Raw genomic sequence first — 288,358 nt, forward strand, 5'->3', positions numbered from 1 at the left:
TCTCCCCTCTTGTTAGAAGTATCTTAACTACCCTCTTAAAGGACAGGTAATGTGAAGGTGCTAACTTGCCCCAAACTATGTAAAAAGATTTGGAGTTTTATAACCTCACTGTAAGTTGATGTGTCCAAGTGGGTTATTGGAAAGAGCTGCATTTAAAATTGGCAATCAGCATTTTATACCCTTGGTTTCAGTAACTTTTGTTTGGAAATGTATGATCTGACATCTGCTGTTTTATTTAGGATTGAAAAGTTTGCCTTTTTTATCTTGTTTCTTCTGCTTGGCCCTGAGGATGCCATCCTGACCCCATTGCAGCCAACAGTAAAGCCCTTATTTGACATTAGGAGGAGCAGGATTGGACTCCCAGTGTTCTGCATCTTGCTTGCAGTGCAATGTCAGCTTCTCAGCTTGTCAAAAGGCTGGTCTAAGAAGAGTAAATCTGAAAAGTCAACAAATTTGGGGACCTCTTGCCTCAGCCAGGTACATGGAGTTCCAGAGCCATGATTTAGTCAGCAGCTTAACCCCAGAGCTGCAGTCCAGGGCAATGGCCACAAGACTGCATTCCTCTCTGGGGCAGCAGCACTTCCAGATCATTTCCTTGTTGCATGGAGCTGGGGTTGCATGGAGCCTGGGGCTCTCCAGGGCCTAGAGGAAGGTGAAGGTGGCCACCATCCAGGCTGCTGCACTGCCGGAGCTGATGACACCATGGGCAGTAGTGTCCTATTGTATGAGCACTTTTGCCAGCTAACAGTGCCATTTTGCCCCATCTTGTGTATTCCTTGCTCCTCTGGGGTCATGGAGAAAGAATGGCTTTGTTTAGGCTGTCTTAAACATTGCAAGATCTCATCCCTTTTATTTGGCCCAGGTGCTTCTTTTACACTAGTCTTGCAATTTTTTTGTCCAGCTCTGTACCTCTGGCTTCCTTCTTAATTCTGCCTTTGCTTTTGGACTGACTTGAAATCCAAGGCCATCCCATACTGCTGTTGTTATTTAGAGATGCAACTCCCCATGCCCTTAAAATTCTTTTAATTCTTTTGTTTTGCACTAAAAGCAATGCTAACTTAGAAAGAAAAACAAAAAGAGAGCACTTCATGTAATCCAAACTTCAGCTCCCCTGATCATTGGCTCCACTTTCACAGCTTGTGATGTCAACACAAATCTTGAAGATTAAGAACTCATATCAAGTTTCACTGACTGGCTTAAAGTTACCCTGCTGGGAAAGGTTGCAGACCCTTTTTCTCTCTGCCAAGTAAAATCTTAGGAAGCTTAAAAAAAAAATAAGTAAGGCCTGAAGAAAGTCAAGGCTTCTACTGAAATGAAATGGATGTGGGCCTCCAGAGCAGGCTGTACAGTCTTCTGTCCAGGATTTGTCAAGATACTACCTGCCCATCATCAGGAGTTCTGCTGCATCCCACAGCTGTCACTCCCTGCTGCCTAATCTGGACTTGGACTTCAGCTGCTCTGGGTTCTTGCCTGGCTGCTCTAGGTTTGCACTTTCTCCAAAGCTGGGAAGGCCTTCGGAGTTTCTCTTTTCTGTCTTCTCCTCACACCATCAAATAAGAACATCCAAGCTGCTGCAATGTGTCTCCTTGAGTATTCCAGGTCTTTAATGTTTTGAAATAATTGGGACAGGGTGGAGAATTTGATTTCTCTGATTTCTCTAATGAAATATGCCTAAATTTTTGAAGATCTACAAATGAGATTGTGATTAATGCAGAATGGAAGCAGTGATGTGTTTTTTCTTATAATGTGTTTGCATACACCCAACACAAGACCTTAGTTTTTTTTTTTTCAAGGGAATTGCATTTTCAAAAGACAAACTTTTCCTGAAAGTTTGCCCCTCTAATGTGGTGAAAAATAGACCCAACCCTTTCTCTCATCTGCACTCAGCCACACTGTGGTAAGCGAGCAAGGAAGCTCAGTATGGCTGTGTTTTGACGGTGGCACCAAATCTTACACCTTTGCTATGCCCTCACTATTAATCCCACATATTGCTTGTTGCATGCTTGCTCCCATACTTTAGGACAAAAATTGTGCCTTTTGGGGATTAAAACACATGAGAGGAAGGACTAATTTAAAAAAAGATTGGGTGTAAAGGGTCCAGCTTCTGGGACAGGATTCCTGCTTTCGTTCTCTGATCAGGCACTGGCTGACACGCATGGAGGGGGCAGAGCCTCCATTCCCTGTTGTATTTGCATCAGATAAGGCAATAATTTCTGACTTAACTTTTCCATGGGAGTAAACTTTCACTTCATTAACACTGGCGTCATTAGTGGGATGGGGTAATTCACCGTGTGATCCAGACCCGGCTGTGACCTGCATGGAGCCATCCAGTGGCAGTGTTAATTAGTGCCTTAGTGCCACGTGAACACTTCTCTGCAGTCCCTTTGGCTGAGGTCATGACTAATTTCGCATGAATCACTAAGCAGCCATTGCCTGGTAACTAACTTTGACCTCTAACTGCTTCGGCAAGACCTCCAACCCTGATGCTGAGGATAAATGACATCCTGTTGTTATCTGTCCTCTAGGCAGCTGCTAAATTCCCACAGCAGCTTTGGTTTGCCCTCCCTGTGGAAGGATAGCGCTCCAGGCATTGCAGTATGAAATGCTGAAATGAAAATGAATAACGACTATGATTAGGGCTGACTGGGCAGAGACCCATCAGGCCATGGTGGTAGAAGCTGAAGTTGGATCCTGGAAATATTTCTTCCTTTTTGGACTAGTTTTTGGATGAAGTGGGAAAGGAGCTAGGAGCAGAAGTGCTGAGGCAGGGCTAACAGCTTTCTCCTGTTCCCAGGATACACAGCCAACACTTTCATGCATTCAATTCTGCCTCCAATCATTTGGTGTGGCTTTGCAATTTACAGCTATGTGCACAGCACTGTGAGGAGCTCCAGGGGAAATACCTATGATGAGGGATTGTTTGGAAATGCAGGGGAGGAGGGTAGTGTGTTTTGGCAGGGTTGCAGACAGGGTTTACCTAGGAGATGTAAGAAAGCTAATTTAAACTCTGATTAGCTGCATTTTGTAGCTGAGCGAGGTCTTGGAGTTAGTGGTGTTAAGTGATCTGGTATCTACAATGTGAAAGTATCTTCTTGCCAGGAGTCCAGAATGTTCTCTGGTCTTGTTAAATTACAGTTTGGTGTCTATCCTCAAGGGTCTTCTAGCTGTTTTCCTAGTGTTTAGTGCATTACACACTTGAGGCAGCCCCTGTTGCCTCAAGAACAGGCCATGTGTGACCAGAGTGAGCTTTAGTGTGTGCAAGCATGTCCTGAGAGCACGTTCTGACTGCTGGGGTTTCACTGAAACCTGTCACCATCTTTGTCTGACCTGTTGGCAATGGATAAGCTAAACACTGTCTTCATTAAACTTCTGGGGAATACACCAAGAAGAATAATGAGAAACGTTTTATTGGAAAAAAATCAAACAAACAAAATTCTCAAACCACCCAAACTTCAAAACCTGCCCCCCCCCGCCCAGTCCAGTGTTAGTACAGACATAAGAATTTCTCCTCTGGCACTGGTTCGTAAAAGTACTTGCTGTTACAAGTGGTTTGAAGAAGCCAATATTCAGAATGCCTACTTCTGATTTTTTTCCTGAGGATATAGTCTCTATCCTGGTGGAATTTTGGTGTGTTTTTTTTTTTAAATTCTTTCTCAGGTGTTTAGCTTGTGTTTCCCCATGAGAAATCAACCCTTTTCCACAGAAAGCATCAGAATTGCAGCAGGCAATTCAGTAGTAAGTCAAGGGAAGAAAATTAGGCAACTGGAAATTCATAGTATCTTTTACAGACAGATTATCATGTAAAGCTATCCACACAGTTCCGTAAGTCTGGATATCTAGCATTCAGGCTGTCAGGTTTCAGCTATGGGAGGGGGCTTTACCCTGAGGTAGATGTTTATCTACTGATAAAATGAGATGTGTGGGTTTGAACCTTTGCAATGAAGCAGAAAATCAAAGCCCTTGACCATATGCAGTCAGTAAAACTTACATGTCCCTGTTTATAAGGGACCTATTCCCTGATTCAGGATATATTTCAGTTTGTGTTGATGCTTGACCTGCTTAAAATATTTTTCCCCCTGGTTTTTGTATTTCACTGAAGCTGTGCTCTGTCCTTTGCTTTACAAACCATCACCGTATAACATTTAACAATTCCAAATTGATTAAGTCTACTGAAGGATGAAGTGATCCCTATTTGTGTGTGTTTTTCTGAAGCACCGCTGACAAAAGCTATGTAAATGTAACACGTGACTGCTGTTTATGGTAGATTAAGCTTGTTCAGCTTTTGTCAGTAATGTACCCAGTTTGCAAGTAAAATAAAAGGATTTTGTGATGGGGTTGTTTTTGTGATTTGAGTTAATAATTAACCTAATCTGACAAAAACTGTCGGGCAAAAATAGCTGGACTGGACAGATATGTGGCGGAAGGCTCCACAGTGAGAAGGTGACCTTTGGAAGTGAACAGCAAAGCCAATATGTTAACTAGCAAGCAGTCTATCTAGATTTTTTTTTCAAAAGTGAAATATAGTTTAAACTGTCTTTTTTTCTGTTGTCCCTGTCAGCAGCAAGCCCCCATTTGCTGACCCCTCCAAGAACATGCCTCTGTATGATTGCACTATGTTATAGTTTGTGTGTTATCAAATAAGCAACTATTATTATAATACTACTATTATTTATTATTAGAGAATTTGTGGACCCTGGGGAAAAAGCTCCATAATGGCTTTGACACATGGAACCACATTAAAATTTCTGTGTTTCTGGGCTAATTTCACTTTTGTTTTACCTATGTAGTTCACTTTTAAGAGAGGTAATCTTCATATGAGAAAGGAAAGCTACAGTGGTCAGTGTCTAGCAAGATTGTGAGAGTGATCTAAGTGGGAAACCACTTTGAATCTCAAAGCTACAATGTGAGTAGAAAAGAAAAGAAGATGCTGTGACTGATGGCACACAAACTGAGAGGAAAGACAACATGTGTGGCATGATGTCTTGTATTTTTTGGCATTTAACAAATTCTCCTTGACCTGCCCTTGCATTTTGCCCTTTGTATATAAAAATTATTAAAGAAAAGAAAAAGCTTATGTTCTTCATTATCAAGGGCAGTGGAAAATATGAAAAAAATTGGGACTACAAAAACAAGGCAGATGAAGTTAGTGGGTGGTCTGTGTTCACTGCAACATCTTCTCAAGTGTCTGGACATTGAATTTGCTGTAATCACTCTCTCTTTATAAGCATATAACTGGGTGGGAAGGGAGTGGAGGAAAGAGAAAAGCAGCAAATGTTATTTACTGAGACTATATGTTCCTACCAATACTGATTTGAAAAAATAAAGATTTTTTTTCCAGAAAGGAAATATGAATCAGTGTCTTGTTAAGAATCACGGTGTTTATGTTTGTATAGCCCAGTCCAGCCTTTTGTGTCACTGGATTTAATTTCAGTTTTAATCTTGCTTTTGTTTCTTATTTAAATGAAGCTCATGTTAAAAGCTTGTGGTTGCTTTAAAAAATGCTGATCAGTTTTAAGTCCTCAACCCATGAATACTTCATCTCCTTGTTGGCTAGAAGAGGTAGACTTTGCTTGCCTTTGGGTTTTGGGGAAAAGCCTCCATTTGTGGAGGAGTAATGTGCATTTGCTAGTAGGGAAGGAGGCTTTTCAGATGCAGAGTGCCAGACACCAGTGGGCAAAGCTTTTTAAGCTTTTTTTCTCTCTCCCTGTTTAAAGAAGAACAATAAAACTTTTTTGAAAGGAATGGTTGAGAAAGCCATTTTGTATTTAGTGTGTCTGTCCAGGGCTGTCTTCACTTTCCCTGCGTAAGAAATATGGTACTGAGATCACTTTCCTGTACCAGGGGTGGCTGTCCTCCCATGGGGTCACTGAAGAGTTCCCTCCCTACTGCCCATGGGTACCAAGCTTTGTGAAAGATTATCTGAGGAGCCTTTAGCAGACAGGTTTTAATCTGATTCTCAGCCATGAGCCTCGTGCCTGCTCCTGAGCTTGAGTTTGGGTGCATGTGCTGCACACGTCTCCCTGCAGTCATGGGACAAGACCTGGTGAGTATCTCCCTTCTCCGTGGGGAAATTCCCCCATGCTGCAGGCTGGGAGACAGCATGGTATTTTCTGTCATACATTCAGTCTGACTTGACAAGGAGATAAAGTCCCAAACTGCACAGTTTCTACATAACCTGAGCATATTGGGGCAACCTTTGCTGCATGAACTCCTCAGTAAATAGTACTATGCTTGTAGATATAATGCCACGTTTGCAAACACCTGCTGTATGACATCACTCTCTACATTATTGTTATGACTTTTTTGACACTTTCTCAAGGAGTTATTTGTTATTTTTTACTTTTTAATGCAGCAAGCTGAACTGTGAGGGTGAAATTGTATTGGCAGTATTTTTGTTCTGAGGTAATGGGATAGCGCTCTGTATTGCTGATAGCTGAATTGGACTGCCTTGCAAAATCATGCAGTAGGAAGTTCCTCAGACAATATCATTTTGTTTCCTGTTTCTTCCAAAGACAAGAGCCAGAATTGTTTTGTGTCTACATCCTCTGTACTCCTCTTTCCCTTTGCTTACTGGACAAAGCTGAATGCAAGCAGAAAATCTGACTCTGCTACACGGATGGGTGAGGTTTGTAGCAACTCTGACCTAATGCAAAAGCCAATTAGATTATTAAATTGCCTCCCAAGATTGGTTTGTTCCTAACTACTGCTACTGTGTCCCACGTCAGAGCTGATATCATTCAAACCTCAGACATTTTTGCACACTGTCCTGGTTGGGTTGTTTTTGTTTTTAGCAGTAATAAAAGCGCTTTGGTACGCACCATGGTGTAAAGCAACTTGCAGGAATATGCAGTATGCTGTCCCTCTAGGGGGGCAACTCTCCCCATCAGTACCAAGGCCATGTCCCACTTTTGAGACCATTTTCTCTGGAGGGTTGCCAAAGATGCAGAAGCAGCTTCCAATTGCTTTGAATTACTTCGTGTTATGTACAGGGATGTGTCTGCAGCTGTTGTCCTAGCACGTGTGCATTAGTCCTGCTGCTTCCAAGTGAGCTGTTTCGTAAGCACAAGAGAAGACATTTTCTGCCTGGACAGTTTTCCTTTGGAGAAAATGTAATGGGTGAGGGAGGAACAATCCATATTCTGAATGTGGGACAGAGGTTATTACATCTGAATAAAAATAAATTTAATTTTAGAGGAACATTTCATTCTTTGTAAAGGTTAAATGCCTCTCATGTTATTGATATCACACAGGATTTCAAAATTCAAATGCTTTTAAAGTGCTGTGTGAGTGAATTATGTGCTGAGTTTTATGCCATGCATTATATAACAGCTAATTCAAGGTGTCCCACAAGTTCTCAGGACCAAACAAATGGATGTGCGACCTTGTATATAAATCTCCTTTCACAATGTGCAGAGTATTGTAGAGTTGTTTGGGGTTTTTAAGCTTTTTATTCGTTTGCTCTTTGTTTCGTTAGTTTGGTTTTTTTCAAACCAGTAGTGGTCTGCCTTTTTTTTTATTATACAGTTGCATGCAATTTAAGTGTACTTTCTTCAGTTTCATGAAGGTGTTCTTTACTTGCATGATCTTTATCAGTACCCATCCCCCTATATTACCAAAATGGTGCAAAAGGGTCTTTAGACAAATAAAGACCAAAGAAAAACTACTTTTTCTGGACTCTACAGCTTTTCCTTCTTTGCATGTTACTGACTGCAAAAAAAAAAAAAAAAAGCATTTATTTTTTTTTAAAAATAGGTGGATTCAAATTCAAATGAAGTCTAAGTGCCAAAGCTGTGGATTTAATTGTAGGGTATATCCCTACAATTTATAGTAGAAGTTTAGTTAACTGTAGAATTAAATGACTTTGTTTTCCACTGCTGTGGGTCTCTATTGAATTTGGCACAAGTTCAAATGGCCTTGTAGCATCCAGTATTTGCTGGATCATAAAGCAAAGACCCTTCCTAGGAACACAAATGGAAATTCTTTCCACCACTGCAGTGAGATTAATGACAGTTTTAGTAGGGCTTTTTCTCCTCCTTTGTCCTGTAAATCTGAGCCCTCTTCGACTAAACTGCTTTTTAAAGAAAACAAACTAAAACTCAGGCTGCTTAAATTCACCTGAGGCACCATTCAAGGGGTGGTGTTTTGCTCACCCCATAAACCTTTTAAGGCACTGAATTTTGGGCAGGAGGTGTATACAGGATCAGGCATGCTGGCAGAGACTACTGGGGTTTGCAGTTGTACACGAAAGGGGCTGCACATCAGCTGATGCTGCTGATGTGGTGATGGATTAGTGAACAGAGAAAGGTTTGCATTGTGCTAAAAATGGAAGGATTAGTAGCTGCCCTTGTTGAGTCAGGCTGGAGGGAGGAGGATGAGGAGGACAGCAACATATTGTGACACTGGTCTCTACTGAATTGCTATCAGTGGCCTTCTCTACTGCTAATCTCCCTCTCCTTTCTTCAATGAGAAACTTCATATCAGAAAAAGAGAATTTTATTTATTCTTTCCTCTTGCTTATGCTTTTTCTTATTATCCTTCTTATTGCATTTTTAACTTTTCAAATATTTTTAATCCAAAGTGATTTCCAGAGAGAAAAGAGTTAGTGGTACTGTGTTAACTGCAAAGGCAGATCCTAGCCTGAAGTAACAACCAGCGATGGTTGTGCATATGGGTTTATTAAATGTAATAACATGTGGCAAGACAGTATGTTATTGAGATCTGTTCCTTGGGTGTCAGGTTTGAATTTGGATCCACCTTCAAAATTCAAAAACCATGATATTAACTTTTCATCCCCTCAAAAAAAAAAAAAGTAAATTGGTTGCTTCTGTTGATGTTTATCACTTAGCTCCTTGGGAACGCTGCTTTGATGCAGTTCAGCAATTGAGAACCTTATGTTTGGCACAAGACCTGTTTCAGTAATGTCAAATGGACTGATGGACTCTAGTAAGAGAGGTTTACTCAGAAAACTGCTGCCTCTTGCTGGCTGCTCTCCCCTCTGCTGAGGGCTCCCTCCTGCAGAGATTCATCAAGAAGTCACCTGCTGATGACTGTGTTGGAAAAGGCTGGAGTTGAACCTTAAATAATTTCTGAGTAGGGTTCTGAGCTCACTTTCTGGGATGTGAATGGGAGCAGCTGAGTGATTGTAAATCTCACCTGCCTGCTCTGCCATCAGCCTGCAGACTCTGATCAGGTGGTGAGGACTTCCCAAAGGTGGTGCAGACCCTGATCAGGTGGTGGCTTGGACTTCCCAAATCTACTGCAGCTCTTGGGGTTGTGCTTAGATGCTTTACTGAACTAGGCTACTGTTCCTTCCAACATTTTGAATGCTATTTGGTGAAATTAAATTATGTTCCTCAAGAAAACAGCTTTGCATCAAACAGGCACTTTTGGTCTTAGCAGAGAGCTCTGTCTAATTGTTGGAGGTGAGTGAAATTCCCCTTTTCAGTGTTGCATTGCAATCTGTGAAGCTTCTCTTTGGCAGATAAATCTAGAATTAGGGTTCTTCTGTAGAAATGAGGACTAAAACAGGGGGTTTATGTTAGCTGACTCAAATGGTGAGATAATGTAGTGGCCATGTAGCATTCAGAGGACTCACTGTTTCTAACCACTGCAGCTCCCACTAGGTTAGTGGAACACAGAGTGCTCATGGGCACTGCAGCTTTGTTGAAAACCCAGACCTTCTATTGGGGGCAGCAAAATTTGTCTTGCACTAACACAGGATAATGATTAATGGTATTTTAGAAAAGCAAAGAGCTTTGTGGATTAATATTGGTATTTTAGATCTAATTATAGGCAGCTTTCAACAAAGAGAAACCATGAGATTGCTAAAATGTGTTGTATTTTGATACAACAGGACAAATTGATCTGGACAGCTTTACATTAGCCAGTGTGGAACATCTCTTGACACTTCAGATTTCTTTTAATTCAAGGAAAAATATAAGCCTAAACATAAGTGCTCAAATTCTGAAAATGTAGCACTTAAATGAAAAGCTCTAGGTCATGAATTTCTTTTATCCTCTATGGTTTAAGTTTCTGGGAGCTCTTCAGGAAGAAGGGCCATTATCTTTAATGTCTCACTGTGAATTAAATGCTTAATTTGAGTTTATGCAGTTGAAAAACATTGTCTTTACAACACAGCTTGCTCATGTGAAGAACTTTATTGATGGTCAAAGAAAGTAGAACAAGCTTTTTTTGAAAATAGCTTGATTAAAAAAAAAACACTGCAGAGGCGATTTAAAAAATGTAAGTGCTGTTTCAAACAGATGTTTCCCCTTGTTTGAGAGCAGAATATCCTTGCAGCACTTCAGGATACTTGCCTTGAGGGGTCTGCTCAGCCACATCCCTTCTGAGCAAGGACAGAGAAACATTTGAAGATGAGTGCTTCTGGTCACTTGTTAGAATCATGATTTGCTGCCTTAGTTTGTGTCACATAATAATGTAGACTATTTGGGAACTCCAGCTGAAAGGAGAAAGAGGCACTGTTGGTACATGTTTAGAGAAAATGATAAGGACTTGCCAAGAAAGAAAGCATTTCAACATTTTTTCTTCTCAGAAACTTGGGAAGTTAGGACAGAAGGAGGCTAGGAAGAATTTGGCTGTGTCTCACTTCCTGATTTTTCTTCTCCTTTGAGAAAGCAAATCCATTTTAAAAGCAGAAGCTGGAAAGAAGGGAAGAGTTCACTAAGTGTCTTATCTTTCTGTTTTTTAGACTGCAAGAATGAGTTTTTCCCCATATCTAAACATTATTGTTGCATGAGGCTGCCATTGTGATGGACACTGGTCAGAGCTGTAAAGGACATGCCTGAGAGAAAGCTGAAATTAATTCTGCAAAACTACCAAATCTTAGAGTCTGAAAGGATCTCTGATATTCCCTAGTTCAAATTCTCATACAGAGAGTTCATGTCTTTACACCTCAGCCGAGGCTGCTTCTGGACAAGTCCTTGACACCTTCTGTGTGCAGATTGCACAGGTGCTCTGGGTGCTTGTGCCAAGCTTCCAACACCTTCCTTGAGAGGAAAGTAAGGAATTTCTACAACACTTCTTAGAGCAAACATTCACTCTTTGTACAAGTATGTGCCAGTAGTCTTTATCTGCAGAGAGGCAAGGTGATGGGGAAGATGACCTTTTTTTGATTTTAAATCCCTAGAACACAAGAAGGTTTTGTGCCTCAAAAAAGGGTGAAGTTCATTTGGAAAACTTATTAGCCTGTTCTCACTGGAATGTTTATACCACGTACTTGAAAATGTAACTTATTTACATGGTAATATTACTGTGTTAGTTAGATGTGTGAGGGTAAAGAACATGTTGAGAGCGTGAGGTTTTTCACACCCTGCTAAAGAATTACAGTCAATGAATAAAACTCACTCTCATCCACATTAAATAAATATAACACTTAAACCAAAGTCCGTGGAGGTTGTTGAGGTACTTGTGTGGATATGATGTTCGGGCTACAAGACTCTTTGTCCCATGATTCATTTAAATTAATCCACTTAGAAACCAAAAGCAAAATCAGATTTGGTAATTTCCTCAGGGAGAGAGAGAGGACAGTAATTGAGATCACAAAGAGGTATCCAGAGCTCTTATTGCATCCTGGTATATGTAATTTTCAGGAAGATGACTCCAAGCATGAATTTGACAGAAGAAGAAGAACAACAGAAGTCCTCCACCTCTCATGGTCAGTAATCTAGGTTGTTTGGAAGATGGATGTGAGCCAACAGAAGTCTTTCCAGAAATTGCCAATGGGATCTCAAATTCATTCTTTCCTCTGTTACAGCTCAAAGTGTTTTATAAAGTATACTCCCGTTGTTTTTTGGGTTTTTTTTGTTTTGTTTTGTTTTGTTTGGGATTTTTTGCTCATAGCAGGTTAGAGTGTGAGATACTTAGCATCCCTCCTTCTCTTCCCAGATACAATAAATCTCTTTCTCCCTATGATGGCATAGCAAAGGAAAGAAGCTCTTCAGCACACACTCCTGATTCACACAAGCTCCTCGCCATGCTCTGACAGTTCCTCTGCCAGGCTGTGGCAGCAGCTGTTTTCAGCCTCCATGCAGATGGCTGTATCCAGCTGGTGTCTGTGTACGTCAGGAGCTTATGCTCAGATTAATCATTTTCTAACATTAATCACTTTCTACTCCTTTAAAATTCTCTGGTGAGTTGTGCTGAATCCTGCTTCCACAACAACTGATGGGAGCTCTTTAATGCATGGGCCCATTGTGGCCTTCAGTGGGCAGGTGAGAGTGACGTGGTTTCTCTGGGGCAGGAGGAGCCCCCTGAGCACCCGAGTACCTGTGCTACTCTGTGAACTGTGTCTCTTACGCTTGTTTTGGCTACCAGTGCCTTTCAAACAGCTCGACTGCTTGTGCTGTAGTGCTGAAAATGCTCATGACATCTTGCGTTTCTGCTGACTTCAATGCAAAGCTGGCATTTTAAGCAAGTAAAGACTATGTTAACATCTACATTTCATTTCAACTTTATTCCTGTATTATTTCCAGAAGAGTTTGAATTATTTTGACATAGCCTGAGATCAACCTGCTGCAAGAAATGCTGAAGATTCACTGGTGGCATTTTCTAAGTCCTCTCAGTCGTTTGAGAAAATATTCAATATTTCTGTATTCTACAAAGTTTAGATATGATCTTTTTAAAAAAATTTACATATGCACAGCTCAGGCACCAAAACTGCTGGGATTTTATGGCATTTTCCTTCCCTTTCAAAACAATAATTTTGAACAACCTCTTCCAATAGATTGATAGCAACAAACTAAATTTTCAGCAAGGGATCTCAATTCCTTCTTCTGCATACAGGTGCTATCTGTTAGGATTGCTAGGACACTGTGAACACAAAAGGCCAATTTCTTTGTCAGGAAACAACTTTTCCTGAATAATTTATAGCTAAACTCATAACTGAACAAAGTATGAATCCTCCATTTAGTTTCAGTGATATTGAGTCACTTCCCTTCCTTTTGTCGGTCATTCAACGGCAAAAGATAAGAAGATATCTTAAACTCTGTGAAGTTGCCATTTTTTTATTAAATGGACTTGTGTTTGCCAGTGATCTTTCAGCATTAATGCTGGACATGACTTCTGTCTCATGCCACTCTTGAGTTTTTAAATTTGAAGTAAATTATCTCCAATGCATAATAAAAACAGCATTTGAGAATAAATACATTATTTTTTTAAAAAATCCCAACTATTTAAATCTCATGCCATCAAAAAGACTTGCTTTTGCTTTAGCTCCAGGAACTGATAAAGCTACAAAGCAGTGTAGTAAGTTTTCCATATGAGACAGATAAGCATGTCTAGGTCCAGTTTGTTCTCCTGTAGGGTGGATCAGCCCCCTATCTTTCAAAGCCTCACTTTCCTTCTTCAGATAAATGTATTCTGCAGTTACTCATCATCAAGTACTTTATTCCCAGGCAAATGGAATCAGGGGAAAAGAAGTACTAAGAATTTTTGAAAACCCTCACAATCTGTGGGCCCTTGAACAGATTCACAGATGCCATTTAGTCGACTGCCACAGTATAGCACCACAAAGGTGATGAATTTTTGAAGTGAGGTTACAAAATCTTCAGAAGAACACAGAAGGTATTACACCTCTGATGAATACGCCAAATCTTCATTTTGCTGACTTTTGACAACCAGCTCTGGTGGAATCTGAAACTCCCTGTTCTAAACAATGTCCTTTGAAACACAAACAAACAAAAAGTATAGCATTTGCACATCATACTTGGCCTTGTCTTGCATTGTCTTTCACTTATCTTTCAGAAAGATCTGGACAAGATCAGCTCTAAGTTTCCACTTCCAGTCTCCTACATTTGCCACATTCATAAAATCATAGAATGATTACAGTTGGATGAGACCTCTAAAACCATTGAGTCCAGTTATTAGACTAGCACCACCTTGTTCACCATTTCCCCAAGTGTCACATCCACATGCCTCTTGAGCACTTACTTCCCCAGGTAGCCTGTTCCAGTGTCTGATCACACTTTCAGTCAGAATTTTTTCCTAATATCCAATCAAAACCTTCCCTGGCACAAATTGAAGCCATTTCCTCTGGTCTGATCACTTGTGACTTGGGAAAAGTGAACAACTCTCACCTGGCTATAGCTTCCTTTCAGGTAGTTGTAGTGAGTGATGAGGTTTCTCCTGACCCTCCTTTTCTCTAGGCTAAAAAACCCCAGCTCCCTGAGCTGCTCCTCAAAGGACTTGTCCTCCAGACCCTTCATCAACTTCCTTTTTCTTCTCTGGACATGCTCCAGTGTCTCAGCGTCTTTCTTTTGAGCCCAAAACTGAACACAGGCTTTGAGATGAGGCCTCACCAGTGCCAAGTTCAAGGGAATGAAAGACTCTACATGGTTTCCTCATGTTGTGCTCATGCAAAAATGATCACACTGAGCACAGTAGATTCTCTGCTCTGTCAGAAAGTTTTGTCTAGAAAACATGTCCTACTAATGCCTATGGGATAGACACATGTTGGAAACCATTTTTCTAGCTTGGGACCATAGAAGGAGAGCAAACAGATTTCTCCTTGTCTACCTGAGATGTGCAATAAGTGTACTTTAAAGACTTTGAGAAAAAAGGTGAAAGAACAGTGGAGGAATAAAATGCGAAAAACATGGTGGGGACTTGATAGAAGTTATGATCCACTCCAAGTGTAACAAAAGCAGTTTTTGCTTTTATTTCTGTGCATCTGTGATTAGAATTAAAGGAGTCTTTGATACAAATCAGGCTAAACTGAAGCTCGATACACCAGCTACTTCATCAAAAGGCAGCACATTAATGCATTTCATTTATCAAAATATGTACCATTAATACATGAAGTAGACAAATGTTAAACAAAAAATCTGTATTATAAATACAGACAAGGAGTGTGCAGCCTTATATATTACCAAAGACTCAAAGCTGGAGATTGTTCTCTATTTGTGCTAATGACATATCTTAACACTGACATCCTTTCCAGAGAGCTTAGTTCAAATGCTGTTTGGAATCTAGAGATGGTAGCTAGCTCTAGTGAGTAATGCTACTGCAGGAATCTGGCTCTGATTCAGGTATGCAGGAACTTAAGACTGTTTATCCAAAAGCTTGAATCACCCTCACTTGCATCTGAGCAGTCTTGGCTGGCAATCAATCAGGAAAGCAGAATTCTTCATCAGCACAACGCTTGAGGCAGGGATGTATTTTACGGATAGGGAGGATGCAAGATCTCATTGCTGAACTGGGAGGAAAGGAAGCTGTTGCTATGATGAAGGAATAGAAACAATCAAGTGACTTTGTCTTTGAAGATAACAGCATGACTGTGAACCTAGACACGTCTCCAACCTGGGAAATGCTGTAGTTGCCCTTCTGGCAGCTGTATTAGTTTTACTGCTTAGTTGTGTTCCTGGGAGTCTGCTCTCCCTAAGATTGCTTGCAAGTCACCAAACAAAATTGTTGCTAAGAGGATAGAATTTGTGTGAATTCAGATGCCATTCAGAAATGGCAAAAGAAACTAATATCTGACGTCTGCTGGGGTTAAAGTTACTTTGAACTATGGAGACTGCAAAACCATAAAGCACCAAGTTCTGCAAAGCTCCTTAGCAGCCCAAGGACTGGATTTGCCAGGCACAGGGGTCAAAAGGCTTCAGTAACCTTTCTTTCTATATTCTTTATTAAAGGAGGGATTTAAGTAGTGGTCACAGTGTGGAAAGAGAGGTGAAATATAAAAGAGGAGAGATACATTTGGGTTTCAAAACTGGAATTCAAGCATCAGAAGTCTGTTTTGGCTCAGCTATTGACTTGTTGTGTGGCCTTGGACAGCCTGGTTTATAAAGCGGGGAGGGGAAACTGGCACAGGAACATCTGAGGATTAAAAGATGTTTACAGAGTGCTTTGTACTTGCATCATTTTATCCTTTCGAAGTGTTTATTATTTTGGACTAGTCTCTTATGCCCCTGTAAAAGCACTGAACTTCCTTCAACTGGATCTGCTTCTTCACAAAAAACCCTTGCATATACATAAATAAGACATAGCACTTTGTGCAAGTTCTAACCAGTTATAAAAGCTTTAATATCGTCTTGTAGGTATTAGGTGTTGAAAAAGATTGGAATCCCAAGGAGGAGTAAAAGACTTTATGGGATAGCTGTCTCATGAAGGTTTTCTTACAACTGCATTTTTTAACTGCTTAGTTAAGGAAATATTAATTTGACTGAAAAATATATCTCATGTATTTTTTTTAACTATCTGCCATTTTATTTTATATTAATTTAGTGATGTCTTCTGTGGCATGTAGTCCCAAAGCATATAAGAGCAGATGTTTCTGAGCATCCAAGCCTTCCTTTTCTGTATAAGAATGGAACAAAAGCAAGTGCTAGTAGATCATACTGCCTACAGGCATTGCTGTGCTTGTTTTCAGAGACCAGAAGCCATGTATTAATCATCATTTCAATATGAAACTACTAGATTAAGTCAGTTTCAGGATTGCACAGAATTATTCCCCTAAACCCATTTGTCTGCATGGCCTGGCTGTGTTCTCTGGGAGACACTGGCTCTGTGGAGCCACTGAGGTAAGTTAGCCTGGGAAGAGCATATAAAAGGGAGGAGGAAAACAATTCTGAAATAATGATGATTATTAGTATTATAGTGAACAAAATGCTAAATCAAGGGACTGAAAAAATGCCGAGACAGACATTGTCATAAATATATACAAGAAAAATGGGATTCAGTCATAAAGGAAAATACAAAAAACATTAACAGAATGAAGATTGTGAGCAGTTGCACAAACATAATCTATGACAGAAATTATACTGCAGGTATAGGAGATCACATTTGTTGCATGCATACCCTGAAAGTCTGGAGTTCTATTTACGGTAGCTGTAAAGGAAACATTTCTGTGCTTATTTAAATGGCTGATGGAGTTCAAGACCTCAGGAGCTATAAATGTCTGAAAATGGTAGCTAATATCTGACACTGTTAATTACGTTGTGCTACTATTTGCTTTAGCAAAGCAGGTCTGAATATACAAGCAGTCACATGTGATAGACACACAGTGGCAATGTGTTTTGGATTGCTGGAGCTCGTGGTGGGTTTGTGGCACCTTCTTGCATTTCACTAACTGCAGAACTGCAGACACATTTTCAATAAGCTTGGGAAGCAAACTAACAAGGTCAGGGAATGAACAGGTACACCTGGTTCCCACCCTTGGATTTTTCAGGTGTGGAGTCATGAGAAAAACCCTTTCAGATTCAAGTACCTTTGGTCAGAGACACACATTCAATGTCGATGTATACAGTTAAGGAGTCTGATTTCCAGGAATGGCAAGAGGCACAGCAAACTACAGACATTTTTGAATGTGAATCTGAAAACCAGGCCCCTGGTATTAAGTGCTTACCATCAGGCACCTAATCTTGAAAATGTTGGCCAAATGCCACAAAACTGTGCTCTTTTTTGAAAACAGAATCTGGGGATTTTTCTTTTAAACTCTAATCTGTAGTGCTGGATCCTTGTAAACAATCTCAGATATTTCCGCTATAGCATTAATGAGTAAGTCATTTACTAATGGAGAAATAGATTGGCTTAGTTTTTCTCTCATTGACCTTTCTTCTGAGTTCAAGGTGGAAACACTAGAGCTAAAATGATTACTAGAGTAAGAACATTCTCTGCTTATGCCTTTCAGGCTAAAAACTTTGTAAGAGAAAGAATTTCTCACTCTTGGCTCTCATTCCTGGGGGTTAGGCTGTTCTCCCCCCAAACTATTTTTCAATTTGCTTGAATCGTGTCTCTTGTGCAGTTTTATTTAGTGTCTATGTACAATTGGGATGAAATATTCTCGTAGGTAGTTAATGCAGGTTTCAGGGTATGAAATCTTCATGATCTTGGTTTGTTGGTGGTTTTTGGGGGTGGTGTTGGTGTGTGTGGTGTTGTTCTTGTGGTATCTCCAACCTCCCCATAACTTCTAAAGCCTTTTTCCCCACTATCTTCAGGAGTAAAATGAATGAGAGTTGGATGAACCATAACGTTCCCAGTGGATATAGGTGTTGAGTTTCTCAACTGTGCTTTGTCTTTTGATTGCTTCTTCGTGCTCAACAGGCTCTAGTAAAGTTTAAAAATCTGCTTCAAAACTTTCTGCCAGTTCCAGGTGCATTGGCATTTTTCAGTTAGTGCAATCACCTCATTATACATTGAAATGATTACAGAAGGATAATTTTAACAGATTTACCAACTAGAGATTGACAGGAATGACGATGGATCTGTGGGAAAGCTATGGGATTTCATGTGAGAGAATTTAGATGAGGAAATTGAGAATGAACATTTATTCTCTTTCTTGATGCACCTCCTGGAGACTGTCTGAATCTTGATCTTGCCTGCAAAATGCTGAAATGCTCACCTCTTGCTTTCAAGCACTGCTGCAGGCCTAATCAGCACTTACAATGCCACAGAGGAAGAGATCCAGCTGATGTCTTTGCAGGAGAAATATATTCTAGTATACAGAGTTAGATGCTCTAATAACTGGGCTTAATGATCCAATAGGACCTAAAACCTAACAGAGCATGCAATTTTTTGTCTTAGCATGTGGCACTAAACCACTCTGCAAAGCTAATTGCCTCTCTTTCCTTGGAGCTATGAGTGTAGAAGCTCTAGCTTGACAAGAATTTTGAGGTATGCATACATGATGTTTGCCACCAGCTCAGTAATGTCAGCAACTTCTTGGTCTTAGCAAAGCTCTGTGAAGACATTCTAGGCGTGCTGTTGTCAGGGTCCTCAAATTTCATTGCCCACAAATATCCAGCACCTGGCAGGGCAGATCAGTTAGTGAAGAAAAAGGAATGAGGAAAACTGTTCTGGTCAGGAAGGGAAGGAAACCTGCAAATGGAAGTCTCAAGGTCAGCCACCAAAAGGGTAACTTGAGCATTAATTCTTTGGGATCTCCTGTGAAAGCAGGAGGGCTCAAGGAAGGCACTGGCTTATGACTTGAATGGCAGCAGGAGGAAAGTCCCCAGAGCCTTTCCCTTTCTTGTCTTGCATCCATTTTCTGTGGACCACTACTGGGGAAGGTGGATGGGCAAGGATGTTTTAGTCAGAGAGTAAAAGAAATGTAGAAGCAAAACCCTTGCCCAGACGCTGCTCCTTTCAGACTGGCATTGCCCAAAGAAATCTGAGTGTAGCTTCTGACTTGCCAGCATACTAGAAGCTGGTACACACTAGTATACAACCAGGAGCTATTTTCCTCAGCTGTTTTCCTTCCCTGAAGCATCCACCTCAGGGACTCTACTTTGCTTCATCAGGCAGACTTCATGATGAAACCAGTCGCTGTCTCCACATTCCTCTGGCTACCACAAAATGACTTTTTTCTCAGACAGATCCTTCTTTTCTACCCTTTATATCCCATTGGGGTTAACAACTAACATTTAAGTCCCTGCCTGCTATTTATTTATTATTTATTGACAGTCTTACACAGGCAAAGCAAGTTTGGGAATACCAGGTTGTTCTCAGAGAGATGGGAGGTAGAAGGAAACACCAATGGCTAGGGGTAATATAACAGGTTGAAGATGAGCACCTCATCCACATTCTGCAAATGTATAACCTCCAGCTGGGAGCCTTACAACAGAACAGAAGGACCTGGGAACTGAGAGAAATAGGAGCACCCAAAGCTGTGAGGGGAAAAAGGGGTTGTGAATGGGAGGTGCTTTGAGGCAGGACTGAGGACCGCAGGTCAGAGAAAAACCAGAATTGAAGCAGGAGTTGGGGAGCTGAAAAGTGGGAGAGCATTAGGCCAGCAAGGAGAATGAAATAGAATGTATGGGGTGAGTGAGTTTAGGTCTGGGTGGGTTGGAGAAGGAAGTAAAAGAAACAGAGTTTTGGAGACAGTGAGGTTGTATACGGGAGGAACATTGGGAAAAAAAGGAGTACAAGGCTGGATATTCAGCTTGGGAAATAGTGAGAGATTCTGAAGAAAGAGTAATGGCATAATTTGATCTCTTGGGTACTCTGGGGCATGAGAAGCTTGAGGGAGAATCTGTGAGACAGGAGCATTGTGACCAGCCTCTCTAGAATGTGAGGGACTTGTAGTTCAGAGAGGAGCAAGGATACCCCCACCAAATTTCCCTTCAACCTCTGCTGTGATGGGAGGAGGTCATCCACTGAAGTGCTCTTCATGTGTTCTCCCAGTTACAGTATGCCTGACACCATCCCCTGAATGTTTCCTACTTTCATTGTGATGGTCCAATTAACTTTCAATCATGTAACATCCCTATGGCTAGAAGAGTGCTGGCTTTCCTGTAAAGAGTTAGAGATGCATTTTAGCTGCTTATTATTAAATATAATGTAATATAGTAAGTACTATAATCCAAATGTAGTTTAACTTACACCATTTAGCAACTGGAAACAAACAGAGACAGCAAAATATCCCTCATGTAGTGGAACAGAAATCCTTCTCCTTTCTCAGACTGTCTACAAGCAATCTAAGAAAATTATAGAAGTTAATCTCTATTTCACCAGAAATAAAATTGCAGGCAAATGCCCTACATTCAGAGGGATTCCTACAGAACAAACTGAGCCCATGGAAGCAGAAATTCCATTTTATAGGCATATGTAAAGCTGTATTGAGGTGACGTCCTACTCTGTGGAGAGACCACCTATTGTCCAATGATACCACCTGAGGAGATAATGGCAATTAATATGAAACTTGGTCAGTTTTCAGAAAATTTTACCGGTTTTTATGAAGCCAGTATCACTCAGAGAAGAAAGTTTTGTAGCACTATAAATTGTCATGTTTCTGAGAACATTTCCCTTCCCAAAGACCCGGAGCCCATCTCCTTACAGGAGTGGCAATGCTGTCTCTCCGTTCCGAGAGGAATGAAGCTCACCCTGAAGGAGCAGTTTGGAACTCAGCTCCTGAATGCTGCCAGTGCTACTGGAATGCTGCTGAGGCAAATGCTCTGGCAATTGTGTGGGCGAGCACATCATCTTCCTGCTACTGCTTGGCCTGTAACCAGTGTGTGTTCCTCTTTTTTGCCTAATTTGTAGTCTCTTCACCTCAGGTTTGTTTATACTGAGCAAGTGGATTTATTACTTGTTCTTACTTTGCTTACAGTTTGTTTGCATCCAGATTACACTAGGCTCCCTGGCAAATGATACCAAATTTGTGATCTTCATATATTTAACTGATTCGTTAATATGTAATTTGCTATCAGTTTGCAAAACTTGACAGAATAATTGTTTTTATATTTATGTAGGTCCCAATGAGGTGCTTTATGAAGGTTAAAAATGTGCATGAACAGGGCCTTATTTGGCTAAGGTCCTGAATAGACTGTCATGTTCGTGGAATAAAGAAGTGGGCTATATATTTTAAGTGGAGAGAAAAATGAATAATTCAAAAGTAAGGGTCAACTCATCCTGCCAAGAAAAACCAACTGAAAAGGAAGTACACTGAGTTATAGTTATTTGCATTGTAGATAATAATATCAATTATAGTTCCCAGCTGGAATCAAGCCTCCATATTTTGGCTTCTGTACAGCCCCGGAATAACCGTTCCAGTCACAACAAGTTTCAGCTAAATAAAGACAAAGCCCAATTAGCAAAACAACACAAATTTGCAGAAACATAGGCTTGAACAGTAAGAGGCTGATGTTTTGACATAGTTACATATGGCAGTTCAATGACAATTAGCAGCTCTAATCATTTATAGTTGATGTCATTTTGCAAACAGAAAGTTTTAACTCTTCCCAAAAGCTGTAACAAAGAAAACCACTTGTTTGGCTCACCAGAAACCATAGGTTTGAGTCTATGGTTTAAGTGAAATTGCCAGCCCTCTAGCTTTGTTGCAAATGTCATACTATCAGCCTATTGTAAAAGCCCCAGCTTCTGAAACCCAGTTATTATGGGAAAATAACATTTTTCTTAAAAAAAAAAAATTAAAAAAACAGTAGCAAGGAGCACATGCTGGCAGGTGCTGAGGTAAAAGGGGATCAGACTGGTTTGAGGCAAAGGCAAATCAGGCTGCTGTGATGGCAGACTGATGGGGTGCTGTGCCTGGCAGGGAGCCCTGAAAGCCAGACTAGAACTGCTATTGTTCTGGCAAAATACCAGGGGGTCTAGGGTAGCAGTAATCTCAAAAACCACCTCCACGCCTTCTGTGACAACAGGAGCACCAATCTTGGCTTTCTGAGCTTCTACTCTACTTGTCTTTTTCTAATTTCCCTCAGTTTCCCTATGTTTTCTGTGTCTTTCACCATACCTCTCCTCCCTCCAAAGAAATAGGTTTGGTCCCTCGCACTTAGGGTTGCAAAATTTATGTTTGCCTACAGAACTGAAAATCTTCATGTAGTTTTCTGTCCCAGGTGAGGGGGCTAATTTTTCTATGGGATTGAGCAGAGAGGCAGTCACATAATTTAGGATGCAAAGAGCTCACTGAAAAGCAGTGGCCTCCTTTCTGTAAATGAAAACATTGAAATGGGGACATCAGCCTCCTCAGGTGAGATGTCAAGCATTCATTCATGTCACTGATCTCCATGGAGATGGCAAAGGTCTTGGCACTTCTTGTACCACTGCTTGGTAGAAATAATCTACATATACTTTTAGTGGTTCTGATGGTCCAGCCATCCCACACAGAGTCTTCAGGTCCTGGGAAAACCCAAGTATGTGTCACTTTTAGGACTGAGGAATGTACCAAGAAAAGACAAAGACAGAAATAACTTCACTTGTTCCAGTGGAAGTACATAGAGCTGTGGTCAGTTCTCTGTTAGTCTTGACTTCATCTTTGCAAAACTTAAAAAAAAACCCAAAATGTTTTATTTTATATTTTAATTTTAATTTTAATTTTTATTTTTATTTTAATTTTATTATTTTAATTCATTTCAAGGCAAACCCAGCAAATTCTAAAAGATGTCATTAGTGAAGTAGACAGAGGTCTACTGCCTTCTTGAGCCACCTGTCCCTGCCCATTGCGTAGTGTGCTGGTTTGCACCATGCTGATTCTTTTTCACACGCCCTGTGTTGCTGACACCTGCAAACACTTCTTTTCTAGGACAATAGTCCATGATGTAATCAGAATGGACTGTAATTTTAATAACCAATTGACAGATGAATAGAAATACCTCTTCATGCCTTCCTTTTCTAGCTGGTAGAAGAAGACATAGTCTTGTCTTCAACTTCCCATCTTTTAAGAAGAGGAAACATATTTTTCTTCTCCTGCCTAAAGGATACAGTAAAAGGCCCCTTCTCCTTTCCCTGCTGCAGTTGTGGTCATCTGGAAAGGTGACCTATTTTTGTCTCCCATTAAGGCACCCTTTGTGAGACAGATGATCCTGGCTATCTCGTCCCTCTTGGGGGAATCATACACACTCCCAATTTCAGATTACATCTCAAGGCTTCAACTTTCCTGCTTAACAGCAGGGTTAACTCAACAGGCTGAACTGGATTTGGCACATACACACCCTTTATCTCTGTTGTGACAGCAGTTAATTAAAGTGACTCAGAAAACAGCTTCTCCAAAACACAGTCGCATTTATTTGCCAAAGAAGTACCCAAAGAAGTGGCCTAAACAGCAAAAGCCATAGCTTAGCCTGACCTGCTTGTAGGTGTGGCTCTGCCCCAGGCTGGGAGGGAAGCAAGCTACCTGCTATACCACCTGACTGCCCTGAGCTGCTCCCTGGTCACTCTAAGTGGCAGCTCATCCCTCATCCTTGCCTAGCCAGCATCTTTAATGTGGAAAGTCCACTGTGATCTCAGCTCTTGGCCTGAAGAAGCACCAGCACTGCCTTCCTGAGGGAAGCAAGCCTGGAGTAGACCTCTTCAGACACTCACACTGCCCTGGCTTTCTTACTTCCTTTCTATTAACAGTTTAATTGAATCTTTGTTTGGTTAGTTTGTGTCTCAGCAAGACTGACGTTAGTGATGGGCAAAGCCCTAAATCTGGGTAATTGACTCCCACACTTTTGGCCATCATTAGTAAGCATAGGAACTGAAAATGAACATCCCATCTTTGATCAGGAAGATGGAGTGCCATTCCTAATCACTGCACAAATAAAACTAATCATAGCATAAGAAATGCAGTTGCTTAAAGAAAACATATCATTTCCTCCACATGAAGAAATTAGGTCTGGAAACTCATGAAGGTATTGCTGAAATTGCTTTGATGATTGTAACTTCCACACATTGCGAAGCAAGCAGGTCAGAGGCTGTGGCTTAAAATAAACAAGCCTGAGCTGCAAAAAAACAAAACAAAACAAAACCTTCATTAAGTTCCTCTTGCCATGTCTACCTAGTCTTGTAAAGCTTTGGGACAGAAAACTGTAAAACCAATTCTTAGAAACATTTCTGCATTTATAAAGGAAACAGTAAGTTTTGTGTTTTCTGCTCTGTTTATTCAGTATGATAACCAAATATGATGTGTGAAGAAAATAGAAATAGACAACAAATAAAGCAAGATTTCTCAGGTCACTGAGAAAGAAACACTATAGGCCTATAGCAACTTACTGGTGATACCACATTTGAGGTCCCAAGTCAATTTTTATGTTTTACAGATGATGCATGTTTATGAAATAGTAAGTCATTAAGGAACTGTTTTCTTTGTTAAGGAACTGTTCTCTTTGTCCTTCTCTTACATAGTTTCCTTGGATATTTGGCTCATAAATTTGTGGAGGGAATGCTTCACCCATATTAAAAACTTTGCTTCATTTATTAAAAGGAAAAACAGGGTTCATTTTTTTCTTTAACACTTGTTTTTCATTCATTTTATTGTTCTTGGCATATTTTCATTGCTTACACTTGAGGTTTTCAAGTGTTAATGCCAGACTATGAAAGCAAATATTCTTTTTATATTCCAGTAGTTTGTAAAATGCAGCTTATTTATTTCCTTTTCATTACTATTTTTTTCATTATTCCGTTTTGGGCGCTGAGTATATGAAAACCTTTATTTGAGTGTCTCAGGCATTTTAGTGTTCCTGATATAGTTATATATAGACAGTATAATTCTGTATGCCCACTATTTAAAAAAAGGCCAGTATTTGTGACATTCACAGTACAACTTTCCTCAAGCTGTGACACTGGGAGTGCTTGAATCATGGTTTTATTTTTGGTCATACTTTCACCCCTGGTCATTTGAAAGTCTGAAAACCCTTACTTTATTGAGGTATCAGTGGATGCTCAGAATCTCCTAGAGCCACAGGGGCAATTAAAACCTATAGGAGACATGGTAACACTCTAAGAACAGGTAAGTTTAAGAAGAAAAAAACTACTATAGAATAATCATTCCTGGCTGTGAAAGAGATTGCATATTGTGGTAATAGCTGCAAGTTCCCCACACCCCTTTCTTAACGACTGTACTTGTCACCTATTGTCTTGCCTTCCCTACTCCACATAGTCCTAGCCACGCCCCCAGTTTTCCCTATTGGTTCCTGTACCCTAACCCCACGTGGCCCTGGCCACTCCCTCGGGTTTCCCTATCGGTTCCTGTACTCCTAACTCCGCCCCTGTACCTCCCCTGTACCCAGAGGTCACTGGGCCTGTGTGCTGTCCCTGCCCCTCTCTGTTTCCCTATAAAACCCCTTACCCTCCGCCATCTTGCTGTCTATGCTCCACGTGTGTTTATGCTCCACATGTGGCTGTGCATGTGAGGCCTTCGCCCTCGAGGCATCTCTGCCTCGGGGAGGTCGTTGGCCTCTGCTGCACCATGCGAATAAACATCTTCCATGGACACAACGCATAGACCCTCCTCGCCTCCTTTATCACCGCCGGTTGTGGAAGCAGATGAACCAGAGCTAGCCTTATGGCTCCCTGGCCGGTGAGAGCGCAGTGTCCAGCCCTGGGACAGAGGGTTTGGAGCACTGAGGCGCTGAACCGAGCTGGGTAGAGAAGCTCTAGGGTAAAGTCTGCTGTAACATCCTCTAAACCGCAACAATTGCATACATTGACTTGCAGACAGCAATTGCTCTGTACCAAGTTTACTGTGCCTGGTTGGAACCTGAGAGCAGTGTTTGGTCATGGGGTAATGGAGCACATCGCAGGATCGTGGGCTAATTTCAGCTTAAGTTTCTGAAGCAAGGCTTTAATTAATTAGCTTCTTGGAACTGAAGTTTGTGGGTTTTGGAAAGAAATGTTCTAATCTATTTTTTACAGCTTGCTCTCCTACTAAAATGTAACTAAAATTTGTACCCTAAGGGAACACTGTTGAATATTAGCTTCTGATTGCCCTCTAGTTCTAAAGAAATTACCTTCTAGTAATAGTGTTTTTGCTGCTGCTCAGGAGTCTGCTGGCCTTTATGAGGTGATGTAATTTTTCTGAGAAGAAAATAATTCTTACCTGAACAGTGGCATGCAAAGTGCTTGGCTTGGAAAAATATAATTTTTATGTATGGACTTTGTTTTCTCATTGATTTTTAAAAAAAGAAAATAATTACAGAAATAACAAATAAAACCATTATTTATGTTATAAGTTTGTAAGAAATACCTTTTCTAGGAATTAAACACAGAATTGAAAGTTACTCTACGTGGTGATCAATAAAGACTGATTCTTCAAGGGCCCTACCCTCAAAAAAAATACATAGAGTTTTTTTATGCTTTAACTGACATTTTATGTTCAAATTATCAAAATTTAGTTTATCTTTTTGACAGGGAAAGAAGACGCCCTTCCTCAGTATCTTGTGGTGCGCAACATTTCATGTCAGGGCAGCTCCCCTGTGCAGGTCAGCAAACAGCATGAATTATTCTCAGCATGTAGGTCAGACTCAGGTAACTTAATAAAACTTGCTACATTTTAAAAATATCTAGAAGTGAAATAAGGAATATGTTTCTGCATGAGATGTCTTCATATCCATTTTCTTCTTCCCTATTTCTGACCAACTGCAGAATCATGTAGGCTTTCTGATTGCCCAAACATTATCTACAATCCTGTAGCAAAGCTGTTGGGATTTAAGCACTTTGGACATCTATATAGATGTCTAGACTTCTATGCAATTCTGCTCTAACGTGGGGGTCATGGGGCATAAGATGGGAGGCAGTAGTGAATTGAGCTCTTCTCAAATATTCTTCATAGTTTTTAGCGATGAGTGTTACTCAGTTTGTGTCCATGTGAACGTACTTGTGTGTTCATGCATCCATTTATATGTAAACATTAGATATTATTTATGCATTAAATATTTCTCACTTTGCTGTGATGTGCAGTGCCAAATCAGCACAGTACAGAATTTTTCTTTCAGAATTTATTGGTGGTTAAAAACCACTATTGGTAATTGGAGGAAGATGTCCATTCTCCTGATCTTTACAAATGTCCTTTGCAGTCTGCAGTGGATTACATTTGTTATGGTTATGGCTGATAGCTAAATGCCCTACTTAATCATTTAATTTATGTGGCAGACAGTGACAATTTTAAAAAGGTTTCCTTCCCTTCTTGTGTCAGGAAACTTCTCTGTCAATCACTACAAATAACATTTCTGAAATAGAATGTAAGCAAAACAACATGGTTGCAATGGTAGACCTAACAGTTAATCTTAGCAGATATTTTTTATGGAAGTTTTCTGTTTGCCAATTTCAAATTTTCTTTCTATCAGATACTACTGGGACAATATCTCTGTGACATTTCAGTTTTTTGATCTTTTTGTTTGCTTATTTATTTACTTCCTTTCTCTTTACTGAATAAATTACAGCAAAATCTGGTTTGCAGGAATATAATTTAAAGGAAATAATTTATTCCTTATCACTTCAGAGGTAAACCATTTTTAATTTTTCGTTATTATTTTTAAGGTACACTCTAATTAGAAGATCAATTTCTATAAATTAGGTATTTTATGTGAGAAAGTTGCATCAAACTAGTTAGTTTTACTTGTCTTTCAGTAAAGGTGTGTCAGAACTGGCATGTAAGAGCTGCATTGTCTCACAAGGGTCATGAGAAATATTTTTCTAGCAAATTGCATTCACTGGTAGTGTAATGATTATGCCAGCAATAGCTTTCCCTCCTCTGGAAAAGATCCTCCACCATACCAGTACTGTTAGTACTGGAAGCAATAACATAGACCAAGTTCAGATGGGTTGTACTGCTTGACTTAAAATATTGTCAATATGTGTATAAAGGCATCTCACCACTGGGAAACAATTCTTCTTTTATGCCTGTTAAGGAACAGAATTGTGTGATGGAAGTATATCCATATTGTAATGATTTGAGTCTCACTATGCTTCACTATGAATTTTTCAGTGACAAAATTTAGATATTGATCCAACCTGGCCAGGAAACAGTGAGATTTTGCATCTTCACTTAGTGCCTGGCCTGTGCATTTGTTGTGTGGTAAATCTCCAAAGCCACATTTATGTCACTCACTTATGTGGGAAGAATTAACTCACCAGTAAGGGAAGAATTTGGGACTTATCACAAACTTAGCAATACATATATCTTATTGCTGATCCTGTAGTGTTCTTAAATTAAGATTAATGAGATTACAGCATATTAATTGCAGAAACTCTTTACCATAAGATTAGGTAAGTAACAAAAACGTAGGGAAGCATTTGCAGGGCAGGGAGAGTGGCTGGGTTGTCTCAGGGAGGCTCTAATGAAATTACCTTCCTACAGCTCCAGCTCTAAGGCACATGGGTTTCTCCTAGTCTTCAGGCCTCCCTCACAACACAGAGGAAATATTTCCATTTCCAGGGAACTGATATGCCCCATTATTTCTGTTAACAGATGTGATATTTGTGGGATTTAGCCATGTGCTACAGTACTGTTTGTGCTATAAATGTTTAGTTTTTAGGGTTCAACATTAGTGACAAAGCATGTTTATGCTTCGCTGCCTTTATGAGAGCTTGAAAATATATTACAAAAAACATGTCACAACCTTTACAAAATATTTACTTGTATTATTATTATTATTGCACTAGCACTGTGCCTGCCTGTACTTGAACTATGCCAAGTGATGGTGAGAAGAGCCAAAGGCCTGAGAGAACTCAGAGTGCTCTCAGCTGGTGAGTGGCTCCAAGCTATCCCCCAGAAGGAACGAGCCTGGCTTTGTGCTGATGGTAGGACTGTGCTGTAAAGAGAAACTGGTTGCTGAAAGCCTTCTTTAAAACAAAATCTATTGTAATTTGTGCCTCCTTGCTTTACCATGGAGAAAAGTGCCAACAGAGGGATTGGTATGCCAACTGAGGTGTTGGAATGGAACACCAGCCTCACTCCACAATTTGTTCCATACCTTCATTTGCAAAGATGTATTGAGGAGCACATATGGACACCTGCAAATCCTAGAGGGACAATGAAAAAGGCAGTGAGTCAGACTTACTTGTGCTATAGTGAAATGTGGACACTCCAGGCATTGGGTATTGCCAATTTTATGATCCTCACTCCTGTCATCAGTGTGCCAGTGCAGAAAGAGGTGTTTCCCACGGTTGAGTGAAGTACTAAGTTCTTTGAGGAAGAGCAAGACATTGTGGGAAAATATGTGCAATGTCACATACCTAACACTTGGCAAGTCTGAGGTAATAGTTATGCCTAAGATAACAGCAGCTAACACAGTGGAAGTGGGTTGAGCATGCAAAATATTCGCTATGCCCTGAGGTCACTGAACACTCCTGTGATTAGATATGCCCACCCTCAGATCAAGTAAGGATTAGGAGGAGAGGTGTAGCTGGCACATGCATCAAAAAGGATAAAAACCCCAACCAAAACACAAAAAACCCCAGCCCTTAACCTCCTGAGTTCACAATCATAGGGAAATAAAAATATCAAACTGAAACTCTTCCAAAAAGGACAGGTGTGTGAGTAGTTCCTGCTGAAGGGAGGTATAATGTTGTTTACATTGCTGCTCTTAAGCAAGACTTCATTTTGGCACCTCCCAGAGCATAAATATTGAGATTTTTAATAAAGCAGCTGCAGGACATCTAATAATAAGGCCAGTATCTTTAGATCAGAATATATTGACACAGGCTATGTTAACCCTGTTAAGTAAGGAACAATTAATGAAGTTATATTTTTTTCTTTTTGTACACTCAACAGCAGGGTGTAAGGCAGAAATATTTCAGTTTTTTTCCTATATGTAACTCCCTCTACATTCTGATACTTTAAAATATATGCAAATAATTAGTTGCTATTTTGGGACAAAATGCCCAGCTAAATAATTTGGCAAAGCTTGTTTTTAATTAGGTCCCCTATTTCTCCAAAATGAGCAATTTGCAGGAATCTTCAGTAGAGAATTATGGCAACAAACTGGGTGCTGTAAGCTCACTAAGGAGTCCAGTTAATAAAGCATAAAAAACTTCTCAAGGAGAAACCTCTTACGAAAGCATTGGAAAGCTGGAGTTTTATGCAGTGAATGCTACAGGAGATTGCAATTGTGAATGGACAAATACAGTGAACTTGTAAAAGCAGAGAAATTAATTTCTGTGCATATTCATCCACTATTTGCAAGGTGTAATATCCAGAATAATAATGCAGAAAACAGTTCATACATGAAGCCATTCGGGGTAGTTACCAATATTGCAGTTGAATTCTACCAAGATGCTTAGAGAACCTGCTGTCCCAACCAGTCTCAGCCCATCCTCATCCCCAGATAGGCGTCCAGTGCCTGGGGCTGAGGCTGGAGCTGCCCTGGTTCCTGTGGATTCTTGGTCCTGGCTGGGGCAATGGGATGTATCCTGGCTGCTGAGTCCTGCTTGGCTGCCCCATGTGGAGCTGCCATAATCCCAGACACCCTCTCTTGTGAAACCCACTGGCCTCAGACTGGTGCTACGTTCTTTGTGTAGGAAAGGGGCAGACAAAGTAACCCAGCACAAGCTACCAGAGGTGTCCAAGAGAGGTGAATGAAAACCCGGTGCACTCCCTGCCCCATGCAAGCTAGGCAGCCATCTCTGTTATTTGTAGCCTAAAAGCCATTCCTACTCAGAGGCAATAATGATGCTCCCAATTATCCTCTAGTCCTAAGTATGGAAATATTATCACTAGAGTGCTTGAGAAGGTATGAAACTGGAATTTTATTCAGTTATTTTTATCAGTTCTTGAGGTAATGAAATGCTTGTGCTGGCTCTTCTGTATCCCAAATCAGTGTCAGTGATGAACAGGGAATGAGTACTCCCTTGCTTACACACATCACTACACAGCTGGCATTAGTAGGCCTGAAGAGGACTTGACTTCATCTAAAGCAGATCACACAGATCTGACAAGAGACTGGCAGATGCAAATATTAGGCAAGAAGGACCAGTGACTGCACCAACTCCAGCACAGCCCATTTTTTTTTAATCTAATAAGCATACCTACATCATGGAAAAAAATAGACTATATCAGCTAAACTGACACTGAAATCAAACAGTAGTTCTTGTTCGGTTATGTGTCCTGAAGGCATGGCACAGGCACTGTTTTTATGGTGTAGCTGCCTGGGATACCTGATGAGCATGAGCTACATTTCAGTAAAAAAGTGATGTAACTGAATTTTGTTGTTCTTAAAAAATACATGTTAACATAATTTTTAAGCCAGGGGCATGAATCGGGTGAGACAGTTAAACACAAGACTTTCAAATTCAACACAACTATTACTTTTATGTTTTTTTGCTGTATTCCTCAGTGGCCTTCTAAAACTTTCAAACCATTTCACTCACCTTGAAAAAAGGCCTAAAGATCTCAGAGACATGAAACTTCCACACACTTAAGGAAAGCCAGTGTTTGGAGAGTGGAATAAGACTGAGTGGTGTGTTCCTGTTGAGGAAGATGCTGGAACATAAGGGTGCACTGGCTACTGGTGATATGGGTAGCAGCTGGCTGGCCAGCACAGAGACAGCTCAGAGCCAGACATGGTTCATCCTGCCCCTCCACAGTTATTAGTGATGAAGCACAGCGTGCAAGCTGAGGGCTTGTTGAGGTGTGGGGAAGTTAAATGTTAATGGAAAGGATAAGCTGTAAGAAGCTGTCTTGGAAGAATGCAGATTTAAAAGGAAAAAAGGGATTCAGCAGTTTTCACGGAATCATCATTTTTTGGTATTTAAAATTATCTCAGTACAGGAATAATACAAAATTATCTATCTCGTAGCGTAGCACATTATCATGCTAAGTTACTATGATGCCTTAGTGAGGAAAAAAGGTATTTTTTGAATTACTGGGGTTTCAGAGGACCATAATTCACACTGCCTGAAATACAGCTCAATTTCTTTTTGAAAGGAGCCTTTCTCACAAGATTCCTGGCAGTTCTTGGGTACAGCTGGATCAGAAATAAAATACAAATAGCCTCTCTTTGAGTTCAGTGATCCTCCTCTGGCCACAATGTGAATTAGGAAGTCAGCAAGGGTGTGTACGTGTGTGGGTAGATAAATGAATAAGTAAGATTACTTGAGTTATTCCCATAGATTTAACTGCCACCTTTGTGATGATGACTCTAAAAATCTATTTCCAACCTCTCCCACTTTCTTATATAATACTAGATGTGTCATTGGTGTCTTCCTCAATCAAATCTTCTTTATCTTAGTTCTTCCCTGGGCTCCTGCCAGGTCACATAGCTTCATAAAAGTCCTGAATCCATTCCCACAGTCACTGATCTGATTCATCCTGTGACTCGTTTTTATCTCAGCTGTTGCAGGTTCTTTGTTTCTATTTGCAGTCTGTAAAGCCTGCACTTGCACAACTAGTCATGTTGGTTATAGGCACTAGCAACATCACATCCTTTCACTGACAGAGAAGAAAGGAACTGAATGCAGTGAAATTGCCTGTTTATTATTTTTTTCAGCTTTGAAAATCTAGTCAATTTTATTAACTCTGATTTTCTTCATTAATGCAGCCTAGAGGGTCAGAACACTAACAAGCTTATTTAACCTCTTCACATTTTTATAATATCTGGTTGTGGGAAACCCTAATTTACTTCCCATCTGATGGCAGTGCCCCATGGGACTCTAGATGCTGCTTTGAGTGACAGAGGATGGAAGACAGGATTCAGGGGTGCTATGATTGATAGTATATATCTATAAGGAACAAATAGTTTTCATTTATTCCCAAGCCCCATCTATCTAATAATGTTCTTTTTTTTCCCCTTGCTGGATGTCCAGAAAGGGAAAGCAAAAAGCATATTCACTCAGATGATCCAAAGTGATACATCCTCATACCCAACAGAGAGTCTTCTGTCTGTTTCTTTAGGCGGAATTTTGGAATGGCTTTCGAAAGAGTTACTATGCATAAGACAGCATTTCCTGAAGATGCTAATGAAGACCCTGTTGTGCTCGACAGTGTTCATACTTCCAATATCTCCAACAAACTTGCCAAATCAGACAGAAATGCAAGGAGCTCAAGGGCACTGCCAAGTCAAGTATACTCCATGGTTGGCAGTTCTGATGAGGAAAGCCTTGATCATGCAAATCTCAGTCCCTGGCTTTTTCCATGGGCTCAATATCATTGACAGATCATATGGTTTATAAATCTCCTTTAAAAATAGAGAGAGCAGATGAAAATTGCATTTCAAAACAAACCCATAATAGCATTTTCCAGGCTTGTCCTTCTAATTGTCCTGTTACACTTGTAGGGTTAAAAGACAAGGAAAAAAATGACGACAGAAACAGACACATTGGAGTATTTGCATTCAGTGGATGATTACGCGTAGGGCTCAGGAAATAGACCCCAACTGCCATGCTGTGAATGCATCTATTTTTTCCTGCCTGTTTCTTGCAGCAGAACACAGGGAGCAGGATAGCAAACTGCAGAGTGTGCAGACCTTGGACTCAAGCATGGCACTCCCAAGTTAAGCTGCTTGCCTTTTTTTATCTGGAAGTGTCTCATTGCTCTGAAAGGGTTATAGTCCTCTGCAGTCAGTGAACTCAAAGACTTGGCTTGGCTGTAGATCAAGCGCGTGAAGAACGTGTGACCTTCTCAACACAGAAAACCTTTGTCGTGAAATGAACTCAAGTAGCAACACAGAAAAGTTGTACTGGGAATAACTAGCGCCTCTCTGGTTCTTCCATGAAGGGATAAATAGTTCAGCCAGTGTTTCTCACAGGCAATTGTTACTTTTTTAACCCAAATTTTCCTGGGCTCTTCCTGAGTCCTTGGATAAAACAGTTATCACCACATAAAGAGAAGACACTCAGCTGTTCTCACACAGAGAACGGAGGGAGGAATTAACTGCTTCCAAAGGCAGGCTCTCCCCTCAGTGAATGAGACAAGAAACATTGTTACAGCACCGTAATTTGAAAGGGTAAGGGCGTAAACCTTACTATTTGGATCATCCTCTCTTACCCTTCCAACGTGACTGCAAACACCTGTATGCCAATTTTTTCCTTTCTAATGAGACAGGTTCTGTGAAGTAGAAGAGCTATAATAATATTGACCTGGAAAAGGCCTGCCTGAAAAGCTTCTGTATTAAATTTTAAAACCTGCTTACAGACATTAATGAACAGTATTTCACAACTTTCTTGTCAGACAGGTAATTTTTATTATCATCATTTGATGTCGTGCATAAACTGGGACAAAGACCATGTGAGTTGCTCAAAGTGACAGGCTGAGAACAACATCCAGCTCCCAGAGCCACAAGTATATAAGACATGGCAGGTCCCCAGTCCATTTAATTTCATGAACAAAACATATTAATGTAAAATGAGGAGTATAAAAATCAGTTTTAATCTGTGTGGTGACATGGATAAGATTATTTTCTGTAGGAATTGTATGAGAATGCTTCAGAGAAGCCACAGCCGATACAATGGGTGATGTGTTTTGTGCAGTGCCCTTGTGTCTGTGGGGACACTGAGACACTGAGCTTCTATTTCTATGTCCTGTGTTGATCTTCTGGTGAAAGCCAGTGCTTAGCTGTGCAAGGGTACACTGGCCTAGCTATTGCTTGATCCTTACAATTGCTGGAAATATTAAAAACAAATGTGTATCCAGGCTACTGACAAACTTGCTTGGGCTGGTACTTTTCTTTTTCCTGTACACAGAAGAGACAGCGAGACATGGTTTGTCCACACCTGAATTTTCTTGCAGCAGAAGGGAGCAGTGGCTCCATTCCCATGTAACAATCATCACATTTTACTTTGCCTAGAAAGAAATGAGTGAGGTTTCTTCAGATACTAGGCAAGTTACATCATGATGGATTAAAATGACAGCTTGTTCTACAAATCCTTAAGGATTAAGAACATTTATTTCTAAACATTAAATCCCAGCAAAAGGACACAAGGACTTTGTTTTCGGCTTGGAGTAACATCACAGCTGATAGCAGAAACACCAAGTAAAAATATAGTAAACCAGGCTATGAAAATGTATACAAGCAGAATTCAATTTATTTCTTATTTATTTTTACTCTCTTTTGTTCGGCAGGTTATTGCATTGCTATATATTTATAGTAAAGAGTAAAGACTAAGTTATACCTTTATTTTGATTTCAAAAATGCTTTATATTTTGAGTTTATTAAGAAGTATATTATAGGTGGAAATTTCTAAATATTCATCTACCTGATCTGTATTTTGTTGTTATTAAGTATTTGTAGTTCAAGAAAATCTGATATATTAAGAAATTACTCAGCAGACAGTAGAGAAAGCACAATGAAACTTAATTGTGGAAAATTCTGGCTACGCATAGACAGTCAGAGTGCATGTAGCAGAGGTCCTCTTCTATGGCAATACTATATGGCTTAGAGATTGCAACATTCTAGATATGCAACACTTACCCACGGTGTTTCATTTGCCTGCACGCACTCTGAGGTGATAGTGAAAGAATTCCAGTACCTCCAGCTGATGAGCTTTCAAGTATGTTGCTGCATCAGCTTATTCAATTTCTTAAGATTTTAGTGTAATTCTACAGCTTCTGTATGTCCCACCTGGCTGTGATGTGACAGCATCTGTAAATCATGGAAATAGATATTCAGTATTTAATATTTAGCAGCTACTGTAAGAATCACCTGTTGGAAAAGGGAAGACATTACTTTTGCAAAACATATGTAGCCCACAACCTGCCCTGTCACCTTCCTGGGGTTCTCACAGTTGTCCTGCTATGTTTTATTTGGGAAAGATGTGGCAGGAGGTAAATCACTTGGCAATGATGGATTTACCAGAGGGGTTGTTACCGGTGTTGAGGAATTGTCGCTCACACTCTTTGAGTGTCAGCACTGATGTACTTTAACAAGATTCTTGCACTTTGACAATTTGTTTCCGAGGTTCAAAGCTTTTCCAAGTGATCCAGATTATGCTTAGACTGTGAGAGATGCATTCATGGCACCTCAATGTCTTGGGTTTTTTGACTGTCCCAATTGTCTTGCCCCTCATACCATGGTGGTTATTACTACAGACACAGTTCAGTTGTAAGTACTCTGAAATAGGCCATTGCAGGAAATTTTACATTCTCTCTGTACACAGTCAGACATTCCTCTATCAGATGGCTCCAGAGGGACACAGTCCCTCTTCCACTTGTGTTTGTGTCTGTCCTGTGCGGTTGCTGTTGCGCAGCTGTAGCACTCCTACTGTACACAGATCAACTGGTCCTCTTTGCAGAAATAATCCTGCATCATCAAATTATCCTTGCTAAATTATCTATGCTTTTATATTTCTTACGGAGACTAGTGAAAATCCCTAAGACTTATAAAGGCAAAATAGGGTTGCTGTAACCTAGACTAGTTTTGTAATACACAGCAGATATGTGCTCCAAATACATTTGTAACCTCTCTGCTGCACAGAAGTACCTTTCTGGCCTTTAAACACAAAGCAGTTATGGGCTGGATGTTCTCCTCTGTCTTCCTGTGCATCAGCATGTTGACATTTCAATGGTGATATGAATTTTCCGCGTGACTTCTATTTAGTCACTAAAACATGCCTGCATATAACTGTTTCAACGTTATCTGCTCTCAGAATCATTATTATGCTTTAAAATGCTTGCAACTGTAAAAACCCATAGCCAGATGTTTCCTAATGAACAGTCTGTGCCACAGCTAGTTGCATGAGAACAGCAGAAATACAAGCTTTTCAAAACAATACACATTTTGTGGTCGAGTTTCTCCAAACTAGTCAGTGTCCCCACCAAAAGTGGTTTCCTGGCAGAACATAAGGGTACAGCAGCTGTTTGAGAAAAAAACAACCCACCCTGTTGCTGGGGTGGTTTTGTATATCCTCAATAGATTTTTTTTTAACTATCCAAATTCACACTGGGAATTCACAAGAAACATGCAGAAAAGGATCCTACATATGCACTAGGTATGAGGCATCACTGCATTTTTGATGTCATTATTTCTGTATGCCAGACTTCTTTGGGAAGCTGAGTGAAAAGTTACCCATCTGTGAGTCAGCTACATTTATCAGAGGTAAAGATGCTTTTCTGAGTCCATGTTTCCTTAGCAGAGGGAACCTGACTTTGGAGGACTGCATATATTCATGTCCCATTAAATGAACTAGAAATATTAATAACCTCAGCTTACTTTCTCAATAAAATCAAAACAACCAGAAATGGCAAGTTCTGTCAAAGAGGTATATTTTTTAAGCAACAGTTTTTGTTTGGGTGCTTTTAGGAACAGAAATATATTGTTATTTTTTAAAAAAATAATATATTTAAATATATTTTAATAAATAATAAAATTATTATTATTTAAAATTAATTTCACCCATTATTAATTTTGTTCCTTGCCTATGTGTTTATTTCAGTGTCTTTATATATCTCAAAAGATTAACAAGGTCAATGTGCTACATGGGACACTTCATTGACCACCAGTATTTTCCTATTATTAATTAATTTTCTTTTCTTATGGGAAACAGGAGAAGACATACAGCATGTTGGTACTATGATGATTGAAAATGCTGGCTCAAGGCATTCCCTTACATATACCAGAATTTTACATATTTCTTTGGTTCTGCTTAGAATAGTGAGGCTTCAGAATTTATTTTTGTTCATAAGAAGTGAAAGAGATGTATTTGTTTGTCCTCTGTATTCCAGGAGGCGCATAATAAGGAAAACATATTTAAAAAATAATTATTATGCTTCCAAGTATATTTAAAATATATTCACTTGGATGCATATTATTCACTTTTATATTTTATTACTTGCTTTCCAGAACAAAGAAACTAGCAAAAATCCAAGCCAAAGAAATAGTGTGTGAGAAGTGTGTCTGCATACAATAATTTATATACTAAATACATTATGTAGTAACATGAACCATCTAGCAAGCAATGATCCCCTGCTTCATTACACTGCACAGAAAAGCTGAGCTTTATGCTAGAGACCTTGTATTCACTGCCATCTGAATCTTATGCCTCTTTCATTGTTCTGCTCATCTCAATTTAAAACGCTGTTCCGATTTTGATCTCAGAGTACTATAAATCCAAAAGAAGTCTAATAGCTTCAAAGAAGTTTATTTCTGCTTTACATAGTTATAACTAAGATAAAAATCTGACCCGTAGGCACATTCATTTTATAGCAAGTTAAAACACGTGCCCTTACTCTTGGGCAAATCCTCAAGATTAACAGACATACATGTGCTGCTACAATAGGAGTTATGGAGCTGCTTTTCTTTTTTTTTTTTTGCTTCCAGTGCTATTTTTGGTTTCTTCCCCTTTGACACACATCCCTGGTAACAATTAAAAGCAGCTTCTCTTAGTACAAAATTATAGTTGATAGCTGAACACTTTATGTATCAAGTGTGTATCATTAGATGCTGATTGTCACACATGGAATAGAAATGGGAGGTCTGATTGTCCTTTTACTTACAGTGGTGCAAATCAGCACAGCGAAAAAAGGATAGAAAAATTATTCTGGGGATCTACTGATATTTGGTGCTTGGCTGTCAAAAGAAGCAAGTGATGCAGAAATAGGGATTGCTTGTGCCTTTGTGGGCTCTGTATGATCCCTGTCCCTTCCTGTGGAAATCCTTCTTGGAAGGAAAAGCACTGCACAAGGTCATTCACATCTTTCCCCTCTTGAAGGAGCAGGAGTTGGCACTGCAGGTCATTACACTAGTGGGGTTTGCCCTGACTTGCTCTAGAGGTCTGCTCCATTGTCACACTGGAGTTAGAGGTCCTGTCTCCCCTTTGACACAGCTCTTGTCCTTGCAGGTGGAGATGGACTTGGTCTCTGCTCTGTCTGTGGACAGACTCTACACCAGAGGTGAAAGAAGTGGATGACCTTGTCCATCACGAATTCCCATAGCCTTAATTCCCAGATGTTCTTGCTGACATAAACTACTGAATGTCCCTGCACCTAACTGATTTCTTCCAGGAAAGTAGTTCAATACTTTTGGAGTCAATCTTGTGACCTCAGAGTTCTTCTCTTGTTATATGATGTGGGCTGGTCCATAATATTTCCCAGGATGGTTTTAGACTTACTCCCCAGATTTCAATTCCACGTGCTGCAACAGAATATTCTTAGTGGAAAGTCCCTGGGATGCTAACTCATTTCCTCTTTTTTACCATTGGGGTCCAAATTTTCAGTGTGCACAGCCAGGAATATTTATGTAATTTAGCACTCCTTATGACAGCATTCCTGGACAAATGCCAGGAATTTATTATATCAGTGGGTGGGGTGGGCAGATGGTGAGACTTGCACCCAGAGTCACTGGGTTTCCAAGCAGATATTTGGAAACGGACAAAAATATGGGGAAAGGGTCCTGTTTCCAGGGCAGTCAGTCTGTGATGAGCACTGACAGTGTGGTCCCCAAAGGATGAAGAAGATTTGCTGTCATCTCCTGATGTTTTGCCAAACACAAACTTCAGTGTAAGAGCATAGGTACTGTATAGTAAAGAATAAAAGAATAATTAATTAATTTATTTACACGGCTTTTTTTTCGAGTGTTGCAGGAGCTGTGATCCTAATTCCTATAATATTCCAGCTTATACTGACTCTGACATGTAAGCAACACTGTCCAGTGCAGCTGAATCTTGTAATTGCATCATGGTTGTTGACATTTGTTCTGCTTTGAAGCCAAAAGCCTTCTGATTAAGTAATACCTCTCCTTACACCCTCTGTTCGAGTGAATATTATGATGTCCCATATCATACAGTCAGCTGATGGCTGCTTTGCATCACTGGAGATGTTGTAAAACCACAATACCCAATCCGAAGACCTAAGTAAGGTCCTTGGTCTAGGAGCTCATAGGAGGCAACCTGGCATAGGAAAGAAAACTAATTTAACTAAATGACTTAAAATGAAACATCTCAAGTCAACAACTCAAAATGCTATTTTCCCCAGAAAATTACATTTAAATACAATGTTCCTCTGGAAACCAACAGCTTTATGGAAACTGCATTTTCTGTTGAAAAGGTATTAGAGTGAGAGATCCTTGATCAGCTCCAGTAATTTAAGCACTGCAGCTTTATGGGGTATTATTATTGACTCTGGCAAAAAAGAAAGTATGTCCTTTGCTCCCTTTTTTTTTTTTTAAATCCGCAGTGCCCTTTCTCTACTTCCATTGCATTGGCCCCAAACCACTGACTAGACAAACAGATCATCTGACCTCACCCATGTAGTTATTTTTCAGCTAATTACTTTGTGCTCCCAACCCCCAAGCAATTTTCATGTAAACATATTTCAGGAAATATGTTTCATTGTGGGTAATTCCCTTGCCACCCTCAAGTTCAGGCAGGTGTTTTATTTGTTTTTGTACGGGTTCTTATTCTCTATCATTAGTCTTTGCAAGTCATTATTCTTGTTTTAACTGCTTTGATCTATTCACTAACTTCAAACTAGCTTAAGTAAAAGTTGACTCCTGTATGTTTTCACTGATTGATTTTCATATTATAATAATGTTCCTAAACACTCTTTAGCTTCATGCAGCTTTTCATGTGTGTTCAAATAAATGAGAGTTCTGCCACAAATAGGACCTGCAGACCTCTCTTTCCCACAAGAAGAAATGCAGATCATCACATGGCAAGACCTCTGAGGTAAAACCCCAGCCTACATCTCACTGAGGATGCATGAACTGCGTGGTGATCTGCAGGAGAGCTCCTGTGGTTCTGCAGGATGTCCAGCTGCAGGAGGTCATGCTGCAGGGGTCCAGATATTTCAGAAGAGCACCTAAGATGTCCAGAGTGACAGCTCTACTCCAAATGGCAACCTTCAGTTTCCACAAGGGAAGAAATGAGCTCAGGTGAAGCCAATTTTTGTCCTGAAATCTTCTTTCTTACCTTCAACTTCTACCTTTCATCTCTCATCTCCATCTGTGACTAAGCTTGGCTTACCTTTAAAATAGGTGATGTTACTTGATGGTTATACTGATGCATGTAATTATTGCTCAGTATTCCCCAGCAGGTGCAGTAGGTCATGATCCTGTTTTCTTATAAGTTGTTCTAAAAATGACACAATCCTACAGAACAGGCAGGAACTTTTGTAATACATATTTTATGAAGGGGTCTTTTGTAATACATTTTTTATGAAGAAGAGCAGGTAAATATTCTGCCTAATGTGAATTATCTGATATCAAGTCAAATGACAAACTAGACTACAGGGCAGTAGTTTGTTGATGTAGCCAGTGAACATCAAGTCTTCTCTTTCAAGAAGCTGAAAGCTGAGATGTGTCAGAACATCTTCTGAATTAACTGAAATTTTGTGTTTGATTTACCCAAATTCCCTTTAAAAACAGAAATAAAATATTCGTTTCATTAAAACTTCTGAAGGGAGGGTGTCAAGCTAAAATATTTTCAAGTTTTATTGTATTTAGTGAAGAAAATAAAGAAAGGATGCAAAATCAGTGAGGGAAAGAATAGTATCTATCTAAAACCTTTCACATCTGCACCTGGCCTGGTCAGGTATATGTGAACCTCTATCAATGCTATTGTGCTTGTTCTTCCTGGAATGAGCTAGGTGGGGTTTTTCTGTTTATAAAAGAGAAGCACAGGAGAATGCTTAAGATAGGAATTCTCCATCGTAACTGATGGTAACATCTTCATGGACCCCTGGTGGGAAATCCCTTCAATCCTTCGTAGAAATCCTGTTGGCTTCAGCTGGGAGAGCACTAGACACTGAAGGTTTCCAAGACCTGGCTGCCAAATACAGTTAGTAGAAAGCTGTAATTTAGAATTTCCTCTCTAGAGTTTCCTGGTAAAGAATCTAAATACAGAGTGTGGCTTAGGGAACCCACATTCTCCCCTGGGAGATAAAACAAACACACCCAACAGTCAGAAAAATAATCTGTTCACAAAGTATTTCTAGCTTGTTTTCAAACTAGCTGGGATTTCCACGCTGTGAAACTTGGATCCATATGGAAATGATGATATACTACTCTGACCCTAATTTTACTTTCAAACTTTAGAGTTTTGTCCACCTCAGGGAATAGTGCAAAATGGAATCAGGATGGACCTGGAGGAATAAACAAATTTGTGCAACATATTTGCCTTCATGGTTAGGCATTCTTGCTGCTAAACTCAGTCAGCAAGTCATTCATGGTTTTCATGGGAACTTTTGCCTCTCAGTGCAAAGATAAATGAATGCAAATATTTCTTCCTTCCCAGAAACGGAAGTTATGTAGGCATGATTTGACTTGACAGTAGAAACAGGGTTGACCTAGCTGTACCACCAGGATCTAACAGGCTAAAATTTTAATTCACTAAGCCACCATGTCAGCTTGGTTTTCCCTTTCCAGCTGTTGTGAAGCCAGGACTAGTCATCTAATGTCTTATGCCAGCCTAGTCAATGTGCCCTTTGTATGAACATCGCAGACTCCAAGGTAGTTAAGTACATGTTTTGTTATTGCTGCCTTCAGTTTAGTTCAAAAATGGAACTTTGATGTCTTCTGCTCCTTTGTCTTGATTCTATATAGTTAGCTGGGGTAGGTTCTGACTTTCTTTTTATAGGATGCAGGTGGATCTTTTACATTGAACATAATTGTCTTTTCAAAGCATAATAAAGTGTATTGTCAACATTTGTTAGTACAGGAGTAGTAGCAGCTATGACAGCTATATATGAGAGTACTTTCTTGAGTCCTTTGAAAATTTTGAAAGTGCTTTGGGAGTAGGTCTTCTACCTACATCACACAAATTAATATTTTTCTGCGATGCTTATTCCTCTTTGTTAGTAACCTTAGAAAAAATATCTACAGAAATTCATCTCTGTCTAGGATTTTAGTTTACTCCCTTTCCTAGTCTTCTGAAACTAATTAGGACTTAACTAATTATTAAATAAAGGAAGCCTTTACTTTCCCCTCAACTTACAAATCTGGAAACAGAGTGGAAACAGACTTGACTCAGTGTGATCTGTAATATTACTTTCATTATCTCTTTTCCCCCTTGAAATCTCGTTCCCTAGGGCTTGCAAATCTGGACCAAATTATCTGGTGATATTTTTTCCATTATTTGTTGATGGCAATGGGTGCAAAATGATCCATGAGTAAGTTTTAAAATGTCTTCTGTGACATGCAAAGCCCTGCTTTGTCTTCACAAAATTAGCTTGCTCTTATAAACAGGCTGTGCTTAAGAGAACACAAAGATTTTTTTAAAGTGTATTTTATTAGTATTACAGTGTAGTGTTGTAAGGTCATAGCATTAGAGAGTTGCTTCAATTTACTCCACATGTTGCTGGAAAAAAAAACCCAAAAAAACCAACCAAAAAGCCCACTGATTTTTTTGGCAGATGGTTGAAAATAAAATATAGGCTAAGAGAACAAAGTACTTTTGAAAATGTAATGCTGTGTTACAAACTTCTTATCAAGGCGTAAATTTATTTGGTAAATTATAGGAAAATTTGTGCCCCTATTGATGGCAGTTTCTATAAATGAGCTCAACTGTAATACCAGCCACTAGAAAATGCCACATGGGAGACAGATGATAGAAATTCAGAAACATTTTGATCAGACACTGCACTTGGTTACAGAGGAAATAAATCATGTGTCAATAGAGACACATGAGAAACTGATCTTCACAGCTCCCATTACCAACAATTCTCTTTGATTTACATGCACTCTGTTGCATACATCACTGTTGAAATATTATTTTGGTAAAAAAATAACAAAATGGAAAAGTTTACACCGAAGTTTAAAACAAGACAGCTGTTTAGGATACTAGAAATCTAGAACACTAATATTTAGCCTATATTTTATTGATTTTTTGCAACAGTATGAAACCTATAGAACACCTTTTCAGGCACTTCTGGGACTGACACTATGACTAATTTCCAAGTTTCCAATCTTCACTTGAGGCTCTGATCACTGCCTTGCACTGAATGAATGTTTCCCCCTCTGTACCCCCTCCAGCTGTCCACTGCACCTTCCTACTGGAGCTCATCTAATGTGCTGCTGAGTTGCAGTGCTGCCCTAGTGCTTCTGTCCCAGGGTGCTCAGATAAATAAGGCTTCAGCTAGGGCTGAGATGCACTTCAGTGTCCTAATTGAAACCATTTTACCTGTAGTTATCAGCAGATAGTGGCCACTATCATGAAGTAAAGGTGATTTGTCTTGGTCTCTTGCAGTCATGACTGTGTTTGGATGAGGCCAGAGACTGAACCTGTTTTGTTTGCTGACTGAGAAGGTGCAGAAGTCCATTGTGGTGCAAAGTTCACTGAGTTTCCTAGCAAACAAAGTTAGATCATGATTCAGAAATGTGCTTAGTTATTGTCTCTACTTTGAGCACCTGAGTAGTGCTCAGATGCTCAAAATGAACCTTGATGCTCAAGCCAGGCATAATCTCTGTGTGCTCATGAATCAGTAGCATGACTGTTGCTGCAGTCATAAAATGTGAGCTCTGGGCCTTTCTCTGCTATTGATTTTTGAATGATTGTGAATAAATCAGTCAATGTTTATTACTTTCTGTATTCTTGGAGACTCGGTTAGTCATTTGTGAACTTCCTTGAACTCCTCAGATGAAAGTCTAGGCAAGGACAAGCAAATCAAAATACAGTATCATGATGTAATTCAGTGAAAGGAACATATTCCTTCTACCACTTACTTGGTTGTGAACTTCCTTGAACTCCTCAGATGAAATTCTACACAACGACAAATCAAAACATATTATCGTGACGTAATTCAGTGAAAGGAACATATTCCTTCTGCTTATCTTTGCCTCATAATGTCATCATTGTATTTTTCCTTTCCTTTGGAAACCAGACTTTCACTAATGTCAGTGAGACCTCAAAGTGCCTTTTGCAATAATTCTTTTGAAATGTCTTCTAGAACAAAAATAAAGGTGATGCTTGGATAAAAGGATTTGCTGCAGCAGATGATCCTCATGTTTGTAATATGATAAAACAAATGAGATAGAATCCTCTTTTTTCTTTACTAAAATACTTGTGACATTGTGATATATCTTTCTTCTGTGCTAATATACATGTGATACGGATGTCCATCTCAACTTGCCATATAAGAATTTGCCCACTCAGTTTCCACTAGCATAAATTCCTTGTATTTGTTTGGCAGCACAGACTTTGATCTATGTCAACACTGCTGAAACATTTTGAGGAAAAAAAATAGAAAAAAGCCATTATCTTTCTATTTAAACTTGGATCACATTCTGTCTTACATCAGCTGGCAAAGATAATTATATTTCACAGGATTGCTGAGCCCAGGATGAGAAAATGACCTTTGAGAAAAAGTGAATATAGACAAATGGCCAAAGATCATGAAAACCGCTTAATTTCTATAATCTGCTGCCAAAAAGCAACTTCTCCTTTTGATTCTTTTCCTTTCTTTATCTGTAGAATTTTTTTTTTCAAATTTTCAGAATTATGGGATGTAATCCAAATGGCTGTCTTTCTCCCTTCTCATATGCATGACTCAAATACATGAGTGGGGACTAACTCCTTCTGGGGACTAACTACTATATTATCTCTTTCCTTGGGATCTGGATGACAAAGGGAGATACAAAAGTTTAAGTTGCTGGAAAGCAGGCATTGCAGGCTGACTGTCCAGTTCCCCTGTATTATCAAGGTATTGGGTATTAGGTATTATCAGTTTATTAGCAAAATCTGTTTATTTCTGGTTTTGTCTACGTGCTTTGCTGTTTTACTATTTGATATGTTGGGCCTGCCAGCTCTTTTCCCCAGAGTTTCTCCATTCCTCTGTCTTGGTATCCCTGGCAGCCAGAACACCCTCCTGCCATGATCACTGACCCCTTGAGCCTTCATTTCCTTCTCCAAAACACACGAATGATGCAAGGTCAGTGCCAGATCCAGTGTACTGTTAATCTAAACTGAACAATCCTGCCTTCTTCTTTGGACACCTCCACCCTCAGGAAAACCTGGTTTCCCCATTGCAGTGCCAGGCAGGTTCTTGCAGTTTGGTGGTTATCTTGCTCTGGTTAGAAGACGAACTCCTTGAGGCACAGGGGAAACATAGGCTATCATCTGTATCAGCCTGAGTACACTATTGGCACAAATCTCCCTGCAACATACACAAGACCAGCCCACAAAAATCAGGAACTGTTATGGTGTTAAAATCTTTTCAAGTTATGGGTTTCAAAAGTAAAGTCCTTAAGGAATTGTGATTCATATTGAAGGAAGAGGAATAAGTCAAGTTTAATGGATTACTAAAATGTGTGGAGAAAATATTTTTAAAATTAATAAAAATTCATTCAACGTCTCAGAGCTGAGTACAGATTGAATATATATTGCCTGCTCTGATTGATTCATTGAAACATTTTGGCTGCCTCAAGTTCTTTATTTTCCTCCTCAGAAGTGTGCAAATAGACAGATATTTAGACAAATAAAAAGAGATCAATCCTTTACAATCTTTTGGATAAGTTGAACATATCAGGACTGCACAAGAATTGTCTGGATAGAGATGATGTCATTTGTATAAAGTCCTAAAAAAGATCTGCCATGTCACTGCTGAAGCCACCAAGAAGCCTGAAGTAATCATTGCAATCTCCTGTTTTAAGTAAATTCTGTAGCATAGTTAAAATCACAAAAGCAATAAATCACATGCCAAATGAACCCAAAATCTCAACAGATTTGGAAGCTCTTAATATCAGCTATTGGCCAGTCATCAGAAGACTAAGGAGATAAATTGGAAAGATAAGTAGGCGGGAAATCCATAAATATATTTAAACAATAGTAGCTAAACGTTCCCAAAATATTCACAGGCTCCATTTAGTTAAATGTATAAAATGGTTATTTGGCTATAACTACCTCTTGAAGTCCAAAGTGTTGGAACTAATTTTATTTATATTGAAGTCAGTGAGAGATCATTCACTAATTTCTATACAAAACATTCTTTTGTGTCAAGAGGCTACTATGAAATATCCTTACTTCAGCATTTGAAAAACCGATGCACACATTGTCACAAATTGTGACAACAAATGTCACAATCACTACTTAAAACTTCAACTCAGTTTCAGCAGATTTCAGCAAATAACAAGACCAACATGGGATGTCTGAGATTAGCACCAAATGTGGCTTAGTTCATTTAAAAGTATCCAAATAAGACCATCAGTCTTTACAAACAGTGGTTACTGTTTGTACAGGATTTTAACAAGGGTCTGTATACCCCAAAAAGTCTGCACAGAAGCTGCCATAAATCACACCTGTAATATTTCAAATCTGCCTGTGTAAGCACAAGATCATTGGGTGTTTTAATGGACTATGGCAAAATTTAATGTAGTGGCGTATATCCAGGGGAAACTCAGATTCATCTGAGTTTCAGCGGATTTCATCTTATTTCTGTTGGATTGGACAGTTAAAGATGTCACCAAGAAGTCATTCCAAGGTTCCAAATATCTTAAAAGACTTCATACCTTCACGTCTAAGCAAATCTTCCAAAGCACAATTTTAAAAGGTTAAAAAACAAAAAACCCCAAAAAATAAAAAAAACCAAAGAAAAATGGTAGGGAAAAAAAGGGAAGAAAATGCTAGTGTTCTGCTGCCATAAAAAGAAAGGATAAATCAAGCACAAAATCCCACTAGCTCCATGAACATGTTCCTGTACTTTTGGGGTTTTCTAAGAGAGGTTTGTGAAAAATTGCCCCAAACAGCAGTCATTAGAGACTTTTGTTTACTTGGCAGAGAAGCACAGTATTAAACTGGTGGCTCCTCAAACAGGGAGCTTTTTCTTTTGTTTGGTTTGGGGTTTTTGTCTGTTTGGTTGGTTTTTATTGTTACTGTTAATATTGCTAACCTGCACTTTTTTTTGCTGCAGCTACAGTGTTTGGAAGATTTAACTGTTGTAAATGGAACTCATGGAAAAAGCACATGGAATGACAAAGAGCTGAGAATGCCTTACCTGTTTATGTTTCTGAAATATTTTGTATAGAAAAATAAATACAAAGACTAAAATGTCCACTTGAGCCTTATAAACGTTGTAAACATTCTCAAATGCAGTGCTAAGAATTGTTCACGCAAGTTGTGCCAGCTGCTTAGTGGTTAAAGACTTCACCTTCACATTGAAGAAGCAATGAAGACAGCACACAGAGGAGCAATTTACAATTAGGAGCAACACAATAGCTCATCTAAATACTGTCTGGAAAATTTGCCTCCTGATGGAGAGATTACTGATGAAGGTTTCAGGTTGTTTAGCATTTAACACCCAACACTACATTATGCTTACAGAATTCATGGATTTAGGGGTAAATTATCAATCATCAGCACTTTCTGCTTGGCCTTCTTTTCACTCAAAGCTATGAATCTACATTTTCAGAATTGTTTGTTCACTTGAAGTTAGCTGAATTCATTAATCAGCCATTTCTCGCATTAGAGAGACTTTGCCTAAGAAGTTAATGATATCTCCTATTTACATTGGGCATTTTTATTTCTGCTTGTAGGGTTGCACCTCCTCACATCTCATGTTAATGATATTTCCGAGGTTTGAGCTTCTTGACTTACAATGGTAGAGTCAACTAAGAGAAACTCATCGTTGAAATTTTAACAAGAGCAGCTATTTGATGACTTACCAGGAAGTGGCAATATTTTTTCCCATAATATGATATTTTCTCTTAAATGAGTCATCTCAGTTTAACCCACAGAATTAAGGTTTGATTCCACAAAGCACTTAAACACAAGTGCAGCTTTTAACATATGACTAGTGGTACTGTTTCAAAAATAGCTCCATCTGTCTTGCCCCCAAATTTGCAAATGCTGAAAGACCTTGTTGAATCATCAGCTTCAGTAAAATTGGCAGATTTGTGTCTGGATCACACTAAGTTTTCTTGTTTTCTTTGCTTTTTTCTTTTCTTTTTTTTTTTTTTAATAGCATAGGTCTTCAAAACAAGGCAACCAGTGGGAAAAATCCGTGATTTAACTGACAATAAACAGAGGGGATAGTCATTAACAGTCAAATATACAGTACTGTGAAACTCTGTCTATTAGATAATTACACACAGAGGTAGAAAAAGACTCAAATCTCACCAGGCAAGTAGTCCAGTTCTAAACCCATTTTGTTCAAAAACATTCAGCAGCCTTAACTACAGATTGAGATACCAAACATATAATAGTGCAATAAAACCAGAGCAATTGATCACGATAAAGCTGGAATTTTGTCGAAAGGTAATATATTGCTATATAAAAGAATTTTTCAGTACAGCAACATTGAATGAAAAGGGAGTCACGAAGCCTTTGAGATATGTATTTTATCTGTCCATTGAATTTGGCTCCTTTCAGAACATAGACAAAGGATGCACAGTGCTGCCTAGCTCTTCCCTACTTTTTCAGGGAGAAAGGTTTCTGTTGATTGCTTTCATGTGCAGTATACATGTTTGTCTTTTTGTGAAGAGGTTCGTGTTTTGACGCAAACACTGCAGAGGAAATTGCCTGGGATCCAAAGGAGGCAGGCTTCATATAAACGTGCTGTAGGCAGTGAATTAAGAATCTATTCTTGTTAGTGTCAATTAGGCCTTTATAGGGCAAATCCTGACCACAAAAAGGGTCAGTGAGTGGAGAAGCTGCTACTGGCTTTCACAGCTGGAATCTACCCCAGAAAGCCGATGGGAATCGTGCATGGAAATGTGCCCTTTCCATTTCTGGCATTTAAATCTTGCAGCATGTTTGTGGTCATGGTTAAAATTGCATCTGATAGGATCCCATGAGACCTGAAGGTGTTCACCTTTGAGATTTCTGCCCACTTTTTCGGTTTGCAACCATGGAGTGCAAAATAAACAACACAAGAACTTACAGGAACACTGGTTTCTCTTTATTCTTCCACAAGTTTTTATCAAAATCCCTTTAGTCCTCCCTCAAAACCATCAGAAAATGTCCCAAATCAAGTTGTAAATTAAAGGCAAGTATTTCAAGAGCACTGGAAGGTCTTAAGTGAATAAATCTTGCTAATGGTTGACAGGAACTCCTCATATAAACCAATGAAGGAGGAATTCATTCCACTCCCCTCCCAACACATTTGCAATCTGGTGATCTCTCCTCTAGTCTTCAGAAAAGGGGTGAAGCCTTTCTGAAGAAAGGCTGACCATAAGTGAGATGTCTTCCTCTTGGACTACTTTTGAATATTGATGTTCAGATGCTCACATGGGATTTGGTATTCAAACAAGCATCTCTTAGTGGCTGGGCCAATTCTATGCTTTCTTGTAAAGGCACATCATTTTGGGAAAACATAAGCCCTGGTCCTTACAAATAATTGTCTGTACATAGCAGGGCTGCTGTGCTTTGGCCAGGCTGCGTAGTGAAAACAGTTTTTACACAAGCCTGCACCAAAGGTGATGTGCTCAGCACACCACACATTTCTATGCTTTGCTCAGTTAGAGCTTTTGGTCTCTACGTTCTCCCATGACTGTGAAAATAGGTAGTTTCATAAACTAAACGAAAATTACAATTTAAAAAAAGTAGGCCCCAAACAAGTATGTTGCAAACACACCTCTGTCTGTGTGGAAGGTTTGGATAATCAAGAGCCAAATGAGGGTTTTGAACTCCCACCAGATTCTTGTAGTGCTGTTTCTCTTTCAAGGAGCATATGAGAAGTGCCAGCTTTCCAATGAAACACTAAATATTTAAAAACAACCCCACTCATCTGGTGGTTGGGTTTGAAGACCAAACATCAGTCCATTGTCTGGTTTCTGCCGTCATCTTGTACACACACAAAGCCAAAGACTCCAAATAATTTTGTGGCCTCAGGCATCAACAACTAACAATGTATATTTGATGTATTGGCCTAATTTCTGTCTGCTGAATCTGCTGTTTAAAAGCTGTTTACATGACCTTTTGTTTTGTTTTTGTTTTGGGGTTTTTTTTTGGGGTTTTTTTTTGTTGCTGTTGTTGTTTATGTTCAAGCCTTCATATGTCCTGGGATCTTTTTATTTTACCTTTCTCAAATTTTCCTGCTTATTGTTTAGGATGCTGTTACTGAGGAAGAGGTGACCAAAGTGCTTTTTTACTAAAAGTATGATTCTTGCAGAAACTTGATGTTCCAGTCTGGTGAACTTCTTGCCTGTCACTACGCTTTCTAATTAAACTATTGAATTTTGAGGAAAAAGTCCTGAAAGTGGGGGAAAGGAAACATAATTATCCTTGCAGTGGAGACAAAGAATACTTACTGAATGTAGTTTCTAAAGCTTTTTACCAGACTTCTGCTATGAAAATTATTGTCCAGAAGGGAGGCTGTAAACCTGTTTTTGAAGATCAGTATGTTACAAAAAGGACTATTGTACTTCAGATAATTGTTTTAACCTTTCTCATATGATTTATAAGGTCTTCCAACGCTTCTGGTACCAACATTTGTTTGTGACTTTTTTTGCTCTCAGAGCACTCATTGATTCAAAGGACAGACCTACTCTTTGGTCTCTGCAAAGCCATATTTTCAGGAGATTAAATGACCACTTTTTCCTGTCCATTCCTCAGAGCTTCTCTTCCCTGGGGCTTCACTTTGCATCACCGGCTCAACACAACCACTGAGTCAACTCTACAGAAGCAAGAGTAATATACAATCTAAGGAAGCATTATACATAATGCAGTAATTTATTAAAGGAAAAAGCTTGTGATGAATACACAGGAAGTATTTCAATGCTGTGCCTTGATGAAAGAATGACAGGTATACGCTTCTCAGCAATGATGATAAAAAAGCTGTAATTTTCCAAGCAAGTTTGCTGAGTGTGATTTACCATTTCATTTTCAAGCTGTGTTTTATGATAGCGGTACTTTGCCAGTACCAACAGCACTTGCTGTCAGGGCAAGGGGCACAGAGGCGTGTGCTTTCTCCTCAGGTTGCGCAGACAACACGTGAGCAAAGCTGGCCACATAAAGGGTATAAGCCACAAAGTCTAAAAAGCTTTGGAAGAACTAGCTGAGCTAGTCTGTTAAGAAATATTGCTGGGGACGGACTGGGGAGTGAAACCTAGAGCTGTGCTTGGCCCTGGGAAGCAAATTGAAATCCTGTGGGGCAGAGCAGGGAGCTGAACTGAGATGCCCCACAGCCTGGGTGAGGCTGCGGCTCACACAGGTGGTGGATGAAGCCCCAATGTTTTCACCCAACTGGTTTGATCAGACCTGCTCTGAATATGCCTATTATTCCAGGATGCCCATGTGCCACAGGGAAGTGAATAAAGTTAGCACCTGAACCCAGAAGAGCCCTTGGTCAAAAAATAGTCACTTCTCTATAGAGCTCAGCCTGCACCAAGGGCCTGGGCAGATGTGTGACAAGACAGCTGTGGCAGTAGTTCAAAAATCGTGTTTTATGATATTGTTGCCCTCCCTCTTATCCCTGTTTCTTTGAGCAGACCCTCTGACACAGATCCTCCCTCTGCAAGGGAGTATATAGAATTATTTTTGGAAGCTCCTCAGGGGCTCCAATGGACAATTGGGAATGAGGCTATTAGCAACTGCAGGATGGTTGTTTGGAATTTGAACCCAAAGGTATCCTTAAATCCCCTTAATCTGAAAACATTTAGGCACGTTCTTCTCATTGAATTTAACAGAATTACTCTCATGCCTAATCATAAAGCATTCAGGATCAGTCTTAGTCTTGCATGAGCTGGGCTGTGACAGAGCAAGGCTTTGAACCTCTTTCTTTTGAAACTGTGTTGGGCTGTCTTAACCACAAGACCACAGGTATTTTGAGAGACTGTTCATTAATGTTTGCAGCATGTTTGAAGATCTGAAGAGTTAAGAATTCTATAGAAGATACTACAACAGCAGTTGGCTTCCTAGCTTTCTAGAGAAACTGTTGATGTTGAGAAAGTTAATGGGGATTTTCGTTCCTGATTAGGTGGATTTTCTACAATAACCAGTTGTGATACTGCTGCCAATTCTGCTTACAAGCTTTAAATATATGACAGCTAGTGAAAAAAATTTAAAAGTCAAATCTTCTTCTCAGATTTTAGGTATTATTTTTAAAACTAAGAAGATATTCAAGTGAATTGTTTGAATTCCTATCACTCTTTTTGCCTTCCGAAAAAATAACTTCCACTTGCAAGTAAAGCTCTAGCAGGTAGAGGTAATGCACCTTTCTTACATTTCTGAGTGTGCAGATAAATTTAGGCTATTAAGAAAAATGGGTGAATTAAAATACTTGTATATCTAACATCCTTTAAAAAGAAGGAGCAAGAAAACTGCAAAAGTGAGCAAGAAATTTTCTTGTCAAGGCCATAGCTTTTTAAAAGAGGTGTTTCTAGCTCGTGGTTCTACTACTGCATGTGCACATTCAGCCAGCCTGGCTTTAAATCCCTTTGGCAGTTGTTTTCTGATGTCTGAAGACTTAAATAAGAGTGGGAAGAAAGAATTAGTGTGATTTAGGCAGAACATAGGCTTCTTGAATCAGGTTCTTCAAATACAATATACTAAGGACTATCAGCATGCTCCATATAGGAATAACTCTGGTTTTCCTTCTGTAAATTCCAATCCCTTAGACCTTATTTTGAGCAAATGTGGGACAGGCTGTGTGGACAGTGACTCTGATATATGACACAGGGTCTTCTCTGCCTCGACCCACATGTACCCTTTTAGTAGGAGGATGTTTCCATGATCTGTGGGTGGCTTCAGGGGTGGTGAGGACAGCCTGTCTGCTCCAGCACCCCTTTTCCTCCTGCACCACCTGCCTGTTGCAGCCTCATTCCCCACACTTCCTCAGCCCAGAGCAGTGTGGTTCTTGAAGAGAGCTGAATGGTACCTCATCCCCCTCCTCTGGTCCTGAGCCAGGAACTCGGCTGTGCCACATCTGCTTCACCTGCACTGTGCCACATCTCGCTCCTTCCACCCCCCCCAGGCGCCACGCAGGATTGGGCCTGACTCTGCTTCTGTGTGCCTGCAATAAATGACTGCTGGATAAACATCCACAGATGCTAGGGCAGACACTGCTCCTGCTAATTTTGCAAAGTAGTTTCTCTGCTCTAGCAGCATAAACTTCTCCTTGCTAGTGCTAAACTCCCAGAAGTTGTTTGTTTCCCATTTGGGAACATAAATCTTCTGCATCCCATCAAACTGACTGATGAAGTATGTTTAAGACAAATCTTTCCTCTTGTGTGCCTTTTGGGCAGAGAAATGAAGACCAAGTAAAATATTTTCTCTATTTCTCTCTACAAAAATGCTGTCACTTGACTTTAAGTTTAACTTTATATGTTGATATTGGTGAGTCTTGTAATTTTACACAAATTGCTTTTGTGGTTTTTATACCTGAGAGTCAGATAGTTTCATAGCCAGGTAAAGAGACTTGACAGTTTCACACCCAGGTAAAGGGACTGGAGATAGACCAAAATAAATTCATAACCTAATTTCTATTAATTATGAAATACATTTTTAATACATTTATATTTTGCAAAACAGGTTTGTGATCCTCTTCTTTAATATGCTACCTTAGCACAAGGTTCAGTGGAAGAAATTATTTTTATGCAGGGAGTTGAGATCCACTTCATAAAACCACCTAGTGGGTTAAAAATAGCAATATCTGGCACTTTAGGTCCTATATCTGCATTCTTGAAGAAAAAGAAAAAAAGAACTCATTAAAGTTTATAGGATTTTGCTCTGAGGAAAAACTTCAGGAGAAGACATTTCTCCTTATGGCCTACCTCAGTTTCAATGCAAAGTCATCAGTGTACATATATACACACATATATTTATATGCAAACATATTTATACACCTATAACAGCAGGCATTGGCAACTTTCACCCAGCTAGGAACTTTGTGTAAGTTGTTTTAAAGCTGAATGGAAGATAACAAGGACAATACAAATCCAGGATTCAAACTCCTGTCCTCAGGAAATAAGTAGTGCAGGAACCTTATTATGGCAAAAAAAGTAATAAATCTGACAGAGCCATTACAAATATAGCCATACATGTAGGTCTTCCTAAACTAACTTTGGTTACTGATAAACCAACCATAACCTCATATTCAAAATATCACTAGGCTGACCTATTTCTCTCATCAGGCTACACCAAGATCTCCCACACTGTCAAGTAGAGAAGAGATCCATCACTAACAGTACTGGTATCAAAGTGAGAAATAGGATGTTGATTCTTGTGCAACAAGAGTTTCCCACTAGTGTGAATTTTTTTAATTACATGCTTATAGAACCAAACCCAGTTCTGAACTTGACTCACTCTGACTCAGTTAAGTCACCTGTTGCAATTTCCGACAGAACTTTAATACTCGCTGACCTTACTGGGAAGTTCTCAGTTCCAGTTGCGCAGGGTAAAATTTTCTTGCTGTTGTGCAAAAGCTCCTACTGACTTCTGTGGCCTGTGTGTGATTTAGGTAATGCTTGAAAATGTAAATCCTAATTTTTGTTTTTTGTAGTGACAGTAGTTGAGGTGGTCTCTCAAGCATTATGACTAACAAAAGGTCAGAGATGATCATCTAAGGGCTCACCTGTGGATTTCTAGTAGAGGCAAACAATGGATTTTCTACCCATATACTGGCTTTTGTTCTGGATACTTTAAATTTTTCAATTTTCACAGCTTTCACCAATGAATAGTAAATAAATAAATCTTGAGCCTTTCATGAATAATGTAACTAAAATGTAATGTAATGTAAAAACTTTCTTAGACAATGCTTTGCCAAACATAAACACCCCTTCTATTCAAAAATACAAACTTCAGTAGGCTGATGCCCCTAAAAAAATTGATCCAGTAAGAAAATGAACTTTTTGTGGCCCTGAACAAAACCCACACTTTTTGAACCTGGTGTTCAAGGAACTTTGGTGTGCTCTCTCTGTACCAGCAGGTTTTTGTGCTAGATCAGCTACTGTGTCTCACCCTCATGCTAGTAAAAAATTTGAATGACATCCTTGTTGTCCACTTTGGTTACTTTGTCAAGCATGTGACCATCCATATGTGACAAAAAAATCAGGTCCAAGCAGGTGACCTGGTAGCTCACAAGATACAGATTTGGTATTGAAAACTATTGCCTAAGAAGCAGGGTCAACCACACTGTGTTTAGATAAAATGGTAAGTGCACTATTAAGCCAGGGTACAGCCAATACAGCTGATGAAATGACACTTTTTCAATTATTCAAATACACTTTTTTTTTTTTTCTTGAAAGGATAATTTATTCCAACAGACCTTCTGTTATAGAGAATCTTCTGCTCTCCTTTTGCTGATCAGCTGCCAGGACAGAAACCTGAAGGTGACAAATACTGTGTAGCTTCTTCTGCCAGTTTGACAGGGGTGTGGCTGTGGGTTTATGACTCTTTTGTCTTTCCTCTGGGGTGATGGGAGAGTGCATGTTGCTGTGAAACCAAGATCATGTTCCATACTGAGCTCTGTGCTGTCAGGCAAACTAGCCTGAGAGCCCTTTGAAAACCTGGCCTGCAAGGGGGAATAAACAGGAAGAAAACAAGCAAAACAGGGAATCAGCAAACAACTGGTCTGAATCTTCTTCTCAAATCAAATCAAATCAAATCAAATCAAATCAAATCAAATCACTTTTACCACTGGAAAATTGTAATACAAGAAAAAGCATTCATTTCTGGAGAGCTTGTAGCTGGGTCCTTGGCACAACAATGAACTCCACTCAAGGTTGCAAGCAGGGAAAAGGAATGGACATCTTTCCTAATAGTTGATACTGGCTAAAAACTCATAAACTAGCCTACACAGCACCTGAAGACATGCAAAGGATAAGTGTCATTTTTAAATCTGGCATTGCTAGAAATCAGACAGAGTTGGGGTTTTTCTAATCATTATTATTTCTTTTGGTAATGAGTATTTTTTTTTAACAAAAATACCTTATTCTATAAACAGAACTTCAAATTGCATCATGCCAGTTGACTACTAGTTAATCTCATCTCAAATAAAGATCAGATTAAGGTGATGCAATCATGAGAAAGATCAACTCAAAGGCAGCTGCAATCTGGGCTTGAAAAGAGTAGCACAGGTAAGCAATGTGGCTAGAATCCTTTTGAGAAAGAGGGGTCATGCTACCTTCACCTGCCAGCCCCATTTCATTTGTCCAGAGCAGGCTGTAAAGCAGTTGATGTTGGGGGACATCATGTAATAAAAGAACAGAGAGTTGCTGCAATGTTGTCTTGCTTAAAAAAGAAATTAACAGATTTGTCACTTTGAAAATTACAAAAAATGCTAAGTATTATTAACGGATTTGTTGGATTCACAATCTGCTAGCAAGTGGCCATCTCTGTATGCCTTACTCATAAAATATGGTACTCATGTGACCCAAATCAGGCAGAGGGACTGGCCCAAAGATGTGTGACAGAGAAGGATGACAGCAGATGAATGTTCCAAACAGCAACGGCGAGAGACATTTGCTTTGCCGCCTGCAACCTAGGGAAGCATCTGTGTTGTTAAAACAGAAGAGCTGTTACATTAACCCATGTGAAACTGTTAGCAGGGCACATAGCAAGTCCCATCTGTTTACTCAGGCCTCTGCAAGGGGTCAGTGCTGCTGTTCTGCTGGTTTTTAAGCATGAATGGCACATGATTCAATGGGGAATCAGGAAATTTTGGTTGTTGCACCAACATGAAAGCTGTGAGGAACTGCATTTTTCAAATAGGCAGAGAAGTTAACGGATAGCCTTCATATTTCACCAACTAGAAAGCAAATAAATAAATCAGCTAGAATGAGTTGACCTTCTAACAAAGAACTAAAAATATACCTTTAACAGCCATGAAAAAAAAAGAACAAAATTGTTACTTTTTACGTATACATTCAAAACATTCAAAACCCCATTTTTAAAAAACTACTGATTCCCCAAACTACAACTAGAACAAAAACTCTTCCTGACCCCAATAGGGGTCTGCAGCAGTGTGTGCCAGAAGGCAGCTGTTTGTGGGAAAGTAGAAGAGTTCACCACGAGCTTCACCAGACGCTTCCTCAGCGGTGGGAAAGCTGGGCATTGCACAGCTGGGCACAGAACTGACACCCCTGTCCCAGAGAGCTTACATTTCAAGTGCATGACTGGGGATAGCAGATGGGTCGAGATGGGAGACGATGAAAACAGTGGGATATTGGACAGCCTCTAATCCCAGCTGCTTACCCGCTCTCTAATATTGCCAAGTTAAAATTTCACGGTCTTATTGTCACAGCAGTTTACTGCGCTCTTCCACACTGAGGAAGAGGAGCAGTGGGGCCTTCGTGCATGCTACAAAAGGGCTTCAGGCTGGAATTTGCTGCAGAACCAGATAGTATTGTGACAGACACAATAAAAAACTCCTGGTTTTTTCAAGTTTCCTTGCTGCCATGTTAATGCAAAAGTGGTTGCAAGGTTGAGTGACGTGCTCAGTGGTATGGCATGATAGAGGCCGATGTGCTGGGCACACAGCTCTGGGGGTCAGCCCTTTGACCTCTGAGCAGGAATTGACACTCAGTGGGGGCATTCCTGGGCTTCGGGAGGCTGCCAGGACACAAGTGACACATTTCCCTTGAGGAAAGTGAGTCCGAGGCGCAGCCGACAGCTTAATGCAGCTCCTGAGCGAAAGCAGCTAAATAGAAGTAAACTCCTCCGGTGAAACGGGCTCCACACCCAAGGACGCTTTTAATCGAGGGATCCAGAAATTAAAATCCCAAATGCTAATACGAGGACAAGCGTGGTTCAAGGCACTATGAAGCTGCTGCTGAAATTGCCCCAGGGCTGTGACGCACACGGAGCCACCACCGAAGCGGTGCAGCGCCTGGCCGCCGCTCCCGGGGAAGGATGCCGGGCGGCTCCCGAATCGCCGCCCCTCCGGACCAGCCGGAGCGGGAACCGAGGAAGTTTCTCCTCGGCCCCCTCCCAGACACGAGGCCGGCCGGGCCGGGCGGGACACGGCACCTGGGGGCGGAGCGGCGGCGGGGCGGGCCCGGCTGTGGCCGGCGGGAGGAGCCGGGCCGGGGAGGGGGCGGCCCGGAGCGGTGCTGCCGGGATGGGAGCGTGAGCGGGGGCGAATCCGCGGCCGCAGGAGCTGCGGTCTGTCGCGGGGGCTGCTGCCGGCGGGCTCGGACCCGCCATGGAGCCGGTGACCAAGTGGAGCCCGAAGCAAGTGGTGGACTGGACTAAGGGTAAGAGAGAGCCGGCCCTGCCGTCCGGGCGCCGGGGGAACTTTCCGGCGGCGCTGGGGGTTCCCCGCCGCAGCCGCGGCTGCTCTGCCCGGCGGGGCGGCTCTGTGAGCGGCGGGGCAGCGCGGCCTTTGCCGCCGGCCGGCCCCGGGACTGCCCGGCGTGCTGCTCGGGGCTGCCGGCGCTGCCTACCTGCCTGTGCCTGCTGCGCCTTGGCGGGGTTTTCTGGTTTGTTTTGGTTTTTGGTTGTGGTTTGTTTTTTTTTTTTTTTTTTGGACACGGGGAAGGGGAAAGTTTTGCAGCGAGACCGGCTGACTCGAGGTATGTGTGTGTATATATGCAGCGGGCTCTGTACCCCTGGCTCTGTCCCCTTCTCCCTGTGTCCGTGCTGGCCAGCCTGCTTGCATGGAGAGGGGCTTACCGTGCTCCTACAGGCAGCTAGTATCGTGGAATCAGTGAGTCGTTCAGGTCGGAAAAGTCCCATGAAAGTTAACTTTCAGCTTCTCATGCGAAATCCATTCACGGTTCGCAAAAACTTCAGGCTAAGCAAGAAGTTTATAAAGTAGCTCCAGTGAGCAAGAGCTCTTAATCCTGTTGCGCAGTGATGGGACTGGAGCGCTGGGCTTCTGCTCGGAGAGGTGAATAGCGGCCCCTTGTCTGTCCGTCCATCCCTGCCACCCCTCATCTCCCGGCTGTGCCTTGTGTCTGTCCCTTCCCCGCCTACTAAGACATCCTCCTCTGCGCGGAGCTCAGCTCGCAGTGCTGTCCGGCGGTACGCTGTATGCAGGCCGCCTGCCCTGCGCTCAGCCCGGGCTCTCTGGGCTCCTGCCGCAGCATTTGGGCACCGCTGGGTGTTACCGGGGCTTTCTCCGAGGGCAGGTTCACCCTCGTGTTGTGATACCCCGGTTCGACCTTGCGAGTGTTTTCCCAGTGCCGGGCGGGGTGTTGCCGTCGCAGGTCCCGCTCTGCAGGGAATGAATCAAAAGGGAAGTAGGGCTATGAGTGAGGTAAAGGATTTATGACTTCTGAAGTGTATGTCTCTTTTTTTTTTTTTCTTGTAGCGTTACGTTTTAGTGTGATCCTCTTTGGTTACATAAAGTATTTCCCCAGGCTTAGCTGGAGTTTTAAGTTGCTGAGAAGTTAGGAATGTTTCGGGAGGTGAAAGTTTGCCCGGATTAAAGCAGCACTCGCTCCCAGCAGCCATCGCTGCTCAGGATTATGTCTCAGGACCATCATGCCGATTGCTCTGCGTGCCTGCGGTCAGCGCTTGGCACGAGTGCGGCTCAAAACAGGCAAATTTGGAAAGCAGACCCATGTTTGCAGACAGCGGGAGATGGATACTCCCAGCCCTCCTGAGCGTGAGCATGTGCGTGGAGGAGCCGCTGCCAGGGAGGGACTGTCCAAGCAGCCTTTGTGAGCAGAGAATTCCGTACAAACGTGCTGTGAAGTTATGCGTTAACATATCAATAACTTCCAAAGAAGATCTCTCTTTTTTTATGCTTGGTATTGGTTTAAACAGGGTTGCATTGTTCCAATGAAATAAGCCTTTTGCTTTGGCATGTGGAATATTTATATAAAGGTTTTCCCTCATTGTGTTTTCTCTCTTGGGTGCTGAAAGTTTGTTACCTTGCCAGATTAAAGAGTAAACCTGCTAATCATTTTAAAAGCCTTTATTATTCTTAAGCATGCTTGGCTTCCTTTCTTACATAATTTATTTTACTTGTAGGTTCCTTGAACAGGTAACTCGGACCCTCAATTAGTGTTATGCAGAATAATTTGAGGGCTGGCTGTAGTTGGGAGGTGGATCTTCTGACTAATGCAAACACGTGTCCTTTGAAATGTAAAGGAATAAATTAAAGACTGCTGGTGACTTTTGTTTGTGCTGTTGTTTTTCAGTTTCTAGGTAAGCGTTTTACTTCTTTAGTACACAGAGTCATTTTATGTCACTCCCTGCATGACAAGACTGTAGTAAAGAAATGAGATGTGGAAAATTTTTCTTTATGGGTATACTTTCATCTCTCCACATGAAAATAGACACTTTAATTGCTAGTTAACAGCCTTATTACCACAATGTTTCATAGTTTATTTTTAATCTGAAATAGTTATTTACTGTGTAGTTCACAGCCACTGGGTTTCATATTTGACCAAGACCAATTTATTTTACCTTATGAATATCACATTTAATTCTCAAGATTTGTTTCATGAAACAAGGGATTGGAGGGGAGCTTATGCTATTTATTTTCATGCATGTGCCTTCTATGAGAAGTGATACCCTGATCTTTGCTGAACTGGTTGAACTCTGGGAAAAATTATTTGGCTGGTGATATCTGCTGCCAGTAGTTAGTGCTGTGGTGCCATGGAGATGTATTCTTAGAGCTTGACGTAAATAACTGGTGGGAGATGCCAGCTCTCGGTGGGGAGATTGGTTTTGCAGATAATCATTCTTGCTTATCATGCAACGATAAAAAATATCTTGGCAAAGTGTAGAGAATGGTGGAAATAAGTGGTCTGGCTCAGTCCATTTTAATGTTCAATGTGAAACAGAGTATTTGTCCAGGAACATTTTCCCCCTCTCTCTCCTTCTTCCAAATAATTTTACAATCAAACTTTGATAAATTAAATTTTGTTAATAACTTGTCCAAGCCAGAAGGAATCACGGAAACTTCTGCTTTTTCATGAAATAATCCCCTAAAAGCAAAATCCTAAAGTGGGCTGTATGTCCACTGCTGGACAGCTTATTTGCTCTTGGTGAACTTACTTTTTGAGTTGCTTTTAAGTAACTTTTTAAACAAGATAAGTCTTGTTGTGAAGAGTTTTGCTCTATGATTTTGAGTTGTTCAGTCCTTGGTAAAATACTGTAAAAAGCACTAATCTAGAATATAAAACACAACCTATCAAGAAATAGTAAGCTGAACATAAATATTTTTAGATATTTGTAGTCAGGTTTTAAATAAAAAGTGCTCTGTTCATTGTTACCAACAACAGCTGATACAGAACATAGCTGCTTGTCTTCTCTTGCTAATTCAGACTAGAATGCTGCTATTTTTTTGTGAACAAGGGTGTTTTTTCTGGCACAGTGCACTGTACTGTCAATAGCAGGCTATGCAGCTAATAAAAGCTGGTCTAGTTCAACTGAAGCTGCATAGGATTGCTAGCAATTTTCTGTGTATGTGAAGCATTTCTCAAGCTTTGACCAAGGATGTGATAACTTTTTAGCTGCAGCATCAGTGTTTGAAAACAATCTGATTTTTTTTCTTTTTTTCATAAGCACCACCTTGATTTTTGTTTGGAAGAAGTGATGGTGTAGCTTTAGGTTTCTCATACAGCGCAATGAATTCAGAGAGTATTTAGGGGCCATATTCAGCCATGAAAAGGTATGTATTTGCCTAGGATGCTGTGTTGATTTACTTGTGGCTAGGCTGGCATGGAATTTATGCTCTTTGAATGATATTGTCTGCACTGTTTCCTAATTCTGCTGAGAATATGTGTTTGGGTTTTGTTTCTCTGGGTTTTTTTGAGTTGATCCTTGTGGTATAGACTAACATCTGGATAGTGCTGTAGTTGACCTGTGGTCTTGCTTTTGTGCAATGTAAGATGGTTGGGGGCTTAAAGTTCTCAGCTGTATGTCACAGCACTCTCTTGTGTGCTTGAATTTCTCCAGAGTTCCTCAAGAGGCATTCCCAGAGTTATTCGTTGTTGTGGGAGGGGTGAGTGGCCATGGAAGTTGTAGCACATCTGGAGTACACTGTATAAATGACTTCATTTTACTGGCATAACAACAGTTTGAAGGAGACACAGTGACCTGATGGTATGGTGAAACCTTTTCTGGTCTCAGAAGCCCTTGGCTACTGCAGACCCCTCAGCTAAGGTCATTTCTGAAAAGATGTGAGGAAGAGGAAAGCAGCGTTTGGCATGGAGCTCCTGTGTGAGAAATGTCACTGTTGTCTTAGGGAGCATTGCTGTTCCTCCTCTTTGTTAGGCACAGCCTGATCTGTCTCTTCCCCCTTTCCCCAGGCTTCACATACTTGTGTGAGTTGTGTCTTCAAGCCAAATTTTACACCGTAAAGACAGTTTGATGGGCTTGTGGTTAGCAGCCTCTGTTGTTGTGAGGCTCCATTACAGCCTGGCCTTTGTCGCTGGAGCTGTGGACTCAGCTGGCTGGGGATCACGCCTCTGCTTTGGGATCATTATTGCACTCCAGGTTCAGTTATTCCCTTTCTCAGTAGTCCATGGACATTACTTATTCCTGCATCTGTTATGTCATGAAATACTCAGATTTCCATTCCTGGTAAAGCTGTCAGGCAGCTACATTTATAGGTATGTCTGGGAGAAGAGGGAGAAATATGCTAATTTATTAATAGTTAGCAATTAATCGTGAGGGCCTGGTGTTCTTTTTTTAGAGCTATCTTGCTTGCCCAGGGAGATTTCAACAAGGTCAGTCATATTAACAGTGTATGCTGGGAGCTGCAAACCAGAACTGGATTTTAAAAACAATTACAGGTGATGCTTAGCAGGAGTTATTTTTTAGCTTTTCTTTTTAGGTACTCTCAAGTGAATGCTGTTGTGTTCAAATTATTTGGGAAAATTTAACACTAAGAAGCCCATGGTTATTTTGTAAGACAAGAGTGAGGAATAGCAGGGACAGCTGCCCATAACTGGGATACAGAAGAATCTTTCCTAACTTTTACTTGGTTACCTAAAAAATACTTTATACAAGTATTTGTTAAATAGATCAGAAAATGTTATCAAATTACCACTCTTTGCAGATCTGAGCTTGCCCGTAAGGTTTTACTAGCAAAAGGTGGAATATACTAAGTACATGTATTTATATTTATTTGTGGCCTGAAACAAAGTAAAAACTTGCACAACAAGTTTGTACTACTGCAGTCTTAAATTATTCATGCATTGTTGCTAAGATGAGTGAATGCATATGGAAAAGTAAATCCAAGTTGCCCTCTGTGTTCATATGTTTAGTTCACGTTTTCATGGTTTTTGCTGTGTTGCACTTTCTTGAGCTGCTTGTAGGTTGTGATTTTTTTTTTCCCTTGATCTTTCCATATTCACAGTCAGCTCTGTCTATTTGCCATTAAGTTGCTGTTGAAACTACTATAACCAAACATCAGAAAGTCTAAAAGTTGAATGCTGTCAGCATAATGTCTGGAAAGGCAACATTTTAAATGCTAAAATCACAACAGGCATTGGTGGCAAGTTGATTGTAACTTTTTAGAATGCAGTGAAACTGTCTAGTTAAAGGTGAAGAGATTGGCCAGTGTGTAGGCTGCTTTTCTCCTCTCTGTTTAAAACTTTTCCTTGAGGGATAGACGTAATTTTATCTGTTTTTGGAGACTTCTATAGGAAAAGCCTCATTTTTGATGAAATATTGTGTGGGTTCCAGACTTTCATAGCTCTTGTGATGTGTTCTTTCCTTGCACTTTTTGCCCTGTGTTTTCAGCATGCAAATCTTCTTGAATGAGACTCGTGTTGCTCCCTGTTTTTACACTCTTTAGAACACTGCAAGAGCTACAGGAAGACAAACTACAGGGCACTGGATAAACATGTATGATGAAAATTGCCATGATGATTTGTTTTCTTTGGTAAAAGATCCCAACAAAAAGCTGTTGCTCAACATGTGCTACAGGATGAACTGCAGTTATGAGTGATGTGTGCATATAGCCTTTTATCAAGTATCCAAAAGTATGTGGGGGCTTTTTGGGTGGTGTTTGTTTGTTCCTTTTTGTCTATTAAATCAAAATTTCTGAATTGCCTGGTTTAAGTCATGGAGCTCCTTCCATGCATGTCTAACATATGATGACTAGTCACTGTTAGGGAATTGCAGAAGAGGTGGAAAGACTGCTCAGTTTTTTGTTTGCTGCATCATCTTAGGACAAGATTTTCAAGGATACTTTGCACAGAAGGCATATTAATGAATAAGTCTAAAGAGTGCCTCTGTGATTTAAGTGAAAAAAGTTGATTTCCGTGTGTATTTTCCATAGAAGTGACGATATTGGTCTGAATTTGTACCTTGTCTTTTCTTAATGGTATCACACAGTCAGGTCTTGCCTTCCTAAAGGAATGGTGTATCTTCAGTGTTTCTCCTTGCTCTGTCTTCCACACACCCCAAATATGTAAGTCCTGTCAAAAGGAGGAGGTAGTGAGGTACTGACTGGCAAGGTGCATTTGAGGAGAGGAAAAAAACAGTGGACAGGAATTAATTGAACTGGGGTCTCTGTAGCAACCTCTCACACTTTTGTGGTAGTTCTTCAGGCCCCAGTTGCCTGTGGTCATGGGGTAGCTCAAGATTTTAGTGTGTTTGTTTGTAGGGCTGCAGTAAGAGGAGATTCAAACAAAAATGCTGCTTGTCTGTGGGTCTCTGACTGATGTGAGATGTGGTATGCAATCTTTGTGTCATTTGGGCTCTCATTACCAGAGTGAGATAACTCTGGAGACTCAGTCTCTCATTCAGATCCCTGGGCCATGCTTCCTTTGCATGGGGAAATTGCCTGTGGGTTTCTATATGCCTACCTCCATCTTTGTAGAATACAAGCAGTAACATTTCACAGCTTGGAGGATCTGCAGGAGGTACATTGAATCAGCCTGGTCTGTTTCACTGGCTTTAAACATTCATTACCTATTAAAATAGATATTTATGATATTATGAAATATAGCTAATTTTCATCAAACATCACAAATGCTGGACAAAACCAAGCATCTGTGTTTGATTTGGTGAGATCAGATCACTGACCTCTCTTACTCTCATCTACAGTCATGCATTCAGCATCTGGCTGAATTCTGTTATAATACTGTATCAGTGCTGTCTTAAAGTAGTTTCTTATACATACTTCTCTGATTTGTATGAAGAATGTTCTTTGTACTGGAAGGACAAAATTTTTTTGACTGTTTCTTACACTAGTAGTTAGGTGTAGGTAAGCAAAGTGTGTGGTGTGCTGTTGCAATCAAAGCTTTGTGGCATAAATGTGATCTTATCTTGCTCCTTGATCAAAGGGAAGAACTTAATTGGTGCTCATCAAGGTCTAAGGCTTCTGCTAAACAAGTGTTGGTACACGCTTCTGGGCTAATCATCCTGATGTCCCTGTCTTGGGCGTGCAAAGCGAATGTTGCTTAGGTTGCCATCCTTTTATCATTATGTTTCTTTATCTCACAGAGTCTTGTTTTAGCAAAATGAAGGTGGCTGGGTGAATGCTTGATTAAAAGCTCTGCAATAAACCCATTTTGTCATTAAAAAAAATGAGATCTTCTCTGGTGCAGGTGCTTTTCAAGGCAGAGGAGAAGGACTCAGTGTTTTGCAGGAGGCAGAACGCTGTACCTGAGCAGGTATCTTAGCACTGCACTGCTGAGATGTGTGCTTGGCCATGGGGGTGGGGAGGGAGAAGAGAACAAAATGGGATGAAGACTTATTTCCCCTGCCCTGCTCCCCTTAGCAGGACTTGCCCTGAGTAAGGAGGGCTCTAAGAGCAAGTTCAGACATGCCTGAAGAATGTGGCCTGAAAAACATGTGTAGTGGGATGGAGATGTGCCCAGAGAGTTTTGCAGAGAAAAAGTGGAACCTAGTGAAACACAGATACCTACTCTGGCATAAGACTTTCTTTTTTTCTTTTTTTTTTTTTTCCCCCTCCCTTCCAGTCTGGCTCTAGTCAAGATATGTATTCACTGCTTCACTTGTATCCGTTGCAAGGTTCTGGATTCTGTTCATATTCTGTTAATTTCACCAAATAGAATTTTAGAAGTATTGTGGCAGAAGTTACACTTAGTAATTGCTGGCATTCCTAATGGAAGCTGTAATGGAAACTTTGGAAGAAAGAGGAGACAAAAGATAAATATACTGCAAATTCTGTGTGTTTGTATTCTTTTTTTTTTTCAAAATTTGTAGTATTTCTTGTAGTATTTGGACTTTGTATTTACCAGAGGGTGTAATGCTATACCTCTGTGAAATATAATCCCCCTGTCAACATAAGTGTTGTAGTTGTTTCCTTGTATTTCAAAACAGTTCATATTTTCTCTTAACAATACGTACTTCATACTATTTCAGACAATAGCATTGGATAAATAAATCTGTATGTGATTGAAACAAGCACTTGGAAGTCAAACGTGCCAATAACATTTTTATATCTTGCTGGTTTTGATTTTATCTCCTCATAATACATTAGGCATCTCTGCATTAAAAAGAAGACTGGTAAGAACATAAGAACCTATTTTGCCCTCAGTTACGATTATAATTTAAGGATGATCTTGGGGGAACATGTAATGTTGGCATTTGACTGAGAATGAGTTTCATTGCTTATTCGTGGGGGTAAGTGTGGGTTTGCTGCAGCAGTGCCAAGGCTGGAGCATTAAGATGGACTGAGATGGGTGCTGTGCTTACGTAGCAGGTACTCACTGCCTCTGGGCACTCTGGGTAGTGGGGGTATCTGTTTTTATGGTAGCTCTTATGATAGTTTCCTGCTAATTTAATATTTGATTTCTTACTGGTTTATGATGCTGTTTATCAGAGTGATGCTGACTGGTAGGATTGTGGCCAGTTGTACTTTTATTCAGATTTTAAAACATCAAGAGAAGATGACTGAAGCAGAACCTTGAGAAACAAAGCCTCTGGGAGCTGATGAAGTGTTCTTTTGTTGCCTTATGCAATTCTTGTCTTAATTTAAACTTCACACATCATTATCTCAGTGTCCCTGGTGTTATATGGTCTTTATTTTATTCTTTCAGCACCCCTCACAGTAGGAATTTGCTGTTGCTTTAATTTTAAAGGTAGGGAGTTAAGCACACTCCAGATTTCTTAAAATGTTATCTTACATGGTACAGGTCCAATGAACCTGAAGTAGGTTATCTGTGTAGTAGAAACAGTATGAGCGTGATTGTCCTGGCTATTTTCATACTCTGTTGAGTGTGCTGGGACTTGAAGCATGTCAGTCTCCAGCTGAGTCCATCTCATGATGTCTACAGCAGAGGAGGAAAACCTGCAGACCCTGGTTGAGTGTGGTATATACTGGATTCTTCTTTCTCCTGCAGTCACCTGAGAACTGCTGGAGTTCATGAAGTCGTAACAACAAACAAGGGGCATGTTATTAGAAATTACATGTATGCCTGCTGGAGAAGAGGAGCATTGCTGCATTTAAGGCTGTTGGAATACTGTAAGTCAATAGGCATCTGATATACAAGAGTTTTTGAATGTAATCAGTGTGGTCTGTTTGTTGGAGAGCTGTAGTTAATCTTTTGCTGTTCAGCATCTGATGAAAAAAATTTGGTATATTTTAACAAAAGAGTTCTTAAGTTAGTGCAGGAGAATAATGACAGATGCCAGTGTGATAACTGAGGACTTCTGTCCTTTCTATTTTGTATAACTGCAGTGCAGTGTCTTCAGCCAGTGCACCATCTTGTAATGCTACACAGAAAGATGAGCAGCACCACATATTATTGCATGAAAAGGCAGCATTTAACAAGTGTAGTAGAATTGGGGGTAGCTGATACTTTTTAGATCTTTGTGATATGATTAAAAACACTTGGTGCTGTATTCTGAGGCTACTTTGGATTTTTTTTACAGCAGAAACCCTTCAATCTTATAGTGCTAGCCATGGTGGGAAACCAAGTTGAAAATTGTTTTCCATTGGTGTTGCTGGAACCAAAACTCTGTTGAAATAGCTGCTCTTGATTATTTTGGAAAGTTGCTTGAAGTTTGTCTCATTTGCCCACATCATGGTGTCTAGGTTCCCAGTTAGTTAGCATCTTTGTATAAAAGTATCTCCTCAGAAAGACAAATGACAATTGAACAATCCCATTGAATGTGGCCGTGGTACCAGTAGCAACAAGTGCCATCTTTTATTGTAGTAAGATTAGTACTTGTCTTCTCAAGGTGATATATTTGGAGAGGAATTCTAGCTCCCAGTAGAGCTGGTCCTGTGTCAGGCATGTCTGAAGACATTTGTTGAGCTACTCTTCTTGGAAATAATAATTTCCAAGATTTTCAGGTTCCATGCACACTTGCAGGTTTGCTCAAATTAACATGGCTTGGTTGCTGCAGAATAGTGAATGGACTGTGTGGTTTCTAACACATGTATAATTGAGCATAATGCATGTAAATTTTATTGTCCAATATGATCCTCAATTTTCCAAGGGTTAAGAGAGCGTTGAAATGATAGCTGTAAACTTAATTATCTTTTGTGGCTTTACTGAATTACATTTTTCTCTTTAATATTTTTCCTGTCATTGGGTGTTCTCAAAAATGTGTTAGCTTCTGAAAACTAATTTTCAGTTAAGATTTAAACTATTTTCATTCTGCCTGCATCATTCCCTTAGCAGCTTTGTTAGCCATGTATGCCTGGGCCCTCCCCTGAGATGTTCCTGGGACCTAGGAATTATATGCACTGTCTGGAATTAGCACAAAAAAAAATTGTACTCTGTCACAGATCTTTCACAAAAAAAAAAAAAAGGTGCCCAAACCCAATTTAACTGTGAGAGGCAAATAGCCATCTATCGAATTGCCTGACTTCCCTACAAATATCTGATGGTGCATTGCTGTGGCTTAAAAGTATTAGGGAGACTTGTTTGGAGCTCCAGCAGAAGGTCAGAAATATCTTGACATCACCCCTCTAGGAGGGTAGAATATCTGCTCACACTCTTGCCTCTTCATCACCATGCAAAATGAGGATGTCAGATGGAGTGGCTGAGGTACTTGCAGGGCTCTTCCCTGCCCTCTTCTGTTCTACTTTTTGTCTAGGGAGGAGATAGGTTTCCTGGTTAGTTTAATGGTATTTTGGACTTGTGTATGATTCAGACAGAGCCCTCAGCTTTGCCTCTGATGATCTTAAGCTGTTATGGTTGGGGTGTTGAACTTGAACTCTGAGGTCTCTGCTGTTTTAGGAAACAGCATCATAACTAGAGCTGAAAGATGTGAAATAATGAAAATGGATGAGGCAGCTAATTGTTTCAAGAAATTGCTTTAGATGTTTAAAGTGATTATGAAGTTCTGAAGAAGCTGAAAATTTGGTGTTCTACTGCTCAGTTGATAAACTTTGTCTTTTGACCCAGTTATGAGGTGCTTTAAAATGCCTGCTGTATTGGGTGCTTCAAGGCAGTAAGTATGTTCTTGTTTCATGGAAGGCACTCTGAGGTCTATGTAAAAGAATGCAAGCAGGAACTTTTAAGAAGACAGAATTCCTGATGGAAATGTGTGGCTTTTTAACATGAAGTAATGTATGCATCCAAGTAATGACAGCGTCTCATAGGAAAATCCAGTAGGGACTCCTGGGGATCTGTCCATGATGGCAAGAGGTGTGCACCATCAGCATTTTTCTGTTAATGTCGCGTCGTTCAGCTTGTTAATGTCATTCAGCTTGTCATTCATCAGCAGGTGCTGATGGCTAGTGATTCTCATGTGCCTGTATGTATTCCTCCCCGGTGACTGTCAGACTGTAAGGTGCTCGGCATCCGTGTTTCATAAGCGTGTAGGAGGTTGTCATCCAAAAGCTTGGCTATCTGGCAACTGCATCAGCTGTTGCTCTGCAGCAGGCTGCTCCCTGACTTGCTTATGGGTGGAACAGTAATCACAGTGTTTGCAAGGGTGCACGCACAGAGGAGAGGCAGATGTGAGTAATGGACCTTGCTGCAATCAGCCAAAACAGTTCCACATGGTGCCGCGAGAAGGCAGCCAAACCAGATTAAAGGGATCACCCCATTTCTTCTCCAGAGACAGGCAGCTTTGTAATGCTTCTTTTTGTTTCCACTGTGTGGAACGGGCAACAGAGTGTTAATTGCCTGTGTTCAAGAAAAGGAGCTCTTGTGACTAATGAACGGCTCCTTCAGCCGCAAAAACCTTGTAACTTTTAAGAGGCAAGCTCTTAATTGTGTGGTGGCCCTAGGGCGGGAGGGGTTGTTACTTCATATTAAGAACGTAAAGTTGTCAGGCACACAAGGGTTCCTGTGCTAGACACACAAACAAGTAATGCAGAGTGTACTGTTGCTGCTTTTGAAAAATGAAGTAACTTTGTGCTTGACCTGTTGAAGGATGGTATTTATTTTTAGGGCCAGCAAAGACCAATAATGAGTATAAAAATTATTCTTGCTGCAAAGATGTTGACTTATTTTCCTAATGGAAGAGCCATAACCTATTACAGTTGACAAGACATGGGAGCAGACACCTTAGAAGGCCTTCTTTGAAGGGGACAGTGCTTTTGTGTTGCCTGTAGTCACTGTGTAGATACTGTGATTAAAATTAATATTGCATGTGATTGAATTCTATGCTTGTGCATTCATTTTATTCTTTTGGAAGAGTAATTCTCTGTGCTGCTCTGTGAAGAAGTTGTTTGCAGTAGAAAACCAGATGGGCAGAGGATTGGTGATGAGATGTATGTATGGGCTGATGGAAGCCCATCTCTGGATGAAATGGGCTGAAGGTTGATTTTTTGCCTCCAGGTGGGATGGGCTGTTTGTTTTCCAAGTTGAGTTTTGCTTTGCCAGGAAGTTTTGCTGTGCAGTCATCTCTAAAGGCTTCCCTTGCTGGAGGTTTTGGCATGGAAGTGGCTGGGGGTCTGGCCTGTCTGCTCTGCCCATGAGCTTTCCAGGCCTGAGCAGTTTCCCCTCTAGGAATAGAGGGGAAAAGCTCTGGCTTGCAAGTAAATACGTGTTTTTGGTTTCTGTGGCTCTCATTCCAGCATCTTTTCAGCAGAGTTGATGCGTGTGTGTGAGATTGGTAACAGCAGCTGAAGTTTAGTGTCTGCAGACCAAGAGGTTGATGACAGTTTTATATCTCTTTGAATTGAAAACACCAGGGGTAAAATAAATGTCTGTCATATTTCACATGAGCAGGATGGGATGTCTAGAGAGAGTAACTTTGGGATAAGAAGACTTCTCTGTTGCCCTGTTTATTATATGCTTGTAATATTTTCCTGTGGATTGCTTTTGAGATACTGCTACTTCTGTCAGTTTGAAATAAACATTATGAGAGGAAAATAAAGCAAAGAAATTTTTCTGCTTGCTGAAGTTGAAGCAATGTGACTGTTTAAAGGTCAGTTAAATGGTCTCTCTTGGGTGAATGTCTGCAATGAAAACTTTCAATAGTAATTTCTCATCTACTTTCCTCTTGTGGCTGTTCTTTGTATTTTCCTGTTAATGTGTTCTTTCCTAGATGATATTCTGTCACACTGATCTTTCTTGGGTAACTTTTTACTTACTTGACATGATTTACTTGTCTCCTGGCTGTTTTAGAACAGTTTTCAAAGGTATTTGGACTTCTTTTCCCTTCAGTAAAGAAGATGCTTATAGATGTGACAAAAGGCAGCAAGCACTTTTAAAAAAACTGGATTGTATTAGACCTTGTGGGGAAAACCCTCATTCTTATCCAGATAATGGGAAGCAGAAGACAGCAGTGTTTGGTGACTTCCGTGATGATAGTTTCCAAATAAGTTGTCCACAGTTTTCTGCTTATGGATCTCCGTTATGGTGCAGAGGGCACTGCCAGAGTTGGTGGGTGTCCTGGAAGTTTTAGTAGAGAGAACATGGGGAAGGTGTCACTCCCTCAGTAGCTGTCTCACTCTCTTGGGGATGTGAAGCCAAGACTGTGCAAACAGAGACTAATATGTGAGACACTTTCTTTGCTGTTTCAATAACCTCTAAATATCACTCATGCCTTTAATTTAGAAAATGAGCCCTCTTCCTTCTCCCACATCCCCTTCTCTTTCCTTCCCCCACCATTCCCCACCCTCTGTAAGACCTAATGATTAACTCGGGTGTAAATGAGGTCACTACAGTGCCTGTAAGAGAAGAATAAAGCCGAAGAGTGATCAAACAAGCTTCCATAAATCACTATCTTAAAATTCTATCTCCATAAAATTAACAAATAGGGGCACTCTCAGGGGTTAAAGATGATCAACCTCGTTGCAGGTTCTGTCTTCCCTTGCAAAGTACCACACCAAAGTATTACTTGTGAATTTGTGTTTTCAAGTACTTACTTTGGGCAGAGTGAGAAATTTCTTGTGATTTGGAAGTTTGAAAAGTCAGTCACTGGAGATTGCTACACAGTACTGACCACAAGGCAGATTGACTTGCAGAAGTCTGATCTGAGGACTTGAAGTTGTTTGATCTCTTAGGTAGCTTTGAAATAAGACTGTTGTGTGTGAGATACAGTATGCATCCAGGAGAGAGAGAGGCTGTTCAGACAGCTTGAAATTGGTCAAAACAAACAAATAACTGCATTTAAATAAAACTTTTGATATTTCTAGACTTGATGTAATATCTTTTTATTAATGGGCAAACATCTGCCTCTTAAGTTTTTGCACCTTCCAGCTCCAAACAGCACTTATACCCATCAGATGACATTTTTAAAAAGCAAGGTAAATGTTAGTATAAAGTGTCTAGGCTTCTTCCAAATCAGTATTTCAGGAACCAGAAAAGCTCTGAAAATTTTGCAATGCTCCTGAAATATAATGTAATTCTTCTTTTTACCCCAGTCTTCAAGTATAATGTTAATCACGGGGCTATACGAGACCCTCAGTTTCACATGCAACCTTGTGTTTCCTGCTTCTCATTACTTCTTGATATTGATTTGCCAAAAAATCTGAGCACTAAGAGGAGGCTTGAGCTTTTTCTTTCTTTAAATTTAATGCTATTTGAAATATGAGTGGAGCAGTAAGTAGAAGAAAAATAAGAAAAAGTCTAGGTGACCCTAGAAATAGAAGCTGGGGAGGAGAGCATATTGCATTTAAAAACAGGTGTAAAAATTATTGGAACAATTGTCTTTAGGACAGTATGTTTACAGCCCGTTTTTCAAGTGTTTTATGCAGCAGTAGGTTATTTTTGATGTTTAAAGTAATGTCATAGGTTCAGGATCAGAGCCTTATTGTGAGATTGCATTCAATCTTCCACAAGCGTGCACGTACACATGTAGTGTGGTCCCAAAGGACTAAGTTGTGTCAGACATTAAGAATGCAAACCATTTATGGGATTTTCATCCCTTTGTGCATCTGTTTTGCAAATACAAAACTCAAAGCCTTAAGGGGAGATTGTCCACTTCAAAATGTCTTAGAAGAAGGGCTGTTAAGTGGTTATGTACTACTTTCACAAATGTTATGCAATTTATTCAGCCTTATTTAAAATCCAATTTAGAGAATCCTTCCCCTTGGTTACTATGCAGCAGTTGAGTGGCTGATGTGAAATTTGGCATAATTGAAATAGAGAATAGTAATTATTGGGATGTGGAGAAATATGGTGCTTACAAGGTGGATCAGCCACTGGGGTAACACATTTTCTCCATGAATGGCTTGAGGGTTTTAGGAGGTATCTTCCAGGTTGTGCCTCTTGTAAGGGTTTCCTTTATCTATCAGTTCCTGTCCTTTCAGCTATTGAATTTGTGTTAGCTGACACAAGTATGGGAACGATGCACTTGGTGTCTTGAGTGTTTTTATCTCAGGATATGGTGAGAGCAGTGTCGTGCAGGAAGGACTTCATGGTTATGCCAAGAATTGACACTGCTGAGACTTCCCCATCTGTGTTATGTGTTGTCCTCTCCAAATAAATGTTTAGAGGATCAAATAAGATTGTTGAGCTAACCAGTTTGTGTAGGACTGTGTATTAATGGGCAAGCTGTGCAACCCTATGTCCCACACCACTCTGTATTCCTCACTGCCCTCTCTTTTGTGGCATTCACTATCTTTTGTCCAATGTCCTGTCAGTCATTAAAGTGCCTTATATTCCTTAAGTCCATGGTGCCAAATACAGTCCTACAACTGGTTCTCTCCTGTATGGCACCTTTATTTCCCCAGCCTATGTCTAAACCTGTGCCTTGCATGGTGTCATTTGCTGCCAGGTGGTACACTAGTGTGTCAGGGGTGGTGAATGTTTGTCCAGCCTGCAATTTGCAGTGTTTCTCTGGTGTCCTGCCACACCTCCCAGAATATGCTCAGATACAGCCAACAGCACATGATGGGGCCCCCTCATCACTTGTAGTTTTCCTCACTTTTGCTGTGGATCTGGAAGGTTTTCTGACAAGGGGCAGGTAGTATGGTGCAGGTGCAGGGAGGTTGGATCAGAAGACCCCATTGTGGTGCCTTCCAACCTTGCCTGTTCTGTGATTCAGAGATAAGAAAGAAGGGGACCGGGGTGTTGGAGAGAGGAGTGAGATGGACAATTGGAAGAATGAGATTAAAGTGGTGCTCTTCAGCCATATATCATGAGTTACAGACTGAGTCCAAATTCCATAACTTCCACAGCTTCTAGAATTTTTGCCTCTGGAGACTGAAAAAATTTCCTATTCCTGCTATGGATTAAGCTGCAATATGTATTTCACTTGAACAATAAAACAAAATTAAATTGTTTCTGTTAAAAAAAAATCTGGTTCATTTAATCTTGTGAATGACTCCACATCTAGCATTGGAACTATTTTGCGTTCAGTGCTATAATACTTCTGTAAGCAAAATGGTAGTGTTTTAAAGACTTGTTTTGAGTAAAAGTTCTCCTGTAAAATGTGTGTGTTAGAATAGTGGTATGAGAAAGAAACCACACAACAAATTCGGCATGATTGTGTGAGTTGGAAAATTCTGGGAAATGTATTTCCTCTGCGGTTGCATTGATTTAGTGAAAACAGCTGTATCTGTTAGTAGCAGCAATAAGATTTCTTTTGGGCTTCTCTTTGGAGCTGTTAATGGATATGAGGAAATAAAGGTCTCTAAGTGGGATCTGCAGCCAGTCTTATGAGGAATGTGTGGGAGGTCTCAGGATGTATGAATCAAGTCTCAGACAGAAGAGCTGTCCTGGCCATAGCTGTGCCATTTTCTGCTGTTTGTCCCCCACCCCCTGCAGATTTCTGTCCTTGTCTTTTACAGTAATTCCACAGCAGAGATGGCAGATTGGTTTGTGTCCTTCTACATCTTTTCCCAATTTACAGGCTGTTGTAGTGGCTGAAGCTGCTGCTGATGTTGTGCTTCTGAAGTCCTGTTGCAGTAGTTGAGGTGCAGGTATCTGTGTGGCTTGCCTTCTGCTAGCAAGGTGTTGATGTTAAGTGGCTGGGACAAGTCTCTCTGGTGGTGTGTGTGAGCTTCACTTCAGTTTTTGACAAAAGTGAGTTGTCAGTAATCAGCTGTACGTCTTTGTGCCATCTGGGATCCAATGAAGTGAACGTTTTGGGGTCGTATTGTCCTCCTGCACGAGGCCTCCTTACCTGGAGAGTGAGTCAGGGTGCTGGACCAGCCTGAATCTGAAATTGCAATTGTTCTCCCACCCCAGTTCCTGTTGCCACTGGCTGCAGAAGAGACAAATGCTGTGGTACAGGTGCTTTATCCCATGTGCTCTCTACAGGAAGGGACAACATGGTGCAGGGCATCAATTCCCTACAGAGCCTAGCACTGTATGGAGGGAGGGACAAAGCTCTTGTGTGTAGATTCTTCTCAACTGCAGCTTTCAATGGCCAGGTACCACTATGCTTTCATTCTTGCCAAAACCCTTCTGTGCCTAGGCAAATCTGTTATTTACATCAATGAAACAGTTTTTCAGTAAACAGACCTACCGTGACTACAGAAGTTGCAAACTCCTGTTTGAGTACAATTTAAAATGTCTTGGCCAGCATATCTTGAAGTGTACTTAGTGTGAAGAAAAGTCTTAGTGGGCTGAGAAAAATGGATATGGGAATCATCTGGTTTTCTCCACTTTTTGCTTTTGATTTGACCACTTGCTTTTGTTTTCTGCTGGAGAAAGACTTAGTAGTTCTTTGAGCTGTTGGGAAATAACTTGTGGGTATCCAAGAGGAGTGTGGTTTTCAAACCCAGGGTGGAACAGATTGCCCACATTGAAACGTTGGTGCAAGTTTCGTTGTCAGAATATTGACACAGTACCTGAGGATGATGTGTTCTGTCACTAACAGCCTATAGGATATATTAGTATATTCTGATCTATGTGGAACAGTTCTTCACTCAATGCTTGAGTGGAATTAATGAACCTGGTGTAATACAGTAACTAACTTCTGGGGATGCCCTGTTTAAGCAACATCCTTTGATTTGTCACCATACCAGTTGCAAGCCATTAAAGAATTTTTTAGGGTGTAGGAAGAAGCTGGCAGTAGTTTAAGTTCTGTTGTTTCTCTATCAGTACAGCTATTTGGTTGTCTTTCTTGCCTCATGTAATGTATGCAACTTTGAAGTCACACTGAGTGATTATCCTTTCACTGTGCTAAAAGCTCTGTATTTGCTGACACTGTCAGTCATGTCTTCGCTAGCAAAATTATTTTATTGGGTTGTGACAAATACTAGGTTATGTTCACTGGGCATGATGGCTATCAAAGGAGTTTGCATGAATTAGTTCAAGAACAATAGTTTTTATTTAACTCCCCCTTATTTTTTTTATTAAAATATGCATTTTTTCCCCTGCCATTGCAGTAGTCTACTAGAAGATGCTGTGCCAATCTCTGTGGGTTTAAAATTTTTTTTTGGGGGGGGGATAAGTTAATTGCTAGCTATAATGATAAAGAATTAGGGTGAGAAGGAGTAACAAGATGTGGGTCATGCTGGCTGAAGTGCTGCAGTGCCAGCACTTTATTTAACTACCACTATTTTAAATGCAACCAACAGACAAATAGGCACACCTTTGCATGTATTAGTGTATTGGGAAAAACGAGTTTTCTTGTTTCGGTTTGGAGTTTATGGTAGTTCTTAGGTGATATTGGAGCAACAAATATTGACTAAATAGAAGTGCCTTATTACAGCTCCAACATACTGCCATTTTATTTGATTCATATTTCCTTGCTTATGCTGCACCCAGCAGATGAATACAATTTGCACTTTGCCAAAAGTAGGATATTGTTTTTACTGTAAAATGGGGGAGGATGTTGTCAGAAGTGTCCCTGAAGACATCCTGTGGCATTAGCTAGGAAGCTATTGGGGCTTGTCTGCCCAAGGCAGGCGTGTTCTCTATTTTAATCATGTGTTTGCGTGCATTTGCTGAGTGTTGGCTTTTATCACATGTTATGTTGAAACTAAGAGTGCCAGCTCTGTCTGCACAGAACATATGGATATGTTCTGCTTCCATCTCATTCATGTAATGTACCAAACAAAATCTGTTGAAGCATGGAAGGATTGATTTTGCAAAGCATAGCTGGTCAGTTGATTTTTAAAGAGAAAAGTGTTGCTTTGTGTGAAGCTACTGCATCATATGGAACTTAATCCCTGATGCATGCAGAGAACATACTCCAAGGTCAGCAGGAAAAACTAGTGTGCATCACTTCTCTTATTTTTTCATCCTTCAGCTTTCTCTGATCAGCAGTCCTTTTTCTGGGATTATCAAAGAGTTACAGCTGAAATGCTGGTAGCAAGATATCATGCTGCTGGGTGTTTTGAGTATGAGCCCTTGTCTGTGGTTCCTGTTCTTCTTTCTTGGAAACCCATTTTTTTCCCAGGATGAGTATTTGGGGTAGCACCATGGAGTCTGGCTGCCTGGGGCTGAGTGGTATCTCCTGAACAAGGGGGTGTCTCATCTCTTCCTTCTCTCTCCGAGGTGAGTCAAAATTTCACCCCTGGAAGCCAGATGATACTTAATGGCTGAATATTCACTGAGGTGAGTCAGCCTCTTAGGGAAGTGGGTGAAATCAGTGAGTGTGATGGCATCAAAGCCACACAGCATTGTAACCTAAGGCCCCACAGCTTTGCACAGATATCCAGTCCAGTTCTGCTGGTGAAAAACATGATTGTATGTGTGTTCTGACACCTGTCTTCAAAGTGGCGGGAATGTAATAAAACTGGGGTTTTTGGGGGGTTCCTGGTATAGTCTACTTTTCATGTCTAGGGGGAATGCTCTGTCAAATTGGAAAAGCCTTTAACTTATTTCTTTCTGGTGCCAGCACAGTGATCTGTTTTTCAGTGTAGTAAAATGTGTTTGACCTACTGTCTTCATGCTTGTATCTCTTTTATAAAAAGAGTTTTTTTTATTAAACCTGTATATTATGCTGTATTATGCTGTGTTCTGGCTATTTTTTCCCTTTTCCTTTTTTTTTTTTAGATACATGACATGCCATCACAACTCACTTCTCTATGACATTACATTTCAGTTTTAGCTTTAATTTGAAGCCTTAAGGCTGTGTCATAAGAAACCACTCCCCAGTGGAAAAGGATAGAAATAAGTTTCTCTTTCCCCCACCCCAATTTTTTTCATTAATTCTCTGAAAAGGAGCTATTAAAAAGAAAGAAAACTCTACTTTGAGTTTTAGTTGAACTTTCTGAATGAAATACCATTATTTTCTCAATTATTACAGAATTGCCTTTGTCAGTGTTTATTATATGTATACTACCATTTCTCCATGTCAATTCTAATTTTAGAGTCCTGATGCAAGTTCACTCATTGTCAACCAAAGGTACAATTTCTAAATTAATTCACTCTAGCAATTTTCTATTTGATGTTAATATCTCAAGCTGGATTACTAAACCCATGAGAGCAGCTGTGTGATTCATGTGATTCACCATGATCTATTTCCTAGTATTATTAAGGTCTATTTTTTGCTGTATTTTTTTAAATCAGTCTGTAAAAACTTCGCTTCTATCTTTGGCTTAAATTGGTATCACAATTCAATATTAGTGTATAGCTTTTTCTTCTTCCCCCCCCTACCTCCCCAACTCCAATTACTCTATATTGAGTTTTGCCTTTTTAGGAAAATCTTGTGTCACTATTACAGAAAAATACTAAAACCAAGAGTAGCTTTCACTAGTGAAGACAGACAGTTTTCTTGTCTTAGAATAGGACTTCACCCTTACTGTGATAATGGTGAGGCACTGAAACAAGATGCCTGGAGAAGTTGTGGATACCTCATTCCTGGAAGCACTCAGTGCTGGGTTGGATGGCACTTTGGGCAACCTGGTCTAGTGGAAGGTGTCCCTGCCTAAAATGGGGGTGTGGAGGGAGGGATGTGGAAATAGATGATCTTTAAGGTCCCTTCCAACCCAAACCATTTTATGGTTCTAAAAGTAATTAAAAAGGAAGCTCCCATCTACATTTTGGTGCTGTGTTTGGCATAGCTGTGATAGTCCTGTGTTCTGTGCCACCTAGCTAATTGTCCTGTCCTGAATGTTCATCAGAAAGAAGTTAAGCAGTGTAATGGGAAAGATGACACATTGTATTACCTTCTGTAGGCTTCCTCAAGCCTTAGATCGTCTCTGAGTCTGTCAGAGTCAGACATGACTTCTGTTGCCCTTTCTTTCATGAGCCTGTTCACCTTTCCCTGAACCTGTATGGATGTTGAACATTCATTGCATACTGCTGCGTGAAGAATTCCTCCTTTATTGCTTGTTTAGACCTGTTACATGCTTGCTTCATTGTCTCTGTGATCCCTGTGTTGGAAGAGATGAAATGCAATCGGTGTTCTTTCTGCCACTTCTGATTTCATGGGCCTTTATTGTGTCTTTCTCCCCAAAGTATTTTCTTCTGTAAAACTTATTCCATGATGGCTTACTTTTCTGAAAATATTTTGTGAGGAAAATATGGGTAGATTTTTCTGGCTTTTGTAGAGAAACACCTTACCTTAACTTCTGGAGTATTGGAAGGGTTCAGCAAGCTATTTTGACTCTTCCTGAACATACTTCGTGATTGCAAAGTGCTAAAGCTTAGAGTTCTCCTCAGATTTGCTGTCTGGACCAAGGTAATGGGCAGTGGCAGAATGGTTGCAATCAGTGGCTTTGTAGGGAGGACTGATAAAAAGTGTAGCATAACACAAGACCTGTCAGTCTGAGATTGTATCTATACTGAGCAACTAAATGTTAAACACAGTCTCTGTTGCCCTTCTGGTCAGGATAGTTTACAACCCAAATTTACCCACGAGTTCTTTTATTACAAGGCAAAGCTTTCAGTTTTGTGTTCAAAAAAAAGCAAAGGGATTTATGGGTGGATTGGAATGGAATGAATGGATTTATTTTGAGGTAACGTGAATGCATGTGTATGCAGCCTGTTTTTCCAGGCTAAATATATTAGTTGGAAATACTGAAAATAGAAACATGTTGCAAAAGCCTTTCTGGGCAACTGTCAGTCAGAGGGGATTACAGAGGGGACAGTAAAGCACTCATTATTGAGGTTGAAGGCTTCACCATTTCCCTCTGTCCTGCTGTGACCTTAATGAGAGAGCTGCCTTTTGCATCCCGGATGGCAGGCAGAGCCCAGCAGTTTGTCTGGTACCTTCCCTGGGTGATGGAGGAGACAGACAAGAAACTTCTGTACCATTCTGGCTGTTCTCAGCAATGCCTGTCCTCAGCAAAGCTACACCTAATGCCTGGTGAGGCAGCAGGATGTGCCTGCTTCATTAGGATGCAGGGGCTTAGACAAAACCATAGAAGAGTTTCCTACAGTTGACTGCATGAGGAGAGCCTACTTTATCAACAGTCTGATTTAGGAAGGAGACAGTTTTTCATACTGATAATAAGCAGCTCTTGCTCTTCAATCCTGTGGGGGTTTTTTGTTTGTTTTTTAAAGTAATTGATATTTTAGATGGTGACAGTGTTATGACTAGTTGTGAAATTACATGAGAGTAAAAAGTGGAATGAGGAAGTTTTTTCACATTTGTACTAGAAAATAATACAAAGATCTCTTGAAGGCTTTTTCTTGGAAAACTAAGACCATTGAGCTCTTTTTGGCCTCTAAAAGTGGCTCACACCAGTTGATAACTAGATTTTTGTTTTGGTAACTTTTGGGAAGATAAATGTGAAAACAGTGATGATAGCAAGCAATCTGGCATGTGGATCCTAAAAAGTCAGTTCTTACCTGTGCTCAAATTATTAGTGAAATAAGTTTCAACTGACTGCTCTAGATTTAATTTTTTATCCTCCTTTTAAAGAACCTTGAATTCCTTTGTTGAAGTCATCCCTGGTTCTGTTTGTAATACTGCAGGAGGAGAATGGCATCAATGATGTTACTGTGTAAAACCTTCCCACTGTGTTCTATATTAAAGAAAACTGTGTATTTGTTTTCTTCTCCTTGAACTTTTCTTATTTCTTTTCACCCTGTATCTATCCTACGGAGCTGCTTCAGCTTTCAGCTGTCTTGCAGACCCTTTTTCCTTATTTCCTTTTGCGTTTTCAGGTACTGGTTCATCTGCCAATGAAGTGGTTATTTTCTCTTTCTAGTGTTCATTTACTGCCTTGATTCCCTCCTGCTTTTTCCTTTGGTTAACTTCCTCCAGTCCTGGAAATAGAGGAAGTGATGGGAGGAAGTTATCACAGTAACCGTTATAAAATGATATGGAATATGAATGATAGTATAATGACACATTCCGTGGGGTATGCCCAAGATTGTCACAGAACTGATCATCTTTCAAGGCTTGGGAGGGATGAAGTTGATGTGTGCAAGCAATCTTTGGGTACCAAAAGTGGCAGCTATATAGACCCTGAAGAGACCAGCATAAGAGTGATTTTTTTTTTTAGGCGGGAAGGTCAGTTTTAAGGTGATAAGGCAAAGATGACTTTGGCAGTCCTATCCTAACTGGCTATCCAAGGTCCTGGGGAGCCCCTTAATGGGGTGAGGGTTGTAGTTGGACCTTGGTTCTACCCTCAGATGCCAGGTGCTGCCTGCTTGTTAGAGTCGCCCAAAAGAGAGGAGAGTACATGATCATAATAATGCTTTATTTCCTTGAGACAGTGAGCAATGATCCCCAGGGTCATGCTATGTGAAGCAAAAGGTTTTGTGCTTTAGAGTTCTTCCTCTGTTCAAGTGGCTTGTGCTCCTCCCACTTCCTTGTGTCAGCTTCTGGCGTTTTATGAGCTGAGAATCTGCTCAAGTTCTTGAATGTACCAAAAGTAATCCCTGTCACATTCCACTTTCCCCTCCCTGTTCCTTCCTCAGTTCATTGCCCTATCTATCTCCTTTTCCTTGCTCTCTGTGCCCTCTGCCCCTGCTATGTTGGAATGAACAGACACTGGTATCACAAGAGAAGAGAGTGAGGGAGAGCAGGGTGGTGGAAAGAAAGAGGTGATGAGTCAGCTGTGCCTGTAATATATTAGTTAGTTGTTGTTTTATGGTAGGTAAATTGTTTGGTAATGTCCAACACAGTAGCTAAGCAGAAAACGTGAAACTGCTTAACGACTCTGCTCACAAACCACACCTCTCTAGGTCTTGGGGAGTCAGGTATGTGACTGCTAAGTGGCTGACATCTCTCAGCAATAGAGATGTTAATTCTCTCTGAATAGAAAACCGATAGTTATGGCTTGGACTCAAATCTCACCCTTAACTCCCTCAGAGTTGTTTCTTTCTTCCCTTCAATTCTTAAACAAAATAACTTTCTTAATCTTGGAAACAGACTGAGATTGGTATCAGTGCAAAGCTGTAAGTGTGAGCTCTATCCTAATGTTTTTGCATGAATACAAGGTATTGAATGTCTTCTGGGGTGCTTTGCGTAGTGGTTATTCTAGACAGTAAAGTCTAGACAGTTCTTAGGATCTATTGCACATCTCTACACCTGCCAAAATTTGGGAGGGAGTTTTGTTCAAATTACACTGCTCTTCCTCAGAAAGGTTTTCACAATATGCATAACACTAACAGGCCTAGTCTGTCTCTCTCTAACTCTCCTTCCCCCAAAAAGTCTCTGCCACTAGTGCCCTAAAACTTGAATAATGTTCTGCAATTGTTATTTTTATTTCTACCTTTCCTCATTCTCTAACAACTATGTAAATAGGAAGGACATTCTTTTGTGAATGGTTTTGTTGTACGTGCAAGAAATCATGTAAAGATTTCACACATATGATTGAGACAAATGCTTTTTAAACACACTTTGAGGCTAAGATGAATAGATTAGCTTTCACAGAGGCTCTTCAGTGGGTAAAGGAGATAAATATAGATACCTTTTTTCAATGTCAGTCTTACTTGTATTTTTCCAGAAATGCAGAAAACCACTGTCTTGCTTGAACCTGCTGATAGTGCCCTGTTGAAAATGACTTGGTATGTAAGAAAGTGTCTATGTAACGAAGAATACTTCTTACAGTTTTTAGTTCATCTGAGTTCCTCAACAATATCTAGACATTGCTAATGGGCAATACCAAGTCTCCATAAGGCTCTGAAGTTCATGAAGAAAATAGATGGAAAGAACATAAATGTTTGGAAGAAGGAAAGAATGAGCAGTTCATTTAGACCACTAGTGACATTTGAATGCTGATTTTAAAACCTAATTATTATAAAAAGTTATTGAACTGGGTTATGAGTTTTTTTCCCTCCCTTTTTCCTTTCCTTCTTGGAAGTGTGGTTTGCGCATGATGTTTTTGATTTGAAAGTCATGTTTAAACATTTCATTCATATGATGGAAAGTTAAATGATAGGCTATAAAATGTGGTTACAATCTGAATTAAATGCTTAATATTTCCCCCTGTGTTTCTTAGCAAAATAATAACAATGTTCCTAATGTTGTTAAGCTCATCTTAAACTGTCTATGAATACATGAGTTTGTGGGTCTGCCTTCACTTCCTGCTTTGCATAGTTTTGGTCACTTAATCTGAAATACATGTCTAACTGAGCAGCTGTGCCACTGTGTTGGCTGTTTTGAGTCAACATTTGTGCAATTTTGTAATATTTTATTTTATAAATATAGTCCTGTGGTATGATTGTAAAAAATACTGTTTTTAAGGACTCTTAATTTAAAAAACGTTGACAAGGTATCCCTTCAAGTTGTAATAGTCCTTCAAGAATAGGCAAGCATGAACGAAAAAAAGCAAAGGCAAACTTAAAAGCCACAGTTGTATTTCTTGGGGAGGTTATATACAGTTGAGTCAACACACAACCGATAGTAGGCAAAAACCACACTGCATAAAAAAAAACTTGAAAAATAAAACCTTAACTGCATGCTGAATGAAGTGTTTTATTTGAGGTGTTTGTGTAGTTTGTAATGGAAACTATGGGCCTACAAGAGCAAATGATGGGAAACAGTGGTCTGCAAGGCAGCAATAAAAATTGGGAATGCCAAATATGTGCACTGTATGTCAGCCTTGGTTGTGAATTTGTTTGAAAAAATAAATTGTTAAACAATGAAGGCCAGTTTTTTTTATTATTTTTCCTGGGAAAAGAGTTTGTATAGCCTAAGGGGGGAATTTGGTGCCTGTGGGAAAGAGAACAGTGGGCTCAATATTCAAGATTTAGGCAGCTTTGCCAAGACATATGGGAAGAAACAAGAGTGCACCCCAAACAACTGTAGCCCTGGGAGACTCTGCTGGTCTTGCATGTGGGTTTTCCCATTCTTAATTATGCTTAAAAATCAAGCTGTGTGCACTGGTAGCTCTGCACGGGGAGGAGTCGAGCTTGTTCAGCCAGATGCTGATTTACTCTAACAAGTTTGCCCGAGTCATGTAAAGGGTGTCTGTCCTCATTAACTTGAAAAGGCAAGTGGTGTGTGTTCAGCCAGGCTGTGCTTTGGGAGCTCATCCTCTGCACATCTGCTGTGTGCAGCACTGCAAGGGAGCGGCGGCTGCCCTGTGCTGCTGTTTGGGAGCGAATGTGTTTCATGTGACTCCTCAAACCCCCTCGTGATTTGCGTCAAATGTTTTCTCGGTGCTAGCGTGTGCTGGGAGTGCTTGTTTTCCACGAGTGGAACTGAGTGCTGGTCTTTTGGCTCCCTTCTCTTTGTAGTTCAGGATGCTGTTCGTGTTTCTCATCTGCTGCGTTCTGTATCCTGTCCATCTCAATGGTTTCCTTTTGAACTGGCGTAGTGCATAAACATCCTTTATTCAGCTAAAGGTTTTTGAAAAGGAATGGTGAAAACAATGTAGCTGTTGTGGACGATACACAGTAGATGTCAAATGTGAAATCTGAATTTTTGCTCATGTCAACTGTTTTCAGTGAATGTGGTGTATTTCTACCAAACAGACCCAGTTGAGCCTATTCCTTTTGCTCTAGCCAGTGCATTGAGGGGAACAGAGTATCAAGAGACCTGAACATCTTCAAAATAACACATCCATCCAAATTCCACCTCCCCAGACTGTTGCTGCTCACAGGATCTTAAACAACAGAGGAAATGAGGAGAACACATAAGAAAACAGGATTAACATGTGAAGCTTAGTAAAATAAGATGAAAACCAGAAACGCTTTATGTAATCACTCATGAAAATATTCTGTAGAGAACAGGATCATAGAATCACAGTTTTAAAGAGGTCTTGGGGGATATTGCTGGGACAAAATAATCTAAACTATTTTAAAAATACTTCTAGATAAAAAAATGAATTAGATTTCTTACCCATATGTGTTGTTGATCCTTAGCAAGGGGAAAGAATGGCTGCTTCAGGAAGCTGCAGGGTCTTATAAATCAAGGTAATAATGAAACTCTAGCCACACATCATTTTTATTGCTTTGCCTTTGTTTCTTTTTTGTTTTTTTTCATTTTCCTTCTCATCATTTTCTGCTTTGGTTCTTTGTTTGCTTAATTAGGCTTTGGGCAAGATCTTTGTCATGCCTTGCCTTGGACTTTTTTTTTTTTTGACAGTTATTTTTTTTGTTGTTGCTTTGAATGCCCCTCAGGGTTTTGGTTACCCTGATGTGTATGTCCCTTGTCATTTTGCCTGTGCAGACAACAAAGGCACGTTCTTACTGGCTGAGCTTGATCCACAAGGAGCAGGCAGGTTGTACATTGACTTAGGTGTCCAAAGATCCCCATAACTTTTGTGATCTGTTTTTATGCCCCCATGGTACAGCCTCAGTTGCACTGCAAGTTTATTTTCATAATTTTCCATTGTATATTGTATGAACTTGAAATTTCTGCCTTTTGCGAGGTGGTGGGGTTGTTTTTTCTCTTCTTTTTTTTGTGTTTCTGATGTTCTCTTGTCTCTCTTTTGTGTTTTGGTAGGCCTGGATGATTGCCTGCAGCAGTATGTCCATAAATTTGAACGGGAGAAGATAAATGGTGAACAGCTGTTACAGATTTCTCACCAGGATCTTGAAGACTTAGGTATCTCACGGATTGGACACCAGGAACTGGTTCTAGAGGCTGTGGATCTCCTGTGTGCACTGGTTAGTTAAGTGGTGAACAGATATGCAAAGAATTTCTTAAAGTGCTTTTTTTCGGGTGAAAAACCAATGCAAGATTGATAAAAGCAAAATACCTTTGTCTCTTGCTTTCTGTTACACATCATGATAAAAGAAAACAGTAAGAATTTGTTTAATTCTTGCAAGTTTTATATTAACAGCTCTTTAAATTTTTCCTGATAAGAGGCAGCTTTAATTCATTTGGTTGCACTTCCAAAGGAAGAAATTGTCTGAGTTACACTGTAAGATCTTGTGGCTCCTGTTAGTGAACAGTTTATTTTAAAAGACAGAAGACATACTGTTGAAATGGGAGGTGCTAGAAGTTCCTCACATCAGTTGAAGTGGGTTTAGGGTAATTTTGTGGCAAATATAAGAAGTGAAAAGAACTCAATTCTTGAAATGAATGGTGTTTAGCCTCCTCAGTCACAGCCTAGTTGAACTCTCTTTGGATTCAGAACTTAAGCTGTTCCTTTGTGTTAAAGGCAGCTTTAATTCATTTGGTTGCACTTCCAAAGGAAGAAATTGTCTGAGTTACACTGTAAGATCTTGTGGCTCCTGTTAGTGAACAGTTTATTTTAAAAGACAGAAGACATACTGTTGAAATGGGAGGTGCTAGAAGTTCCTCACATCAGTTGAAGTGGGTTTAGGGTAATTTTGTGGCAAATATAAGAAGTGAAAAGAACTCAATTCTTGAAATGAATGGTGTTTAGCCTCCTCAGTCACAGCCTAGTTGAACTCTCTTTGGATTCAGAACTTAAGCTGTTCCTTTGTTTTACTCCAGAAATATAACTGCAGATACTTTGAAAATAAACATACTCTGAAAAGAATAAATATATTTTGGATTGTTTTACTGGTGCAGACTTTATTTAAAAGCCATAGTCTTGAAGGCCTCTTTGATATAATGCAGTGTAATGAGCACCAGGGGTATAAATAATTACATCAGGGAGGAGGGCAGAAAGTCTTGCCTGATGGCTCCTTGGCCAGCACTGGCCTATCTTCCCTACATTAGTCAAGGCTTGCAGCACCAAGCATACTCTTCTCAAAATGGAGAGTCTTTATTGCCTGTCTGATATGTGCTTTATTTACTGCAGAGAGGTGCTACAGGAAGTGTTCCTACTCCACAACCTGGAGCAAATTGTACTTAAAGAAGTGTATTTAATGAAATCTCTTCAAATGATCTAAAAGATTTCTCAAAGAGTTACTCTTTTACTTGAAAAACATTTCATTTACTTTAGGTATTTGATCTATAAAAATTTTTAACATTAATTTGAAAACCTAATAGAAAAATGTAACTAGACTGAAAAGCAGTTCATGGTGTGGGAAGGAACTTGTTAGGCAAGTGCAAGGATCTGGTGAGTTAGTAAATGTAGTGTGGCCTGTATATGGTCCTGACTGAAATAATCTGTGTGGCAGTCCCCAAGGGCACTTTTTTATTCTCTTAAAAATATTAAAATAAAGTGAACAAAGCTGGACAACTGCCACAACCTAAAGCTGTGTTTTATCTCCTACAATTTCCTTCTAATTTCCTTTGTAGACAAAAGTTTTGACCTCAGACCCATTTCTGGAAATCCTTTGTGAGATGCAGCTCAAGTTAATGCATTAGACAGATACTGCATATTACAGCTGAAATATCCTTGTTCCCTTTTTAAGAAGTGAAGGAAGAATTCCTGTGTCTTCGGTATGCCCTTTGCCACCTTCTTGAGGCCTGTTCCCTTGAGTTTTTGGAATTGTGTAGAATCACCATTGATTTTGTTTCCAAGGGGACACTAAATGCTAGTGACAGCCAATTTTTTTTTTTTGCTGTTTCTTCTTTTTGTGCAATAGAGAGATTTCCTGATTCCACCTGCGTTAGTTCTTTGAAAGTGGGAATGTTTATCATTTAGTGGATGTTTTGTGGATGTGGATATTCTGACATTTCCCCAACTTTTGGGAACTTGCAAGCAAAGGACCTATTTTTAAATTTTTTTCCTTTTTTCATATTTTTTCTTTTTTGTTCCCCCCCTTTTTGACCCCAGTGCCACCCCTATTGTGCTGTCATCTCACACTGTGGAAATGTGGCATTGGCTGGGCTAGCCTGATGTCACTCTTTGAAGTTCGTCATTCTTGGTGGAGAAAGGCTGAAAGGGGCTTTCGGTGGTTTCCCAGTCCTGGAGTTCCCTAGAAGAGTTTCTCTTTTTATCTAGTTTTGCCTTGGCAGTTTCCCAGCTGAGTTTCCTTCAGATCAGTGCTTTGGTTCCCCCACACCACAAGAACACATGTGGCTCTGAAGACATTGAGGCAGCTTTGTTTGGAACATCTTTTTCCTCCAATATCTCTTTTCAAGCATTCACCGTACAGACCTTCATTCCAGCCTCAATAGATCAGTCACTGAATAGAGGGTGAACATAGTCCTTTCCTTGAGAAAGGACACCAAATGCACCTGATTTTTAAATTTAGTTTTTATAGGGGTTGAGTACTATAGGGCAGCACCAAGCTAAAAATGTGTCCGGAAGTTTCTGGTGGGAAAGAGAAATTAATGCATCTTTCTCTACTGCTTTGGTGATGAAACAGTTTTCCCTCATGTCCTCATAGCAGTGGCTGCATATGCAACATCGTGAAGAGTCAGCAGGAGAGTGTGGTTTAGGATAGAAAATGAAGGTTTCCTCTGAGCACACGTTTCTATTGCTCTTCACCTGGTTGAATAGAATTTTCTGAACAGGTGTTGAAGACTTATTTGAGGAATTTAGAGGATATGTCAAAGCCTGAATTCCCTGGAAGGGAAAAAAACCTCATGAACTTGAGTGCTTCAACTTTTTGTTGATAGTATATGCTGGGGGGTGGGGAGAGGAGGGATAGAAGAAAGATGACATTGCTTTGTTGATTGAAATGTTTGGGGAAGTGGGGAACAAACATGCATGACTTTGCTTTTCAAACCACAAAAGCAGGGACAGAAAACAAGCTTTTGAGGGCTTAATGAATATAAAACAATGCAAGCAGGAAACGATGCAAATATTTTCACTTTTAATGTGTTCTTTGGATTTGATTTCTGAATCTTTGTGTACACTGTATGAAGGGAGAGTTTGGAAACTAAAAAGCAGTGAATTTTCCTCGAGGTTAGAATGAACAGATACTAGTAATATACAGCCAAGAAAGCCCCAAACCCTGAAAAAACCCATAAAACAAAGAGAACATAGCTGTGTCTTTAATAATTTTACTGGTAATAATGTTCTGCCAGCGTATTTGCAGCATAAAAAAATAAAACATCATAACGTGAAGTAAAACATGCCCGCATGAAGACTTACCCTTTAGGTTCTAATCATTGTCGAAGGATGTCTGTGCACTGCCACATAACATTTCAGTTTTCTAGAGGTCTCAAATTTAGTGTCATTTCTTAGGAAATTTGCTACTCTAAAGGATTCTTTGGAATGCAGTTTTGTTAAAAGGAAAATAAGAATGGGTGACTGTTGACAGTGCATTGTGTTAACTCTAGTGTTTATATAGTCCTACAGTGAGTTGGATCACCTTCTGGGCAAGCATTTGAGTTGGTTTTATTCATTTTTTTTCCCAGAGCAGGTTTTCAGTTCAATCAGCCAGCAGGTCAAACTCACCACATTGCAGCATGTGAACATGGCTGTGAAAGGGAAGGGAATGCTGTCCCTGTGCAGTGGCAGAGCTCTACATCAGCCCAATTTGGCTTTGACACAACTACTGTGCTCTTTTGACTTCAGTTAGCCATGGTTTTGGTTTTTTTTTTTAAACTTTTTAAAATGTTTTTGTTATGTTGGGTGCCTGACCTTGAGCAATTACTTGGTCAGATTATTTTTTCTCATTAAGTGTGATGGAGTTTAGAAGGAGTGACTCTTGTGCACATGTGCTCTCTCCTGCACGTGTGGGTGCTTCGTCTCCTCCAGCCCTGCATGTGGCTCCCCAGGTTAATGAGTAATTACCTGGCAATGTTTGACATCGGGTGCTCTTGACCGCTGGCTTCGGCCTGTGTTTAGATTAAAACAACTTTGATGTTTAAAATCGGGAGCGATAGTAAAATGTAACCTTTTCTTTGGCTCATGAGCAACATCTGAAACCTTTTGGTTGCTTAAATAATAATTTCTTAACTCTTGTAGCCTTAGTCCTGTGGAAATATTTCAAGAAAAGCCTGCTAAGCTTTGCACTTCAACTGTGTGTCACTGTGAAGGCTGTTTGGTGTGCTGCCACAATATCAACATTCCTATCTCTGTCCTGAACTGGGGCTACAGTTCTATGACAAGTTAAATTAATCCAAGTCAGCTGCTGTCTCCACCCCCTCCTGTCCTCTGATTAGTGATCTTTTGTGCTTGCACTCACCTGACCCTGAAGTGAGCTACTTCAGGGAGCTAAACTAAGGGATTAGATTTCTTTGTATTGTTGAGATCCCCAAGCCAGCCCTCCCAGCAGACAGGACATTGTCAGTGAAAGAGCAGGAATAGTTGGTGATGTGAGAGGTAGTCAAGACCATTCCAGCTTGGATAGAAGCATTGCAATATGTGGTCAAGGGGCAAAATGCTTTTTCTGTATTAGAGCAGACAGGTGAGGAGACTAGCTTGCCACTGGAGCAGAGGTGGCTTGGGTTGTGATGATGCCTATTTCTGGGAATGTTCATCCATCAGGGCTGATCCACAGTTGGATAATTTGGTGTCCTAGTACTGAAGAGCTGCATTCCCTGTGTTGTGCTTGGCCAGGACCTTTCCTAGGGCACAAACTGCTGGTTAAGCAGTGGAGGAGCACTCTGTAGATTCTTTGGGGGAGGTTAAAGGAGAGCTTTGAGAGAGACTGTTAGAGCTTGGCTGTGATGTGCTGTTGAGAGTTTGTTGAGGACACCAGTTACCATTATGAGCTGGAGCCTCTGCATCCCCAGAGGCAACACCTGTGTTGCTGAGGTCTCCCTCAAAACGGAGAACTACTTGACAGAATTGTTTAAAAACTATGTGAACTGGAAGAGTTACACCAGACTCACACATGGTATAAATAAGTTTAAAGAGGTGTGATAAGGAGTATGTGAATGTTTTAGGGCCAAGGCCAAAATCTTACCTGGTATATCAACACGTGTCCTCTTAAATGCTGGTGCTGTCACTAATCTTACTCACCGGTGCTTGTCACAGTTTCTGCATCTGAATGACAGAAAGAAGGATCTGGAGATATTTAATTATATGAAAACTCTCAAGTTCTGATCAGAGTGATTAGGTGGTAATACCACTGCACAGAAAAAGTATTTTCTGTTTTCTGTCTCTTTATGAAAGCAGGGTGTCAGCATCCTCTAGTTCCCCTCTTTGAGAGGAGGATTTCTGATGTGTGGCTACTTTCTCGTGGTGACAGGAACTTATCCACATCCAGACCTGTATGTGAAAAAGTATTCCTTCAACAACAGACTAATATACAATCTTCTGAGAGGAGGATAAAACTAACTGCAAGAAATGCATCTAAATAATGCTTTTATGGTGCTGGTATTTTTTGTGTTTCGTTGTTTTTCTTAAAAGGCGATAAGTTCACACATCACAGAGTTACAAGTACTTTAAAGTTGTTTAGTAATCCAGATCTTTCCCTTTCTGTGATCCTGGAAAATTTAAGGATATCCTTTGCTGTTGCAACAGTGGCATTTTTTAAAATTGAACATATCCTTTCAGCCGCTGCTCCTGGCTGCACTTTAAGGGTACTTCCTTGCCAACAGCCCTGAGGTGGAGGAGGGAGGCACTTGTGTAACTTACACCCACTGGGATCTTATCCATAGGAGTTAGCAGTATTTCAAAGGTGCAGTCTCTGTCCTTGGAGGTTTTCAAGACCTGACAAGATAAAATCCTGAATGAGCTGGTCTGAGCTCACAGCTGAGCCTGCTGTGAGCAGGAGGTTTGTCTGAAACCTCTGAAGCTCCCCTTCAGCCTGGGCAGTGCTGTGATCCTGAGTCGGATGTATTAGAAACCCCTGGAAATTGAGAGGAATAAAAATTTGCTTTAGTTGGTTTAATTTTTGAGTGGGAAAGTAGAAAGAGTAGATAGTACATCTGACTAAACTATGGAACCTGGAGGTTGGTTGCAAGAATCTGCTGCAGCAAAAGAATAGGGAAGGGTGGACTCTTGTATTTCTGTGTGTAGCTGTTTTGGATTTTTTTTCTCCAAGAAAAGTAAGAATTTGAATTTATGTAGTTGAAGTTACATTTTCAGATTTTTTTTTTTTAGGTTTTGTAAATTTTTGTAAAGATGCTGTTGATTGAAAAATATGATGTCTAAAAATGGGTTTAATTACTGTGTATAATGGTAATGCTGCCCTTGAACTTGCAAATAATTGCACTGTTGTAGGCAAGGAGCACAGTTACTGAAAACTTGTGATCCAAATATTTACTTAAGCTTTTGATTGCAAAATTACATTTGCTTCCTGTTGATGTTTTCATCTTTTACCAGATTTAACTTATCTTTAGTTGTGAGTGAAATGTTATTTCAGTGTTTATTTACCACAGGATAGAAAACATTTTAAGAAAAAGAAAGAGCTTGCTTTTCTTTAACAAAAAGAAAACACAATCCTATTATCAAGTAAATTATATGTGTTAGGACATTAGGACATCATTCTGATTAGAGAGTGTCCTTAAATCTGAATAATGTCAGAAACTGAGGTGGTTTGGCTCCTACTAAAGTAGTCTTTAATGGCTATTTTGTAGAACAAATATGAGGAGGTATTTATCCAAAAACCATGGGAAAGTTGTGCAAATCCTCAAGACTTTTTGTCCCATATGAGCTTTCAACTTGTGGTATAATAAACGGGAGAACTCAACAAGAATATTTATCAAGCTTAATAATATTCCTTGCAGAACTATGGCCTTGAAACGGACAATATGAAGAACCTGGTTCTCAAGCTGCGAGGGTCATCCAACAATCTGCAAAATTACATCAGCAGCCGCAGGAAAAGTTCTAATTACGATGGAAACACCTCTCGCAAGCCCCCCAATGAATTCCTTACTTCTGTCGTAGAGCTTATTGGTGCTGCTAAAGCCTTGCTTGCATGGTTGGACAGGTAAGAATTAAATGGTTTTATTTAAATTTACTGCTCTAATGAATTGCTTCTTTTTGTAGGGCAATTCCTGGATGCTTGGGTGTAAAGATCTTGATGTCACTAACCTCTTTTTTTGGTGTTGCTAGAAGGCCTCTAGTGGATAATTGTAACCTAGGGTAATCTATTCTTGCACTTCCACACTTGCTAAAACCATTGAAACTGTTAACATTGCACACAGACTGGTATTTATAAAAGTAGGAGTGTTCCCTTTCAGGTCAGTTTCTCATACATGACTTTGCCACCTTCTAAATTATTTGTCATTGGCAGGTCCCTTCCTAAAAGGCTTTTAAATGTTCTGCTGAAATCATGGCCTTTACTATGTGATTTGAAAACTGAGCAGTGGGAGAAATTCTCCTTCTGCTGTTTCATTTTCTCTTTTTTTTTTTTTTCCTGATTTATTTTTTTTCCTGGAAAGAGACAGTTATTTTGTGACAGCTGCAGCAGGTCAAGTGCTGTCAGGAGCGCAGTCTGTGATAACAGATGAACATAAATTCTCAAACCCCGTGCTGGCTTTCCTGAGAGGGAAAGTTAGGAGGAAAACTGCACAGGGACTTGCAGCAAGGAGCACTTTTATCCTTTATCCTGCTCTCAAGCAAGAAGCTGGTCTGTGTCCGGGCAGTGATGTTAACAGTTTGTGCCTCTCACCTGGTCCTCTTCTCTCATTCTGTTGCTGGCAGCTCACCCTAAATTTTTTTCTGTAATTCACCATCAGCAAAATTTCAGTCTTGTCCATTACCAAACCTGCTATGGTTACTTCTCAGCCCCTCTTCTAGATTTTGCAGCTGTCTGGAGGGTCAGAGGTGAGACTCTATAGACCCTAAAGCTGCCCTACCTATAATGATTCTTGTCTAAATCTCACTGCACCTCTGTGTGTAAAAGGTGAAAATCGTCTTTTCTTCTTTTAGAGGATTGTTTTTCCCTTGTCCAGTCTTGTTGGAGGTCTCCTCACTGGTAAACCCAAATGTTTAATTTTGACACCACCGTATGATTTGACTTGAGCTTGCAAGTGAGAGAACTGCGGTTTGACAAACTGATCACTTCTTCTGCTTCTGCTCTCTGAACTTGCTTGTCACAGGGCTAGACAATTCCCAGTTCTGGTGCAAGAGTAGAGCAGGACTATGCAGTCAGGAATACTTACATTGTAAAACTATCCCCACACTTGTATCAATGTCAGTGTTGCAGCACTTACTCCTATATGCTCTGCCTCACTGATGGCAGAAGGCTGGTCCCTCCAATCTAAGGGGAGTTTTCTCTTGTTGTAGGACCCCATTTACGGGTATTGCTGACTTCTCATCAATGAAGAACAGAATCATTCAGCTCTGCTTGGACCTCACTACTACTGTTCAGAAGGTCAGCTGATTTCTTTTCCTCTCTGCTTTCCAAAAAGGAAGGAAAAGGGGTGTTTGGGGAAGTAATGTGCTTGCTGTGTGCTGAGTGCTAATGAAAGGCAGTTCTGGGAATGAGAGCTTACTTTGAATGTCCATGAAAGTCAGTTTCAGTTGTCTGTGTTTCTGAGTTGTGGGGTTTTCTGTTGTTCTTTCTGCGCCTCAATTTAATTACCAATTTTGGTATTGCTGGCTGTATGTCAGCTTAAAATAGCTTAAAGGCTACTCATATTTTCTTGAGCTTTGCTAAAAAGAGGTCTAGTCTTTGAAATAGTTGAGCTGCATTTGAAGATTTTCACATTCCAAACAGTGTGTTGAAAAACAGTTATCAGTGCTAACGCTAAACAAAAATATGGCTCCATAGATTATTATACATATGCTTGCAGACTCCACAGATTTTGTCCCATTCAGAATGTTTTAGCCATCAAATGGGAAATGCTGCATGTAATAGAAGGAACTGCCACCTTTATGATACAAATCCCACTAGCCAGGCTGCTTCTGCCACTACTGCAAGACCATGGTATTTTTCAAAACTTTAGTTTACCAGCTGTACGATGAGTGCTTGTACAGGTAATAGCTAAAAGGACATGTAGCAACTGTGGCAATCTGGGCAATTGACATAATTTTGCTCTCTGAATAATACTGCTTGTCTTTGAGACTGTTCTGAGAGCATGGCACTACTTTGGCTGTGAACCACCATGTGCACTTTTCAGTTACAGCGAGACTTGCTCATAACCATTGTTCCATGGACCCTCTGCTGTTTGAACTCTGAAGGACCATGCCCTGTGCCATGTGTAATTTCCTCCCCATGCTGAAGGGATGATGTCAAAGGACAGAAACATCCTAAGAGTTGTCAAGCTGTGATGGCACCTGATTATGTCAGTTGTGTCATTGTGAAAGGATGGTGTGCAGGTAGTCCAAGGTGCACATGCCTGCTGCTCTGTCCTCTCCTTGTTGGGGTGCTCTGTGTGCAATTGCACAGTCAGTGATTTACAGCTGCAGATGTGCAGATTGTGCACTAGAACAGTGTTTCCAGCAGCAGATGGTGTTCACCCAGAGTGCTACAGGAACTGAGATATGAGATTGCTGAATGTATTAATAAAACTGCTAAAAATGGTGTCTAATCTTTCGGTTAGATCAGCCTTTGATGGCAGGGGAATGGAAGTTGTTAACACAACCCTAGCCTTTTAAAGTGTGTCAGACTGCTTCTCTGCCAGTTTGATATGAGCTATAATAAAGAATGGGTTGGTGCATATGAGAAAAAGCATTAATGGGGGAAGAACCAGCATTATTTTGTCCTGGGACTATGCACATATGTTAGAACAGTCTGAAGGAGTCCGCTGATGTGGAAAAGAGATACAGTTGAAAAATCTGTAGGAGGGTTTTTAGACTTCAAAAGTATTTCTTATTAGGGTATAGACTATAGAAGCAGATGGTCAGTTCTAATAGTGAAGAAGCCAGAGTGGTTGTTGTGGAACCAGTGTTGCTCTGCATAATCATAAATGATGTATAAAAGTGGGTAAGTAATAAAGCAAGGCAGGAGTGCAAGAATGTTCTAGTTAACTTTGATGATAGCTATATTGATTCAAGGACAGGACTTTACTCCACTTAAAGTTCTGTGACAAACTTTAAGGTTGAAAAAATAAACACTGTAAACAGAAATGAGTAGAAGCAGAAGGACTTTGCAATATTGAGCATTTTGGCTGCATGATGATAGGTGGCACTTGCTATTGATTTGTGCAGATATATTTAGCAGAGAAAAGCAGGGGAAAGTTTGCCACAAACTTCTCCAGTATCACTCCTTAATCTTATTAAAATGCTTGGGATTTTTTCCTCATAGATATTGTGAATCTTGTTTTATTATTTACGTGCTGTTTTAACTTTTTAATTTGAGAATGTCATTCTCCACTTCAGCTCTTGTGGAAAACAATGACGACTTCTGTAGTTTGTTACATGAACTTGTTTCAGTTCAAAGACTTTTATACCTGGGCTGTGTAAATAATGCCTTGTGTGCAGTCCTCTATCCTTCAGAAATGTCATTGATAGCATGTTTTTTAAAAAATCACTTTCCTTTCTATTTTTAACGGTATGCTTTAGATCCATTTTGATGCCTGGGACATAGGAGTACCTGAGTCAGGGCTTATCAGTGTCAGGCAAACACATCTGCCTGGCTTTCTGAGAATCTGATTTTGTTTGTGCAGGGTTCTGCTTTTCTGGAAAAGTCAGCTGTTGTAATTGAATCCCACATTCTCTTAGTTTTCAAGGTTTATTATTGCTTTCTACCAGGGCCAGAAAATACTTGCTTAACAGTCCTTTTGACCCCTACTGGGTGAAACTAATCTGACTAATCCCTGCAGCATGAATAACTCTATTTTGTTTGAGGTTAAAATGGAAGTTTTGCAAAGTTTTAAGAGATTGTTTGCATGTTTCTTGGTTAATGTAGGGGTTTTGTTCTTGTTTTATTTTTAGGATTGCACTGTGGCTGACATGGAAGATAAAGTCCAGACTGTGGTAAGTTTATGTTTCTGTTGAAACTCAGCTGTCTGCATTCACAGTTATTTTGGTTGCTTCTATGCTGGCTGTATTGACAACAACTTTTCAGTCCCGAATTTATGAGCATATCATGCAAGTAAACATTACTGTGGGTTTTTTTTTGTGAATATTCTTTACTGTAGAGGAAGTCATTGAAGTTTCAGCAGATGGATGGTGTGTGTAATAGCAGAGAGTCAAGTATTCAATAGCACAGAGTCAAGTATTCTGTAAAGTTTCCATAAAGTTTCATTACACAACTATTTTTCCAAGAGAATTTAGATCTCAAATTTTCAGGAGAGGAGTAGTACTTTAGAATGATCATAGGCTAAATAAACCAGTTATGCCTGTGAAGTGCATGTAGTACCTTAATAAGCAGATGCTCTGCCTTATTATGCTTCTTCATGTAAAAAAACTGCCCTGCCACAGAACTGAAGTTCTGTCTCTGTACTTGAGCTTGAGTTTCCAGGGTTGTTTGAATCAGCCTTGTGACCAAAAGCAGAATGTAATGGAATGCTTTTTATATTTTGTAACAGTTAATCATCGCTTCCTGCTTTTGACATGAACCAGGCTGTGCTCTTTGATAAGGCCTTCCGGTAGCTCATAGATGCTTAGGAATTTAGTAGCACAATAACTAAAAATAATTTTGTTCATAAATAATGACCACGTAAAAGGGAGTTTTCTGCATCTTTCTTTTTCCATTTGTGCACACCCACACTGGAAGTAGGTATTGTTGTTTGGAATTCCCTTGTCTGAGCAGTTCCTCACATTCACACTTAAAACATTGTTTTGATTTATTTTATTGCTGCTCTATAAATCTGACGTAAAACGAAACAGAAAACGTTGGAGCTATTGTTTCCAGGGACCATTGTACTCCAAAGCAATGTCTTCCTATGGCATAGCTCCCCACTGTTCTGTAATTGCATGTGCCACTTTGACTGAAAGATTCAAGCCCCTTGTGAAAGGTGACTTACCTTGCTGGTTGCCAAACTGTTTATACCTAACTACTGTACTGTGTATTAATCCTCTCTCCCCTCTCCTTTAAGCTTTTGTAACCTCCTTTGAGAGTCAGCTGTGCTCCAGTTGATGTCGAGATGGAAAATATAGTGGGACATAATGCAATTTGTGAGTGTAGAGAGGGCACAGATTTTTTGACTTTTTTTTGGTGGATTTTTTGTGGGTTTTTTTTTTTCATGTTTAGTTAGGCATTCTGATAGTTACATGTTCTAGAAGGCAAAGCCATTCTGCCTTCAACTTTACTGTCACACATGCCAAGGTCAGAATTAGCCGTTAGTTATAATGTTGGCTTGGGATCAGTTATGTTTTGGTCAAAAGGAAATATGAACCTTGCCTGTGTAAGCATTCCAGAAGAGGTCAGTTCAGAGGCATAGTAGAGAGAAGTACTGCAGAGGTACTTAAGTGCTGGATGTCCTACCTTGTACTGTAAAGCTTTCTGCAGATATGTCAGTGGCCAGCACATCACGTTTTGTTACACGTGGACAATTAGATTCTCATAGCAGAAATACAGATCAACATGTAGAATTGGCAACTGTTCTCACAAGGAATCATCAAAATGTTTCAGTATTTTAATGGGTTGTATTTTGGTTGAAGCAAACAAACCCCAGATCCAATTTTTTGCTATATTTTGTGTGTTTATTTTTTTAGCTGGAGGATGTGTCAGCATCTGTTAGCAGTGGTAAGATGGCACTGATGGAAACAGGTTGTTTGTGCTGGGTTACACTAAGGATGTAGACATGCTGTAGAATAGATCTGTACAAATGAGTCTTCTGTGGGTTTAGAACTCCTTTTCTTTACATCTTTTGGAAATTGAAAGAAGCCAGGAGAGAGTTTTCCTAACTGTTTTTTGTATGTTCTCAATGCAGGCCAAGACTTTAAATGGCATTTGTGATAAAGCCATCCGATCAACTACAGACCCACTGATGAGCCAGTGTGCGTGTCTGGAGGAGGTCCACTTAACCAATATTAAACCTGGGGAAGGCCTGGTAAGAAGCAATTCTGGAGTGTCCTGATGTTCCCAGTGTTTAATAGATAGCTCTGTGAGTCAATGCAAGTGTGTATTTATAATAAGGTATTTCAAAACCACCATCTGTGGGGAAAAGAAAGAGGCATGGGGAGGAACTCTAAAGATCAATTGTCAGGTGGTGTGCTGGAGTGGCTGCCAGGGACAGACATGCACAATAATAGGTTGGATCCCAAATATAATTTCTGATTCTAAATTGAATTTTTTTGTGTTAACCAGGATATTGGAGAATTTACAAATAACTGTGAAGCCAGTAGTTGGTTTTTTTTTTTTTTCAGGTTACTGTAACCACTTGTTTTTCTAGGGGGTCTGGGAGAGGGAGAATGTAATGAGAAATGATGTTTGTGTTTTGAAAGATGCTTTTTTATGTGTTTATAGCAAGATTGAGATGAATATGAGAATTTTGGTGGTTTGCTTTTAGCAGGAAAATGAGAATTTAAGTGCTTGGTGACCGTGTCACGTTACTGACTTGTTCATTCAGTGGATTCTGCTTAGCTGAGTGCTGGTTATGAGAAACTTAATTTGAAATCTTAGTGGATTTTCTGCCTAGGGAAGAGATGTGTTAGAATGAATTGGAGGGAATTTAAATTTTCACAGGCATTTGTATTCAGCCCTAGCCCTGAAAGCAGGAGAGATGAACATTTTTAGAGAAAGCTGCACAGTCTTATTGTGCTGTATAGTTTTACCTAGACCAGAGGATTTGACTGAATCAGTCACGCATTCTTGGAATTATGGGTACCTCTTTGTTGATGCATAAGGTACAACGAAGCAGTCAGTCTAACTTGGCCTAAGTAAGAAACAAGGAGTTGGGTACACACAATTGGATACTGACAGGAAGACAGGCAGGGAATTGGCTGGAGAGGACAGATGATCAAGAAGATCATCTGTTTTTCCACCTGCTTTTAAAATGAGTGTGGTAACTTCAGGCAGCTAAGGTGCTTTCAGCTCCAGAGTGACATCCAGTTCTGTACTTCTCAGTGTGAGTGTTTCTAACAACAGATATTATTAGAAACCAGTGTGCCTGGTCACCTCTTGTGGGGAAATCTATGTAATTTCTAGTTAATAGCCTGTTTGTGATTTTTAATTTGGTGCTCTTATAGTCAACACCCACTTCATCAATTTTGTCCTTGTATTCACACTCAGCATTAACATATAGAGCCACAAATACTCTGCTGGAGCTTTTAGTGCTTATGTGAGCATTGTGGTTATGAGGCAGTCTGTATATTGACTTACCAAGAGAAGCTGTAAAAGAACATGTCAGCAATGTTTGTAGCCCACCTGTAAGTGTGCTCTGTGTGGAGAGAAATGGTGGCCACCTAATAAAACCTGTAATTCTCTAGTGCAGGCTGGGTAGTAAGGAAATAAAGTTCTGTTCAAGGCCAAAGACTGACAAGGCAGCAAAACCAGCAGTGTTTTGGTATTACCAACCAGACAGTATTTCTAAATTGCATTCCATATACTAGGTTTTTTAAGTCATTATAAATATTATAATGAATTACAGTAAAAGTGATCTGTGAAGAACTTTAGAGTGTTGTAATGTTGGACCACATGCTTTTCTAGGGAGAATATATGAATTGTTAACTGGTTTTAATAGTGTTTTGAGTCTGTTGCCAGCAGTGGTTTAATCAGATAAGCTGTGTGGTTTGTTCTGCCTTTAAACTTGTTTTTCATTTTTTCCTTGTATTTAGGGAATGTACATAAAATCAACTTATGATGGATTGCATGTAATTACTGGAACTACAGAAAATGTAAGTGAAGTAAATGTAGACTAACTCAGTAGCTTTGATTTAGTTTGACTTACTGCTTTTTGTTGTTTTACATATGACTTGCATGGTAGTATCAGCTTTAAATACTGTGTGATGTGTCATTTGCTTATCCACATTTTTAAATATTTTGTGCCTGCATGTTTCACTGTTAGTCCGATTAAACCAGTTTCTGCAAGTACACAAATTAGTTCAAATGCTTGGCATTACAGTAATTGCTTTAATAGGTTACTGTATCTGCTGTTCTGAGCCCTTATGGTATCTTGCTTAACAAAGTCTTGGATGTATTTGCTCTCCACTGGCAAAGGCAATCTCCCCTAACAAGAACTTTATGTGGTAGTGTGCTAAATTCAGTAATGAGTAATGAAATCAATGAGCTGTCCCGTGACAAAATTACCTTGCAGAATAACAAGACTATGAACAAGTAAGACTTTAAGAGGGGTCAGCAGGAAGGGAAGAGTTGGCAAGAGAGGCAGCTAGTTTTTACTGCAGGTGGTTGCTTGTTTTATTTGTACACTATGAGTCCTTTGTAGCTGAGAGTTTATTGAAGGCTTCTGGGCAGCCCTTGAAGGAGTGGACCTCTAGCCAGCAGCTGAGGCTGGCAGGTGATGCTGTGGTGTTTTCAAAACAGACTACTGTACAAGAGCAGTGACTGAAAGAAAAAAGAGCAGAGAAACTTGGCTTTTGCAGCAATGCTTTTTTTTTTTTTTTCTTTTTTTGTACGAATAAGAAAGAACCAGTGGTTCTAGTTGTTTCCCTGCCAGGTCCAGGGATCAGGCAGGAGAGGGTGGAAAAATTTGTGCTTGCAGTTCAGAAAGCTTCTGTAGCTTTTATGCTATTGTCCTGGCATAACTCTGTATAGGATCTGCCACAGATACCAAGTCCACTTTTGCAGTAATTTTAACATCTTATGAGTGCGAAAGAATGTAATGTTGACTGCTGGCAAGTTGCTTCTGCAAGTAGGTCTTATTTTGGGTCTGTGTTCCTTCTGTAGCTTTGAGTGTTGACCTAAGTGTCTGCTTTTTTTTATCAACACTGGTTTTTCCTTTGGGCAAATGCCTTCCTTTGGAGCAGCAAAACTTGACAAGTGGCTGAGAGATCTGTGAACAACTGATGTCTTTATGGTGGTGTGCTATCATTTAGAAGACACAGGCTGGACCTTGGCTCAATTTTCTTGCTAGGTTTAGAATGGTATTTTAGTAGCTGTCCCCAGGAGCTGGTGTATGGGAATGCAATGGAATTGCACCCCTAAACTGACAGTACTGAACAACAGAAGAACTGGGGAAGTCCATTTAGTACAAATCAGCCGAGAAGATTGCTGAGCTGTGCCATCTTACGTGTGACTTCACATGTCATGTTGGCCTAAAGCTAAACTTTGCTCTTTCCTCTGTTCTCACAATGGGATTCCAGTGTCTGTGCTGTGTGACCTGTCATTTGCTGCAGGAGTTCTCTGTGCAAGGGTCCCCCACCCTCCCTCAGGCGAGCTGTTGGTCACCCAAAGGACAGCTTGAAATGAACTTTGTTTTTCACAAACTTGACTCTGGCCCAGCATTTTTTCATGATCTTGGTTGACTCCTCTATATGCAGCTTTCCACAGAGGCATTTCCTCTCAGAGGAAGCAAGAAGACAATGAAGAAATGGGGTTACTCATGATAGCTGGAGCCTCCCACAAATTCCCCCATATTTTCTTCCTTTGTTGCACTGTTTATTCTTACAGTTCTTTCTCATAACAAAATTACTCAAGCTGTAAAGGTGTGATGAGGTGGAGAAGGGAGTCCTTAATCCCAGTGCTTAGTTCTGGAGTCACTGGGAAGAGCTGGCCTGCTGCCTGGAGGTTACTCATGGGGTGGGGGCAATGGGAGGAGATGTTGTCCTGTGACCAGGGTGCAGCATGTACCAAGGTAGTATGTGTGTGTGCTTTGGGTGTTGTCAAGGCTGGTAGGTGCTGGTGTGTTGTAGCGGTGAGAGTGTTTTTAATTAACTGCAGCAAGGGCTGGTGCATTGCACCAGCTGTTGATAAATCTAAATATTGACATATTTATCCATTCCTTGCTAACAGCTCCCCAGAGCTTAGGTTTTGTTCCAAGAAAATTGTATTTTAAAGTCTATTATTATTAGATAGGTATTTGAATAATACCTGTCTATGTACATTTGATGTGTGCAAACATATATTTTTATCTGCTGACCTTGGTGGTTCAGGCAGGCAGTTTCACATTAAAGTCAGAAGCTGTTATTTATATTGCAAGACAAAAAAGGGAAAGTGCAATGGATCTGTCTTGTGGATTGGAGGGCTTCTGGTCCTTTGTTCTGTACCTTCGAAGTCTTAATGTATTTTTTTCAATCAATATACATTTATTTGAAAGCTGTTTGAGATGGTTGTTCTGTTAGGGCAGAAATCTTCAGTCCTCTCCCACTACTGTCTAAAACTATAGTACAAACTGGAGGGAAAAGGAGAGTGGAGACTGTCCCATGGCTTAAGTACAATTTGGCCTGTAAGAGATAGAGGCTGTGCCTTCTCCCTTCCCCTTTAGCTCCCCCAGTATAAAAATAAATAATTAGATTAATGCATTTACATTTCTCAAGTCACCAGTAGATGTGAAAATTATATACATGGAAGAGCACTGCTGATGCAGCCGTTGATTTAGCCTGTTGGGGGTTGTTATAGCAGCACATGACTCTTGTTTTCCTCTTTGTAGTCCCCTGCTGATCGCTCTCAGAAGATTCATGCTGGTGATGAAGTGATCCAGGTTAATCGGCAAACTGTGGTGAGTAACTTGCAGCATTGCAGACCTTCCCTTATGCTTGCTCTGCACCACAGGTGCTGAATGGATAGGGTCAGGAGGCAGTTCTGGTGTTTTCCTGGTGAAATGTCTAAGGCTTTTTAACATTGTGTTTGAAGACGTATTTATTTTTTACAATATTTTGATAAAATAAATACACAATATTTCATGTTTAAATGCTTTATGCATCATATTAAAATAGTTTTTGTTGCATTTAGGACCTGTTTCTAGATGCCTTGTTACAGTCCACTGAAATGCAGATAAAGAGCTTTAAAAAGCCCCCCCCAGTAATTTGCAAATGATTGTCAAACCATTTGAATCTGGGAACTTGGATGTAATGATTACGTTTTTGCTTAGCACAAGTAAACAATGCCTTCCAATGTGAGAAAGAAATGTGATAAAAGTAGTTCACTGTGAATCCCTGTGTCAGTCAATTTGAGCATATCCATGCATCCTTCTAGGACTGGAACTGAGGTATAAAGGACGCTGCCTGATATCTCAGTGTTTAGTTTACAGTTTAAATAGAGAACTTTCTTGGGAAGAAAATGAATGACCTTGCAAAAATGAGCTTTCCAATTATTTTCTTAATTCTTAAAACGGCTGTTTTGGATCTCTTATCTTAGGTTTATGTGAAAACAAGCGGTTTGACTTGGGGGATTTGGGTTTTTCTTGTTTGTTTGCTTTCAGAAAAGAAGTGCTAAATAAAAGATACCTTTATTCTCTTCCAGGTTGGATGGCAACTAAAAAATCTGGTGGCCAAATTGCGAGAGAATCCTGCTGGAGTTAGGCTGCTGCTCAAGAAACGTCCTACAGGCTCTTTTCATTTCACTCCTGCTCCACTGAAGAACCTGCGCTGGAAACCTCCCTTGGGGCAGGTGAGAGCCTGCCAGCTCCACTCTGATCTCAGGATGGGAATGTCTTGGTTGGAACTTAAAAAAGAGAAATCCCGGAAATGCTCCAGAAGTTCCTGTATTTGTGTATAGGTCAAGGCAGGTTAGGTGAAATGGCTGTCTTCTTATGGTCCCTAGATAAAAGGGAAAATGCTCTTCTCTTTTTCCTTTTTCTTTTTTTTCCTTGCAACCAGATAATGCCCTCTTGCTACACAAAGGGACTAGGTGTGCTGAACATTTTAATCAGTTGGTGTGCTACTGGGAGAACTTATCTTAGGCAAAACTGCTGATATGTATGGAATTCATCAGCTTGGAGCAATAAATAATTGCTTTCTCTATTTATCACAGTAATATGTTTTTGCTGAAATAACTTAGATTGTTCTATGTATTTGTCCTCTTTTTAGTCCGGTGAAGGGCTGGAAAGAGTGTTTTTCAAATTATTTAAACTCCTTGTTTAAATAAGATTTGGTTGTTGGGCAATTCACGGGTTGAGTACTGAGGAGACAGAGAAAGCGATGTTAGTTATTCTTAAATAAGCAACCAATGGCTTGTTGTATTAGGAAGCTTGGACCTTAATACTTGCAGGAGGAAACAACCTAATTGAATTTAAACCACTTACCTGAAATTCACAAAAGCAGGGAGAGTTCCCACTCCTACTCCTGTTCTGATACAGGTCACCCTGCAGCTGTGGGGATAATTTCAACCTGTGAAATGCGGATGGCTATCTTGGTGAAGGCAGATTTCTCTCAAACTGGGTAGAACATGTGTACTTGACTACTTGTTCATCCTTCCTTTCACCAATGCCTGTGTTCTGTTTTTGTGGCATCATGCCTGACATGTACTACCAGTGTGAAGAGCTGGGGTTGGCTTACAGGCTATGCCAAAGCAGCGTTTCCTTGGGTGAGGGAATGATGAGAGAAGCCTTTTTACAGTTCTGGGTTTCTGTGTACTGACTGTGAGAAGGCAGTTGCTTGTTCAGGAGTGTCATTAGCTAAGTGGACAGGCCCTTGACAAAAAGAAGAGAGTGCAGTTCTCTTGCCTGAGAAAGGTTAAAGGGTCTTTGAAACATTTTCTCTCCTAGAGGCAGACAAGAGCCTGGAAAGATACTGAGAATATATAGAATGAGCTACAACGATGAGCAATGCTAAATCTATTTTTAATTTACTTCCCTGGCCCTAGTTATATCCATTGATCCAATTTATGGTTTACTTTACCATATTCCTGTCTATGCCCCAGGCATTGGATTGTGTGGAATAAAGGTAGCATATGCTGGCTTCACAAGGCATGCAAATCATATCTCTATTTAACAAATTGCATTCTTTTAAGGCATCTAAAAATAGAAGAGGGGGTTTTGTCTCAGTTGCTTTTTTTTGTCTGTGGAATTTACAGGAAAAATAGAACTGGAAAGAGCAAAATATTCTTCAGCAATGCATTACCCATGATAGGACTTATGTAGGAGGGCCCGTAAAGCTAGCCAAAACTGGGGGTGGAGGAAAATGTAAATTCTAAGAGTTTATAAAGTATTCATACAACACAGAGACAGTAGTTCACTAGGGGATGAAAATGGTACTATTGATAATTAAATTATCTTTTTGTGAACAATAAATGAATGTTCAGATGTTTGATACCTGTCTAACGTTTCAGACCAGTCCTCCACCTGCTCCAACTTCAACTCAGTCACCAGAAAGCACCGTGGATACCTCACTGAAGAAAGAGAAGCCAGCCATTTTGGATCTGTACATACCCCCGCCACCAGCTGTTCCATATTCTCCTCGGTATGCAAACATGCACTACTGAACAAAAAACTGCTTCATTGCACTTGCTTCTGAGCTGCCTTGCTGTTAGAGCTCTGCACAGATTAGCTTGAGGAAACTGCTAATCTCAGACTTTCTTCTAGCTGCCCAAATGAATTGGATTGCTTAGACTTATGCTTAAATGCATATACTGCCAAGATTGTAACAGATTTTATTACTAGAAGATTACTGTGTGTCACTGAGATCAGTTATTCCCAGAACATGAAGCAATTTCATCTCTGGTTTTGTTGAGGAGTTATGTTTCTGACACTGTTCAAATCCAACTACACGCAGCAAGAAATAATTTTTGTCTGTGACTTTTTTGTACTGTTGGATTTTTTTTTTTTTTAGCAAATTAACTGTTGTGGGAGTTAGGATAGAACGTCACATTAAATGATGCCTATCACGTTAAATTTTTAAACTTGTAAGTTGTTTAAAACAAATATGTTCCCACTGAAGGGAAGGGAGAGTCAATACACCAACTTTTTTTTTTATCCCGCGGTGTAAGCTATAAAAATGCAGACCTGTATACACAGTGGGAGGGAGAGTGGTGTGTATGGTAAGGCTGACTGTTGTTTGTTCTCAAGTTCATGTTGACTCATGCCAGAACCCTGCCAGCTGATCTGGGAAGGGGATGGAAAAAAGAGTTTTCAGGCAAGACATGAAAGGCAGGCATGTTTCCTGGCTGTCCCTGACACTTTGGGTTATGCGTAGATAGCCCAGCATGGAAACTCAGACCTTTTGCTGCAGGCCTTGTGGGAGAGCACTTGCCTTCTGTCATGTGAGAGCTGATACAGAGACAGAGGTTGTATTCCTGCAGCCTTTGGGGCAGGGCTGGAAGGGGGGGCTCTCCAAGGTAGGGTGTTTTTGCTGAAGTTAGACCTACCTTGACCACTTCTCTGCCTGGTTTTATGGTTACACATGCTCAGTTCTTATTTAAAAAAACCTAGATCCTCAAATCTTTTGGCATAATAACAAGCATATAGATTTAGCAGATTAATGCCTTAGTCTTTTTTTCAAATCATTAAATTTCAAGCACATTTGTGAATTATGTCCTTGTGCTCAATTTGTTTATCTGTCCTAAAGAGACACAAAATTATATAAAGCTTCAGATGCCTTTAGACCTGAATCCCTGTTGAAAAGGGGGGAAATCACAATATGAGCTGTAAAACTTGTCCTGGATGATGTGTGGAAGGGGGAAGGCATCTTGACTTCGACTATTAAAGAAGTTGTGGCAGGCAGGAAGAGGAGCAAGGGCAATTCTTTTGCCTTCTGTTTGGCCATTTATTTTTCCCTCTGCATGTTTTGCTTTTCTCTTGAAATAGTGGTGCATTTGTGTGTTAGTTGGGTTTTTTTTTCTCTCTTCCCATCCTGGCATGGATCTCCTCTGGTCCTCACTTGCAGGCAGAGAGCAGTGTTTGTTTTCCTTCCCCTCAGCACAGTCTCCACATGGTGGTGGTGTAGGAGAGCTCTGCACATACACGCAGTTGTGGTGTAAGATTTGAGTGCAATTTTTGGTGTCTGCATCTCCATAAATAGCTCCTTCCTGTTCACTGAGCTGTAGTATTCTTGCTGGAGAGCTGGACAAGTGGGCCAGGGACTGCTATGAATACTGGGTATATGTGTGCTTAGACTGTCAGCTGTGTGTTTTAATGCCTGACTTGGCTAATGGTTGCTTCAAGCAATAGGATTGAACATGTACAGAGAAGGGGAAAAAGCCTCCAGGCAAATCTTAATTTGGAGGGTAGCTTCTCTTCCAAAAGTACTTGCAGAATTTAGTTAAAATCATATATGTATGTATATATACACACACACAATGAATCTGTGACTGAAACTCTCAAGGGAGAGAGAAGGTGGTAAGTATTCAGTGACAGTTATTGGACTCCTACAATGATTGAAAAACAGAGTCCCTCAGATGAAGGTGATAGGTGTTACCATTACACAGAGATGGATAAATTTATGTAGCACTCATGAGTCACAGCTATGTACTGAGCAGGCAGTGAAACTGGGGCCTTGGTGCCTTCAGGACAGAAGGGTCTCATTTATCAAAATCTTTTTCAGGAGTGGAGCTTCTAAAGTTCTCTGTGTGTTAAATTACTGGCTTGTTAAGAGGGAATTAGCATGGCGGGGTTGCTTTCTTTTCTCCGTGGTAAATATAATGAAGTCTTCTACCACCTGACTTATTCGGGTGCTTTTTCCAGCTTGTTTGCAGGACAATGGCAGTTGTCACAAGCATGACCGGGTGCTAGAAGTATCTTTCAAACCTACTCATGTCTGTAGCATTAAACTCTTTTAAGCCACTAACTGAAGTGACATGTGCTTTCAGAGATGAAAAGGGGAGTTTTGTGTATGGAGGAGGCAACAAACGCGGTCAGCCACTACCTGGGTCCAAGGGCGCCGAGTCTCCCAATTCTTTTCTGGATCAGGAGAGCAGAAGGCGAAGGTTTACTATTGCTGATTCAGATCAGTTGCCTGGGTATCCCATGGAAGTAAATATCTTACCAGCCAAGATGAGAGAAAAAACGCAGTCCTATGGTGAGTTCATTCCTCTCTCATTATCGCTGTTGCAATAAGGGCTTTGGTCAGTCCGAAATGATTTTTATTAGTAAACTGCTCATCAGACTTGATGGAATTTATGAGCATTCTCTGCAAATTGTGAATGAAATTCTACATCTGAAATAATTTCACTTAAATGTTCTTATTTCTTTAACGGATATCATTCAGCTGGGCTCTGCTGCTACAGAAAGCCATTTCCATGTGTGTTTTGGTTACAAGTTATGTTCACTCCTGCTGTAAATCAACAAGAGGGTGGCTGTTCAAACTCAGCACATTAATTTCTTATATGTCACCAGTGGAAGTATCTTAAAATATTTTTTTTCTTAAAATTTGAACTCTATTGCTTATCTCTTCCTTTAACTAGGACAAGTGAAAATTTAAAAATTGTTTTCCTAAACTTTATGTAATTCTTCATAACCTTCTCTGTTGTCTCTAGGAAAACCTCGTCCTTTGTCAATGCCTGCTGATGGAAGCTGGATAGGAGCTGCAGAACCCTTCTCTAGGCCACGAGGATCAGGGAGAAAAGGCAAGGTTTTAGGTTTTATCCCTCAGTCTAATCTCTTCCTGTCCAAAATTTCCTTGGGGTAAATGGCATGAATGTGTTTAAATTAGGAATGGAGGATTATGGTTTGCATATTGCTGAACTGATCCAAGATGACTACTATTGGGTTTAGCAGGAATGCCAGATGGTAGTTGTGAAAATTGTGATGGGACTCAAACCTGTCTTAGAATTGTAGTGAGTGTTAAAAGTTAGCTAGAATGACTGAGGCAGATATGTACTTGTTACTTCATAGCAGAGGTTTACCATTCTGCTCTTGCACACACTCCTTTCTCTTCTGCGTTTAATATTGGTCATGTAACTACTTTTTTGCTAAGTCTTTGTGTAGCTCACTGTGGAGGCTGTTGTAGAAGAAAGCTTATTCTCAAAATGTAAAACGTAGGGCCTTTTAGGAGCTGCTTTTTACTGCTACTGCTGTTAAAAAGCGGCATGTTCTGCAGGCATCACTGAATGGCAGAGAGACAGAAGCTCATAACATTGGGTGTTAGGTTGGATGGCTTTTTTACTTCCCACACTCTTCTCCCCACCCTCTTTTGCATCTGAAAGACTATTTACATCCTGTTAGAGTGGGAAATAAGGATGACTAGTTTATTCTTGGAATCAGTTATGGAAGCTAATGTCTAATTCTGGGTAAAATCAAAGCTGGATTCTATTACTGTCATGCAAAAACAGAAGCTGATAGCAAGAAGCATCAACCTGAAAGGATATTAGAAGTGAGCTAAGTGACAAGTCTCACAGAGCAATCACCAGGTGGCAGGACTGGTTTTTGTGTGTATGGTGTTTTGTTTGGTTTTGCTTTTGGTTTTGTGTTTCCTTTTTTTAATACTTGAAATGTACCTACGTGCTGCAGGCTTGTGTTTAAGCTGTATTGGATCAGAAACAAAGGCCTGCCTAGTCCAGTAGGATGTCTGTAGTAGCAGCTGCCTTGGTCAGGTGTCTAGGGAAGAGTCAAAATGGAAAAAGCATCATGAATCTGTGGTCAAAACCAGGGAGGGAAGTACTTATATCTTCACCTGTAAAACTGTTTTCTCTTGTCCAGAGTAGTATTTGTAGATTTTAAATTACTCATGAGTTACATTGAGAAATACATAGGTTCAACTCTGGTCTCTTCAGCGTTTTGAATAACACATTAGAAGAAGGTTTGTTACATCTCCCCCATGGTAGTTATTTGCATGAAGGCAGTCTGTGCCAGCATTTTTGGGGTGTATAAATCTGGAATGTAACAGTCAAATGTTATCTTCTGTGTATGGATTTATTTTATTTGTGTCACTTAAAAAACATTAATGATGTAACAAGCCATGAATCTATTGACAGCTGCTTCTGTCCAAGGGTTTTATGAACAAAAACCCAGTTCTAGGTTTGAAGTGTAACCAGAATGCTTTTATAAAACAGAAAATGTTAATGGAGGGTTTTGAAGTCAGCAGTAATTGGTTTTCCTCCTCCTGTTTGTACAGGTGACGATGTCCTCTGCAGGTACTTCAGTAACGAAAGGATACCCCCAATCATTGAAGAAACCCCCACCACACAGCACCCTCTCTCCAGGCCAGTGTCTGACAAGCAGTTAGTGAGGGGAACGGATTACATTCGAGGCAGCAGGTGTTTTATGAATACAGACCTCCACAACAGTGCAACAATTCCTTTTCAAGAGGAAGGTGCTAAAAAATCATCAGTTACATCGTCCACAAAATCCTCCTCGGCAGAGCCCTCGCTGCTGGTCAGTTGGATCACGAGACTGAAATTGTTGACTCATTGACTGTTGTCTCCAGCGCTGTTACCAAGTGCCTTTGCTTGTTGGTCAGGCTTCTCTACTTTGCAGCTTAACTGACACACAGTGACTAATGCAGTATTCTTTTCCTGGAGAATCTTATATTTTTGCCTTTTTGTTTGTCATTTTTGATGGATCAGAGGGTTTCATAATGCAAGGAGGGAAGAAAGATAAAGATCAAGTTCCTCTTCCTAGCCTAAAGCTGAAGGCATTTATTCCCGTGGAAATGAGTAAAATTTCAGTGAGGTAGAGGCCACACATGACCTGGAAAAAGCATAATGACTCAGAGGAAAGCATTGCATTACTGTGAAGTCCTGTGGCACTTTAGTTGTCTGAATGCTCAGAGGCTGGTGTGGCTGGCTGGGTGTTGGAGTATCCAGAGCTCACAGAAGTTGTGTCACTCTCCTGACTGGGAAAATAAGCAGGGAAACAGCAGTTCTGTGCAACCTAGTGATGCTGTTTCAAGTACTTCATGAGTTCAACCTTGTGAGGAAGAAGTAGTAGTGTTACTGTTCTTTCTCTGATATCCAGAGTTCCTATGAAGTCTTAGGAAGAGAGTTCTCCTATTCAGAGATTTTAGGAAGTTGGACTAATTTAATTATAAGTCAATCCAACCTTATATATAATCTATTTTATTGAAATCACAGTACGAATGAGAAGCACTGAACAACTGCAGTGCTCATCTGTAGAGGTATATGGATTGCTACAACATGCCAAGGAAATGCATCTGTAGAGGTGGTAAAAGAATATATATTTTTTCCTTAATTGTTTAAGAATGACTTGCTGTTAACCAAAGTAACCTTTTAAAGACTGTCCTGTTGGATTTACAAGAACTTTTACAGTGGTTCAGTTTTTGAATGATGTGCTGTTTTTATGAAAAATATGTTCTATCATACACTACAATTGTAAGACATCTTGCTATTTTCTATATAGCTCTAATTTTTACCCCTCCAGAATTTTAAAGTAGCATTGGGTGTTTTGGGAGGAAAATAAAACTTGTTTAACAAAAGAGGAGGATATTAAAGAGGTATTGTTTAAGAAGGAATGTACATAAGATTGTTAGAATGCAAACAGTTGTGTTTAAAGTTATTTAAATGTTAAATATAGTTGTATATATTTTTACATTTAAACAGATACAGTTTCTACCTTCCTGTATTTGCAGTATTGGGCACAGCTTAGTCAAATGAAAAGAAAACAAGATTTTGTATTACCTTCTAATTGTAAGACTAACTATTTTTATAGATGATACATTGCCAACAGCCTTTACTCCTTTAGTCTTGCTGAAAAGAAGGATTTATATTTAATAATTGGTGGGGAAAGAGGGAAGTTAAATGCTAGTTTGCACTTTGGACTGGGGCAGGAATCACATGTGATAACAGAAGTGTTAAGAACACACTGTAATTCTGTGAAGATGTGACCATTCAACTGCTTGAGGTTATGAAGCTGTGCTACAGCCCTGCAGGGAGAGACAGGGTGTTTAATTCACTTCTCAATTAATTATGTTTGATTGTGACTCACTGATGACTGGGGGCACTGGTTTGGACCTTTCTGATCAAAGCAAGTTGTAATATGTTTGTTTTGTGCCACTCTCCTCCACTCCCCGAGATGGCAGTCTGTACTAGAGACATGACCAGAACTGCTGCTGTGCAGTTGAACACTCCAACAGTTTGGTCCTGCCACCAAGATAAGGGCTGAAACTGCCATGTTGTAGGCTGTGTGTAGTATAGTCCAGCCTTAAATTGGCTGAACTGTTCTAAGGATGTTGTCTAAACAAGACTTTTAAAATGGAAATTTTGTTCACCTTCAATGTCATGTTTTCTGTACTTTAAAACTGAATGGGGACCATCATGCTTAACTTCTTATTGTGTATAGTGAATGTAGAGGATGCTCTACAGTTTAGGGGTAAAAAAAGTCCCACATATCTAGAAATAAATCATAGCTCATATCTTTCTGGCTTAACCTGAGAAAAATTCTGCTTTTATGTAAAAACTTGGCTCATTTCTTGATGTTGAAGGTACATATATCTGTCCTATCAACAACTATGTCTAGGCTGACTTCCCTAATGAATATAATGTACGTTTCCAGATACCCTGCCATGGTACAGTGCTCTGAATACTCTGTCACAGTGGCAAAACAACACAGTTAATTGGAAAATATCATTAAGCCCACAAAAATGGGAAAGAATATTTAGTACTCATACATATATGTATAGCAAGGAATGTGTACTTTTGAAATATTGAGCAGTCTTCTGTTTTATTCTGTAGAATATGTGAAAGCCAATACCTTTGGTTTCCCTTATATAACCATTACAAGAAAATCCTATTTTGGATGGTAATGTGTGAGAGGAAGTAAGACATAAAAATTACTATTAATGACTTGTAGAGACAGAGTTCAGGGCAATTCTCCAAGCAATGTGTTTCCTGTAGTATTTTGGCCAATTAAATTAATCGGTGTTTGGATTCTGGATGACCAACAGAAGTGGATATAGTACTGAGTTATACTAATTTTGTGCTGATCAATGAGTCCATAATCTTTTCTTCCTCATAAGCAGGGCTTGTTTTAAAACCAGCATGCTCCATACTCTTGGTGCTCACTGAACAGAAAGGGGAGAAATTTAAATTCAAAACTTAACCAAACCAGGAAACAGATATGGTGAAGACTAGTTTTATAGCTGGAGAGGATAAAGAATTTTCTTCTTGCATAAATGTTTCATTAGTCCAAATCTTATGTACTGTTTTATTACATCGCCAGCAGGTAGTCTTCACAAACTGCTCTATATCTGCAATCACATCCTGAATAGACCAAGTTAAACCCCTTATCAGGCTTTAACTTAGACCCTGATGATGAATTCAGCTCAAACCTTTTCTTTGCAGGTTTTACTTCTCTAGGAGCTTTTCTGCATTCATCATTCAGTTTTTGGAATATCTTACACATTATCTGGGCGTCAAGGCTTTTGTGTGCACACATTCGCAGAAATGCCTTTGCCAGCAGGGTTGGTATCTCAGAGGAGTGTGAATTTGTGTTTTCTGCACTAAAATATTCTTCCCCCAATTTCCACTGTACTCTAGTGCACCATCTCAAAGTGTGAGATAGAAATGCTCATGGACAATTGGAAAGAAGTGTTGTGTCCTTTGGAGTATTGTTGAATACTCCAATATTGTTGAAGTGTTGTGTCCTTCGTCCTGCTGTCTTCTGTGGCTGTGGCTTCCTTCCTCTCTGTAGCCTGAGCTTTACTTTGCACATGCTGTGGTTATGGAGCAGGTGCTCTTTGTGGCCATCGTGTAGGAATGCTTTTGTCACCTTACAGGCTGTAAGGCTACTGTTATGGGCAAGAGCTCTTGAGACAGCCACTGACTTAACCCAGCATGTTCTGTGATTCACTTAAAATGTAGAAAGAGCACTCCAAAAAAACTCAGTTTAGAGAATGAAAAAGGAGGGCCAGGCTAAGCTAAATGTATGGGTTTGTGTTGTTTCAAATGCTGCTTCACCTGTGTGGCAGTAAGTCTGCAAAGAAAACACTCCACACAACTGCAGCATGCACGTTTGTTTCTACCGCTACATTTGTATGATGCTAGAATATGAAATGAGGGCAGTCATTCAGTTATACATAGTTCCACACACCACCCTTCAGCTGTAAGACGTATGACAAAAGCAGTCAAGAGCTGCTGTCAATATGTAATTTCACCAAATTCTGCTGCCTGTGCTGCTGCTGCAGCAGTTTAAAATAGTAACCTCTCTGTATCCTATTGCCTGCGCGGTGCAAGCCCAGCTCTCTGTCAAGTCCCTAACTATCAGTTTTGGCTTCTTTTGTGGTAGTTAGCAACTGCTGGTATGATTGTGTCATTCCCACAGGGCTTTGTGCAGTGGTCCAAAAGCATAGTTAGTTTGGGTTATTCTGGACTTAGTCCACAAGTGGAAAGTCAAATTTAAGAACAATATTACTGATCCAATATCACTTAAGAGTTGGGTTTGGGTTTTTTTAAAATACATACTAAATATGAAACAGGCAGGAGTTGTTTGTTGTGGCTACTTTGCCAGTAAGAGGAAAAATGAGGATTACTTGGTGGAGGAAAAATCCCAAGACCTTTGGGTGTCCTCCAGTTCCTGCCAGTGGGAGAAATGTGTTTGTTTTAGCATGACATAGAATAGATGTAAACATTTCTTTTTAAACCTCCCTGTGTGGTCACCACGGTTATTCAGGGTGATGTAAGCCACTGACTTTCTCCCTTAAGTGGTTATGGAGTTAACCCAATACATTTTTTGGGAGAGGGCAAAGGTATCTTTTCTTAGTCAGTTATGTGATTGACTAACAGGGTATGGAGGCAGAGGAATTAAGCATAAAATAAGTGCCAGAGAGCACTGAGTTATAGGGAGGATCAGTTTATGGTTTGTGGTTTCTGTTTGTTCTCTGGGCCCTGGTGAGGATGAACAGCTAGGCAGGAGCCAAGGAATCAGAGGATAACAAGTCCAGTTTACTGTGCCATCTTCAGCAAAGTGTGTTAGTTGCTTGGGCTGTTTTGGGTGGTTGTTACTCCTCAGTAAGTGTAGCCCTCCAGTACAAATGAGCCAGAGTAGGAACTGTTGGAATGTACTTGTGGAGCAAACCTGACAAGATCCTGATGGAGCACTGGGCTGTGCTTGCTCATGGTGCTCAGACTCCATGTGTTTAAATGTGCTCTGGGAGTGCCTTTGCAGGTAAGGAGCCTCAGACCCCTGTGAGTTTGCTTAGAGGCTTTTTTGTTTAGGCAGTATTTATTGAGAGGCATAAAATATGCCACAGTCTAAACTGATATTTAATGTTTTGGCTGTGTATTTAATGTTTTCTTTTTCCCCAAGTAATTGCATGCTTCTCAGTGCTCCTTATTAATGTGTTTTCTTCTTTCATCCCCCATTAGCTGTTTTCAGTACAAAAATGTTTCTGATTAAATCCTCCCATATTTCCAGTGAAAATGTTTGTAATGCCAAGTAGTCACAAATGAGCCATAAAATTTTAATCTGCAAACTGCAAAAGAACCCCAACCAAACAAAACTCCATAACCAAAACACAAGAAAAAACACTTTTTCTACCTTGTGAATAACAACTTCAGGAATGATAATGAGTAATAATGAAACTAAGGATTTTAATCCAGCTAAAAGATCAGCCAGACATTAGTGGCTACATCTTGGGTGGTTTGTTTGATTTTATAACGTGATAGTAAAAGGGGGTCAGGTATTGTAGATTCTTGCAGAGCAGCTGTGGTGTTCTGTGTCTCTACAGAACATGACCAAAGGCTGTCTTAGGTGTAACACAGTTTTAGCTGAGACTCTCTTTCCCAAGCCCACTGAATGTCCCATTGAACACACAGAAGTCTTAAGAACTATGCCAGACAATATTGACCATTTGTTTCTGGTGGAAAGTTGGTATAAGTTCCTATAAGTGAGTAGGATGAGAACAAAATAAATGATGCTCAAAATTAATTATTTCCCTTTTCCTGTGTCCTTCTTCCTCTCTGACCTTCTCCTCCCTACATTAAGGCCAAGGGACTTCCCAACAATTTATTGCACAAAGAAACAGCTATAAAGCCTTTAATATTTATAGCATAATCAGTTTGTTTTGATGTCTAAGATAGTTTTGGCCAGAGCCTTCCAGCAAAAATAGCGCTGCCCACAAGACAGCATTTCCAAGCTCTCGATTCATATAAGAATTCCTCTCTGCTTAGCAAGCTGTTGGCTTAGACTCTGCTTTGAAGCTACTTAGATCACCCCAAGCAGTCCTTGGTCCTTTAGGTCCAAACACATTTGCTTCTTATCACTGGTTAGGAAGGAAGGTCTGTTTGTTTTCTCCTCTTCCAGAGTTTTGTAACGCTGAGTTCACAGATTGCATTGGAGAGATGGGTGTGGACCCCCCCTGCCCTTCCCTGCCTGCCCTCTCCTGCTGTCTGTGCGGTGGCTATGTGGGGTGGAGGGACAAGAAAGCAAGGGGAAACCCAGCAGCTAAAGCAGGAGCCCCTCTCTTCCCTTCCTCCTGCTCAGGAGATGAGTGACAGGCCTCCGAATAAAAGGCCAATAGGGCAAGATACATGATTTGTGAAGTTTGTTTTCCTGTGGAAGTGTGGGACCATTGTGGAGGGATGATGTGTCACACAGTGTTGGTGCAGAGGTAATATGAGGGAGCTATTATTTAAAAACCAGAAAGGTTTGGCAGACTATGAGCTCCTGGTATGGCACAAGCATGTTTCACCTGGTGCTGCACAGAGAGGCCTTTAGTAAAGCACAGTGGATGAGAGCTGGGGCTGTCTGGGAGAGGCAGCAAGGCAGATACCCCTGGGTACTCAGGCATGGGTGAGTCTGGCCATAAGAAATGCATTTGACCTGCTACTGACCATGGGTGGCTGTTGTGCTTGGAATGGATGTAGTCTGTGTGGGAAATAAAGTTTCTAGCAGGATGTGGAAGAGGCTCAGGTTTCGGCATCGTGACTCGTTTTCCCAGTGGTTGACGAAGGGGGGGAGGTGTGATGGGAAGTACTGCTGCTGTCTTCTTGCTATGAAGAAATGTCAGGGAGTGAAAACAAGCATCATCAGAAATTTGAAGGTCAGAAAACCTGGTAAACTGTAAGTTCATAACGGCCCATGGTAACCAAAGCGCATGACCTCTCCCACAGGTCACTCCTGCAAATGTGGATTTTTCATCTTGTTTGCAATGAAGTGTGTGTTTTCAAAATGCAGAAGATTTCAGCTCTCTGTGGTCTCTCACAGTGTTTGCTGCTCATGTAGCTGGCTGTGAAGAGAGACATCTTGGCTGGGGAGGCTGACTCAGGGCAGGAGCTGTAAGGTGAGAATTGCATCACCCTGGCTAGTTTGATACAAGCTCTTTGAGTTGGATGTGTGTATAACATGTCTACGCTTTAAAATGAAGTGAAAGTCAGTTATAAAATCACAAAAACCATACAAAAGCCATTAGTGGGAGAAGAGATGCTGCCAAAACACTGTTCTGTTCCTGGTTGCTTTTCCAGTACTCTTGCCTAGTTTGCATTCCAAGACAAAATTCCAGGTACTGCCCTAGTTGAAAGCGGCACATAGGTGACCCCAAAGGCTCACATCTGTTATTCAAAGCACAGTCCAAGCAACATTTCTGTTGTGTCTCTAGGTCTTGAGTGACTTCCAGTGACAGTCTGTTCAGTCTGTTGCACCTTCTCCCTTGGCTCAAGGTGCCCTTGCTGAGCATCTCAAGCAGGTTTGGTACTGTCACACTTGTATGCCTGCAGAAGGCAGTGTTGTGCTCAACAAGCTTGTGCTGCTTTTGTACTGGAGAATAAATAGGAAGTTCTCCTGCCAGGTGAACAGGTCTTATCTGACGAGGTTCTGTCCAATGCAGCACTAGGTCTGATCATTCCTTCTGCTTTTTGTGACTAATCTGATCGGTTGATGATCCTATTTATTGAAAATAGGATCTCGTTGATTAAGAGGATTCAAATGTTCATTTGAACAAATTAAAAAAGAGCAAGGAAACTAAAGAAGTAAAACCAGGCACTAATTCTTTATCTGGGCAGTGCTAAACAAAGAATACACAAAGTGAACATGTACATGTTTTGCATTGATGTGGGTTTTTTTAATCTCAGTCTACCATCTGGAAACTTTTAATATTACTATTCTCCTACAAGTTCTAGACAATGGTCTGCAGGTAACTGTGGGATACTGATGATCAAGCTCTGCTGCTTATTGTGCTGTTGTATTTTGGGAGATTGCTTGCAACATCTGGCCTTTCTGTTCCTTCCCAGCCCTCCTACTCTAAAACCAATGCATATCATGTAAGGTTGCTTTCAAAATTATGAGCTTATCACTAGATCCTCTTTTCACTGTCTTATTCAGTTCAACTTTTGCGAACAATATGAAATGTGTTTTTAAAGGCTGAAGATGCTGCAATACATAAGCACAGGTAGATGTAATTATTGATAGATTTGGGAACTGGAGCCATTATAAGGTAAGAGATACACTGCTGTATTTAAGAAGAAAAGTTGTTCTTCAAGTAGAAATTGTGTTATGTACTTGGACTATTAAATACACATTTGATTCAGAAATGCACAAAGCACCATTTGTGTGCCACTTAAAGTTCACATGGAAAAGCTGAATCATCCAAGCCATCTGAATGATGCACACTATTTGGTAGTTGTTTTCTTCAGCCGGCAGCTGGTGATCTCTCTTCCTGTATTCAGGGCTTGGGTGGGGGAGGAAAAGGAAGACAGAAAGGAGTCTCCGGGCAGGGGGAAGCTCTATTGCTTCATATGTGCAAATTTTACGGTTTTCCTGAGATCTCTCTAAATTTGTGGTAAGTTAAAACTATATTCAGAAGATTGAAGAGGCAATATATATTGCAACTCGGTTATAAAGTGTTTTTATTTTAAAGTAATAATACTTTATGAACTTTTTAGGCATGATTTGTTTATTATATTTCAAGCAGTTCTTCATGGGGGAAGACACAGGATATGTGCTATAGCTGGGAATCCTTCAGACTTGGTCGCTTCTGTGTCTCCTGCTCCTCTCTTGAAATGAGGAGGTGGACTGTGAGATTTGTTGCCTCAGTCACCAGGCAAAAAATAACTCAATTTCTCTTGTGCTGCCCATGTGGTAAACTTAACACCCAATTTACGTGTTTGCCTACTGAAGCTCCATGGTAGTGAAGAACTGTTTAGAGCTGGAAAAATTCCCAGCTAAGGAGTGGGACAGACATGTGACAGGGCTGGGGGGAGCAGTAGTTTTGCAGACAACCCCACGCATACTCCCTGCAGCTACATCCTTAGTTTTCCACATATAGGATATATCTATTTTTCTGTGGGTTATTTTGTTTATAGTCACATTGGTGAAGAATTTTTCTTTTCTTTTTTCTTTTTTTTTTAACTTTTAATGATCTATCTCTTTATTACAGTCTGTCTTGCCTATTTAGATTGTAAGATTTTTTTTAGCAAGCCATATCTTGTAGTTTTAGCTTCCTGAGTGTGCTGGGTTGGGGATTTAATTGTGCTCTATTGTATTTAATAGTACAGTTCAAAGAAGGGTCTAAAGAGCAGCAGAATGGAAAAAGCAATGCAGAGAGGCTTTGCTCAGGTCTTGTCTGACTTTTCTTTGGGTTTTCTTTTTTTTCCCCCAAAGCTGAAGAGGGACACAACCAGCAGGCATTCAAATGTTCTTTTGAGTCTAAACCAAACTGTGTGACTGTCAGTATGAGTAATGAACTGCCTGGGAATTGATGGCAAATTGTTTGTATTTCTACCCAACACAGAACAGAAAAAGAGGGATGGGGCTCTGATTCTGAGCAGATTCTTCAAGAGAGCCTCTCATTAACTGTGCTAGGGGCACACATCCATCCCTTTTGGTGACTGTCATTTTAGGGCTGTTAGTGTCTGCAACAGCCTGACATACTTACTACAGCAGGTAGTTTCAGTGAGGGCACAACAGCCCCCTTGCTTAGAAAACATTGGCCTTTGAGAAAATAATAAATCAAGCTATGTTACATGGTCTTAAGAAAAGATAACTGCATTGGTGTTGTAAGAACAAACATTAAAGATTTATGTAAGAAATTTATAGGACAAGGGAAGAAGCTTAAATTGCAGCACGGAGCTTGAATTTAGTTGGAAAACTTGATGCCAATGAGAGTTAAGCACTGGTTTAAAATGCTGAAAGGAGCTGTGGAACCTCCAGTATTTGATGTCTTCAAGAACGGGTTAGGCAGCATCTGTCAGAAATAGGCTGAGTATAATTGATCTTGCTGGGAGGGACAGACTTAATGATCTCTTGATGTCTCCACAACCTTATGAATTTGCAGAAATGTGAGCAGGCTGTGTGTAATTGCATCCTGGTAGAGTTCATCAAGCTCTTTCAGGCCCTTCTGGATAAAAGCCACCATACACACTTCACCATAACCCTAGTGAAATTTGGAGGTTTAAAGGAGCCTGAAGCAATCAAATGAAAGCATGAGAGGATTCAGTTCAGGGGCACTACACACAAAAGAAGGACAGGGAACAGTAACATTCACAATCAGTAATTTTGCAGTTCTGTAGCTATCTAGAGTAAAATCATCATCTTCTAAAATTACCATTGTCATTCCTTCAGTTGAGGCACTGGCACAACATTGGAAAAACACTGTTACTTGTTTTGAAGAACTGTGGGGTTTTTCCTGTTAATAGAAGGAAAGTGTTAGGAATGGTGCTACACTTCTGAGTTTTTAAGGGAAAGCATATTGGTAATTCTAAAATACAGTTTGGCCTTTGAAAATCAAGACAATAGACCTGCAAAATCTGCTCTTTTATGCTGCTTCCTGACAGAGTTGAAAGACGTATCCTCACACCCCTGCCATTTCTAATGTAGTTTTTAATTTTTAAAAAGGAAAATAATTTGCAGGCAGGTAGGGTAGCTTTGTGCTTATGGAAGTAGCTTATTTCTGTATATAACTTCCTTGTTAAACAAGCTGTGAAGCAAAAAAGTACCCACCTTCATCTTCTTTCAGCCAGTGGGTGGCCTAGGGATATGAACTTTATGAGGAGACACACAAGTGGCATTATACCAAGAAATTAATTTCTTATGCAGTGCAAATCGTCAGTGGCCAGAGTCTCCAGAAAGCAGCACCAGATGTCCTGAATATTTTGACATTCAAGTCTGTAGAAAGCTCCAAAGAGGAGGAAGTGAAAGAATGGTGGCAAGTCTCTTGCAAGCAATTTTAGGGATGTGGGACTTCATTTGCACATGAGTGTGACAGCTCTCTTCAGCAGAAAGCATGGTGGGAAGTGAGACAGACTCTGTCTTTTTTACCAAAGGACTGAGCCATCTGCTTTTCCATGTCATCAAGGAACAGCGTCTGGTCTGCTGTCTTTATCTCTTCTGTGGGTTATTTACTCTTTCCATAAGTAACACATAGGCTTCTTCAGACCTGTTGGTATTGCCCTCACTACGATTCAGTGTGCACGTAAAGCCAGTAGTTATTTTAGGAAGCAATAGCTGAGTTTGTGCATCAGATTTCAAGATACATTTTTGGGCAAGTTTTCAGATAATCCATTTATATGCAGTTAAAGTGCTTTGAAGATATAAAGTGCCATGTTACTGATAAGTACTGATTAGTCATGCAAATAGATGGAGATATTTTAATTAGGGCAATTTCAACGTGACTTGTGCTGTGGAAAAGAGCTTATGTAAATATACTAAATAGGTAATTTATTAATGGGAATAACCTGTGATTAAGGGTGTTGTGTTCTAATTTTTGGGGAGGAATAATATACTTAGCAAAGTAGCAATGCAAGAGAGTAACAGCCTGATAAGCTAAAAACCAGTAACTAATAATCTCTGTTTTTCAAAGTATTCATAAAATATTAAATGTTACATTTATGTCTCTTCATGTCTGCTTGAGCCACAGTACAACTCCAAGTAAGCTACTCCAATGTACTGCCTGAAATGTGGCAGCCTCGACAGCTGGTCAATCTGAGAATACTTCCATATCCTGTGGTGTTATAGTAGCTTTGTTCTAGGATTTGCCATCACTTTTCTGCCAGGATCCTTTCTTCTTGCAGTGATTCTTTTTTTGTGTGCATGTGGTCTGCCAGCATCCTGACTGGGAGTGACAGCAGGTGACTGGGGTGTTTGCCATGAGGCCTTCTGGTGTTATGTAGGAGGTGTGTGAAGTGTTGCTGGGTCATTCTGTATCTGCTTCAGTCACTTTTGTATGTGTGTGCAATTATGTGTTAGGTGAATGGAAAGGGAGGCCAGGATTGAGGTACTGTTATGCTAAACTTGCTCAGGAAGGCTTCTGAGAGTTAGAGCCAGACCTTTCATGTTCTTGGATATGATTGCACACTACGCCATTGCTTTCCTTGGAATCAGGATTGGGTACCTTTGTGATGAGGAATGGAGCAGAGTATCAGACTATTGTTATTGATATTTATGTGTTTATCACCTTTAACAATATATCTGGGCAATGTAAGTGATGAATATTGGATGGACTATGGGAATACATTCATGAAATTATTCCTTGTCTCTTTGTTTTTAGTGCCAGGACTTGTTTATGGTGGAGTGTGCCAAAGTTAACCTCCAATTAAAAATCAGGAGAGGCAACAGTTTACCCCATGGTAAACACCACGTAGTGGCTTAATTTACTCTCTGTCAGTTAGTCATGACACCCACAGTCTTCTTAATTTATGACTGAAATGCAAAGGTGTAATGTAAGTGGATTTTCCAGTCTGGTTTCCTAGTTTCAGTGGAATTTTCCTGAGCTTTATGTAAGTATAAAAGTATTTACATGTGTGTATGCCTGTGGGTGTATGTATATACCCATGCATTGAATTCTGTTTAAACTACTCAACCATAATATTTATTACAGATGGAATGGCATGACTTGTCAGCTCTGTCTTTCAGATTCACTCTTTTGCCTTTGCTAAAAACCTTCCAAAGGGCTTAGACTTAGAAACTATAGTCAAGGAGCACAAGTTAGCTGTTGCCATATTTCCCTGTCCACACAGCCCCCTTACCTAGAAGGAGAATAAAACCAGGCTCGAGTGAAAGCTTTAGTGAAACACCTTATATGTAACTTCTCACTTTATGCCTTTTTTGCTTTTTTTTCCTTTAAACTGGGAATATGCAACAACAAATTTTCATGATCATTGAGGTGGCAATGCCTACTCAGTAGGTATTTAAAGTACCTGCAAAAGTTCAGTGCAAAACCTATTTCTAATCATTGCTATTGTCCTTCTAGTGTAATGGTTACACTCCAAGTGCAGCTGTGTTTCTCTTTGCTGTTTTAAAAAGAAGTCAAATTTCATTTAGAGTTATGCTTTGAAAAAAACCCAAACAACTGCTGTGACTTCATGACCTTTCTAAAACGTGTTCTCTGCCTTTTAAATAGGGACTTTCACTTGAAGGAATTTACAACAGATTTTCCTCTCAATCCTTCACACTTAGATCTTGGCTTCATTCCAGAGTGTAGAAACTAGATTTGTAATTGCCTTATTTACAAGGTAGGGTTTCCCCTTCTCCTTGTTTGCTTAACTTGGCAGACTGTAGACTATCAGGCGCCACTTAGCCCTTCTTAAAAAAAAATGTTTTATTTCTATTTCTTTTCTGATAAATATCTATTTATTCTCCTGAAAATCCATCATCAGAATGAACAGAAAAAGTGGATTATTCTGAATTTAATTTGTACTACAAGAGACTGGGTTTAACAGAATGGGAGAAACTAGATAAAGTTGTCCTTGATTTGATTAGCAGAGAATTTGACTTAAAATTCTTGTTGTATTCTTTTTTCTCAAAAATTACAGCTCTAGATAAAATTTGGGTAAAACAGTGGTCTGAATTTCCATTCCAGGTTTTAAACAAGACTCAAGCATAGTAAGTGCTTTGGGGAACAAAACCATTACTCCCAATGTCTTAAGACTGTGGGTTAATTATTTATTTTTACCTTTAGCCTCTGCCTCTTGGATACCTTAGTGGCTCTAAAATATATGGAGGCAGCAGAGGGACACTTGTCAGGAAAACTTGTGCTTCCAGGACGTACTCAAGCCTTTTGCTCTCAAATTTGGCATTGTGTGCCCTTCTTCTTCCTCCCTGTCCAAAACAGGTCCCTGTCAGTACTTTACTTCCCAATGATCCTATCACCAGGTCCCAGACACAGCATTCTCTTTAGGAAGAGAAAGTTAATGGGTGAGAGGGAATGTAGTCCACAGTGTGTTTTGGGACCGACAGGCTATAAGAGAGATCCTGAGAGAGCTGCTTATCCTCCTATTGTCTGTCTTCTCCACTGGACTGCTCCCACTGCAGGAAAGGGTGGCAGCAGCCCCGGGTCCTGCTCACAAGAGCGGAAGAGGAGGAGGAGGAATGGTGCCTCCTCCTTGCCAGGGTAAGGATTGTACCATGGCTGGAGGAGCTGGGGTGTCTGATTATCCTTCTGTGCCAGGAGCATTGGTGTTGCTGAAGATCCCTGAGGAGGACTGTAGTTCACAGCAAAGAAAAAGACACCACACACTAGACAAAGTTTGACATCTGCAGAATCCATGCACACAGCACTGTCATGTGAGGTGAAAGCAGGCACAGTGTGCTACTGCCACTGAACCTCAGTGCTCCAAGTGAGATCATTGGTGTCCCGGGGCATTTGTGTCTATGGCACTGGTCAGAAGGTCTGTCTGGGATAGGGATGAAATGCTCTTTGGTGTTTCTCTGCTGGAGCCTCCTCACCATGTCCCCTTCACAGAGCCTATGGGGAGGTGAGAGGTACAGCTGGAGAGGTCTGGTGCTTTACTGCCCACTGCAGCAGCTTCTCTTGGAAACCCTGACAGACCCTACAGCAGTCTCTGCTGGTTTTGACCAAGATGGTTTCATGTGGCTTGGGAACTTCTTTGCAAGCGTGCAGACAGTGACTACTGAAATGTGTATTATTTATTCAGTATATACTCATTCCACATTATCTAGATTTATTTCAAATGGATCCATGCAAAAGGCTAGCCCTCAACTGTTTTGTTGCTGTGTTATTTAACCTTTTTTGAAAATATCATTGTGTGAGCAGCTGGCACTTGCGGTCTGACTGGTGGTGCCGTCAGGCTTTTACCTGTGTGACTCTGCTGTAGGAGGGCAGCACAGTAATTACTCAGCTGGTTGGGCTGCTGAGGGCTTGTCAGTGGTGACTAACCCTGGTTGGATTTTCTAGTCTGCTCAGCCCTCTCTCTCTTCTTATCTCGAATAGGTTGTGAAAATATTCTGAATTGTACAAATTGACTTGTTTGTAACAGTGCAACAAGCTGATTATGGATCCCAGCCTGGTGTACAAATCCTTTGGAAACTGTTTGCTTACATGGTTTCCTACTTGGTGTTTTTTGTGGCATTTGACTGCCTGACTGAGCTGAGTGGGTCTCTGCTCCCTGACAAATGTTTGCAGTGGGAGAAAGATGTTTTATTGTTCTCAGTGGATGAATGCTGGTATTCATGTAAAACACAAACTGGCTAGTCATGCACATAAATAAAAATCCATTCAAGATAATGATGACAAAAAAGTAACATACATAAATCAAATAGACCATATTCTGTAAATTCAGACGACAATGAGGTTTATAGAATCTGCCTAACTTAGGTCTTGGTCCTGCAGGCATTTATCAGCGTGTGAATACATTTATGTAGCACAGTTGACTTTTAGGGCTTCTGGAGTTTATAAGATTAGTCCAAAGGCAATGGAATAGTTATTCCATTCCAAAATGACATTGTCATTTTGTTAAACTCATCTAGTTTAAAGTGTTACCATCTTCAGGCTGTGGTCATATTTTGTATTTCCTCACTGAGGGAAGGCCACGCCAGAGGTGACTATAGCTGTTAACTGGGAACTGGTAAGTTGTGAGTGCAGATCCCAGGGCTGCTGCAGCCCTGCCTTCCTTCTTGTGTCTCAGCCTTAGGAAGAGGAAGGTCAGGGTGGAGAAAGTAATGTTTAACTCTCATAGTGTAAAGTCTTATAAAAGTGAGTGCTTTCAGATGTGTGGGGCAATCAAGAACCATCCAAGGCTCTTTGTGTTTCCTATTTGGGGCCAATAGGGTTACTGGTGTTTTATACTGCATATAGCTTATAGCAAGATTCAAGTGTGAAAATTCTTATAAATGCCTTCAAGTTTGACATCAGGAAAGAAACTTAGAATGGCTTGCTTGGCCTCATCTGCAAGCTAGAACAACTAAAAAAATAAAAAGGACTTTTGAGCTAAATCACTGTTTAAAACCATTGAAAACAAGATTGAATTTATTACATAGATATACTTTTTTTTTTAAAGAAAAGAGATTTAAAGCACATATATGTTAAATATGGTGACAGTGAGCACTGATAGTATTTTGTAACTATACTTTTTGATACCTTGAAGGCTTGTGAGGTGTGGTGTCTCAGCAGACGTTGAGCCGATGCTCATTCCCACACCATCACACTGTTGTTGAATTGACTGAAATGTGAAAGTCCAGATATCTCCTTAGGGGATAGTTTCATGCTTTGTCATGTGCATGTGTATATATTATAAAAATTCAGGTTTGATTGATTTCATGCCACTGAAAAATAATGTATAGCTGAGTGGTAATGGAAACCTGGATACAATGAATAACAAGAACTTGAAGGGAAAGAATGAGAACAGGAAGCCTAATCTTCAGCTTTTCTATATATAGAAGGCACCTCAAGGGTAAGCACATACTGTGTTGTATAAATGCATTTAAAATGTTTTGTAGGCACATATTTTCAATATGTTGTCATGATTGGAAACACATGTAGACTCTGAAAAGTTATGTGAAGCATGCAGATCCCTTGCTCATGCACATAAGTAAAAGCTATGCACAGTGTGTATGTGTATAAATATTTAACTGGAGAAATAGCCACATAAGAACTACTTCAGAATCATCCCCAAGTCAGGAAGCCACAAATTATAGGTCTGAAATGTACCACACTAGCATGTCTACATAAATACAACCAACTGGAAAGATAGGAGAGAGGAAAAACACATTTACAAATAGTATTAGATTAGACAAAAGGAAAAATGCTAAACCCTTTTCTTGGCTCTAATCAGAAGGCAAGAAAATTACTACAGGCAGGAGCTTGCAGACTTTAGCTAAACATCTTCCTGGTGCTGAGTATGTCTTGGTTTTTATTTACGTGTATGCATACAATCAGGGCTTTACACATAATCATTATTTTGATAGAGGCCAAGAGGGGGCATGGTTGGATTTGTTTTTTCCCTTTCCAGGTACTTTGTCATCATCTTACTCCCTCTTTATCTCTGCCAAGTCTTTGGGATGGGATGATGTCATCTTCTTTATCTACATGGTATCTACCATGACGAGCCCTTGATCCTGACCAAGGGTGTTGGCTGTTTCATGAATGTTGGATTGAGAAGCAGCCATAAGAAACCTGAATTTCTATTGCAGACAGCAACACTTCATCTAGAGTAAATACAACTGATACTTGCAAAACCACTGAGACAACTGCCAGTTGTCACAAAGCCTTATATAGGTCTTGTTACGTCAGTCCTCTTCCAGTCCTCCCACCCTGAATCTTTGCCAGAGCAAACTCCCAGAGCTTGTCTCCCTGCTCAGTTGTCACACTTGCAGCTCGGACTGTGCTGTAGCTGGGCTGATGGAGGCTTTGAAAAAGTAGCTGCCCTGAATGATTGGTCGTTTCTCAGCCTCAGATGTGCCTGGAACTCAAGTAAGAACAGCAGGTAAAATACAATTCTTGGAACTGGAGAGTAAGAAAAGGGGGTGTCAGGAGATCTGAAGAAAGAAAGCAAAGTGTTTGTCTGGAGTTGTCTTTCTGTCTCTCTGAAGAGACTGGCTGAGCAGCAGTGTAATTGACTCTGATGTGGAGCATCCCCACATGGCAGAGAAAGTCTGGTGCTCACTTCATCTCTTGCTCAGGTCTCGGAGGTCTGTAGTACAACTGGTGAGAAGGTAGCAAGAATCACTGCTCTTCCTACTGCAGTCTTCTTGGACCTCTGCCCATGTCCTTTGCTTTATCAACTTGGAGGATATAAGGGAAGAAGAAGAGAAGGGAAAGCATTATGTAAGTTGAGGAAACTTCCCTATTATCTAGCAATATCTGAAACTTTTAAATAGAGAGGATCAAAGGAAGAGTTTTCTTGAGATTGAATGTTATGGAACTGGAATTGAACACAGACGTTCAGCTCCATCATCTGCCTTCTCTGCCAAAAAAAAAAAAAGTGGTTACTCTGTAAGTTCCTGGAAGCTGGAGACTTTCAATAGGGGAAGGATGGGTAGGTTTAAAAGTTTAGTTCTTTCCTTGCGCTTGGCTATCCAACATCATAAGCAGCTGTTGCATATAACCCTAAGGAAAAGGACCGTGAAGAATACATCAGCACTAATGCTGTTATGTGAGAACTGGAGCACTGGTAGCACCTGAACCAGAGATGTTTCTGTGGGAGGGGACCTTCTGTTCTTGCTCTGAGAGCTGACTTTTGTGTCGTAGCTATGGCATTGTCATCTGCTTCATTATCTTCAAATCTTGACAGTTTGGGCAGCAATTTTCAGTCTTTGCGTATTTTGTTTCCTGTGGTTGGAAGGCTAATTGCTGCTGTTAATGAGGTAGATAGATCTCAGCTGGCATTTAATAACAAGTACTTGTTTTGGGTGCTAGCTGGGGACTGCAATCCCCACATCTGGGGAGAGATGTTCCCTAGAGTTTTGTGCATTTACATCTGTCCTTCACAACACTTCCATCTGCAGGAGAGAACAGCTGTTGCTTTCTTTGGATGACTTGAGGAACTGAGATGAACCAAGAGGTAAACAGAGTTAGCTCAACATTGCAAAGCAAATGGGGGAATGGAAAGGCCTTGAATTGTAAACCAGTGCTCTTCCCTGCTGTCAATCTCCCAGCTATTCAATTGCTGTGGATAATTCAGTAGTGCATGGCAGTGGTCACTACTAGTTACTCAGTCTTTGAAATGATGTCTGCTTTATGGGGTTTATGTGTCTGCAGAGGATTCAGCTGAGCTGTATTTAGTGAAGATCATTAACAAATTAAGTCTGCAAGTAGCCCTGGGAAAAACAAACTGTTGGATATTTCTCTGCCCAGGATGTGTTTAAATTTTCTTTCAAGTTTTTTAGTCCCCTCTCTGATCTGTTTGGAGTGATTCTGCTTTTCTTTTTGTGCTAACAGAAATGGTCAGTGTCTAAATCTTATTTGTTGAATTCTTGTGGATTAGAACACAGTTTTCCTTACTGGGGAAAAAAGAAGGAAATGGTTTGCTGTGTGGTATGGAAAAGTTATGTAAAGGGAGACTTAGGGTTTGTGCTTTGTGGCATTTCCACTGCCCTCTCCGTTGTGTGCATACAGAGCACAGTGTTTTTGGGGACAAGACGCCTGTACCACTGTCACCTTCTGCAGCAGAAGGTTGAGCAGCTGCAGGAGGGGGAGCCTCTGCTGAGTGTAATCATTGAAACAAAGCTGTTATCTCTTACAAATTTTGGTAGAGTCAGATTTATATGTGTCATCTCTTCTAAAATATCTTCATACCTAGTTCCTAAAAGCTTTTTAAGTGTATGTGATGTTCCCTTTGAGTTCCTCCAAAAGAAGAGAAATATGTGATAAGGCAGGATTGGGAAAGGACACTTAAATATTTAATTTGACTACAATTTGTTGGATTAAAAATTGGTTATAACTTGTGATTCCTTGGATACCTTGTGTATCTGTAATCTCTAACATTTTATGCAAATAAATGCAGTTCCACATAACCACAACTTCTACCATGCTTTGCTTGGATAGAGTTCATGGAGTCATGCATAGAAACTAGATATCTTCTTAGACCCTTCTTATCTCCTCTCAGAGGATAAGAAGTCCCAAGGAGCATCCCACTGAAACCTGAGTCCTTCAGGCAAGCCTAGGTCCTTGCTTGCCTCTGCTGGAGCAGGGCACTCCACCAGCTGTCATGTTCTGCTCTTTAAACCAGTGCTGCATCCAACCTTAATGCAGTGGCTGGACCAGGAAGAGTGCTGCTGATAGAAATCTGCCATGGTCCAACAAGTAGTTAATGGTTAAACACTCCATGGCCTATGGAGGCTGGGTCATCCTGGTTCAGATGTTTTATGTGGGGTTGCTCTGTAGGGAAACCTACAGTTGAGTGTTTCTGGCAGACAGCCTAAGGGGTGGGAAGGAAAGGCTTTTGTAAATTTGCTGCTGTACAAATGTATGCTTAATGTGTGCATGCAACCTAGTATTTATTAAACAAGTAGGTTTTCCTAGCAGGAGAGATGAGCAAATGATCTGCATATGGCCGGGGCACAGTGCTGCTTCCCAGCAGAACCAGATCCCTGTCCTCTCCTGCCAGGTGTCACCAGCCCCAGAGCACTAGGCAGCAGTGTCCTGCTGCCTCTGCAGCCTCCCAGGCCCCTGCCTTGGCTTTGGGGTGAAATTATTACTGTAGCTTTTGTTATTACTGTTAATCTTCCAAGTCAGGATTTCTGAGAAAGCTAGCACCATTACTTAACACATAGGGATTTCCCTTCTGAGGATAGACAAAAACTTTTCAGTTATAAAGATTGTTTAGTAGGAAGTGCTTATTAAAAAACAAAAAAACATCCTGGATAAATTTTTTATTCTGTATGTTAGAGGTTAAGGGAATGCAAAATAAAGCATTATATATATCATCTTTATTAAGTTAAACAAATGAAGGAACCACAGTGTCTTCAAATTCAGCATCAATCTGGTAGTTAAGAAATGAAGTAAAGTAACTTTAAAAAGTGGACCTAAATGATGTGAGCATGTGTGTTGAGAGAAAAATAAGATAAACAGCTAAAAGGATAAGCTGTTTGAAAAGGCATCAAGGCTCTTTAATTGTCTCATTAGTAGAAACTAAGAGTAAATATGTATCTCTGTCAAGGAAGATATAAAAAATATCAATAATGGCATGACAAAAATGGTATGTGTAAACAGCTAATTACAGCAGTCTGCTAGAAATAATAAGTTATTTTATTCAAAAATTGGGAGTCATATCCAACAGAATAAAATGGAAAAGACCATAACTTCTGATAAATATTTAGTCTTTTTGGTTTGATTGTTAAAGTCATAAAAAATGGACTGGGGAGGGAGTCGCAGCAAAATCCTTTCATATCTTTAAAAACAGAAACCAGAGAAATATTTTGATACGGTTTGAGTTGTAAAAGAAGTAGAAAAAGATGACAAGACCATAAGAAACAGTATTATGTGAGCTTGTACTAAATGTGTCTCAGCATAGAGAGGTCTGACAGTTATGACTGGCATAGAGGTGGTTACAAGGTGGCACTGAATACCCATTTTTTCCACAGGAAAACTAGTATGCATCATTTATTAAAACAATACAAACAAGAAGCCAAAATCAATACCTCAAAGAAATTCAACCAAACAAAAAAAGCCAATAAAGCTGGCAGTAAATTTAAACAAAAGAGGAAAAGTACTTTTTCACACACTGCACAATTAAATTGTGGGAATTAGTATGGATTTAATTTTGCTGAATGTATAAATTGATTCAAAAAGCAAAAAGAAAAGTTTATGGAAGGACAAACTGTTGAGAAATACTTCATACAATGAAGCTCCACAAAACCGCCTTCCGGATGTGCCCAGTCTGTGGAATGGCAGAATTCCTCATGGAAACCTCACTTGACCTTGTCTCTGTTCTTGTCTCTCTTCCTGTTCTTTGTTGTTTTTCACTTTACCTTTATTCTAACACATTTTGAGCACTGAATAAAAATGCCAGTTTTATTTCCTCTCAAAATGTGGCATGTAATTAAGTAAACAAGAAAAAATAATAATCTATGAGATCAAATTTCTTCAGCTTGTTATTGAAGACACAGATGCTTCATCCCTGCATCCCTTTGGGGATGACCCCAGATTATCCATACTTTTTTTTATGTGGCAGTCTTGGGTCGAGCTCTCTAGAAAGTGCTGAGGATGAAATTGACACACCTACCTTTTATTTAAAAATGTTGCATTGTCTTGCAGTGCCAAAGGGAGGTTGCTTTAGTTCTGGAGATGCTGCTAGTGCTGTGAAGGCTTGCAAGGGCCTCTCAGCCTTGTGCACCACCTGTAACCTTGCTTCCAGAGTCTTTCTGCAGTTTCCAGCATTGGGAAGTGGCTTGCACACGCTGTTTCCGTGTCAGCCTCAGGAACAACGTTCATGTGGTTATTTGGGGCAAAGCTCAGTGGGAGCACGGAGCTGGCACAGGGCAGGTGGAGGGTGCTTTGCCAAGGACTAAGACAAGCAACAACACCCAAAGGGCACATTGGTAGTTTCTGACTGTGAGAAGCACCAGGGAAGTGACAGATGTGTACTACAGCCTGCTAAAACGTCTGTAGCCACAAGGGAACTTCTTTTGAATGGTGACACTGGAGAAAACATATAGAGCTTCTTAGAGAGCTGAAATTGCAAGGCCAGTGGAGGGGTGTTCTGGTAAGCAGAGACTGCCTTGGAAGCTATGGAGAGCTCCTCAAGAGATATGGTGCTCTACTAAGTTTCAAAGGTCCTTTGAACTTTGCAGCACAGAACTGGTACAGGCTCTTGGAAAAAACAGGTGTAGCAAAGCAAGAATCTGTACCACTGGCTTGTCTAATCACATCTTCTCTCTTGCCTTCTCACTTGTTCTTTTTCACTCTCTGTAATCATTCACCCTTGTTCCCCTCCATCTTTTTTTTGAATGGTCAGGGAATTCCTCTATAATGGGAACTGTTGGAACTCTTAATACCTAAGTGTGAAGAGATTGTTGCAGTGCTGCTAAGCCCAAAGCCTCACATGACAAGTTTTTGGGTTTCAACAGTTGTTTATAGTGGTGGAACAAATGTGTAGGAGTAGCAGTGGGGTTGGGGAACTCTGAGCCCTGCTTGAAATGTCAAAGGTCATGGGTGGTAATGTCACTGGCCACAGGGTGGAGGACAGTGACATGCTGGCCACAGGGGTAGAGGACAGTGGAAGGGCTCTTTATTTGCTTCATTTCCAATGCCTTGAACCTGCGTGCTTTCATGGAATAAAATCATTAAAGTTGGAAAAGACCTCCAAGATTTTTGAATTTAACCTCTGATCAAACACCCCCTTGTCAACTAGACCGCAGCACTAAGTGCCATGTCTAGTCATTTCTTGAATGTCTCTGGGGGTAGTGACTCCACCACCTCCCTGGGAAGCCAATTCCAGTGCTTAACCACCCTTGCAGTGAAGGAATCCTTTCTGATGTCCAACCTGAACATCCTCAGTGCAACCTGAGGCTTTTCCTCTTGTCCTGTTGCTCATTCTCTGGGCAAAGATACCAACCCTCACTTGCCTACAGCTTCCTTTCAGGGAGCTGTAGAGGCCTCCCCTGAGCCTCCCTTTCTCCAGGCTAAGCACTCTGAGCTCTCTCAACGGCTTCTCACAAGATTTGTGCTCCAGACCCTTCACCAGCTCCACTGCCCTTCTCTGGACTCAACTGCAGCACCTCAGTGTCCTTCCTGTAGTGAGGGGCCCAGAACTGAACACAGGACTTGAGGTGTGGTACAGGGGACAATCACTGCCCTGGTCCTGCTGGCCACTCTATTCCTGATCCAGGCCAGGATGCCATTGGCCTTCTTGGCCACCTGGGCATACTCTGGCTTGTGCTCAGCAGTTCTTGACCAGCACACCCAGGTCCTTTTCTGCTGGGCCAATTTCCAGCCACTCTTCCCAGCCTGTAGCACTACCTGGGGTTGTTGTGACCAAAGGACAGGATCTGGCACTTGGCTTTATTGAGTCCCATACCATTGGCCTCAGCCCATTAATCCAGCCTGTCCAGATCCCTCTCCAGAGCCTTCCTACTCTTCAGCAGATCAACACTCCTGCCTGAGTGTCATCTAAAAACTGACTGAGGATGCACTTGAGCCCCCTATTTATCATAAATATCTTAAACAGGACTGGCCCCAGTACTGAGCCCAGAGGAACATCACCCATGCCTGGCCTACAGCTGGATGTAACTCCATTCACCACCACTCTGGGCTCAGCATCCAGCCAGTTTCTAACCCAGCAAAGAGTGCACCTTCCCAGGCCACGGGCTGGCAGTTCCTCCAGGAGAATTCTGTGGGAGACAGTATCAAAGGCTTTACTGAAATCCATCTAGGCTATATCTGGAGCCTTTCCCTCATCCAGTAGTTGAATTTCTTGGTTATAAAAGAATATCAGGTTGGTCAAGCAGGATATGCCTTTCCTAAACCCCTGCAGGCTGGGCTTGATCCCCTGCTTGTCTTGTACTTGCCATGTTTTTTTGCTGAAGTTCATCTGTCCCATGACCTGCCTTGGCACCAAGGTCAGGTTGACAAGCCTGTAGTTCCCTGTATCCTCCTTCAAACACTTCTTGTAGATGAGCATCACATTTGCTGATATCTTGTAATCTGGGACCTCCCTGGTTAACCAGGACTGAGGATAAATGTTGGAGAATGGCTGCGTGAATCTTTCTGCCAGCCAGTACCCTTGGGTGAATCCCCTCCAGCCCTGTAGACTTGTGTCTAAGTGTCTCAACAGGTCATTAACTACTTCCTCCTGGATTGTAGGCTTTTTTTTTCTTCTCCCTGTTTTGATCTACAAGCACAGGGGCCTGGTTGCCCTGAGGATAACAGGCCTTGCTGTTAAAGGCTGAGGCAAAGAAGACTTTAAGTACCTCAGGCTTTTCATTTTCCTTGGTGACAATGTTCCCCGCTGTGTACAATAAAGGATGGATATTTTCCTTGTCCCTCCTTTTATTGTTAATGTTTTTCTTAAACCCCTTTTTATTATTTCTCACAGCAGTGGCCAGATTGAGTTCTAGCTGAGTTTCCTCCTTTCTCTCTACATGACCAAACAACATCCTTGTATTCTTCCTGAGTTGCCTGCCCCTTCTTCCAAAGGTCAATAACTCTCTTTTTTTCCCCTGTGTTCCTTTGAGAGCTCCCTATTTAGCCAGGGCACTTTCAGGAATGCCTAAGACTGGTCAGTTCTGGTTTAAAAGGAAAATAAATTGCTGTTTGTGGTGATGAGCTTGGAAATTAGAGTTGATAATATTATAGATAATATTGTCTTTTTAATCAAGGATTGTTGGGAAGCTTTTCTGAGAGCTGGTTAAGCAATCACTCTTACTACAAAGGAGAACCAGGTGGCATACCCTCAGCTGTGCCTTCATGGGAGCCTTCAGCACCTTTGCACAGAATTGCTGTCATTAGCAATGTAAAAGTGTTGGTAGATGTGTCACAAGTTCTTAGGCTTTTATGGTTTTGTTTAGTCAGGGTCCAATCAAGTCCTAACTTTTTCATGTTCTTCATGTATACCATGGGCTTAGCACTGACCTCTTCTCCTTATGCTGTTTGGAGATTTCCAAGCTTGAGTCTTTACCAAGGTGAAATTCCCTGTTAAGGAACATGTGAATCTTGGGAAAAAAAAAAAATACTTGGTAAAAAAGGAACAGTGGATCCCAAATACATTTCTTGAGGCTTTGTGCTTAGGTGTTGACATAGGAGCCTATTCAAAATAGAGGGAGATTTTAACCACTAGACTGCAGTGACTCAAATATTTACTAAGATATATTGCAAAATGCTTTCATTTCCTTCTCTTCTTATTATGACTGACTGCTGAGGATGAAAAATGCAAATAACCTGGGAGAGTGGAGTAAGGGCAAAAATGATAGCTGGGCAGAAAGAATGACTGGAAAGCAGCCTTCATCCTCCTCACCCGATGAGTTTGTTGCTGGGCCTGGGACAAATGCTGTGGGGGAGGAAGACGAGAAAGAAGAAGCAGCAATTGTGAATGCTTTGCAACCTCAGCAGAAAATACTGATGAGAAATGGCAAACATGCAGCTGAGGTCATTGCTCTTCCTGGAGAATGTGTTGGCGTTGCTGTGTGACCTCCTGTGTCCCTCAGAGGTGTGAGAGCTCAGCAGGCAGCTTCCCTCAGCCCAGAGGGAATGCCTGCAGGGCAAATAAGGGACAGAATTCGTTCTGGCAAATTCAGTTAACCCAAATGAATTTAGATGATGTGCATAAACCTAATGGTAGTATAATTTGAAAAGCCATTATTTGGTAAATAGACATGCAAACAGCAAAAAACCCAAACAACCAAAGCATAGTATGATAGGCTTTTCTTACCAATGTTTAAAAAATTGACCTTTTGCAAGTTGTTGCTTTTTGAAGACTCTGAATTTCGGATGGCTGTATCATGGCAGTATTTGAATTTAAGTGTAACTCATGTGACCCTAAAATACAATTAAATTCAATGCACTCTCAATGACTTATGTATAAAGTAATTAAAGTTTATTGATGAATTGCTGATGAATTTTTGAATTTAATAATGTAAGTCAATGGCTACATTGGCTTTTTATCTATTTATCCTACAACTGGAATGGGACATCCCTCTTTTGGGTTCTTTAAGAGAAAGTAGATGGGCTAGCCTTAGTAACCTGAGAGCACAACCCTAGAATTATTTGAAAAAATAAATTTAAGATATGTGAAAATAATGTGGGGTTTTTTTTTAGAAGACTTTCAAGAACTTTAGGATATTTTCATTTTTAAGAAATATAATTGGTTTTTTCCTTTTTAATTTTTGCTTTTGCTAGATGACCTTGCATTTGGAATAGAAACGTTGAATGAGAATGTGAAAAATATCCATATTATTGGATTATTTTCCCTTTTTAAATTTTTTCTTCTCAAGAAAATGTTACATCCAGCAACTTCTCTCTTTTCCTGAATAATTTAAAAAATACCAAATAGCTGGATAAAGGCCTTATCCCTTTTTTAGTGTGTGAAAAAATATACTTTAATAACTTTGTTTGGATGGCTTGGCAGGACAGCTGAAATATATGAATAAAGGAGAAGGATGCTTTTTATGGTTAGAAAAGATAATTTCTAAAGGAGCATATTTTTTGAAATTGTATAGCCTTAGTTCATTATCATATCCCTAACAGTGATATTTTATGGTTGGATTTTAACATAGTTTTTTTGCACTTGTACAAGTCACAGATTGTCCTAAACTTGTGTATGTGTTCATACATACCCTGGTTTTCAAAAATATATGTGTCTCTCTACATCTGGGGAGACGTTTTAATATTTTTCTCTATAGGTTTTTGGATGATTTGCTGGTCAGCCAAAGGTTTGGAACTAACAAAGAATGACAGGCTCATTGCACCACCCAGGCAGGAGGTCTCAGTCCAACCTCCAGCTCCCAGCAGGCTCAGCTACGAGCTCACACCAACTCACTAAGGGCTTTATTCCATCAGGGCTTGAAAACTTCCAGGGACAGAGCCTGCACAACCTTTCTGGGTGACTGGTTCCACTGTCCTCATGGGGAAGGAGGTTTTCTTTATATTCTGTCTATAGCTCTCCTGTTTCAGCTTCTGCTTGTTGTGTCTCAGCCTTTTGCCATGTGCCACTGGTAAGATCCCATCTCCACAGTGCTCTTGATTGCCTATAGGTGGTGGAGGGCTGTTGTTAGAGGGCCCCTGCAGCTGTCCCTGCTCCAAACTGGAAGAGTCATAGTCCCTTAGCTTCTCACAGAACCAATCATCCAGCTCCAGCCATCCTGATGTCCCCTGCTGAGCTTGCTCCAGTTTGTCACCATCTTTCCACTGTTGGCGTGTGTGCCCCAGACCGGACACAGCATTCAGACATGGTTCAAACCAAACAGAGGGGTATAATCATGTCCCTCAATCCCCTGGCTGTGCTTCCAACTCTATAGCCTGCTGGCCACCTTGCGAGCCCACCACATTCCCAGTGCATCTGGAACACCCAGTTTCTGTCACTGGGTTAGTGATAAAAGTGTCCATGCCAACAATGGGAAGCTGCTGCAGGCTCTCTGGCAGGAATTTTAAACATATACAGCCACAACAGGCAGCACTAGTGCTAATGTGACTAGAACTGCTGAGGGCTTTTTATCAAAGATGAAAGGAAAGCAGTGGCATAAGGTTGTGCAAGAAACGACTCTGAAGCAAAGGGTGGGATTTAGGATTCTGTACAGATGCTAAAGTCCTTGATTAGTATAGTGCCGCAATAAAACCAGTATCTAATGCTTAACTTTGACAACTGTTTTCAAGATGTTTAAGCAATTTTCTGGCCACTTTAAAATTGTTTTTATTTTCTGATAATGCTGTCCTTACAAAGACAGCTCATATGCTTCCTGCCTGTGATACAGTTTATCTGGGGAGCTCCAAACACTTTAGAGGAATTAATTACTAAATTTTCACAAACTTCCTCCATTGTATGTAATTATTTTGTACCTCCTTTAAAAGTGTGGAGGTAAAGCTGTGGAAGAAGTGGGTTCAAAGTCAAGTGGTAAGTCAGTGCCAGAATCAGGCCTGGAGCCTCTGAGTACTCATTCCCTGCTCAAAGGGTTCCAGTTTCACGCTGTCCACCAGCACTTTAGTCTCAAAGTCTCACACTGGGATTTAGCCAAGTGGTAAAAGTAAATATTCAGCTGATTTCCTCCCCTTTGATTTTGCCAATAATGCTCCCACAAGGGTGATTTGATGTGGGGGAGAGAGAAACACAAAACTGAGGTGATGTGTATAAACCCTCACCGTTCTCTCAACACTGGAGTGTTCAAAGACTGGTTAATGCTCTCTATTTCAAATTCACTTCATTAACTGAAACAAGTTAAAATAGAAAAGAAAGCTCACACAGGAAGCTGGAACATCTTAACAGCTTAGAAGGAAAACTTTAGGGTTGAGCTAGTCAGTAGGTTGCAGTCATAAATGTTAAGTGCCAATAACACCTGGTTTGCCTGTAACAGGTGGGTTTGGCAAATATGAATCACATTGGTTGCCAGAGACTCATCTTATCCCACTTGTGGTCTCTGCAGCCTGTGGCAGAAGTCATGCGACCAATAGGTTTGTTGGTAAGTGATCTGTGAGTGATGTTATCTGCTTTCAGTGGCTTTCCCACACCTCTTGGTGCATTCATTGGTTACTTAGATGGCTGAGTAGGCAAAGGAAAGTTCAGATGATACCTTGCTTTCCTGTCTGGTAAGAAACTAACACAGAACATTTTGAATAAAAAAGACAGTGTCTTAATGGGTTTTTATTGCAAATAAACTGCAAACTGGGTGATTTTTTTTTTTTTCTTTTTCTGTGACAACTGCTGCTCAGCTGAAGGAAAAAATACAGATGCTATATCATGAATTTTTAATCAGACACATATGTTTTCTGCTGCAATCCCCACCTCCAATGGATTTGAAATCTGCTGTGGGAGTACTGTGGAAAAGTAGTTTAACCTGCCTGCTTTCACCAAGTGTCACTCATCTCTGTGGGCTGCCCTCATGTTCATATATGCCCTGGTACATATGATTCTGGTTACTCTGCTTCTAAAAGTCTTTTATTTCCTCACAGGAAGCTTGCCAGATAAATGGTACTTGGAAATTCCTAAATATTTTTGGTCCCCCCCCATAAGATTTCTTGTGTCCTTGTAGCCATGTTGGCAGGAAGTCCCTTCAGAAATCTTTTTTTTTGCTCCAGCCTCCCATAACTCTCTGGGTGGAAACGTAGTGATTTCTGCAGCCTATATTTGCACAACTATATAAATATTTTCTTTACTTCTCTGCATCACTTACCCTACTGCAATTTTTATTCCTCTGTTGTGCATCTACCTCAAAAGTTAGTGAAGGTCTCTTACTCTTTGCCACTGCTGTGGCCATAAGAAGCTAGTAAAACTAAAAGAATTATGTTTTTATGCTGTGAAATTTGCCATGAATGTTTCAACCTAATGCTCATTGAAACTACCTAATTTACTGCTCTCTGCACATAGTGAATCACTATTTGTCCTGTTTCACAGAGTAATATTTTCAACTCTGTACCAAAGTTCCAAACACTGTGCTTGAATCCACTTCCTTCTCTTCATTTTATCACCTTTCATTGTTTGTTCCTTCCCTTTTTGTTTTACATTACTGAGAAAGAGATGTGTTTTCCCTATATAAATCATAATCTAAACTATTTATGTTGAGTCTCTTATCAGTCAAACCACGCTACAAAGCATTGTTTGTATTAAAATCCATGTTTGTATTAAAACCCATCTTCCTACAAGAGGTTTTTTCCCTGGCAGTACTTGACCATTCTTTTCTCTCTTTTCTCTTTAGTGTTACTGATTCATTCTATTGTTTGTTGGTGATGGTTATGTTGCATAATATTCCACACAAAACTGCCATTGATCCAAACAAAAGCATTCCTAAATCCATTACATTATTCACCATTCCCTCCTCATTTGTCAGATTATTTTGTCCTGTTTCTGACCACGGTTGAACATTAAGCAGAAACTGCCCTTGAACATGTTGTAGTCCTCCTCTTCTTAAGTTCATTTGCAGCAACAGAACTATTAAGCAAATCAGTTGAGTACTTTCCACTTCAAATGCTATTAATGGAAATTTATCTACAGAGATACATCTACCTATTATTGTCTTACTGTGAGGTCTTGAAATGATACATTGGAGAGAATACTTTGCAAACTTTGCTTTAGCTATGGGTTAGAGAAGTGGAAAATTACTGTCTTGGTAAAGAGGGGAAAAAAAGGGACAGCAACATAAACCAAGTTTATTAGTATATTTTGAAGGATATGTAAGTACTTTTCAATGCTGGTGAAAAGTAGCATATGAATGATATGCAAATACCTGTCAATGAAGTGTGATGCTTTGGGTTATATAGTCCATAGTTAAAAACTAAATTGAAAGCAGAAAAGTTAAAAAGGAAAAAACTTGTGCAGCCACAATGGATTCAGCTCTACAAGGGTCATGTCTGTCTTGTCTGGAAGTGGTTGAGGATGTGGCAGATCTCTCCTGCCTACACTGGCACAAGCTCTGAAGTGGATGGACTATGAATGCATTGTACTGGCACATCCTCCTTCCACAAAAGATTCCTCTTTGAAGCAAAATATCCTCTTCTGGATGTGCTGATGCATGTTGCTCTCTGTGAATAAAGCTTTCAAGTGACTCCCTGTAGACTGATGTGAGTCATCTGGTTTCTTATGTTGCTACACTTCTGCCAAGACTATTCGAAAGCCCTATAATTATAACTGGCATTCGTGGCACCAGCAAGGCCCAAATTAAATTTTTTATGGGTGTCCTACAGGTGGCACTCTAATTTCAGTGTCATGAATAGTAAAGCATTGAGATCTCTGTACGTCTCCTTTACCTGACTATGGATCCTGGAATTTTGCAGTGACAGGGAATAGAGATCTGAGAAAACACAGGTGAATCCCTAGGCAGCAGCATCCCTCCATCCTGCTTTGAGGAAACTGGTCTGTAATATTCCAGTGAGTCAAAAAAAGAAAAAATCATTTCAGACTGTGTGATAGCCTGCCTTGTTTTTAGCAATACCTATCACTGTGAAGAAGGATGAAATTTAACAGAGTGCATGCTCTGTCTTTATAGATTAATGTGATATGTGGAATAAGTAAAGAGCTGTGTAGACAGAGCAATGAAAATTACTTGGATATTTGTGCTAGATGAATATTCATTCTTGAAGTCCACATACCTTTTGCTAAAGCTGTTGAACACATAAGCCAGAAAAGTACCCAAAACTACAAGGTCTTGACTTTTCATTTTCTTTGTTCCCTAACCCTAATGAAAATGTAACTTGCAGAAGCATCTGTCTCATATTTTTAATAGGATCATTAATTTTGGCTTACCCCTGCATCAGATAATCAAAAAGGAAATGTGAAAACTAAAGATGGTTGATTTGAAACTCTCAGATCCATGTGCTTGTCTGCAGATCTTGGTGTCACCCCTGCTTGGATGGGTTTTTCTGGGACACACCTTGCAGATGACCCAGAAAAACCAAACCGACAGCACTGCATGTCCCGTCTTTGCTTTTGTCCCAAGGGCTCCCTGGCCTTGGCGTGGCTGGGTTCAGGCAGCCCTGAGCTCTGCCACACCTTGGGGCTCAGGAGTGAGCTCTGGTTCTTCCAGGAGACTGGGACTGGAGGAGTGCTCTGAGGATTGTGTTAGTAAGAGAGTCTGTGCTGAGGCTTGGAGAGTGCCATTGTCACAGGCTTTAGTGTAGTTCATAGTCTGCTTTCTTCTCCCACAAACCTCTGCTCAGGAATGTGTGAGAGAACGTTTTTCAAACCAATTTCAATTTGGGAAACAAAAAATAATATTAAAAATTAGCTATCTGGGAATGTTTCTAGTATTTTATTCCCATCCCCTACCCCATTTCCACATATCTGGGTTCTAGCATTAACAGTTCTATAAGTTTTTCAGTTTTTCAGAAATTTCAGAATTTTTCAGTTCACTGAAAGCAGGCAAGGCTTTCAGTGCTTGCTTTGATGCCTGACTTGTGGTTTGTGTAGTCATGGCTTGTAAAAGAGACATCAGTTTCCTCTTGGGCAATTTCAGCATTGCAACTGATTTCTGTAAGAGTTTCCTCTCTGCGTTGCAAAGTGTATGGAGCTGACGGGACAAGTGTGGCTATTCGTCAGAATTCCTTGCTGGTAAGATTGTGGCTTATTTCTTTTTGTTTAAGTGTCAAATGTGAGTTGTTTCTGCCTAGTCACATCTATTTTCTTTTTGTTTTTAAAAGACAGTACAGTTTTAGCTGATAAGGAACAATGCTCAGTTGGTACAATAAAGGAAGTTCACATGGGCAATTAGCTGCCTGTTTTATAAGGCCTGTGTAAAAGAGAGGTCTCCCCTCCCCCTCTCTATTTTGGTTAAAAATGCAAATGGATCACTAAAAAATAATGAAATAATTAGAAAAAAATGTTTGTTGAGTGAGGACAAGGGACAACGTGTACATGAATGATTTTCTTCTGGACAAGTTTAATTCAGTTACGTTTTAAGATCCATCAAGGGACACAGTGAAAAATCTATTCAAGCACTGTTTCTTGTAAATCTGATATTTGTGAAGACAAATGTGTAATATGGAAATTGAAGCAATTCCCTTATTGATTTTGGGTTCCTACAGAAACACCTGCAAATGTAGTGTTGTGTAATGAGAACTTAGGGTGCAATATGGGAATGGATTGTATTGTGCTGTGATAACAGCACTGAGCAGAATTTTTTCTGTTTTCAATGTGAAAAGAATTTTAGAGTACATTAATTTTAATATTTCTCTCACACACATTAAATTGAATGAGTAAAGACATGGCTAAAGTACTATGTGAATGGGCTTACCCATACAAAAGGACAGCTGGAATTAAAATCTCCTGTCCTTTGTGCTGAAACAGAAAACCCAAACCCCTGTCTTTATCTCTGGATTCAAGTTTTCCTCAACAAAATGTGCCTCTGGAGAAAGTGAAGATTAGCATCTAGTTTAATTATTCACTTACCTACTTGCTTTCAACAAATTCTCTTTGGGGTCTAGGATAATATCTTTCTTTACTGGGCTCAGTTGTATTAAATGGGTTTCTCGGAAGGTTTATTATCCCCATGCAGGAACTGCAGTTCGGTTTGGCAGGATTTTCCTGTCAGCCAGTTATGCCAGTGTTCAATGGTTTGTGACAATTCAAAAAGGAGAGAGAAACTGTTTTGCAACTTCTTACAGAATGGCCTTTCTGTACCCTCCCCTGTGGTGAAACTCTCTGGATGCAAAACCTCCCTCTGTGGAAAGGAGATTCCCACAGGGCCCCTCTCTCTGCATTGACTCTGGAGGCAGAGCTGCACACAGTTGGACCAGGTGGAAGTCCTGTGGCATGTGGAGGCTGTGTGCCTTGGGTCAGGCATGCTGAAACTGTCTGCTTTCAAATGCTCAAACCTTCACTTTGCCCAGCATGCTTCCTCACTGCTGCCCCTTCTCCACCAAAGGATGATGGAAAGCTCTGTTTCACTTTATAAATGGCAAGAGCTATTAATGCCAGGCTGCTAAGGGTCATGTGAACTTTTGGTTCTAGCTGTTTCCTCCTTGTCCTCATGCATACTGGGAGGCCTGACTTCTTGCAGGGCTTTCCAGTTGCCAGAACACAGCGCTTGCTTCTCACCTCTTTGAGTGTGTTTCCTTGAGTAGGTTCAGCAGCTGCGTGCTGCCTGCTCAGTGTGGCTCTCCACCAGCCCTTTGCAGTCCCTGCAAGGTGATGGGCAAAGGCATCAAGCCAACATGGGCTGAAGGGCTTCCTAATTTTTTAAGATGCTGTATTTTCCCCTTGTTGATTCTAGATGTTTCCCCTTGCCCCACAAATCCATCCCTCACACACTCCCCCATGATCTCTCCAAAGTAACAGTGGCTTGGTTGTGGGTCAGTAGGACGAGGTCTGGTGTGGATGAAGGCACAGCTGTAGGGCACTGTATAGACAACAGTGTTGTGTGTTGTGCACGTGCTTGATTAAATGGCATGGATTTGCAGCCTGCTGCTCACCAGCTTGTCATGGGGATGTCCTAGGAGATTCTCAGCTGCTCTTGGATCCTGAGGTAGGAGCAGTAACCAGGGAAAAGGCTGTTGCTGAATGACATGCTGACGAGTTTAACTATTTTGTGCACAGAACTCTCTTCAAGGAGTTGCTCTGTAAACTCACGAGTGCTGTTTACCGGCCAGTGTAGCTAGTCTTGGTTCGTGTCTGGAGAAGGTGTCCTTCCTGATGTGTCACTTAATGCTGATAAAATCATGCTGAGTGTTACACAATCACTAGACAGGGAGATGGGCACAGAGGTAATGTTGCATGTGAAACTATACCTATTACCCCTTTCTGCATCTCAGTTCCTTCTTGCCCGAAGCAGAGACACATTTTTTTCTTAAGAATTTCTCTGGAAAGCAGTACATGCAGTTAAAGACATAGCTCATCAAAGTGTGTACACTATGTTTATGCCTTAGCAACATGTATTTCTAAAAATATTTCCCTTTTGCAGCATCCTCTACTCTTTAATTGCTCACTTCTCTTTCCTATCATCAAGTTACAGTCTGGCTGTCCTCCAGTGTCTGTTTCTTTTGCTTTTGCTATGGGGCATCTCTGGCATAAATCTTGCGAATAGGCTGTGTCTGTCCTCCTCCAACTCTATCCCTTGCCTCTGGCTTAGCTGAGTCATGTTTTCCCTGTGCTTGTGCTTTCGGTTGTCCCCACGTTCTTGTACCCTTTCTCTCCAAACAGGTTTTGTGTGCTGCTTCTGGGGGAAAAAAAAAAAAATCAATGTAATGACATGGCCTTGCCACCCTACTACTTCTTTAACTCCATGTTCTGCAGATATGGCTTCCTCATCTGGGCAGAGCTCACCTTCCTTTGACTTCTCTACCTTGCTTTTCTCCAGAACCTCCTCTAGTCTTTCTCTCTTTCTCAGCTAGCATGTTCTTATTTCTGCTAATAACTACAATCAATGAACAAAACCCTTTCCACTCTGCCTTCATTTTATCCTGGCATTTACCTTCACTTTTATCTGAAAATCTCTTCTTAAAACCTTCTATCTGTGATTCTATCTGGCAATGGTTCTACACCTGTTTTCTGAAAATACAAGCAAAATGTCTTTCAGAAGGTCCTGATATACCTCAAAATGCTGTTTATGATCTAATAAATGGTACTGTGCTCTGACCCATTCCTCTACACATTTTTGCCCAAGTGATCAAATGTAGAATTTGACCTGTCTCTCTGATATGTCATGGCTCAGCTTTTAGTTGAATCCAGCCAGCACGATCAACTTCTACCTTTCTTAAGTCATACTTGCTCATTACTGACAATGATACCATACTGACAATGATATCATAGCCTAAGCACTTTCTTCAATTTGTTGTACTTGTTTCCAAGTTATTGATTAAATTTCACACAAACTTTCAAATGCCTTCACTCTCCATACATAGAAATATGCTTTTTATCAGTTGTCATTATCTAATATCACTTTTACTGAAGTCTCCTATTATCTGGCTTTGACAAAAGTAATTTCAGCACCTCATGTCAATTCAGAAATTCACTGCAATTATAGTTTTCTTACTCTGGTTCATTGATGAATCTCCCATCTTATTTATTTATACTTCTGAGCAGCATTAAACAAACTGAGCCTTCACTCTCATTTTGAACTCCCTGTCACTCACTGAGATCTCTCTCTTAGTTTTACAAGCATTTGAATATATACTATCTCATTATTTTTCAAAGCCCATGCTCTGGTGCTAACACAGACCTTCGACAATGTCTGTCCTCAGGCATGCTGAGACCCAAAATATGATTCTGGTGGTTGTTGTCTTACTGTTTCTTGGACTCTGTCTGATTCCCGCCTACATCCTCCTGCTGCATCTTGTCTTAAACTGGAGCCTGCCAAGGGCAGTTGTCTTTTCTTCCCTGTTCCTACAGTACACATGGTCCATTGTAATGGAAGTAAGCATACTGCAATCCCTGTTGCTAATACTTCAGAGAAATTTCTTCAAAAAAACTTTGTGTGGTAATGCTGTAAACCACTTTACATATTTCCCTGCTTTGTTACATTGTGTAGCTCTTTCATTACCCTTGTTCCTTCTTGCAAGGTCTCAAGAGAGCTAATGCTCTTATTCTGTGGTGCATCTAAGTCTACCAGGCTCTTCTAGGAGCAGCTTCTGGGTACAAGAACCATCAAAATACCATCCCAGCTGAGTCATATTAATTGTGCTTATTTTCTCTTAATCTAAAGCAAAAACAACAGCTAGGCAATTCAGTTTGCCTTAAAGCTCTTTTATAGTTAATGTGTCTCAGCTAACACACAGTAATTTGCTTATTGTCTGAGCTTTCTGTAGCTCCCTAATACAGTCTTGAAATGATTTATGTGGATCTTACAAAGTGCAAGGAGAAAGGAGATGATGTCAAATAGTCAAATTTTCTCAGAAAGCAACAGTGTGAAGATGTTTGCATTTAGTAAGATGCAGCATTTTCCAAATTGGTTGTTTAGTGTCTCTACAGATAAGAGCAAAACAGGGAATTGGGAGGGAAGGGAAGAGGGCTGAAATGGAGAAAGAGAAATTATCTTAATTAATTAATTAATTAACTAGGAATTTAGTGCACTGGAATGCTTTTTTTCAGTTGTGGCTTTTGTATTATGTCTCTACCTGGGGTCTTGCGGGTTGTGCCCAAGTGTACCAACACACCTAAAACACGGCTGAGATGAAGATTGAATTTGTGTTCTAAACTGCCATGTAGTACACACCATTGCAGGGGTAGGCAAGACCCTCCAGCATCTTTCTGTGCTCTGGATGTGCTGTCTGTGCCTGGCATGCACTTCATTTCCAGCAAAGATGCATTGTGAAGATAAAATCCTAGAAACACGGTGAATCAGAGCAATTTAACTCTGGTCTTGGGTTCCTAAACCCATGGAAAAGACTTGGTCTTGTACTGGTTAATTGATGAGTCCACAGGGCTTTTTGTAGTTCCTCCACTTTGGTGATTTCTGAGGAGATAGAACACAAATATAATATCCCTGCCTGTGGATGTGCAAGGACATTGGGTGTTTAGAGTCCACAGCTTTCCTCTGCTGCTGCTTCCCCTTCTTTCACTTTTAAGGACGTGACAAAGTAGGAACATATTGGTTGCACATGCAACACATTGTGAAATGTGCTGAAAACTTGACTGACACCCAGTTTGAACAGCTGTTCAGCCTTCTGACCTGGCTCTGTGGAATTTTAACCTTGGCTACTTTGAATTCAACATTTCAGCATTCTTTCATCCTATTTTTCTGTTCAGCTCTTCTCCTGTTAAGAACTGGGGCTTTAACTCTGGAGTGGCAAACATTTCAGAAAAAAAAAAACAACAGAAGCATATTTAGAGTGAGTCCTCTGAAGTGATTTGGAATAACTTGCATTTTTTTCATCCTCATTGATCTCAATACATCACAGGTTGATGGTCAAAAGTCTGTCCTCTTTATGAGAAGTGGTTTTCTTGTGCCAACCTTCTTATGAATTTGGATGAATGTATAGTATTGCTTAATTGTATACAAGAAATGACATTGAAATTTAGGGACTGTAATACAATTTGAAAAATAAATATTTTCAGTCAGAATATACTTAACCTTAGAAATTATGTTGTGGTTTAATTCCACTTACTGGTATAAATTACAGCTCTGCTGCAATTGGAAATACCAAGTGTGGGGCTGCTTTTCTCCAAGAATTTACCTCTCATTTATTATTTTTACTACCATGGTAGTTCTGTTGGCAATGAGAGGAAAAACTGAAGTAACAGGTTAAAATAATTTATTTTAAGAGGATCATAGAAATAAGAGTAACTATTGAGGCTGCAATTACTGTATGATATACATTATAGGTGATAATATTAATTTTATAATTTCTTGATTACTATTTTTTGTGACTGAAAAGTCAAGAATTTTTTTTTACTATTTCATTTTCCTCTATAAAGCTTCAAAGATACATGTATAAGAATTATTAAAAAATGGAGGTGCTCTATATTGGAATACACTCTTCCAAGTATAAAAGGACAGAAATAGCTGGGAACTTTTTAGAAGAAAAACAGAGAGAAAGTCTCTCCTTAGAAGAAAAATAAGAGACACAGATTAACTTTGTGTAGACTGTTGTGAGAATCATATTATGGCAGAACACAAGGACAAAATTTTGGTGAAATAGAGCTTATGACATTAAAAAAAACCCACATCTTCTGGAAAAACCTTGAAATTGTTTCTGTGAAAGAACAAGTTCAGTTTTTAGTTCTATGTAAATAGTTTTAACATATTGGGTTATCCTTTAGAAAAAGGCTCACTGCTTTCCTTTCAGATTTTATTACAGTGAATGAAATACTACAGAAAAGGAGTACAGAAAAATGTTCATTTCTGTAAGATTCAAGAAGCAAGTTTCTGATGTAGTCTGATCTGCATTTGCAGGAGTAGCAAATAGTCATCTCTAATGATTTATTTCTTTGTGCAGATGTTCTTGCAAAAGCTATGGTGTTTAAGAAACAAGAATCAGTAAATCCTGAATGCCTAGAGGCACTGAAGGTTGAAGAAAAGTACTGCAGCAATCATTTACATGCAGCCATCATTTGCAACCAGTCACAGCGTTTTTTTAAGTTTTATTGCAGCTCTCAGGGCCAGCCAGATTTTTATGCTACCCACCTTAGAAAAGACCCCCTTTTCACACTGTTGAGATTCTGTCTTCTAGCAGATATTTCTTATTGTGCCTCTTGCTTACTGCAAATGTAAGTCAAAGTAAATATACCTGGTAGCAATTGAAGGTGAGAATTAATCTGTTTAGAAGAAACCCAAATCTACTGCTGAAACAGTCTGAAGCAGCCAAGCCAATTGATAATTAAACTGGATTTCAGGGCAAAATGTTTCTAAGAGTGCCTTCTCATCATACTTTTGAGCTTTCATCCTAGAGGTGATTTTTTGTCTCTCAGCTGTCCATATCTGGTCTAACAGACATACTAAGAACATCACTGGGCTCCCAGTTGCCTGCCCAGCTCACTGGCCTGCCTGTCCTAGACCCTGGAGAAATTCTGTGCTATATGCTAGCACCTGGACCTGGGTGCTGAATTGAGGAATGGGTGCTGGCTAAATTTCTCTGGAGAAGCTGTGATGTCAGCAGTCCAGTTTTCTCCATTCTCTTGTTGCTGGGGAAATGCCTTTCAGCCACGGGAAAAAGGAGGGCACATGCAAATCTGTATGGTTGAGCAGATGACATTGTTGTGCAGAAACAGTTCCATCCTCCTCTGGTGAAACCTGCCAGGGCAGTTTGTCATGGCTATGCCTCTCCCCACTGGGATTGCTTTGCTGCAGAGGTGGTGTTTGAGTGCAGCACATATATTTTCCGTGCTCTGATGTGTGGGAGGAAGATAAACACTTCATTGCTCCTGATCTTTTAATGAAGAACCAAACAGAACTCTCAAGGCTTCAGTTTCTTGTGAACTTTATGAATGTGGAGTGCAATTTTTTGATGAAAGAAGAATCAAGTCCCCCAGAAATTTCTTACTTATTTCATCCTCATAACCATCAACATAATGATTTTGCTTAATTTTTTTAGAGTCTGTTCTCTTGAGATTTCCCTGGAAGTGTGAACACTGGCCTTTTATATAGTGCTGTTGGTAAAATGAACATTGCCTTAGCAGAAGAAAGAAGGCCACACTTAAGCTTCAGAGAGTGCAAACTAACAATTTTTGCTGGCTTCTTGTTCTCAAATGCAGGAATCAAAAGCATGCTCTTGTTATCCTTAGAATTTACATTGCAATTGTGTCTGTGGTAGTGGGACTGAATTTTCTTGTTACATCTCTTGTCAGGGTGGCAGCTCAGGGAATATTGCTCAGGTAACCGGGTTTTTTGGACAGGGGAGAAAACACCATCCACAGTGCCCTGGAGAGCACATGTAAACACAGGAAAAACTGGTTGTCTTCTACTCTAGCCTTGGTTTCACTGCCTTAAACCAGATTGTTGCTGCCCACAAGATGCCTGCAGGAATGTGTGGCTGGGGACAGGTCCCCTCCCGGGGCAGCCCGGCAGTGAGGAGGGCATTTCCTGCCTCCAGGACTTCTGCCTCTTAGGTGGGTTTTCATCCCAATGGCCACTGGATGGAAAAAAAATTCTCCAAAAGGAAAATGTCACTGAGTTGTTCTGGGAAAAGGACCCTGAAGTCAGTTTGTTCCTGAAGTAGCACTAGGCAGAGCTGAAAGTTGGAGTATGCCAGGTGGCCTAACCATGTCAGCTCTGTCTGGCACAAATTTTTGTATTAATCTTATTTCAGAAAATCAGTTTCATTTTGCAATACCTTTTCTTTTTTCTGAATCTTGTCCTCCAAACTCACAATTTTTGTCAATTTTTACTTTGCACTGCATGCACAAACCTGCTGCAATGCCTTGAAACCAAATATTTGTCAGAACTGCCTACCAGTGAGGATGTCTCAGGCTCTTGTCACCGCGATGATTCTCATTTGCAAGTAGAGCAGCAGTACCTTTGTGCTAGGATGAATCATGCCCTTGTCTTCTCTTTACATGCTGGACCTTGCAGCGCTCCCTCAAAACTGTCCTTGCTGAACAACTGATCTGAAAAAATAGAGGAGGGAATGATGGTCCCTCTCTCCTCCTCTGTATCTTTTCACAAGGGACTTGCTTCAAGAGAAACCCCTTAGATGGTTGTCTCAGCACGGTCTATAGGCTTTTTGTTTTGGTTTTTTTTCCTTCCTCCCTTCTGTGTTTCATCTTCTGGAATAGCAAAAACCTGTGCATCTTTGGAAGAAAGCAGAACACCAGAGAAGTGTTTCTTCTTTATCCCTGGAGTGTTTCCTTACCCCTTCAGTGTACTAACTCTTCATCCATTTTTGCAGCAGGCTTAACTTTGCCCACTTTCATTGCCTGCCACAGCAAAAACAACAGCAACAACAACAACAAGAACAACGTCAAAAACCAACCAACCAAACAAACCAACAAAGACTAGCTAGGAGACAGCAGGAATTGCAGCATTGTACTCAATGTTTCTGCAAACTCTTCCTTGGCCTTTAAACACAGCAGCACTAGGAGTCAGTTCAACACTACAAGGAATTTGGGGCAGACACACTTCTTTAAGCATGCAATTTTGTTTTCTCATTTTAGTCTGTGAGGCCATAGAGGCAGCTGTAGCACATCTTCCTTTCTTTCCAGCCCCTCTCCTCCTGAAGGCAGGGAGCTCTGACTCCTGCAACTGCTTGCTCAGAGCTGTCAGCACATATAACCTGCTGCCCTAGGGCTTCCCAGCTGGGCTGACAGGACCTGGCCATGATCCAAGCAGGGCGATGTCTACAGACCCTTTCTGTCTCCAACACAGGAGCAGTGAACTTTGTTCCAGTTTTTCCTGGCCCTCTCCCAAACAGAGTCAGAAGTCATCTTTTTGAATTGCTTTCAGATGAGGGGACTGAGTAGTTCCAAATGCATTTGAAAACAACATTATAACCAATGGTATTATAAAAGATAAAGATATTAGGCATGAAAAATGCATTTTCTTGCTGCTAAACCTGTGAAAAATCCCTTTGGTCTTTTCAAATTGTAACCCTTATACAAAAACTTAAAGTTATCCATTGTGGCCAAAGTTGAAAGCTTACTCTGACAATTATGTCTTATGATTATACTTTCACAGACTTGGGTTTTCTTATGCTAATGGTGAATCTGTAGTTTCATCTGCAATTGGAAACATGAAGTCATGGGGATCAGGGTACGTGGGGCAACATTATTCAGGATGGGGCAGCCCTTGAACTTTTGTGAAAATTACCTTAATAATTTTCTGTTAAAAAAATTATTGTCTTAAAAAAAATAAATGAAAATTACCTGTTTGTCATTGCTCTGAGGCAAAGCACTACCTTAATATCCACCTTCCCTGGTGAGCCTGTATCTGAGAGAAATCTGCAGATCAAGAAACTCCTTGTACAAGTTAGACAGTTTAGATAGCTGATTAACCAGTTAAGTACCTGACTAGAGCTGAGTAATTAGTGGATAATGGTAAGGTTCTGTCAAATTAAATTGATCTAGTAAGCCTAAGGACAATTATGAGCTTGCAATCTCTGTGATCATTTTCCCCCTGCATTGGTGCAAGAGCCCCGGTCAGAGGTAATGTGATAATTTAGGACTATTATGTAAGGCTGTCTCCTTGCCACAGGACAGTGCTTCAAGCGCTGCTGTAAATTGGGGCAATGCTATTCCTAATGTCTGGTGAGATATGTGATTAAGTAATCATTGATTTTTTGGGGGTAAACTTTTGTAGCACTCTCACTGGTTTCATATTGCCTGTCAATTCATTGCCCATTGAAGTGCAGATTTTTGCAGACAGCCAAATGAACAGAAAACAAGCACAGAGGTTAAAGCTGCTGACCAGTGTGAGAAACGTAAACAGAAGTCTCAAAGCTCATTTTCCAGGTTGTCCACAGCCCTGGCTTGGTGCTTGGTGAAAGAGAAATTTTTTTTTCAGTAGTCTGTGTCAACGAATATGAGCTTAGTTATGCACATTTTGGGTGTTTCTGCAACACAAGTAGTCTGAGTCATGTTGAATATGTCAAATATTTTACTCAGAAGCAGGAAGGCATATGTCCACTCTGGATGTCATCTCAGAGATGCCTGGAAGGCATGTCTGGCAGGCTTATAGCATGATCATTGCAGATTGACATACTCACTGTAGCTTGTAATTGGTAAGAGACAGCATAAGGCCTTGTGGATTTTGATTTTCCCAGAAGGAATATTACTAATGAATTCAGATTGATTTTTACAATTAGAGTAATTGGAACCTCAGTGTTTTCTATTTTTTCCCCCTTTTTTCCACCCTTTCAAACTACCTTTGATCTTGACATAGATATTTCTATATATTTCAGAAGAGATGATGAGTCAAATAGACTGCCTCTATCCATGATTGCAAGATATTTCTGAAAAGGCACCTGTCACGTTTCCTCATTTGTTGTATCAGCTATTACTCACATACCTACTTGTTTGTTACTCTTCTTGAAAAAGCAAGAATGAAGTGAGACTAATAAAACCATGCACACCTGTACTTATAGTTCAGTTGTTAAATCAAAATAGAAAAGCCCTCAAGAACTTGATTTAGAAATCTTTTAACTGAAACCACATTTGACATATTGTATTCAATTCAGACTGAAATTAAATCAACTGGTTCAGGTGCCTCAAAGAAAAGCCAAAGAAATATCGATGTGGTTTACAAGCTGATAATGTAAATCCATCCCCTTTGCTTTTATTCGGTACATCCACTGCAGTTTACTTTCCAGAAAATGGGAGATTCAACTAGGTTTTGTCATTTGTGAAGCCATCTGAAGTGGGAGAGGATTTTTTGTGTTTTGTTTTCTCTCTTTGGTTTATTCCACTTTTCAGTTTTAGCAAGTTGACTATCCATTACAGCAGACTGCAATCCTGTTGCATGCCTTCCATGTGGGTACCTTAATCTGTAGGCTGGAGGGTTATCCTCTCCTGTTCCTAGAATTCATCTTGTTGCAGCTGGAGAGTTTTAGGAAGAGAGCTAGAACCCCCCACCCATCTTTGTGGGGTGACCTCCCTCTTCAAATTCAATGTCCATCTAAGCCAGGACAAGGATACACACACATCTCCAGGCTGTGACATAGCACTGCCAGTGCTGTGAAATGGAGCAAGGCTTCTCCTGCTGCAGCTATTCCAGCTAGGAGTCACCCTCCAGATAGCATGAACTGAAGGGTTGGCTATTACTAACATCTCTCTGACTTGTAGAGCTCCTGAGCTCAGGTGTAGTTTTTGTGGGTTGGGAAGGCCTTCTGTTGACTAAGCTGCCAGCCCTTTTGAGCATGTCCCTGGGCTGCCATGGTGCCACCACACAGAGGGAAAGTGAGGGCACTGCCCGTCAGGGGGTGCAGCCTGTGTGTGTGGGTTATCGAGGGCAGGGAGTTAACTATGCTTTCCAGAGACAGCCCCTGCAGAGTCACACTGGATCATCCAGGAAGGTGGAGATTGATGGGTTCTATTTGAGTGGCCCCATTTATCCAGCTCCTTCTCCTAATTCATCTAACTGTTTAGAAAGGATGGTTTTCCTACAGTGCACCTGCACAAAATTGAAAAGAATCACTTATTTCGCTGTAGTGCAGAGATAAAGATTCTGAAATGTTAGTTTTGAAACAGCTGAGTACACTCGAGTGGATATAAAAATCCTAATGCTATTTTACAAAGTAACTAATCTCACTCAGGTTGGGTTTACTTAGGAGAAACAAACTCAGGTTAAGCGTCTAAGAGTTATTTCTGCAGTGAATGTGTGATTTTTTAAAAGTATCTTTCATTACACAGGAAACAACAAATTATACTCTTAACTAGAATGACACAGAAGTCAATGCTGTTTTTGAACACAGGGTGCTGGCTCAAAGACTGCTTACACAGTTTTTGGAAATGAAACAAAAGTTTGAGTTAAAGTCACTGAGAAGGGTTAGCTGAAATCCATTTCAGCTCCTTTGGCACAAAACACACAGGAGGAAATTTTGCCTTGCCAGTTAACTAATGCTTCTCCTCCTGCTCCTGCTCCTCTGTCTGATTCAAAACTATGCAGTTCCTCCCCAAACCCAAGGCACACATGAAATGAAGGAATGACAGGAAAAAGGCCACGTCACAATAATTACTGTGATATGGTCTGTTGTTCCCCTTCTTTCTTGCTCTCTGTTTGAGGCTCAATGTTAATTTGCTTGTATAACTCAAGGTGTTTCCTCTGCTTGTTTGTATTAGCTATGATTTCTAAACATCCTTGAAATTATTGGCCATAACATCTTTCCTCATCATGGTATTACTTCAACTTGAGCCACTTATAGAAAGTACTTCTTTCTACTTTTGAACATTAATGGCTGGGAGCCAGAAAAATATGTATGTGTTTGTCTCTCTATTTTTGGTTTGAAATTGCTGGAAGCCAGTAGGTGGGTTTTTATTTTCTCTTTTAATATTTTGTTTTCAAACTAAGACAAATATTATGTATGAGGAGTGGCACATATCTTAAATAATTGGTTCTAGTAACAGGAAAAGGTTCTTGTTAGAAATTCTTCTGAAGTGTGGCTCTATTTCTGGAAATCCTTTCTTGTTTGCTTCAGCGGAGTCTTGTATCCTCTCCCATTTTCCTCAATGATTCTTTCACATGGAGAGGGGTGAGTTTTATAGGAACTTTGCTGGCACTAAAACACTGGTATGTTTTCATTGGTCTTGTACACTGCACCAATTCATCATCTGCCCATTCTACCAACCAAAGGAAAATCACCCAGGGATTTGACAAACGCTTGTGTTAACCAAAGGAGCTCACCTGATCTGTCACCTAAATTGATATCTGCTAACCTGGTGTGTCTGTGGAAAATAGAATCTAGTGTTTGCTGTTGGACTGCACAGATTTTGGTCTCCAGAAAGGAAAATTTCAATCCATTATAAAATGAATAGTCCAGTATGAGGTCTCATCCCATTCAGGAGAACCAGAAGGTTACCTAATTTTTATTCCCAGAAAATACTAAGAATTACTCAACCAAAGCAGAAATCCTAATCCTATAGATTTTTTTCAGAGTTAAGACCAAAATGAACAAAAATAATCCACTCCCAATTTTATTTATTTATTCTCTCTGCACTTGCTCAAAAAACCTCAAACCCCCTCAATACTACCCAAATCCAGAATCCATCACAACCAAGCAAAGATCAACCCTCTGGCTGCATCCACGAGCTTTATTCTGTTTATTTCATAACAATAAGCTTGGATAGTTTTGAGTTAATATTACTTATTGTTTGTTGATTTCTCAACCAGTAAAATCAGTTCATGTAACATAGGATTGAATTTGGAAAAGTTTGTTTTGTTTTTTTTAGGAGTTGGAATTGGAAGGAGTTGGCAGGTAGACTTAGAATGACAAAATATTTTAAAGCATTTTTTACTCTACTACCAAGATTTATGTTATATGAAAATATAGTACAGAGCTTAAGTACACAAAACTTTCTCTTTTGCAGCTTTTCCACTAAGCTTTGAAACCATTCATGGAAGCTGATGGCAATATTCTCGTAAGTATAACTGAAGATATGTCAGTTATTGATCATCTGAAGAGGTCATACGTTGGGATTTTATCCTTGCTGTCATAGGAGACTGTGAACAGTATAAAAGAATAACACATGTGAACAGCATCAGTATCCAAACAAGATCTTTCTTGTCAGCCAGGCCAAGTGGTGAGGCTGCCCCAGTTCTGCTCTAAGGATAAAATGAAGTCTACTGCATGTGCCCAATGCCAGGGTGCCCTCACTTCCAAGTCACTTTCTCATCCCTCAATGGATGAGAAAATGTTAACCTAAGACACATGAGCTTAGCAAGGGATTTTCTTAGCCACACATCTGTCTAACCCTTAAGAAGCTTAAAGAAAATACAGCTCTGTAAAATATAACTGTTGATCATATCTGCCTTTGGTGCCTTCTCAGACTCATGCATGGCGAGTCGAACGTCATGAGGCACAAAGCCTGTTTTTTAGTATGAGCTCAATGCCCTTGGTTTTCTGAGGAGGCCTTTATTTTTCCTTTCCCCTGAAACAGCCTCATATACCCATTTCACCCCATTTTTTATTCCTACGGAGTTTTCAATCTGCAGACTCCTCAGTCTCTAGGCAGAAGCATCCCCTGGATTGATCCTTGGCTATTCCTGGCAGCTGCCCCTAACCTAGGATGCCTGGAGCCTTTGATGCAGCTCCCTCTGATTAGGAAGGGTCAAGAGGTCTTTAACTGGTGGTTGGGAGGAACTTACACTGAGTGCAGCCAACAGAGCCGTCAGTTTGTGCAGCAGGCTGTGAAGAAGGAGTGAAATAATGGGGCCTTAGTTGAAACTGTGCTGCTGTTAACACTCTTGGACATGGTAGAAACAGGGCAATTTCCCTAGAAGATGTAGAAGCAGCTGTCCCGGCTAGGGCAGACACTTCTCCACAGAGTGTCTGCAGCCCTCCAAGTGCCAGGCTTCAGGGGGTGTCAGGGACCTCTCCCTGGGGCCAAGGGAGATGTCTTCTGGCCTTGAGGGCCACCTTGGAGGAGCTGTGCTGGCAAGTGGAGGAGGTTCAAGAGGAAGCATGCAGACTGTGCAGCATCAGAGAAAGGGAAAGGGAGAGAGATAGTGTCTTCCCTGACACACAACATCTTGGAAACCATGAGTCAAACCTGCAGTGGAGAAGCAGGAAGTGTCTACACCCACTACCAAAGTAAGCAAAAAATCTGGAAAATGGCAAGGAAGAAAGCTGATGTCTTCTTGTATCAAGAGGAAGCTCCTGCCTCACCTAAGAACTTGCAACTGCCTAACAGGCTGATTGCCCTCATAATTGAAGTGGAGCCAGATGTGCCTCCTGGCAAAGGACCTGGTTCACTTGGCAGTAAACCATGCAGCCCTACCAGGAAGAAATGATGAGACACTGCAGTGGGTGACTCCCTGCTGCCAGGGACAGAGGACTCATCTGTAGGACTAACCAGCCATCAAGAGATGTTTGGTGCCTGGGAGGAGCCAGGATCCAGGATGTTGTGGTGAGACTGCCAAAGCCTGTCCAGCCCTCTGACTTCTACCCCCTGTTTTTATTCCATTTGAGAACAAATAATACTGCCAGTGGAAGCCAGTATATGCTGGGGGCTGTAGAGCTGGAAAGTAGCTTTGCCAAGAAGGACCTGGGAACCTTGGTGGACATCATATTGAACATGAGCCAGCAACGTGCCCATGCTGCAAAGAAGGTAAATGGTATCTTTGGCTGCATTAGACAAAATATTGCCAGCAGGCCAAGGAAGGTCATAATTTATTCAGTGCTGCTGAGGCCACCCCTGGAATGCTGTGCAAGTCTTCTCAATATAAGAGACACATGACATACTGAAGAGGTCCAGTCAAGGGCCAGAAAAATAATTGAGGGACAGTAGCATGTAAGATACGAGGAAAGACTGGGTGAACTGGGACTGTTTCACTTGGAGAGAACGCTCAGGGGGCTTTTATCAATGTGAATAAATACCTGAAGGGAGGATGCAAAGAAGAGGACATGATTTAATGGTGAACATGGTGATGGTGCTAAGTTGATGGTTGGACTTGATGAGCTCTTTTCCAACCTTAACAATTCTATAATTCTTTTCAGTGGTGTCCAATGACAGGACTAGAAGGGATGGGCTCAAACTAAAGCACAGGAGGTTCCCTCTGAATATCAGGAAACCTTTTCTACTGTGAGGATGACGGGGCACTGTCACAGGTTGCCCAGAGAGACTGTGGAGTCTCCATACTTGGCAAAATGCAAAAGCTATCTGGAAATGGTCCTGGAAAACCAGTTGCAGGTGGGGAGTGGACTAAGATGACCTCCTGAAATCCCTTCAATCTGAATCATACTGTGATTCTGTGGGAAAAAAAGGACATCTAAACTGACAGAAGTCTCTGCTGAAGTTGTCACTTCTCTCATATGTTTTCGCTCATCACTGGAGTCTGCCTGGCACAGAAGTGGCTGTGAACAATGCACAGTGGAACAGGTTCCTTTGCAACTCACTTGTGTGTTTGCCAAGTGGAGGAGTAATGGATAGCAGGTTTGAAGTCTGTGCTGTTCTGCAGGATCACTATCCCATCCTGTTCAGTCCTTAGTAAACCAAAGCCTACCAAAAAAATTAAAACCTACTCTCTATTGCCAGTCTTGCACAGAAGTGTATGTTTTGCAGTTATCCAAGAGCTTTTTCAGAACTATTGCTCTCAGATTTTCCCTGGTAACAAGAAGAGATAGAAATACATCTGATATTCTTATTTTGTTTTTCAGTTGAACCTGTGATAATTCAATAAATCACTTCCCATCAGGAAATTAAAAATTATAGAAAGATATCCACCATTGTCAGAAGCAAAATCATGACATTTGGTTCAGTATCAGATTGTTGCAGTGGCTGTGTTTGCCAGTTACAGTACATTTACATCTGAAACTGCCGTTATATCCCTGGCTTTATTGGTAACAACTCTGCCTTCCACAGTTTACTCTTTGTTCTGCATTGGTAAGAATCTCTACAAGAGTGAAACTTAAAAGAATCTCTCAATCAGTGTTCATCCAGGTCTGCTGAAATAAAAGATTATTGACTTTCATAAAACAGTTTTCAGCGAATGAAACTTTAAATTACTTCTTGAGAAAAGGTTTGCCACTGGAGACTTGCTAATGTGTTGTATTCTCATGGAAAATTGAATCCAAAGTGTGCTGGTGAGGCTTTTTATGAATTTTGTGGTAGATTCATTTAAATATAGGTTTTCTATTGGTTTGAGATGAAAACAGTTTTACTGAAAACTGTTTGTTTGTTTCATAAAATATCTATCTGACTCCAAACACTGTGCTTGGGAGAAAGAGGTTGTTTTTATTTGTTTATAGATCAACAAAATTTGAAAAGGCAATTTTATGAATCATACCAGATTTTATTGCTGCAGTTGGGGATTAGAGGTTTCTCTTGTGTAGACCAGAACACATATATTTTTATAGGAGGATGCTGGGTTTCTGAACAGCACTAAAACACAACTAAAAGTTGCAGATTTCCAGGCTTAGTACTAATTTGTTAAAAATTTACCTCAGTTTTCAGAAATACTTGGAGAGATAAGGAGAAACGTTTCTTAATTCAAAAAATATCATTCAGCAGTTATTTTTTTTAGAGATTTACCACTAATTTTATCCAGATAAACTAAATACAGTGTTGGCTGGGGAAACTGCTCTTCCTTCCACCATTAATTACCCAATTCCTCCTGCAATATATGAAGAAAAGAGGGTTGGTTCATCACCCCTATCAACTTGCAGCAGGATACCATCACTGCTGCAGAATAATACATGTAAATTTGTGAATTCTTTTTGCTAGCCCAAGCTCTTACTAGGTAATCAGGTTTTGCCTTAGTCTGATAAAAAGTGGGCCCCAAGAGATGAGTTACATAACATGGGTATTAACTCTTTCTTGACAGATGAGCAATAGACCATGTTATTTTGCTTTAGATCATCAACAAGTTTAGTGGAAAGATTGCTTCCTACTCAGCAGTGTGGACAGAGCCACATCCTGTCTCAGTATTGCTCTTCTTTTGTATGACTTTATGTTTGTTAGAGATGAAATTACCGCAATATAGTACCGTGTGATATTGCTTTAATACATAGTTTTTGGGCCAGGAGACCTGATTCATAATTGTTTTTCTTAATATCCTTTTGCATAGCTCCTAAGGAAAATAATTAGTTTGTGAGACCCATTGATTCCCTGAGGCCATATATTATTTCCATGTGTCCTAAATAGGGCAGTACTTTCTTCAGAATGAAGACATGAAGGGTGGCCTAGGTTGGATGGGGAAATAGCAGAGTCTCTAATAGAGCTGATGTGTTTTCTTATTGCTTTCCTTTGTGTGTTGTCATGGAGAATAGTCTGAGACAGAGAGGCAGTGGTAGAATTAAAAAAAAAATTAAGAGAAAAAAGAAAAAAGGCTACTTAGTGATTAAGCAGGAGTCTGGGATTATTCATGCCTGGTAAAGCCTCCCATAAAAGTGTTGCTCAGGTCGTGTCCAACAGGCAGCAGATAAGCACAGGTCTGTGATTCGTAGTTCTGTGCTCTGCCACACATCCTGCATCATTGCTGGAGAAAGTTGTGGCTCTTGTAAATACTGGTGACAGTGGTCTCTTCCATCACTGTTTGCAGATGGTCCAGCTTTGCTCACCTTTAACTTGCCTGTGAGAAGGGCCATCAAATATTTCAAGAATAATGTGAAATGGGGTTTTGTTTTCCTGAGAAGCTGGCTGGTGAGGCAGAGGGGCTACATTAGGGATGTTCCTAGTGTAGCTCTGCAGTGGAATCAGGTAGATACCAGCTTTGCATAGCAACGTTGTGGCCAGCATATTAAATCATACGTCACTTTATCCAGCATTTGTCATCCAGGGGCTTCAAACCCCTCCTAAAAATAGAAAAAGGTGAATGCTTTAGTTCCCACACTAGAGATGAAAAGATTGAGGCAAAGAGAAGTCAATCACACAGCCAACCAACCTGTCTGGGGAGAATTTACTCCAAAGCCATATCTTCCATTTTCAATTACATCTTTTTTTTTTTGTGGGCTTCTCTTTTAGTTTCATTTTCTGTGTGTTTATGCAGGATGAAATATGTAGACTGCCAATGAGTAAATAAATTCAATTGTGTTATTTTTGCAGTGACTAAAATTTCCATATAAGTTGTGAGATTTTTTTTTCTTAAGAAATACTATAAAATTCTTTCATAGGGAAAAATACATGTTCTGTATTAAATAAAAAAAAAGCAAATGTGAAGACCATTATTTTTTTCTTTTTTAGGATTTCTTAGAGTGAGCTAAATGACTATCAGTCGCCTGGCATGTATTTTAATCTCCCCATATTTGTAGATGCCCCTTGTGGAGCGTAATGAAGCATTAAAATGCTGGAGTTTTAACTTCTATTTTTTAACTTCAAAACACAGAATACCATTCAGGCAAACACAGCAAAATAGAAGCTGCCTGTGAATGTGAAACAGGAAGCACTAGTAGATAGACATGTGTAACAGGGTTGTGTTTGCTCTTGCTCAACTAGATATACATCAATTTTAATTAACACGTTTTGTGCTTCAGCTGCTAACGTCCCTTCAGCAGTGAGTGGGTTATGCATTTCCATCCTGCATATACCACCAGCATCACCACCACGTCCTTCTCTAGCTTCCCCCTCCCCTTTCTACACAAATGTTGCAACACAATCTGAAATTTCCTCTTTTCTTTCCTTCCTGCATTTCTTACAGGTTCCTTTGCGTCAGAAGGCAAAAAAGAAAAGTCAAGGTAATGAGAGATTGTTTTTTCTTTTCTCTCCTGGATTCCTCTTTTGTTATTTTCTTAGTATGTCTTATTCTTGGGAGGGTGAGGATTTTGTACTGCTACTCAGCTGGTGAAAATCTGCTTTTTAACTCCACTGATTCTTACACTGATTCTGAGAAAAATGACATCGGGCTGTTCCTTTGGACTAAATCCTTGTGGTATGTTAATTGAATCAAAGCTGGAAATCAGTGAGGTAGAATCAGCTGCCTGCACAGAGATACACAGTAGTGGTTTTCATGTACTTGGCATAATAGTTTTCTCTAGCTGACTTAAATAGAGGTATTCTTTTCAGTGCAGCTGTGTGAAGGAAAATATATGCATGCTTCTCTTAAAAGGATCACAGGCTGTATTTTTAATTTACAGAAACTCGTCTAAGGTTATCTTAGCATTAATTAGTATCTGCTTTATCTATAGCTTACTGTTTTGTTTCTGAACATCAGCATGCTTTTCAAATATGTGTTACTGTCACAACCATTATAAAACTGAATGACTTCTAAGTATATTTTAAGATATGCTTGGATGACTTGCTGAGAATGCTAAGTAAGGATGATATCTTTAATTGGCAGCAACATCTTTCCTTGTGATGCACTTTTTAAGCAAGCACAACACTGTATTTTTAATGGCACAGGGTTCTTTATAATGAGCCGACGGAGGATATCGTGCAAAGAGCTGGGGCAAGCCGATTGCCAAGGATGGCTCTACAAAAAAAAGGAAAAAGGAGCTTTCATTGGCAACAAATGGAAAAAGTTCTGGTGTGTGCTAAAGGAGTCATCGCTGTATTGGTACAGCAGTCAGCTGGTGAGTACAGCGAACATGCAGCTCCAGGTGCCAGACAAACAGCATCTGCTGGGACTGAGAGAAGGGAAGCTGGGGTCACAATTTAGATGTAACGTGGAGGAATACAAATAACTGGGTTTATTTCTCAGCCCTAATATCTCTTGTGATCTGGGAAGTGTCTATATGAATGAGAAATATGCAGAAAATGCTGTGTTTTCTAGTTCAGCGAGTACTTGTGAAGTGTTAACTTGCTGTCTGTTTTGCCCTGTAGAGAGCTGTTCTTTGAAGGCTCTGGTGGCATTTGAATTTGAGAAATATTTTCCTGGGTATAGGCAATTTGCAAACACTTCTTACCAAGACTCAAAACAGGAATGCTTCTTCACTTCTTATTAATATAATTTTCAGAAATGTTTCTCCTGTTTTTCTCTCCATCTCCTTCCACACTGAGATTATTCTGTTTCTTTGTCTGCTTGGTTTCTTTTTCCTTTTTCCATTACAGTAACCCCCATTAAAAATCTTGCTAACTTTTTCAGGGAACAAATAAAATAGTTTAAACTGTTAAAAAATCTTCATACCCTAAACAAAGCTTTAGTCATGTACAGTATTTCACATTCTCCCTTCAGTTGTGGGTATAGTGTTATTGGGCTTTTTGTGGGGTTTTTGTTTGCTTTTGTGAGTGTGAAAGCGAGATTTTTTTTTTGTTTGGATTTTTTTAATCAGAATAAAAACTTTGACTGGTACTGCAAGATGATACTAGCTATTTTCTTTTTGGGGAAAAGTGAAAGCAATTTTGCTGGTCTTGGGCTGTTTTTTATGATGTTTTGGTAGTCTGATATAGATTCCTTTCAAGACTAAGTCAAATGCATGAATAAGAGAAAGAAAAGAAATAGAAAAAATTAGGAAAAAAAAGTTTTAAAAAGATACCTTTTTTCCCTAATGCTTACAATATCTCTGCTTGAAAGACATGGCCTGGTAGATATACTAATCAGCAGCATTAATACCTTGCAAAACCTTGCTAATATTGGCTGTTATAAACCTGTGTTTGCAGCTGTACTTCTGGCCAAGCTGTTTTAAGAGAGGTGAGCTGGCTGTCTGATGCATCTTTTTAGATAAGGAAAGTATCAGAAAGGAATAATCCTGAGGAATAATCAAGATGGGAGGAAATTAAATAGGCAAGAATAGGAAAAAATTGCCTCTGGGAATAGAAGGGTGATGGGGGAGAAGTGCAAAGTCCTGCACTTCCTTCAGTTGTTTTGGCCTGGTTGAATTCCACTCCTGAGATCCAGAGAAACCATGACCATGCTGGCCCCAGTGCTCCTAAACAACACTCATTCTTTTAGCCCATGCCTGCTTTCTGACTGTCACTGACTGCCCCCAAATGACCAAGGCTGAAAAATAAGTGCCAGCCTCATTCCAATTTATTTAATTTCCTCTGAATAGCTCATAAGGCTTCAAAACCTTTATGTTTTGGTCAAAACCAAAACTGTTGTCTTGTGTCAGCCAAATTCTCACCTATCACAGGTGCTCTTTAAGAATGATAACTGGTAGTACCTCTTTGCTTTCAACTTCTGCCAACTCTCACACACTATTTTATGTTTAAAACTCAAGGTTTCTTTGGGCAGCTTGAAGTGCAGCCTCTATGCAACTGTAGATCCAGGCAATGTTTTCAGAATGTCAGTAGCTGTGGGGCTTGAAAAGGAGAGGAGGTGTTCTTGGCTAAACCCTGCTTTCTTAAATTCCTGAGATCACAGGCATGCTCAGAATTGTATGTGAGATAATTAGACCCAGATATTGTCACTTCTAGATTGATGAAGAAGAAATAGCAGTGGCATTTTCACTTGCTTGCTTGACATTTCTTTTAAGTCTCTGGCCTGGCATTACAACTGCCTGCACTTCCACTGTCTTCAGTAAAGTTAATCCTTGGTCCCAAGAGGGTGTACAAGATGACAATGTAAAGTTCTGTTGAAAGAGGAGTCCTGCTTCTCATGTGCCTTCCTGTGAGCAGCCCTTTGACAGAGGCTGATGCCAAAGGTGGTGATGAAAGAGTGGGGCTGGCGTCAGAGGAACCAGGACACACTGGTTGCCTGTAGCTCTGCGTGACCAGTTTTGTTCTTGAGAGAAATGAGCATGGTTTGCTTGTGGCTGTGTGAAAACCAGACAATGGCAACTGTAGCATAGCAACAGGGTGCTGGACCTTTTTTTCTAATGGAGATGGAGCAAATACAGAGTGGGTGGAATTTGTATGGGAATGCAAATTATCCTTGGTTTGGGTAGATAACCTCATCTGAATATCATCTTGGTCAAGTTGGTCTTCAAGTGCCTCTGAAGCTCTGGATGTTTCTGTCACTCTGCTTTAATCTGCCTTTAAGCCACTTTCATTCTGGGTCTCTCACCAGGCAGATTTGGGGCATGACATAGGACACTTGTGACATTTGCAGATGATATTTCCTTCAATTTAACATAAAATGCTATGTGAATGCCACAGCTCAAGAGAGAAAAAATAATAAATGGGTCAGCAATAGCAGTTCAGACACCCCAAGAGTAAAGCTTCTGCTTCACTGAAAGCAAGCTAGAGAGCACAGGCGCATCTGAATAGACTTTCAATGAGCTACCTGAGGTCAGGGCCCAGTGGTCTCAGCAGGCTTGGGTAGGCTGCCCTGGAACCCCTTCCCACACACCTTTTTCTATAAAACAAGAGGCAAGTAGTCTTCTCTTGGCAGCATGGATGCACTCCCAGTCTGGGGAGGGAAAGCTGTTTGGACTAGGATGAAGCACAGAAGGGTTGGTTTTGCAATGAAAACACAGGAAATGTCAGAAAATGGGTCTGAGCAGTCAAACATTCTGGGTGCTTTCAAGAACACCAGACTCCTTGGACAACTGCTCTTCATTAGTGTTTGGTTCCTATTTTCTAGTGCTGCTCTCTGTAGGCAGCTGCCTTGAAGACAAATGTTTAAATAGTAGTTTGTGATCCTGCCTGACCCTTTAACAGTTTCAATTCTCATACTGAAAGTCCAGAGGGAGTTAGTACTCCGCATAGGAAGAGGGGTGGTGGGGGAAGATGGTCACATGTAATCCCAGGCTCCTGGCTGTGTGCTTGTTTCAGCTGTGTTGGGTAGTGTTGGCTGGAGCAGGACAAAGGACTAAATGCCTCTGTCTGGTGATTCTTTAGGGTAGCTTGACTGGTTTTCCAAGTGGAGTTGAAATAAATTTTTGCAGAATGTGTTAACGATGGTTGTCATGGGGATTCAGCTGAAAAGAAATATAAATATAAAATTAAAGACTTGCAGGCTGTGATCTACTGTCACTATTTATCTTTGTTCTTTTTTTCCCCCATTCACTGCATTTAAATTGGTCCTCACTCCAACAGCTTTGCTGGAAGCCTTATAATTACAGTCTTTCTAAAGAAAAATCTTTTACATTTGAGTTATAATAGCTGCTTATGTGGATGAGAAAAAGTCATTGATGTCAGCTGATTGTGCTGAGAGGTTTGAGGACCTCTGACCCAATGTCTTACACAAATTATTCACAGTTCTATAGGATGCCTCTTTGGTGTACTTAGCAGAGAGAAAAGAAGACTGAAAAGTCTGAACTGCTCCTCCAACATCCATAGGGTCTTCTGGGGGCAGTGCTGAAACACTGATGAAGCCATGAAGAGTACCCTGATTTGCAGACTGGAGCTGGTACACAGTAACCAGATATTTCATTTTACAGCACTTAATAAAAAAAAAAATCTTTCTGCAACATTACACTCAGTTTAAATTACTTACTAAATCTCTTAAAGCCACAACATTTTGATAACGTATTGGGGCAAGCTCAAAAGGACATTAGCCTCTTTCACTGGATTCATACATTATGTTCTATAAAGAATTTCTCTTTTTCTGAGTTTAAAGCTTTTTCTGTGAAAAAATGGCCATTTCCTTTTTGCCCCAAGCATTTGCAGAGATTGTTGTTCTTATTGAAATTATTTTTCTACAACTTGGAATAGCAAAAGTACAGATTTATGTTAGACTAACCTCCATAAAACCCACAAGACATAACAGCTTATTCTTTTAAATATCCTGATTAAGTAGAAAACAGGTCAAGGTTCTTTTTATCTGAGTTTTTTAGATTATTTTACAGCTTTGCATCAAAATCTGAAGGAAACTTGAGTGAAATGTGTGAGTTAAATAAGAGCATGCTAAAGTCCCACTAGAGATAACATTTTGGAGAAAAGAAAGCACTTAGGATCTCTATTTGCTTTAAATGTTTTAAAATGTCATTTTTATCCCAAGAACGACCGAAAAGATAACTTCCACATGTTCTGTTCCTAGGGTTTATTTGGAATTCTATTTGCTGAGTGTAAAAACATTCACAAGGTTTTAATGTTGTGACTTCTTTTACTTTTTTCCTTTATTTTTTTCCTGATAATTATGAAGCGACATACCCATCAACCCCTTCTTTTACATAGATAGCATGATTGAGATGTGTACAAATAGTGCATTAAAAATTCACAGCATTATCTTCCTTCCTTTCACTGATACATAAAATGAAACATAAAGTTTTCTTTAAATGAGCAAATATGAAAGCACAGACAGAATTAGTATAAAATCTGAATGTATTGAGAGAGAATGTGTGTGTGAGAACATAATCTTTTACCAACTGTAACATGCCAAATGCTGCATCAGGAGTTGGGGTTTTTCTCTGTTGCAAGACTGTTAAAATTGAAGTACTGAAATCAAAGCCTACAGACCTGTGTTCATTAGTAATTTAGAGGGTGCTCCCCTAATTTAGGTAGAGGATTCTATCTAAATCACTAATGTAGTCAGTGGTTCAAGTCCAAGTTCCATTTCTGCATGGGTGGGAGCATTCCAGGGGAGTGTCTCCACCCTGGCTTACAGGGTCCTGATAATTCACTAGTCCAATACAAAACCCAAACATTCAAATACTTTCATACATTGACAATAGAGACAGTGACCTATCTAATGGCATTTCATGGACTTGACCCCCTCATGGGTGCTTGTGCAGCACTCTGAGCTGTTTACAGAATGCAGTCTAGACCAATAGTTACTGATCAATAGAACTGGCCTAGCTGTGATTGCATTTGAAACCTGTAAGAAAGGCCAAGCCCCAGACCAGAGTCACCCACTCACCCACCTGATGGCTTACCCAGCTCAGGCCATGGATTTATTGCTGCATGGGCACCTGGGTATATTCCTTCACACAGGTTGTCATGGATAACTTAGACTGGGTTTATTGATTTATACTGCAGAGAAACAACTGGCATTTTATACATTTCTCACCCATCAGTGTGTGCAGCAGTGATTTTATCCAGTACCTCATGGATAACTTTTTTTGACATTGGTCTCTAGTATTCTTAGACTGGTCTTGGGAACCAAACACGAATTTTGCTGTTCCCAGTTCAGTAATTGACCACTCTTTTTGGCTCAGAAATGTGGGATAATGCAATCTCTAGTGCAGCGCAGTCCAAGAATAGAGCTCCTCCATTACTCATTTGCTCATCCCTATATACTTAGTATACTGTGGATCTGGGATGGTAATACTAGCTTTAGTTAGTTGTTATTTTATCTCAATGCATTTAGTCTCATGAAATTCCAAGCTATGGAATGGAAACAAAAGGTCCCCAAGCAAGTCTCTAAACAAGTTTTACAGATACAAATACAACCAGAGAGTGTTAAAAGCCCACAGTAGCAAATAATCACTTTTTCATGCAAATATTGCAAAATGAAAGTTCTTTCAGCCAAGATGTAAAAAAATTTGTTTCTCCTGTACCAAAACAAAATAAGAATAAACCCTTACTGATGCTTTTGTGTGTGTGTGTGTGTGCGCGTGTGTGTGTGTGTGTGTCTCCTGGAGTAGCAACACTGTTTACTGGTGACAATGCAAAACATAAACCTATCATATGAATATTTAATGCATGTAAATGACAGAAATGATGGTTAGGCCATGATTTATTGTATACCAGATATGCAGATGTGAGGGGAATCCACCCACTGAAATATCCATTCTGTATCCATATTTCAGTTCTTGGAGATTCATAGTTCCAAGCATTAAAGCTCAAAGACTTGTCTTGACAAACATCTTTTTATAGTCTCATCATATTCATGCATAATGAGACTTGAGATACTGTCAGTCATCTTCATTTATCCTCTGCCTTTTTAATTGTTGTGTATATTTTACCTGCTTTAACTCAGTGTACGTTTTCAGAATTTTAATGTGTCTACGAGTAATGACTGGGAGCAGCAAAAATGTAATTCAGGAATGAGCACTCTCTGTGCTTAGGAAAGTACATTTTCTCCTGACATTATGTGCTACAGATTTTTTAGACATTATGTATTGCTCATTTTAGGAAGAGTCCTAATCTCATTGCAGATGACCAGGTGTATGTAGATAGATGTAGTAAAGGAAGTAGTTTCAGCTTCAGATATTACTGTTTCAGGCAGCAAGAACAGGGATTTGAGGCTTGTCACTTCAGTTTTGCTGGAGCAACGCTCTGACTCAGAGTCCTGCTGACTGAGAACAGAGACATCAACGCTCAGTAAACCTCCTCGCATCCAGAAAGGGCTGACTGCATATAAACAGGGTGTTGTAAATGCCTGCCTGGATTTTGCTACTTCTTGTAGCATGCCTGCAGATTTCTGCAGGGAGTGATAGCTGAGTGACCAAAGCCATCTGAGGCAGGTTTGCAGTGTTTAACAACAAAGCTCAGCTGTGTGGGATGATTGCCTTGCACCTCGTGGGATGGGAGAAGCCTGTATGGCCTCTGCCTTGTTTGTGTGCAGGTGACCCTGCAAAATGGTCCATGCTGCAATTACACAGGGCACACTCTCCTCCATGTCTACTCAGAATCATCTTGGGGAACTTCTGAATTGTATTTTTCAGCCATACATAGGTCAGTCTATGGGCTGCTGCTGCATGTCTGTGTAAGATGCATACATGCTCCATGACGGCACAAATGTACCTTTGAGATTGTAGGTACCATCCAGGCCTGAATGGATGACATTAACTCTTGTTCATCCTTATCAATCGACAAAATCTATGCTCACACTCTGCCAGATGCACCAACAGGAATGGTGGCTTTCCAGCACCTAGGATTTGCACAAATATAGCTGGTATAGAAACATTTCATCAGGCGTTAATCTGTCCCCATGGTGATGAGCATATATTTTCACAGTATAAAAAGCTGTCAAAAACAAGCACTTGCATGTTAAGTATCATTCAGCATGTGAGTCTACTAGCTTACCAGTTGGTTGATGTGGTGATATTAAATTTTTCTTCTTTTATTGGAGGCTGAAAAAGCAGAAGGATTTATAAGACTTCCAGACTTCAGTGTGGATCGAGCAATTGAATGCAAAAAAAAGCAGTAAGTTTGTCTCTTGTTCCCAGTTTTGCATGATTTTTGCAACGTTGTAAGGGATGAACCTCAGTAGTCTTTGACAGTGAAACTGTGGGGAGTTCTTTTGTGTTGTATAAATAATGAGATATTAATTGAGCTACTGAAAGAAAACCATATTGCAAAAATATTTTTGAAAAATCTCTGCCAGATATGCTCTGCTAAAACCACAAACAACAACAGAAAAAGGATCAGTGTGCCAAATGCTTTCTTTTTTTTCTCCTTTTTTTCATTCACTGATCGTGAGCAAGCTGTAGTTCTCAGATACCCCCTCATAGTTGAGGAGGTCAGCAGTGGTGCAAGTAATGCTGCCTTGCTCCAAGCCTGGACTATTCTTTAAGCTGCTGTGGTGCAACTGAGCTTGGGCTGTACATGAAGCCTTTGGTTGTGCAGGGAATAAATACCTTTTGTAGCAGGGTACACATTTAAAAATATTGTCTCCAAACTCCATATGCAACACTGACTTCCAGCTGTTTCTGAGCACTCTTCAGAGGTTTGGAGGGGTGTTGCTGCTGCTCAAAGTTACAAAGCTCAGCATGGTTTTAATCGTGTCCTTCAAGAGAAAGCCTTCATTCTTCTGATGGGGAAGTCAGAAGAGTCAGTCACTGTTCACCCACTGTGTGCTGCTTGTGATTTGACTGTGTCACTTGTCCCTTCCCTCAGCCATGAGTTTTCCATGCTGTGGGATCTTAGCCTGATTGACCACTCATGGAAGCTGTTCCATGTCTTGGGTCACTACTGGTGCTTTCTCCAAACCTTTTTCAGGTTTACTTTACATTTCAGAGCTGGAGGAAGCAAAACTACACATAATATTTGAGGTGTGGGAATGCAACAGAATTATGTAATGAAATAATGGAACCCTTTGTTTTATGCTTTTTCCCTTCCTTTTTAGTTCCTATAGTTTATACTCTCTGAATAACACTTGGCCTAGGAAATAAGTTAAAAATAAATGAGAGTTTTAAAGAAAGAGCTATATTGATGGACAACCTAATCCGGATTAATACAGTGTAGTAAACAAATATTTTAAATAATTCATTCAGCTATTTTTTTTCTTTCATATGTAAACTAGTTTTCTTCATATATCTTCTTTTTTCTTTTCCTAAAGTGCTATTAAGATCAGCCACCCACAGATCAAGACATTTTATTTTGCGGCAGAAAATGTTCTGGAAATGAACACGTAAGTAGGAGCGACTGGTCATGTTTCATCCTGTCTCATGCATGAGAACACCCTTTGAAAGTTCATTCTTTCACTGTTAAGCAGTTGTTGACAAAGTTATTTGGGGAATTACTGAGTCTAATTTTTCTGGTCACCAAATGGAGGAAAACTATTGCTCTTTGTTCACTAATTACAGCTGAAATCAGAATCACATAATTAGCCCAAATTTGATACTAATCTTCCCAACTTTTGCTAGTACAAATCCCTTTCTGTTAGAGATGCTAAGATTTCATATCAAGTACACCACCTTGGAAGAAGTGAGGGGAGAAAGGAAAGAGAGGGAAAAGTTTAGTACAGTTTTATCCCAGAAATTATCTAGGACAAGAATATAACAGATTCTGCTTTCAGAGAGTCATTTCAGCTAACAATGGGGATTAGAGAGATAAAAAGGACTGTTTCCTTAATGCAAATAAGCATTCACTTCAGCATCAAACTGTGGTGTAGTTGAATGATCCTTATTACAGGTCAGAAATCTTCTTTCCACAAATGTCCAGAAGAACAATGACAAGATAGTTTTTAATGGAAGAAGTAAAAATGGACATGAATGCTGCCATTTTAGAAACCACTGAGCTATCAGAAAGATATTATTTTCTACTGATCCAATTTTGGCTGATTTAGATATATCTCATATCCTCTTTGCCTTTTTTTACTTCGGATTGCACTCTGTTCACAGTGCTATTGCATTAAATGCCCAAATACTTGATACAAAGCAGTACAGTTTAAATGGGAGGAGAGCTCCTGAGATAGTCAGGTCAGGATTTTAATCATGCCTCTAATGGTGATCTTTGTGAGATTTTTCACAGGGCATTGACTACTCATTCCCTCTATAAATGGGAGACCTCATACATATTTTCCACAATAAAAAAGGAGAGAGCAGCACAGAGCATTCTGGTGGGGAGATAACTGTCCATTTCTGTGTTCCTGGATTTCCTACCAGAGCTCCAGAACAGAGTGACAAGTTCCTGAGGTAGATAGGATGAGGATGACTGAGAATGAGAGACTGCGGGACAGGAATATTTCTGTAGAGAGTGTGATCCTGTTTGAGATGGAAGGATGTATGGAGAAGGAAAATTAGAGCTAATGGAGGATATTAGTAAGTGCTAACAGCCAGTTTGGAGCCCAGCTGGAAATTCTCATGTGAGAAATGTTTAGTCTCCTGTGAGTGACTGATTGAAATCTATGCAGGTGTCTTAGCGCTTATGCCCTGGAATGATTTTCCTCAAACTCCACTTCTTGAGTAAATTTCATTTTGGCTTAAAGCTACATAGCCTAGTGTTAGAGCAGCCTGCACTATGCTGTACTAACTCCTCACTGTTGCAACTGATGATGTTTTCCTTGGCAAAGTATAAAATACATGCATTTAATATATAAAGTACACGCATACTCACGCATATGTCTAAACAGTCTAAGAGACATCTGTTCTCTTGGCTCCAGTCCTGCAAATACATGTGTGAATGGTTCCACTGAACTCACTGGAGCATCTGTGTGTGTCAAGCTTCTGGTGTGCATAAATGCTTGATGGATCATGACCTTTTGTAACTCTTCTTGCATATACCTGTACATATATCTCTATTAAATCAACAGTGGATTTACTAACACAGTCATTTTTTTCAATAAGTTATCATGTATTTGCTATTGTCATGCATACATGAAAAGCAAAGGCATGCTGACTAGCTGCATGCATTTAGCTGGCCAGTTGTACATAGTTATTAGTGATTTGTCTGCCCTCGTCAATAATGATGTCCTAGATTCTTTTTTAGCAAATCTTTTCCTTGTTAAGTGGGTTTTCATTTAAAAAATCATTCTGTTAAGATTAGCTGTCAGAAAAGAGTCAATAGACCACTCTTACAGAAATGACACTTTGTTTTTGTGAATTGTTTGTGGCTCTATTGTTCATACAGCAGTCTAAAAGTGCAGTTACTTTGACACTGATCTTACTAGCAAATTTCCTGTTGCTTTAGTAGAACCAAAATCAAACAAAATGGGTTTTTTTTCCCAAGTAACAAATTCCTGCCCTTCATACTTTCTCTATTTAGGCCTTGAGTTTCAAGCTTAAAGGCTTGAGCTTTTTCAATTTTTAGTTACTTAAGATCTGGATAGATTTGAATGACCTACAGGCAAACATAATATACAAAAAGTCTAACTAGGGAATGTTTCTAGCACTGGAGAAATGCAGTCACCTAGGAAGATAAGTGAAAAAAACCTCTGTTAATAGCTTAAAACAGCACAGGAAGTGAGACCTACTAAAATGAAAAGTACATGGCAAGTTGAAGAATGTGGTATGTTATGATCAAAAAGTTTGGTTTTGAGTGGTACCGACTGTGCTGCAATAGTTTTGGCCAGGGCAGCTGACATCATCTTCTATGCCTCCTGTGCCTTTCTCTTCATCTCAGGTGGACCTCAACAGCTGGACTAAATCACTGGCACAGTGTTATAGCATAAAGACCTTTTCTTTAGCTTCCACAAATGTGACTCCTGGGTCATCAGTAATACCTTTTTGTCAGTGTCAGGGAAAGATGTCCCAGGCAGCTAATCCTGGTCACTAAAGGGAGTATTAGTATGGAGGGTAACTGTTGCCTTTCTAGAAGATGATCTAAGAAATAGAAACTTTGACATTTAGTCTTCAGGCCAATGAAAACAGATATGGTGATGTAGAACACAACTGAAAGGAGAAAAACTCTGTCTGAAGAGCATGTGAGTGTCTCTGACTCTGTGTTCCCTCTGTTTCAAACACAGGTGGCTAAGTAAGCTGGGAATGGCTGTAGACCCTCAGGCACCAAATGGGAAGAATGAAGAAGGTATGCTCCTAACTGCTTTCAGTGTGTAACTACATTGTGTTCCACACTGTTTTTGTTTGGCCAAATTTTTGTCTGCTATTTTCTTTCTTTTCAACTGTCATCTTGGGTCTGTCTACTGTCTGAGCTCAGAGAAACCACATTGACACGGCACAGAGTAATCACAGGAAGAGAAAAAATGTTGAGAAACTGTGTGAGTGAGAGACACTCTTGTGAGAGGTGTGTAACTACTTTCTGGCAGTTTGTTGGCTTGCTAAGCCTAGCGAGTGTGAAGAGGAGCAGCTGTGCTGCTCTGGGTTCACCAGCAGAATTATATTTACAGGAATTGTGCTGCAGTAGGACAGTTTGCAGGCCTGGGAACACCTGGTGCACTGCAGAGCCATCCCTAATGTCTCCTCCAGTCCTGGGGGTTTCAACAACTGAAATGTTGGAGGACAAGGGGTTGGTAATGCTTTTCTGGAGCCTACAATTTCCTTCAGAGCCAAGCCCAAGAGTTCATTGTGGAATGAGAAACTTTAAAGGTTCCCATCAATTTATTTATTGTCTTAATTTGCACACAGACCTGATATATCTCTGGTGGGAGGACAGCTGCACTCAAATCACAAACCTGGGCAGAGAAGCTGCCTTAGAATGAGGAGTGCTCTAAAGTAGTATCATGTTACCAAACCAGGAATGGACTCAAACCTAAGGAATATGTGTCATAATGTGGGCTTTTAACCCTCCGAGGAATATGTGTCATAATGTGGGCTTTTAAGTCTCCATTTTTAGACTATTGTTACCCAGTGCCCCTTTTAGAGCTGCTGAGCTTGTGAAGGAGTTGTCATTATGAATAAAAGACTGGTATTTGCCGTAGTATGAACACTTAGACAATGCAGCTCCTTTTGTCAAGCACTGAAATGTTCCTCTCTGCATCCCTTCTGCTTTTTCACAACATTCAAGATTGTAGTTTATGTCCAAGCTTGGGGGATGTAATTCCATCATTGATTAATTTCATCTGGCTCCATTTATCCTCTACCTCAGCTTTGAGGCTGGTAAACACAGATACTACTGATTCCTGGAGATTCAACAAATTTCATCAGTTTCTTTGATTTCAGTTCACTGTTGTTTCTTGTCAGGAAACTTGTTAATTCCCATGCCATCTAATTTCTCCTGCCTGTGTCCTCTTTGAACCCAACTTTATCAAAACATTTTAGGATACAGGGTTTTATTGAATATTAGGTTGTGTAGTAAGAACAGCAAGGTGCTTGTACTCAGGGAGGAAGTGTGCAAATATGTTGTCCATCTTTTCATGAAGGGAAGAGTTTGATGGAAAATGAGAATGGCCAAAATTTAACACATTAAACCAATTTTTTTAAGCCCCAGAAATGTGATACTGGTTGTATTTTCTGAGTCAAGAATTATGAATCAGTACAAAATGAGTAGTTCTACTAATCCTAATTTTAAAAAATGACCAAAAGATACAAAATAATCCATTCAATAACCTCTGCAGCAGGTTATCTAACAACTTTGCAATAACATAGCCAATTTTTCTTTAGCTTTTAAAGCCAGTGGCCAATCTCCCCTTCAGAAAAAGGCCTATTGATTCTGGTGCCAAACACCTCCTTTTCTTTTCATGCATATTTTGTCACAGGTGATCCAGCAGCTGCCTTCAGTGTGGGTGCAGCACCCACTGGTGCCTGGCTGGACATGCCCTTACAGAAACATTGCTATGTTTCAGAAGAACACTGCTCTTACCCACAGTCACTTCTGCTCCTGCTGACCAGCTCTTCCTCTCTGTATCACACACCAGAATTCTTCAGAAGTCTTGGCTCTTGTTATGGCATTTCTTGTGTATTCACGTGCATTTTAACACCCCTCCTGCCATTAGCCTGGTTACAGTATCAGAAACAGCTGTTGATTCTTTTTCAGTTCTTCTGTGTGCCTAAAAGGGGAGCAGTAGAAACTATAAGCTTTTTACTGAGAGTTACTCAAAAAGGCGTTAATAGAGACTTAGAATTTGATATAGACCTTAGTGCAGTTCTTCATGCTTAGATGTGCCAGCACACATTTTCAGTAAACAGAACAGCATCCATGCTGCTCAAAATGCCATGGTTCTGCAAAGAGCACAGGGAGAAAAAGTAATGAACCTCTTCAAGTTTCTCTTTGTTAACATGCTAGAAATGCACAAAATTCTTCTCTCTTACAACTTTATTCCCCTCAGTCCATGCTTATTACCCGCTCCTCCAATGACATGAAGAAAAATAAAGTGTAGGATATTAAATGAGTTAATTTTAGATTAAATAATCCCAGACTGTCCAGAGGCCATGCTAACACACTGCTTTCTAGTGGTGTGAGGCCCTGAGGTCCAGCTCTGATGAAGTACTACCTGAATATAAGCAAGCCCTGCCCTCTGGGGCAGAGCTGGACAGTTTCTGTCAGCAGTTCTTGGGCAGCAAAAGCTGCTGAGTGCATGTGGCCAGAAATAGGGAGGCAGAGGCAGTGCTAGATCCCATGCAGACCACAGGGACAGCCTCTGTTCTGTGACCCTTGGCACTCACTGATGTTGTCCTCATGAAGCTCTGATTTGTCTTTGCAAACTCTCATGTCCCCAGCTCAGGGAGATGGGGGTGAGTGATGTCACACGAGGTGCAGGGCAGGATGCAAGCACTTGATCCTGTAAAGGTTGCATTTGTGCTGGGAGATTTAGCAAAAGTGATCTTTGTGGCCTTTCAGTACTTGAAGAGGGCCCATAAGAAAAATGGAGACAAACTTTTTAGCTGGGCATACAGGACAAGGTGGTAATGGTTTCACACTAAAAAGACTCAATTTAGACTAGACATGAAGACGTAATTTTTTACAGTGAGGTTGGCAAAACACTGAAACATGTTGCCCAGAGAGGTGGCAGAAACTCCATGCCTGGAAACCTTCAAGGTCAGGATGGACAGGGCTCTAAGCAGCTCGGTCTATTTGAAGATGTTCCTGCTCACTGCAGAGAGGTTAGGCTGTATGGCATTTTAAGCTCTCTGCCACCCAAACTATTCTATGTTTCTCTGATCTTGTCCAGTATTTACTATTGCCATGTCCTGGGTGTGAGCCACATATTGCCTCCCCTTTTCCGTGTCTAAATTTATCAATGATTATCACTTCATTTAATCCACCTTTAAACAAATTTTTAGAAAATATTTTCACCTGCTGCACAGATAGTTGAAAGAAATAACAGCATGATTACCTCTGCCACATATCAAGAGTTATTCAGACTCTTACCAGTTAGGTTTTGTTAAAAAAAGAAAAGAAGAACAGACAAGTGGGCTAGTCCTAGTGTATTGTGTTTACTTTTGGTACTACCTCTTCATATGTACTGCTGTGCCGCATGGTGTGTCTGTTTGAGTTACCATTTGTAACAAAAGCAGCTCTAGAGTCTCCAAAACACGATATGAGCAATCTGTTTACTCCAAAATTGCAGCCAAACTCCCAATATCTGGTGCTAGCTCCAGGAAAACTTACTGGTTACAGAGATTAAGGAATTGCCTCTGCTACTCACAACAGCTCTTCCCAAATTTTACTACAAATGAATCTTTTTTTAAAGGCTCAGAAAGAGGAGAAAACCCATCCCAAACCTACTAGTGAAACTACCTAGAGCAGTGCACCCAGTGTTTCCTGTCATAGCAAATTAACAGCTAGTTTTTTCACTTAAAAAAAAGAAAAAATAATGTTGCCATGAAGTAGTATAGCATTACTAGAAGGGTTAGGAGACGCTGACTTAGTGAAGTGTGGTGCTAAGTCCAGAACACTCTACCTTTGGTTGCCACAGTGCCACTTGGAATAAATATATTGGTCTAAGTCTTCATTTTGGTTCATTTTCCATGTCTCCCTCAGAATGCTACAGTGAAAGTGAACATGATGATCCAGAAATAACAGACATGCCACCTCCACCCTACACAGTCCAGACACCACCTCCTCCTTCGGTAAGTGTTCCTGTAATTGCCTTGTTTCTCGTTGCAAGCTGGTTGAAACAAAACTCTCTTGAGGTGGTGGACCCCTAGGAATAGCCTAAAACAGTTTCTGGAAACATTCACCCTGTGAAACGTGCATGCACTGACTGCCCACCCTGTGGCAGAGCACACAGTTATCACATCCTGCACCACAGGGAGCTTTGCACTGTAAAAGATCAGCTCCTTCCTATTTATCTTGCTGGAGAAAGGAAGGTGTTATTCATATACACATTGTATTTTCTTTACGTGATTTTTAACACTCCACTATGAGCTGGTTTTTTCATGCTATTCTCTCTTTCTTTATAAATCCACCCTGAAGCATCTCTCTTTTTGTGACCCTGGTAGCATCATCCAACAGCTTGGTATTTAATTATTTGTGTGAGCTGTTTTTAAGGCTGCTTAATTTGAAGCTGCTTGTGTGGCAGTGAAGAGAAGGGAAAGAGGCCTCTTCATACAGTGATAAAATCTGTTGTTTTTCCTCTACCTCTGAAAAATAGACTATGAAAATAGAAAACAGGCATTCTTCCAAAAGCTATGTAGCATATTGTCCCAGGATATTCTTTCCTGTCTCACTTCATTTAATAAATTAGAATAAGCACTATGCACCCTCATGAGTCTAATCAAATTGACTTGCCTAATTATTGACTTCTTGCCCTATTAATCTTGTTTCTATATAATTGTTTTTTTCCAGCAATCTCATTGCTCTTACATGTGCTTTAAATGGATTTAAAAAAAATTCTTTTAAACTTTTTTAATTTTTCCGTTTTTTAATTTTTTTTTAAGTAAAAAAGGAAAAGTTGTTCATTTGCTATCATAGGTAGCTTCACTAGTAGGTTTGGAGTGGGTTTTTTCCTTCTTTTTGCAGTCTTTAAAAGAAAAGTTTCATTTGTAGTAGAAAAAGAAGAGCTGTTGCAAGCAGCAGTGGCAATCCCTTTAATCTATGTAACCAGTAAGTTTTCCTGGAGCTAGCAACAGGCACTGGGGGTTTGGCTGCAATTTTGGAATAAACAGATTGCTCACATCATGTTTTGGAACCTATAAAGCAGCATTGTGACAGTGTTTTGCACCACATTTTTAATTTTTAAAATTTTTTCCATTAAAATGGAAAGTCAAATTTGCTTAATTCTGTGTTTAGAGATGAGAGATCTGGTTTGGGCTGGTAATGCAGCTGAAATAAGGAGTCCTGAGTTCAAGCCTTTTCCTGCTCTAGCTGAAAGTTAACACTGAGAGGTGAGAAGTAATATACTTAGTACTACATGTTCTCATTGCATCTCATGGAAGGGAAGCTTCTGCTGTCTCACTGTTGTGGTACAAGTTCCTGTGTGACACGCTGAAATGACATCCAGGACCTGGGGTGGGCACAGCAGCAGTGAAGCAGGAGCAAATCTGAAATCTACAGATGAGCTAGAAAAGCTTGTGCAATCATAGGCATTAATAAAAGGAGATGATGTACACAGGGTCGCCTGTCTGGCAGTCTCTAATTAGCTCACATAAAGCTGGGAGCACATGTCACACTGTCACCCACTTGCCCCCCTCATCTTCAGTCAGATAAGTCAGTCTTCACTTCCTCTCCTGAAACGTGTAGCATTTATCACTAGAACAACCTGCCTGGCACTCGGGGGTGTGAGGCCTTCATTGCAGTGTAAAACGTGATTCTTTACTGCCTGTATTAACTGGAAGTTAAATGTGACTGAGTGGCTATAAATATCAGAGAAAAGAAGAACTTTGGCAATATGTCTCCAGCAGTTATTCTGGGCCGTGGGTCGGTTAATGAAGCGTCTTGAATTTTACACCTCAGTGTCTTGCCTTTAAGGAGGCTGTGGATGTCTTTTCCATCTGCTCACCTCTGAGTAAATGCCTGCATTTTTCCACATGATGAGTTTTAAACAGGTGCTGTTTTTTAGTTTTCTGTTTTTCTGGTTTCCTGCTGTTTCTTGGTCTGTTGCTGCAGAGGCGATCTCCGGTTGTCTCCTTCCCATAAGCTCCTCTTGAGTGCTGGCCTCCACATTTTGGCAGGGAACACGTAGGAGGCAGGCAATGGAGAAGATGCTGAGGGCTTCTTCTTTCTCAGGCTGTCCCTTAAAGGTTATCTTCTCTTCAACCTTTACCTTTGTCAGCTGATTTACCGTCTTATTATCCCTTAAAATCCCTTCCTTTGTGGACAAAGGTTAGTGTCTCCTGAGCAAAGGTGTAATCTTTTCACCCCAGAACTAACCACTGGAATAAGCTCCACTTGCTGTGGGTCTGCCCTGTGCTCAGCTTGCTTACATAGTGAGTGGGAACAGCTCTGTTTGACTGCAAGTTGGAGTCTTTTAAATTCTGTATTTTATACCCTTTTCACTTCTGGACAAGTGCTGAAATAAGATAAACACTGGGGGGATTGGGAAAGCACAGCTTCTACTAAAAACTCAGTTCTAGGAGTGGAGCCCATGGCTGTCTAAGGGAAGGGTGGTTAAACACTGCTTGCTGCCAGTTTATTTGTTGCAGGGGTCTTTAACCAAGCTGTGAAGTCTCAAAAATGTGGTGGATTTGGGTTCATATTGTGTGGGTTCAGCTCTTGGCCTGCTTCAGTTTTCTCAAATTGCTACTGGAAGTTACACTCATCCTGACAACTCAGCCCAGCTTCAAGAGTGCCACAGGCATTGACTAAAGTTAATTTCTTTTTATTATTTTATGCAGAAAGGCCTCCAAATTTCTTGACATCAACTCCAAATTGAAAGCTACTAGTCTGGAAACTAATAGACACCCAGGTGCAGGTTCTGTTACGTTTTAGAGCAGCAAACACTTTGCTGTACTTCTAGCAGAAAGTTTATACGTGCTGTTCTATTCTCTGCTGACTCAAACCATTTGGAAATTTGTAGGAAAGAAAAGTAGTGATCGTGAGCTTTCCATGTCTATGCATAGTTTGGGATACGTGGAAGGAAAAAAGTAAGTGAGGAACAAGTAAATTATAACATCTGTAGGGCAAAAGTTAAACTGACCACCTGCATTACTTTGTCCACGTGTGAATGGATTTACAGTTCAAAAATCAGCAAATATGTTGAGACAACAGATTGCAGCAGTTGCCAAAAAAGCAGTTGAAGATTTTCATGGTCATAATTTTTCTCTAAAAAATATCTAGAGACTCATTAATCGCTGGTGAATTCTTTATGATCTGTTTTTTAAAATATCCCCAAACGTAAATTTATTATCATATGGATGATTGCAAAACTTCCAAAGGAGTCACTCAAATAAGTAAGGTAAACATTTGTCATGCCAAAGGAAAGACAAAGCACAACACATATGCAGAGAAAAAGAAACACCTTCTGGCAGTCATATTTATTCTCACCCATATTTTTTAATTAATGCACAATGAAAATGAAAACAAAAAATTATTATTCCACTCAGTGAGTAGCAGTCTTCATTTCAATGATATTTTTTTTTTTGGCATGGAAAATGCCAGAAAAATAGAGGTGAGATCTAATATCTTCCTTTCCCAGCTTTGAACAATTGAAATTGGACCATCTACACCATGTGGGCAAGAGCTTTTACTGTTTGGTTGTTCTGCTTGACTTTACAAATGCTTCAACTATTTGCAATAGGAGCGCTTAGATGAAATGCTTCATATCACCTGTGTTCCCAAGGGTGTTTTTAGCACTCATAGTTTACTGCAGCATCTCCTTGTCCTTTGCTTGAGGATGCATAACTCAAGGTTTTTATCTGAGAAACAAAAACACACTTGAAATATAGTGTTGGAATTTTCATAGAGGAATAGGAATGTGGCAGTCCTGCAATGTTTGGAACAGTCCTAGAGGAGTTGCGAAAGCACCAGGGAACATGTCTTATGAGGAATGGCTGAGAGAGCTGGGTTTGTTCAGTCTTGAGAAGAGGAGGCTCAGGGGGGACCTCATCTCTCTCTACAACTCCCTGAAAGGGGGTTTTGGTGAGGTGGGAGCCATGCCTGCAGCGAGAGGACTGGAGGAAATGGCTTTACACTGAGACACGGGAGATTCAGATTAGTTATTAAAAAAATGATTCACCATTAGGGTGGTCAGGGATTGGAATAGGTTACCCAAGGAGATGGTGGAGTCACAGTTCCTGGAAGTACTCAAGAAGTGTCTGGATCTGGTGCTGGATGATGTGGTTTGGTGTTTTAGGGGTTGCAGTGGTAGTGCTGGGTGTATGGCTGGACTGGATGATTTTGAAGGTCTCTTCCAACTGTGACAGTTCTCTGATTCTGTGAATGGCTTTGAAAATTTACAAAAGTGAAGAAGCTGCTAAAAACAAATAGTACCCACAGTCGGATATTGGTAGTCCTCATCTTCTGAATTGACTACTAGTTACATGATGCAGCTGCATTGGAAGCACAGGAAGACAAATCTACTTTGCTGTTTTTAATATAAGAAGGAAGTAGTGTACACTATACTATACAACACTGAATTATGGAAGTTCATAAATCATAACAAAAAATTTGTCACTCTGGTTTCAGTTTGTTTGAATAAAACTTATTTCTGGTTCACTGGGTTATAAATAGGTATTCCAGGCTGGTCCCTTTACTGTGTTTGCAGCTTTTCCAGGTTTCCCTAGCAACACCTTCTCAGCAATGTTCAATATTTTCAGTCTAGTTATCATCTGTTTTAGTCCTTACACAGATCTATTCTACATAAATATTTGGAACAGAAACTTGCCAGGACTGTGGTCCATCAAGTCTGCTGTTCTGATACTGGCATTGGCCAGTAGCAGATGATTTGCAGAAGCAAATTTCTGCAGTAGCAAGAAATCTGGCTTTCATATCATGATTATCTCATTACAATTTCTGATAGCTTCTGCTAAGCCTTCTTGCTCTGGTAAATGATTATCCCTTGAATGGACTAGGAAAAATACTTTATTGTACTTCAGTGCCTGGGACCCCTTCTGTCTCTCTCTGGTTATTGTATTGGTGGAACTGTTGAGTGCTTCAAGACAGCTTCATGTTCAATGGCTAATTTGGGGTTTCTCTTCTGCACTCTTAATTAGGCCAATAAAATGAAGACAAATTAAAGAAGGAAGGTAAGTGTGAGACCTAGCATAGAAGGCTACATTTAGCACAGTTGCTTTCCTTAGTCTTTGTTTCTAGGCATTGTCATGTTTATATCTCTGTCGCCTTTGGCTTGCTTGTGGCTTGGTTTCTGAGGTTATTGCTCTGTAGGAAATTGATGGCCCTACCTCAGGCTTGTTTGGATGAACAGATAATCAGATTACATAATTTTTTTGTCATTTAGCATTTCAGCTGCATATCCACATCATGTAGAACCTAGGAACAGAAATAACTTGTAAATAATTTTTCTTCTTTCTCTCTGCCCTCTTTCCTTTCTCTTTTTGTTTCTGGAAAGCAGGACCAACAGAAGTCATCTTTCACCTCAACTCTCTCAAGTGAGGCATCTTGTTCTCTCTCCTCTCCTGAAAGCACTTTCAACTCCCAAGAATCATCATCTTCCTTGGCATCCAAAGTGGTTTATTCTGAGAGGCAGTCCTGGCTTGACCTAGTTAACAGCTCTGCCACAGAAGAGGGTGATCAGCCTTTAACATTCTGCGTACAAATTCATTCTGATGAGCCACCAGAAGCAGTCTGTGGAGATGCAGCAGAAAACCAGGAAGTCCAGCTTTCCAAACCCAATGGTGGATCACAAACCTCTTACTTAAATGCAGATTCACACTGTCTAGCTCTGCCAGATGCAACAGGACAGCGATCACTAGCCAAAGGTGAGCTAATGAGAGAAGAGATTCTTGCTGCAGAGCTGTACAATATGAGAATTACGGGCTTCCTTAACTTCCTTTCCCCTTCCTTCCTCTGAGCTCTTCGCTGAAGAGTTTTCCAGGGGCAGATAATTTATAAGAAACATTTAGTTTATTGCACCTTAAATATATAATTTAGGTTCTGGTTGATAGGTACCTTTACAACTTTTTAAAATTTTACCTATATGTCAGATCATAAGATCTGTATATAAATCTAACATAGACATAATTTTATTAACAGTCTTTATTTCAATGCAATTGTCTTTTATTAGTTAGGATTGAGTCCAAATGCGAAGAAAGTTTGTCACAGAATGGATACTCGAAGCAAAATGGAATATGCAGGAAATTATGAACATGGGCTTAGGTCAGTCCAATTTTGCAAATAAATGCAGTTGCATTTACTTGAAGTGCATACTTCCTATTTGCTTCATTAAGCTTCATTGTAGTCAAGAGAATACAGCTGGAATCCTGAATCCGAAAGTCTATTAAGACTGGATTTTGTTTAAGCAAATAGGTATCTGCACAGTAACCACCTACTGAAATGTACTGCTAACTGGAAAAGGTGGCATAGTTAGAAAAGAATGTTATGCTTTGAGAGAGTTCCTGTGGAATCTAATTTCCATAAGTTCTGGCTTTGCAAGTTGTGAAAAGGCTGGGGCTAGCAGAAATGGAGTCCCTAATGAAAATGTTACAAAGACATATTAAATACATTGTTTTCTGTAATTTTACCTTCTGGGTTAAATTTGACAAAGTAATGTTTTTGGAAACTATTACTGGGGACATTCTAGTGGATTGTTGGAATGTAGGTAATAAATACCATAGTGGCTTGTAGGTCCTGTTGAGAAAGATTCAGTGGTTGGTCTTCAGAAATCCAAACTTTTGCTTAGAATATGTTACTCTGGTATTGTCAGAAATCCTGCAATGATGCATAGGTTACTGCTTTCCATCATAAAAGTGACAAATACTTTTATGGGTGGTCATAGAATAAGTATGACACATTCATAATCAAAGTATAGTTTGATGGGCTCCATCATACTAATCAATAAAAATGGGATTAAAATATAAATCAAGGCATATTTTGGTACATTCCTGTTGTTTGCAACGTGATTTAATTTTGCTAAGAAGAGAGAACGAAATGAATTCTTCTGTTGCTCACTGCTTAGCTGATGGGCAGCCCTGATGGCAGAGCACAGAACAATTCCATCCTAACCATGGTGGTGACCACTGACAGAATTCCAGAAATAGGTAATTTCACTGAGACAGTCATTATGGAAAGTGTATAACCTCACTAGTAATTGTCTGCATCATAACCCATTGCTGAAGAAGTAAAATGTGCAACATACCCAGATTTTTTTTTCCTCTATCAGTCTGCATGCTATGGGGAGGTATGCAGAGGGCTGGTGTGTGGGGCCTTCCTCTGCAATGGCCAGTGAAAGAATTGAGGAAATAATTTGCAAGGAGATTAAAGTACTTCAATTTGAGAATGAGGTAGGAAAAGAATGATTAATATAAAACAGCAATTCTGTTCCATATGAAAGTTATAAAAAAGGATGCAGTTCTGGTTCTGTGGCTTATCCCCCAAGAGTTTCCCTCTCCAGCTAGCTGATAAGGATGTGCACAAATACTGTGAGATGAATTCAAGTTGTTGGGTAAAATCTATCCACAGATTCTCATGATTTACAATAACAGGTAAGAACACCCTTGTTATCTGATGTGAAACAAGAAGGCATACCTCAGTACAGTCTATTATTTGCTTTACAGTGCTTCTGAATAGTGCATTCTGACATGTTTCTGAGTCATGAGACTGCATCCAGGAGGAGACAAGTCTGTCTTGTGTCAACATTTGTCCTAAAAGCACATGTTGCCTGTGTGTAAGGATGGCCCTGCTGCCAAAAGAGCAGCTATGTAGTTTTTGATCTCACTCCCCACAGATCCTATGGGTGTGTCTGTGCTCTTTCCTTCTCCTGGTGAGGACAAAAACCCCTGCCATGATGTTTTCTGGCCACATTCTGCACAATAAAACCCCATGAGGAATTTTTGGTTGTAGCTGATAAGAGCCTAGAGCTGAGGTGAAAATTTCTAGAACTGAAGAGAACTTTTACCGGACAAAGCCTAGAAATGGAGACCAATTTGAGAAAAGTCAATACCGAGAAGGAAGAAAGAGTAGTTGTGGTTTTGTGGGAAGAGCTTACCATGAAAAAAGTACAAAACAGTGAAGAAACCTTAGTGATGGGTTAAACAATGAAAGAAATATTTTTTGGAAATAAATGGATGAAACTCCATTAAAAAAGCTACAGATTCAACTAAATGGTGATGGATTATTTTTTCAACAAAAATTATTTACTGAACTCTGCTAAGCAACTGTGACTGTCTGGTGCAAGGAGCCATAACATATGATGTTTTTAACAACATTTCCAACCACTCTTAGTGATGTTGTGAACATTCTCAGCATTAATTCTCTGCACCAGTTACTGGGGAGAAGTTACTTACCAGAGAGTGATACACATGTACAAAGAAGGGGAGTTTATCAGCTTTCTTTTTTGAAGGGAGACCAACATTATGCTTCCATTTACTTTTTGGGAATATTTAATACTTTGGTGATGCAGCTTGCTGCATGCACAGTGACAAAAGATTCTAAGCTGCCTGTGATGCAAAGAAACTGAGAGGTAAACAAGAAACAGCTGAGAATACAAACGGTTATCTGACTACATGTGCTGCATCCAGAAGCTGGCCTTGCCCCCTCCAGGATGGCTAGACACGCTCTCCAGCCAAACTCCATCCATTGTATTTCTTCTGGCAGCCACTGGAACAAAAAGTATCTGACTATGACCTACCACCATTATGATCAAAAACCGTAATAGCAAAAGGAAGCCACAGGAACGGAAAGGTTATATAAGAAAATAGGAATGTGTGTTTCTATTTATTTAGGGATCTACTGCTATAGCAGTAAGATCACAATCATATGAAGTTAATGCATCTTGTCAAGGCATTCTTATCTTACCACTTCTGGTTTATTTTACCTTAGCTCACAGTAGCTGTAGAACTGCTGTGTGCTGATATTTGCAAACTTGGACAGCTTTTCAAATACCACTTGAATTTTATCTGGGTTGGTTTCGTGGGAAGGAGTTGGTTAAATATGAGCTGGATTCATTCAATTCCTTCTGTTCTCAGAACTGACATCCTCTTCCTCTCTGAAGTCTGCCTGTGCCAGTAATAGCCAGAACAGATCCTCTGGTGTGCTCTGGCCCCTTTGTTCCTTCTGAAAAAGTTAGAGAAAATGGCTAAATCGTGGCTGAGACCAGTGAAGAAATGTGCTTATGGTGAGAACAACTGTGTAGAGAAACAACTTGAATAATTATTTTGTTTCTCATCAAAAAAGCTTTAGAAATCACAGTGAAAACTATGGTACTGTGGTTTTCTGAACTCTCTGAAAAAGAGATACTTATTGATGTTGTTTCCACTTCAGTCAGTTTATGAAAATTCCATCCCTCACTGCTGAGTCCGCTATACTGTTAGATAACAGCATCTAATTGTTGGTGGTAACACAGTTTTCCTATTATTTTCTTCCAGTCTCTCCTACCTTAATTCCTCATTTGCCAGTGAGGATTTTGCCTGAGCTATGCTCATCTAATTCAAAATTTTTCCCATATTTTCTGTTCCACAGTTATGTGGAAAATGTGATTTCCCTGAGGTGACTTCATATTCCCATTAAAGAGCCTACCATCACTATGGAGAAGGGCTAAGGGGTAGATAGGTAGGTGAGGGCAAAAATAATTTATTGCTTTTTTTAGCTCTGCTCTTCCCAGTCTGGGTGTATGTGTTCTCTCCCACTGGCATCAAAAATTATAGCAGAATCAGAGACAGAGGTGCTGGCAAAGATACAAGAAGCTCATAAGGGTAGCAAGAACAGAAGGAAGAAGCAGATCTGTTTCCCCTGGGATTAATATACAGCTGGGGATCTGTGAGATCTCAGTCACAGAAGCAGAGAACAAATATTTACATTTCAGATAAATTTAGTCAGACGTTCTGTTGGAGGTGGTTTTCAATGCAAAATGCTTTCTGCCAAACATTTCAAATTTCTATATCTTTACCACTGGGAAACAATCAACTTTATTTTTCACAGCTGCTTTTTGAAAAGTTCTGGATAATTTAATTTACGTAGGCTTAAAGAGCATTTAAGCTGAGATTTCAGACAGGCTCCTGTATTGATGCTCCAGGATGGAGACTCTCAATACCTTAATGTCTCCAGGCTGTGGCAAGTTGGCGGACAGGAGGGTGGAAGCTGAAAACTGAGGAGGTGAAGAATAGGCATGTTGAACCTCTGGCAGCTTGTTCTTGTCTGTGATACCTCCTGTTAGAGGGAAATTCCAGATAAATGGCATCAAGCCTCAGAATTGTTTTTTGCTTCCCCTAAATCAGAATTTGTCAGTTGTGCCTGAGATACTATTACTGCTCCAACCCAGAAGATCTCTTTCTCTTGGATGTGAAACTATCACAGTTTCTATGCAGAACTTCCCTTTTCCCTAGGTCAGCACTTGTTTTTTTCCACTTTGCTCAGTGTGGAGCCTGACAAAGTTAAAAGAGATACACAACACTGCAGAATTCTTCTAGAAGTACTCTGAAGCTTCAGCATGCTGTTAGGCTTGTGAGTGAAGGGCATGGTGTAGGATCCCAGGAAGACAAGTCCTTCCAGTGGCATCACTCAACAGAAATGCTTGTGATTAGCAGTGCCAAGGCAAGAAAAAAGTGCATCATGCATCTGTTCCCCCCGATTGCAAATACACCATCATAGATGTCCACAATGTGGAATATCTTTCCACTGTGGCCATTTATTCCTTACCACTAATACTTCAGTAGGTCCTGGGAGAAAAATGAATGTGTTTTATCTTTAAAATAGGATGAGATAAAGAAGTGCTGTAGTAGCATTTCAGTTTCCTAACTTGTATGACTGAGACAGAAAATGCTTAGCTTGAGGAGTGGCTGGTGGAAGAGATAACTTGCTGTATTTTATTCTGAAGTGAATTTAAAGGTGCCTGATGTGAGCTGTGTGACCCAGCTGGAAGGAATCACTCCAGAGCAGTGCTAGTGGGGTCCAACCTATCCATATTATTAAGATTTCTTTACCAGTGGAATATATCTGTCCTTATAAACCTTCAGAGTTTAAAAAAAGCTCAAAGCAGAGATGGCACATTTGAGTTTGTGAGTCTGACACAGACAATCTGTTCATTTTTACACCAGGACCTGAGCTTATGTACTGTGTGCTTTTTGCATATATTTTTACTTTGTGATAGAAAGCAAATATTTTGTAACAATTTGGTAGTATGGTCCAGATGCCACAGGTTTCTTTCACAGGAAGAATCTAAATCACTGCAGCCTAGGAGTACAGAACTGGTGAATGCCTGTGCCTCTGTCAGAGACCTGCTCCTCTGCAGGTCATTGCTCTGACTCCAGGTTCAAGCAGTACCAAGTTCTGGGAAAATGTGCTATGAATGTTTGAATCTGGAGAAAACTTCCAGTCTGTGCTAAAGCCTTTAGTCACGTTGCTTTATTTCTATTATCCAACCCTAATTTTCTCACAGGTGTTTCATGGGAAAAACAGGCAAGCAAACAAAAGGTAGTGCTTTCTTAATTTACTTTTGTGGCATTAAGAAATACTGAAAGGCATCATCGTGTGAGTGAAGATAAATATGTATTCCTATCACAGATCATTTTACTGGGCTTGTTAATTGAATTTTAGATATAATACCTGTGCCCTTCCTCCATTGCCTCTCCCACTTTCAGATTTTCAGTATCATTCTAGTGTATTCAGTGGCAACTTCAAACCTGCAAAATGTAGGCTTTTTCTTTCTGAACTTGGCTGAGGGGTACCTGAAGGTAAAATTCCAGATAGGTAACGGAGAGTCTGGCCTCAATTTATAGAGGTTTATTGGCAGACATGTCCTTTGTCAACAGCAACAGTATCTGCTTCTATGCAAACACACAATACTAGGATACTCTTTTATTTTTAAACTGTCATTGAAATTAGTGAAAAATGGAGAAAAAACTGCTATATAACTCATACCTGGCTCTACACAACCTGAAAGTTCCAGTCACCCTCATTTTACAGCAATTTGCTGAAATTCCATTTAGTTGCTTTATTTCCACTTCCTTTATCCACCCGTTATGAAGAACCTGGCATATTCCTCGCCCTTTAAAATTACCTGACCCTGATTAATCCTTTGGGCAATGAGAATGGTGGAAGAATAAAAAACAGGAGAGGAGTTTCAGGTAGCATTCTTGAAAATCTGCAGGAGCTGAGTACATTTTGCTGGGCAAGTGCATCATCTGGGAGGCTTCTCCTGGGCTTTTCTAACTTTGGCTCCATCTTTTTCTGTGCTGAGTGTTACTGTCTGCCTTACATTTATCCACAAGAGCATGGAAGATATTAGAATATTTAGCATGGAAGAAGAATGTTCAGTGAGACTGTTTTCTCATGCTTGCTGCTTTGTAACTCTTTTAGGACACTGAGTTTTGAGTTAGTCTCAGAAGGTGTCTGGAGCAGGGACCTTAAGTCCCCTGTGGGTTGGCTTTATCTAAAAGTTGCTGGGCAGGATTGAAGCAACTTTTTTTTCTTCTTTCACAGTCTTTCTTGGATAGCTGCTAAAAGTCAATTCATCCCTCTAAAAGTTACTGGGCACAGTCCTGATGGGTGCTGTCTACAGTAGAGTTGAGCCAGTGCTGTGCAGAATCTGGCTAATGAAACAAGCAGCTGCTTCATCCCAAGAAAGCAGGCAGGAAACTAGTTATTACGAGCCTCATGACATGAGCCAACAGTTTTCAGGAAATACTACTGCCGTGTATTATGCCTTACACTTCCATTTTTTTTCTGTTTCCTGCAGCTTGTTAAATATACAACAGTTCTCCTTTTCCTCCCCCAGCAATGTACCAGTGTTGGAAGTTATATTTAGTTTTTGTCGAGTTACAGTAGGCTTTTTATAATCACACAGTAGTGAAGAATAGGCCAGCAACACAGTGAAGGCAAATATTTGTAGCATATCATAAACCTTTCTTGTAACCTAAATATTTAGAAAGAACAGAGATGTAGAAGGATGCGGTACTTTATAAAACATGGAAAAGATAAGAAGCAGCCTCCAAAGCATGCTGATATATTGCAGAAGTCTTTTAGCTGCAGCATGAGTGAGCAAAAGGACTTGTTCCTTTTGTTCAGAATATATTCGCTGACTGCAGGTGATTTAGAAAGGTACATGTTTCACTTTTCTTTGAAAGAAAAAACGACCAGCCATTTCAATGGGCATAAGGAGGACTGCAACTGAGAAAAACCAACACCACTAGCCCCAGTGATATAAAACCAAGTGTTATCTGAAGTGGATCATGAAGGATTCATTAGCACCATGAAAACAGCAATTGCTGTAAGAGTTTCCTTTAGAGGTCACTGAAGCAGTGTGGACTGAAGGACAAGAAGCGAGTTGCGCAGTCTGTTGCTAAAAATGCCCTTCTGCTAGAACACCCCTACATATGCCTGGTACATTTTTAGTTTCCATCTGTTCATTTTTAAGTTGTTTTATTCTGAGAAATGCCTTTGCTTCAATTTTCATCTTGTTATATGCTATTCTCAGCTGTTTACTCATTTTTCCTTTCATGTACTCTCTGTCTTGGAATACGGTCCTGCAGCTTGGGAGCCATCAGAATAATTAAGGTGGGGGTAATCAAGGTTTTGTTGTGAGGCATTACAAGCAAATTCTCTGCTGCAATCTGTGAAACTCAGTGGCAAGACATTAGATGCGCCAAGGGTTCTTGCTTTAATCTGTTTTCTAGGGACCTTCTCTTGGGGCCACTGAAATGTTTCCATGTTTCATTTATTTGCTCAATTTTTTTAAACTCAGTTTTCAATAATTACCAAAACCTGGTGATAAATCAGCACACCTAAGAGCATTTGCCCTGTGAGTTGCCAGATAGAAGCATAATCCACTCTATGTAACATGTAGGGAAGGGTAAATGGGTGTAGATGCTATCAGAGTCATTTCATTCAAACACAGAGTTACTGACAGTTATCCAAAGTCTGTGATATATTCTGAGCATTAAAGCAGCACTCTATTAGTAGTGATACAGGCTCATATCTGTTTGGATCATTACCTGGTTCTTAACATTTGGCTTTGGAAGTAGGTCTTTCTCATAGGCCTTATTACCCTAGAAATTACCCTAATTGCCCTTGGTTTTAACTCTAATACCATTATTTTGACATGGTTGAGAGACTTCCTGATGGCTGAACATAATATTTCTGCTATCTGCTGCCACATTCATTTTCTCATACCCAATTTATTCTTTTCCTTGCAGACCAGGAAAAATGTGATGATGATGAGATGGAGCGACTTTACAAGTCGCTGGAGCAAGCAAGCCTGTCTCCCATTGGTGATCGTCGGCTGTCAACTAAGAAGGAGCTCAGGAAATCATTTATCAAGCGCAGCAAAAACCCCTCCATTAATGAGAAACTCCACAAAATTCGAATGCTGAACAGTACATTAAAGGTGAGTTCACAGATCTTGTCAAGGAAAAGCCTGAGAGAAAGGAACAGTTTGGCTGAAAAAAGAAGAAACATAGACTTCAGCCAAACTCTAATTACATATTTACTGAAAGCCCCAGAGAATTTGGTTAAGTTTTTGAATTTTTTTTTCTGCTTCATTGTGAATACTGATCTGTGTTTTATTGTTCAATTTGAACTGGAAGCAGAGGCAATAGCTCAGGAGGGACTCTTCTTGCAGAAGTTCCAGCCCATTTGGAAAATTTAATAAAGAAAACTTCTCTTAGTTAACTGGAAAACTTGCAAGCTCAGCTGAATGCACTAAACAGGGGAGCCTTAAAAAAGGAAAAGCAGACAAAGTACATTGATGATAAAGGACATGAAAATGACCCTGAGCCAAAAAAAGTTTTCCTTATGTGATTATTAGAGAATGTACAGGATGTGCCAAAGCTATTGTAAAGACCTCCTGTAACTAAAATATTTTTAATAACAAAAGCATCCTGCTTTTATGTTAGAAATATATCACAAACTCAAGGGGTGCAGGGGTTCAGGACATGTTCCATGAAAGGGCCAGTAAATCAGTCTGGAATATGGGGATTTATGGAGCTGTTTACTTGCCAGCATCTAGTGTCACAGAATTTCAAAGCCTGCTTCTGAATGGTACTGAGGGAAACAGAAAGCCTAACCATAGCATTTATATTATAAAGAGAAGAAAGAAAAAATGCAAACCTGGGGCTTCACTGGCGTCCTTTTTTATGCCTTAGAAGCAGGAATTGAGTAACTTGTTTTACATGTATGTATTTGGATTCAAGAACTGTAAGCTGGAGAAATGCATGTAAAATGGTTGAACTTGATGATCTTAGAGGTCTTTTCCAGCCTTAGCAAATCTGTGATTCTAAAAATTTATCCTGTCAGCACAGTCATTGGTTTGACTATTAGTTACAATTGGAGGCTTAGCTTTGGCATCTCAGCCTGTGTTGAGATTCCAGAAAGGTACAATTTTAAAGGGAATTGTGAATAGAGGCATTCTTCCTGGCTTCATATGAGACCTGGAGAAGTCTCTCCTTAGCATCAAAGAGTTTTCAGTGATATGGCAGTGACTATAGAAGTATTCATTTGCATCAGCAATAAAGCGAGCCCACCACATCACTGAAAGTTAGTTTAAAATGTATGTTTATTCTATAGGATAGGAAGCTCCATACAGAAACATTCTGAAAGGTTTTCCCTGATAGGAGCCTCACTGATGAATCTAAGAACCAGTTAGTACAAAATGGAGTTGTGTTTTTTGGGACAGTCACTTTCACTAGTAAGGACTTGAATGGGAGCCTTAATGTCAGACACGAGCAAGGAGGACAGTGGTGCACTGATTTAGAATGGGAGTATTGTATGAGTTGTGATTAACAGTGTTTATTAACTTAGCTTTGTCTAACACTTGTATTTAATAAGGAAAAAAAAGTTTTAGAGTGTTCATAATGTATAAAATGTGTTGATTACTTATGCTTTTATTCTCTCTCTTCAAACTCAGAAACTGGAGTATTGACAAGATAAATACAGCACAGACACTTTCTCATAGACACGAACAGAGTTTTGTACACAGCAGTGTTTATGTTAGCCTGTCTGAAAAGGCAAATGCTTGCAGTGGGGAGGTGCCTTATTCTTTACATCCGTGAAATTATGTGCTTTTAAAGTCAATTTTCTTAATGCATAATATGAGACATAATTGGAAATTATGGAAATTTAAAAATCAGGATTTTTTTTCTTCTGATCCATATGTACTGTGCTTTAATTAAAACCTTATTAGTTTGAGAAGTGATTTATGCAAGTCTCAGTGCAATTTTAATTTTAGACTTTTGGCTCCACATATTTAACAACAGATTAATGTTGCTTCCACAATATATCATTAACAAAACATGCTTAGAATACTTTGGAAGAGAAGGCAGATATGTGCAAATGCATCACAGTCTTAGTGAATGTGGGAATTAGTGTTACAGGGGAAATTCCATGGCATGACTTTTTGCTACCAAGGTTGTCCAATAGTAATACTCCTCTCCATTCTACCTCCCTATCACCACTCTTCTCTCTTAAGCTAACTGCACATATCCTTACATCAATGCCAGAAGTCTTCTTACAAGGGCTGGCACTGGGTCTTGAGGGTAGGATGTGTGTAAACTGCAGTTGAACAAGCTTTCACATTTCAAAAGCAGCCAAGGCATCACAGAGATTGGAGCAGCTGAAGGTTCATTAGAGTAGTAGTGGGATATGGATATGTAAGCAGCTGATTGCTGCTGTCAGAAAGTGAAGTGAAGGTGTGGGAGTACTTTCAAGATGTTTTGAAGGCAGCCACCAGCACAGAGGGTCCTTGGGTGTGATGAACGGGTGGCAGCAGCAGAAGATGGTTAGAACTATTCCATCAGCATCACACTCAGACTGGAGGGACAGAGCCTGACAAAAGTAGTTAAGGTTTGTTAGTGCAGCATGGTGTTTCCCTTAAAAAACTGTACCTGCTAACTAGGGCTTCTCTGTCCTGTGGCCTACTGTATGGGTCTGTCTGACAAAAGATTTTGGACCAAATGACTTCCAGAGGTCCCTTCCAAGCTCAACCATTCTGTAGTTCTGCAACATACAGAGTCTCAGCATCCCTGCATCAGTCACTGCTCACATCTTACAAGTGAACCAGGGTGCCTGCAATGGCCTGAGCTGCCCTTGCTTGAAAGCAGATACCACATTTATTAGTAGTAGCTGGTGGTAGATGGCAGCCACATGTGCTGTAGCCACTCCACTGCCAGTGCACAAATTATATCCAAACTTATGTTCAGTCTAGCTCCCAAAGAAGCGACGTTTATAATGTGGAATAAGTATTTTCTGAGAAAGTTACAAGTGCTGTGAATTACAGAAATAAATGCTGTTGTGTCTAGTTTCATGCAAGTACCCTCTTGTTGAGAGACATCATAACAATGTATAACTTTCACCTGAATCTTCTCTCATGAAATTTTGTGAAGAAGCCTATAAAAAAAAATCTAGATGAAATCATAACTTGCCTTTAACCGGGAAGAATTTTTGCTGTAGACATAAGTTTGATAATCAATGCTGTAAAAGCGGGAACGAGCTGCCAGGAGGATGGATAATTGGCCATCTCCTAGTGACATGGTTCTCTAATGTTCCCAGAGTGTTTCTGTTAAGGACAATGACCTTGAGTTTCTGTGCAAATAACCACTTGTTCTCTTCCTAGTGTAAGGAACATGACTTGGCCACAATTAACCAGTTGCTAGAGGACCCAAAGTTGACAGCGGTGAAGTACAGAGAGTGGAGGAGCACAAACATCATGCTGGTCCAAGACATTTATCAGCAGCAGGAGGTCCAGGACATGTCCACAGAGAATAGTGAGGAGCAAGAGGTGACTCCACAACCAATCACTGAAAGTGTTATTTGATCAATGGCTCAGGGCAAGGTTTTTCTCCACGGGTCTTCATGTACAAGCAATTTAAGCTGCTGTATCTTGAGGTTTGTTTTTCGCTAGTGTTCAAAAGGAAAACAATCCCTTCTCCAAAGTTTTGACTGCTCTTGCAGAACTCATTTAATGTCAAAAGGGCAAGTTCCCCAAGTTCAAAAGGCATGCCTGAACCTGGCCTGCATACCGAAGAAGACTATTTCACAAAGCAGTGAAGAAATATTTTTCAGTTTTTGGAGAAGAAAATTATAAGTGTCCAGCTCCTGGAAGACACAGTACTGTGTAATATGTACTGTATAAATACAAGATCTTTGGGATTGTTTTAAACATGTAACTTACCTTGAAATGAAACTAAACTGATACCAACAGGATGTAGTCTACTCTACCTTTTTATCCTCTATGGTAACCCAATGTATGCATTTTCATCTCTGCATCCATTTACTTCACCACTCTGCGTTTAAACCGAGAAAAACGGAAGAGTAATTATGCATGACTTTATAATAGAGAAAGCTTCCAGGCACCCACTTTGGGCTCTGCCTGATGTTTGATGAGTTTCAAATTTATTTATGGTCCAGACCAAGAAGGTACTGTCTTTCTACATGAAGAAGAGAAGGTCTCTCAGTTTTTGCTAACATGTAATTTACTCTTCAGTGAGAAAGTTTCAACTTTTCTTATGGACTAGGAAGAATTCCTTGAAGATTATGTTCTTCTTTCTTATTTTTGACAATTGGGAGTATATAAGGTACAAGTTCATCCCAGAGTCCGGCTTAAAGAAGATGATTGAGTTCACAAGGCAGAAGCTAAATAACTAAACTCCTAATGTGGACCTGGAAGTGTAAAACAAAGCTACAAATATTTTTGTAAATATATGTAATTTTATGGCTCATATGAATGTGACTATGTACTGTATAGATGTTTTATTTATATATTTATATATGCTGAATTTCCTAATATAAATAGGCACATGTTGGACCGAACCCACCCAGAAGCGAGTGCTTACAGATTGACTTGAAATGCCTCTTTGTTTTTTGTTATATTATAGGTCACAGTAATGGCTCTACAGCTGAGACTACTCTGTGACATTTGCAGTGACTCTTTCTTCTGCTTTTCTAGCTTTAAGTTTTAGATGAAGAAAATACGTACAGCTTAGGGTCTGAAAAAAGTTCCATAAAGTTTCAAGATTTCCCTCTAGGAAAACAAAAATAAGAGGTTTTGCTGTAGGATCATGATTTTTTGGCTTCATTCTCCTCAGTACAAGATTTTGGGTTTTTGCCTTCCCCTCAACTGCAGTATAAGGAGTTTTGCAGAGTGCTAAATTTTGAAAAGCAAGAATTTTCCCACCATTCTCAAATTAACGCCACTGCAGGAACTGTGACAACCTGTACTTCTGTTGTTATTTCATAAAGATATTCTTTGTCAATAGTTTTCAATACAGTTTCTCTTTAAAATGAAGAATAGACTTTAGAGATGCAGCCATATTCATCTGTCTTTATACATTATATGTTTTATCATAGCTTGACTGAGAAAACAAAAGGTAATGGTGTTAGTGGGAAAATATGAAATCTTTTCCATCTGTGTAGTGATTGGTTTGACTGTTGACATTGCATTTTAAAACTCAGCAGCTTTTCTTTTAAAATAGAGACATGGAAGTAGATGAAAATGACTCAATGGGGAAGCAGACACAAAACCCTGGATGGGTTAAAAAACTATTCTTTTTCAGGAAATCATCATATGAGTGGTGATTTCACCACTTCACTAATTCTAACTAGAAGTTGACAGACATTGAGCAAGCTTAATACCTGGTGCAATTTGGTTTAGAGTAATTGCATCTAAGAAATGGAGCCCATTTTCAGGTTTCTTTTTTTGTTCATTTTGGGGTTTTTTGGTGGGTTTTTAAAAAAATTTTTTAATTTATTCCTAATTTTTAAATTATTCACCATTCCCAATTGAAATGCTGTCAGTTAACTGCTGAGAGCACCCTGAAAATTAGGAGTGTAGGGATTAATCCTCTTGGTCCATTTCATTTTTAACTAGCTGGTGCTAAGTAATTGATTAATATTGGAGGTCAAATTGCATGTACATTTTCTATCACAGATGTGAGTTTCCCATGAAACAAAGCATATAAACACCATTTTTCTTCAAAAGCCTCTTCACTGAGATGTTGAAAAGAAGCACATGCTTAAGTGGTCTGTTGAGCTGGGCCAGACAAGTCAGTGCCTTGAAGTTCTGAGCAAAGTCCTAGTCAACTCCATTTGCTGAAGCAAATTTGCAGTATACAAAGAAAAGCACTATGTGGTGTGTTCGTGCTGTGTTGGCTCTTTTCACACTGTACTTGTATAAGCAGATACAAAACAGTTTTCCAAATACAGGGGCAAACAAATGCCTTTGGACTGCCCAAACTCTACTATTGGTTCTGACAGATTACATAGCCTAAATTTGCTTTTAAAGTACTCTCTTTCAGATGGTCAGTAGATTCTTATTGTTGAACTATTTGAGGTTTTGGAGACCTGCTGAGAATATATAACTCCTTAGAAAAGAACAGAAAATTATTAAATTGGGTTACTTTAATCCTGTTCTAATTTTAACAAATTTCTGTGTTCAGGAAAACAAATGTAAAGGTTTTATGAAAGTACTGTGCAGGAAGTCTAACTCCACTCTCTTCAGCTACTATTTAGGCCCAAAAAAATGGAAAGATTGGAAAATGCAAAGTGAAAATTGCAGTAGAACAGGATTAATTTTCTGGCATTACTAATTACTGTGACAGTTTTTGCCTGGGTTTATCACAAGGGTCTGCCCAGCAGTGTGAAAGCCATAATCGGAGACAGAATTACGCACAAGCTGACAGCTACAGCAGGGAGCCACCTCAACAGGAGAAATTTGGACAAGTCTGTGCTCTGCTCAGTGATGCTTCGAGTAACTGGTGTTTCTTGGTCTGGATTTGGAAGACCTGCACTGTTGACTCATAGCATAGGAAGCTGTGCATCCCTAGTGTGTGAATGTCAAGAAGTCTTTACCCATCTGCCTCAAGGGACTTTTTTTAATGTACTTTTTCAGGAGAAAATATGTGTGCATGGACATGTGCACATGCACAATTATTCCTCTGTCATTAAAGCCAGTTGGTGCAGCAATGCAGATTTTGAAATTACTAGTAACAATATCTAATTTCAACTGTCTCTGCAGCTTTTCTGGAAATTGAATCTCTCTGTTCTGTTTGTGTATATCTCATGAGCTACCAGAATGAGGTGGGATCACATTTTGTTTCCTGTGATGGGAGAGATTTCATGTGGGGATTGTGAATTTTTTCATCTAGTTCTGAGGAATCAATCAACACTAGGGTTTCACCTTGTCATGGTTTTAAGTCCAGCTGGAGATGAAACACCATGGAGTTGCTTGCTCAGCCCCTCTCTCTTTTCCCTCCCCACCCCAGTGTAATGGGGAGGAGAACTGAAGTAAAGCTTGTGTGCCAAGACAAGAACAGTTTTATAATTTAAAATAAAATATAACAATAGTGATTAATAATAATAAAGATAATAAAAAGGAAAAAAACCCAAACACAATTGCTCACCACCCCCTGATCTGCCAGACCCCTATTCCTGAACCCAGATCAGGCTTCCCTTCAGGGTAACTCCCCCCAGTTTATATACTAGGCATGATGTTCTGTGGTGTGGAATATCCATTTGGTTGGTTTGAGTCACCAGTTCCAGCTATGCTAGAACATAAACAACATCATATAGCACATAAATAATGTGCTACTTTTCTTATTTAAATAATTTTAATTTTGGAGGAAAGCATTTTGAGAGAAAAGGCTGTTTTGGGGCAGCCAGGGAGGGAGGGGAAATAAAAACGTGGTATTTGATTTAAAACTCTGTGGAAATTCAGAATTTAAAATTATTTTTAACTTGGAAAAATTATGGGCTTGTTACATCTATTGTGTAAGCCTGTTAGCTTACATATCTATTACAGATTTAATATGAAAACCTGTATTTTGAAACTTTTCAAGTAGCAAAGGAGCCCATGTAAGCATACTTCTATGAGAGGAACTCCATGTATTGTGGTTGGGGTTTGGGGTTTGGGCTTTTTTTTCACTGTTTTGCTTGTTTAATCATAAAAAAGTAACCAATTGTAATGAGGGCCTAGGCTTACTTCATTTATATGAGACATGTCTTTCTGCTAACAGGAAGCCAAAGTGGTTTTCTTATAGTAGTAGAGCCAAAGTGGAATTTCCTGTTTTGTGTGAGGCATTTCAAAGCAGAAGACATTTTAAGATGTCAGTGAGCATTTCCTTGATGCTTGAAGGTTTATCCCATTTTGGTTTGGTTCAAGCTACAACATTCTTGCATTTTTTGAAAACTGGCTTCATTATCAACTGAAACAAAATTTGAAGTGAAAAAAAGAAAACAGAACAGAAAAAGCTCTCAGCTAAGATCATGCTGAAATTCACATGTCTGCATGGGGTAATGGGAGCTAAGCTTGCCAAAAGCTAAGCATTTCAACACTGAAAAGAGATTGTAAGGTGTTGAAAAGAGTACTACATTCCTTAAAATTTGCTATGGGAGAAATTCCAAGACTTGTGTGCTCTGGAAAAAAATGAATGTTTTCCTAATTTATTTCCTCCTCATAAAAGTCCAAAGGGAGTGGTTTATAAACTGGCAGCAAGTTAAAGATCATATATGCATGTAATTCATTGATAGCTTGACAGTATTGATGTATGATCTGGAAATGAGTGACTTTAGATGACTCAGCCTGTAACACAGAAGATACATTTATTTGGGAAAGCATTGTAGCTCCCAGTGTCTCAAACTTATGCACCACATCTGGTCCACATGAGGTCCATTTTGAGGATGTAGGTGAATGGCTTTTCTATAGGGCAGATAGCTTGTGTCATCATGTCATAGCTTAGGAACCACTCCCTATGTCCTTAATGCCTTAGGACCTACCTGAATTATTCTGACTCTTGAAGCTGCTTTTGGCAGCTTTATCTTCTCCCAACTAAAAAGAAATTTTAAAAAAAGCTATGAAAACACATCTCCCACTCTCACATGAAGAGAAAATAGCACTGGTCTGGCAAAGGTTCATGTAAGTCACCTTATTTATGAGTGTTTAGCAAAACAACTCACCTTGTGCAAAGCTTTCAGATCTGAGGACAGGCCCAGAGGAAGAACCGGTGTGTTTATTCCACTTAGCTCCATGTAGAGAGGGAAAGTCATGCAGAGAGGAATATTTACAAGGACATCTATCAGCAGCGGCAGGGCCTGCAGCACCATGGCAGTGTATGGAATCCCAGTCTGGTATTTTACCTGCTGAGTCTTTTTTTCCTTCACTGGTTTAAAACTCACAGCACAATGTTGGCAGTCAGCGCTGCCTTTTTACTGCTTTGCCCACACGTGTGAATTGATTTTCATGGAATGATACACACATCTTGCAGAATCAGAGCCTTATGTTTGCACTTGTCAATTAAACACTGAAATGAGAGAATATTTTGCTCAGCCTTTTTTTATTTTTTATTTTCACTCCAGATTTTTCAGTTTACTGTTATAAAAGAAAATAAATTTTTGTTGGTTCTCTAAACAAGCAATTTCGCCATGGGACTAATATTATTAAGTTGTATAAGGTGAAACCAGGAGGAGCCAATGAATGGTTTGACTGATTAATGCTAGTTCTCAATGTAAAATTTGAAACTGCTGTTAAATTAGTTAACTGTCTTTAATTGGTTGTTGTAGGCACCCTTTAGGAAGTTTGGTCTCTTCTGACAGGTAGGGGGTGTTACTGGATTTTTTTAGCTCACAGAGCAGTCTGTTTCAATTAAAAGAAATCAGGATTTTTGTCAAAAAGGTTTCAGTTTGGCTGGATAGGCCAGCCAGGTAGCAGTATGGTGGAAGTGTGTTTCCTGGGAAATGAGCTTGTCCTAAGGGCTCAGCTGTCTCTGTCCCTGTCTCTGTCCCCTCTGTTCCCCCAACCTCCTACATACTCCCACTGCTTGCCTTGGGCTAATCAGCTCATCATTTGGCACCTCTGTCAGCTCAGCCAAGTCAGGTAGCAGAGAATAGACACAGCAAGCTGCATACTCATCCACAGTGATGACAACTAAAAATGCCTTGTGGAGAGGTTCAGTGCCTGACAGAGTGCTCAGAAGGGAAGCATCTGGATTCTGGAGGCAGAAGCAGAAGGAAGAGGAGCTGCATAAGTGGAAGAGGGGGACTTTTCCTTTCAGAAGCAGAACATTAGCTTGACTCAGCTTCCCACAAAGTTATACCTTTGCTTCCAACAAGCAATGATTTCTCTTTTCCCCCCTGCCAGACAGGGAGTTGTGAAGACAACCTGAGGAAACAGTTTTCATGTGATCTCAGCCTGTGCTCTTGCTTTCAGTGCCGAATGCATGGCCAAACATTTTGTTTCTGGGCCTGAAAGCCAAACTGTACAAAAAAGCATCCAATGATATCTTTCCTTAGGATCCTTGCTGGAATGCTTGCTGTGGGAATGCCAACAGGAGAGGCAGTTGGGCACCATATGTCTACCCTTATGCCTGCTGTGACACCACACTTCTCTGGGGCTGCCTCTTGTTTGGCTCTTGCTTTTGCTTTACACCCTCTTGTGGTGGTACAAAACATGAGCTGTTCCAAAGTTTTGGAAAGATACAATTGATGTGCTCATCTTGATTTAGGCATTGTCTTTTGTCTGCTTAAAAAAACCTGCTGGGCTTTATTTGGCTTCCTGTGAGTTTGGGATTTCCCTGTGAGCTTGGGGTCAGGCAACACAGAGGGCAAAGGCACCATCCCTGGCATCTGACCCTAGTTCATCACTGCTAATTTGGAAATGGCTCAGTCATCCTTCTTCTTATTATTGTGCCTTTTTCTTATTGCTGGAAGAAAGTGGCTACTGTCAGTGAGAAAGTTCCAGTATTATCTTCCTGTTCTCAAGAAAGATCCTTGTTCTAACTAGGGGATGTTTAAAATCGTCTAACAGAAGCCTTGGCAGTACATGGGATACAGTGTACAGTGACAAACTGCTCTGAGATTTTGATGGGGAAACGTGTATCTTTCCCCTTTCCACTTCTTGGCAAAGTGGTGTCAGTCTTGGGCAGACAAACAAGCTGTTGTACTGCCGGTGGGAAAACACAGCCTCTGCAAACGGATCTCAGCAGGTTCCCGATGGGGAAAACTGATCCCTCAGCACAGCCTGCTGGCTGCTGGCAGCACGACAAGCCACGGGGAAATCACAGGTTTGTATGTAAGAGGGGAAACAAAAATAAGAGGGTTTTCTGCAGGATCATGATTTCCTGGCTTCATTGTCCTCAGTAGAATGTTTTGGGTTTTTGCCTTCCCCTCTTATGCATGTGTACAAGTGTGTGATGGTCTCAGCCCATATTTGAGGAAATTTCAGTGAGGTGACAGCATTTACTACTGTGTGAAAATGGATATGCCGTCTGGGACACCGACCCTCTCCAGACCTGAAACAGAAGCAGTAAAATAAAACTGAGGTTAGTCTGGGGATAAAGATGCTCTGTGAGGAAGAGCAAGTGAACACCAGAGCGGCAAAGGCAGACACAAAGAAAGGAGAGCTGGTAAATCAGTGGGCATGGGAAAGGTGTAATTATTGCATGTGGGAAAATGGGTGGCATGAGATCAGTGGAACACTATGACTGTCCATACAACTGGTGTCTCAGAGGGGATGATTTTTAGTAGGTGGTTATTTAACATCCACATGTCTCATCTGGCAACTTCTTAAAGCTGTTTTGCAGAGCACCCTAAAAGTTGAGGGTTCAGATGTCAGAGATTGTTTTGTGGCAAATGCACTTTAGGACCATAGTGTGTTTCTGTCGCTCGTGAAATGTTCTGCACATGTCTGGTGAAGCCCCAAAGCCACTATCATGGTGTGTCACAGGAAAATAGCTGAAAATATAGAGTCATTTCCTATGTCCTCAGCCCTTGCAATGGCAGCCATGTCTTGGTAATCGCTAGCAAGAGCCTGTGCTCTTGCAGTCCTGTTACTGAGGAAGAATGTTTATTTCTAAGATGCATTTTCCTAAATCTTATTTTTTTACAGACAGTAAATTCAGTTCACCTTGGCTGGCACTTAAGTTCATATATTACAGCAGCAATGAAATGCCCCTGATAGTGGTGTCATTTGCTGTGAAATTTGGAAATTTTGCTCTACAAATGTCAGGAGGAGCTCCAAATAAGATTTCATACTGTCGTAAAACACACATATCACCTTCCCAGTTGTGATATTTCATCATGAGCATAATTGGTTTTCTGTGAAGCAATTTATTCTGTTCCTCTTGCTGATGACAAGTTGAAGAAATTCGGGCAGCTGTGTTGTTTCTGAAATGTGTTTTCTAACACAAGAATAATAATGACTTACACTACTAATACTATTTGGAAGAAGCAGATGAGAGTCTCAGGACTGAAGCAGCAAACAAAGCTCAGCACTTTGGAGACAGTGACACAAATGATATCTTGGAAAGAAGTTGTGGGAATTTCACTCATTAAAGAGAGAAAGGAAGTCTGTCCCATGAGGAATCTGAGAAATAATGAAGGCAGAGTTTGTGTGACAGAGCTGCTGATACAAAAAATCAGTGTGTGAAGTAACTCCTGTGAATAAAGCTCAGATCCAGGAAGGCATTGACTGGTTTGGGAGAACAGCTGCTCTGGAGAATTGCAGGATGACCTGGTTGGGCCACAGCCTAGGCAGGACTGGGCAGCACATCTGCTGACATCTGGAACTAGCTTAATGACACAAGCCAAGGGGATCCCATGGAGAGAAAAAACAGGATGCAAAACTGCCTTAGTTCCCAACTTCCATTTGTTTAATAGGCACTACCTGGCAAGGTAAGCAGAGCATCCAGGCATAGTAAACCATGTCTTGGTGTCAAGAAAGGATGGGAAGGTGACATGATGGAAACCACAGTAGGTTCAGTTCCCAAAGATATGTTTGTACATAGAAGGCAGTGGCAATAGGTCAGCACCCTGGGACTGAACTTTGGAGTGGGGCCCGAACCATGATGCCACTTTTGGGAATGTTCACAAGTCAGTTTCTCCAGACTTCAGTCTTCCAATGATTTTGTTGCTTTGGAAGATCTGAAATTCTACTATGTGGGCTTATACCTTCCCTGATGTACTATCTACCTCCTGGATAGGAAATAGTAATAAATTCTGTTTATAATTCAAGGGAAGCTGCAGAGACACTGCACAACTGCCTAGCAAAACATAGCTATCTCTGGGATCTTATGCCATCTGCTGCCTCCCAAAGTTTCACAGTGAAATAACTTTGGATGAGAATCTTTGTAACCATTTCATACTCCTACTTTGTCTGTCAAGATTTACAGTAAAAATCAGAAAAATTACTATACACAAACCTGTATTCAGTTCTTAATGTTGCATCAAATTCATTCCACTGCACCAAATTCACTATTTGCCTTAGCTGAAGAAAGAGATATATTTTTTTTCTTTGATTCAGTGAAAGTTTTGGAATAACTTGTAGCAGCAGTATCAGGCTAAATTCCTAAGTGCTACATTAGTGAGGAATATGAAAGTAGTATAGATAAAGATGGAAGAGAGATATTTATTGTATATTGCTTCAATTAATCATTCTAATCCAGCAGCCTTTTCTGAAGTACACATAAATTTGTCCATACCCACAGTCATTTTATATAACATTTCATTTCACTATTCTTTCATCATAAACTTAGAAAAAAACGTAATGATTCTTTTAACATTTTCATTGATTTATCTGCTAAAAACCCAGCAGCAGCCATCAAATACATGATCAGAAGCTATGCACTTGAAAGGAAAAATCATTTCTACAACAGAACAGGACAAAAAAGAGGATTGCTTGTGTGTTGGAGAAGAGGCAGCAGTAGTTCTTACACTGGACAGAAGGCTAAACAGCAACTGCAAAGCAGAGGCAGTAATGTTAAAGGGAAAGGGGTGGGGGAGTTGAAAGGGGAAACTTTAGTAAGACAGCCTGTAGAGATAACTATGTACCATTTAAAATTTGGCCTCAGTTTTACTCCATTATAGGTAATACTGATTTCACTGAATTTTCCTGCATAGTAAATTTTCTTCTACTGTTTGTTTTCTCCTCCTTACTTGCTTCTAGACTGTATTTTATTAGCATATGTTAGTTAAGGGCTTGGAAGAGATTTGCTGAAGTTTTGCCATCATTACCTAAAATCTACTGCTACGAGTGACCTGTGTTAATACTTTTAAACCAAAACACTGTGAAGATTTCCTTAGATAGTGTTTTGTTCACCCCTTACAGGCAAATTCACCAATCCAGAGATGTGAAAGCCAAACCCAAATGCTACAACATTCTGTTCAGACTTTCTACAGAATCATTCTGCAAGGCTTTTACCAAGTCTAAGTGATCCCAAAGCATCATGTTTTGCTTTAAGAGAAGTGGGGAGGGAGGATATTCTTGACTCAGTCTGGTGAAATCCCATTATACGTTCATGATACTTCTGTCTAAAATATCTCTAGTACATGTTTTCATAGGGGAGCCACATGAATTGGCCATTGCTTCACTTCCTCCCAATTGCAATTCCTTTCCTGACTGTTTAAAGACCCCCCTGCTATTAAAGGGACTAAAACTTCCAGCTGGTGAAGGGTCTGGAGCACAAGACTTATGAGGAGTGGCTGAGGGAGCTGGGGGTGTTTAGCCTGGAGAAAAGGAGGCTCACAGAAGACCTTCTGGCTCTCTACAACTGCCTGAAAGGAGGCTGTAACCAGGTGAGGGCTGGTTTATTCTCCTGGGTAAAAAGTGATGGAATGAGAGGAAATGGCCTCAAGCTGCACCAGAAGAGGTTTAGATTGGGCATTAGGAAAACTCTCCCCATGGAAGGGCTTGTCAAGCATTGGAATAGGCTGCCCAGGGAAGTGGTTGAGTTCTGATCCCTGCAGGTATTTAAAAGATGTGTAGATATGGCCCTTAAGGATTTGGTTTGGTGGACTTGGCAGTGCTGGGTTAATAGTTAGACTTGATGATCTTAGAGGTCTTTTCCAACCGAAGTGATTCTGTGATTTTGTGATTCTACTTCAGCTCAACCAAGAGTCAGAAATAGAGGTAGAGTGTACAGTTACATGTGTAATTCCTCTGCTACTTCTACTTTCATAAAATTAACGTGGGGTTTCTCTGCCACACCTAGTGCATGGTTTTCTTGGAAGAGAAGAAAACCTTCCTTACAATAATCCCACATTCAAATTCCAAATTACAGAGAGAATGATGGCAGTATAAAAGGCAACATAAATGCTCTATCAAATGCTTTAAAAAAATTAGTCTTCCATTGTTCTTTAATGAACTGCAATAAGCCAGAGACCATCAGCACAGGGGGAGGTGATAGTTATTTGCAACACCAATGGGAGGCCTCCCATTCAGAGTTCATCTGGTGATGATATTCATCTTCTCCATTATCAAGAATTAATGTCAATGCATGAAACTCTGATCCCTCATAAGCTGGTACTTTGATATGGTCTGATCCCCTCTTGAAAATAAAAACCTCATAAACATTGTATAATAATTTTTGTGTTAGTCAGTGTTATGATGCTACCATTCTCTGTTTTTATCTAATTGCATTGTAGTACATGGAAGCAATCTTGATTTTTAAATCTTTCAGAGCAAGAAGTTTTGTCTGCCTTCATCATCACACCCATTATCACATTTGGATCTACCACATTGTATTTATCCCTCTGACTCAATGTACAGAACTCTGGGAAGAATGAGTTCTTCTGATGCTGCCCACTGACAGCATTATAAGAGAAAAATAAAATAGATATTTACAGAAACAGACTGTGACAGTAAATTGATGCACAGAAGCAACGTGATGCATCATTTACATGTGAACTATATGCTTGGAGTCTGCCTGTTCCCTGTTCTTTTGTCTTCTGCTCTCTGGAACATCAGATACAAGAAAATATCCCAGTGAAGCAATACAAAAAAAAGCAATTACATTTTAACAGCCTGTATCATCTCTGCACTATCGAGTAAACCAAGCAAACATTTACTATAAGAGGTCGAATATGTACATTCACAGAATTGATAAGCAGTGAGAGAGAATTCAGCTTATCCTGAATTAAACTGTACCTTATTCACAAACAACTGGCTTCTTTGAAAAATTCAGAAGAAAATGACTAGTTGTTAGAAATCTGTGGGGGAAAAAAAAAGGAGAAGGATATGATCCTGTTTCAGGTAAAATGTTCAGCCAAAAAATATGTGAAAGTCCAAGCACTTTTGACTTCACTTTATTTGTCAAAATGTAGTACATGGGAGCAAGAGAAGCAATAGAAAATTTAAAAAGGATCAGGAGAAACAGCAGCTGGTCAAATTAGAAACTGGATACCAGTAGAAAGTAAAGTGTTGATCTCATCACATGGTTTGGAGATTTCAGTACTGGCAATTCCTAGATGATATATATTCCAGGCAGTCAACAGTCCTGTCACAAAAGTTATCACTTTGATCCTATATGTTGAAGAAAATGATACAAAGCAAAAACTGAAAGAAGGTGTTTTTCTGTTTGTTTGTATGAAAAGGCTTTCAAGAGAACATGGTCTTAAAAACATAGTTCTGAGAAAATCAAATAACCCAGAAGTAGGTCACTGAAAAAAATTATTGAATAGTGTTTGGAAAATCAGAGCTAATCAGTTTTTGTGTAAATTTGAAAAAACACTGATTTTATGCAGAAAATGTTTTGATCAAAAAAACCCCAACTCACCAAAACTCATGAAAAATAAGTAGCAGGGACAGTGACACCCCTCAGAGGACTGGGTCCACAAGCAACCCACTCTGGGGCAGGGACCCATCAAAGTTTATTTTCCCTACTGCAGCTGGCACTTAGTTGATTTTGAGTTTTTCCTGATTACCTGAAGCCTTATGAAAACTTTGTGTTAATTAGCAAGAATTAGTAGAGACTGTTTTGCCCATGATAAAATCTGCTATAAGTGCCCTATTTTTTTATCAGTTTGGAGATATGGAAGGGCATGATGTAGATTTCTAAGGTTTCATCCCATTACTCAAGATGAGTCAGATGCCTGTAGCACAGTTAAGCTACTCATGTAGCCTTGCCTTTAATAGCAATAAAGTCAAAAGGACAGGGAGTTCAGCTGTTGAGTTCTCCCCTCCCTTTGTTAGCTGAGTGGACTGGCATAAGTCAGCTCAAAGCCAGCTCAGCTGCGTATTTTTTTTTCTGCTAAAACATCTGCAATTGCACTCAGCTGCATTCCAGCTTCAAGAGAGACAAGCCCGCAGAAAGAGACTTGGGTTCATGCACTCTGTCTCTGCAGTGGAAAATGTCAACTCCAGGATGGAGCACCTCTTATTTATGTAGTTGTGTAACTTTTTCTTGAATCAATCTCGCCTCTTGAGATTTATATAGGAAATCTCTTCAATTTTCCTCTTCCCTTACATAGAGACTCCTGAAAGTAAATAGGGAATTGGCTGATGTAGTTGCCAAAACATTCTCCATCATATTTGAAATATCATGGCAGTCAGGTGTAGTCCCAGGTGACTGGAAAAATAAAAACATTGCACCTGTCTTTAAAATGAGTGCAAAGGAGGCTCCTGGGGACTACCAACATCCCAGCCTCACCTCTGTTCCTGGGAACATCATGGAACTCCTAGAAGCTACATCAAGGCATATGGAGGAAAGGGAGGTGATTTGGGATAGCCAGCATGTCTTCAGTAAGGGCAAATAAATCCTGCCTGACCAACCTTGTGGCCTTGCACGATGGAGTGACTACATCAGTGGACAAGAGAAGGGTCTTGGATGTCATCTATCTGGACTTACTTAAGGTCTTTGACATGTCTCCCACAATATCCTTCTCTCCAAATTGGGCACATAGGGATTTGATGGGTGGACTGTTCAGTAGAGAAGAAATCAAGAGATGAGAAATTGGTTGGACAGTCATATCCAGAAAGTAGTGGTCTAAGGCTCAGTGTCCAGATGGCCATTGGTGACAAATGGTGTCCCTTGGGATCAGTGCTATTTAACATTTTCATCACAGACATGGACAGTGGGGTTGAGTGCAAATACACAAGAAACACAGGCATTTTTATTAAAGGTTTACAATGCAGATACAGAAATTTTGTAATAATATGCTACTTACTGCAAAGCACTACCAATGAACATTCAAGCATTCTGGAAAAAAAAAAAAGATATTTTTCTTACTTTTTGCTAGTGTTCTGCTAATAAAATTTACTTCCTCATATCCTTAAACCATCAAGGCTACAACATTATTACTGCTAAACATATTTACAGTCAGGTTTCTCAATCGTTGGACTGCAGAAACAGAAAATATCCTTAAAAATATTTGGCTGTCTTCTGGCAAGTCACAGTATTTTGCCTGTGTGCTTCACCCAAAGTAGAAAAGAAATAATGGCTTCAATTAACTATGTAAATTTTGTGCAAGCTGAACATTTGACTACTCACAAAACTATGATCTTACATTTATTAAATACGTTTTTGGTCTATCAGTTAAGATTTTTCAAATCTTCATTCAATATTTTAAACTTTTTTGAGATTGTTGTATGTTCACATGTCAGACTACTCTGAACCCATCAGGTAGTAATGATGTCCTAGGATGTTAATCTGTTTACATGTAGTGTATTCTATCTTGGTTTTGTTACTTAAATAATGCTGCCGTGTGGTGCAAAACAATAAATCAACTTTTTTCAAGCGCCTATCTTATGCTGTTTAATAATTAGACGTGAAACCTCTTAGAATGGTGACTACTCTGGTTTAAACTTTAGTGATGATTATGAGGTGATACAGCTAAACTGACACAAAATTAAACATAAATCCATATGACAACACAGTGGAATTTTCAACATAAAGAGAATAAATTGAGGCACTTCTGTTATATCTAGATTCATATTCTGCTGATATAAAGGCTACATATTTAGCTGCAACACAGTGATGAAACTCAAATAATCCTTTTATTTACAACTTGCAAGGATTTGGTCTTCAATCTTTATTACGCAGTCAATGGGAGAAACAAATGATTTCACATTATAACATTATTGTTGCACAGACTTTAGCAATGAAAATAAGAAATACATTTTGGCAGCAGAAAGAAAAAGACAAAAAACTCCCATTCCATACAGTTGTATTTCAGAATACACTTAAATTCATTGAAGTACATTTTCTCCTCGTTAACTACTGATGATTTATTTACAAAGCAAGTTACAAACAATCTCTAGAAAATACCATTGCACCACAACTTATCTACATGGATATTTCTATTTTTCATACTAGAAAACAGCTACGAAGGCGTTTACTGCAGTACAATGCTTCTTCCTGAAATATTGTTTTAGCAGCTAAAACAAAATGCAGATGCAGACTGTATTATGTTAATTAGAAAAGCAAACATATTATGTGTTTGGTTAAGAAAAAATAGATGTCTAGCAAAATTTTTTTAAAGTTCTTTTTTAAAAAAGGTCTAATGCATTAACTGCTCCAAGTACTTCACATAGGGGCTGTCATTTATTTACAAATTCAAAATGCTGCTGACAGAGCAGCTGAAATTTGAGAAACTACTTGAAAGAGAAGACATCATCAGCCTGTGCAAGCTCTGACAGGCTTATAGCTACATTTTTATTCACAAAGAAATTTATGTTAATATATGCTGTTTTGGGGATCTTTTGACAATCAATAACAATGTGGAATACTTTCATTTACTCATCTCTTTTAGAAAAAGTGATAGCTCATTGTTTTGATTTTAAAACCTTATTTTGTATGTGAAATAGAAGCAGAAGGCGAAGTTTGGAGTTTAAGGGATTTTTTTTTTTGTTAAGGGATCATTGAAAAATTTAATTTTCCTTTGAAATGGCAGAACATGCAATCCTTGTAAAAGAAGAGCTCTTGAACTACAAATGTGTTGTTCTAGATGACCTCATGAGACTTCAGGACGTAAATAACCAGAAAACACCTCTACAAGTGAATTTTAAGAGTAAATAGAGTTTACCCAACAGTATTACAAGCTCATATCTCATAATTTTCCATCCTCAAAAGCTCACCTTATCTTCCAAACTATAGTTGTCTAGCCTTAGAATTTTTGTTTCCGACCTGTTTTACCACCACTGTAACTTACCAAGAGTGTGTCAGGTTGCTACAGGCACAGTAGCTTTGTTTTACACTAATGTATGTACTCCTGGCAAACATGACTGCTCTGAACACCAGAGCCTGGAAGGACCCAGCATCTCCTGCCTCTGCTTGCTGTTACATTTCATGCTTCTGTTATGTGCAATGTAGATGTGCTGCAGAAGCAATTTTTGACAGACTGGAAAAGCAGGCACTTTCCTCTGTGGTATTTTTTTTGAGGGAAAGCATATCCTACATGTTCCCACTGGCAGACTAGTGCAGCGCAGTGGCGTTGCAATTGCTCTGAGAGCCATGCAGCAGGAGACCCTGTCACGGCAGTGGAGTAGTTTCAGCTTCTTGAAGTTCCAACTGAAAGGAAAGAAATTGCAAATACAGTGAACAATTGCTTGGTATCTTCGCACCCACAAGTTTGTGTGTGTGTTTACTTGTGTGGCTTTTTTAAAGGAGGAATTTATTTCTCATTAGCAGCTGCTGTCCTGCTGTTTAAAGCTCAAAACACATAGTCCAGAGTAAGGCAAGACTATGCTTTTGCCATGAAGCAACAAAGGCAGAGGAAATGACCACAAAGACAAAGAAACAGTAGCAGGTCTGGAATTTGAATTAGACTATACTTCATATCAAGCCAGTTCTCTTTCTAGGGTGGAATTCTCCATGGAATGAATATGGAAAAATTTCACTCCCATTCTGTATTCTTTCTGTAGCAGTTACAGGGCAATTAGTATTTTAGTTGAATACATTCTGTGCTCCTATCAGAATATTGTCTAACTCATGGATTTTTCACTTACAGTCTAGTTTAAATGCTGTGTGAGATGGATTTACATCAGGAAACAAACCCAACAACCTCTCAGCTCTGCGTGCCCACAGCATCCCTGCTGATTTCTATTTGCATGCAGGCCAGTAGCACTACAGATGTTTTCATAAAGAAAACCTGCTTACTGCACAGCATGTCCTGAAAGCCTGCAACCTTTTTTTTGCTGCCCAACAAATGTTGTACCAGAACTTGTTGAGAGCTGGATGGGAGACCCAGCAAATCGAGGGTTTACAGAATGGAAGGCAGAGACACAGAAGCAGCCTGGGGATTCACAAAGAGCCCATGGCAGTGTGTGTCAGCTGCAAAAGAAAGCCCAGTTTTAAGGATCTATTGAACTTAGACAAGTGTTTTATAGATGTCACTATCTTGCCAGAAATGGGCTTTTAAAGAAAACAGTACTTTAAAATTGTAATTGAAATACTACTGTATTTCAATTTCTAATTTACAAAGGAGATACATCCATTTGCTAAAAGTACACAGAAAGGCCATTCTCTGTCAGTACAGGTAGATGTGAATCTGCCAAGGTTTGGAGTTACAGAAGCTGCTCATTTTTCTCATGCTTCTGCACTAGGACTCACCAGCATTCCCCATATTTGTTCACAATATGTCATATAGCACTGGGAAAACTAAGAAAGAAGAAAACACTTCATTCATTTAATCAAAGTGAAACAAGCTTTCGATTTTTCCTTGTTTTAACTTTTTAACTTAAAAACTTTTTCTTGAATCCAATATCCTTTTTATTTCTACATGTGGCTGCCAATTCAGGCAGTAAAGGCAAAGCTTTCAGGGCTGAGCCTTTTATTACTGAAAATACCTTAGGCCTCATTTTCAGCATAAGAGGAGGATTTGCAGCTTTCATTAGGGCATTTAGACATTTCAGTAGTTGAAGAGAAAGCACCAGAAGCTAAAACTGAAAAGATTAGTTACATAGGATGACTAAATAGTCCTGATGATATGCCTATACATAATTTGCTTAGTTGCTTGGATACATTCAGGTGAAACTGCTTATAAAGGCAGCTGTAAAAATGGGTCACTAAGTAACTAATCCACTGTAACAAATTTCTCAGATTTCTGCAATTATTAATAATCTAGTTTCCTAACTATTTAGAATTTTTTGTTATTAGCACATATATACTAGCAAAATATATATTTGGAAAACATAGTTTTCACAAAAAATAACTATCAATCGATTTTACATTCAAAAAAATTAAAACTTCTTTTAATCTCAGAGATTAATTGATGCAGAGAGTCTCTGAGCATCTGAAGTAAAAGCTACTTCAAAATACTTGTCAAGGTCTTTGATACAAACCAGTTTAAGTCAATGACATCAAAAACCCTTGGCCATTTGCAAAATTTGCCAGTATTTGGTCCTTTATTCCCTTCCCTGCCAATACTTGGCCATACAGAGAAAAGTTCAAAGAAAGCAGTTTTGCTTTTCAAGCATTTTTTTCCCCAGGATTACATCATTCCTTCTCCATGCAAGTGCACTTTCAAGACTGCATACACCCTCCTGAAAACTCAAGTGAGCCAAGCCTTTAAGCTCACTCAGAAACAGATGTACACTATGCATTTCAGTTGACTGTACCACAAGATATATTTCCCACAGATGTGAAACACCTCTGTTTTACAACTCTTCCAGTTTCTGCATGCCTGATTAGCCACTGCCTGCTCTCCCCCAGAGCTGTGTTTCTCCACTGAGCATACACAACTTCCACAAATGCTCACACCATCAGTGCTATGGGTCTGATGCTGCTCCCTGCACTCGCAAGAGGTTGCATTTCTGCAGTTTTGAGCTTGTTTTGCTCTTCCACCTTCTGTAAATGCTGATGAAACAATAATCAAGCACTTAATCTAGGCCTTTTTGGTGATGCCAAGGAGCCACAGAGTAGGCAAAAGACCAGTAAATTAACTCAGAAAAATATGAATATTTATGATGTTTCCTGTTGGTGTATTTGAACTGATAGAAGACACTATTGTTCTTTCCAACAATAATGCTTAAGAGTGTTAATTTTAAATGCTTTTAAATGCTTCAAGAGTGTTAGGCCTTATGCAATTGAGCCTTGCAGTTCTCATTAACTTTAGCAGGAGAAAAAAATTTTCACTTGGCAAAAAAGCAACTTGTAGAACATCTGTTTCTTAGAAAATTGTGTGAGGTGCCAAGTACTACACAGCCTTGCAATTAGAATTTATACCAAATGCTCTTCAAGGCCTTGTCTACACAAGAGCAAGCTTGTCAGTGTACTTCAATCGATACACACAAGCTAGACTTCTTTTAACAGAAAGCACTTACCTGTAAGAATACCCTGTCTAGAGAATTTACAAAATCTCAGACAAATAGTGGTTTGTCTGGGGATTTATTCTCTTTTTTCTTTTCTGTAAGCTAAAGCTGCATTCACTCTAGGGTTTTTTTCTGTTTAAAATAATAATAATAATAAATAACAAAATATTAGGTCTTACACTTGTAATTACTATTCCAGAGAACCTTTTTAGTGTAATTAGTTCTACAATCTTGTCTGTCATTCTGATAGAAGTAGACATCACAAAATGTCTTACAGAAATGTTTGCTGGAGAAAAAAGATAAATTAAATTTACTGTTAAGCTTTGAACATGGCTTGCTGTGAATTTATTCTACAGACATTGTGGAGAGTGAGAAAGACTGCACCAAATAGCTGCTGAGCTGTACTCCAGGAAGAAGGCTCAGGTCAGCATTCAGGGAGCACATCTGGCAGAAATAAACCAATCAGCAGCTCAGGTCATCATTCAGGGAGCACATCTGGCAGACATAAACCAATGGCAGCATCAACAGCTGCCAAAGCAAGGACTGCAGGGATAGTGGTGAGGGAGGTGAAGTTGGCCACTACAAATTTTTTCAAATACCTAAAGGGGAGATCTATCCACCTACCCATGAGGACCTGAGCTTCCAAGTGTTGTCTTCCCTCTGGCTCTGGGGAAAACTGATGGTTAGTTCCTAAGAAGAGCTACTAAAGTAGTCAAACAATTTCTTCCAGCTCTGCATACACCTTTTCTGTTCCATCCAATCCAAAGACTGTCTTTTTGCTTCAGTTTCCATCCTGACAGCCTCACTTGGACCTCATTCCTTATGTTTCTGTTCTCCTCAGCACTCTGCTTCTCACCTCCCCTTCCCTTCAGCATCTTCCCCTTCCCCTCTCTTTACATATGCTTTATTTCTTCATAACTAATTTCACCACTGAGCCCTGAATGCAAACAAACCAAACCCTAACCAACAAAGAACCCAGCTATATGACTAGCTGCCTCCTTATTGCCACTCTCAAGATCACTTCACTTGCTTCATCCATCCCTGCTGCTGTCTCTCCTGCTGGTGCAGGCTGAAACATCTCTGTGGGAAACATCATCTTCTATTCCCCTCAGTGCTCAGGGAAATGGACTTTATTTCACTCAGCCTCTGGGCTGTACCACATTTTTTATGGGTAGAAGTTTAGAAGGCTTCAGCTCTCCTAAAAGTAATATAAAGATACATAATTAAACATAGAAAATGGGTGCTACACACTGCATTCCAAAAGGCTGGAATTGTACTAGACAGAGATACAATCTTGTTGTCAGACACATGCACAAAATTGACTCCATCGAGTGTTACAAATGCATTATTAACAGATGAATCTAATAATTTGCTACATCTAGTAAATACTACACATATATACATACATATATACATACATACGTACGTACATACATATATGTGTGCACCTATGCCACATTTGGCAGCTCTGCTTCACCACCAGGCTGAGCAGGTGCCAATTTCACAGGCCACAGTTTGGCATGTACGAATCAGACACTGGCAGACAATACCAATTGCTGATGCTTAATAAAACCTCGCACTTTAGCCCTTCTCCCTTTAGACTATTCCCTCCTCTTTTCTGGTGCAATTACTGTTTAGTCTGCTTGGAGTTGGTAATGCTCTGATTTTGGCTATCTGGCACCAGCTGAGTGGCAGGTGGCTAGCTGCTTTCACAAGAAGCCACCGAATTCTGCACCTCGTGGAGGCAGCCAGCTTGTGGCTGAAGTGGCAGCAGTGAGAAACTGGTGCATGACCAACCTAAGTATATTGCTGAAAGGTGATGTGGCAAGGAATGAACCAGGCTTATGCCTTTTGTTCTTATTTTTAAGGAGTTGCAGAGACAACTCAAACTTCTTGTAGTGTTTGTGACGCGCTTGACTTACTTTTGTGAATGTTAAGATTTGCTTTCATGTTTTGCTGATAGATGGGGATTGGAAATTATCAAGACTAATCACAGACCATGGACATTGAACATGTAGAAAAGAGTTTCTTTGCAAAAACTATGCAAACATAGGCTGAATAAAAACAAAAATCTTCTTTTGTTATCTGATGTGCCAGAAAATTCTTACTTAAAGGCTTTTTCTACATGGAAAAGGTGTTTTCTTTTTATATCTAAAATGGTAAAATGGCACATTAGTCTTTAACATGTGTGTATATATATATTTTTATCTATATACATACACACATATCTAACCCCACCTTATTCTCCACATAATTATCTGACATAAGAACTGCACATAGACAGGCCTTGGTCTATCTCTTGCATGTCTTTCAGGACAAACAAGGTCAGGTATGCCTCCTTCATACATCAATTAAAAGTGAACAAGCACAGTTTTTAATCTTTTTATTCACTGTTGCAATGGGACAAGAAGAGAGATCGCTATTCTGTCCCACTCCTGTCTCCACCAGCAGACGAGGAGTATGAACAGAGGAATCTGTGATTAATCTCCAATGTGTTGTAAACATCCTGCAAGTGAAAGCTGTTTTATATGCTTTGTACATGCATGCACACTGGACCCAGTCACCCAGGGTACCCTTTAGAAGCCTTGGCTTCTGAGCATCAAGCAGGGCAGAGAGCAAAGAGCACCATGCAGGACTGTGGTCTCTGTGTATGTGTACACCAGTCTCAAATATAACCTAGAAGGTGTTCAGGACCTTCCAACAGCTACAAATCAGTGTAAGCAGTAACTTCAGAACACATGTCATCTCCAAGCGGGTGGCCTGGATCCAGAGATGACATCTCCACTGCTAGTCATACCTGATGGTTAGTCCTATCCACAGTGTTGGCAGTGGAAGCATGGTCACGAGTGTTTTGTCGGACTCGGGTGGAGTTTTGCTGCTCAATGGTTGAGGAAGTGGGGATGCAGAACTCTCTGAAACACCTTTTGAAATTCTCATCTAGAAATGCATAAAGGACTGGGTTAAGGCAGCTATTTGTATACCCTAGAGCAATACAGAAGTGCCAAGAGACAGTCTGGAAAGTAGTTTCTGGGATGTTGACCAGGGCTTTAATGATAACATAAATATGGATGGGAGTCCAGCAGACAATAAACACTGCCACCACCACGAGAACCATCCTCGTGATTCTCCGCAGGTTCCTATCCTTCTCTTTGGAGCCGGATAACATGCGAACACTCTTCAGGCGTAAAATCATCAGCCCGTAACACACCGTAATGATCAGGACTGGCATGATGAAGGCAAAGATGAACACGCAGATTTTCAGGAGGTTCTCCCAGTACCAAGCAGGGTGGGAGAACGTAAGTGTGCAGTCAATTGAGCCTGGGGAAAAGGAAAACAGCAGAGAAGAACATGCATGTCAGTTTTTTATTTGCTTTTCTTTAAACCTTTCTTTAATTAAATATCACAGGCAAATATATGAAGACTTTACACCTAAGTAAACTTGTAAAATGAAGCAATCTCTGACCTGTCATTTGCACAAACATTGGTAGGACAGAGTACTGCAAAACATGCATGAAGTGTGAGTTAAAAAACAAAACCAAATTAACGTGTTCTCTTTTGCATTTTATGGCTTGGAGTTTAATGTATACGAAACAAGGAAAAGAGCTGACTTGTCATAAATGCTTAAACTTTGACTCATTTTCACTTCCAGTGTAAAATGTGATGAAAAGAAAGATTGTTAAGACACCATATACACTGAGAGTTTGGGCATTTCAGGGCAACAGGGAAGAGAATGACACGACACTTGGTAACTATGCACTGTGAGGGGTCTGGATTTATGCTGACAGGCTGTCATTATCCCTTTATGGAAGGTCTTGCAGCACCAGTGATCCAGAACGTGCTCTCTGCTCTGTACCATGTCCTGCCAGACAGGGTGTAACATATCTATGACTGCCAGCTTCCCAATGGGAGTATCCTGAGTAAAGCACAGGCTCCTGTGCTGTAGGGCAATGCAGAACTGCCCCACAGCAGGAGGCAGGCAGGCACAGGTGCTTTTCCAAACACTACAGTAACCATGTGGGACAGCAAGACTTGCATGGAGCTACAAAAGGAGCTGGAGGCACCTGTTGTAAAAGACAGATCTGATACACTTAATGTCCAGCTGACTACAGCCAGGTGCAAAATTGTTGAAGGAACCCACTTACACTGGTACTTATATACAGGTTGGAAGTCAGAAGTTAATCTTCTACACTACAGTGAAAAATGCAGAAAGGAGTTTAAAGGTTGAATACTCAGTTTAGCAATGAAAGCTGGACTTACCATGCCTGTATTTAGTAGTTGCCATGAACATAACTGGTAGGCCAATGGCAGAGGAAAGAATCCAGTTGCAGACATTGACAATTTTGGCATTTCGGGGGGTACGGAAATCAAGGGCCTTAACTGGGTGGCAAACAGCCACGTAGCGATCCACACTCATGGTGCAGAGTGTGAAGATACTGGTGAACATATTGTAGTAGTCTATGGATATAACAATCTTACAGAGGATGGTACCGAATGGCCATGTTCCCATCAAGTAATTCACACTCTGGAATGGCAGAGTACTTGTTGCTAGGGCATCTGCCAATGCAAGATTGAAAATATAGATGTTGGTGGCAGTCTTCATTTTCGTGTACCTAGGAAAGAAATTGGCAGAGCATGTGAATGACCACAACTGACACTGTTAAAAAACCCTGAATTCAGTGTGTTATCTATAAGAAACTTCTATAAAATAATGTGTTAGATACTGTCAAAGATCATATTTTTTGCTTTTAACCAAATGATCTTGCTATGATTCACCCACATGTTGGCCGTTCAGTAAGACATCAGCTAAAGGGTGTAAGAAAGAAAAGATTAATTTAACTTGTGCAGAAGGAAAAGATACACATAGAAGAAACAATATTATAGATGCTAAAGAATTGAGAAGCTGAAAAAATTCTATATTTACATATCAGATACTGTACTACACAGATAGATTTTCTTTACCTGCTGATGTCATGCCAAATATCATAACCATGTTCTGTAGAAATAGAGAATTCATTTGTAGGTTGTGGAGCAGTAATAATTTCATTCTAAGTGAGGAGCACTTGAGACCCACTTTGCATGTGGATGCTGTACTTTTGCAGTGGTACAGCAAGTGTTTCAATTTAAGTAATGCTCCTGGCCATGCTGCCCTGATGCCCTGACTGCTGCCGAGGTTGCTGGGCACTGTGGCTGCTTGGCTTTTGGGGGTAAGATGGCTTGCTCTTTTGATGATACTTCCTTCTGTTTCTGCAAAACTAATAAGCAGAGTGCTTGATCAAACATTTTACAATTTATAGAATGCTTTTCAAGAGGAGTAGCCCATTTGAAAAGATCTATCAGGAAACCTGCTAAGTAAGATAAAATGTAAAATGTAAAATACAGTTTTTTATGGTTTTTATCTCTCTGAGTTAGATCTCTTCAGAACATGAGTCAGTTGCAAAAAAACTGCAAGGAAAGGATTCTGTAGGGAACACTCATTTGGAACGTTTCTTTGGTAGGGTGTGCAGAAATGCAGACTTCATGTTGAATGGACTTAGCTTTTATGAAGAACATTTGAAATCACTGGTATTGAATTTTTTCTCTCATTTTTTAGCACTGCATGAGGTGCCACTGATAACCCTAATTTCAATTTAGGTTGGTTTTTAAAAACAGATTTTCAAGTAGATTTAAACTCTGTCTTGACTTCTGCCTTGAGAAAGTATGATCTGAATACGATGCTTCCAAGTTGTAAATAAACCCCATATTCTGAAAGTCCTGTAAAAACCTTCCTTACTCCATTTCTCTAACAAGTTTGTAACACTAACACAGGGGGAGGCAGATGCTGCAAGCATCCATGACTCTCTCTTCTGGAAACTGGAAAAAATGTACAGGATTGCAGTGTGGGAGAGGAAAACAATAAAAGCTGCAGCTCTAAGAACTGGAAGGATGGAGGAGAAAATATTTCTTGAGCAATTTGCTGGAGAATCTTGCAGAGAAGAATGCAAGCAGCAACATTTTTATTTTGCTTTTACTATTATCCAGTACTAAGCCCTGTGGTTTATCAAAATGAATGTCTCTGCATAGGTCTGACAGATCCAGGAGTAGCTGAAGGTGTGTCCAGAGCTAACCTGAAGGTTTGACTGTATTGTGAGCAGAGCTACCCAGCTTGCTCCCACCTGAGCTGCTCAGGCAGGGACAGTGGCACAGGGGCAGTGGCTCTCAGCTCTGCGCAGACAGGGAAAGGTGATGAGGTGTGGCTAGCACAGGTCTTTCCCATGAAAATTCTTTTTGTGTTTTATAAGCAAAGATAAAGTTTGGATGTTATTAAAAACAGTGTCTCGAGAATTGGACAGTGCAGGCCTGGCCAATCAAGCCTAGGGGGAGGTTTCTGACTGACCAATCTGGGTAAGCTTTGAAAACTCTATATATATGTTGGATTCAAACAATAAAGTACTTTTTTCTATGCCACGCTGAGAATCAGGGCTTTCCTTCTCTGCTGGCAGCTCAAGAGCGACAATGAGGATTCTGTGTCCTCACCCTGCTTAGCCCTTAGATGACTGCCTGCCTTATCTTTATGGCTGGACAAGAAAGCACACTTGGGAATGCTGCTCAGTGCTGCTGCCATCACACATGATTCCAGGATGGCTCTGCTTGCAGAGTGCATCACCAGGTAATAATGGCAATGTTTTGCCATTATCAGTAATTAAAGCCATTATGACTTAAAGGGAATGCTTGAAATAGGGAAAAAAAAACCACCAACAAAAAACCAATCAACCAATACATACGTGGCTTTCAGGTTAGCATGACAGAGGATGGACGGAAAAAATCTCTGAATAAATAGAATCGAATAAATAGAACAAAGTTTCTTCACTGGGAATGTGCCTTATCCCACTTAAATGCTACATATTTTTCAGTTTTGCTATCTACTTTTCAGTTTAAGTTTAAAAGTTCTTGGACTTACTTTGTTTAATGGCCTCTATAGACCATTAATGAAGGGTTTTGCTTGATGTACTCTGTAATCTTTGTATTTCTAATCATGCTGTTCTTATAATGAAAATAAGCAGTGCTTTTATGGTGATAGAAAGTATTTACCTCCACAATTGCCTAATCAACAAAAGCCTATTGAAATTTCCAATATTCTTTTCAGTGAATTCTATGGGATGTGGGCGTTTCTCTGTACTGAGTACTTACAGATTTTATAAGGGGCTTACTTCTGAAAGGTACATTTCTAAAACATGTATTTTTCCAAATAAGTAGATTATCGGTGTCCCAAGGATTATTTTTTTGGAACAAACAAATAAATACTGAAGCAATTGATTAAATGTAATTTTAACAGCATGAAAAGTAACAGTCCATCAAAAAGGAGCTTTTCAAAGTCTTGATCTTGGCTGCTATTTTAACCTTTTGCTAAGGTATCAGTGGACCTATTTGAACAAGCAGAACAAACATTTCCATTACCCAGACATAGATGTATATGAGATGAGATCTCTATACTTGAGAGTGACTTAGTAATACTCAAAGTTTTGTTTATAAATGCAATCTTTTAATATACTGCTTACATGCTTTCATTCAAACCCACTAGAGAATCTAAAAATTAATAGATGTGTAAAGAAAGAATCTTAATTTCAAAGTCATGAAAATCTGAAAACTGGTATTTAGATTACATTGAAATTTCAGTGTCTAAAACACCAGGTGTATTGAATTTTGCATGACAATATGCAAGGTTGCAAGTGAAGACAGAAGTGGGCTTTGGGTGGCCTTTTATTTTACAACTCGGCAATGAAAAGACTAAGAGAATATGATGATTTAGAGATTTTTTTGGTGCATATTTACTGCTCTTGATACATATCCAAATTAATTATGCTCATTATAATAACTGACACCCACTAGTATACCCCTTCTAACTCCTCAGTGCAGGTTTTGCATCATAAAACATTTGTTTATGAAGTCTTGTTTTGTTGGTAATAGCAGATGAAAAATCAGATTTTTAACAGTAAGATTATAGTTTATGTCTAAGCTTTTAGGGAAAGCTCAGCCTTGTCTTCATCTTCAATCCAACTAAGCTCTAAAATAGACTTCAAGTTTGAAGACCTGAGCTGTACAGGTCCACTCAACTGGGATTTGCTTTGAATAGGAAAACTCAACGGAGAAACGAGTAAGGATTCAGCTCAGAGAGCCACCAAGTTCCTAGCATTCAAGGACTAATAGAAAGTCTTGAAATGGGCCCCTCAACTGGCTGCTCATGCGCCACTTGTTGATTGTAAACCAAATAAAACTTTCACCAGATTAACCTCAGGGAGACACCAGCTCCCGTCTACAGAGTGTACCAGCACCTTGGACAGGAGCCAGGAGCACCTTTCCTTCCACTTCTCATGCAACAGGAGAGATGTGAGCACTTGTGACTCTCTGCAAGACACCTGCCACAGCCTCCGTTCTGGCCTGTAGTAATAATTCAGTCTCCACTTAACACCTTCAAACATCTTTTATGAGTCTCTTCTTTCAAGCTTCCATGACTCAAAAGTAAAGAACAAATAACATGCAGAACATATATTTTCTCAAAATTTAATGAAATCTTTAGTTTGAATCATATTTTATTTAAGCCTAAGCAAACCAAGACATAGTTTGTATATCACTATCACAGTCTATACAACTAATGTAGCCATGTCTCTACTGCTCCTTGGTCAAGAGGTTTACATCAATGTGGATTGTTGGGATATCCCCTCCTCCAGAGCCTTCTGCCCTTCTGGACCAGATCAGCTTTGTAGCATCCTTGTATCACTGGGCAGGAGCAAAGAAGCTACAGAGGTGGTCCACATTTATCTCAGTGTAATACAGAGTATAACAATAGTATAACAATAATAATACAACTACTGTATTATATTATTATTATTATTATTAATAATGATGATGATACCATTACAAATTAACTTGAAAAATTTCCTATCTGAATAACGTCAATGAGGAGGAAAGCAGAAATAGTCTTTTGCACTTAGGAAACCGGCTGGTCGATGATAGACCAGTAATAATTACTTTCAGCAACACAAAGGCATGCAAGGTTTTGCCTACAGAATGCAATCTGAAGACAGAGACTACTTCAAGATCTGTGTTTAAGTTCAGCACAAAACACATGAAAAGCTGGAGATAATCACTGGAGATTCACTGCAGAAAGCAGTCACTATGAAAAATGGTTTGGCTGCTGAAAGAAACAACAGCCAACAGTTAGGTCTTGCATACAGACAATCTGACATAACTCATGTTGATGCTGGAGGAGATTAGGTTAGCATTTCAAATTTATGTTCTTCTTGCATAAATGACTTGTTAAACAAATGAAGAATCATTATGTGCATACATTAAATTAGTTGAGGTCGCCTTGGGTGGGAAGATAAAAACATGTGAAGTATGCCTAGTTGAATCAATTTAAATTAATTTTTTTTCCCCCATGATCTTTCTGGTGCACCTTGAATATGCAACTCAAAAACAGTAGGAGAAATGGATTTTTTGGCATGTTTTCCTGAGATATCAGGTACTTTCAATTTTTGTTGGGTTCTTAAAGCTTTCAACAAGCTCATATTGTATTCAAGGAGGTCTGTGAAAACTCTCAAAATTTTTCTGTCTGCATATCCAATTAGTATATTTGACCCTGAAATGAAGTCTCTCAAGCCATATTCTGGAAAGTACCTTTGAACTAAAGGATCTCAAATGACAGAATTTACTGGTGTCCATCCTATTATATTGTTCTTTTTTTTTCTTCACATGGTAATGGGTCTCTACAGAGTAAAAGACCTGTACTGTATCTCAGCCACAGCTGTGACGTGTGCTGTGGTAGGCTGTAACCTGTTAAAAGTTTTGAAGTCATATATATTCTGTATAGGTCTAGCCCTCCTGTCTGTGAGCACGATTTAATCAGCTTGAAAGCTTGAGTCTTTGATTTTCCTATCCATGGGTACATCTGAATGCTTATTCCTTAAGCCATTAAATTTCATCTCTGGGTACAAGCACCATAAATTTGTGTACAACCCTGATAGGTTATTAGGCAGTAAGGCCACCCAGGTTGGAGGTGCCATCTTGTGGTTAATAACCTATGCATCCTTTTGATGCATGAAAAGATACAGTTGCTCTACTGAAGAGATCCCATATAAGGCTGTGATTTAAACATCGTAAGCCTTGAGTGAAACCAAACCAACAATGAATTGAAAAAAAAACCTCTAGCAGGTGCAACATTAGAGCTGAAAGTGTTCACGCTTGGTTGCAATGAAATTGTGCAATTTGCATCACATTCACTTATTCCCTGCACCCATCCTGAGTCTGGGGGCAAAAGCTGAAACAGAGATAGTGAAGAAGCTTTCACTGCCTTTAAGAAAGACAGAGGCAGTTGCTGTTCCCTCCTGTTAAAGTCTTGCATCCTGACTCCCAGCAGGTGCTACCCAGTCAATTAGAGAGATGAGAAATATCAGGCATCACTTCAGGTGTCAAGACACAACATACTGAGGAAGTGCAGTAGATTTAAAATCAAAAGGTTTAGTTATTTGATGTACTCATCAATTTCACCTACATTGTGCTGGAGCGGCCTTTCTCTCCTTTCTTCACTTACTGGCAAGGGGATCTCTATTTTCTGAAGGAGTTTGAGTGTATATGTGGGTGGACCTGAGCACAGGGCAGGTAACTGCTAGCCTGTAGTTGCTTCAGTTGCTACCTCTTTTCTCCCTGATAATTAGTTCTCCCACTGCCAAGTTCCTTTTTCACTTTATTCTCCTCCATAGCACAAATGAGACTCAGCCAGAATGTCACAAGAGTTTACTTCCCTCAGGTTACCGTGTTAGCATCTTTGACTTCCCAGCTTATCCTTTTCTCACATCAGGACAGTGCCAAGGCACGTGCAGATCCAGCAGTATTGGCTTGCAGGATGCAGGAGAAGCAAGCAGAGCACATCACCTCCTGGGAAGCAGCACCAGCTCAGGGCCATTTCTCTTGCACTCAGAACCCATCAGGAATTCCTCTCATACCTCAGCTTTGGAAAAGGCAAAGGGTGAGCTAAACAAAAGCCTTTTAGGCAGAGTCACCTTTAGACTCCAGTGCCAGTCTTTTTGGGAATGATGTGGCACCAAGAGAGTTGTGAGGGCATCTGACTCATCCTGTTTTCCTGCGTTGGGATTTGGACTTAAAAATTACTTGCTGCTGTCTTTGTGGCTCTTCCTGATTTTTTTTTTTGCTACTGAAAGGCACCATATAGAAGTCCTCTTTCTGCTATTTAGTTTGAGCTAGTGAGTTTAGTCCTCACCCAGAGAAAATAAGCTTTTTATTTCAGGGAAAAATAGCTATTTTCAGGAGGAAGGCTAGTCCTTTCCCTTGATGTCTGACTGAAAGGATTAACAAGTAAGGACATTACTTCAGACAGAACACACAACTTCACAGTAGTCATAACAGGTAATTACTTTATGATTTCTTTTTATTTTCATGCCTTTTTAAGTTACACTAATGTGAAAAATATCCTGGCAGAAATCCATACAAAATAAAGCTGATGGGATAAATTTTTCTTTTTTTTTTTTTCAATAAGGGGTGGAGAACCAGTCAAGAACAGGTTTAGATATAGTACTTGCCATAAAAATATTTAAGATGTTGTCATGTCTTATAATTCCTATTACCCTAATTTCCTCTTCTTTTCCCAGACATCATATAAAGCTACTTAATGATAAAAAACAAATGACAGTAATATGCATGCTCCAGTGCCCAAACAGTCATCTGCTGGTACACTTCCTTCCCTTCCAGCCTAGTTAAATGGGGGGAAAATTACCTGCCAATTATTTCAGAACTTAATCTGGCCTGTTTGTCAAACCACTTTTATTTGAGTCTCTGTTTGCCTGGCACTGAGGCATATATGGGTCGTCAATAAAGGTCGCTGCTTTCACGGTTATTGTGTAACGTATCTCTCTGAAATAAATCAATGGTGTTAAAAAGGCTAACTTCAATATATTGCCATTATCCAGCAGCAGGTGCTTACTGTTGAAGCTTTTGCTTTGCTAGGAAGACATATAAAGGAGAACTGTCAGTATATTCAATTTAACTTTCTCCCCTTGGCCTTCAGGGAAGTGTGATTGAGAGTAAAACTGCTGACTACATCTCTGATAACTGTGGTGACATTTTTCTAGAGGGGACAAGTTATCAGCTACTTTGTCTGGTTTCCAGGTGCTGGTACCCTCCTCCTGATTTGTAGACTGGTTGCCTGAGATAAGGACTGTACATGAAGCATCCCTGGTCAGCAGGGAAGCAGGCAGGGAAGCCTTTGAAGACAGTTTTACTGCGAGTAGGTGTGAGACCTTCAAAGGTGTGGTAGGGAACCGCAGGTGACCAATCCCACCTGGTCAGAGGGTAGCAGAGTCCTGGAGGTCAGGCCATACACAGACTGTACAGATCAAAGGAACACCAGGTATACAAGGGATTGGGATTTTCTGGTCAAGCTGTTGAGTGTGATCTGCAAAGGAGTGACAGAGGTGAGACAAACGAACTAGGGAGAGAATAAATGTGGAGGAGGGCTTGCCTATGATGTAGGGAAAAGGGGAAAGAAGGCAATGGTGGAAGCAGGCATGACAGTAAGAATGAGCACAGTTACGTGTTACATGAGAAGACCAAATCAAAGCACTGGGAATCATGGCCTCAGTCTCTACATTACAAGGATGAGATTGTGTCTGAAACTGGAGCTCTGAGGAAGTTACTAAGACCACAATCTTATGAGAATTATTTGGGTAATTGGCTCTTTAGATTACTTTTCCATAGGGGCAGCACATCCCAGGGCTGAAGATTAGCACTGTGACAACTGCTGCTCCATGTTCCCCCTTAAAAAAGAGACTTCACTCACTTGGAACTGCTCCACACAACATGATAAGGAGGAGATGCTCCATTTTACACAAACATTTTTGTTCTGAAGTTTTATTCCTGATCTGAGATACAAGATCTTATAGCTGATAATTGAACACTTCTCAGTAGGAAGGTGGAAAAAATCCATTTCATGTACTTCACAGTTATTTGATTAGCTATGGTGTGTCATCCCTACCTTTTTTCATCATGTAATTTCAAAGGGAAATATGAACAAAATTTAGAAGTGTTTAACACTAAATGGATGAATGAGAATGCTTCTTATCACAGCTTGGCTAAGCTGTGGAACTCCTTGATAGTGAACACCATTAAAAGCCCACTTCCAAAAGAGACTAGGGGTCTCTGAAAGATAATTATAATATTCCCACTTTCAATACCATAAACCCAAACTTCATGATCTAAACCAAAGAAGACACAGATGGTTATAAAAAGAGCTTTCTTTGAGATCAGCTTAAGTACAACAATTCAGAAAAGAGTTGCTTTTGGATTTTTTAAAGTTACAAGAGTGGATTTCTATTTTGAAGGCTGTAATTTATCAAGCATTGAAAACTTGCTGGAATCATCATGAAAATAAATAATTTTTTGAAAATGTCTGTTAATGAAGATCTCTACAACAACCATCTTAGAATACCCAATCTTAAAAATAACCAACTTAGAATCTTAAAAAATGCTTCAAATATTTATTTCAAAGCAGCTTTGTTTAGTAGTGGCAACCTTTGTGACCTTTTATTTCCAGTCTTTTTCTCGATCCTCATTTTTTTGGGGACTTCTGCATGTTAGAAATGTCCACAAAACACTAGTGAATAAATGCTGATGCAAACTGCAGCTCAGAAAGTCTCTCTGCAGTCTAACAGTCTGTTAGAAAGATACTCACACACTGTTGTCCCTATTTCTTCCTCTCTGTGACTAAACACCAGCTGCTGCCTATGGCTGAAAAAGAGGCTAGTAAGCTAAAGATTCTGAGACATTTGGGCTTGCACCATGTTACGTCTGAAATTTTTGTAAATCTGTCACTTTTTGATCTAGAAAAGTTATAAAAGATTATCCACAGTGATCAGCAAAAGTTATGCTTGATGTTTTGGACAAACACTGCAAATTAAAATAAAATAAAGCAGTACTTCAGGATTATGTTAGCTAAATCGCTCATTTGTCATTAGCTTGCTCGTAATTATGTAATGTAAGCAATATGTGCATACAGTATTTTTTACCCTTACCAAAGCTATGAAAACTTGGTAACATTTGATTATTTTTATAAAGAAATTAAAAAAAAATAAATCAAGAGGAGTTTAACACTATTTTTCATGGGAGCCATTACCATAATGGCACTCCAGGAAAAGTACTGTGGGATCAAACAACTTTTTAAAGAGAAACTGAGTGAGAAGGGTTGTTTTCTGCCCAGAACTGCCCAGTGCTAGGCGCTGGCAGAGCCAGAAGGTTTGTGCACCTGGGCCTGGGATGCTGTCCTGTGTGCAGTTCACTGGCACTGGGGCCAGGCTCAGGGTCTGGAGATGAGTCTGGGGCTGCAGAGCTCTCACTCATCCCTCAGGTGCCTCTGCTTTCTCAGCGAGATGGGTGTTACCCCCAGGCTGCAGCCTCATGTATTTTTGGTCAAATTTTGACCATGTCCGTAAACACATAATTAAAAAAAAAAAAAAAAAAGGAAAGAAAGAAAAAGTGAGAATACGAAGGTATACATTCCATTTTATCTGTCTGCTTTCCTTGGGGGAGGGAGAGGAGCTGCTTGCTTGTCAAACATTTACCCACTAGCAAAGATTGGTAAACTCTGTCACAAACAGTATGCAAACAGGGACACCTGCCTTTCTGTAAGGCAGGATGCTGAGGGCTGAGGGTCACCCCCTTGCTATGCTGCTGATTTAATTCAGCTCCTCTGCTGCTCCTGCCCAACAGTGCTTCCTCAGTTCTGTCCCCAGATCTTCTCTGGCTGGTGCTGTGAGCTTTATTAATTCATAATTGACATGACTGGATAAGGCGGATGAGGCTTTCAGCTCTTAGCACGGGGGTGGAACATTTGCAATCAGTGGAAGAGGCAGGACACACACACAAGCAATACCATGCAATTGAAGAGAAGTTCATGAGGCTGTGGACAGGAAAAAAAAGCAGGAATTTTATGCATTTCTTGGTTTATACGATCCCTGATTGATGTTGATACAAAAAATGCTGTAGGCTGCCTTATATACTGTGTCCTTAACACCATGTCACCTTGCAAGGAACCCCTTTTTTAGAAACACTTGTGTTGTGTTTCAGTCACTTCCAAGCTTGTGAGAATTTTCAGATTTTTTCCTCCAAAAAGACTCCACATTTCTGTGCACATGTGTGAGAATATTTATTCTTCTGGTGATATTGATTATTTCTACAATTGAAATTTCAACCCTAAGTCTGTTCTACTTAGTAGAACAGTCTTCCTCCATCGTGAGTGAACTGAGCTTTCAGTGCTGCATAGTCTTTCCAGATTAGATGATCCTTCAGACACAACTCATTTTTTTCAAAAAATTATTAAGAGGCTGTTTAGAGACACATAGAAAGATTTCAGAGAGAGGAGGACTTCAACTTCTCCTGGATTTTTTTTTTTTTTATGCAGTGAAATCATTAACTCAATGAAACAACACTTTTCCTTCCTCTGCAAAAGATCACCAATAACCTGAAACATCTTTATTTATGATATGTGACAAAATTAATAGCAAAGCAAATGAGGAATTGCTCCGAACTTGAGTGACTCCAGCGGCTGTTGGTGGAATTACAGTCCTCCCAGGGCATTTGGATCATGGAGGACTGGGATCTGTGAGCTATTCCTCTCTTCCAGACCTGCAATGCTCAAGATTTTCATCTAGGATCTATTACAGCTTTCTAGCATATTGCCTTAATCACAAGGTATATTCTTCTTTCCACTCTAACCGTGAGACTAATGTCCCACTGACTTGACAAGAAAGCTGGAAAAGCCTTTGGATTACCATGTAAATTAATTCAATGCCACATGGTACTAATTCTACACTGTCTTGTTGTACTCTGCAGCAGCTAGAAGTAGCATTTGCTGTTGATATAGCCATAACAACATTGTGTTCATATTAGTAACTTACACAAAGCACATGAGGAAAATACATAATAAAAATTATCTACCAATTTTTCAGATTACAGGAAATTCATGGCAGGCAGTAAAAACTATTAAAATACTACTGCTGTCACTTGAAGGCATTTTTTTGGTACTTGAGAAAGGAAACAGCTCAGTGTCAGTAACATGAGGTTAAGCCTCACACACTACATATAAAACATGTAAATATTAATTCAAGGATGAAAGCAGTCAGCTGAACAGGAACCATCTGGAAGCAAGAGAAGGGTAGATGAGAATGCATTAATTAGAAAGTAATGTGTATAAATTGGAAATCCATGCACCTGCTTTGCATGAAGAGCCTTATTTTCATATCAACAATCACAATACAGTTCTAACTACTTCTTGGACATGTCTGCTTTCTGACCTCTGTTTGCCCCAGCAGGGATGGCAGAGTGGCATTGCGGAGTGACAGTGATAGCTGCCTGTCAGGCCAGCACTTGCACAGCTCTGGCTCTGAACCGCTGGATGGGCCTCATGTGGAAAAGATTTAAGAGTAATAATGTTTATAAGAATAATATAATTATTTTAAAAATATTTCCAAAGAAACCAAGCATGAGACGTTAGCATGCAGAACGCTTGATCTAAAGTCACTGTTGCTTTCACTGGGCCTGGACTCTGAAAGGTGAGTAGGACAGTTTTAAATATCTAGGCACCTACCTCCAAACTCCTGGTATTTTCAAGACAAACTAGGTACCAATATCACTCAAAAATCTTAATTTTTAGTAGCCTCAATTCCTCTCAAAATAAATATGAAGTTCAGTGCTTTGCTCTTCATGAGCAGGCATGATGGGAAAGGCAGATGAAGAAGGGGAGTTTTATACGAGGACAAATTCAAGCCAGTTAAACACTGGCCTCCTATGCGTAGTTGGATGAAAGGATGCACGAATGTGAGCACACAGGGTCACAATTTCATAGGTACATATTCTATAATTTTAAACATTCTCCTGTTGGCATAGCTTGCAACAGAAGTTAATTCACTAAATTCCCTATTGCCAACCAGACACACTACAGCTACAGAGAAGCACAGAAAGGAAACATATTTTTATGTTGCTTAAGCCACAGATCCTATTCAGCCATTAGCATGCAAACTCTTTTTCATCCCAATTGCTAAACAGCTGCGTGGTATTAATTGGGAATGAATTCTGTCATACCAAAAGCCGCTCTTGAGCAGATGTGGGGCTTGCCATAGAATTCCTGATGGTTTTTGACAAGCCATTTAATTTGTGTTTTCCTCTGTAAAATGAAAATATATTTTTGCTTTCTCCTATTGCTTCTGGCTTTTGTTTTTAAGCTGTCGTCTCAGGGAAAGATACTCTCTATAGATAGAAATCTAAATACAAGTGCCTCATTCGATTTGGCTTTGTGGTGCAAGTGTAATTCAATTAATTACTGTAAGAAATATGAACCTAGCAGGGGTTATGCCCAGGATAAGAATACATAATACTAGAAACAACCTGTGGCATATTTCTCGGCTGACAGCTATCCTGGCTCTGTTACATTGTGCATCTGCTTTTTCTCCCAGAGGAATGCATTCAACACTGCTACCGTGATTGCAGTCATGCCCTCACTCAGAAGCCTTTCTGCAGATGTATCTTCACACAGATAGCCTGAGTTTCAAATTAACCAAAAAACCCCACTGGACGGAAGAGAATCTCACCAGCCCTGTGCATGCAGCCTCTGAAGTATAATTAAACCAGCAAGGTTTCTGAACTGCTCTAGTCTCAAGCACTGATGGATATTACTTGCGTTCCCACTAGGTCTATCAGATGCCTAGGCTGGCAGTGACATCCCTAACACGTGCCGAAGGAATCATCCTTCACCCCGCTGCAACACTCCACCGTGACCGCCACCCTCACCCCGGCTTCCTGCAGCTGGCACTGCCAGCGCTGCCCCCGCGCACCACACAGCCACCCGTGCCGCTGGGCTGCAAGTGACGCCAAGAGACAATCCCTGCTCCTGCGGCCACCCATGCCCGGGAGCGGCGGCCCCGACTCCTCGGGGAACGCAGTGTTCCAAGGGAGAACGGACGCTCCAGACCGGAGGGAAACTGGAGATGCTGGGGCTGCCTCGATAGGAAGGGTGTGTGCCCCTGGGACAACTCCATCACCCCGCTTAAAAGCTCCCGCTGGGCTCTCTAGGGTTCAGCGAATGCTTGGTTTGGAAACGACGAGCAGCCACGAAGGGAGATGAGCTCAGTCGGCCCCGTCCTGCTCCCGACCCGCCGCTCCCGGGAGATGGCAGTGTTCCCCCACGGAAGCCACCCGCCCCGCCGCGCTCCGCTCCGCTGCCAGGCCGGCAAAGGAGCCTCTTTCATCTCCCGCTCACTCGTTTTCCGCTCATTTAAGGGCAATGGATTTATCGCGCGTGATATGATCTGTAATAGCCCTAGTGGGGGCTTTTTCTCTTGCGGGCGAGAAAGTTGCGAAGTGCCGCAGCACAGCCGGAACGCCGGGACTACTGAGAGCGGTGGCGATCATGGCATACATGGCATGGGATTTATACACGTGTACACGCACGTATGTATACACACACATAAATGTATGTCAGTGTACACATACATATCTAGACATGAGGCAGAGGATCTCCAAACACGGGCACAGAGAAGCGTTAAGCCGCGTGCTATTTACATTTTGCTCGTGCATTTGCAAGAGGTGGGTGGAAAGACAGGTGGATGCGTGTCGGCTGTCCGTGTGCCACCCCGTACCCGTACACGCTCACAGGCAGCGGCTACAGTCCCTTGAAATCCTCGCTCCTCAAAGGACAGGTGCGGGATTGAGCAGAGCAGCTCCCAGAGGTGCTGCAGCACGGATGGTCCTTAGAACATCCTCGGACGCGCAGCGCTTTCTGACGGACCGGCCGCCCCTCACGGCCGGCTCCACCGCAAGTTTCTCTTCCCCGATCACCCGCTCCGGCTCTTTATCAAAAGCCTCCTTCCTTTTCCCGCGCAGGCCGGCGCCCCTCCGCACCCCCCTGGGTGCGCGCTGCCCTTTGCGCGCTGCCCGCCGGAGCGGGACCGCAGCATCCCCGCCGGGACACCGTCCCGCATCCCGGCTCCGCGCGGCGCGGTTCCGCCCCGACGGCAGCGGCCGTGGGCCGCGGGGCGGGGCAGGGCGGCACTCACCTGACGATGACATACATGACCAAGAAGTTGCCGAAGAGCCCCACGACGCAGACCACGGAGTAGAGAGCCATGATGGCGATGGCAGTGACCACGGAGGGGCCGCCGCCCGTGGGCGCGCAGGGCCCGCCGCCGCCCGCGCTGCCATTGCCGCCGCCGCAGGGCTCGGAGCGGTTCCAGCCCAGCGCCGCCGAGGCGTTGCCCCAGGCCGGGCAGGGCGGGCGGCAGGCGGAGGCGTTGGCGGCGAACGGCACCTCCAGGGCGCCGGCGAGGAGCGGCGCGGAGCCGTTGCCCAGCAGGTAGGCGACAGCCATGGCGAGCAGCGGCGTCAGCGCGGCCACCCGCTCTCCGCGCCCGGGGGACAAGTGGCGATGCCGGCGCGGTGTCGGGGAGGCGACGGCGCCCGCCCGCCCCGACGGCGCGCCCCGCCGCTGGGTGCGGGCACATGTGTGCGGCGGGCGGGGCGGGCCGGGGCGGGCCGGGAGGAGGGGCCGTGTCCGCAGGAGCGGCGGGAGCCTCCTCCCCGCGCCCGCCGCCCGCCGCTGCTCCTCCCAGGCCGGCGGGGCAGCCGCAGAGAGCGGGGCGCACCTGCCGGGGACAGCGGGTGGCGCGCCGGCGGTGTTCCCCTTCCCTGCGGGTGGCACTTGAAGGCAAAGCGCTTAAAATGTTCCATTCTCCATCGCCGCAGGCATCGGTGGCAAACACCGGAGAGAGAGAATCAGAGGAGACTGACTTGGCGGGATAAAGGCCGGTGCAGAAAGGAGATCAGTGAGTCAGGGATCGTGGCAAAACGATGTCCTCGGTGATTATAGAGTTAACAGAGCCTTGTAATAAAATGCGATGAACTTTAAGGCAACATTTTGGGAGGGGTGGTTTTGAAGGGACTTATCCTTTGGAAATGACTCGGATCTCATGGATCCTCAGGATTTTCAGAGGACCTTATGTTCAGAGCTGCTAAGATGCTCTTCCATAGATGTTGGGGTGATTGTTACCCTCAGTGCTAACACAGATAAGAAAGATATCAAAACCATTCACTTCAGCCATACATTCATTGTTACTGGGTGTTTGATTTGTGCACCACTTGTTTGCACCAACACCTTTTCATGATCAGTTGTTCCAAATGAACACAGAGATGCATCTCTAGGACTGCCTGATGGCTGATCATCAGGGCTTAGCTCTTTTACTGTCTCACTAATGAAATCAGAAGAGATCCTTGGTAAGGCAGAAGTACCTCCTAGTGAACAGGAAGGAGATAGAGTAGCAGTGATTGCTCCTGCTGCCTGATCATGGATGCACACTTACTCTATCTGCTCGCCCTGTGCAGAGCACCTCCTGCTTATTCAAAATAGTGATGACAGAAGTGGAGAAGAAACAAGTTGCAACCTAAAAGAAAGATGCAGAATCCCAGACATTTAGTCTAAGGACTTCCTGTGTGCTTGTGCCACAACCAATGGGAACCAGTGCTGCTCAGGGCAGGTAACATTAGCAGAGTTGACCACACACTCTTTCGATGTGTATCTGATAATTTGTGGGGAGGAGGAAGAGAGTGGGAAAGGGGTGTCACTGGCCTTTAAGAGGGATATAGATCTGGGGAATTTGTATTCCTTTTTTCATTCCAAAGTGGAATGGAAAGAGAAGATTGACTAAGCTATTAATGTGCACTTTTAGTAGATAGCATGTATTGCTTCATGGCCAGAGAGAGTATTATCAGCATCCTTCATTGGTAGGAGAGAGCCATTTAGCATTGCATTCAGGAAGAGCTTTAGAATAGGAGTTATTTTGTTTCTGGAAAAAGCTGTGGACAAGGGCAAAGGAAAGCAAAACTTGGAGATTTTACATGGTCAAAGACACTGCCTCTTTATCCTCTTCTGAAGTATAGCATGTATAGTCATACACAGAGCAGGAGGAACAAGGCTTTAAAACTGGGCCATTCTCAAAGGCTTTCATCTCTGGGTATGAGCACAGAGTGCAGGAGCCTCTCTCTGTGCTTGCCCTTTGTTGCACCAAAGCCATCAGGAGAGTCTAATGCAAGCCTGGACACAATTAGTATTTAGCCCTTTGAATTCAACTGTGCCTGGCTGTGGAAGGCATGGGGAAGATGAGGAATAAAAATCAAGTCTGCCAGGAGATCCACTCCCTATCTTGTGTCATAGCCAGATTTTTATCATCCTCACTGTCAGAAGGCCCTTTTGTGCATTAGAAATGGCTTAAAAATGACATTAAAATGTCTTTAAAAACTCCTGAAAAACAGATGCCCAGGTAAATCTAGTGTTATATACAGGTCTTTATGACTACTCACAGAAAAGTGATTACACACAAAAACGATTGTTATGCCCAAATAAATCAACCTTTTGGCAGGTGCAGATGAAAACTTAGGATGCAGAGAGGGATGGCAAAAAGCCCTGGGAGCTGAGCCTGTTTTAGACAGGCCTCATTAAGCAAAATTTCAAGGTAGGGGAGTGATAGTTGAATGCACCTCTTTGCAAAGTTATTACAAGTGTTATTTCTCAAGGACATAGGCCATGTGAAATAAATCTTTAGAATAATGCTTTCAGATGGTGAAGGCCATTTTAAGTGCAATAATGTGTGAGACCCTTTCTTCAAATAGTGTTTGATAATAAAGCACTGTGTAGTCAGGATTTTGCTGAAAGGGTGTTTGTGAAGTTTAAGACTTGTAATTCCTTCTTGGTAGTAGTTCAGCTTTTTCCTTTTTCACAGAAAAGAAGCAGTCTCAGTCATTTGCATTATTCCTATATTCACAGATCACCCATGTCTCCTTCCTAGATTGTGACAATGACTCTGTTGATAAGGGCGATCTGCAGACTGGCAAATACCATATCCATTAGTTGAAAATAGGTACTTTATGTTTCAGCATCTCTGAGTTCTTCTGCCCTTGTAAAAAATAAGATGTCTCTTCAAAGTTTAATAAATGTGGCTATAAGTGATAGCTTTTGTGTTTGCATAACAAGGATGAAGGATATCAGTTGGACCACATTGATGGTTGGGCTAGATGATCTTGAAGGTCTCTTCCAACCTTGATGATTCTGTGATGTCGTTTTCAATATCCTAATCTGGCAAGGCTACAGAGCAGGTTCATTACAGTTTGTTAAGGACTATATTAACTGTCCTTGGTAGTTAACTATATTCTCAGCTATCCTTGACAAACTAGTAATTTTGCTTTTGCTGAGTTGGAGTGACATATTGAATGAGAAGAGGGAAAGGAGTTCCAGAAAACTGCTACTGTACTGAATGACATAAGGGTCTAGAGGAAGCTAGTATGTGATATAATTAAACACTGTAGTGAGGGGAACACTTCAGTTCATACAATCTTACATTTTCTAACTCTGAGGTATTTTGACTCTGCAAGTTTAATTGGTTGGTTAGGCTTTCCAAATCCAGTGACCCTACAGAGGGGAGGTTGCTGCAGCTCTGTGCCCCCTGGTCCAACTAACAGCCAGACTGAACTTGTATTCCCAGCAGCCATGCCTGCAAACACCTTTATAGAACCCACACGTAACATATACACACAGCTGGCCACATAGACCAGCACAGCCACAAACTCAGCACTAACAGAAACACAAACTGCTCCAACAGCCTCATCCTGTTCTCCTCTGGCTGTTCGGGGTGAAAGTCTGCTAGTGGCAATACATATATGTATATATCTATCTATATCTATCTCTATATATCTATATATATCTATATATCTATATAGATATATGTCTATATATATTTATATATACTTGTGGACCATATTGCTCTCCTCAGTGAGCATCTGGATCAGACACTCCATCTGCCCAGCAGCTGCTCCCTGCATCCCAGCTGTTGGCACATGGACAGAGGAGCCCTGAGGCTGCCCCCCCACTCCCACTGTGGATATGGATGCACTTCCAGACACCCAACACACACATGGGGGGACACTCTAAGGCCCCCTAGAAGTCATCCTTAGATTTAATGTACCCATATCTGGCCTGTATCACCCCCTTTTCCTGCCTGTGCTTCCTCCCTTAAGCATTTCATTATACATTTTTGTGCAATTCCAAGATACTCCTCTCCTGCATCCCATATGGCATCCCATATCCCTCAGCAGTGACACCCCTCAGTCTGGGAGAGGCTCCAGGAAACTGCTTCCCTATGGTGCTGGTTGTTGTGCTTGGCCCATGGGGCTGAGGCTCCCCTGTGACAGCCTGGGTACATTCTAGGGAGAGATCTTTATTTTCTGATGGCATTATTGGTGTTCCCCCACTTTCCCTTGTGCCTTGATGCTCCTTGCTGTGTGAGGGGATGGGTCTTTTCTGGGTTGGTGTTTCCTCTGGTGGCTCCTGGAGTAGCCAGGGCACAGAATTATTTAGGTCCCCTTACCTGCTGCTCTCTCTGTGTCTCTCCCTGCATGTGTGCAGATGCAGGTCACATACTTAAGAGTCATCTTTGGCAACCTCACTGCTAAATGCTGATTTCTCTGATATGCCAGAAAGACAGCGTTAGACACACACAAAGGATGCACCTGTTGGAGAAATACTGTCCGCAGAGAGACTGACTGCTCTGCCCACTTGCAGATGGTAATGTAGGGAAAAATACTTATGAGGGCATACAATTTGCTTTTGCTGAAGGGAGGAGATTCTAATAGGTAATTTAAATAGTTGTATACTTCTAGGAAATCCTCAGAATGCATGACTAAAATATTTGTTATGGGCCTCACAGGTTTCAGAAGGCATTCAGAAATAAGTGGAAAACTCTGAGCCATCATAAATTGCCCTGTGATAAATATCACTTCTAAATTACAGTGTAATATCACTTTGGTAAGGCAAATGTAGAGCTCTATCTGACACTAAGCAATTGCCACCCATTACATGATTAATGAAATTAAATAATACAATGTGGCAGAATAAAGAGATGACTTTGATTCTTGGAGGGGGAGGACAAAATCTCTACAAAATGGGCATGGTGATATCTGGCTTTTTAATTTATCCATGTGATTTCAGTTTGAGAAATAAATTATTTTCAAAATAAAAAGGAGAGGGAAAATGAGGGAAAATGAAGGATTATGTTTTTGAGAATTTTCCAATGTGTGTTTTGGTTAATTTTGGAAATGACTAAAAGTTACAGAATTTAAAATCTGAGAAGCTCTACTTATTTTCAAATGAAGAAATAGTCTCAATTTACTCCTGTGTGATGCGTGAATTCTTTCCATAAAAACAAACTGTGGGATTTTGACGCCTGACATGTTTATCAAATTTAACATTTCATTGCCTCTACCTGCTTACATTACCAAAACTTTCTCATGGCCATCCTGGTATGGATCTGCTTTTAGGACTCCATTATTTATTCTGTCCTTCAAACTCACATCCTGTTCTCTTTCAAATCCTTCCTTGTTTATTATTTCCTTTGCAGCCCTTACAAGAAGTGATAATACATACATTTGATTTACCGTAAGGAAATCTATCAAGTGTAACTCTGCTAATGTAATTGCCATAATTCGTGTTCCCATATGAATACTCCTAATTTGAAAAAATGAGAAGTTTTAAACAAATGGGTAGTTTTACTCCTAATATTTCTTGCATCTAAAAGTTGAAAATTTCAAAGACAATGCACATCTTGGTCAGCAGCAGCTGTCCAAGCACAGTTTGATATTCCCATTGTATGTTTATAGGACCATTCTCACACAGTCACTTGTTGTTCCATTGGTTCAAACCTGAATGTATCATCATAGTGTGCATGTTCACCTGGTTCTCTGTCTTCATCAATTCTGTTCTTCAGCTGCCTTACAAGGGAGAAGATGGAGAACCATCACAAAGAAGGAACCTAACCTGTCTCTCAGTACTTATGCAAATGCTCAGGATGCTGGCAGCGTCCTGAGTCATAGACATGACAGAATGGCTGAGGTGAGGAGGCCACCCTGGAGGTCATGGAGTCCAGTAGCCCACTCAGACCAGGGTCATCAACTGCAGGTTGCTCAGGTCTGTGCTATCTACTCCAATGATGGAGACTCCACAGCCTCACTGGGCAACTTCTTCCAATGCTCAACCACACACAATGTAATGACTCTTTTTCTTATGTTTAAATGGAATTTCAGTTTGCAGGCTCCATCCTTTTTACACTGTTCTGTCAGGTACACACATTGATAAGATCCTCTTGAGTCTTCTCCTCTCTAAGTTGAACAGTCCCAACAATCTCAGTCATTCCTTGTATGCCAGGTGCTCCAGTCATTTAATCAACTTTGTGGCCCTTTGCTTGGCTATCTCCATGTGTCTATTTCTCCTTTTTGCTGGGGAACCCAGATGTACCTCACTGATTCTGAGTACAGTGGCAGGATCACCTTCCTGAATGTGCTGGCAATGCCTGTGAGCCTCTGCCCCTCTGCAGGCAAAACCCATCTCTTCTTAGCAGTTCTTGATCCTCAGAGTGGGTCCCAGTGCAGTATCATCCCTAGAGCCACGCAGTCACTTACATCTGATACATTCCAGGTCTCCCCCGCCCAAAACAAAACTGTGGAGAGCTAATAAAAACATCCTATGAACTACATCTTCCTGACTTTGTAAAGTTCTACAGCTTACATGTAGAAAATAGAATGCCAAGTCTGAAAAATGGTCTTCCCTAGTGATAATCTCAGTATTGGGATATGAATATCAATTTTTTGAAGTTTAGGTAGAGCACATACAAGGCTCTCAAGGCAGTCATGATCTTCAGCCCTTAGAAAAGCCATCTGTAGGCTTTTTTCCTAGGGCTGGAAAATTGAAAATGTTTCTTGGCTAATGGGAAGATGGAGAGAGAGGTGGGGAGAGGATTTGATTTAAACAGCTGCTTATCTTACCCCTGGTGACGGTTCCCTGTACACTAAGCATATTTATCTTTGTTGACACCTCTTTCAGTCAGATTCTCAGCCTCATCTTTTGACAGGCAATGGTAAAGTTTTTCTTTTTATCAAAACGAACATGGGGAATAGTCAAAAAAAAAACAAGGAGTAAGCAGTAGTGCCTTCACTCACAGTTATTCACACCTTTCCATAGAGTATTTTCAATGTCTTGCTTCTCAGAAAGGGCTTGACTTTGGAAATTCCTTCCCTGTGCTGGCCAAGGTTAGAGCATCTGTTATTCCAATCCTAAATTCATGCAATTTGGGAAAAGTATATGCTAAGTTTACTTTAAAAAGCCCCCTAATGAAAACAGCTTAACCTCATAAGCCAAAAGCATGATGTATCTGCAACTTCCATCTGGATATCAGAGGTAATTTTGGTTTTGGAGAGGAGGAACTGTTGCCCCCTGAGGAGCAGTATTTTGCTATGTTTCAAGAATAGAACTTAAAATCTAATGACTAGGAAAGCTTTGGTATATTTTCTTACCCTTTTTGATAGTGAGATCCTGATGTTGTATGTATTGCAAAAGTCATGCTGCAAAAGGATTGCCACATCTTTGTGTTATGATGTTTTTACTTTATTGCCTTTTTGCTGCTATTTGCTCACAAGGGATGAATACTCTTAGACAAGATGAAAGCATTGAAAAAAATGTGCAGCTGAAGCTCACAGGTGACAGCTCAGTGTAGTGACTTCCCTGGATGAAAAAGATGTATGCTTTTTCTTTTTGTGAGTACCTTTGCAGCTGTGATATACTGTAAAGATTAGTTAGATTTAAATACTAGGTCTTCAGCATCCTAATGGATCATCCTGGTAATGTCTCCCACAAAGGGATATGTTGGCTTTTATGAACATTCAATGACACTTTAATTATCTGTGTTCTTCTGGAAGGACCTCTGAATGTCCTTGGTGAACTTCGGGTTAGTGCGTCCACTCTTTCTTGTCTTCTGTTGCATTAGATACTCCTTTAATCTTGATACAGTTTACTTAGGAGTTGTAATTTGCCTTAATGAACGCAAATTTCATCCTATATTGACAAAAATGTAAAATCTCAAGAGAATCTTGGTCAGCAGGATACCAGCATAGTTTAGGTATTGAGGTTCAAAATTGTGAACCTGTCATTTGTATTCTGGATGCATTTGAGGTCCACAGTCACTTAGATTTTCAACTTCAAAGTTGCTGAGAAACTTCTTGATTATGCTTAGATGAGCTTCAGCCTCCACAAAATGAGGACCTTTTTTTTTTGGTAAAGATATGTGCTTTTTGGAGATTTCTGCTCCTGCTGCAAAGATTGTTTATGTATTGAGTGGTACAAAATACAAAGGGGAAAAAAGGGCATTTTTCTATGATCTAATTATTATAATTTATGTGGTTTTTTTCTTCTTCATCAACTGAATCTTGAATTTTCTCCTATTGCTCAGACAAGCTCAGTAGCAATAAAGACTGCTTTCCAGAGGTTTCCATAGGGTAAAGGAAGGTTTTGAACCCAAGTCTGTCATCATTCAGAATTCACAGAATCATAGAATATGCTGATTTATAGGGGACCCCTCAGGATCATTGAGTCCAACTCCTGGCCCTGCACAGCACAGGATACCCCAAGAATCACACCATGTGCCTGAGAGTATTGTCCAGATTCCTCTTGAACTCTGTCAGGAGTAGTGCTGTGATGATTTCTCTGGGGAGCCTATTCCAGTGCTCAACCAACCTTTGGGTGAAAAACCATTTCCTCATATCCAAACTAAACCCCACTGACTCAGCTTCATGCCATTATCTTGGGTTCTGTCACTGGTCGCGACATCTGTAGCTGCTGCCCTTCTGCTTCCACTCGTGAGGAAGTTGTAGACTGCGATGAGGTCTCCCCTCAGTCTCCTCCAGGCTGAGCAGACCAAGTGACCTCAGTTGTTCGTCACACAGCTTCCCCTCAGGGCCCTTCACCATCTTCACGGCCCTCCTTTGGGTTCTCTCTAAGAGCTCAATGTCTGTCTTACACTGTGTCACCCCAAAACTGCCCCCAGCACTCGAGGTGAGGCTGCCCCAGTGCAGAGCAGAGCAGAGCAGAGCAGAGCAGGACAATCCCCTCCCTTGCCTGGCTGGCAATGCTGTGCCTGATGTCCCCCAGGACATGCTCGGCCCTCCTGGCTGCCAGGGCACTGCTGACTCAGGAGCAACTTGCCATCCATCAGGACCCCCAGGTCCCTTTCCATGGCACTGCTCTCCAGCCTCTCATTCCCCAGACTGTACCTACAGCCAGGGTTGCTCCATCCAGGTGCAGAATCCAGCACTTTCCCTTGTTGAACCTCTTACAGTTGGTGTTTGCCCAGCCCTCTAATTTGTCGAGATCTCTCTGCAGGGCCTCCCTGCCTTCAAGGGAGTTGACAGTTTCTCCCATTTTAGTGTTATTGACAACTTAGTAAGTATTCCTTGGAGTTCTGCATCCAGGTTCATGAAGATGTTGAAGAGCACAAAGGCTAAGATGGAGCCCTGCAGAACCCCACTAGTGACCAGATGCCAGCCTGATGTCACCCCATTCGCTATAACCCTCTATGCCCAACCTGTGAGCCAGTTGCTCACCCATCATATATGGGCGTATGCTGGATATTCTGCCCAGAAAGGGACTGTGGGAGACAGTATCAAAAGCTTCACTGAAGTCCAAAAAGACTCCATCTGCTATCTAAAATCAGTCTCCTTAAACTTTACTTTTGAAGACAAAACTGCCCTTTTCTAGGACAGATGGGAGAAGGATCAAATGGATGATGCTACCCTTTGTTACCTCTAAGTCTCTGAGAAGGGCAGATGTCACACCTTTGTCCTTGCCATTTCATGTTGTCTAACATAGGGGGGTCTCATCCTTGGCAGGCAAATTCATGGATCACGTTCAGAACTGCCTAAATCTGCTTGTTTGGTGCACCAGGAAAGAAGAACCAATGAACTCTGTGTTCTCTGAAGGCTGGACCACCTGGTCAATTGTGATAGTTATGTCAACACACTGGTCAATGCCGTGATGGTTAAGTCAGTGTTTTAGCATTCCATGTGTGTGTGAGTCTTGTCTCTGAAACAGTCTTTTTGAATTCAAATAAGTCATAAAGACAGTACTTTAAATTTAAATCTTAATCAAGGATCTATTTTTCTTAGGATCACTGGAACAAGGACCGCTGGAACAATTATCATGTTTTCCTGAGTTTTGTGAGAAGCTGTTACTTGTACTTTTCAGATGATTATTGATTTTTAAACTCTTCAATGATAATTTGCACTCAGATTGCTTCTAATATAAGAAGTTGGTGGTAATTCCAAATGATTTTATATATTTGTTCACACCCACAAACATTTTATTTTGATATCAACAGAAATATATTTGATATTAATAGAAAATGTTCAAATAAACCTACTGGAAAAAGCTTCTGCTGTTCAGAAAATCCAAAAAAATAACAGTGTTTCAGAGTATTCCACTGTACATACTGTATGAAGTGGGTAGAAGATTTTAAAGGGCTAAAAAAATTTATGTTAGATATACTGTAAATTACTATGAAGAGAAGCAGAGAAGAGATTAATTTCTTAGCTCAGCTTATGAACCTTAAATCCTAGAAAAATATTTTCTAAGAAATATGATGTTTCTTGAAAATAATAAATGTTACATTCTAGGAAATTTTTTTGCTATTATTTTCTTTTTTTTTTAGGCCAAGTTGAATAAAATATATTAAATGGAAATAAAGAGAGAAAACTGTTGATGTGCCCTTCAAATATCCTGTTTTCCCCCTCATGAAAGCATAAGCCAGAGCTGAGGCACCACTGAAATGAGCCAAAATAAAAATTCAGTGCACCTCCTCACAGCCGTTATCTCTCTATTCTTTCACATGCAGAGGAAGCACACTTTGCCACCATATCTGCAGTAATTTGTAAGGAGACAATTTTAGAGGCTCATATAAATCATGAAAGCAGTGTCCTCACAAACAGTGCTTGCAGAAGGCACTGGAGGCATACCCGACTGTAAGCAATTACCTACAGGCAGGCAATGGACTCTGTTTTTTCAAACCTTTCCACAGTAAGTGATACTGTGAAGTGAATTAATCTCTCTTTTGTCTTTCCAGTAAGTATCAATTAGTGTAAAATAAGGTCCTCTGTTTTCCAGCTCATAATTGTTGCTTCTTGATTGATTTGTCTGCTCTGATATGTAATACTCAAAATGTTCTTGAAGCACTTGTGTGCATTCTTGCTGTGTGCAGCATGCCTTGCTTCTTTCAGAGTGGGAAGTTGCCTATTTTTGTAAGACAGCACTACACCTTAAATCTTGCACAGCTGCAGACCAGGAGACAGAAGTAGGGCTAAAGGCTAAGCAAAGACACCCAACAGGAAAGGGAAAGCTCACTGGAAAACTTGAATTCCATAAAGAGTCTGATGTCAAACAGGCTTCTCAGAACAGCAGGTGCAGTCCTAGAAATCTCTGCAAATAGTGAGGGAGGCTGAACCTCATTTTGTGTTATTGAGTAGTAGGAGCAATCACCTTGAGATGCAGCACAGCATGAGTTCATCAAATTCAATTCATCAGTTTAGCCACAAAATGCCACTTTGACCAAAAGGTTTAGATATTTGATCACAGAATCACAAATCCTTTCCAAAATGTAAAGTTCCTTACTTCTATCTGGCTGCCATTTGTCACTAGATGCTAAATATTTTGTATTTACAGTGTTCATTGGAATAGGGATTGGTATTTAAGTTCACCTCAGGAAGCAAAGCTTCTTAACTGCTGAACTGGGAATTATCATTGTCCCTTTGCTCTGGCTAAGTAAATGGTTAATTATCTGCAACTAAATGGAGCAGCTTCCAAAACAAAAGAACTTTCACTTCCTCTTTTCTCCCAGTCTCCCCTGAACTATCATCCACTGTTTAAGCACTCTGCTAAAAATTGTGCTTCAGTCCATTTGATCTCATGAGATATGAGAGCTGAGGCCTTCCAGCTTCTTTGCAGGGTGTCTTGTTCTTGAGGTGCAGATTAGGACATATGAGGGAGAGGATCGTAGCAGCAGCAGTAGTTACTTTTGAAATGTCATGAGGTGGTCACCCAGCAGTGGAAGGAATTGTGTCTGTGATTTCAAACTTACGGGAGTTAGGTACTCCCTCGAGTACTGGGTGAGGGAACTTGTGTCCCAAGATAACTGGTAATTTTGGTGCTCAAATTCACTTTAACACTTGCAAATGCCTGCTTTAAAGAAACCTTGGGGTTTGAACTCAACCCACACAGTGCTGTATGGATGACTGTTGAGAGATAATGACATTGTCTAAATAGAATATCTTAAGCAGAATGCTGATGTAATCTCAATTTAGATTTATGACAGAAAGCAGAGCACTTTTCTTTCTGAAGTTGTTTACTTGCATTCGTCCTTGTCATACCTTTGACAAATGTTTGAGTTTGCATCTTAAAGGTATTGTGTCTCTATATAAAACACAAAAGAAAGGCACTCACACTTCTCCATTTTTTTCCCCTAAGTGTCCTGGTTTTAGCTGGGATAGAATTAATTTTCTTCTCAGTTGCTAGAACAGTCTTGTGTTTTGGATTTAGTACAAGGATACTGTTGATACCACACTGATGTGTTGTTTGTTGCTATGTAGCGCTTACCCTAAGTCAGAGACTTCTGTGTCTCATGCTGCGACACTGAGGGGGTGTACAAGAAGCAGGGAGGGAGCACAGCCAGGACAGCTGACCCAAACAGGCTAAATGGATATTCTATACCATAGAACATCATGTTCTGTGTATGAACTGGGAAGAGTTGGCTGGGAGGGAATAATCACTGCTTGGAGATGGGCTGAGCATTGGTGAGTGAGTGGTGAGCACTTTTACTGTGCATCACTTCATTTTCCTGGGTTGTATTCCCCTCTCTTTCTCCATTATTATCATTATAATTATTTTTATTTTTATTTTTATTTTTTTATTTTTATTTTTATTTTTATTTTTTAAATTTTATTACTGCTATTGGTCAGTTTGTTTCAACTGTTAAACTGTTCTTATCTTAACCGTCAAGTTACACCTTTTTCCAATTCTCCTCCCCATTCCAGCAGGGGTAGGGAGTGAGTGAGTGGCTGCATGGTACTTATTTGCCAGCTGAGGTTAAACCATGATACTCAGAAAGCAGAGCTGTCTTGGGGAGATGCTTTTCTTTTTCACCTGTGGCTTGCCAGTTCATGGGATGAGAAAAGGGTGAACTATTGTAGCCTTGTTCCCACACTAACCCATTTTGAACAATGAACCTGGTGAGCAGAGACATTGCAGGAGGGAAAAGAGATTTCCTAGCTAATTTTTCTTGGAGAGGTATAGCTGCTCGGCTTTTTTCTTTGCAGCAAGTACAAGAGACAACATATGAAGAGGTAATAATCTTTCCTGGTGCCATGTGGCATAGGATTTCACTGGAACATGGGGATGTGTTATTGCATTCTGAGTGCAGTATTTGTGCTGTGAATATGTGCAAGCATGCAGAGACTCTGCTCAGTGAGTTATTAAGCCTCTGTATCAAGTTCATAACAGAATCAGCAAGCTACACAAATTAGATGTCTGAGTCATAGTTTTCACATTTGCATAGGAGGGATAATAGTACTACTTACAACAGGACGAAAGGTTGTAAGTATATTCCGTATTTATTTATGTATTTTTAAGCAACATTAAATCTAAAATTTGAAATAAACTTTTATTTCTGATTTTTCTGATTTATGTTCTCCCTTACTTTTCCATTTACTTTAGTTGCAAGTAGTCTGCAGTTACTAAAAAGAGAGCATAGGAGATGATTCATTTCCAAATAACCACAATAGGAGAAAGAAATCAACTTGAAGTGAAGCTTTCACACTTATCTGTATAATAAGCACTTGCAGTTTCTCATCAATTAGTGATTGCAAAAACTAATTTGCAGTAGGATATGACATATAGGAAGATGACCTTTAATTTGTCACTAAGATTCTGAAAGCTAATAGCCACTGGCAATAGAAGGGTGTTCTGTTGGGGTACACTGACATTTGAAGTGACAGAAAAAAATAGTCCTTGCACCCCACACATTTAGATTGTCAAAATGATTGTTTATTGACATTTCCATAATTACAAACTAGTTTAGAATATCTTTTCTCTCTTTGATTTCTCTGTTCTATGAAACATCTGTAGTCTATTAGGTTAAGATCTTTATAACCTCTGATGTGTGACTTTGTTGTCTTTGCTGGCAAGAATACACAACATGAAGAAGCATGTGCATTTTTTTGCCTGAAGTAAATGGGAGCACATATGGGGAATGCAATGGAAAGTTGCATGGTGGAGGACTAAAAACATGGATATTGTAGTTGCATTATTATTTTTTAATGTTTTATGTATTTGAAGTGCTTGAAATGATAGAGTAGTAGTATGCATGTTAGCCCTATTCTTGCCTGGTTTGGATATGCCACCCTCAGCATCACAGTCCAAAATTCTCCTTTTGTGGATGCCATTATCTTTTTGTACCATAAATGATTTGTTCATAAAGAAAATTATGAGAATTATTTGTCTTTGATATTACTGGAGTATGTAAGGTATAATTCTGCGGAAATAAGTGGAGCTTCACAGTGCAACAGGAACTTGAGGAACAGTGCAACAGGAATTTGGCTGGATGGTCACAGCCAGGGAGTTGCCATGGACATTAAGTCCACGTCTTAATGTCCAATTGGAAAGCAGTGACATGTGGCATTGTTCAGGGGTTGTTGTTGGAAGCAGCACTTTTTAACATCTTTGTCGACAACACAGACAGTGGGATCAAGTGCATTCTCAGCAAGTTTGCCAGCAACATGGAGCTATGTGGTGCAGCCGATACACTGGAGGGAAGGGATGGCATCTGGAGGGACCTTGAGAGGTTTGAGAGGTGAGTCTGTGCAATTCTCATCAAGTTCAACAAGGGGATGTGTGAGGTCCTGCACCTGGGTTGGGGTGATCCCAAGCACAAGTACAGACTGGGCGTAGAATGGATCAAGACTAGCCCTGGGCATGAGGAGTTGGGGATGTTCATGAACAAAAAGCTCAGCATGCACTTGCAGCCCAGAAAGCAAACTGTGTCCTGTGCTGCATCTAAAGCAGCATGGCCAGCAGGGGAGGGAGGTGATTCTCCCTCTCTACTCTGCTCTTGTGAGATGAGTGCTGCATCCAGCTCTGGGACCCCCAACACAAGAAAGACCTTAACCTGTTGGAATGAGTCAAGAGGAAGACCATGAAGATGATCAAAGGGCTGGAGCAGCTCTCCTATGACAAAAGACTGAGAGAATTGAAGTTGTTCAGTTGTTCAGGGAAAAGAAGGCTCTGGAGAGACCTCATAACAACCTCCCAGAACCTAATGGGGACCTACAAGAGCTGGAAGGGGACTTTGCACAAGAGCATGTTGTGATAGGTCAAGGGACAATGGCCTTTAGCTCAAGGAGAGTTGGTTTAGGCTAGATAGTAGAAAGAGATTGTTTACCATAAGGGTGCTGAGGCACTGGAACAGGCTGCCCAGAGAAGCTGTGGATGCTCCATCCCTGGAGGTGTTCAAGGCCAGGTTGGATGGAGTTTTGAGTAAACTGGTCTAGTGAAAGGTGTCCCTGCCCATGGTGAGGGTGTTGGAATGAAATGATCTTTAAGGTGCTTTCCAATCCTAACCATTCTGTGATTCCATGATTCTATGTTTTTAGAGCCTTGGTCTCACAGAACTGGTCTGCCTGGAGCCACACCACTTAATGCTGCATCCATGTCATGACCCATAGTGGCAGGTTGTGCAACAGCCATAGTTGATGGTAAAGCTGCTGTACAGGGATAGTAAATGATGCAGGAGGTGGAGGAGAGAAGCAACGGATGTCGCTTTTGGCAGAATTTACTGCAGCAATACTTCAGAAACAATGACTTGTATTACTATACAGGCATCTGTGCTAATAGGAGAGAATGGTAAGTTCCTGACTTGTATTTTCGTTAATGTTTCAGTGAATCTGAAGCAAAAGGAAGTTTTAGCCTTCTGGAATAAACTGCTACTGAATTCCCTTTGCTTTATTTTGAAGTAATATGCTGACATTTCTCACTTCCTGCTGAAGTGTTTATATACTGTCAGATAATTTCTTGGTTCTCTCTTAGAAGCTAGTACAGTTTACTGAGGAGCTGAAGCATTCATTACATCCTTTATGTGTCTCAGAAGGGTATTACGAAGTTCAATTAACATTTGAGAAGTGTTCTGCAATCCTCAGATGACATGTACAGTGGAAGCATACAAAATGGTTATTATCCATTGAGTGCATGATTTTTGCTGTGTATCTATCTTTCATCAAGTTACTGCTAGGTAGAAGTGTTCTTTTCTTGGTTAGAAGGCCACTTGAACTTGTGCAGCAGTATTGGCTAAATGTAGCATAAGGGGGTGTGAGATTTTGCTGCTTGTTGAAATTTCTTACAATTGAAGAGAGAGTGACAAATCATTGTTTAAGACTTCATTTATATTAAAAGGTTAACAATTCTCAGTCCCTCATCTTTTAAGAACCTATGAAGTCATTGTGAAAATAAGCACAAAGGAAAGGAAGTCTAGGAAGCAGAAACCACGATTCTGCTATTGTGAGTGTTTCACCTCCCAGGCATGATTACCTTTGCAGTCCCTGCACCACTTCTAAGGTCGAGTAAGCAGAGTAATTAGAACATGAATTCAGAGTTCAAGTTGTCCTTGTAAGTTTGTGCCTCGATATGGCAGACCGTGGGAGGATGGGTTGCCAAAACCTTGATGTTTCATTAGTCCTGGAATGAATCATTTGCACAGAAGAAAGGCTGAAGTCAGTCTGCCCTCTGCATAAATGTAGGTTTTTGATATTCAAGTATTGTGAGACTGGTTGCAGAGCACCCCACGATTCGTGCTTTCAAACTTGGTCGGTCAGGAAGCCCTTCTGATGGGGCTCCCTAAATGCAAGTGCTCAGGAGAGCATTGGACCATCAAATGCTGAGTGGGGTTAGGGCATGGGCACAAAATAAAATGCAGGCAAAGGCATAGGGTCCTTCAGCTCTAATACAAAAGAGGTAATTGCAGCTGAGAATCTGTCTCCAATAAATAACTCAGCAAGCCAGAGGGTTTATTTCTTCCCTTCCAGGTTCTTCTAGCAAAACTTTCCTTTGTTCATGAGTGTCATAAGAGTGCAGCAACTTCCAGTGTCACTTTTCTTATGGCACGTGGTGTTATTCCAGCCCATCCATAATGATGGCCTTTCTGCCAGGAACTGAAGAAAGAGAATTTTCTTCAGCTCTGTAGGATGCACAGGAGGGATAGAGGGCAGCGCTACAATGGGGAGAAGCAGTAGCAGCAGAGTGGGAAATGCATTGAATCATGTAAGAGGCGTTTCTGTCTCCTGAGGAAGCCTCTGTCTTTCTGTTTCCTGTGTCAATGCTGGGCCTCAAAATCCCTAACATAGGTGCTTCTGTTAAGTGCCAAAGTAAAATGAATCTAGACTTCAATTTTGTAAATTTCCAGGGGATAGCTTGCCCATAAGAACATATCATGACCTATGCCCTGGGATAAGTAAAGCCATGGAATTTTTCAGACTAAGCAACAGAAGTTTGACTTCAGTTTATCTGTATCTATTTCTTGTCTTTTATGGCATTGTAACAATAAGGATCAGCTTTTTTCACTATTGGATGTAAACTGAGGTAGGTTTCCAGGACTCGTCCTTTTTCAGTACAGTTAGTACAGTATTCTCTTGAATTAATTCTGCTTATTTTTACTTTTAAGTTTGTGGTATAATAAAGTATCAAGCTATTCCTTTGAAATAGACCCTGGAGCCACACTGCAGTCCCAGCTCTGGAGAGGGGCAAATCCTGAACTGGGGCTGGGCAGTCTGGTTCCTTGTCAGACATCTCCTTGCTGATGGATCTGTCAAAATGCATTCAGATCCCAAGCTGTGCCCTCACTGCATTGAGAGTCCACTAAAGCACCTGCCTGTGCTGACAGGTGCACTTTGGGGGTGCCAGGGCTGATTCTTCACTTGGTACATATGGACCTAAATTTTTCTCATTACTTTTTTGTGGTGTTCTATAAGCAGCACTAACAAATAAACCAAGGTATATCAATCACCTTATCTGTAGTCACGTTTTAGTGGATGAGGCATCTTCTCACCATAAATATCTTTCTATTTTTAACTGTTGATTTGAACTTTTCTTTGGTACCATAGAAAAATATGAGTAGAGTAGTTTTATGCAACAGCAGAGACTTTAACTTTTGAAAGAGTAAATGGCTAATTTTGTCCCAATGTGCTATTAGAACTACCCAATATCTTCTGTTTAAAGAATTTGCTCATTCCATCTAATAGATATTTGCATGGCAGAGGCAATGAGGCATGATTACCAGATGTTTCCAGTCATCCTGGGAAACAGACTTATGCCCTGAAGGCTGGAAGTCTTTCTCTTTTTTCAAAAGAGGCTCATTTTTAATCCCAGAAGAGTGTTTAAGGATGTTCAGGTATGGGTATATCAAAAAATAAGTGACACGCCCTGATATAGCTGTTTATGTCTCAAACAACTCCACAAATGGAGAGCACAGGCTGCCTTCTCAGTCTGGCCATAAAATTACTTTAATTTAGAGTACCTTGTCCATATGTCCAAGCAAGATTCGGATATAATTTAGAACTCCAGCAGATAAAGAACAATTCCATTTTAAATTGCTTAACAGTGAAAAATTCCAATAATTTACTTGCATCTTTTCCTGTCTCCTTCAAAAGTTACTTGTTCCAGCCTAAATTTCTCAAGCCCACATAGAATCTCTGTCTGAGACACACAGAGCAGAAATTCATTCTCTCAAAGAAGCTTACAGTTTTAAAAAAATTACTTTAATTTCAGCTGTATATGAAACCTGACATTTTAAAATTTGCCAAGAAAAAATTTCCAGAAAAAAAAATTTCACATGGAGCAAAGTTTTACTTTCGAAACACTATTTTTAAAATCTATTATTTATTTTTATTAGTCTCATCTGCTCTAATTGAAATTTTAAAATGAAAAATTGAATCAAAATTAGTTTTCAGCACAGTCATGGTACTCTGTGAAATATTTTAGCAATCCCAGAATCTCCAGTTCAGATACCAAGAACTTTTGTCTCTTTCTATCCCTCCCTACCATGAGGTTCACTGTGTCCTTCTCTGCATGGAATGATCTTCTAACTCAGCACTGTTGTAATGGGACTTGCTGTTGTTTCTTCTGTTATATTCAAAGGGTTGGAACTACATTAATCAACCAAATGAAATAAATATTCAAGTTCTGACCTTCTCCAGTGCAGGTCCCAGGGCATATCTTATCCTCTAGCTTTTAGATATTAGTACCTTCTCTGTGTCCCAAGCCAGCAGAATATTTAGGTGTGCATTAACAGCTAAAAAAAGCCAAAACGAAAAAAAAGCTTTGTGAAATGTGGGCCAGTGAATTTGAATTAGAGTGATCACTCTTGACAGGGCCTTTCTCAGTGGCCAATTCAGACAGGGTGAATTTCAGTTCCTTGAATATAGACATCCATTTCCATTAAAGATATCCTTTAAGGTATTCACCTAGTCTCTTGTTGTGTCTTCAGAAAGTCTTGTGTCATTGAAACCACGTGGTATCCTTAGACAGTACAAGAATCCTGTCCTTAGGGTTTATTTAAAGTGAAATGTATCAGCAGTTCCACTGAACTTGGTATTGAGCAGATGCTGAAGTTAAGGTACTACCTAGTGACATGTTTCTGCAGAACTCAGACCACTGCAGTTTCAGGGCTAAGTTTGCTTGGAGAAGACAGAATACTATTTATGATTCCCAGAACCACATACTGAATAAGAATACAAAGATGTCACCCTAAATCCTGCCTTTGTTACTGATCAGTAGCAGGTGACGTCTGTAATACATTAGTAGCAGGACTAGCATGTAGTAGTGCTTCCTCAGATTTTCTTCTGGTTTCCATAAGTTTTTAGTCAGGGACTTCCCAAGAGAGGATATCTTTGCATTTCCTAAGACATGACTTACCCCTTCCCTTCCCTTCCCTTCCCTTCCCTTCCCTTCCCTTCCCTTCCCTTCCCTTCCCTTCCCTTCCCTTCCCTTCCCTTCCCTTCCCTTCCCTTCCCTTCCCTTCCCTTCCCTTCCCTTCCCTTCCCTTCCCTTCCCTTCCCTTCCCCCCCATGGAATAGTTTTTGTTATGAATGCCATAATAATGAGCTATAGTAATCCATGAGGAGCTGTCAGTGACCCTTCCCTGACTCCTATTTGTAACCTTGGTTTTTTCATAGACAAATATGGTATGCTTAATGCTATTTCCTGCTGTCTGAAAACCACCTACACCTATCTTTGTCCTTACACATTCATCAGAAATCCACTGGCAGCTCTAAATAACAACAAAATTGAATTGTAGGCATTTTGTATTTAGCCCTGTCTTGCCTGAAAGACATTAACACCCATCTGTACTTAATGTAATATTTTCAAATGTCATTGTCTCTTCCTCTACCCATGCATCATGACTGCTAGTAGGCAATGCAATTAAGGATAGAGTTCAATTATTTCCAAAGATATAACACTATAATATTAGGTATACAGATATTTTCTACAATTCATATTCCTTCTTGTATAATAGTCTACTATTTTTGGCCACTGTTTGCCATCCACTGCATATGCACTCTTAACAGTGACTTGTTGATCTCTAATTTGTTTTCTGATTAATCTGAGTTTCCTGACTGCTGGCATACAAAAAAACCACCCACCCCCATCATTTAGTTTGCCTCAGCATACATCACATATACATGTAGTACTATCTGTGTGAATGGTGTCTTCAAAGGAAATACGTTTTTCCTATTCATAATTTTTGCAGTAAGGAAAGTAGTTATGTTGGTTTGCTAAAGATGCAACTACTCTTTGCTCAGCATTGTCCTTTACCATGTCAAAGCTGAGTGAATTTGCTCAGCATGTCCTCATCTGCTGTTGCATTAGGAGAACTCCTGGGAAAAGGCATGAAAAGCCAGAGAGACTTGGGGTTGTAAAAATATTTTTGTCAAGGAAACAAATTGCAAAAACAGAAAAGCAAGCTATTATTTTCTTTCTTTTTTTTTTAAGAAGACTTAACACTTTTTCTTTTTTTTTCTTCTTTTTCTTTTTCTTTTCTTTTTCTTTTTCTTTTTTATCTTCTTTTTCTTTTTTCTTTTCCTTTTTCTTTTTTTCTTTTCCTTTTTCTTCTCCTTTCTTTTCCTTTTCCTTTTCCTTTTCCTTTTCCTTTTCCTTTTCCTTTTCCTTTTCCTTTTCCTTTTCCTTTTCCTTTTTCTTTTCCTTTCCCTTTCCCTTTCCCTTTCCCTTTCCCTTTCCCTTTCCCTTTCCCTTTTCCTTCTTCTTCTTCTTTTCTTTTTCTTTTTTTCTTCATCTTCTTCTTTTCTTCTTCTTTTTATCTTCTTCTTTTCTTCTTTTTCTTCTTCTTTTTCTTTTTTTTTTTCCTTTTTCTTTTTCTGTCCATATCTCACAGCTTAAAAAAAACTGGCTTAGAACTGCTGTTCTTACCTAGTTTAGTTTCTCCTCAGGAAAAGAGTACTGTTTACTGCATGAGCAAAAACCAAGTGATGGATTAATTTTTAGTGTTATTTGAATTACTCCCTGGATTGGAGGAAAAAAATCAAACCTGGGCATGTTTTATGAATGTTAAGCAAGCTGTGACCTTAGTTTATGAATTCCTGATTTGCAATTCAGCCACAGAGGTATTCATGCATTCACCTCCTATTTAAATTATCTGCTTTAGGTTAATTAAATCAGGACTAGAGCTAAAACCACCCAAGATACACAGTTCTTTATGTGGCTGTATTCTTTATGCATTTAAACCAATTCTTCTAGCAGGCCTGTGGCAGTTACTGTCAGATAATATAGGATATAATACGTGATAACCACTGGGGACAGAATAAGATGTAAGTAGCACTGCAGCATTTATGAGTAACTGTTTCAAGTGGTTTGTGTCAGCATAGCTCTAGTTAAGTTGAAAAAGAGATGACTGGAAAAGTGACGTGAGAAAAAGAGGTGAGCTAGGGATCTCCACAGGCAAGAAAGAGAGTGGAGTTAGCCTGACTGCAAAGGATGCAGTCTACTTATACTTTCTTATTTGTGAAGGTAGTGCCCAGAAACCTTGAAACTTTTTTCTGATCTGAGGCAAAATTTTCATAGAATGATAGAATAACCCAAGTTGGAAGGGACCTACGAGGATCATCAAAATGCAACTCCTGGCCCTGCACAGGAAAATCCAAGTCACCCATTGTGATTGAAAATGCTGTCCAAACATTTCTTGAAGGCTTGGTGCTATGATCACTTCTCTGGGGAGCCTTTTCCAGTGATTGATCATCCTCTGGGTGAAAAATATTTTCCTAATATCCAGCTTAAACCTTCCCTGACTCAGCCTCAGGCCATTCCCTTGGGTCCTATCACTGGCCACTGGAGAGAAGAGGTCAGTGCCTGTCCCTTCTCTACCCCTCATGAGGAAGTTGTAACTGCTGTGAGGTCTCTCCTGAGTATCCTCTTTTCCAGGCTGATCAAACCAAGTGACCTCAGCTCCTCCACATATGGCTTCTCCTCAAGACCCTTTGTCATCTTCTTGGCCCTCCTTTGGATGCTCTCTAAGAGCTTTATACCCTTCTTATTTATATTGTGGCACCCAAAGCTGCCTCCAGCACCTGAGGTGAGGCTGCCCCATTGCAGAGCAGAGCAGGACAATCCCCTCCCTTGTCCAGCTGGCAATGCTGTGCCTGATGCCCCCCAGGACATGCTTGGCCCTCCTGGCTACCAGGGCACTGCTGACTCAGGAGCAACTTGCCATCCACCAGGACCCCCAGGTGCCTTTCCATGGCACTGCTCTCCAGCCTCTCATTCCCCAGTCTGTTTGTACATCCAGGGTTGCCCTATCCCAGGTGCAGAGTGGAGCACTTTCACTTGTTAAACTTCATATCCTCAGCACAGGAAGAGCATCAACCTGTTGGAGTGAGTTGAGAGTAGAGCCACCAAATGGGTTAAAGGGATGGAGCAGCTCTCCTCTGAGGAGAGGCTGAGAGAGTTGGGGTTGTGCAGCCTGGAGAAGAGAAGGTTGTGGGGAGACCTTATTGTGGCCTTCCAATACCTGAAAGGAGCCTACAAGAAAGCTGGAGAGGAACTTTTTACAAGAGCATGTACAGGAAAAGGGAGAATGGTGTCAAACTGAAAGAAAGCAGGTTTAGATTAGATAGTAGGAAAAAATTATTTACTGTGAGGGAGGTGAGACAGTGAATGGAACAAGTTGCCCAGAACTGTGGATGCCCCATCCCTGGAAGTGTTTAAGGCCAGGTTGGATAGAGCTCTGGGACACGTGGTCTAGTGAAAGGTGTCCTTGCCCATGGCAGAGGAGGTTGGAAGTAGATGATCTTTTAGGTCCCTTCCAAACCAGACCATTCTGTGATGTGATTCTCTGATGTGGATTGTACATTCACGGGTTAGCTTAAATATGACTCTGACTTCTGCCAGATTAATTTAAATACTGATTTTTCTACCTCATAAGCACCAATGATATGCATTTTAAATGCTATCCAATGCATCATGAAGTAGCTAGAAACAACAATAATAAAGAGATGCTTTGAAGGCTATAATTATTTTAACTTTCCATATTAATTTGATAGCTACACATTGCATCTATGTATTACTCAGTGCCTAAATTTTATTCTGGTAGACTACCAGTTTTTAGAGGAAATGAATGGTTTTGGAATTCTCCTCTATCACTCAATCATTTTAGTGGCCTGAATAAATAGAATATCTGATCTAAAATAATTTTTTGCATTTACTAACATGAGATTCTTTCAGCCTTTCTTGATCGATGGACTTGAATGCAGTGTGGAAAGTTAAATGGAGGAAGCTTGGTTTCATTACAATGATGTTATTTGTATTTGATGTATTTGCTCTTTATTGTAAGAGCTGAGCTCTTTTTAAAGAGGAAAAACCTGTAAGTAGCTTACTAGTGAAAGTGTAAATCTGCTCCTTGAGGCATACCCTGGATCTGAGGCAATATAATAGCCCAGTGCTCTGCCTGATGCTTTGGGGACTGCTGCGTCACAGGCAAGGCAGGACTGCTCACTGTCTGTAACAACTCTCTGGCCCTGTAGAGGTGTGTCTTCCTTGGGGACAACTAACCCTTGACTAGGGAGGTCATGGGATCTTCAGCACTGCAGGCTTTTAAAAACCTGGAGAGTGGCCCACCCATCTTTCATAAACAACTAATCCTGATTAGGAAGGCATAGAAGGGTATTTTTTAGGTTTTATTTCTCTATTTGCATACCTCATTCTGAGTAGTACTCTCCATAATTTCTAGTTTAATTTTTTTCATAACCAGAGGTAAAATTGGGGTGTCTTGGCAGCTTTTGGCCTCAATTCTTAATTATCACATAGGAAAGCTGAAGGTTTTGTTATGTAAAGTAAGATTTAAGAGAAGAATGAGAAGGGAAAGAAAAAGAAGACCCAGTAGGCAGACTTTTGCTCTTGACAGTTCAGTCCTTCTGAAGATTTCAGGCCAAGGTTTTTTGAGAACAGGATGGACTTGTTTCTGATACCTGGGGAAGAATTGCCACATAGGAAAAAATCTGAGAAGATTTCAATTCAACTCGACATGGTGACACCTGCAATCTCCTCACTGGCACATGAAAGACAAGTGCTGATAGCATGCCCCACTCTTTATGGAACTTTAAACAATGAGCTAATAATATATGTCATATGTTTGTCAGTGTTTAAACAAATATAAGAAATGAATCAACAAATTTCTTATGTGCAAGTAATTCTCTTGGAGATCAAAAAGCCCTCTGCAGATTTACAAAATGTATGTTGGTATTGACCACTAAGATTATTTGAGGGCTACTTAGGCTTTATGTGGACATAGTTTTTTGCCATGTTTTGACTAAATAATTGTAAGGGGGGAATGAAGTGCTGAATCCTAGGTTTGGTTTCATTACAATGATGATGTTTGTGACAAGCAGAATGTCATAAATTCAACATTTACATTTTGTTTAATATATCATAAATCAAAGAACAGAAGAAGGTCATCTTATGCTTGATTTCTGTAAAACATCTGCATAATTTTCTTTAATGGTTGTGACATATTGTAAATGGGAAAGGGGAGAATTCCACACCACTATAGCTAACTATTATGCATGATGGAGAGATAATATTAAATAGATGTATATATGTTATAGAAATGCTAGGTTGTGGCAAGATCTGTGTAAGGAATGTGGTCATCTGAATTAAGACTTAGTGTTGGACTTTGGCACTGACTGGAAGTTCATTTCAGCTACCTCCACTGAAAGCTACCTGAGACTATTAAATAAAACAATTTGTATCCAGTTGCCATCCATGAGCTGCTAGCAGCTTTTCTCTCAGCTTGGGCACTGGATCAGACAGTGTGGCATTCCCATTTTACCATAACTAGAGCACACAAAGGTTCTGTAAATCAGGGTATGAACCCGGGTCTCCTCACTTAAATCTGAATGCTCAAACTACTAAACTATGAAGCCACACTAGCTAATGTTCTATCTTGGCTGCCAATTCATTGTTAATATTCTTTTCCCAGAGGTTACACTCACTAAGCAATTGGTAAACAACAGCAAATCAGATAAAAAGGCAAAAGCTGCCTTCCAGAATAATGACAACAAACAATAAAAAAGACCCAGACTTGCCAATGCTATCTAGATAAGATCACTTTCAAAGTGAGAATTTACACAATATAATGAGTTCTTTTATTGAGGTGTTCTGAGAGGAACGTAATTACTACCCAAGTGACTGTAGACAAGCTGATACCTGTGATACATCAAAGGGAATCAAAACTTGAGCCTCGCTGAAATAATACATTATTATATACAGTATTGTACTGTAGTCTATGGAAGAAAATATTTGCCAACCTTGCTCTAGATTAACTGTATGTTAGCTGTAGAAAATATTTTCATACTGTTGGAAAGAAGTGCTTTCTCTTAACCTTTGGTCTAAAAACCTCACAAAGGTCTATATTTAAGACACTGTGCCAACACAAGGTGAGCAATAGTTGCTGACCATTGGAAGCCAAAGGTAAATAGACTGATTAGAATCTGTGAAGAGTGAGAGATGAATATACAGAGAAATAAATCTACAGCAGAGAATTGTAAGGCTGGAAGGAACGTTAGGAACATACCTGGTTCTTCCCCAGTCCTAAGATAGAACTAAATAGGCAAAATACACTTCTGGCAAATGTTTGTCTATCCCCTCAATACTGGGAGGAGGTTTCTGCTCCAAACAACAGGGTTCTGGAAACATTTTCCAAGAGTAGTAAAGGGATTGAAACACTAAGTAGTGTTAGGGTTGGAGGTTGACCAAACTCGACCAGGTCTGTGAAAGTGATCTGTGGTATAACAGCTGGTGCTGAGAGGAGACTGCAACTGATCTCTGGAAAAAGTCTGTATCTGCTCTATATTCTTAGGAGGAGCTGAGTATTCTGCCAGGAATAATATTTCATTTGATTCTGGATCATGCAGACCAAAACTCTACCAACTGTAAATTTGTTTGCATAGTAGATTTATGCAAGATACTACAATGAAAATCAGCAGGGAACACTCCTGGGCTCAGTCTAAGCTGCTCCTGCCCTTTGACATATAGGGAGGAAAAGAGACACAGAAACTAGAGCAAGGCTAGAAGAGAGACAGGAAGAGGATGGAGCCATTCTCTAGGGCAGACAAGCTTCTTGTGTGGGGAATTGAATAAAAGCATGAGTGTGAATCCAGCTCCCTCCATCCACAATAACTCTGTCCCTCTCCCTCAGCAGCAGCCATCCTGACCTTCCATGACCCTGGCATGGGTAGAGGATGTATCCAGGCTATGACCATGAGCTGCAGCCCTGTTGCTTTAGGGAACTCCTTACACCACCTCTGCTGAGCCATTGCTTCCTGCTTGTAAGTGATCATCATCAGAATTGGCACTGTGCCCACCTAGCTGGCCTAGGGAAAACTTGCCATGATGGCTTGGTGCCACCAGAAAACCTCCTATGCCTTTCTCTTTTCTCCACGGGCCATACCAAGTCCTGATGACATATGGCCACCTCTCAAGTGCCTCCAGAATAATATTAGATTGAATCTTCAAGAAATTATGCCCCCACTTTTCTCTCCTTCATCCCTGATAACGTGACTTTCAAATGTGAGGAAAATGTGCATGGCTCTGTTAGGGCTGAAATATGTTTTTTTTAGCAGATGTCTAATCATACTGGATGCTGGTTCTTGTTCAACTTAAACTGCAATCCAGATTTCCTGATATGCCACATCTCCAAATTAGATATTGTCTTACATTCCTCAGGGGTGAAATAAAGATGTTTGCAGAATAAAACTGTCAAAGAATGTTAGCTTTCTTGGCAGTAACAAAAATGAAAAGCAAGCTGTTTTGAGTGTATGCAAGACATAACACTTGGTAAATGCAGATAAAAGGACAGTTTTTATGCAATGACAGCTCTAGATCAAGGAACTGAAACAGGTAAGTGATAACCATAGAGAAAACATCAGGTTCCTTGGTTTTAAGACAACATTAATTTTATCTTGCATAAACAAGCAGAACTGAAGAAAGTAAATTATTAAAGAAAGACTGGTAAATGCTTAAAATCATGTAATATATTATTTTGTGTAGATTTACTTTGTAGCATACAGTTTCTCTTTACAAAGTCCTACCTCAGTTTGCATCAAATTCTATCGCCAAATAAGAGTATTTTGAGTAGGTTCACACTCTTTTGAATCATACACAGGCAGAACATTTAAGTAGAGCTCAGGTTGGAAACATTTTTAAACAATTAAGTTGTAATATGTTTAAATATATTTACAGGCTATTGTAATTAACTCATCTGAATCCAGAAATAAAAATTGAGAGAATGTATTATTAGATAAGTGAATCTAGACATTATAAGATATAAAAACATGTATTTGGGTGAACTAGGAACTATAATATTCCCTCTTAGAACCTTTCCAAATCCTCATCTGCTTTAAAGGCTGTAATCCTGTTCACTGAGTACTTCAGAGATTGCCTTCAATCTTTCTGCATTCATCACTGATGAAATGACCTCCTTTGGAAGAAATCTTCATTTTCCTCACAGTGACATTTTGCAAAATCTACAAGACTGCATTTGGGTAACTTTAATGTTTGTTGATCTAAATTAATTTACACTATACTAATTTTTATGTCTCGGACTCTTTTATCTCTCACTCCTTGATGGTCTTGCTATAAGAGAATATTAAGGCAAGAAAGATGGTAGGAATCTGTGGGAGACAATGGAAAAAGATGGGGTTTGTAGCCCCAAATTATTCTGTGAACTCATTCTCCCAGTTTGCAAAGAAAGGTTTTAGCTCCGTGCTTAAAGCAGGAAGAGTGAGAAGCGTGAGTTGGAATGGAAAGCAGAAGTGAGTTTGTGGTGCAGTGCCAGTGCAGAGCATCTGTCATGTTTGTGTTAAACTGGCTGGGGTGCAGGAGCACTGCAGCCACAGGAGCACTGCAGGGCAGCTACTGTGCTATTTCCTTTTTACTTCTGGCCTAGGAGGACAGCCTTGTGTCCGGCCAATGATCTTCCCAGCAGCATTACCACAGCAGCATCTGAAGTTGGCTCAGAATCAAGAGGGACTTTCACATGATTTTCTTGCAGTAGGAAGATAGCTGGTTCCCCTTGAAAATGAATTATATGGCAGAAAGGATTGATGAGAGACATGCTGGTGTTTTTCATTTGAGTTTCCTCTGGAGATGGTACTTAGGAGCTTAAAAGGAAGCCTTTCAAAGTGTTATCTTCTGTCTGTGCTTCTTCCTACCTTCAGTACCTCTCATTCCACTGTAATCCCAAAGCCTACTGAAGTCCATTGCAGGATTATTCCACTGGCCTGTGTGGGTCTGGGACCGTATTCTAGCATATAATTTATCTTCAACTGCACTGGAAATGGTCAAACATGGTCATAAATTATGTCATGTCTCAAGCTGAGCCACTTTTCATTCAAATAAAATGTTTTGAAAGTGGATGAATGACAATATTTTTAAAAAAGAATCTGAATGCATTTGACATTTTCAATGAATTTAGCACAGCTAACAGCTATTCTCAGAGTGTTGTGCTTTTTATCTTGTACCCTCACGAGTTGTTTGGGCCAGTGACAGTCCCCCTTCCAGCTTTTGAGCAACGTGATTAAGCCAAACGTGTATTTTATTACTTAATTTCTGCCAACAATTGGTTCATTGTGAGCTACAAAGTTTGTAGTGTTGGATCTCAGCTGTCACAGCTCATCATCTTCAGGTAATATTTCTTACAAATGACAGCCTTATGGCAACTGTGAAGGTAATAGCTATGAGAAATCAATTAATGTTGTTGTGAAGTGAATCAGTAAGATCACTATTGCTAATTACAGGTCACAGGCCCCACACTAATTTTGGAATGTGAGGAACAATACCTTTAGGGTTAAAAATGCTTCAAGTAGGTATATGGGTCAGAGACTTATCTAATTTTGATTTGTTTGCCTCTCAGAAGGAAGCACTGAAAGACACTTTAACTTTCAATGTGGCACTGAAAGATATGCTCAGTGAAAAGGCAGATTTATCAAAATGAGGGAAGGCAGTGGTTGCCGAGAGATAAATTCATTGTTTCTAAAGATCCTGACTACCATTCTGACTGTGACTCTGGTGAGACTCTGACTGGGTGGGGTTAGACTGTGGAAAGCAGGGGACCAGCCAAATGATGAAGAGCAGTAACAGATCGATTTTTAACAATGAAGTTCCATAAACATTTTTTTCTTCTTTGGAAAACTGCCTGTGCTTAAGGTGGCTGTCTAGAAAATTGAGTATTTTAAAGAAAATTGTTGTCCCATGATCAAGGAGAGCTGTCAAAACCACTTGGCAAACAAACACACAAAGTAATTAATGCCAGCGATATTTATGTGTTATACCTAAGGAGAGAAAAAAAGTCATGCTGAGTGTATTTGAGAGTCTAGCACAAGTTGCCACACAAGTTTTGTGAGGCAGAAGGAATGGCATGTAAAGAGCTCACAAACTGGGCTCTGATGTTATATTTCCCTGTCATTATGAACAGAATAAATGTGCCTCTTATTTTTGGTCGATCAGATCCACTCAAAACGAAAACTCTTTTAAAGTATTATATGAGTTTCTGGTTGTTCTTTCTAGCATGGCTAATCATCTCCATTGGCCTCAAACTTCAACACCTCCAGGGCTATGCTTGTTGGGATTTACTGTCACACATTTTTTCTTAGAAAGCCATCCAATGAATGGAAGCAAAGAAGCAACTACAGATTGGGGTTTCTTTTATTGTCTTATCTACAACTTTCTATGTGCTAAATCAGAATTCCTCCCAAGGTTCCTACCTTTTTGTGTATGATTTTTCTGTAACCTACTACCGTCTCCTTCCTTTTGGCTTTGCCCTCTAGCTTAAGAAATATCCAACTTGAACCCGAGGTGTCTAGTCAGGCTCATGGAAATGTTTGAGCAGCAGGATGAGCTCCAAGTCTCCTGAAAGGAGCGGCAGGGTAAGCCAGTCAAGAGTTTCTTAGCGGTAGGAGAGTGATGTCAGGGTTTAGGTCTGTCTCAGGGTGATGCCTGTTGCTCCCAGCGTGATTTGGACATGGAGCAACAAGGTGAGAAGGGACACTTCAGTTTCCTCCTTTGCCACTTAACTCCTTGTCTCCTTTGTTTTGCTTGAAAAAGAAATCGCAAAAGGAGAGACAGAGGTGAGAGCCATGGCCTTATCTCTGTTGTCTCAGTTGCCTGAGGAGAGAGACTTGCAGCCAACCAGTTTCTTTCCAAGGTGTTTCTCCTCCTGTAAAAATCAGAGAGGAGGAGAGGAAAAGTAGCTGCAGATTGTCTCACCCGATTTGTAAACACTGGTTTAATGTTTGCTTACCTGAACAGTTTGTCAAGAGAAAATAATCGCCTGACGAGAGGCTGAAGCGCAAGCGGCTCTGAGCGCTGCGAGGGTGGAGGTGCGGCTGGTTCCTCCCCGGGGAGGGAGGCAGGACGGGCAGCGGGCTCCGGCAGCCTCGCCCCAGGGGCTCCTGGCCGTGCAGTGGCCATTCCGGCCCCGCAGTGGCCATTCCGGCCCCGCAGTGGCCATTCCAGACCCAACAGGAGGCAATCGCCGTCCGGCTGCGCTCCCCCGGCTCCACCGAGCCCCTGCGCGGAGGGCTCTGCCTGCCGAAACCCCCCGCACCCAGCACGGCCGGCGCTTCAAGTGCAGCTTCCTCTGCACAAGCTGCCGCTTTTCAGGTCTGAGAACATTTCCTGAGCCTGACATCGTGCTCTGCTCCGCGCCAGAAATATGAAGTAGAAGAAAGCAGCTGTAAACTATGGCGAAAGGCAGGATGTTTTCTCAAAGACATTTACCTGGATGATGCTTTCTCAGAGACATTTACCTGGAGTCACATCGAAGTCCTCAGGCCTTTGTAGGTTTCAGTCTCATGCAGGATTTGCCCACCTTGTTCTGTTTTCATTTCCATTTTTGTTCCTGAGGTATGAAAAGATAAATAATCTCAGAAAATGAAAGGGTGTGTGTGTGGAGAGCAGTGCTGTTAGTGAAGCTAAGAGTTCATGCATTGCCATGGAAACATTCACATCCTAGCAACAGCTTATTGATAGCAAGATGACATGGAAAGACAAGAGCTGATGCCTTTGACTCATGGGAAAACAAGCTAGCCTGCATTTCTACTTCTCTACCTTCTTTTCTTTTCTTTTCTAAGGGTGTATAGTGGTTTAACAAAAAAATCCCTAATGGGCATTTTTTTTCATAATTGTTTGTGGTTTTGTGTTGAAACATTACTTGTTAAGAAAAGTTGATACAGTTGAATTATTATAGTTGTCTATCTGGCAAAAAAAATACAATAAAGAAACACAAAGGCATTAAACTAGTTTTTTCTCTTTAGAAATGTAACAAGACTTTTTTGATTAACTGAAAACATGTAGAAGGTCAACACAATGTTTTCTGTCCATCTCTGTACTTTCCATAACATTTGCTACAGCTGAAATCATTAAGATGTCACTTGTTGGGGTGCAAAGTGGAATCATTTGTGGTATAGTCTGTATTCCTCATGACACTCAGGGAGTGCATGTGCTGGGAAGTACTGAAAGTATTTGTGTGCCGTTAGGTTCAGGTGGGCAGAGCAGCGCTCAGGTGCATTTCCTTTGTTTTCCTGATATCTGTGGTACAAGATGCTTCACCCCAATGAAGACAGGGTACCACAGCAGTCACTGTGGAAGTGTGCTGTGGAAGGACATATCTTTGAGAGCAAGGATCAGACTGTTGTTAGCACTGTTATTGTTGCTATTAAGTACAATAGCATTGTGTTGTTCCAGCTGTAAAGCAGGATTTAAATGTGACTTGTTCCACACAGATGCAGGAGGTGTTTTTACTTAGGAACTTATGATTAGTTTGCTTGCCAATGTGATTATTCATTGCTAAGGAGAAAATCCAACAGTTCCTTTATTAATTTTGTGTTTGTGGGTGTGTGTGTGGTAGATGTGTAGTTGCTGGGAATGTTTCTGTCAAAGTAGATATTCCAATAACCAATTTATAAAGTCGAGAAATGTATAATATTGTTTTGTATATAGCATCCCTGCGGTTTAAACATTTGTTTAAGAGCTTTACTGAACTGAGTTCAGATGAAGGACTACCTGAATATTGCATTTATTGTGATAATAACAGTGAATCATAATATTTTCACAGCTAATAGAATCCACTTTTCACAAATGTGACTCTTTACCTGTACATAAATTAAAAATTGAACTAATGAAATATCCCAACAGAAATTAGTGATGTTTACAAACCCGGAGTTTATAAACCCTACTTATTTATCTACCTTTTTTTATTTAAAAAAATTAGACTTTTGTGCACTTTTTGTTCCTTTAACCATGTTTTCTCCTTGGAAAATCACCAAGGACTGCTTGGGTGATCAACAAGCAGGCTGATGTTTTGATGCTACCATTGCGTTAGGTTTACAGTGAATGAGGAAACTACTGCTGTGGAGCCATTGGGGGAGTAGTTAGAAATGTGTGAAGGAGAGGAAGAATACAATAATGCCAGCAATATAGGTGGAGATTTTCATGCCTGCTGCTTAGGTGCAGGATGTCTAAAGAGAGAGAGAGAAGCAAACTCTAGATAAGCATGATGATAATTAAAGTAGGACATTCTTTTTCCCTCTCCCTGTTCTTGGATGAATTCTTCTTCGAGCTAGGGGCAAGGAAGGCCATGTTAAAGACCTATCAAAGTTAAGGACAAGTGTGCATGTGTTTGTGTGAATCTGTGTAACAGCATGTCATCAGGTAGCTTAGATGAAAATGCATTTTCCCTCCACTGAACCCTTTGGAGTCTTTACAGATTTGAAAAGATATGGGTTTTGGAGATGAGCAGGCAGGCAGGGAATAGCTGCAAATTTTGCTTCTCTCTCTCTCCAAAGAAGAATGGGGAAACAGTTCTGCATATTGAGGTTCATGATTTCTCTTTTTACTGAAGAATAATATGAAGAAGTTCAATTCAGGCTTTTCAAGAAAAGTAATCAACAGTATTAACTTTCTTGCAAGAGCTGGGGGAATATTAACTTTTTGTAGAGAAGTAACTTTTGAATTCTAATAATTCACATTAATTCAGGGCCTATGGTACCTAACTAATGCTTCTGCTCTCCTGATTTCTCTTGATTGACTTCTTGACTGATTTAGGAAAATGTCCTTCTCCTTTCTTTTAGTTAAAGGTTTGTTACTTGTTAATAGAAGATTGATTAGTCACCATTAACACCTGGGAATGCCTTTATTTTTATTAATTCAGGCAAATATGTCTATAGCTAGAGTCATAATTATGTGTGTTACTGAAAGACATTTTTCCTGTTCTTTTATTATATTTTGACAGAAAAGAAGTGTCAAGGGAGCAGCACTTGCTTTTTAGCTCAGAAACATTTACATCTGTTGTACGTATTTGTCTCCACTTTGTCACACTATCCTTTCAAAATCTTCATTTTGCTGCCTTTTAGTTAGTGTCTTGCCACTGTTTCATGAATTAATGTTAAGGTTTTACACAAAGATTTCATGAAGAGCAGCTGCAGATTGTCTGCGCTGAAGCTGTAAACCATCTTTGTTCAGTTGCAAAGGCATGAAATCCACTGGAGCTTTAATGATTTATAGCAACTGCAAAGCTGGTCAATCCCTCCAAGATTTCACTCCTGGCACACATTTTTTACTGTCAGACACCAGTGGAGTCTCTATCCTGTGTGACAGAAGGAAAAGGCATTAGTAAAGGTCACACATGACTTCAGAATTAGTGTAAGTATTTTAAGTCTGTTTTTCTGGTGTTTACTCTGATATGTATCAAACAGTTGGGAAGAAAAGACTAAAAACTGGGAATGCCAAAAAGTAATTCTGAATTTTTGCAGTATAAAAGTAACATTTCTGTCTATTTGGGTTATTTTTTGTGCAACAACTGAGGACCAATCTCATCTGCAAGCATTTGTAAATGTCTGAGATATAAAGCAAAATGTAGTCTGGGCTTGTACCAATTTTTTAATGAAGGTAGGGTTTGTCCCATCATCAGCAATAATTTCCATATTCAAAGATGTCTTTTTAAGAGGAAAGCTCACTGTTACAAAACATCCAGAGCTAATTAAAAGAACTCAGTTTTAAGGGGATACAGGACAAACTGTCACTGTACTTCTGACAGTAAACAACAACTAAATAGCTGTCAGTGAATCCCAGTTGTAAGAATTAAGTCATGTATGGCACTGTTTCATCTCGGCTGTACTGAGAAGCTGATGAGAAGAACTCCATGTACCATGCCATTTCCTTGAGGTGGTACGTTACTTGTAATTGAGAAATTCTCTGAGGGAATGACATACCATCCCTAAGCTATGCTGATGCTTTGGGTGTCACATTTCCTATAAAGTTATTACTGAACCATAGCCCCCTTGGGAGTTTAGGAGACACTGCATCACTTTGAAGAATTGTCATACAAGGCACAAACATCAGGATCCTGCATTTTTGTTGTCCTTGTAGATGCTGCTGTCGTCCCTTTTAGAAGCAAGGAGGCATTCTTCTGAGATTTCTGCATGCATAACCATGCCTTTTTTCCCTAATACAGGCTTGCTCTTCAGGTTGACCACTGAATTTCTGCTAGTTCTTCTTTTCTAACTTCTTTCTTGCATACAATTTGGAACAACACTTCAGAAATGTATTGTAGGCTACCTTCCCCAGTCCTACAGGGCTTAAGGTCATTATATCTGCAGTAAATAAAAAATTCACAGAGCCCTAACTGAATGAAAACGTACCACAGACTCTATTAACAATTTCTTCACTCTATCAAGTTGAATTCTTTTACATTTTCTTAGGCTCTTTCTACTGGAGCTGGGAAAATAGCTGTTCATTACAGGCCATTTTAATATGGTTCTTTTTATCTTTGCAGCATGCCTTCAAAAGTGGCCATTTTCTTAGCTGTGCTAACTGCTGAATATTTCGTTTTAGTCTAGGGCCCACCACTGAAGTCAGCTCAACCAATTTCATTTGGCTCAACCAAGATAGCACATTACTTCATGGTGCATTGGGCTGCTTCTCTTCAACATGTACTTTTCCAAATTGCATCTCATGAATGAAAATATCAGGTCAGGTTCTTGGCAGTGGCAGAGAGAACCCTACTCAGCTGAGAGGAAAGCAGGAATAAAAAGGGGTATGGGGAGAAACTGAAGACAGTTTTATATCCTGGTGGTTTTTTTCTTACTGTTTGTTTTCTACAAGGAACCTAACTAACCATGACATCCATGAGGCATTACAGGGTTTCTTAGCTTCATATTTCCTGCTTTTCCACTTTCCTCTGGTATTACCACCTCAGCCAAGCAAGGCTGTGTTGTGCAAAAGTTGTTTTCCCCAGCCTCACACTTCCCTACTGTCTTCCAGGAAGATGCAATAGGTCTGTGAGCAACTTCAGAGGGATTGTAAGATGGAAGGAAGAGGCAACAGGAAGGTTCAAGTACATGGAGAAACCTTGTGCCTAGCAAGAAGATGTAAAAAGAGGGTGGCATGTGAAGGACTGGCTACACAGAAGTCCTGTCATCAGAAAAGAGGACAGAGTTAAAGAGGATGTGGAGACCTCTTGCATGGCAATATGGCAAATGGAAATCTGATCCGACAGAGTTGAAGATGAGCTGTATGGAGGGGGGTGAAAAGGGGAACTGCTTGGATGAGGTAGAAGCAGAGGACAGGGGTCAGATGGAACACAGGGAGCTGACAGAATAAAATGAGGGAAAGCAGTGAGTCCCTGCTTATGCAACAGTTGCTCAGCTTTTGGTAGCTCTGAAGAGCATGATCTTCTAGGACTGGGACACAAATGACATCTGACTGCTGAAATTCCAGATGGCATGAAGGCTAACTGATTATAATCAAGTTTCCAAGTAGTTCTGTTGAACATTGGGTTTTAAAGCTACTTACCTCAAGTATTCAGAGATGTATGTCTAAATTTCTTTTCTACAACCACATTAAGCTATTGAAAGTCAGTTGCTTTTTACCTTAACAGGAAGAGAACATGCAAGGAATGAGAAAACACAGAAAGTCAATCAGCATAGAAATCTGAGCAAATGCTCAGTGAACAGACATTTTTATGCCTGGTGAGCAGACATCCTGCTTGTGGTTCTTGAGTAAAGCCTTTTTCATGCTTGTCACGACTAGTGAAAAAATGGAAAGAAAACTTAGATTTTTTTTTTTAATGTCTGTGGGACATCTGAGAAAGTGCAATGGATTGATTCATTGGCATTTCATGCCTGACTACTTAGAATACCGATGATGTATGTTTAAATTTAAGTAGGCAAGAAATAGATGCAGCATTTTCTATGATAGGTTATTCTAATGCTTTTATTCTAAGTTGCTGTTTAGGCCTTTGTAGAATTGTAGTCTGAGATTTCTCTTGTGATGTAACCCTGTTTTTGATAAATCATTTAAACAAATGAGGTGATTATCAGTTTTTAGTGTGAAGAAGAACATTCAAATGTTTTAGAATGTGAGACCACAGAACGAAAATGGAAAGGAAGACATGGGTTAAGTTTACTTCTATGCGAATTTCTGAGTCATTTCGGGTCAGGGATCAGAATTTAATGTGTAACTGAAATATAATTTTGCACTTTGCACAGACTCATAAAGCAAGAGATCACTTAGTCTATGTATATGCTCCTTGTTCTATGTACATGCAAGTGCAGTTAAAGATCTTGTTTTCTTGAAGATCTTGTCCTCTTGGGCTTTGCTAAGTATGCATTCAAGGCCAGGAGAAGAAAAACAGAGGTTAATGGAAACCACTTGCAGAGATTAAGCCTTGATCTAACCCACACAGCCCCAAAACTGTAGTTTTTCCATATGTGTATTTATAAATGTTTGGGGAAGGGAGAGTGTATTCCTGTTACAGGTTATGTTACTTGAGGGAATAATTTTTCAACTACAGTAAGTTCATATTTTCCATGTATTGTTCAACCTCCAACCTCAAAAAAGGGTTAATGCAACCAAGTAAGTTAAAATAATTTTTCCCCCAAGATTTGAAAGCAAAAGTGATGTGCAAATTAGATTCCATATATTACATTTATCCTTCAAGTATATGTACACTTTAGATTATGAAGGAAAGATGCTGGCTTCAACCTATGGTATGAAGGATGGGGAGAGCATTTTTCTTAGTTCAGATCTGTAAGCTCAAATTCAGTATTTTCCTCTGTAATAATAAGTCTTTTGATCTGTGGTTTAGGTTTAGTTCATTGTAGTAAGAGACCAAGTAGGAAACAGGGTTTCCCATGTGAACAGGGGTTTCTTCCTCACAGCTCTTCCATGTCTAGACCATCACCCTGCAGCTATTAAATAGTAGGATTAACTCAAGGCAGAAAACATTGCCATCCTCAAAAAGGAAACACAGTTTTAATTCTTCTTAGATAAAGGAGAAACAAAACTACAAACTGTAAGGCATAATACATAATACAGAAACTTACAGAAATTTTATAGAGTGCTATAGAAAAATCTAAATCAAACTTCACATGTTTTTCACTTCTGGGGCCACCTTATGTTCCAGATAAGCAAAGGTCTTTTTGTCTACAAAATCTTCGTAACAATCTCATCTGTCTTGAGTCCTCTGAATTCTGTACCGGGGATTTCTGTTTATTTGAATTTTAGCTTGTACTTAACACAGTTGGCCAGAGATGGTGCTGAGTGCTCGGATATTGCAGAGTGAAATGCAGTGGCAACTTGAACAGAAGTGATTTGGGACATTAATCATAGCTACACTCAGCTGCCATGAGTTATGACTTTGAGTGAATTTAAAATTAGAGAAAAGCACCCCACTTGTAATACTTAGCCAAACAGCAGCAAATAATATGATTTTAGAAAATGAGAAAATGCTTGGGAAGATGTAACAGAGTAAAGAAGATTTATTTGTTTGATATTTTATTGCTCAGTGAAATAAAGGTAATCTTCTAGAGGTGAATTCATATAGCCTTATCAGGTAGGTAGTGGAAATGGAAATAAGCTGGATTTACTAGTAGCACCTGTGGGCTGCAGCTAATTTCTTACTGTCTTTTCTTAATTGCTCTCTTATTTAATATCTTTCCTTTATTCAAGTCTTTAAGAAAGCCTGTGCAATACTGAGGCAGTTATACCACGAGGAGTTACACTGTAAGTGAAACACTGGAATCCTGCCCTTTGTTATGAGTTCTTATCCAAAACTAACCCTATTGTAGTCAGTGCCAGGGGTCACTGGGGTAAGTACCTCTGCAAGTTTCTGAGATGAGGCTGGAGAGTGAGCCTGCTTTGCCATGTGTAGTGGTCTTTTTCAGCTCTTTCTTACCGCTCACTTTTATTTCCTCTAATAATAATTATTCTGATTTATTTAAGTATAACCAGCATGTCAATACAAAGAACAAACAAAACCAGTTGAAAAGTCCTGTTCACATGCTGTTTTTTTCACAGTTTTTATTCCATGTTTGCTGCTGCTAGCAGCTCAGCCAAGCCCTTCTGGTGCTGGACCTAGGATGTTCATCTCATTCGTCAGTAGCATGAGCATGCTGGGTGCAGCTAGTGTTCCAATTGATCAGGAAGGCTTTGTCCCCACTGAGCTCTTCATCAGTGGCTCTGATTGGCTCCAGGATGTCCTTCCTGCAGGGACAGGTATAAAAACTTGGAGCAACATTATGACCTGGTCCCCAGTCTGTCCAGACAAGGGATTAGCCGAGGGACAGGATGCCTTCTGGCCTGTGCCAAAGGCAATTTGCCATGGAAAGTGGTGCACAGGGAGAATGTTGTGCATCTGAGTTAAGTCTTGACAAAACCTTAACTTGCTGCTCAGTCCCATGGTGTAGATATTTCCTAAGCACAACTTACAAGGCTGGTGGTGCATCCCAATTTCTTTCCACAATTTCTCTTCTTTTTCATGTCTGTCATGCCCTTACTAAAGCATCAATTCCTTCGGACCTTTTTACTGACTAGAGGAGTAATAATTTTTATAAATTAAAAAGATTTATTAAATTTAAATCTAAAAATTTAGAGTAATGCTTTCTTCTTCAGTTTATCTTTCTTTTCCTGTGGAGAGACGGATCTCCCTATGAGCAGAGCTTTCCAGGTTTGTGTTGGTTTTTTTTTTTCCTTCAGTACAACATCAAAGTTTATCCTCTCCCATTTCTTGCCATTCTGTGGCTTGGGATGCTGACCTGGTGGAACAATTCTTCTACGCCAAGTGCTCAGGTACATCCAGCACTTTGACCCTTGAACCATGAGGGCAGTTTTCCCTAACCAAAGGATCTGGACTGCTGTTTAGTCATAGAGTCAAGCAGGACTGTCAGGAAATATTGTGTATTTCTGCAGTCAGAAATAAAGACAGTTTTTTCTCACTCTCACCTCCAGGATGTTTTAATTTGAAGAATGTGGACAGTTTTTTGCTATTTATGGAAGCCATTAAACAATAGGAGGGTTATGTGGGAGCAGGATCTCTTAGGAGGTCACTGGGTGTGGAAATGGTGGCCCTATCAGCAGAAAGTGTATTGATCTCAGCTGTCAACAGCTGATACAGCACTCAATAAATGGGCTTCTCTCCCATACTAACAAAGCTTCTTGTGGATCATTCCTGCTGAGCACTATTTGTTTTGGTGCTGAAGATATTCCAAAACTGATGTTTGTACATATTCTTGAGAATAGAAGACAGAAGAATTGATTCAAGAAATTTTAAGTGGTACAATATACTCTTTATGAACTCAGTGAGCAGATGGTACTGTCATTAATACATGATCTTGAGTTTATTTCAGGAGCAGCCAAAAGAAAAGATGGAAACTGAGGAAACTCCCCCACCCCAGATTATCCATCTATTCTTAACTGCTGGTGAAGAATTGACCAATATTCATAATCAGGTTAGTAAAAATAACCAACACAAAAGTGGAAAAAAAGTTTTGAACTTTTTAGTTAATGAACAGTGGGTTTTGTTTCACTTAAACTGGGCTTTGTCAGTGAAAATCTTTGAGAATCATTTTCCTAATGAATAAGTCAGGGTTCATATGATGTAACTGAAACTACTTCTCACATTTTCTATCCATGAATAGTTTGACTAAGGGAAAGCCTATTCCACATTCATGTTGCTTTTGAGAAAATTACAATTTTAAAGCTTTGTGGAGCTGTAAAAATGATTAAAAAGCTTTGTGGAGCATTAAAATCTTCTTCCACCAATCCCTTGCCCATGCACATTACTTGTTCAAAATACAGAAACTGAATTCAAATAAGACCTATTCTAACTCAGATCTGCATCAGGGAGTTCTTAAATTGGGAAATATTGGATCTACTCACAGTGTCTGGAAGATAAACAGGGAGCAGAGATCAGTATATATTTCACTGCTGAACCGTTTACTTCTCCTAGTAAAATGAATCATAATTGGACAGATGAGTGGAAAACATGATAAAGAAGTGCCTGATTTGATCACACTCTTTCTGTTGTGTATTTTGTGCTGCACACCATGTATAGACAAATAACAAATTAGGTGGGGATAATTATGACTTAGAGGGTCGTGCTTTTTGGGCACAGCGTGGAAGACTCTTTGATGCTAATGGGTAATCCAAATATTTTCCTACTTTGCCAGACAAATTTAGACACCTTTTAGATACAAGTTTGAGTTCCTTGACAGGCACAGTACTGGACATCAGATAAATAGTGCATTAATCACTCGTGTTATTGTGACACGTGTGAGACAGGTTAGGATATGGAGGGAAAATTACTATGAATTAATAAATTTGGTGTTCCATGCCATTCAAATCATAGTTAGAAAGACCTTCCAGCTGTCCTAGAGTCTGAATTAAAAGCCTGCTCTGAGAACTTCTGGAGTAGGTGACCCACATAAATTTGCTGTTCTCAATGTCTGAGAGAAGTTTGAATACCCCACAGGCAAAGTAATAGTGGAGTATGTCACATGTCTTTGTTTTGTAAAAATTTCATTTCTTTACGGAGGTTTTGTTCTGAGCTGGCAAGCAAATTTTCTATTTGTTTGTTGATAGTTTGTTCATATGTCACTTGTCACATCTTCCCCAATGAGTGTTTTCTCCGTTGCTTATCCTGTTGACTGTGTCTCTGACCTTTTGTCAGTGCCGAATATAATCTCTGAGACTTGGGACACCTTCCTGGGTAGCTGTCATCAGCTTTATTAACTTGCCTGCTTTTTTGAATCTGAAAATATATCCTTTTTCCTTGACTAAATTTGTGTGTGGGAAGGAAAGCATATGGATTAGATTCCTAGATAGAATCTTGAGCTCAGCTGGTGCCACTGCCCTCCTTCATGCCCAAGGTGTATTTTGGCTGTGCATTTTCTTACACACCCACCTCTATCCCATTTCATTGCAAGGTAAGTTGTTTGGAAGGCACCAGCAAGGACTCACAGTCTTTTTTTCTCTCTTCGTGGTCTGAGGAGCACTGGTTGAACCCTGACAAGCCCTTACTTGTGAGAGCCCATTGTGTAGCTACAGGAGGTGTCCTGTTAACACAGATTTTTTCAAAAGGCTTTGAAAAGCATGTGGGAAGATAAAATTATATTGTCATGCTGACTACAGATGAAATACAGATGCACAAGGCTGCTCAGTTTTGTATTACTGGGAAAAGTGTTCAGGACAGAGGTGTGTAGGAAAAATTGTTTTGGGGGAGTTTTGTGGCTTTTCCTTTATTTGACAGAAAGCCAGTACAGCTTCAGCTCATGTTACCAGGGGGTGATTAAGGCGTATGGTTCATAAAAGAACAGCAAGTTTATGGGAAGATGTTTAAAGAAGCAGCTCAGGCTGCACAGTGTTGCCCACTGTGATGAGTGACTGCCCATGTTGGCGCTCAAAACTTTTGCTGACCAGCTGCAGCCAAGAGCAGAGCCAACACACAGCTAGCCCCAGCCAGTGTACAATGTGAGCAGGTCAGCTCTAGGAGTCATGCTGTAGTGTCAGACCCTTGTTTACCACAGGGCATTGGGTGAGTGTGCCTGAGAGCACCTGTAAGGGATCCGAATTTGGTCATCTCCAGAGAAAACAGATGCATTCAGTATCACAGGCACAGAAATTAAGTGAAGTTCTTATTTTTTAATGGAATCTATTTAATGGAATCTATTTAAACCTGTTTAGAGAAACATATATAATAAAAATATTATTAAGCTCGTTTATTATGCAACCTCAGAACCTGAAGTAAAAGCAATATTGGCCTCCACAGCTGCGGATTGATATTCTGCCTCCAAAACAAAACAGTAATAATTCCTCATGTGGCTCGAAGACTATTTGTATCAGTGAGATTTGTTTTCACAGCCTTTGCATAAGCAGGCCTTCTGAACAAAAGTTTTTGAAAAACAGTGTTTCAGTCTGGAGGAGAAAACAATGTGTTATGCAAAGCAGTGTGATGGTTTGAAAATTATATTAGCCACACAGGAGCTGAAAGAAAAAGTATGTTCTGCACTTATATATATTTTTAAAAAATAGTTTCTGAGTGGAGTTAAAATCCAATTAGCTGCAAAATAAAAAATAAAAGAGAAAAACCACACTATTATCTATTGCCTATGAGCCAGTTCCCAGAAAACTCACTGAACTCTCTCTTGTGTTATTATGTGAAGAGATGGAAACAAGAAATACAAGGAAAGGCTGTCATTACAGATGAACTAAATAATAAATATCTGTTCCTGTATTTCCATTAGAATTGGTGGCTTTATCACCTCTCTCAACTCAGCACCCTCTTCTACCCTTAAAATATAAACCACATTTTGTGGCAGATTGTACATAATTTAAAATTATCATGTTAAATACAGAACATTGTTCTTAACTTGTATTTATATTTAAAGTGCTTTGTTTCTGGTTTATTTCTGAAATAGTACTTCTGCTTTTGACAGCCTTTTTTTTCTTTTTTCAGAAATAGCCACTGGTAGAAAAAAAAGGATATTATTGCTTTTCACAAACTTTATCGCACTTCTAATATTTAAAAATTTTCCTTTGTTCATCATGCACATTTGGAAACATTTTTCCTGTGTAACTCTGACATGGATTTAGATGGTGTCCTCCTATACCTAAGGCTGAAAAATTGAAAGACTGTAGAGGGACGAATGAGGGCTTGTGAAGTTGGTGTAAGACAGTTCCTGGTAACATTGTGAACAGGTGAAAAAAATCAGAGAGGGAGGAAAAATGAAGAAAATGAGAGGGTACAGGGGAGACCATTAGTAGGTGGCTGTAGTTGATTCCCAGTATGGATGCCACACTGTCACAGTGCAGGATGATCTTTCAGGGTTCAGCTGTATCTGTGTCTAGTTAATTGCTTCTCCAAGTGGTGTCCCTTAGTGTCCCTTTTACAGTGTAGCTTGTTTAGGAGGCAGAGAGCTGTGGCTAAAGTTAAAAAAGAAATGCTGAAGGCTGGACTTCAGGCAGGCAGTGATTTACTGAAACACAGATCCTGTAGGTCCATGGTCTGGAAGACAGCAAAGGGGATACCTCAGGGCTCTATTAAAGCTCTTGGATAAATGTTGTGAAATCTCTTATGATTTCAAAGTGGGGAAGAATTTGAACCACCATCTTAAACCACCACGGATTTTTTGTTAGGCTTTTGGCTTGTCCATGTGGGTGGTGTGGATTTCTATGGCACAATGAAAGGAGAAATCTTAATGATTTAATGGACTAACCTGTCCTACAGTAAGTCTGTGCTTAGAGCTGGTGAAGAAGTGGAATTACAAGGCATAGACATAAAGAGCATCCTGATGCAGTTTGCATGTGTAAGCTCAGTTTCCAGGAGTTTTTCTGCAGCATGTAGTACAGGGATCACTGCAGGCAGCAGGAAATTGCATGTACAAGTTAATCACAATTTACATTACTGGAAAAATGAGTCAACTCTCATATTTCCTGAAATGTTTTCTCTTCAAGTCTTCAGCTTCACTGGAATCAGTAAGGTTTGTTATATGAATTTAATTAACATGAAAATCTGAATATATCACTTGGGTTAGGAAATAATTATTACGAGCAATTCTACATCATCACTTATGCGTGAGTGCCCCAAAAGGAGGAGCAGAGGGGCTCTGAATAACAAGTGGCTATAATTGCTCTATCTACTTCTATATTAACTTTCTACAACAGTTTTTGGAATTATAAATTGGCTTGTCTTAAAAATTAACATACCCAGGAGAAGGTAATCTCATAATAGTAAAATTTAGCAAAAATTCCTAGTGGTGATAGAATATCTTATTCCAGAAGAACACACTAGGACTAAGACTAACATTATCTTTGAGATTTTCTGCGATTCTCTCCCTAAAATATCTCTCAGAAAATCAATAATTTTCTTAAAGAAAATAAGCAAGTTTCAAAAAGGAAGTCATAAAGTGGTTTTGCATTTTGAGGTATTAATCTGAACTTACAAAACTCAAGAGAAAACAATGTTATCAGTTAAGAAGTAGCTTTTTCTGTTTCCTTCATAGGGAAGTCAGTTTGTTAATAACAGAAGCTCATTTAACAATGATGAAAGAACCTTAAGTAGCTGAAAAACTGCTGCAGGTCAGAGTTTTAGCTAGATCCATATGACAGTTAACAATAAATCAGTTATTACTTTCCCTTCTGGTAGTTTTACACAAAGCAATAACTTGGACCAAATTAAAAGTCATTCAGGTGTCCATGAGTAGAAAAGATGCAGCCACTCTCATTCATCATTTTTGCCCTGAAGGCACCTCAAGTGTTTCTAGTAAGGGCTGTATAAAGTGAAGAAACTACTCTGGAAATTCCTGGGGCTAAGGTGGCTGTACGGGGAAAGTGCTCATACACCCCCATGGATATAGGTAGGAGAGAGCATCTCCCTGCACTACTGACCATCCTCTCCATTGCCACTGACTTCACTGACAGCAGTTTTTATCCCAAGCATTCTCTGAAATCTTAGTGCTGAAGAGCAGGTGTGGATCACATTGGGCTTAGTTTTCCAAGTGTGTTTAACTGTCTGGCAGGCAGGATGTAATATGTTTCACCAAGCTGTTTTGGTCCATTTTTGCCCTGATGCTGAGAGGTTTGGTCAAATCTCTCATAGTAATCCTGCAAGCAGGAGCAATTGATAAAAGTATTCTATGGAGTCTCATGCACTCACTGGATTCCAAATGAGAACTGGTTTTGTTTTTCGGTGTGGGGTTTTTTTTGTTGTTGTTTTTTTTTAAGGGGAAAAAAACCCAAAAACCAAACAACCCAGAAATACAGATTCCTATACAGATTAGACAGTGGTTAAGTGTCTTGCAAATCTTACAAAGTATAATAGCAACTGTTCTTCTTTTGGCAAGATGACAAGAAATAAAACTTTGCCAGTGCTTTTCTTAGTTTGCAGCAAAGAACTTGTTTCCCTAATGTCAACAGCTTACGGAATGGAAAGAAGCCACTTAATCACTTCCAAAGTGTCTATTTATTATGCAGCATGTAGAAAGAATCTGTGAATTTTCTCATCATTGCCTTTGAAATTACCTGTTATAAAGTAAGCTGTGCAATTACTTCTTAAGGTGATAAAGTGCTCAAGAACTCATATCATTTCTGGAAAATGTATCTTAAGAGTCTTCAGTCTTCCAGAAGGTTTTCTCCTATCTCACAAAATTACTTTATTAGAAGTTCAATTAGCATTTATCAACTATGTCTCATCATGATACTTTCAAGACTCCTCTATTTAACATTTAATGGCACCCACTACGTCACCTTAATGAAAGTACACGGGTCACTGCGGTAGTAGACACCAAATGTAGTACAATGCAAGTATCATTATATGGTATTATTGTGTGAGTAAGTACTGTATAGTGCCTTTCAAATGCACTTGAAAAGAAGTTGGAGGAAAAGCGATAGACTTGAGAAGAAAGTACAATGATATGAGGCAGGAGTTTGAAATGTGTTTCTCTCGACATACGCATGTGTCAGTGTCTAGCAAATGTGCTGTCAGGTTGTCTAGGTGATGTTCTAGAGAAAAGGAACAGGATGGTAAGAGTTCCATATCTCAAGTAAGTGTGATTATTTTAAAGAGATTACTCTCTGATTCTAAGAGGATGTTCAGAGCAAACTTATTTGCTCTGAAGAATTTCACTGTGAAAGCTCTCCACAAAGTAATTCTGTACAAAACTGCAAGGGACAGAATGACTCTAAGCACAATTTTGTAGGGCATTTTGTCCCTGAAGTGGAAGTTAACTCAACGTAGAGCCACAATTCAAACTATATGCAGAAGAATCTAATTAATTGAAGATAGTGTTTTGACACCATATGTTTGATCTTGAATATTCAGCAATTATTTTTACCCAGACTCATCAAAGAGCTGAAGTGAAAAACCAATTATATTTTAGTAACACAGAACCACTCGCACTCAGACTTCCTTTAGTCAGTACCTGAGAGCTGAAATAATCTTGTGCTGGCTGTATACTTTTGACATTTTGCAGTATTTGATAGGAAAGTGTTAAAACTCTAAAGCTGAGAAGGGTCAAGGTGAACCACAGAATGTATTTATGTAGTTATTAATTCCAAGAAACCATTTCCAGAAGGAGAACAGACCTGGATATGTGTTTCACTGGTTTTCAGTAAGGTGGTAGGTAACCCATGATAACTGTTACTGCCTCAGCAACCACCTGTTGGGGAATCAAATGGTTTGGGTTGGAAGGGACCTTAAATATCATCTAGTTCCTGCTCACATTTTGAAAAAATGTTGATTTGAATTACAGAAGTAGGTGGGTAACTCCTGGAATGCCAAATATTCTCTATATTCATTCTCCCTCCCTTTGTCCACAGATTTTACGCAATAAATAATAGTGTACAAAATATTTTATTGATTTTTTGTTTCTCTGCAATGTTCTGTGGTCCTTAGGCTAGTGTTCTGGAAAACACAAACCCAAGGTATAGGCATGCAAAAGCTATGCTGAGTAAGTAACAGCAGCAAATGGAAAGATACTTATGACTCAGAAAGATTAATTTTATAATATTTATCTTTGGGTATAATTCATCAATATTCTGTCTATTAGTAAAAATACCTTGTATTTACATTAAAATATCACTAAAATTATTTTTATACTGTCTTTTCATTTACTGGAAGTGGTATTTCCTATACATCACCATTTTAGTGATGAGGTTTGCCCATTGTGATTCAGTGTGCTTGTTGGTTAAGATCTAAAGTTTTATTTAAAAAAACTTTGCCTTTGGTTCAGCAAAAGGGTTTGTTTGAGAAAAAAGGAGAATTTTGGTTAATGCCATCGAATAATTTCCCCTAATTTAATTCATCTACATGACATATGTTTTCAGTGCTTTCTTATAAATAGAAACTTTAATTTTTTTAAGACTGATTTTTTTAAACTGTCTTTGAAGAACAGGAGGTTGACAGTATTTGTCATAAATTAGCAAGACTAGATTCTATTATATTTTTTTATTTCAGTTAAAAGAAAATTCAACAAAATATCTTCTGGTTTTGCTTCTATCTTTCAATGGAATCCCCATTTCCACTGTAAGTCTTCCAGCTGGAGAATGGTGCAAAGCATAATAATAAAATTGCAGCATCATGATAGTCATGAAAACTCTGAAGTTTCTGAGCTGCTCATTTATCATGAGAGCTGTTACATCCCAACACAATGCCTCAACAGTTCAGAGTTCACCTTTCAGACAAGAAAATAAAACCAGGTGTGGAGGAGAGCTGAATTCAGTGTCTAAATCTGTAATACCCTTCTCTGAGACTCTGCTGTCAGTTTCTGTGCAAATGAAAAGGGCTGGGTCCTGTGCTGACAGGAGAAAGTGAGAGCTCTGCTAAATGTAAATGCTGCATTACGATAGCCAAGGAAGCTCTTGAATGGTGTTTAAATATCAATCTAATTTTGGGACCAGGCAGTGAAAAGCATTTGAATTCATCCCAAGTATAATGGGTGCACACCTGTGTATTTTTTTTCTGAGGGCAGACTGGAATATCTTAATCATTTTATTTTGTTCAAAATGGTCTGTATACAAAAGTTATGCAGACAAATGACGTGGCTGTCTGATCTGGAAATTGCGCCCAGCCGGCACACCTCCAACCTGTGGCCGCTGTCTGAGCAGAGCAGCCAGTCTATTAAAAGGATTTTCAAATTATATTTTCTCATGTTTTCCTTTCTTTCTCTTGGTGATTTCCCACTGTAGCAAAGAACTAAGTAGCAAAGGAGTTGAGGGAAGAAAGAATGCACTGCAATGACCAAATGCTTCCCCTAGACTGTACCTTTGTCTACAAGTCCCTTGGCTCCTGCTGTCCCTAGTGACATCCAGCCTCTGTTCCCTCTTTCCTGAAAGGAGGACAGTGTAAAGGACAAGTAGTTGAGCAAATTTCCCCCACAGCTTGCTCATATGCTGGTGGCACTTGATTTTGTACAAGAAGCAGCTGCCCTGTGATCCAGCTGTCCTAGTGGATCACTCCACTGCTCCAACCTGGTAGGGCCAAGTAACACTGCTTTGTGTTTTCTGTCCATCTTTCAACTTAGGAGTTCCCTGGGGCATGGATTCATTTTTTTGAAGAGCAGCCAAGAGGTTTGAAACACTTCAGGCAGGCAGTGTCCAGTGTGATGTGACAAAACACCCTTCTCCGCATTCACAGCATCACCAAAAAACCCAGAAGTTTAAGATGGTTCTGAAAACTGCTGAAGCATTGTCTGAGGAGTTCTGACCACATAAAAAAGGCCATCTTGAGAAGGTGTTTTTTTTTACTTTTCTGCCTCTTGGTCTATATTCTGGGTATAAGAATTGACTTTAAGCACTTCCAAATTTATTTTAGCAAGCTGTTTTGCCAGTGACAATGCTGCCTTCTGCTCAGATTTGCTATGAGCAATAAAATGCACAGCACCATCTGAAAATAAAGTAAGAATCATAACTGCTGCCAGAACAGCAATTCCACAAGCTTCACTGCAACTCTTTTTTGTTGTTGTTGTTGACATTTTTTCTGTCTCTGGGTGTGTGCATCAGAAGCAATTTAATGACTGTAGCATCTGCAACATAACTGAGAATGGGAGATATTCACCTTTACATCGTTATGCTTTCTTTCTCATTGCCTAATCATGGCATGAAGCCATTCCTATTAAAGGAGACTTTAAGAAGATGGAGTTTCAGTTTTTCAAGTTTCAAAATTTGAGAGATGTGATTAACTGTTGAGACAGCATTTTTAAACTTATTTAAATTTGCCTTGAGGAAAGAAGAAAAAGGTGAAAAAATCAGCATATTTCTAGATATATCCTGTAGAAATATCTTCTATCCTTCTGTATTCACTCTTCTCTTTTCCAAATAAATGTTTTAAACTTTTGAAAACATAGTGACTTGAAATCTCTTGGCCAGGGATACACAGCAAGTTCTCTTCATGCCTCTGGTCAGTAAACTCTGTCATATAGGGAGGGGAGCTCTAAATTCTCTGAGTGTGGCCTGAAGTTGGTGGAATTTGCAAGTAACTGCAAAGATTTCTGTGACTGAAAAGATATTGAGATTGTTTTCTCTCTGTACTTCCACCCCATAGGAAGACACAGATTAGTTGAAATTCCAGCCTTTTCAGACCAGAAATTCTTTTTCAATGCATTTGTCATTTAGCAATGCATGGAAAGATTTTGAAATTATGGAAATGCTTCTTCTGAGGTGGTAGTAAAATCACAAAGTCCATTTCTGAGATAATTTATTTTTCAAGTTAAAATGTTCGCACTTAAAGTAAAAAACTGAAATTAAAAAAAAAACCAAACAAAGAAAGAACCTATTCCGTTCTTTCTGATATTTGATTAAAACTAGGCATTTTGTTCCTCAATTGTATCTTTAATCTCTGTACTGAAAATGGAATGATTTCTGGAGCTATTTCATGTGGCATTAAGTGTTGTGAAAATCCAGTTTCTTTTGGGAGATAATCATAAATACCACTGTGGTTGCACTTTAAAATGCCAAAGAATTAAATTATGGGGAAAGATGAAACATTTTGCTGTACATATCATATTCTGAAGTTCAGTAAATGTGTTCATGAGTTCAGAAAGATAATGTAGATTATTTCTAAAGCAGTGCTGTGGAAATCCTACACTTACTGTTTTAGGCTACATGTCCCTTGAAAAGGTGTTGAAAGATAATGTGAATCACAAGTTTTCTTTTGTGCAGAGTACTCTTGATCCCAGTTTTTGCTGGCCTTTCTTTATGCGCAGAAAAGAACAAGAAAAAAAAAACAGTGGGTTTTTTCCCTCCTTTCAGTGAAATGTCTGCTTTAGTCCCAGTTTCTCTAAGCATTACTTTATGCAGGGTAGCTCCTTATCTCATCAGGAATCCTGCAGAAGTAGTGCAATTTCTGGTAACTCAGTTTGATTCTAAAAAATAGCAGTTTGGTGTAGCTCCTGCAGCCCACACTGGAATTTTGGCCATCCACAGCAATCCTGTGTTGATTTAAAGCAATACATTAAATGACCCTTCCCAGTGTGAGGGCAAATGGGGCTGAATGGCCTGTGTCCATGTCCTCTAAACTGTTATCTCCCAAACTGGGTGATCACATTAAAGTGTCCTTTAGGAAGTTGGCCCCAGAGAGTGTTGATACCCAAGCAGGTCTCAGAATCATGTGGGTGAGAATTATTTAGCTAAAACTGAAATTTAGCTAATAGCTAAAAGAGTGTGAGGGTCTAGCAATTTAACAGCAGGGATGGTGGAGTTCCATTGCCCTGGAATATTCTCTGGCATGAGCTCAGGTGCTGGTTTTGGTGTGGGGCATGGGGATCTGCCCCAAAGGACCTGTGGTCAAGTGCCTTCTCGTCTCCCTTAGATGTGTCTTCAAGTACACTGCTGCAAGGGGTGATAGATGGTAGTACCTTTGCTTTTGGATGGAAACTCACACAATTGCTTTTCAAATCTTCTTGTGAATAGCACTTGTGTGACTGCAGATGGCAGGGCTGGCAGAGATGTTTTATTTCATTTGCAGTGAAAGTGTATATCCTGTTCTGCACAGTTGAGAATGAAGCACTGGCTCAAGGCTATGCGTGGTCAAATGATCATCCTAAACACCTGGCCTGCACATGGTAAATGCCCACATTCACCTTCTCTTACCTTGGGCCTCAAACAACAGCTACACTGGCCTGTATTTTATAGGATACACATTTCTGCACAGATTCACTTGAAACTTCAATACAGAATGTTGATTTACCTGTGAGCAGAAGGGAGAGGTGGTTAGTGTGTACCTTGATGAGTGGGCAGTTGGAGGCCTTCTGGACACAGTCTGATCTGGGAATTTATGTCATGCCTCATTCATGAAGTAGCCTGAGATGTTATGCTTCCTCTTTCTGGATCTAGTTTAAGCTGTCCACCTTTCCCTTCTTTTACATCTCTTTTACTGATTTTACATCCCTTCTTTTACTGTCTTACCTGACATTTTGTGGCAATTCTCTCATGATACCTACCTTTATTTAAGACTGAGTATTTTTATCTTATGAACCTTTCATTGGCCCCAGATGACTAGCTTGGCTGGCATTTACTCTTTCTGTCATTCTGTTGTTCATGGCATGGTTACTTTTGCTGAAGGCTGCTCCCTTTAGTGATTAAGTGCTCATCATGTGGTACTCAAAGACCCAGTGAAGACTGGAGAAAAAATGACAGGCAAAAGAGCCTTACTAACTCACCCAGTGGAAAAGGACAACTCAGCTGCTCCCTAAGACCACTCAAAGGGTGGGAGAAAGATTGACCCTGGAGTGAAACCCACTGAGATGAGTTGGTGGGAAAGGACAAAACTGGGGAGAGGGAGGCAGCAAGGTGGACTGAGGAGGAACAAAAGCAGAAAAAAGAAGGAAAAGGCTAAGAAGGAGTTAACTGAGTAAAGGTCAGGCAGCTTGTCTGAGAGAACCCTAGACTTGATGGGTGCAGTCTGCTCTCTGTTTTACTTAAATCTGATTTCTGACTGCCTTGTGTCTGTGCTCTCTGCTCTAGATGTGTATGTGTGAGCACTGGCAAACCCTAACCCACAGTAGCTGCTGAACAGGTGAGGTCTGTGCCAGCAGCAGGAGTGAGCCTTGAACCTCTGGGGCTCATGGCTGTGGGTGCCAACAATTGGAGCATGGCAGGGGCACTGGGAGCTGCTCCTGGAGAGACTGAGAAGGCCAGTAGCAGCAGTGGCCCACATGTGTGCGCCATATGGCACTAGCAGAC

At 40.2% G+C, this 288,358-nt stretch overlaps 3 protein-coding genes and 4 long non-coding RNA genes across 14 annotated transcripts; 4 read left to right on the forward strand and 3 right to left on the reverse strand.

Moving 5' to 3' along the window:
* Positions 1–23,802: 23,802 nt before the first annotated feature.
* Positions 23,803–44,311, reverse strand: LOC146439720 (uncharacterized). Of its 2 annotated transcripts, none has more exons than XR_014850883.1 (3): positions 44,218–44,311; positions 35,580–35,750; positions 23,803–24,176 (listed from the first exon to the last, which is right to left on the reverse strand). It is a non-coding gene; the product is annotated as an uncharacterized LOC146439720 (long non-coding RNA). The 2 variants fall into 2 exon arrangements; XR_014850884.1 differs by lacking the exon at positions 23,803–24,176 and adding an exon at positions 32,681–34,951.
* On the forward strand, positions 26,587–44,222 carry LOC146439721 (uncharacterized). The gene is made up of 3 exons (XR_014850882.1): positions 26,587–26,700; positions 28,837–28,920; positions 38,944–44,222. It is a non-coding gene; the product is annotated as an uncharacterized LOC146439721 (long non-coding RNA).
* Positions 44,312–58,976: 14,665 nt separating the features above from the next.
* Positions 58,977–113,245, forward strand: CNKSR3 (CNKSR family member 3). Its single transcript, XM_085055808.1, has 13 exons — positions 58,977–59,162; positions 86,944–87,107; positions 93,934–94,136; positions 95,438–95,525; positions 98,030–98,071; positions 99,973–100,092; positions 101,819–101,878; positions 104,590–104,658; positions 105,402–105,548; positions 107,208–107,338; positions 109,683–109,891; positions 110,349–110,438; positions 111,926–113,245. The coding sequence occupies exons 1-13, from the start codon at positions 59,111–59,113 to the stop codon at positions 112,222–112,224; spliced, it is 1,674 nt and encodes a 557-aa protein (XP_084911934.1). The 5' UTR covers positions 58,977–59,110; the 3' UTR covers positions 112,225–113,245.
* On the forward strand, positions 59,340–61,034 carry LOC146439723 (uncharacterized). Its single transcript, XR_014850885.1, has 2 exons — positions 59,340–60,166; positions 60,270–61,034. It is a non-coding gene; the product is annotated as an uncharacterized LOC146439723 (long non-coding RNA).
* A 372-nt stretch (positions 113,246–113,617) lies between the features above and the next one.
* Positions 113,618–203,142, forward strand: IPCEF1 (interaction protein for cytohesin exchange factors 1). 7 transcript variants are annotated; one of them, XM_085055811.1, is made up of 12 exons: positions 113,618–115,372; positions 115,403–120,541; positions 157,959–158,009; positions 163,726–163,762; positions 164,427–164,596; positions 171,862–171,935; positions 173,071–173,142; positions 175,918–175,979; positions 179,832–179,920; positions 185,299–185,668; positions 194,036–194,226; positions 197,449–203,142. In XM_085055811.1, the coding sequence occupies exons 3-12, from the start codon at positions 157,986–157,988 to the stop codon at positions 197,647–197,649; spliced, it is 1,290 nt and encodes a 429-aa protein (XP_084911937.1). In that variant the 5' UTR covers positions 113,618–115,372; positions 115,403–120,541; positions 157,959–157,985; the 3' UTR covers positions 197,650–203,142. The 7 variants fall into 7 exon arrangements, with proteins under 7 accessions (XP_084911937.1, XP_084911939.1, XP_084911935.1 ...); XM_085055813.1 differs by having other exon boundaries at positions 185,302–185,668; XM_085055809.1 differs by lacking the exons at positions 113,618–115,372; positions 115,403–120,541; positions 157,959–158,009 and adding an exon at positions 158,732–159,698.
* On the reverse strand, positions 166,067–176,620 carry LOC146439725 (uncharacterized). The gene is made up of 3 exons (XR_014850886.1): positions 176,539–176,620; positions 171,816–171,862; positions 166,067–167,824 (listed from the first exon to the last, which is right to left on the reverse strand). It is a non-coding gene; the product is annotated as an uncharacterized LOC146439725 (long non-coding RNA).
* Positions 203,143–211,676: 8,534 nt separating the features above from the next.
* OPRM1 (opioid receptor mu 1) lies at positions 211,677–236,420 on the reverse strand. The gene is made up of 4 exons (XM_085055817.1): positions 235,941–236,420; positions 221,104–221,456; positions 219,644–220,164; positions 211,677–214,105 (listed from the first exon to the last, which is right to left on the reverse strand). The coding sequence occupies exons 1-4, from the start codon at positions 236,249–236,251 to the stop codon at positions 214,067–214,069; spliced, it is 1,224 nt and encodes a 407-aa protein (XP_084911943.1). The 5' UTR covers positions 236,252–236,420; the 3' UTR covers positions 211,677–214,066.
* Positions 236,421–288,358: the final 51,938 nt, after the last annotated feature.

This window comes from Lichenostomus cassidix, chromosome 3 (assembly GCF_008360975.1).
Source record: "Lichenostomus cassidix isolate B80296 chromosome 3, HeHo_3.0, whole genome shotgun sequence".
Taxonomy (NCBI): Eukaryota; Metazoa; Chordata; class Aves; order Passeriformes; family Meliphagidae; genus Lichenostomus; species Lichenostomus cassidix.

Bases quoted from the DNA above. Each gene is read 5' to 3' on its own strand.
- CNKSR3 (XM_085055808.1), top strand. From the start codon at position 59,111: ATGGAGCCGGTGACCAAGTGGAGCCCGAAGCAAGTGGTGGACTGGACT. The intron at 59,163-86,943 runs GTAAGAGAGAGC...GTGTTTTGGTAG, and splicing joins AGTGGTGGACTGGACTAAGG to GCCTGGATGATTGCCTGCAG. The intron at 100,093-101,818 runs GTAAGAAGCAAT...CCTTGTATTTAG, and splicing joins TTAAACCTGGGGAAGGCCTG to GGAATGTACATAAAATCAAC.
- IPCEF1 (XM_085055809.1), top strand. From the start codon at position 159,591: ATGCTGGGGGCTGTAGAGCTGGAAAGTAGCTTTGCCAAGAAGGACCTG. The intron at 171,936-173,070 runs GTAAGTTTGTCT...CTTTTCCTAAAG, and splicing joins ATTGAATGCAAAAAAAAGCA to TGCTATTAAGATCAGCCACC. The intron at 194,227-197,448 runs GTGAGTTCACAG...TTCTCTTCCTAG, and splicing joins TGCTGAACAGTACATTAAAG to TGTAAGGAACATGACTTGGC.
- OPRM1 (XM_085055817.1), bottom strand. From the start codon at position 236,251: ATGGCTGTCGCCTACCTGCTGGGCAACGGCTCCGCGCCGCTCCTCGCC. The intron at 221,457-235,940 runs GTGAGTGCCGCC...TTTCTTTCCTAG, and splicing joins GTCATGTATGTCATCGTCAG to GTACACGAAAATGAAGACTG. The intron at 220,165-221,103 runs GTAAGTCCAGCT...CCTTTTCCCCAG, and splicing joins AACTACTAAATACAGGCATG to GCTCAATTGACTGCACACTT.